At 41.3% G+C, this 273,656-nt stretch overlaps 10 protein-coding genes and 1 pseudogene across 11 annotated transcripts; 10 read left to right on the top strand and 1 right to left on the bottom strand.

Moving 5' to 3' along the window:
• The first annotated feature begins 29,260 nt into the window (after positions 1 to 29,260).
• On the top strand, positions 29,261 to 97,577 carry LOC133975539 (potassium/sodium hyperpolarization-activated cyclic nucleotide-gated channel 1). The gene is made up of 8 exons (XM_062413509.1): positions 29,261 to 29,861; positions 36,702 to 37,125; positions 59,424 to 59,585; positions 69,713 to 69,931; positions 74,834 to 74,980; positions 79,213 to 79,453; positions 84,276 to 84,440; positions 92,036 to 97,577. The coding sequence occupies exons 1-8, from the start codon at positions 29,506 to 29,508 to the stop codon at positions 93,130 to 93,132; spliced, it is 2,811 nt and encodes a 936-aa protein (XP_062269493.1). The 5' UTR covers positions 29,261 to 29,505; the 3' UTR covers positions 93,133 to 97,577.
• Positions 97,578 to 130,626: 33,049 nt separating this feature from the next.
• On the top strand, positions 130,627 to 164,244 carry ccbe1 (collagen and calcium binding EGF domains 1). 2 transcript variants are annotated; one of them, XM_062413534.1, is made up of 11 exons: positions 130,627 to 130,860; positions 130,954 to 131,034; positions 152,504 to 152,556; positions 152,749 to 152,883; positions 153,165 to 153,302; positions 154,632 to 154,738; positions 156,062 to 156,167; positions 156,783 to 156,922; positions 158,533 to 158,568; positions 161,691 to 161,726; positions 162,212 to 164,244. In XM_062413534.1, the coding sequence occupies exons 1-11, from the start codon at positions 130,757 to 130,759 to the stop codon at positions 162,410 to 162,412; spliced, it is 1,137 nt and encodes a 378-aa protein (XP_062269518.1). In that variant the 5' UTR covers positions 130,627 to 130,756; the 3' UTR covers positions 162,413 to 164,244. The 2 variants fall into 2 exon arrangements, with proteins under 2 accessions (XP_062269518.1, XP_062269517.1); XM_062413533.1 differs by having other exon boundaries at positions 130,629 to 130,860; positions 154,629 to 154,738.
• Positions 164,245 to 170,333: 6,089 nt separating this feature from the next.
• Positions 170,334 to 181,815, top strand: lman1 (lectin, mannose-binding, 1). The gene is made up of 13 exons (XM_062412603.1): positions 170,334 to 170,619; positions 172,410 to 172,564; positions 173,753 to 173,860; positions 174,436 to 174,497; positions 174,850 to 174,949; positions 175,307 to 175,430; positions 175,805 to 175,863; positions 176,033 to 176,165; positions 176,428 to 176,615; positions 176,885 to 176,961; positions 180,362 to 180,524; positions 181,183 to 181,307; positions 181,403 to 181,815. The coding sequence occupies exons 1-13, from the start codon at positions 170,400 to 170,402 to the stop codon at positions 181,437 to 181,439; spliced, it is 1,551 nt and encodes a 516-aa protein (XP_062268587.1). The 5' UTR covers positions 170,334 to 170,399; the 3' UTR covers positions 181,440 to 181,815.
• A 1,614-nt stretch (positions 181,816 to 183,429) lies between these two features.
• cplx4a (complexin 4a) lies at positions 183,430 to 189,110 on the top strand. Its single transcript, XM_062412604.1, has 3 exons — positions 183,430 to 183,757; positions 185,702 to 185,789; positions 188,153 to 189,110. Exons 1-3 carry the CDS (start codon positions 183,594 to 183,596, stop codon positions 188,378 to 188,380), a joined length of 480 nt encoding a protein of 159 aa, XP_062268588.1. The 5' UTR covers positions 183,430 to 183,593; the 3' UTR covers positions 188,381 to 189,110.
• Positions 189,111 to 192,853: 3,743 nt separating this feature from the next.
• On the top strand, positions 192,854 to 196,113 carry rx3 (retinal homeobox gene 3). The gene is made up of 3 exons (XM_062413116.1): positions 192,854 to 193,315; positions 193,631 to 193,857; positions 194,871 to 196,113. The coding sequence occupies exons 1-3, from the start codon at positions 193,051 to 193,053 to the stop codon at positions 195,315 to 195,317; spliced, it is 939 nt and encodes a 312-aa protein (XP_062269100.1). The 5' UTR covers positions 192,854 to 193,050; the 3' UTR covers positions 195,318 to 196,113.
• Positions 196,114 to 197,128: 1,015 nt separating this feature from the next.
• On the bottom strand, positions 197,129 to 198,804 carry grp (gastrin-releasing peptide). Its single transcript, XM_062413317.1, has 3 exons — positions 198,331 to 198,804; positions 197,512 to 197,738; positions 197,129 to 197,422 (listed from the first exon to the last, which is right to left on the bottom strand). Exons 1-3 carry the CDS (start codon positions 198,479 to 198,481, stop codon positions 197,369 to 197,371), a joined length of 432 nt encoding a protein of 143 aa, XP_062269301.1. The 5' UTR covers positions 198,482 to 198,804; the 3' UTR covers positions 197,129 to 197,368.
• A 5,854-nt stretch (positions 198,805 to 204,658) lies between these two features.
• On the top strand, positions 204,659 to 216,622 carry znf532 (zinc finger protein 532). Its single transcript, XM_062413429.1, has 9 exons — positions 204,659 to 205,049; positions 206,657 to 208,979; positions 209,610 to 209,791; positions 211,389 to 211,565; positions 212,886 to 213,048; positions 213,250 to 213,570; positions 214,102 to 214,214; positions 214,855 to 214,993; positions 215,123 to 216,622. Exons 2-9 carry the CDS (start codon positions 206,688 to 206,690, stop codon positions 215,624 to 215,626), a joined length of 3,891 nt encoding a protein of 1,296 aa, XP_062269413.1. The 5' UTR covers positions 204,659 to 205,049; positions 206,657 to 206,687; the 3' UTR covers positions 215,627 to 216,622.
• Positions 216,623 to 217,691: 1,069 nt separating this feature from the next.
• LOC133975439 (O-acyltransferase like protein-like) lies at positions 217,692 to 224,191 on the top strand. The gene is made up of 15 exons (XM_062413384.1): positions 217,692 to 217,848; positions 218,520 to 218,653; positions 218,758 to 218,836; positions 218,917 to 219,052; positions 219,178 to 219,374; positions 219,972 to 220,184; positions 220,345 to 220,447; positions 221,461 to 221,562; positions 221,713 to 221,878; positions 221,979 to 222,058; positions 222,174 to 222,284; positions 222,463 to 222,586; positions 222,718 to 222,904; positions 223,334 to 223,476; positions 223,597 to 224,191. The coding sequence occupies exons 1-15, from the start codon at positions 217,692 to 217,694 to the stop codon at positions 223,696 to 223,698; spliced, it is 2,034 nt and encodes a 677-aa protein (XP_062269368.1). The 3' UTR covers positions 223,699 to 224,191.
• A 17,013-nt stretch (positions 224,192 to 241,204) lies between these two features.
• LOC133975255 (O-acyltransferase like protein-like) lies at positions 241,205 to 248,005 on the top strand. Its single transcript, XM_062413163.1, has 15 exons — positions 241,205 to 241,361; positions 242,034 to 242,167; positions 242,272 to 242,350; positions 242,430 to 242,565; positions 242,691 to 242,887; positions 243,486 to 243,698; positions 243,859 to 243,961; positions 245,202 to 245,303; positions 245,454 to 245,619; positions 245,720 to 245,799; positions 245,914 to 246,024; positions 246,203 to 246,326; positions 246,458 to 246,644; positions 247,074 to 247,216; positions 247,337 to 248,005. Exons 1-15 carry the CDS (start codon positions 241,205 to 241,207, stop codon positions 247,436 to 247,438), a joined length of 2,034 nt encoding a protein of 677 aa, XP_062269147.1. The 3' UTR covers positions 247,439 to 248,005.
• Positions 248,006 to 251,333: 3,328 nt separating this feature from the next.
• On the top strand, positions 251,334 to 253,391 carry LOC133975271 (piggyBac transposable element-derived protein 4-like; annotated as a pseudogene).
• Positions 253,392 to 264,071: 10,680 nt separating this feature from the next.
• On the top strand, positions 264,072 to 272,277 carry LOC133975254 (O-acyltransferase like protein-like). Its single transcript, XM_062413162.1, has 15 exons — positions 264,072 to 264,228; positions 264,867 to 265,000; positions 265,104 to 265,182; positions 265,263 to 265,398; positions 265,526 to 265,722; positions 269,215 to 269,427; positions 269,513 to 269,615; positions 270,006 to 270,107; positions 270,258 to 270,423; positions 270,523 to 270,602; positions 270,718 to 270,828; positions 271,013 to 271,136; positions 271,269 to 271,455; positions 271,886 to 272,028; positions 272,149 to 272,277. The coding sequence occupies exons 1-15, from the start codon at positions 264,072 to 264,074 to the stop codon at positions 272,248 to 272,250; spliced, it is 2,034 nt and encodes a 677-aa protein (XP_062269146.1). The 3' UTR covers positions 272,251 to 272,277.
• Positions 272,278 to 273,656: the final 1,379 nt, after the last annotated feature.

Below are 273,656 nucleotides of genomic sequence, written 5' to 3'. Positions count from 1 at the left end.
GTATGGCTATGCTCCACACACACAAATCAACAGCTGTCCTCGTTGCAGAGCAAGGATCCTAATGCAGCTCCCCTGAGTCCGGTGTTGTCCTGAGTCGGCAGCGCTGTTGAGTCTGCAATTTGTCTGCCGGTGAGAGGTGCGTCTGCTGTGACCTTATTACCCATCTGTTTCCCCCGTGAGCGGTGGCGTCGACCAATAAGGGCTCGGCTCGACCTGCAGTCAGCAGCCCTGCAGCTGAGAGAGGGAGGCTTCTTCATGCAGAGACCTCGCCAGGTATATAAATACAACATTCATCCATCAGCTTGACAAGAGCACACGTTCAGAGAGGGGGGGGGGGATTGACCAAAAAAAACTTCATCTCAGGATATTTGCTTCTGATTTAATCATTACTAGTAATACTATTATGACATTATTATTTAATCTCTTTTAGGTCTCTTTGCCAAAAAAAGATCATATTTACATGAAAGGAACCGCAGCCTCCTCTTTTTCTTCATAGTCCACAGCACTGTACACATACAGGGGCGGATCCAGGTGTGTGTGACTAAAGACTAAATCAGAAATTGTGCACAAGTGTTAAATTGGGGCCCCTTTATAGCCCCCTGGTCTAGAGAAATCCCAGATACGCCCCTGTGTGGATGAAATGAGTTTGAAAGAAAGCACAGACGCATAATAAGGTTTTAACAACAGGAATAAATTGCAGCTTATTTTGAAACAGAACTCCTCTGATTCAGCAAATTCAGCAAATTTTCTGTCTGCAGTTTCCAATTCATCTTACGGGATTTTCTCTCATTCAGGAAAGAAACCTCTTCAACACTCTCAAAGTCTTACATTTTATATTTTATTTTAAGTAATAGTCATGCAGATGAAAAACCTTTGAGTCGTAGTGATTCAGAATTTTACCATAAGACCAACTTTAGTTCTCTTTATCCAATTTTTAGCAGCCCTGCTTATGAATATGTAGTACTTTCTATTCCCTCAGGAGGGCAGCATGGTCAATAGGCATCGACGTTGCACCGCACACAACAAGTTCAAGAGAGCATCAACACACACAAACACACACAAAGATCCTGTATAGTTGACAATGCATTTCCCTGTCAGATAATCTCTGTCGCCCTGTTTCTCCAGTTCAGCTCATTTGATCTGTGCAAATAGACACACACACTGTTTGTCAAACAGTGTGTGTGTGTGGTCACATTACTCCAATAACACACCTTTAACACTGACGCATGAATCTCTGTGTCCAGTCGATGCCAAAAGAAGTGCAGCTGGTCTCAGTTTGCACCATGAAATCATTTGTGCTGCTCGCGTGTCACCGCTCTAACTAGGCCGCCTATGTTTGTTTCAGCCAAGGTGCAATTCACAAAAAAAAAAAAAACTTTGCTCCATTTTAAAAGGGACACATGGGTTTCTCCTCATTTCAACAACTTTTTCACCCACTGCAAATCTCAAAAATGAAACTGGGAGGCTGAGCGTACAGGACTTCTGGCCAATCGGCGACCTGCATCATGCCGAGCGCGCTCTGAGAAATGACAGGTTTGTTATCAAGTGAGCCACATGAATTAAAGCAGCCCTGTGGAGACATCATTATTTAACACACTGCATGGGAGCCGAACTGCTGCGGTAGCTGTGCAGCATGCGTTCGCTCACAGTGAACATGAGCTCGGCCCTGACGTACTTTCATATGCACAATGAATCCAACAACTGAAATTCAGCTTTACATAAAATATAAGTGAAGAATATAGAAAATAGAATGGTACCCAGTCCTTTATTTATTATAAAACCACATTCAAATTCGCTAGATCAGGAGTTTTATTTGGATCTGCACCAAATTGCTGATCTTAAATATTCGATATCAAGGCTTCATATTTCTTGAGGCCAACATTTTTTTTTATTCGTAAAATATTTGTCATGCCGCCAGAGAATGAGGCAGGTCTCTCCATGCTGAATTTTTAATTAGTCAAAGGAGGGTGTGACCTACATTGTCTCTTCGCTGAAAAACAGGGAATGGTCACCTTATTCCCCCTGCCCCCCACACCTCCAAAATCAGAGAGGCTAATTTCATCTCAACGGTGAGTGGACGAGGGCTGCTGTGAAAACAAGGGCACTTGAGCTCGGGTCAGTGAACCGCTGAGGTAGCGCGTTGATGAGATGTGTGCCCGGGTGGCACACGGCTTGTTGGACTGTCCGGGCTGGCACCTTCTCCTCTCCAGTTACAGGGCAGGCCCAGTTTGACCCATGTAGACATTTAAGACTCTGCTACAGTTTCAGGCAGTGATGTGATACGGCTGGCTCGCCTGCCTGCCAGTGGACGTTCACCGGCCGCTGCGAGACGTGTGCCGGATAAACGACGTGGCGAAAGGCTCTGGGTCTGATTTACAGTTTGAAAAAAAAGTCAGGCGAAATGAGACGGCGGCACATATTGGAGAATGCATCATTTCTTGTTGAGCATCGGGTGAGAAGATCGATATCACTCACACATCTGTTAAATATGGAGCTACTGTCGGCCTGTGCATTTCCATCACTGAGGCCTTTACACAAAACCAATGATCCAGCACATCACAGACACGTATGAACCGAACACTGAGGTTATATAATTCACTGCTGTTGTGAAGCAGTGAGATTCATCATGATCTAATTCATTGGAACACAACGCAAAGCCATATAATTTAAAGTGTTGCAGAAAGATTGATTGCTAACCTTTTAGACTTCACATTGACTCCGTCCTGATCAATATCAACTCAAACAAAGTATGCATATATATAATGATTGCGGTTGTAGGCCTCCACCAATAAAAACATGTTTTAAAGCCACTGTGACCTTTGACCTCCGAAATCTGATAATCTATGATTCTAAGTAATTGTTTCTACCAAATTTGAAATTTCCCCTGAGGTGAACTTGAGACATTGGGTTAACAAGACCAAAACATGTTTGTGTTGACAAAGTAGTTCATTTAATTATATTATTAAATTGTATTCCTTAACTTCAGTTTGAGAAACATTTGAAAACGATATATGTATGATATAGCTTCTTATTTAGTTTAGAGATATAAGTGTGGCATCGATGTTAATCACAGCAAGACAGTCCACATCACCGTAAAACTTTCCTCTTGTAACTCAACTTGTCAAAAAGGCATCAGGTGGTTAAGACCATTTATTTCAACTCATGTTTCGGAATTTTTCTCTTGTTTCACAAGTCATCAATTCATCATCACCTATTTCTGCTTCCTTTTTTACCATTTCAGTATTTGATGTCATGACTCAGCAGGTGCGGCGGAAGCTTTCACCACCTTGCTCTGTGCTAGTGGGTCCTGTTCAATGGCCTGTGGAGTGAAGAGCAGTGTATCATGGGACTTGAGGAGGATTTAAGTGGCACAAGGTGTGAACCTGGTGATGCTGCTCTGATGAATAATGAAACAGAGTCTGAAGGGGCAGCACAGTGTCCTCATGCTGGTCCTCTCTAGGATGAATCACAAGACGACACTTGTAGATGCGTCTGTATAATTTATTTAATTTAGATTTTTTTTAAGGTTTAAATTGTTGCTAGATATGTTTTGTTGTTGCGATGACAACTATAGGATGGATTGCTGTGAAATGTTGACATTCATGGTCCCCAGAGGATACTCACCTATCACCTATAACGTTTAATTAACCAGCGGATCAAAATCTTCCTCGGGCCATGGTTTCCAGATGATCCATCCTACTGACTGATTGTTAACCCACTAACTTCACATCTATCACCACAAGGAAGTGGACATTTTTGTGACTTTTAAAATTTGGTACAGACATTCATGTTCCCCACAGGATGAATCATAATCCTTTCACTTTGCTGCATCCCCTCGACAAATTACTATTTCAGCAAATACCTGCAAACCTAATTATCACATGGTATCATACTTTGACAACTAACATAGACATTATTGACTATATTTAACTTTATTTCCCATTTTATTTTGTTAAGTCTTCTCCTCAAGCTTTCAGTAAGTTCTACTTCCTGTTATTGCTCCGTTTTCTGCCAGTTTTCTCTGCTCACCTGTTTTCAATCATCCTATCAGACGTCTTTGTATTAATACCCCCCGTGTTTCACTTCCTGTTTGCCTTCGTTCTAGCAAACTAGCTTTTAAGCCATGTTTGAAGTCTTTCAGTTTTCCCTTGAGTTTGACTCTGCCTGTTTTAATCGGTGCCTGATCCTCTGAGTTTAGAAGTTCTGTGAGTTTTTATTCTTCTCCGTATTTGCAAGTAAACTTTGTAACTTTTGAATTTCCTTCCATTGTTTTGTGTTATCCATATAAATGAAACATTATGTTTTGGACCATGAAGACCTTCTCTTTCGTGCGCCTAGTAGACCGTGTCCCTGGAAGCCTCTGATGTGAGACACAGGTTTTGCCTGCAGTAAGAACAAACTCTGCTTTGTGACGTTAGTGAATTCTGCTGCTCGTCAGAGCTGATGGAACTTCACAAAGCATTGAACTACAGCCAGGTGCATCACTTTTAAGGGTCCCATAGAAACATTTCCATAATCGCAATTTGCATCACGTTTCTGTATTTGCATGTGTCGTGACCTTCGCGGCGCATGTGTCGTCAAGTTGATGAAGCTGTTTTCTGTATTTGCACGTGTCGTTTCAATTTGCATGTGTTTTCTTAATCAGCATTGCGTTGAGCTCTCTCGTTCCCCTTAAGATGTGGATCTCGGGTACATGACAGAAGCAGATGAATCATCAGTGGGGAGGAGACTAACAGAGCATTGTGAGGTGAGTACAGTAATTATATTGTCATGTCATGCACACTGTGTGGCATGAAACATGGGCCCCCATGTCTTTGGTGTACGCTACATGGTGTTTATATGTTCCCACTGTATGCAATTTATTCTAATACAATGTCATTTTCCCACCTGGTTCATTTCCAATCTCTCTACTCTCAAAACACAGACGGAGTAATGACAGGGGACGTCAAATCAGATTCAGAATCAACTTCAGTCTTTCAACTGGTATAGAAAACCTGAATTTTATCAACAAAAGGTTTCCCCTGATTATAAAGAGGAGGGATCAGCACTATGTGAAAGAGGCAACAAACATGACATAATGAATAAGATAGAAGTAATGGAATGTAACAAAGTATATTTACTTTTCATGTATCTGCACCTTATTTAAGTCGATTTATTTTCAGGTACTTTAAACTTTTACTACACCTATATATCGGTACCGTCTACTTCACTACATGTTCACATTGTTACATGTTCATATTGTTTTTTCTTTTAATTATTGAAAGATACCTTTAACAGATGCAATCAGAGTGGTCAAGTTACACTAGACCCTGCACCCTGGAAATAATATACATATTCCGAAGAGTGAAGTAAGTACGTTTAATACTTTAAGAACATCTAAAAGCAAGAAGTTACTTTTACTTAGATAGAAAAATTATGTGGTACTTTAACTGAAGTATCTTTTGTCTATTTGCATGTACTCTAAATGGAGCGACACTTGCGAGCTAGTTCTGGCAGCCAGCTCGAGCTGCGCCATCATGTGACATATCTTAACCTTTAAAATCTTCCATAATACACAGCCACCCTATTAGTCGGTCTATTGAGCTGAAAAAACGTCCCATCACTCCCTTTGTTTGCCCCACTGCTGTGTCCGTTGCTGCCAGTTGCTTCCAACCCTCCACAACCCCGGCATCCAACTGTAAACTTAGACTTTGGGGTTCTAAGTATTTGCTCATCACCCCCGTCACGTCTATGTTATCACATCTGGTGGAATATGGAGCAAACACTAACATCGTTCTACTGTCGCAATGAACATTTGAAGGTGAGTTGTCTGTCTGAACTTCAGTAAAGTGTTTGAGCAGCTTAGTCTTTCTCCCCATTTTCTAATATCCATTATTAAAATTCAAGCTAAATAGGCGCTGACGCCCCCTGTGTCCTCTTTTCGCTCCAAGTCCCCGTTATGGTGCGTCATCCCTGGCGATGGCAGCTGGAGCTACAGTTGTCTAATATCTCTGGCTTACAAACGTCGTGCAGCGGCGTGTCCATCAACCCGTTGGCCCGCGTACAGTTCATCACCGATGGCTTGGGGCTTTACCTCCCGCGGCCCGGCAGCCAAAGCTGGCCGGGCCGCTCCCGGGGGTTTGAAGCCAACGGCAAACAACGGAGGGCTTTCATTTTCAATGAGCTGTTACGCAACAACATCTGGGAGAGGGACCTCGCAGGACGAGCCTCTGCTGTGATTACACCGACGCACCAGCAATCCCCTCCTCTCTCTCCAACCCTCTCTGTGGAATCCTGTTTGTTGATTTGGAGCCAGGAACACGAATTTCTTTCACCCGCCACCCTCTCTATTTTTTATTTGCTAATGATGTTGAAATTGGGAATCATTTTTTTTACTCTCGGTAATCACGACCATCTGGTGTTCGCCATCTGGCCATGTTTTCCGATGGGCTTGACCATGATCATAAGTAAGAAAAAAAATAGACATATAACTGTGCGAGCCGGGTTAAGCCCAGCTATTTTTGCAGGATTAGCGATGTTCAAATATTTCCAAGCACAGGAGGTGAAATTTGAATGAAAACCTTTTTGCACTTTTGGTTTGTGAAAAAGGTAAAAGCTGAATTAATGAGACATTGCTTTTCAGATAATTATCTGGTGTTGAAGCGTATACGTCTCTACCATAAGCACATGATAGAAGTCTGAGTGTGCGTGCTGTGGGGGGGCAGAGAGATGATGACACAGGAGAAAATGAAGGTTGGACCTAGTTAAGCTTCTTCTGAGCTTAAAATCACAAACGAAGTAGGCCTTTGTCACGCAGCATAAACTCTGCACCTGGGATAATGCACATGCTGCGCACACTCACAAACACCGTTACACACTAACATGTATGCGTTGACTCACACTTCCACACGCAGCTGTCAAGCAGCGCACTCCAGCTGCCAAACTGTGTCTGCAGCGTACTCACCAAGACCAAAATAGTCTCACCTTTTCTTGTGATTTATATTCTTGTGTAGTCTACCTCCATTCACTTCTCCCTCAGTGGAATAACATCAAAGGCTTTCCCCTCTGGGAGAACACTATACGTTCAATGGTTTTTACATGCTGAGACCAATAATCATAAATTAAATAAATGAGAAAAAAGCTCTTTGAGCATACCACCGTCACTGAAAGTATGACGGGCAAAGACGTGCAAAATAAATGAACACAAAGTCTGAGCAAGAAAAGCAAATTGGAGAATCCACGAGAATCAAAACATGATAAAAAAAGATTCACAGATTATGTATTTCCACTTTGCATGAGATGAATATTGAGGCTTCTGACTGGGAGGAGGCAGCCGAGTGCTGCAATGCAGTCTGTGCGTGTGCAGACAGAGTAAGTGACAAAACGTCAGAGGACCTAAACTGCACAGATATACATGCATGTGAAACACAGCCTCCACTGGGGAGTGTTTACTCTAATGTCAGTTCATTCTAGATAACAACTCACTGTAACCAAATTATACCTCAGTTGTAGAAGCCTGTCTTCTGTACTGAAAAGGCATTGTTGTACAGATCTATTGGGCTGATGGTTTAATGAAAAGCTGAATAAAGGACTCGTCTCGTGCACACGGAAGCATCTCGAGCAGATGAATGGGTCTCTGGTAAACACTGGTGCACAAGTGGCTGCTGCATTAGGGGCATCAGTCTGAAGAGCAGGGGAGAGTGGGGGTGGTCGGGGGGGCTTGAGATGTAGATTCACTTGAGAGCACTGTTAATGCAATACAGCACATGTGTATGTGCAGAGAGAAGCATGTAAGAAGGGCCAATGTATGGAGGGCCAATGGGTACAGACGATCCATTACCAGCATTGGAAATGCCTCAGATACTTTATCGGGGAGGACGCAAATGTACGTACCAATCTGAAACCACGTCTTTGAAGTACTGTATATTAGTTTAACCAAAATAAAAGCTTCTCCTTTCTTTTTCCAGAAATCACTTATTTTTCGCTGCCACAAAAAAGCAGTTGCACTTACTGCCACTGGCAAATGCTGTTTTCAGAGCAGCCAAGAAGAAGAAGGGATTTTCAGTAGTTCAGCGTTAGCCGGATATTTGTCAATATTTCACGCTGGAAAGTCCCACAAGTAAAACAAGGATGTGCACCGAATGCAAGACTTCAGTTTTGAGGGGTGGCACTAGTGTTGCCAATGACAAAATGATCAACCTGATGAAGTATTAAAAAGAAGAATCACACGAAAAAGCTCCTGGGCGAGGGGCAAAAGAGTGATTGTTCTTTTCTGATTGTCAAAGAAACTAAGGGTTTCTGGCATTCATTCACCTGAGACAGGCCACACAGCAATGAGAGTAATTATCACTTCCAAACAGGATTAGTAGGAGGGGGCAGGGGAAATTGTAGCACAAGAAAGTCCCATAGCAGAAGAAGAAATCCCAGAGCAGGGGTTCCACGTGCCCAAGGGGAAATCTGAAGGTGACCTCTATGAGTCCTGCTCTCAGACTAAAAGACCATGCTCTTTGATATATAAAGATAGAAAACAAACTCAGAAGTATACCTTAACTTATATATAAGTATAAGGAATAAGTAGTATCGTTACATCTATAGAAGTAATAAGTCAGTTCTTTTCAAATCCAGCTCACACTGTTGGAGGCAGTTCATCTGTAGCATGGAGGGTTGAAGATACTGTATATGGGGGCAGACACAAACTTTATTCTTCGAATTACGTCATTTTCTGAGAGCAGCCGGTCGGGGATGGGGGATAAATCTCTATTTGAACTTTAAATTATCTTAATTCATGACTACACATCGGATCCTACGCTATATGTTACACATCCGTGAGAATTCAATTTGCCAACCTGACCTACATAAAAGTCCTTATATGCTGACTTCAAAGCCGTCAGAAGATTATATTTTAAGCAGCGCCTGTGATTTATCTTCGGCTTCTTGGTTAACTGCAATATTAATCATGCAGCCAACTGTGCCTGGCGCATTATCTAGAAACCTGCAAATACAACAAAGTCTCCTCGTGCCTGTGACGTTCACGTTGAGCAAGATGAAGAAAATAATTCTCACGTTGCATGAGTGGGGGATTTTATTTCCGTTTACAGTGTTATTGGAATTGTCCAAGGTTCAAGGTCAATTGCATATTAGTATTTCGTCCATGTGGTTGTGTAACGCCAACACCAGACTGGGTTTGACTAGATTAGTCTGTATATAAAAGATTCGTACTATTTGTTTGTTAAGGAGGATGATCCCAGAGATTAATCAGGTGGTTGGTGTCCTTTCTTTGCACTTGAGCTGTCTGTGATCAACTCTTACCCGGCAGTGCCGGTGTGAGTGATGTGGGCGCGGTTCTAGCATTACACTCAAAGTGTCGGGTGACCTGTGTGCGCTGGTAAACGCACCCCAGTTAGAAGACGGAGAGAAGTGGCGCTGAGAAACGTGAGAGCCTCCGCCCACATTTCCTGAACGATTCTTCACCCGAGCTTAACCGGCACACAATGACACCCACGCAGACAATTATCCCTAATGCAAATAGGGCTTTAACCATGTAATACATTATGTAAGTGTTCTGTTTTACACTTGTGTTGTCACTGGTATGTTGCACTGGACATATACTGCAGCCCCAAAACATACAGTAGCATATGTGCAACTGCAACATGTGCACACACTTGTGGGGGAGCTAACCAGGAAACACTTGTGTCCATTGGCTACAGCAAAGTCTCCCTCATTTATCATAGAGAAGTGGATTTACAGGTTCAGAACAACATGATTAAATCAAATGGCCAACATATCCATTTATGACACAAATCATGTGGACATTTAAAATGACTCTTTTCCTATAATTTAGATGCTGAATACAATTGAGAACTGGTTAATGAAAATGTACCATATGGAAGTTTATGAAAATCCCTCACTACAAGCATGGAATAACAATCTGGGGTCCCTGGGGATAATCCACATGTGTTATATGTATTTTTTCTCCCAAGACAGTCTCAGCTTTCTGTGCTGGGGCTCAAAACCTGGAGGATAGTGGAGAGAAACCAGTTGGCCCAGAGAAACCAGTTGGCGAAATGGAATTTATATTTAGAAATTCTTCACATATCTTAAAAATACACTTTTACTCATGTGGATGTTGTTGTTTTGATGCTTGGAATGAATTTACAAATTCCTATAGGTTAAAAAAGTAGTATGATAGATATGTGCTTTAACTAGCGCATAAATGTGGAATTACACAATAACATGATACATACACACTAACATATACACTTTAGCCAGAAATTGAAATTCTTCAAAACTAGCATTAATCACAGGAATAAAAAATGAGTATCCAGTGTACAGCGGTCTCGGAAAAAATCCCTGAATCATCACGAAGCGTTTTCAGAGAATAAAATAAATAAAAGCAAAAGAATTTCATAATGAGATGAAACAAGGGGAATGGTACACGGCTGACCTCCAGGGCTAAGTATACTGGCAGAGAGAAGGGAGGGGGGGGCGGGGGGGGGGGGTGGACTGGAAGCTGAACCAGCTGTTCAGCACGTGTTACACCGGCCACATTATTAGTATGATGATGGAGTCAGAACATATAGGGAGATTTGCTTTTTGTTGTGTTTTGGCTATGGACGAAGGAAAGACTGCGCAAACAAAGATCGACAGCAGCACGCGACCTTTCCATGAACCACAAGGGCGGGGAGGAGTGAGAACCTTCTGCCCTGACGCCCATGGAGGTGATAAGTTGAGAGCAATCCATCAGGGGCTGTTATGTTCTAGCTCCAAAAACTAATTTTCTTGAAAGCTTCTTCATGGCTGCAACATCGGTCAGTGGCGGGACGCTGTCAGCTTCCCGACTCCCGAAATACGGCGACAGTTTGTGCCCGCTTAGCGTGAGCCTCTCGATATTGATAGCTTTCTGTCAGAAGGGTTACGGCTGTAGAGCCCAAATTTTTTTTTTGCGTGATGCATGACTGTGTGATGTAAGTAGGTGGACGGACTCTGAGTCATCCAAAGTCTGTGTCGGCCAAGCAGATTTATTGCCGGCTTGTGAGCGGGAGCAATGAAAGATGGGGGGGGGGGGGGGGGGGGGCATCCACTGTTTTCCACAAACCAAATATGTATGTGTGTGTATGAATGAATTAAATCTTATTAACATAGATGCTTTTTATCCATGCATACAGACTTTTCCATGTCACATGAAGAGAGGAGCAGATACTTTCAGGTCCTCATTAGTTACTGTGAGCCTGAACTCTAAAGTCAGGCAGATTGATGATCAACAGGACTGTCGCTTTATTCCAGCGAAAAGATTAAAGCAATTTCCATAATCCATCAAATGCTGTAAACATGGACTGACGGCTTTGTTGTCACGCCAGAGAAAGGTTTGCTGCAACTCGCAATGTCAGACACTTTCTGAGCCGTGCACCAAAACCAAGCACACACATAGAAAATAAGGAGATTTTTAAAACGTAAGTCCTCTAGGTGGATGTTTGTGCTCTGTTTTCATTGTTTTCATGGTTCAAAGACAATCAAGGTTTTCAAAGGAATTTCATTACTCCTTATTGTTTCCAGAATCTCTCCGAGTGTCACCACCTTCAGAACTTTTATTAAAAATGTAAATTATCTTCACCGAAGAGGTGCCGTTTTCACCCCTGTCTGTTTGTGTGATTGTCAGCAAAAAACACACAATAAATTTTCTTCGGTGGAACAATTGGACGGGGCAGAGACAGAATCCATCAAATCTTGGTGCTCATCTGGCCGAAAAGGAAGATCTATGAGTTGTATATCACTTCCTTAAATAAGGGCATTTTCCCAGGGAATAATTAAAGGACCTTGATGAAAAAATGTGGCATATTAAGTGGACTGATTTTTATATTGACTATATTGACTGCTCTGAGTGCAATTCACGTTTACAAATGCGTCTGTTAAGTGTTGACGATGCAAGATAAGATGATAGGAAAACAGTTTATTAACCCGACACAAGTAAAATTCACTGGTTACAGCAGCAGATAGTCGGAATGAAGCAGATAATAGGATAGAAGTTAACAAAATAAAGCAAATGTTCAATAAAAACCTTTCAATAACAAAATATTTTTTGTAGAGACATGTACTTTAGTAAAGTGCAGTGGCACAGGATGATCACAAGGGTATATACTGTAGGAAGATATTGAAACAGATATTTGCATATATACATATATATATATATATATATATATATATATATATATATGTAAGTGAAAACGCAGGTATGGTATACAAAATGTGTCCACTGTACTTAACAGCAGTATTTGTAACAATACAAGTAAGGGTGGTGCTTTGCAGGTAAATTCTTACATGATGGAGTCTGAGGATATTTATGATATTTAGAGTTGAGTCACTAGTTTTTATTGGTGTAAATGTGATTTTTGAATATGTTCACAGCAGTTTAGTTTATTGGGGTTAATACAGGGGTTTTGTTGTCACTGTGACATAAGAGAATAGAACATATCCGCATTCTACTCACAGAAAGAAATGGAATTGGGCAGAAGACTGATTGAAGGTTTCGTATCTTGCTAACTCCTTCCTCATTGCTTTGAATGGAGCAGAGAAACCACTGAACACAACCACTTACAGTGCAGCTTGGGCACAGCATTGGATTCCACTTTCTCGCTCTCTGACAAATTTGAACAAAATATTTACGGACGACTCAGCCCTGCTTTTCTCTGCCAATTCCTGAGAAACAATATCTGAACCTCCGGCATTGAATGGTATTTTTACTATCTTCAGCAGCCACTTGTTTACTTTGGCTCTCTGCCATCTTGTACTGTCCAGGTACTGTATAATCAGCGGAGAGTTTCTGCCCACATGTTTTATGAATATTGTTTCGCTTTGCCAAAAAACAATATTTATCCTGTGACCTCTCGGTCAGATGATGGCAACAACACTGATATTTTCCGGAGCGCTGCATCAGATCAGATACAGTTAATATTTGCTGCAGTGATGGATCTTTCACATTAATCCACATCAATGACACAGACGGCGATAATCACTTATAATAAGATCAAGTTTGATAAATATAAACCACTTCAACACTTAAGGGACAAACCAGACAAACTCATCAGGTGTGATGAACAAATAAAGCAAGTAAATGATACATTTGCATAAATAAACAATAAGTCAATAATATGATATTGAGCTACGGTTCAATCTGAGCTCAGGGGTCATTTCCATAATGAATTTCCATTTAAGTGATTCCATCTCATTCCTGTGGGAATTGTGCAATGTGAGAGTAAAGTCAATGATACAGTGATTCAGGGACTTGTTAGCTTGGTTCTTTATGGGTTGTGGTTAAAATACAAAAAAAGCCAAAACAACCAGAAGTGATATTTGGAGACGAGCCTGACTGAGATCTGAAGAACACGGCACGCCCACTTACACCTGTGGTCACAGGCAGAACCACAGCTATTGCTGCGGTAGTTCCAGGCTAAGTCTAGATGACTTTCACTTTGTTTTGCATCATATTTAATCTATTCCACCATCTGAGCTCCACCATCACAGCAAGGGACACAGGAATGTGGTATCTTGTAAAAAAAATACTAGAGCTTGGACCCAGTAACAGATCTCACACGTCACGACGAAGCAGCAGAATTGAACGGTAGCTGTGAAAAGCAACATGTATTAGCCCAGATAAATTCACCCAGAGAAAATGGGCAGTAAAATGCAGTCAAAGGAAGATTATCTCAGTTAGTCTTTCCCCCTGTTAAACCCTTAATATTTAAGGAGGATGAGACAAGCCGGATAATAAAAAAGACTAACAACTGTTCCCTCATCCTCTTGGGAAATAGGAGTTGACGGAGATGAGGCACGAGAGGAGCTCTGACACCTCGAGCTAACACTAGAAGTTAACGGAGTCATGCTGAAGTGACGCTGGCTAAATGTTGGGTGTCAGGCCTGATGAGCTAAGTGTGCCATTAGTGATAGATTCATTAGTCTGGGATCGAACTGGGGCACCTTGCCATTGTGGACCTGTTAATTATTCATAAGGAAGAGCTCAAAGGACTTAGACATGGATTTAAAGCTTTGTCCTGGGCCTCTGTCGACCCTAATGAATGCTGAAAGATAGAGATGCAATGTAAACCACAGTCCCTATATGTCACCATAACAATAACCTATCCCCTTACATACCCATGCAGTCAAGCTATAGGGTTATGAACATCAATATATCTGTATTTACTTTAACCTATATCCCTAATCTGCCCACTACAACCTGTGCTTCACTGGAGCCTAAGCATCTTGCTCAAGGGCACTTTAGCAACGAGGAGGTGCAGTGGTTCCCCATTTATTTTCCGCCAATCTGATTAATTAACCAGCAAATAAATCACATGTTTAATCAGGAGTGACACCAAACACTTAAAAAACCTGATTCCCTTTGGTCAATGAAACATGACGAGATTGTGTCAGTGAGCAGCAGCTTCTTATCTCACTTTCAGTCAGAGGGCGTCATGAATATTGCATCAGTCTGGGCTTCGGTCGCAATCGAAGCCAATGCAGTGCGTCACTGACGGATACTGTGTCAGGTTAAAAACGCAGATTAAAGCCGTTTTAGGAGAAGAATGTTATCAGGACAATTGCCACTATATAGCAATAGAGCAATCTACAAGTAAAATGCAATGTATTTTATATGAACAGGTGGGAACTCGTATGTTGCATTTAAGCCCCTACAAGATGTTTTTAACTGCTTATCAAATGTTTTCATTTTAATATTGATGCCTCTTTATGACCATCAACCAAAAGTGAGATAAGACGGGAGAAAATCTGCTTTTCTCCGTCTCCCGACAGGACCACACACAAGGTCAGAGGTTTTCCTGCAGTCAGGCTGGAGAAGCCGATGTTTGGGAGGAGGGAGAGGAAAAAGCCGGGCTACACGCTAGGCTAAAGGCTAGGCTAAGCGCTAGGACAAAGGCTAACCCATACAGACCAGCATTCAAGAGCCTATTCCTCACCAACTCCCTTTCCGTTACAAACTAGATGGATGAGATCAGAATGAGCGTTACGATAAATTACCTCATCGCTATGCATCCTTCAATCAGATGTGTGTAATGGTGTGGTTTGATTTTCCAGCCGACTTTAAGTCCTTGTACATCGAGTGACTTGGTACTGTCTCAGGTGGGATGTTCCATTTGCCCACAGTTAAAGCAGAGGGGCGGATAGACTTTTCGTACCTCTATAAATATATTCATATATACTCAATGGTTATGTTAAATCAGCTCTAATATTGTTAGAGGGTTGTTAAAGACAAATGGGTTTGACAGTAGTTGTGATGGTTAAGGTAAGGGTTGGGTTCAAGCATTTAGTTGTGATGGTTAAGGTAAGGGACTAGGGAGTGTATTGCACTTCTAAGATAAAAGTACAAGAATGTTTGTTAGGTTGATTGCACTGTTTATTCAAGAGTCTGTTAACCAGAGGTTGTTATAAGTAATGTTAACATCTTGTTCCTACACTGCCTTGTATCAGAGAGCCTGGAACAACATGTGTATAAAGTTTGTTCCAAATAATAGAGCTATTAAGCTGAAGCCAATCCTGAGACAGATCGCCCACATGAGACTGTAAAATCATTAGCTCCTAAAGTAACTTCTCTGAACCGACACCACGTTATCCCCCGCAGACACGTCTCCACTGTGTTGCTGTCAAGAGCTGGCGGTTGCACGCATGGCTAACGGGCCTTTTCTCACCGCGGATGTTTTGACATGGCAGAGCAGGAAAAAGCATAGGTGTGATTACTAATCACAGCAACCGACTGAAGTGTCCCAGGAAGCCCTGCCAATCAGCCAGCATGCAGAGCAGCAGGACCCTGGGACCGGCTCACACACCGGAACTAATGTTCCTAGCTGCAAATGTGTCAGACGATGCAAAATGGCCACTGCAGGAATGGTCTATGACCTGATCTTATTAAATCTCTGTGCTACAGCATTACATCTCTCTGTGCTTGTTTGAGAGATGCACTTTTGACCATTATAAATGACATTGTACTGTAAAGTAAAACTACTCCCCAAACTTTGACTGAAAATATAATGAGGCAAGGCAGATAAGATTTGTCAGTGTGCTAAAGTGTTGTACATGGAGCTTTAGTAAGATGGATTCTTGAATTTCAGGGGCAACGTGTCTCACCTTTTCAAAACTATATGAGCTCTAACACAATGCAATGTGTATATCCCTAACCCTAACCCTTACCACCTGCAGTATTAACAGTGTTACCTTAAAGGAAATAGTACATTATTAGTTTGTTAAGTTACATTTAAGATGAATTATAGTCAGTTTAAAAAAAACTGATTGAAGCACGTAACATGTATAAGGGGTCTGAATCCATTTGTTTAGTGTAGGTGAGTCAATCTACACTGATTTTCTAGACTTTTGCTTCATTTACATATTTTTTTTATAATTTATGCCTCAGTCTTTCACCAAAATATGACATAGTATAATACAATACCAATATATCTGCCATCAAGTGCGTATTTCAGAAGTGTCAAACTTCGAGTTTATAGTAGTTGGGATTTCCAGTGTTAAATCCCTTTTATTATATAATTATTATAATGTAAACCAAAGTTATTATTTAATAATCATGCAATATAGATCATCGTGTATTTCATAATGCGACAGGATGAGGCTCATTTGATCCTTATCAACGATGAAACTATCAATTAATTCAACAGGACCTCTGTGTTTCAGGCAACACTGTGGCTGCTTCTACACACACTGGCATCTTCGTGAGGATTTGTCAACCCCGAACATAATCATACGATTGGTGGAGCTTGTTGGGGACAGCTTGGGATTAAGCTCTGCCCTAGGGGCTGAATTCAAGACAAGAAAGTTCAGAGATTAAAACAAGCGGTCGATGTGAAATGACCCTGACTGCTCCTTGACCACCTCTAAGCTCACAACCTCTTCACCTTCATCACAGCTGAGTTCTCACGGCACGCCGATCTGCTCTGTAACAGATGCAGTTAACCGGTGCTGAGACAACACACACATCACTTATTGATCATTGAAATTCCACTCAATCCGGCACATTCACCAAGCTGCATGTTCTTCCAACGCTTCCCCTTTGTTTCCCCTTTTTGTAAAAATTTTGTGAAAAGTATAATCAGGCCTGAACACTGTCATTCTGCCAAGGTGAGAGCACAGTATGTGGTAAATGGGCAGGGCTGCAGGGAACCTTGCTCTCTTGGCTGATATAACCTTGCTGTGCTGCTGCTGAGGCAGCAAGACTGAAACACCAGGAAGCCTCAGGGCCATGACAGACAGTACAAAAGAGCTGAGAGATGAAAGGGTCGGGGTTTAGGGAGGACAGCCGAAGAGGTAGCAGGAGGATAGAAAGGGAAGGGCTGGCGTCACTTTAAAAAAATATGGTTGCAGAGGAGAGTAGAGTCAGCGAGGAGGCTCAGTGTTTGCACAGAAGAACGAGGGATAAGGCAGAAGACGGATGAGAGGAGAGGCGACGTCACAGGTTACGTATTTGCCCGTGACGTCCTGCAGAGTAACCCTTCACTTCATTTCCCCAGCCTTGGACCAGGAACGCATCGTATCCTCTTACCCTAAAACGTTCTGAATTCATCTAAAGTAATTCTCTCCTCTTGTTCCCTGCCCCAAATGCAGACAGACGCACACATACGCCCATGTGCGCACACACATATGGACACACACTTGTCTGTCTGCAGCTGGCTGTGGCCTGCGCTGTCTGGGGGCTAGAGTACTTCAGATCACCATGGATTAATACGGGATTTTCCCGACAGCCTCTAAAATCTCTGGCTTTCAAAGTTTAGGCGATTTGACTTTTCAGAGCCATAATTAACATTTGGATTCCTCTCATACTCAGCCAGCGATGATGTAGCCATTGTTCCACTCATGGGTTTCAACCCCTGCTCGTGGCATGACAGACGTGTATGACCAGCATTTCTGAGATGACCCATGGATTATTCATTTACCCTAAAAAAGTAGAAAAGTCACTCTATAATCATGAGGACATAGTCAAACAGACTGCAGGTCAGTCCACTGTCAGGTAGAATCTTGCCTTGAAGAGAAAAGACAAACCAACTCACACGATGAGACCCAGAGCTGAAATCTTCACCCGCTTCACTTCACTTGCTTATTCAAGATTCAAGAGCTTTATTGTAACTTTATAGTTACAATATATTAAAAATGTATATTAAAAATGTTGTTAATATGATTTTTTTTCATTCCCTAAGGATGGAGAGTTTGTGGGTTGTGTGTGGTATTTGCACTCAGCAGTCTCTGAAGGTGTGTGTGACAGTCTTTTGTGTGCTGGAGGTAATGATGCCATCAGAGAGGCAGTGCTAAGGTGTGAGAGTTCCCAGAATCATTTTCTTATATTAATAAATCATTCATACTTTTAAAGTAAAAAGACTTAAAGGGGTAGTTCACCAAAAAATGTAAATCCACCCATTATCTAGCAACCACTATGACGATGGAGGGCTGGGTGATATCCTGTTATGTTCGCACATTGTTAATAGATGACATCTAAGCTAAAAACATGGTGTGAATTATCCATGAATATGAATGTCGGGGCTTACGGACACTCAGATGACACCAGAGGAGCAGTTTAGAGACATTTAATGTTTATTTTTCACCATTTACATCCATTGCTATGGATATGGCTGCAACGCGGTTTACCCCTCAAACTCCTAAAGTGTTTTGTAGACTCAAAGTGAAATTTCATTTTTAGGCGAACCATCCCTTTAAGACAGAGACTCAATCTATACAGAGTTCGGGACTCATGTATAATTTACGCAGTGCCTGTTGTCAACCTGCCTGTTGTCAACCTGCCTGTTGTCAACCTGCCTGTCTTAATGCTGGTTGCAGCCTTCCTTCTGAAAAGGTGAAAGAACCTGAACTGGGGCGTGAACCTGATCAGTTGTCGTTGCCGGTGTCGCGATCAACAACGTCACTTGTGTTAATGAGTCCCCTCCTCTGCTGCTAAAGAGCGCTGGTCACCTGTTCATTCAACGTTCATCGATAAAAAAAAGTACCACATGTCCACATTACACCAGAGTCGACACTGCCGATGAGATGAACCGTTCTCGAGACACACAAATTATCAGACAGATTTCCGGAACTAGTACACAGACAGTGAGAATAGAGGAACCCTTTTTTTTTCTTTCCTGATTGCTGCACAAAACTGCTTCCAAAGATTCAGAGAGGTAAGAAACACCGTTCGCCTCTGACTGAGCCAGTAGCATAAAGGTGTGACGTGCAATCACAGATGCATTAGCGGAGGCACTTTGAAAACCCATGGCTGGGTTAGAGTGGAGGACATAGCGTGAAGACGGAAAAACGCCGTGTTCCCTGTATCTTTGATGTGCGAGTCAAATCACAGCTCTCATTTCTTCACCTGCTCGTATTTCAGCTCAGCCAGTATCAACTCTGCTCCGACCAATCATGTGTCCTATAGGTTATCAGACATCTGGTCCTCGTGGAGCAGAGAAGACGATGGGATGGCAGCGAAAGCAAACTTGGCAGGAACGGACGGTCGGACAATTCAACAGCGCTGAACACACAGAGGAATAACCTGTGACAGCCAAGAGAAGATCTCCATCAGATTCTTGTTTGGTTTTCATTACGAGCAGTTTCTGAAAGAATGGAAGACAGGGTGGAAAAAAAAACGACATTGCAACTTTCTTAAATTAGATGGGAAACCTGATTTCATTTCTCCATAGGGTCACTCAAGTACTGCGGTTGAATCTGGAAGAAGATCTACACACACACACACAGGCGCGAGCACACACACACGCACGTGCATACTGATCAACACTTTGCTCAGCAAGGCTGGGACGGGACACTCCTCCATGACAGTTCTGAAAGACGCCACCCATCAAGGGATCAACGGACGTCAGCAAATCCATTACTAAAAATACTTGCCAATCCTTTGGGATTACTACGCTTAGCAAGTGGACACTGTGTATGCCACAAATCTGGAATTAGGCAGTGAAATCACCTGATCTACTGTCTAGGCACATGTGTCGCAGCAGGGCAAAAGGTGCCTCTACCTGGGGCCACTCACTCAAGTGACCTGCATCATATGTTACAGTCAACTTTAAATAGCTCCGCCGAGGAGGTTTTGTTTGTTTGTTTGCCTGTTTGTAAGCAGGGACACGCAAACACTACCTGACAGATGAAACCGGTGGATGGATGTGGTAATGCTCAGGGAGGAAGCTTTTACATTTTCCTCAGATCGGGCCGTGAATTTTGTTTCCTTTTCTTTAACATAGTGAAATAAGGGATTTTGCAAGATTTTCATTGATTTCTTCAATAATAAATTCGAAGATCTTGATGAAAATAATTAGGCATGTCAAGGGGTCTGATATTTAAGAGTCTGTCCACGCGAGGCTTCACGAGGACACTGTTACTGCGATAGCATGCAATGAATGCATTGAAAATAGTTTTCATCCTCCTGTGTTAATAAACCAGACACTAAGCATGTGGTTAGAACTCGGCACAGTAGACACGCATGAAGAGGAAATCCATTATAAAAGCAATTACATACACCTACTGTTTATTTGAAATTCAACAGGAAGTAAAAGGCTGCAGTGTTTTAATGCTGCCAGGGCACTTCTCGTGTGCATATTGTACTGTGATCGTCAGATGCGTGGTTTGTTGGGTTTAATAAACAAGACAGAGAGAACCAGCCTGTTGCTGCAGCGTTCCACCCTGGATCACTTCTGTGGTTAGTGATGGTGAGGTGGGGCTCAGTGGTTTCACAGTGGTGTGAGGTTTATGTTCATGTGTGTGTGTGCACGAGCCTTTAAGAAAACCACGTAAATAATTCAACTTGTAATAGGCCTCAATTATGAGCCCTCCAAGCTTATCGTGATCAGGTGTTGGCTCACATTGTTGTGGTGATGCAGGGTTGTGTCCACGCTAGGCAGGAACTAACTGTGGCTGTGTCTCAATTCTATAATGCATGATACTTACGACACCATCGTGTTGTAAACACATCTTCATGGTTTACTGTTTGAACGGAGAGATGGATGTGAAGCAACCTTAGCAAACCACTGACCATCAAATGTTACACAGAGGAAGAAATGGGATTTTTTTGTAACTAGTAATTATATTTAATATGTATATTATATTTTTAATAATAAACAAATTAAATGATTTTGTTTTTGCAGATATAGGCATCTCTTTCATCCTCTTCATGTGTTGCCGCTGTTATAGTAAATATTCATAGCAGCTTGTCCAGTACATTTACTTTTACCTTTTTTACTTATATTTATAAAGTATAAACAGAAAATCCAAGCAACACAGTGTATATATATATCTTTTTTTTTAAATTAAAATTAAGGCTTCAAAATCATTTGGATTGTACATAAATTAACAACAGGCATCTCTGCTATTCGATCAAATTCAATCAAATTTTATTTGTGTAGCCCATATTCACAAATCACAATTTGTCTCATAGGGCCTTAACAAGGTGTGACATCCTCTGCCCTTAACCATTAACCATTGGGGCACCTCTCCCGAAACGCCTGCTATTGCACAATGTAACTCTGATTTACTGTGCAGGCACACGTTGCTGCTTTTATCACGCACCAGAAACCACAGCCAGAGTCAGCAGCGAGAGAATAGAAAGAAACCATCTCGCCATTCGCATATCACGTCAGAGCCAGGGCAGAAAGAGAAGAGGACGTTGAAGGAATAAAAGGTGACAAGTGACAAAACCGAAACCAACCAGCTTTTTCTTGTTACTAAAAGAGATAAAAAGATGAGGGACAGATACTGACCTGGTCTTGTTGCTGTTAGAATATTAAGTGATAAGAAGTTGAAGATTCAATTATATGGATTCATTGATAAGTTTATCTACAGAAAAGGAAATTGTAACAATTTAAATTTAAAGTTTCTAAGCAACATTCACTGATTTCAGCATCTGCACTCATACGTTGATTTGTATGGTTGTTTATAGGAAACGGAATATCTATCATATGGAGCTAGTAATAGTGATAATAATGATAATTTGTGTTTTCAAACATCCAAAAGATCAAATGATTAATCCATTATTGAAGAAATAATTATCAAAATAATTAACAAAATGAAAATAATCGTTAGTTACAACCCACAATACATCTACTGAATATACCAGTACAGGTCAGGCACCTGCCAAAGTAGAACCATGTTCCTATGGAACTGACAGGACTGTTACAAAAAACTCTCTGTGGGACACAACATCTCTTCCTTACGTTGCGTTTTTGGGCGTCGGAATTCACGGGTATGAGCTTAAAGGTTAAGTAGTGCAGCAGCCTCATAGCTGATAATCTGCAGAGGTTAAACAAGAGCTCAGCTGTGTGGATCCAATTATGATATGGTAATGCCAACCGTCACATTAACCCCACTAACATGTCACGCCTCACTGATTTGATTGAGGCGATGAGTCCCACCCCTCTGTCCTGTTGCAACTCGCAGTGCATGGGGATGCTCTTCAAGTGTTTTCTTCTAACTTTTAGTTTGAAAAATAAATGTTTTCTATGCTGTGATAGGATCCCGACAATCAAGTAGTAGGAATTATTCCGTACAAATTCATAGGTCAGTGCTAGAGCAACACAATGGAATGCCGTGCCTTTGTCCATCCAGAAATTGGGTATCGCATTAAGATGTTCATGATGCTACACCCCATCATTTTATGATAATCATCTTTTTGATTGAGCCCCCTAATGCTTTCATTCGCTCTGTCCCTTTGCTGATTAAGTCAACCTTGGTCTCGGCTGGTCAGCGTCCAACGCCTCGGCATCATCCCTGATCTCCATGATACTCTGATAGTCGCCGCTGGAGACGGACCAAAGCTCGCAATCCTATTACAACTCTACCATCTTCCCTAGCCCCAATCACGGTTTAGTTAAAGTAGTCAGTCAGGGGACATGAGTCCAAAGAGGACAAGCGAATTAGTAGTCGTGTCTGGGCCGGGGAGGTGGAAGATTTGTGTTTTTAATTCGTGTCCTTTATTGAGCTCTGTGTCGCAGGCGTTTCCGTGATGATACAATAGGTGATTTACAAGATAGGGAATGTTTTCATCCAAAATTACTATATGATGACTAAGATTAAACATCTAATCCAGTCGGTAGTGACAGAAAATATTTATTCAGTTTTCAGAAATAACGAAACGCCTTTTGCTTTACATTTTGTGATTTTAAGATTTACTCTATATGCTTCCTTAAAATGATTGTAACCAGGAATATTGTTTCTGTAAATGAGAAACTATACATTGAATGACTTGCAGAAAATGGGGGTGGGGGGGAAGCATTGTAACACAATGCTTCCATCCTTTAGTGGGCTGATGCTATTTGTGGCATAAGAAATGGCTGGCAGTGCGGGAGTATGTAATGTTTCATGTCCCGATGAGGTATTGACTGTAAGTGGAGATGACTGGATGTAATCTTAGAGACACAATGCAATATCAGCAGAGCCAATGAGACCATCAGAAGAATCAGGAACTCATTATTTAGAATGGAGCAGGACATTGGGGCTGAATATTATTTTCTGGATAGTCTGTATATTGTGAGGCTGGATTAAAACCCAGCAGCTTAAACCTGATTCAACATACAGTTTATTCAAATGTTTGATGTAAATATGCAAAATGTATGAGACTAGGAATCCAAGGCCTTCACTGAACATGATGAAAAATGTGGATTGAAATGTATATTAAAATGGATCAGCTGTGTGATTGAGGGCATCGCACCATGTGGTTACTTGTTCGGGGCTGATCCTGAAGCTCCAGATGTGCTGACCACATGTGGGACCAATGCAGAGAATTGGCCAAATCAAACACAAGGTTAACTATTTCCTTCTGTGACGCACGTCCTCTATCCTGTACGTATGTTCTTCTTGTATTTTATCCCTGACATGTGATTGGGACATCTGGGATTTGCACTTTGTTCAATATCAGTATTACTTTAAGCCATAAATGTTATGCAACATTTTTTTTTCTCTCTGAGTATCCCCCCTCCCTGCCCTATTAACTGTGTAATTGAAGTTACACAAGCCTTGTGTAGGGGAAACAGTTGGCATGCCAGCTAATCCAACTCAACACAAACCCAGATGAGGGAGAAAACGCATACACACACGCACACACACACACACACAAACAGGCAAGGAATGTCTGTTTTAATTAGAATAACATTTGGATCATTACATAATAATCTACTGCCAAACATGCAAAATATCCGAGCTACTGTTCTGCATGGTGATGTGCGCAGCCAGCTGCTATTTTGTGCAGCCACGAAAAGACAGAGTGCACGCGTGGGTTCAGCGTGGGTATGTCAGGCCACGGAGTCGAAAGAGGCACAGCAGCTTTACTCACTGGTGCTCTCTGACTTCTCACTTTAATCAGGATGTTACTTATTGCCAAGTAGGTTGTTAACGTACGAAGAATGTGCATGACAAACATATTACGTAGAAAAATATAGAGGGAGAGAAAAAAGGAAAGTATCGTTGTTGAAAGAGAAACAATGCCAGAGCAATGACTAAAAAGCTATACAATTTAATATAATATAATATAACTAAGAATAAGTTATATATTATATATATATATAGAGAGAGAGAGAGAGAGAGAGAGAGAGAGAGAGAGAGAGAGCAACAAGATATCAGATAACACACTAAGCAAGATGTAAATATATAAGATCAAACTATTTAGAAATATCTAAAATTTTAAGAATAAAAATATCTAAATAAATATCTAAAATAGAATATAAATATGCATAATGTGAAAATATGTGTTATATATTATTGATATCGTTCACTAAACATTTATTTAGTGAAAAATCAAGAAAGGATGTTAATGCTCAGCAATAGCCCGCAATAAAAGACAAAATAATATAAAACAGGCAAAGTCTAAAGCCTCAAAAAGACCTGCAGCAGTAGTGGTTAGTAAAAAAAACTAGGGAAGGAAGTACACAAACATTTTACTGAAGTAAAAGTACAAATAAATAGACAAAAATAAAAGTGAGTGTACCGCATTCCTTTTTTACTTGTCTATATTCAGCTGTATTAATTTGTCATAAAATTATAACATTTATAAAGAATGCTGCCAAAGATGCTGAAAACACTTGGAGTGGAAAGTACAGATATTTGCTGATATATGTAGTGGAATAAAAGTGAAAAGTACCCGTAAATAGATCTATTTAAGTGAAGTAAAGATACAATAATAATGTACTTAAGTACAGTAAGATAAGGGTATAGGGTATTCTTAAACGTTGAACGACCTCAAATGAAAAATACTCTATTACAAGTCCTGCATTCAAATGAAGTTGTCATGACTCTGCCCTTGTCTTGAGTCTTTGAGGAGAATTCAAATCTTTGTGGATAATCTATTGTTGGATTCATGGTTGTGTTTATGGATGTCACCCTCATTCCCTTTCTTCTGTTTGGTTTTTGGGTTTGTGAGTATTTTGCCCTTCCTGTTTTATTTTCTAGTAGCCTGTGGTTCTCATTTCAGAGCTCTTCACTGCCTTCCCTCACTTCCTGAAAACCTCTGATTAGCTTCACACGTTATAGGCGTCACCTGAGTGTTGAGTGTATTTGTCTGTTCTGCACCAGCTTGTCTGTCGGTTTTCTGTCAGTGTTCCATCGCCCCAGTGTTTGTTCCACACATTTTTTTGACATTTGCCTCAGGACACCTCTGTCTGACCTGCTCAGCGTCAACCAGTAAGTTGAACTAAAGACAGTTTATTGGAACTGTCAGCATGTGGGTCCTCATCTGTGATCACTATTGACATAAAAAAGTACTATCAGCAAATGCTTCTTTAAGTTTAAAAAGTAAAAAGACTCATTAGAGCAATGTGATATTATTAATACTAATACATACAGGAGAAGCAATTGTCATAGCAAAGTTCATTTTTATGACCTCTGCCAAGGAGGTGAGGTTTTTGTCTGATGTTTTGTTGTTTGTTGGAAGGATCACAAAATCTTTTCCATGACATTTTGCTCTGTTATTCGTCGTATCCTCAGAATAATTCATGGATCTTAATGAAAAAAAATTATAAAAAATCATGTTTGGGGACTGACATCTATCAGTGTGTGCAATTTGCTGCAGACCCAAATAAAAATATGGATCTAGTGAATTTAAATGTGGTTTCATAAATGGACTGTTGGGCTCTAGTGGAGCTGCTCTGCTGAGTTCCATTCTAATTTATATACTGTAATATTAAATCTACAATACCTGTTGTTTAGTCACTGAAAGTTTTGAAAATAAAATGAAACATACACATAATTTCAAAAGGTAAAAGTAATCAAACATATGCATTAAATGTAATCGTACTTAAGTATATTTACAATTCAGCCATGACCCACGGATACAGGTACTTAACTAATATAAATATAACAGACATGGATTAATAAACTGTATGTCTGTATTTATACATGTATGTGTGTGTGTGTATACTTACACACTCACAGTAATATAAAATGTCTTTGTGTATATAGGCTGTATGCATGTTTGTCAGCCAATACCACAGCTCCATGTGAATAGATGGTGCAGTGGCTTGACATTTTAGTAATATACATTTATGCAGTATTTGCCTGACAGAAGGGGCAGCAGTGGATTTCCCTGCAGAATCTGTGGTGACTCCAGCTCTTTTACAAAATGCTCTGCCTGTTAGCAGGGATGTCTGTGTCGTATGTCCAGAGCAGATGGGTTTTTGTGGCACTGCAACAAAGCCACCGGGAAGCGAGCATGAAAGTCGGGTATTCCTGCAGAGAAGCAGCTTGTTGTGCTCGTATGACCTCCGCACCTCTTCATCCACTGATGCAAGCTAGTTATTAAGATCTACATCTGATAGTTGGTTTGTAAGTGAGATTACATCGAAACTACACAACGGATTACCATGAAACTTAGTGGTAGGCTGTGGTCAGGGAAGAAGTTGAATCGGAGGGTCGATTCAGGAATTTTGTAGCACTTTCTTCTTTTCTGGCTTCTTTTTTTTGACATTTTGACTGTTTTTCCAATAAATTATTCATGGCTCTCTGAGAAAAGAATCTGATATATTTAGAGAACAGATATCTTTAGATTTGGTGCAGCTTGATTGTATCGAGGGAGACTGTTGGTGGAGGTGGGCTCTCTTCTGACTACCATTCTATATTTCATAATCAGATCATCTGCAAATTCATTGTTGATCAATTATACGATCTATAAAAACCTTTTAAAACAACAAACGCTCCAAAGATATCCAATTTATACATACAAATATATATATAATAATATGTATACAACAATATAAAATATAATAGATGTAAATATATATATATATATATCCCCCCTAACTTCAAACAAGCACCAGCCACAGTTTTCACATGTAGCTGTTTGCCGTCACTTTTTCAACTACATGAGGATTTATCTCACTCTAGAGAGAAATTGCAGTTTAGTTTTTTAAAGCAACATAGTGCACTTTCTTAAATCCAACTAGCTGGAAGGGTTCAGAAGTCTCCAGGCTCATGTTACCCATTCAAGTGTTAAGTTGTTGATGTTGTAATCGACAAGTCGCCACTCAACAGCTTCTGGTGTTTTGCGCCGTCCTTCTGCTGTCGCTGTTCTCCATAATAAGTGTCCTCCTCCAACACTCCTCTGCTATTTTCTCCCAACTCAGTTTTTTTTTATGCGTTTGTGAATCCTCCGAATTCACCTCCCTGTAAGATTTCCTCTCCTCTTTTTCTGGAAGGGTCTGTTTTCGGTCGCCTTCCATCTTCATTTATTTTGGACTGGTGCCCCAAATAAGATGCTGGTTTCTCAAAACAACAGTAAATACCCTAATTTAATTATAAATGTCTGGCCAAACATCGTAGGGGCTGCAGCATGTGGTGTAACAGAGTAGCTGATTATAATGCATTCTGCACGACATTTGGCATCATCTAATCTCATCCATCAAGGAGGTCACGTTTCCAAAAGCTGCTGAATGCATTATTGCAAACCTCAGTAGAAGGATGTGAGTCGGGGAAGAACCCGGTAAACTGTGGTGTGGATGTGAAGCGGGGGGGGGGGGGGGGGGGGGGGTGGGGGGTCGGGGGTCCAGGTATATTTGATATTGTCTTTAACATTGCGAGAAAGTTTAGGGAATGTTAGAAATTTTGTGCAGTTTGAATGAACTCACAGGGACTTTAGGGCTGCGCTCTACTGAGCGCAATTCTATAACTCTGGTTTAAAATGCACCCTGCTGATTTTGTTTTATTATTATATCTCCTTGCAGTGCTTTAGCCAGATTACTGTAGATTCCAGAGCTATACCTGCGTTTTGATCAGTGGATCACATGTTAGCTCAGGTTGGTGTTGAATTGTCAGTGTTGATTGGCTCTCGCGACATTGTGTCACACTCATTTCTCGACCGAGTTCAAATCAATTTCCACCAGGTTGATCGAAGCAAATGATGCGATTCACCTGGATTTGGCGAAATGACGTCACACTAGCTTTCGGCCCGAATTGAAGTATTTCAACCCAAGCGACTGTCGTGAATGGTGAAATTAGCGTTACCTTGATCGAGAGAAGCACTTCCAATGACTGTGTCATTTCATAGAGTGAAAGGTTAGCATGCGCTTGGTGTGGGAATACAAAAGATAATGAAACAATGATGTATTCAATCCTAATTCTGCAGGTGGGCAGTGATGCTGTGGGATTATTCCTACTTAAAGTAAACCACACAACTAATAATTCAAAAGTAATTTGCATTATTACTTAAATGATTATAATACCTTAAACTTGATGTGAAACATAACTACAGGTACACGCCTACACAAGCCCACATTTCTTTGTGACAGTTGCAATGCATCTGGCTTAAAACGATATAGTGCAATCACAATCTACATGTAGGATGGTATCTGCAACACCTTGAGAAGGTGCGATATCCTCAAGATGTTCCAACTTCTCTCACATGACCGGCAGCATCAACTCTAAGATCACACACCGAAGTTAACAATCTGTTACACCGTGTTGTCTTATATTATCCCTCCTCTGCAGGAAGCTCAACCTGCTGCCAGGAAGCTGTACAAACTGTATGAAATGAATATTTTTTTTTTTTAAAGAAAGAAAAGAAAACATGTTTCATTAACTTCATGTGACACTGCATACATTCACTATGCTCCCATAGTGTTGGCCCTCACCTGCCTTGTGTGAAAGTGATGACAGTGGAGAAGGGGGGGGGGGGGTCGCTATCATGAGCCACATTATGTAAATAAGGTGCAGGAGCATGTGCCAGTTAAACCGCAGTGCCGTGCGAAGTGAGACTATACAGGCGGAGAGAGGCTTTGGACGCCAGAAGCCGGGGCCGTCGGTAGATGGCGGTAACCCAAGAAACCTGATCCAGCGGGCTCTCTGGCACTCTGTCTCAGTTTGCAGCACTGAGCGGTGAAGGCACAGAGGAGCCGAGCACTTTTGAAGGACACAAAAAAACGGAGAGAAACCGGAGAGCTCGCGGCGCGTCCTCTCCAGTTTTTACGCGCAGCCCTCCCGAGCCGGAGCCGGAGCCGTTCCGCCTGCCCTGCCTCGTCTCAAAGCAGAAACAACGGGACAACTAAAGGCACCATGGAAGACAAATCCAATTCGTTCTCCAGCAACAAGGAGGAGAAGGCGGATGGGAATAATGTTTTTCAGAGGCAAGACTCCATACAGAAGAACAACACGGGCAGCCAGAACAGCAAGGACCACGGCAACTCCGTGGGCTTCAAGGGGGAACGCGAAGAGGCCATGGTGGGCTTTGACGATCTGGAGGGGGAGTCCAGGGCACACGGTTTCATGCAGCGGCAATTTGGGGCCATGATGCAGCCGGGAGTCAATAAGTTCTCCCTGCGTATGTTCGGCAGTCAGAAAGCGGTGGAGAAAGAGCAAGAGAGGGTCCAAACGGCCGGATACTGGATCATTCATCCATATAGCGATTTTAGGTAAGGGCTAGAAGAAAAAAAAAAAAAAAGACCCCCCCCCCCTCCATCCTTCCTCCTCCTCACCCCTTTTCATCCACCCCTCCCGTCACCCCTGGGGTCCATACACTCTCACACATACCGCTCTGTCATCGCCCCCGCCCCCCCCCCCCTCCCTCCAAAGCCCCTTACGCATATAATCTATCTCCTGTATTTAGGCAATCAGGCGTCCGCAGGCTGAGGGCTCCGCTGTCCAAATGTGCGTGTGCGTCCGCGTGTGTGCGGTCCATTGCGGCATTTTTATTATAATAAGCGAGGAATGTGTCGAGGCTACAAAGGTGTGCGAGCGAGATGTCCTTGGAAAAAGCCCGGTGAATGTCAGTGGTTCGGAGGCAAGGGACGCGCACACCAGCCCAGGCTTCACACGCGCACACGAGCAGACACAGAGTCAGCTCCGTGTCTTCATTGCGACATATTCGGCTCTCGTGTATCGGGGCGACAGAACCTGGACACAACGTGACAATGCCACTGCACCACCACGGCTTGTAAACATTTCATAGGCGGCGGTGAAACGCTGGGCCTGTGTGCAAATCAGGGAAGATGCACAGAATGCGGTAAAAAAAAAAAAGAAGAAAAAAAAAAGAACACTGTACAGGGGATGAATTTAAAGGGAAATGGCCGTGTTTTGAATGCATTAGTTGAAACTGATCTTCGGATCTGTTTGACAGTGCTGGTGCATGCATGAGTGGTGGATTGTTTTCATTTCGTGCAGCTGCCCTGCTGGGGAAATGTGGTGGAATGTGTTTGTTTGGAGGGAGCTGCAGAAACCCTCATGCCACACTTGTTTCTCTGGCATCCCCTAAATGCCACAGGGACATTATCACTGTTTTTTATGTTTTTTTTTTTTTTTTTCTCTCTCTATTGGACATGGCTGAATAAACCCACACATTGCATTGTCCTACTGAGAGAAGCTCAGATGATCCACATGAGAAGGTAGTGAAACCTGCTCGTCATCTGTGGCACACTGACTGCGTAAACAAATGAGATCAGGTTCAGGCAGGACTGGTTGTCCACAGGCCGCGTGTTTACAGTTCACCACTTAACCAATTAAGCATTAGTCTGTGCACCAGTGTCCCCTGGCACGGCATAGAAGGGCTCAGCATGGCTCAGCACGGTGGTGACACTCACCCCCTCCAGTTCTCTCTGCTGTAGCAACGTGCCAGGGCACGTAGACAGAGCTGTCCGTGGTCCTGAACTTAGAGCAGGCCTTAAGCACTGAGTGTTCACCCTGCTGGTGATGGAGCCCGCATTAGGAGCATATGTGCCCTGAAAGTTGAATTGACTCTTTCACTGCGGCTTTATAACTGTGTAGCTCTCTGCAAAAGGATAAGTAGATCACATTGATGTGTTTTAGTACAACACAATGTGCATAACGGCTCCAAACTGCATCAGTGTTCACGAGGCTTTGTGTTTTGTTTCACCTTTGCACTAACCCCATATGACTAGACACACGAGTACTGCTAACAGGGATATCCTGAGCTCCCCACACAAAAACACAGGCATATGCACACGCCCATGTGCGCACACAGATGTACAATGATTGTGGGCACGGATTAGTAGCACAACACAACAGTCAACGAGCTTAGCAGTCTCTGAAAACTATTATGTAAGGAGATTTGACCCCCGCTTCTGAAAGATGGACAAGGGTAGGGAAAGAACTCTTCACTGATGATGCCAACAGTACCTTTTTTCAGTTATTAATGATTGATTCGATCAATTGCAGTTGTGTTTGAATCTGCTCAAAATTTAATAAATAATATAAGCAGGGAAGGCAGATGAGGCAGTAAATTCCTACAAGGGTATGAAGGTGTTAAAAAAGTTTTTAATGTCGATGATTCTCTTTCTGATCAAACTAAAACCAAACATTTAGACAAAACAAGAACAGGACAATCAGAATAATGACAAACCTCAATCACACAATCCAAGAACAAATCCGATCTTTTAAATATGATAAATGTTTCACATTTCATGTAGTTGTTGGGTCAGGGTTAGAGAACCCTATTCTGAATGTAATACAAGGGAAGAGGAAAATTAAGAAGGAAAGTGCAGGAAAAGGCTTCATACAGGAAATGATTGCCGATGTCACAGTAGTGCACATATGTTCAGTACAGTATGTCTCAGAGCTTATTCTGACTGTGTCAAATCAGAGACAAATTGGGTCATCAATGGGGGTTCTCTTCTCAAGGACTCTTATTTCTGCTGTATTAGAATAAAAAGCTACAAGAGGAAGGGGAACGCCCCCTTAGGTTCATGTCTAATGTCATTTCCATAAGAGAAGCTCCACGTCCTCTAGTGAAGATACAGCCCTCATATATACCCTTGTATATCATATGAGAGTCTGCATCCTGACTCCAAAGTGGTGCTGCGAGGTTGTATCCTACTGCTCGGAGCTATCTGTCATGCTGGTGCATAGATGATGGAGGTGCAAGGGTCCACTTTGCTTGGCAGCTCTACTTGCACTTTGGCATAAAAGTTAATCTGTTTCTCTGCTGTGGGGCTTGACTTAACAACATAATTATTTTTGGAGCTTTTACTGTTTGTGCGTATCACTACCAATCTTTGCATAATTAAATATACACGTGCTGCCCCGCATTCATCGCTGTTTCATTCTCTCACTGAAAAGTCTTGCGTAAGTGCCGTCCATGAATGACACCACTATCCACATGGGCTTTATATTGCTTTGTGGGAGTGTTTGAAACTTAATATCCAACATATTCTTCGTACACAGTGGCTGCTTAAAGATTAATGGCAAGTTAGTAATATTCATTATTCATAGATTTTTAGAGGGGCCTCGTGCGCGGCCTCACACACCTCTGTTTATGCCGAGGAGAGGCCTTAGTGGCAGGTGAAAAACACTCTTGTGATGTAGTTTCTCTCAAATAACAGAAAAGACACATGGGTTTGTTTCAGCAATCACATCTGCTCATAGGTGCAGTGACACGTTCTTGTCGTTTTGCTTGACATTGAAATGTGTCCCTGGTGCCTCTTATTAACTGTGCCGGAAACGGAGGGACATTTATTCTCAGCAATCTCCCCAGATCCATTAATAATGACACATGTTTATGATAGAAATATGGTAAAATTGCATTAATGCATGATATCCTAGGAGGGTTTCAGCAATAACTGCATATATAGATACCCAAATGTAATAATACTTCTTTATTATCCCAATAATATTGATCTCAATATCCAGAGGGAAAGATGTGGCAGATGTTTCTGTCCCAATATGCACAGATAAATAATCATTCCAACTTGTGACCTCTGTAGCACAGTTCATAGCCATTACGTTGCAGATTGGACCAGCCCAGGCTGTGCTGAGTAAGATCGTGTGGGGTTCCCTCAGCTGCTTGCAGAAGTAGTTGGACATTGATTATGTTGTATTCGGAGGAAACGTACGAGAGCAAAGCGGGCCGGCTTCATGTGCAGCAGGATTAGTACGGTAGAGATTCCTCTGCTTGGTTTATTAATCCATCACTGGGCTGCCACGTAATCAGATGGTAACTATATTATTATGGCTATAATGATAGAACAAAATATGTATCTTTATCTACAAGTTTACATTTATATGTATCTTTATCTACAAGTTTACATTTAGCCTGGATCTGATGTGGATATGATCTGGATTTCATGGATCAAAATAAATTTGTTTTGGCGGTCTATCTTTTCAAACATATTGGAACATTTATTTAATGTAAGATGAGTGATGATGAGTTTGCAGAAAGTGCACATTGTATTTGTATCTGATGCAATGCATGCAATATGCTGATAAAGTGGCCAGTTAGCTTTGGTGGAAGTATGTTCTAAATCCACCACAGTAGTGGTAGCTGCAATATGCATGGTTTTTCTTTCATGGCATTTTCCAGCACCTTCAATTGCTTGGTTCATTGAGCTGAATTGTAAGAGCTGAATTGTTTTTCCTCTTGGTTGGGTTTATCATTTGAAAGCTTTTTCTTTTTTCTACCTGTGATGTATTGGTGTAACATCGGCACATTTCTCTTTCCCAGCTCTCGCACTGTGTATAAATCAGCCAGAGGACCCGGTGCTGTCTCTGCAGCGATACTGCAGCACCCACAGTGTTTGGGAACAGTGATCTAGTGATTGCATCTCCCACATTTTATCAATCAGAGCCAAGGCTTGTGTTTCTGAGCGGATTTAAAAATACAAAAAATACAAAACTCTGTAAACCAGATAAAATTATCTTTTTAAAAGAGCAACAGAATGCAAAGATCTCCTCGATGTAATTTCATAGCTGGGACGGGACCTGGGGTGTACGTGTGGAGGTGAGCGTGCAAGAATTACCATGTGAATATGAGTGGAGTAGTTAAGGTGCGCTGCTGGAGCTGTCAAACCCGAAGGAGTAGTCACTGAATGCACTGCTGGTGCTGGAGCTGCGTGTGACAGTCGGGTGCACTGCACTCGTTTACTGGTTTAACTGGGACTGGCTTCATTCTGAGAACAGGGTCACTGGAGCAAGAGCCTGATACAATGATGTGGCTAGGACTGGACACAGTGGTAGAGCTGTTAAAGATCCGAGGCAGTTGCATGATTTTTTACCAGCAAGTAACTTAGAATTGCTTTCCAATGCGAAATGTCACTTAGTCTTCAAATATCAGATCTAATCTTCATGTTTTTCGAGTCTGATTCGAGGGAAACTTCTTCCGAGCTCCGCTGCTTTAATTCAAAACACAGAGAAACATTATGCTTTATTCATTAGATAAGTGGGCGTCTCAGAGGTTAAGGCCAGTATACCACCTACCTCAGCCAAGAGAGAAATGGAAATAACTCAGAGATGTGGGCACTCAGTGGAAACTCATTTTCAACACAGGGCAATTGATTATGTTAATATGGGAGGAAAAGAGCCACTATTTTAAATGATTTGAAACAGTCGTTTAACAGATAAGGATAATGAATTCTACAGTGGTATGTGGGTAATACTGATTTATCCTTTAAAAAAAATAAAAGAAATAGTACATTTTTACATTGTATTCTAATTATTATTCACTTTATCTCTGAAAGGTATTTCTCTTTGTTCTAGATTAACACTATGTTTAACCACAGGCTAATGAAGCTATCTTGAGTATTTCTTAAAAATTAGAAGATCTCTTTATAATCTCAATAATGAATAGTTCTTTGCATCTTGTTCTGAGGCCATTACAGAAGATGGCTTTTGGCAGATGTTTTGACTTGAGGCCACGTATTCCACTTTTATATATAAATAATAAAAGTAGAACTTATCTTGCATGTACATACTGTCGTTTGTACGTGCATTAGCCTAGCACGCCTAGCAAGTAAAGGGTATCGACCCACTGACATGTTGTATGTGGCTAGCATGTACACTTAGGAGGAATGAAGAGCATCACAAACCCATCAGGGCATCATGTTATCTGCTCAAGGTGTTAAGTCAAGGCTCTCCATAGAGGGGTCCACTCCACAGGCCTCAGTTCGATGCATGCTGGTGTAGAAATACTGATTAAGGATATCACAAACCACCTCGCTGACCGCTGTTTAGATGGAGCACAGCCTATTATCGGACACATGATCTGTGGATATTTATAAATCCAAGGCCTCTGCTTAATTTTCTTCCCAAAACCGATCCATTACTGGGTGGCCAGTCTGCCAGACAGACAGGCAGGCAGCCTGCCAACAAGCCAGTCCATTTCCACCTTCGACAACGAGTCCCGACCGGACGGCGAGGCAGAGCAGAGGCAGGCTGCAGTGATTGCGTCAGCAGACTTTTAACGCGACATAGGATTCCTGAAAGCGTCTATTTTCATTCATGGTTGCTCTGCCTTTATGCCTGATGAATCACGTCTGGCTCTGATCATCGCCAAACAGAGTGCAAGGACATCAACACAGCCAGACAGTACTGTTGCTAACAACACAAGCAGATGAACTTGTCAGAGTTCCCCTTGACAGCTTGTCAGGGCCTCAGAGACTCGGAACCTCCGCACCACAGACCAGAATTTTCGACTTATTATTCTCAGTTTCAGCAAACTGGGATCTTATGTACAGGACATGTATCCTAGCAGGAAGTAACTAAGACAATAATAACAAAATTGTTAGGTTTTTTTTTCCGGGCATCTTAGAGAGACGGTTGTGGGGTCGGTCAACTACTTTGGTTGAGGCTAAATATGAAAATAAATTCATTCATATTCCCCAGATGATGCACCAGAGACCTTCTGAAGACCTATACCAGGATCATTGATGCATCAGATGTTGCGAAAAATGCTGACTCAAGCATCGTCAAATACGCTAATCTATGCACGGGGAAGTCCCACAAGTTAATGACTGTGTGGGCCATCTGCAAGACTTTAATTAGGAGGAGATTCACTAGTGTTGCCAATTACAACAATAGCAACAGGCCGTACTCAGTAACAGCCAATACACAGATACTTTGCCGAAATGGGACTGAAACATCTCGACAACCGACACTTAAGTTTGAAGATACCCAGGTTTTGTTCCAACGGCGTCATCAAATCAAAATCTCACTTTATTTCCAACATCTGCTCGGTACTCTCATGTTCTTCACTTGCATTTCATTAATGTTTATGTGATTTCCTGCCTCCTACAAAACATCTGAGGAAAAAACCTGGACAGTTTTATACTCTCAGGACATTCTCTGAAGATGTAGTTGGAATCCGTCTTGAAAACTTGTTTTAAACTGGTAGAGTCTGACTTGTATTAAGTTAATTACAGTTGTTACCCACACATTCTCCTGCTTTATGGACTATTTCTAATTGAACGTCTCCATGTTTTCTCACTTGCGTTACTGATTTGTGTGTGTCTGTGCGTTCCTCCTCGCAGGTTCTACTGGGACTTGATAATGCTCATCATGATGATGGGGAATCTAATCATCATTCCTGTGGGAATAACCTTCTTCTCAGAGCAGACCACCACCACCTGGCTGGTGTTCAACGTGGCCTCGGACACAATCTTCCTCGTGGACCTGGTCATGAACTTCAGGACGGGGATCGTCAACGAGGAGAGCTCCGAGATCATCCTCGACCCCAAGATCATCAAGATGAATTACCTGAAGAGCTGGTTCGTCGTGGACTTCCTCTCCTCCATTCCAGTGGATTATATATTTTTAATAGTGGAGAAAGGTTTTGACTCTGAGGTTTATAAAACGGCCCGCGCCCTGCGAATCGTCCGCTTCACCAAGATCCTCAGCCTCCTGCGTCTGTTAAGACTGTCCCGACTCATCAGATACATACATCAGTGGGAGGAGGTGCGTATATATACTTTGTTTTTTCATGAACAGAATAAAAAAAAACAACAGTAAAATAAATTGACATAAGAGCTGAGAGCCAGGCAGTGACTCAGAGTTCTGGTGCACTGTATATGCCTGTGATGTGTTTGTGCAGCGGGGTGCGTCTTTCTGTGGCTCGCCGCTCTCCCCAGCAGCACGGCAACAACCTTGAAAGGTTAATGCACAGATATAATTGTGCACGTATAAAACTAATGGGTGCTGTCAATCAGCACCGGTCAGAAGGCTTATCTGTGGATAACAAGTGGTTTTGCCAGTTTCAGCTCAGTGATGGATGAAATCAATTCAGAGGGAGAAAAGGTAATTGGCTCCACTTCCGTGCTAGTTAGAACTATATACTGGATACACATGGATTCAGGGTATAATATAGTGTGGTTTAAAAATTGAGAGAGAGATTTATAGCGGCGGTTAAAGCAGCTACTTTGTGGATGTTTTGTTGGTGTGGTTGTTACGTGACTCTGGTGTATTTCCTGTGAACACCCACAAGGTTAAACAAACACCGGACATCACCCAGAGCGAGACATTATTACCCTCCATCGAGTCACTGCGCTGCCTGACTCAGACTATTTAACCAAGCTCTAGTGTCCTCCTCCGCCTCCTCCCCCTCCTCCTCCTCCTCCTCCTCCTCCTCCTCCTCCCGGTAACGATTTCATTACACTGACTGATCTAAAGATTGCGCATCCCCACATCACGACCCAACCATTTCAGCAGCTGCAGCTATGACACTGTGGCCGAAGCAATGATGTTATTTGCCCTGAAACGCAGCTCAGTTAAAATGCGAATAGGCGACCATAACACTCTCAACTGTAATGAGCCGACCTCACGCTCATCCCGAACGTCCTTGCCTGTCCTGCTCCCCGCCCAACTCCCACCCTCATTGTTATTGCTGCCGCGGTTCTCCACGCTGCTGGTTGTTGTTGTAAGGGCACATACTGCAGGGTTCACTGATACATCTGCTACAATGGCGATGCGGGAATGGATAATTCACTGTGTAAAGATGTGTTTGGCAACGTAAGAGGTTGAATAAGTGAATATTTACAGAGCAGGAAACGATCGCACGGGTAGCAATGAGCATCCGATTTTACGGATATAATATATACAGTAACTGTGCTTCATTAAAATGTCGAAAAAACGACCAGACCTACTTTCAAGGATGTAACTTTGGGTTGAGCATTGTGTGTGGGGGGGTTTAAAGTCCAATTATGTTGATTATTGGGAGGGTTAGAACCCCCTGAAACAACGTATTACCAAGGGGAAACGCACTGTTAGCCAGTCAACAGTTTTTTCCTTCCACTGTTTGTATCGGTCACTCATTAGAGATACATTTTTTGCTATTTGCAGCATAACTTCTATTACATCACCTTATCCGTGAACGTGATTTGCATCGCGTTATTATGACCATGACGGTGAAGACAACGACTGCCGTGTTCCCACTCTGCTTCACGACATCGACAAACTAGGTCTCCTGTTATTGTTTTGATTGAGAGACCCCTAGTGGCCAAAGTAACATATCATTTGTTTAATCGACACACACAGCGCTATTAGTGCTTTAAACAGCACTGTATATGTTTTGTGTCATTCTTCCTGGATAAGGCACGAATGAAAAACAAAACACATGTTTAAGCAAAGTGTAATTCTCAAATGTGGGTCTACGATCCACAGACGCACACAAGCGTAGCCTCACAAACTCACTCACCCACTGAAAGTGAGCATCATATGGATTTCACCCTGACATGCACACTGTGTGGGAAGTTTTGTCATAAAATTCAGATAGGGCGGCAGAACATTATGCTGCAGTATAGTTTGCAGGGCTGTGTGCAGTGGGAGGATGAGACGGTATGGACCGGGGTTAGCAACACAAATAGATGGTGCCGCAAGGTTAATGAAAATCTGCAGTGAACATGCAGGGAGGCAGTGCAGTATAGCAGAGGGATGTGTCATAATGCCTGGATCCAACAGTCGAGCTCAGCCCTGCACACTCGGTTCATCTCTCTCACGCTCGCTCATTCCTCTCTGCCTCTCTCCGTCTTTCTGCTTATCAAATTCTTCCCCTTTACTTCTCCCCCTCTCTTCCCCTCATGTGTCCTTTTCACACCCTCTTACTCACGAAATGTCACCCTCCTTTAGCACTGGATGTCTCGAGACGTCGTCGATTGTAACTTTAAAAATAAAGGTAATGTATTGAAATCGAGTAGAGTTCAGCGCAACGACATTAAATGGACACGCCCAATGCTATAATGGCGACTCAGACACATCCACGGGAGACGTGAGAGGAAAGACAAGGCACTCAGTGGAAAAATCCCAAGCTGTCGTAACGTGTTAGGTGCAGGGCGCAAGATCAGAGCTTTAATGGAAGGACAAATGCAGTCTTCTGCAATCATAATGGGTTTCAAGCAGTGGACCATCATTACATCAGCCTAAGGACGGACCCACCTTAGTTAATCAGTCAATTTCTTTTGTAAGTCATCCTCCGGCCTGGACGTCCGTCATTTCCCTCTGCTGTCGTGATCTCTCTGCCCCACTTTTTCACTTTGTTGTTTCCATCTCTCCATCGGTGAAAGCGTGCATGCCGGACTCTCGGAGCCGAGCTGCAGTCAGTGTCTTATCAATACTATCGGGAAAATTCATAGGTTTCATTAAACTTAATGAGCAGCAAGCAGATGGAGATTGATTTTTGTTGAGAAAATGATGGTTGGTCTCAATCTTTTTTAATAAGTATCTATGAGCCCTTGTGTTGAAGCAGAAACCTCTTATTAGCCTTACTGCTGAGAAGTGGATGCTGAGTATTATAGTCAGGATCTGATGCATCTCATTTGTTTATTTATTGTTCACCCTCTTATCGACACGATGCACAGAGATATAGATTTTCAAATGGTTGGAGTGTGTGTGTTCAAGTAGAACAAAATCTAACTTCATTTTGGACCAATTTGACAGTAGATGCTACTATTTCTATCTTTGTGCATGACTCTCCGTGGGTCAAATGCAACGTGAACTGTGCCACTCATGAAGCCCAGTGAATCGTTACAGGGTTCTGCAGCATTTTAGCATCTTTCAGCTGAATGTTTTGGTTTCACATCCAGAAAATTGCACTGCCTTGATTAAACCATGCAGTAACTAATGTATATCTGATCTCGATAATGTCTTCGGAACATTTCCCACCCCGTCAGGAAAGAAAAGCCCTTAGTCATAGTCTTCTTCCACTAATGGTGACCTTCTGGGAATCATTAAAAACTGAATATTTAACAATTCAGTGAAATAATGAGACTAGTCATCAAGGGCACTTTTTGCCCTTTCATTTTTAATTTCACCGGCATTTGTTTTGGATCTTTCAAGGACATTTTGGCCCTCTACTCCTCTTTAATAATGATTCTACCTCCCTTATGTTTCTCTTATTATTTCATAGCCTCTCAGATAAAGGGCTAATTATCCTAATGACCTTACAGTCACGACAGACTCGTACTACGGCTGTTACCTTCGGATATCCACTAATGCAGCAGAGATCTTTGGGAGTGTCTTCCTTCCCAGGAACCGTTTCAGAAACCACCTCATCCAAGGCTGATTTTAATAATGAATGCCAGCGGCAGACTGAGAGAGTATAACATTTTTAAACTGCTGCGGCGAATCCCCATAGCTCCCAGTGCCACATCTGGCTCATCACAGCCACCAGGCCTCCTGCCAGATCCCGACTGGAGCTCAGGGGCTCAGGTTGGGCTTGTGGCAGGAGACCGGTCCCCCAGGGGCGGCCCTGCACTTTTTAGAGCCCCGGGCAGAATCTGTCTGCTTCTCCACACATCAGTAACAAATCAGTAAAAATTATCATTATTTAATTTGCCAACATACTGAATTACTCATCTTCATTAAATAATGGCATATAGGGATCTAGAACATCAACAAACCAACCCCTGAAAAAGAGCAACTCACCTTCAGGCTAAAGTTTATGTTTTTATACGTCCATGCGTTTTTAATGTATATCTGTCAAAAATAAAGCTTCAATTTATCTCCTCCACAATTATTTATTTTAAAGTCTGTTCTCTGCAGAAAAAGTCATCAGTGATTGCCTTGTAGCACATCTGCTGGGACCTAATTATTGTTTCCCTCTGTGATGCTGCAGTGGAAATGTTAATGAATACATTACTATAACATTTTGACAACTAATTTAGCAACCTGCATAGAATCAGAGAGCTCACGTTGTGCTAAGCTTTTATAACTGAGGTTAATGATTGCATATTTTTCAATAAACAGTATTTCTATTGATAAGTTACAGCAGCTCTGGCTTAGAAATACCTTTGCCATATGATGCTGAGGGAGATTTGTCCCTGGAACATTCTGAGTGTGTGTGTGTACTTGTTTTACACGCAAGCACAAACCTGACCTTGTCATGACCCATTATCCTCATGGGGACCAGTACCGATGAGCCAAAACTTAAGTTCTAAGGTTGTGTTTGTGCTAAGGTTAAGGTTTGGGTTATTCATGAATTAGTCATGGTTAAGGTTAGGGAGAAGGCTTTGGTTAGGCTATCCATAGTGAATGGAACTCAGTGCCAAGACCTAATGAAGGCTGCACAAAAACCTGTGTGTGTAATATGGAGACAGTCTGTCTTTAATTCAGGGTTTGTTTTCCTCTTCTCTGAAGAAGATATTGTGTGTATGTTGTATTTGGTCCCATTTCAGTCAACTGTAGTTTGATACTTTGTCCCACCTGCTTCACACAATGAGTCCCACTTCCTTCAGTTGGTGCTAACACGCTAAAGAAGCAGGACATGATCTCACCAGTTACACCTGCTGATTACTCACCTGCACTGCTGTGACCTGGTTTTTATTCTTATTTATGTTTATTCCTACGAAATAGTGCTGAATCATGGCATTACCAAAATACACAGTATAGATGCTGGCAGGTGTTTCCCTTTTTTCAATGTCCTTGTTTAAAAATGTCTGGAAGAATGAAACTTTATCGTTACCTCCTGCCATCATGTCATCACCAGAGTTGCCTTTGCGACACCCTGACAGATCATTTGTCAGTGACTTCTGCCCATCGCAGGCACAGTCGGTTGGTTGGTGGGTGGGTTGTTCGTTCATCACGTTTATTTGATCCCTGGCACGCAATAAGAGCTCTATTCATATTTTATAGGAAAATAAACTGAGTGTGCGTGCTGCACTTAGCAAGTGCTTGTGGGACGTGGCAGCTACGGCAGCCCCAACGTGCAGCTCCAATTTGTTATCGTGTTGTCATTCAAATTGTTGGGCCGTCCTTCAAAAATAAAACCTGTATCAACGAACATCAGATCAGATTGTTCTTTTCAATCATGACTAATATATAACGCATATGTTGCACAAACCCTAACCCTCTGAATACACAGGCACTGGTTATGGCGGATATGTGTTTTTCACTGGGCTGTATTTGGGAGGTAGTGTGTGCTGCAGCTGACTGCAGAGCATGACGCAAGTGATCTGTTTAATTAGAGTGTCTGCAGGGATCCGTCATCCCGAGCGAAGGTGCACAGTTGATTCACAGCTCAGTCGGTAAATTGATCTGAAAGGGGGGAAAATGTGAGCTGACTGACCTGGGTATCTAGTTCACTGCGTGGGATCAGTAGAGGAGACTTTAACTACATTACACTGGCTAAATGTGGTCTCCACTGAAGTAACCCATGAACTACTGGCTGACAGCAGGCCTTTTTTTCCTCCTCTATATTTAGATAAAGGATTTTCAACAGACTGACAAAGATGTGGATATTGGTCTTTTTTAGGGTAATTGTTGAATTTAAGACACAACGTTAAAGGCTTCACGGTTTTGTGATGTAGTATTTAAAAAAAAGTCCTCTTCACTTCAACAAATATTACGGTAATGTACAGGTTTTAGTTTATTATAGAATAATTGTAAATGCCATGAAAATACAGTAAATTACTAACATAATAACCGTATAATAAATGTGGTCTGGGTTAGGGTGTGTTAATCTGTAAATTAATATAATGGGGAAATGGTCTTAAATACCAAATTATATTGAATTTCATATGTATGTGTTTATATGAATTTTTTTGAAGTGTGTAGCATATATAATCTCAAATAATATATCTACACGTGTCACACAAAATTAAGCTTCTATTTTAAAAGAACTGACGTTTCAAATCAAGGTGATCAAGGCCACAGTTTACTGTCGTCTCCCTCCTTAGCAACAGAGGAGCCGTCTCAGAGCTGTTTTACAAAGTGTTTGGTGGCTTGAGGCCGCCGCAGTCTAAGTGCATAATCTCTCCCTCACTCACACACACAGAAGGTGTGCTGAATCATGTAGTGCTGAATCATACGTGAGGCTGAAAGAGAGACGGCAAGACCGATGGAGGAGGAAGTGTGTAAAGAGAGATGTGTGTCGTGTTTTCTCTCTGTGTGTGTGTGTATCCTCATCATACAGACTCAACTGGGATTCATTTGCGTCGACCCGGCTTCTTTCTGTCATTACACCTTGTAGAATGACACTTAAAGAAATACAGGAGAAAGGTTTTTTAATGTGATCCGATAATGCTTTTTTTCTGGCTTTACATTTTAGGACAAGCGATCCACCTTTGTTCTTTTGAAGCTGCACACACATGCAATCTGTCACAGTGACCGTAGAGCTAAACAAAACCCTGTTGAATCTATAAAAGAACGTATACAATCCATTTATCACACAGAACATCCAATGACATTTATAGGAGGATAATTAGAAGGAGCCTGGCCTCATTACAACGTTCTCTCAAATACCATTTGGTTGTAACACACACACACACATACACACATACACATATACACACATACACACACACATGCACACACAGCAGTGAGGAGCAGGGATGTGACTGGCTGCAGGACTCTTCTCTGTGGTAGCGTGGTGTTGCAGCAGAGCCTATGGCTGATGACTGTATACAACTGTTCCCTGTTATTGGACATGATTTGATGTGAGTTGATGTGATGTATGAGGCTGAGGACTGTTGAGGGACTGTGTCATATCCATGTGTGTGTGTGTGTGGGTGTTTGTATATCTGGATAGCTCATACCCTGCAGCTTAAACGTGTCATATGGTAGCTTCGTGGGACAACTGATCTTTTTTATTCCTGTATTAACAGGCAAATACTTGCAAAATATCTATCCAGCAAAGACAAAACTGAAAAGAAATGAAACTTTTAAGCCAAACAAAGACACAAAAGAATCAGAGGATCAGAACAGTTTACAGATTAAACTTGCTTGAAACTGTGAGAGGAGAAACTCTGACCACTGATCACTTCAAGGCAGTTTAGAGCAGGTGTGAGTTAGCCCAGATTCTGTGGTCCTGCTAGAGGAGGCGCACGTAGCCATGGATGCACAGCTGGTCGTGTCTATTCAATGTCCCAACAAGAACCCGGCACAGTGGGCGACGCAGTGCAAAGCACAAAAAGGTCTGATATCCCGTTAAGATACGCTGAGGACACGGAGGAGCTACTTCGTTCTGTGCCTGGAGACGCACATGTCATTTATCAAACAGTGGCAGCAGCCTGGAATGGCAGTTCTTAATCTGAGGTGTTGCTTGTTAGGGTGAGCTTCGGGAAAACAGGCAAAGACGTCCGGATAAATGTGCAGACTGGAGTGGGAATGTGCACGTTCCTGAAGAAAAACCTAGCATCGTATCAGTCCCACCAATATTCTACATGCAACTATTTTCTCTATTTAATATTTAAAAATTGCAGCGCTTTAAATGTTTGCTTTGTATTCCTCTTGTATTCTAATTTATAAATCTTTCTCCTAGTACATATTATACACAATATTTCCAGGTGTCGGTAAATTGTGATCTCTATTTTTATACTAAAGGAACATTTTCACAACGTAAATGCACCTGGAAAATGTATCTGTTGACAGTATTCTGCTGACTTTGCATCAGTTCAAAGCCCCTTAAATAAAAGGGTGCAGTGGGTATTTGACCTGAGCTTAAGTGCTATAGCATATATAGTAGATATTTAAAAAAAATTGGATCTATGACAGAAATGGACAAAAGGAGTGCAAGTCAGTAATGGTGTCCAGACAAATGTAGCTACGGTTCAATTAAATATCAGTAAAATAATAATGCATTTGTCTCTTAAGCCTGTGCAGCAGCAAATTTGCTGTCCAGTCCTGCGAAGCACTCGGCTACGGAGCAGTGAATTCACTTTTTCCTCCTCTGCTCATGCATTTTTCATCAGCGCTCAGGCTCCACAGTGATGTTTGTGCATGCTTTGTTGCATTTGGTTCAGCAAATCTTAAAACATTTATTTACAGACAGAAATAAGACATTTGTATATTTTATGCTTTTCCTCAGGTTCAACTTTCTGTAAAGATAGCTTTATGTGAGGGCCAAACAGGATATTGAGATGATTTTTGTGATCCACTGCATTGGTCATATTTGGGAGCCCCACCCATTTTACATTGCTGCATAGCATGGCCATGGGGGAGTCAGATAGTTGCACTTAGTTGTCCTCAAGTGCAACTATCTGACTCTCATACCTTTTACAAGATGTGCATTGCAAGCCATCATTTCTGTTAAAGATTTAGGATTAATTGAAGTTTCAGATTGTGCCTCAGTTATTCCATTGAGATATTTAATGAGGTAGAATTGATATTATCCTTGCTAAATTTAGTTTAACAAAAACTTTCACATATCTTTTCTTTTGAAGCAGATTCTACACTATCTCTCTCACTTTCCTCCCTTTTGGTCAATTTGTCTCTTTTCTCTACCCTCAAACACACACACACACACACACATCTTCACACAGACGAGCAAGAAACGCCACTCTCACACACACACAGACTTACACACACAAGCCTAATGGACTCCTGCAGTCCAATTTTGTGAAGCAGACAAAAATGAGGCACAGTGCTCTCCCCCCCCCCCCCCCCGCTCTCATGCTGTCTGTACTCATGTCTTCTCTGTTTTAAGATGCAGCTCCGACCATGAACATAATGCGCCTTGATTCCTTGTTCTTGCTCAGCTTGCAGAGGGAAGCTCACTCTTGGCCCACAGGGTGGAAAATCCCAGACTCCAGCGCCTGCAACAAAGAAAGACGAGCTCCTCTCGTCGTCCCCTGTAGATTTAACCCATTTTCCCTTGCCAGTTCACTGTGCACTCCTTCTGTTGCTAGTTGGTCTTGTTAACTGCAGTAGGGAGTGTTAATTGTCGAACCATATGGACTAGAGTCCAGAGTTAATAGTAGGTGCAGTGGAGAGAGAAGCAGCATTGCACGGTGTGATGATAGCAGAAAAGTATTGCAAAACCCTGTCGGTAAAACAGAACAATACTTCATTTTACTAGATTGTGTAGATGAGAATAGATGTAGTGGGCAAAAGTGGACGTGACAACACCAGAGCTCATGGGTGCAGGAGTAGTTTTCTCATTATTTTTCCTCAGACGTCGACATTTGGGTAAAGCCCACGGACACAATAACTCCTGCCTGTAAAAGCTGCGTTCCAATAGACACAGGTATTTGTATGTGATAAATAACATAGTAGCAATAAGACCTCAATTAAAAGTCAATAAACTCCGATTTATTTAATGACACAACTTTTTTCACCATTGGAGTTTGATGAGGCGGTTAAGAGCAATGATAATGTTTAAATGTTACTTCTGCTTGACAAGCTGCTAAATAGAAAATAGCAAAAACCAAACCAGTTATATATATTTAATTTATACTCAATCAGTGCAGGTAGTTGTAATCCTGCATGTCAATTTTAATTATTTGTACTTGTATGTGGTCAGTAGCGCAAACAAGTGTATGAAGTGTTATTTAACACTTTTTGATGATATCGCAAAGAAATCAAACACAAACCAAAATAATCTGTGCCCCTCCTTCGCAGAGGTCTGCTCTCTACTCATCTCCTGACGATATACTCTAATTTTCATATTTAGTCAAATTAGACATAATTATGACAAATAATGAGAACAGACTTTCCCTCGGCCATATCGGGTTTTGCAGTGGTATTGTATTAGTATCAAGCTATTTAGGCAGGTACTCTTAGTCACATGTTCACGTTGTAACAACACAAGAGACAAGTTCAGCTTTGAGATCCCTCCCCGCCAACTCCAATCCACGATATCATTAAAATATATTACATTCAATAGTGGATGTCAAATTGTTAAGTAGGGAATGGAAATGTGTGTTGCTGTTAAATCATCAAATATTTAAAGTATCATCCATTAGTGTGCCCTCCAAATACTTTTATAAAGTGATAGAACAGGAAGAGGGGACAGGGAGGCTTGACAAAATTGAAGCAAGAGGAATATTGGTTAGAAATGGACGATATTTTGATAGAAAACCAAGTGCTGTCATGCTGATACATCCTCATATGTCCAGTGAAAAGTATATCTCACTTTATATATGGTATTTTTGTTAAAGGATCAATAAATGTATGTATTTACATCTACATTTACCAATGTATTTAAAGAGAGCGAGGTTGATACTCCTTTTTGAGGCAGCCTTTTGGACACTGACAAATTACGAATACCTAAACTGAGGAATAATATACAATAAAACTTCAATCTGGGTTTTAAAACGATCTTACCACCGTCAGACATTAGTCACATGTGGACAAAGATATACTGTTACTTTCATATTTCCCCATTATCTTCTGATGAGACAATCACAAGCTGCTGAACTCCAGTGGCGTCGTCATCTCTAATGCTTCTTTTCCACTGGTCTAAAAAACCACACCAACACCAGCTGAACATCTGGCTTCTGTCTGCAATGGAAATGGATACAAATGGCCTTCACTCCTGGCCGGGTCACATGACTCTGCAGTAGACACGGGATTTTATCGGCTTAAACAATTTATTTCCTCTCAGCTGATGCAGTTTGGCATGTATGTATGTATATATGTATGTAATTTAAAAAGCTGCTATATTACACGCTGGTGCTGGGTTTCATGTTCATCCACACTTGCAGCGGCTAGCTTCGCAAGTCAGCGTGCGTCATGTCCTCATTGTGAGCATATGTATGACATTCAAAAAGCTCTATACTCATCCACTGGGACTATACCTCTATTTATCTCTCCCTCCCTCTCTCTTCTCGTCCCTCACTGTCGTTGTCATTCTGCCTGTCCCTCGGCATTTGACGTAAGATATATAAACAGACACGTCTGCACAGTGAAGACAGGGAGACGGAAAGGCAGTGACACTGGGAGGCAGTGACTGGGGGGAGAAAGAGGAGGAAGAGTTTGTCAAGAAAAGGAGGACAAATCTTACGCAGTAGACAACGGTGGTGTTTTAATCATCCGCATTTCTTTTGAAGGATTAAATGAACCAGGTTTCATGCTATACAACATTAGTGAATTAGAGAAGCGAGCAACACACACAGTGCCCCGCAACCACTGCCATCTTCTGTTACTGAGCATGTGCTGTAGCAGCCCCACAGCAGTCAAACCAAATCAACATCTGCCATTTCTCCCGACATCTGCTGGTTGCTTTTAGCATAATTTTGATTTTAGGATCATGTCATGTTTTGATACTCCGCACCAACGTTATTTTTATTGTCTTCTCCCGATTTGTACGAACCCCCCTCCAGAGTTCTGAGCGGAGAAACAGTGAGTGAACAGTGCTTTGATCTCCTGTCCATCCCCATGGGATACCCCCACCCTCACCCACCACCCCCACCCGTGAACACAAGTCTCCCTCGGCATGGTGTGCACGATACAGTAAGCAGACAGATGACAGATATAGTCTTGGGAGGGGGGCTGAAGTGATAAGAGTGGAGATTAGGCTAATCGCGGTTATTTTTGCCCGCTGGGATGTTGTTGGTGGTTACTGTGTGTGTGTGCGCGTGTGTGTGTGTGTGTGAGTGAGTGATGGGTATTCCGGGGGGTATTTGGGGAAACGGATGCATTGGTGATCCCTGGTTGTTAGCTGGGGAAAGCTATTATAATCTCTGCTCCACTGTCCTACTAGTAGTTGTTCTCACCACTGACAAAAAATTGTGGGGGGGGGGGGGGGGGACAGCACACAAATTTCTAAAAAATCAATCCCAGTACTGAACAGTCGAAGGTAATGAATTTTCTTTGATTTAAAGGTAAAAAAGAAACAGTTTTCTATCTTTTCTGTTGAAATCCAGATGAAGCATCAAACCCTTACTGGACTACGTGTCTGTCAGTAACCGCCCTGCCTGTGTCCCCCCCCGTGTCTTCACCAGCCGGGGAGACATGCACGGCTGAGGCAGAGGCGATAGCCATAAGTTAGCGAGTGAGTCATGGAAAAGTCTCGGTTGTCATTCAGTGCGCGTTCATGTGTTTTGGGGGCGTGGCTTTGCTGAGAGGGCCAATGGGAGAGGGGGATGTATCGTTGCATTTCTTCAAGTGTCGCCTGCCCTCGCTAGCTTTTCCGGGATTTCCAACCCTATCTTTAAAATCTGAAACCCAATGATATTAAATCACTTTAATTCAAGTTAGGTTAAAACGGAACAGCCTCCTATTTAGACGCTTGCATCATTACAGCTCTGGCATTTTGCTTGAACCACAATCCGAATGATAAATCCCATGTTTAAAATAGTTCCTGATTCTTTTTTAGTCAGTTTACCAATTAATCCTCCCAGCCCTACATACGTGACTGATGCAGGAGGCCCATAATGATCCATTGGTTATTTAGGAGTGGGCGACAAAATGTTTGTAAGAGATCCTGTAATTACGCCTCGTGCAAATTAATTAATTAGTGACTAGTGATGCATTTGGTGTTTGTCTACATTCACTTCCCAAGAGTTAATGTAGTGGTGGATTGATGTAGACGGACGGATCATCCATCTGTCATGACGAAAGCCGTGCAGCAGCGTCTCATACCGGGGCATCATTTTAGAAATACACTTTGACTGCTGTATAGATATGTATTATTATAGTGTGACGACACTGCAGGTTTGATTAAGCAGCATCAGGTGTAGCCATGACGCAACAGGCACCACAGTGGGAGGTATATGAGACCAGATAATGTGCTGTAGCTCCACTGTGGATCATATGACCTCATTGTGCTGTGTATTTACTGTTGAGCTGCTGTGTTACCTGTGTACAGCACCACTTGTCTCCCTCTGCAGTGTCACTGGTTTCTTTTTGGACGCATCACACTGAGAGGTGACATGGCCTGTGTTAGAGTCGTCACAAGCCGCGGATGAGTCTCCAAGAAAAATATCAAGTGCAGCTCTGCCTATGGATGATTCACCAGTGTGAAATCCCACCACGTGGCCGTCTCTGCCCATCCTGGGTGTGGCGGGTGTGTCTCGGTGGTGGACTGTGGGAGGAAGGCGCCGTCCTGCTGGTGTTAACCCGAGCGCAGCACAGGTCACCCTGTGCAATCCAATCAAATCCTTCCTTCCCTCACATGGGCACTAATCTGCCCTGACTGTCTTCTTAGCACAACTACAACTCCGGCTACAACACTCAGGCTTCCTTCCTCTCTCTCACTCCCCCCACTACATCAATCACTTATTGTCTTCTTCCCTCTTTTGCTAATTTCTTACTATTTTTCTTCTTTTTTTTCAATATCCGTCTCCCTCTTTCTTTTTTTGTCTTTTTTATATAATTGCATCATTGCCTGTAATATTATTGTATTAATAATAGTCGCCCAAAAGACTAATGAAAAACTTTACTCCTCCAAATTTGATGATTAAAGGCCCCCTGCCGCACCCTAAGATGTTAGGGACGCAAACCCAGGATGGTAAGTTCGAACATCCGCTGGTGGTCAAACTAGTAACTCAGACCTTAAAACGTACAAGAGATATTCACCATCTTGTCCTATGTCCTAAAAAATTCACATGCTAATACACATTAAGGCTTTATCAATGAAGGATCCTTGATGACCGACCTGCATACAAACCAATGAGATGTCACATTCATCCTCCGTCCTCTCCCTGTTGCCTCTTGTTTGTCTCTGCCCCTCTGCCGTCGGTCGGCCCTCCATCACAGACGGACTGACGGACTGATTGAAGATGATTTAATTCCTGGAACGATGCTGTCAAACTGTCGGGCTGAAACAGACTTGGTGTGGAAAAAGGGGACGCATGGGAAAACGGTGGTTCTCGAGCCAACTGGCGCGTTTTTGAACAATATGTCCACTCGCACTGCAGAATTAATTCCGTGTCTCTCGTCGATTTTCTGATGAGCTGCGACGTCGCTCGTGTTTGGAGATGTCGCTCGTGTGTGTGCATGTTTTCTTGGGAGGCGAGCTGATGTTATTTTGTTGGCACTGCTCAGGTTGCAGGTACAAATCAATAGAACATTCAACCTCCTCCTGACCCATAAATACATTCACTTGTTCATCGGACACACTGGGGCCTTTTCCCGCCCATAGAGAAGCCTTGAAAGAAGTTCCTAGAAGAATGTGCACAAATTAGCTGCATACATCAATCCCCTCTGAGAATAATGACCACATACGGACATGTGGAGGCTTAGCAGAGGGGGGGGGGGGGGGGGGGTCACACGTTTTAAAGGTACAGGATTCTTATAGAAGACTGGAAGTCGGTGTTCCAGTCGTGAGGCACTTTTCGCCACACGGTTTCCTGGGTACACGCTACACAAAACGAGTTCCATGCAGAAAAACATCATAAACATGACTCCCGTGGCTGTGGGAGCCTGTGCCCCAGAGGATGCGGCCTCTGCCAACGCCGCTCTGAATGGTGGAGCACAGATTAAGGCGGAACAGAAGCGTCGGGGTTATCACGCTCACACGACCAAAATAGACGCAGAGCGGGTGAGACAGCGGGCAAGGCAGCGAGGCTCGCGGTGGAGTGTGATGTGCTTAGTGGAAGAACAAGAGAATACTGCTGACGGACACAGAAATGATGGAAAACGGAGCGGATGAGCGGCAGAGCTCCCATAGGAGAGGGAGGGAGAGAGAGAGAGCGACTCAGGCAGGAGGAGTCTTTATTCCAACTTGGGACTGACACATCAGCAAGAGATGACTCATCCAATTAAATGAATGCTTTGATTAACGGCTGGCACAGGCTAAGCCAGTAAAGAATAGCATTACTACACGTTCTACAACCATCTATTTTAACCTTACACTCACACACTTAAACATACATTTGGTCCCTCAATTTAAAGAGTAGTTGTATTTTATGATACACAACAGGCCCTTGTACTGATGCTGCATTCAGATATTTAAATGGTAAACAGAATCCATATTGGAAAACTGGAGAGAAACTAGAGTGGCACTCAGAGTGTATACCTCCAACTAGGCCCAACAGTCCCTTAATGAAATCACATTTAAATCTACTAGATCCAGATTCTCATTTGGATCTGCACCGAATTTGCACACACTCATTAATATCAGTCCCTTAAATGCCAGATTTCTTTCTTGCATCAAGATCCATGAATTATTATCTGAGAAATTACCTAAAATATAAAAAAAACTGAATCTAAATTTGACTGGGTCTTCCTTGGGCCATTCCTGATTCCTCCTCCAAATTTTAATGGAAATCAGTTAAGTAGATTTTTGCATTATCCTTATCGTATTAAAAACTGACAAAAACATAACCTCTTTAGAGCAGCTAATAATGACGTTGTTTTGTAAGATGGATTCAAACTTTTGGTATCACTGCAATTTGTGATTCCTCTCGCTTAGGGGGTGAGTGGGAAACTTGATTTTCAAAAGAAACAAACGATTATTTTCTTGTGATATTCTCTTGATAACTTTGCTTTTCAAAGTGTTTGTCAAATGTCACTTTTTTTCTCTATCATTAGCTGTACAACAATCCGGTTGTAACAACTTCAAGTAACCAGCTCAACAAGATGAATGTTTGACGGGGGGCAGCGTATGGGAGAAAAGGCCGAGCCTCATGTTTCTTTTAATGATCGTTCTCTTCTCACTGATAGTTTACAGATTTCTATTATCTTTATATACACATTCTGAAATGCATCAACTGTCATTTTTTTAATTCTATCTGGAGTCATATGCAACAGCCATCTACAGTAGATGTTAAGGGAGATTAGCCAAAACTCGTCTGGACCTAAAACACCTACAAAAAGTATCTGTTTGTGTCTGTGTGGGCAAAGGGTAGACTCGTGGGCTCGACGAAATCTTGGCCCGGAAATCCACTGTCTACACCGGAAGCCACAAAATATTGGCCGAACCTAGTTGTGAATTCAATAGTCGATGGGTTCCGAGATCGAGTTGTTTTATACAAAACATCCATCTGTCTGTTATCTATACTTCTTACCCTTTGAGGGCCATGGGTGGGGGCTGGAGCCAATCACAGCTGACATCGGGCAGGAGGCGGGGTACGTCCCGGACAGGCCGCCAGCTTATCGCAAGCCAACACACAGAGACACACAGCGATTCCAATTAACCTAACCCTGATCTGCACGTCTTTGGACTTTAGGAGGAAGCCGGAGTACCAGGAATAAAAACCCATGCAGACACGAGGAGACCATACACACACAGAAAGACCTTGACCAAACCAGGATTCGAGCTCGAAGTGTGTACCTGATGAAAGACAACCATACCAGCAACTGCAACATGTACAGAACACAATCACCAAATTATACAGTACACTGAGGCCATGATCACACGTATACGAAATAATCAGTGGCTGACACTTGACTCCCGGTTAACTTCCATCAGCACGAGCGAGGGGGAATAAAACCTTAGACTGTGTAAGTGTGACTAATCCATAATACTGCAAATACTGCATAGTAATCATGCAGTTGCTTAGAAATAAATGCATTTTACTGGTTACGCTAATGTCCTTTAACCTCCTTCACTATTACTTCTTGGATACCACAGTGTGTTGGGCTTGTAAAGCAGAAGTGCGTGCAGTGAAGACTCAATGACCTCCTCTTTCAAGAGTTGTGTTACATTAATAGATCTCCACTTGTTTTCTGGCAGTGCAAAGATCCCATCGATTACCACCGGCCTTTTTAATTAAGTCTCTGCCTACAAATTACTGCCAGGCCTCATTACCCAAAAGTGCTGCCTCTTTGCTAAAGATTCACTGCTTTTCAATGCAGGGTAAATCATTGTTTTGCCGTTTGTTTCTTTGACGTGATCCGGAGGGATGCCAAGTGGAGTTCCTGTTCATCTTGTGTCTGTGTTGTGTGCAGATTTGCAGACTGATTAGCTTGTCCGAGCATACACTACGCTGCCTGAAGCTCTGAAATAATGCCAAGGCTATTTATATTTATTTAATGCTGTACTATACATATATCAACATGATTACACATAGCACATTAGAGTAACGTGAATTGTGATTACTTCCAGCATACTGCCTTTCTTTAGGGGAAGAGGGCGGCCACGGAAATGTATTTATGGAAATTGTCCATTTTCAGATTTGTCCACAACAACAAATTATAAACTGGGAGATTCATTAAAAAACAACGCTTAAGAAGATGGAGATAGAAGTAGAAGAAAACACTTTGCTAAATCCCAGTGAATTCCCCCAACATGATAATATGATTTTTCAAATCCAAGTTCAACTGTAATTTTGTTCTTAAGCAAAACCAGGAGAGAGATCCAGAAAGGAGATTTGCAAGACGCCGTTAAGCGGGAGAATTCCAGATTTTCCTGGAAGCAGTTTTGTCATCCTTCAATGTAATAGCCAGTGGTGGATTTAATCCCCTCAAATTAGTCCCTCGCTAATCCTCACTAACCTCAAACAGAGGTCACTCATGTCCAATTTGAAGATGCATAAAGAGCACTTTGTAATTGCGTGTTCCAGGCCCACAGCTTGATGATGAGTAATTCTCCTGCATGCTCTTTTCTCCGCACATCAGATGCAAAAAGTCGAGTCTACAGAATACACACACACACACACACACACACGCACACGTCAGCCTATCTGACAGCTGTGCTGTAGACCCGTTTAGAGTCAAAGCAAAACACATGTTGGATCACAATTGTGATTTTCATACTCACGCACTCACTCTCGTTCAATGAAGTGTAAGAGGCTCCTTTGTTCACGTCTCATACTCCTCCATACTGGATTCTGATGAATGGACGGGGAAGGGCCAAATGTGACTGAGCGCTGCTCTGGCGAGACACAGCCGGCGTGTGACCTTGTGTGGCTATCACATCACATCTTGGCTGTTTGACTGCACTGTATTAGAGGATTATGTCGACCTCTGCCCCTGTCCCCGGTCAAACTTAAGCTTGATGCACTTAATTCTAAGCCTATATTCTGCCCATGCCAGCTGTGAGTGATGGTGTTGCTTTTTGCTCCGTCAGTGCCTCCTATTTCCTGGAGTAAATATGCTGCATGATGGCTTATAGGGGCAGAGATCACTTAGAAAAAGAGAAAATCTGATCTTTAAATGCAGAGCTTGCTTGATTGCCTTTTTGGGACAGTGTTCTGGAATATTGGTTTAATGTCACCCCCCTCCTCTCTGTGTATTTGTATTGCGAGCAGGTGAGTTTTACATGGCTCCGTTCAACCTGAGACACGCACGGGCAAAGTCGTGTTACTGCACAAACACTGGATACATGGATTAACACAAACAGATGGCCACAGTTCCTAAACCGAATCAATACACCGATAAAGGAGAAACACAGAGACACATCGGACCATAGAAATGCAAAATGATTCTGGGTCCTGCATGACAGAACATTGGAAGCTTAAACTACTGCTTCTCCTGAGCAGCAACCAATCAGAAGCCTTGAGTCTTATTGCTCAATTTCTAAAATTGTCAATGGGCTTTGTTTCATAGTTGTTTGTTCTTCTGTATAACCAGGGTTGATGTTCCCAATAGAAAGTTATAATGGCCTCTTCAATCTCTCATAGCTGTACTGCTCTGCTGCGTAAATAGTTAATATAATAGTGCATTGTGACCCAGGATCTAAACTTCCTTCCTTTAATAGTTTTTGCAGTAAAGTAAGAAACGAGAAACTAAGATGTTGATGAAAGTATTTATGATCATTGGAAACAGGTCTGATGATCAGGATTTTTAAACAAAGTGGTAAAAACCCATTCTTTGTATTTCAAAGTAAATTTTCTACATGGCCAGATGGTTTTTATCTCAATAGATAACAGCAACTGAAACCTTGCATAGTTTAATTTCCTCCCAATATATTCCTCCATCACAATGAAGGGTAACCTGTATAATCCTCTGGCCAGTGATCTCCACTCGGCCTGTCTATTATTAGGAGCGCTAATAATAGACCACACTACCTTGTGGCTATACCTGCGGCCCCTAGTAGACTTTTTAAATGGACACCCCTGAAATACAAACCCAAACAAAGCACACATTGCGCTAATGAGTTTCTACATCTTTCCCTCCCCGGCCTCGGTGACTCAGCGTGACCCCAAAGGTCGCTGAGGCCTCACAGCGAAGTGAAATAATCCCTGGAAATTTGCAAAATCCTCTGTAACCTTTTGAACAGACACGACCTCCTCACTTGCTGCACCCCATTTTCCCGAGGCCCCTTTGTTGTGGTATTTAAAATCCCGCAGCAGTTGAAGGAGGATAAGTGCAGAGAAGCATTTGACCCTTTTCTATTTCTTGCCTGGTGTGAATCATTTTCAATCTAAAGAGGGAGCAAAGTGCCGCTCGCTGTCTTCCACACCTCAAACCCTCCAGGAATACGTAGTTGCCTTTTTGTCTTTCTTTTGTGTCTAGCTCTTTTCTTTCATGTCATCAAAATGGAATGAATGTGAAGACACACTCACAACCACACACGAAGAGAGAGACAGAGACAGAGAGAGCGTTCTGCTAAATTAAGAATAAAGATGTAGGCAGCCATCCTGTACGCCAGTGGCTAATTTTAGCCCTTCAGGCCAGTGCACTGTTTCTCCCCGTGGATGAGTTGAGCCGTGGAGGGATCTGGGCCTCGGCTCAGCCTCTTGTTCTCTCCTCTGCTCTGTGCCTGGACACTGTCCTTTGTGCAGAGAGGTTACGGAGCAGCCACAATGGACCTGGGTGGAGAGCTGTGGAATCAAAGAGCTTTTGATGGGCTTTGATTGGTGAATTTTGCAAACGCATTGGTAAGGCTGGATCAGAATTGTGCCCGAATATACCAAGTCCTCACTCAGGCCCTCTGTGTTTTTGAGAGTAGCTTCACTGTGTGAGATGAGGACGTGAGTAGCCTTTTCAATTGGGTCAGAGGTGCTCAATATTCCAAGTCTTCAGGTAAATAATCCCGAGGTTGCAAAACATAGCTGACGAGAAGAATAAGTGAACAATTAGAATGGCACCGAGTAGAGTGCATACAGCACCATCGTCAAGGTCAAACAATCCAACACAAAATAATTTGTCCGAAACAATAAAGTCTGTGCATTACTCTGATTAATTATTGAAAATGTTGCATCAAGTAAAACAAATTCTGTATCTGCACCTTAAACTGCATCCCCACCAAAATGTAGTGGGATCTTGCAAGTTTGGTGTAAATCAGTTTGGTAGATTTATCCTATTAAACAAATCTCCTCGGCGAAGGTAATAAAATCAAAATTAAGATTGAAGACTTAATGTTCAATGTAGGTGCTGTTGCTCATTTCATTTCTTTCTCAATTTCTCTTATATTACCTCTGCTAAAGAGGCTATGTTTTAACCTCCGATGTTTGTGTGTATACAGGATTACGTTAAAACAACTAAATGGATTTCAACAATCCATGGCAGAAGGATGTGCTATGACTCAGGGAAAAATCAATAAAACTTTGGTGCACATCTGGATCAGGGGGTGAATCCAGGAACGCTTTTGTCATTTTCCCTGAAATTGTAAGATGAGATGTTTTTCAACATTTCCGTTAATTTCTCTGAGAATAATTCATGGATCGTGATGAAAAAAATCTGGCATAATTAGGAGACCGATATTTACTGTTGGGCCTTGGCGGAGGTATGTTCTCTGCTCAGTGCCATTCTAGCTTTAGTAAGATGTAAATGGACGTAAATTCAATGAACGTAAAGGCCTGTGTGACTTCAACACCCCTAAACAACTCTAACACTGATTTAAGATCTTATAGGACAAGAAGTACACAATTTCTCCCTCTCTGTAATTGTTTTTTGACATTGCGGTGTCCCACTCTCCAATCACTTCAAACTATTATGAGCAGTTCACAAGAAAGGGAAAGCCATCAACTTAAGTACAAATACTTACCTGTGACCTCTCATTCAACAAATTGGCCAATGGGTCAGGTTTATTATGCAAAACCCATCAATCAGGGGCCATCTTCTTTTTCCATATATAACTTTGGAAGGAGAATCGAGCTTGAGCGTGAGGATGATTGTGGAATAACTTACCTGGAAAGAAGTAATGGGTTTCACATGCTAATGGGAGACTCGTGAATTAGCGCCCCAGCCAACCGGGCATGAGTCAATTCTCTCAGCCCAGTTACAGTGTAAATGAAACGGCTTCTCAACGCAGATATGGTTACTCATCCTGCTGATGACTTTCTATTCTGAAAACTTCCTGCAGTGATTAAACAGCCGGCCGAGTGGTTTCACTCGGCCCAGAGCGCCGGCATTTAAAAAGAACACCCACTTTGGGGCTGATTATTCAAGAGGTCTGCACACTCTCTCCATCGTTTAGCATTTCATTCTCTCCACATCACCTCCTCTGTGCTGTATGCGTGTTTCCTACACTGGGTCTGTGTGTTTTGGACAGCAGCCATTTTGGATTATGAACAGGTTGACATTTGTGAATGCAAGGATGCAAGCGTATTAACACACACACACACACACACACTTTCACACACATGGCTACAAGCACAAAGGCACGCTATGCCTCAACTTACATGTGAGGTTATACCATTATGAACGTTTTAAGGCCTAATTATGCTGGAGAAAGATATGTCGGTTTGAAACCATGCAACTGCCACTTACTTCCATGCATCCATACTGGCATGGCTGTTAAGCAATACCATCCACTAGAGGGCGATCCTGAGAAAAGAAACGCGCAAAAAGCGTCCACCTGTGCTTTTATAAGGCCAAAACATCATCATATAGCTGCCGTAGTACCACCTTACCAATTTGCTTTCCACCATCGTTGAAATTCCTTCCTCGTGCCCAGTGGTCATCTTGATTGAACTATTGGCTCCCCCCCCCGCCCCACACACACACACACTTTCCAGTGGTATACAGTTCGGTTAGAAGAAATGAACACGGAGCACGGACAGAACTGACTGTTCCCATATCGTTTGGGATAAATTAACCCGTTTTTTTCAATCTGTTATATTGTTTTGGGTTTAATTTTGTGTCTGTGAAATACCAGAGCCTGAGAGTCACCATTCGAACCAGTGTGTGACTGTATGACTCCAGTTCAAATGTATGATCAGACGTAGTGACGAGGTCTAACCGATGTCCCTCTTTCTCTATTTTCTCTCCGGCAGATTTTCCATATGACCTATGACCTGGCTAGTGCAGTGGTAAGAATATTTAATTTGATAGGGATGATGCTGCTTCTGTGTCACTGGGATGGCTGTCTACAGTATCTGGTGCCACTCCTCCAAGACTTCCCTCCCGACTGCTGGGTGTCCCTAAATGGTATGGTTGTAAGTATTACCCACTCTTCTCCTTTGTTTGTTATTTTTGGAAATGGGAATATAAAAATGTATGTGATGGTGGCACTGTCTTCTTATTGACCATTCACTAAGCCCCCGCACGACACAGTTAGTTACTTTTGCTTAACCTGTCCAGCTCTTTGTTCTTGCCCTACACATATTGAGTTAACAATAGTAACAGTGGCAGATTCACCACTTGACATTCTATAAAATGTATGAGACGGCAGGTCTTCGATTATAAGAAACAAAAGAAGGATTCAAATTTCCTGCCGGCAATTTTGGCTATTGTTTAGAAGATATTCAGTTGAGCTCAGGGGAGATTGGCTTGGCATTGATCTTATAAACTAGTCATATAAAACCTTATCCTGTCAACTTTTTATAATTCTTTTGAAAAGCCCCCCCCCCCCCCAATTAAACTCTTTAATGCAAAGTATTGCTCCTACTAGAGCCCCGTGTGCTCTGGAAACATATGCAAAGATAAACCTTCTTTCATAAACTGCAGAGTCACTGTGTATGGTCGGGTTTAGTGACCAGTCAATGTGTGTGTATACTTTATACGGGGGTGTGTTCTCTAGGTAAGTACATTCAGCTTGAGGAATTAAATCAAGAGCTGAAAGGGCAATCAACCACAAGCGAAAACAGACTTAAGTTATTGTAAAATATTTAAAGAAAGGGATCAAAATCAGCCTCTTTGCTCTGCATGCATTTGAATAGGTAATCAAATCGAGCTCTCACTCAAGTCTGAATGATTATGAGTGCACATCGGTCTGTATATAAATAGAGTAGTTCAGCTTCAGGCGACAGGAAAAAAAGAAAACATGTAGTCTACATAAAAACAATGGAAGTCCAGGAACACCTGCATTGAAGCATCTGAATTGGATCTGCAGCGCCGCTGTGCACAGAGCACCGCAGGATAACACGCGTCTCAGATGATACACCTGTCAGCCAGCCACTCGCTACCCGCTCGTCACCTGTTACAGCTTCCCCTGCCACAGCGCCTGGATAACAATGATTTGAACACAGCTTATGATCATGTTCGGAGTCAGTAACCGAACTCAACTGCGAGTCTAAAGAGTGATATGGAGGTAAAAGCCGGAGTTCAGCCTGGAGTGGAGTTTAAATGAGCAAAGACTGAAGATGCAGTGTTTTCTCCAGGAGCTGTAGGTGCGAAAGAAGAAAAGGCTCAGGTTATAATGAGCATTTTTTTTTTAAATAGTAATCTGTAGATAAAAATACCATAGACGAAAAGCAGGATCCGGTGAGTTCCATGACATGTTGAGGTGTGGACACAGGCGCAGTGTGTTTTGTTTTCATATGCTATCTAATTTGGAGCGCGCGGGGCTATAAATAAGAATTGCAGGCACATTTCATCAGGGACATTGTACCAGGTACATTAATGTTCCGCCAAACTACAAAGAAAAAACACTGAAGCCTAACGAGGCACCGAACAGGACAACAGTAGAGCTGCTTCCTTTCTACCTGTGCAAAAAGCAGCGTAAACAACAGAACATGATGATTCCCACAACGCCGTCACACACATGCAGCTGTGAACAGAGTATAGAGCAGAATAAAACCGATCATAAGTCTGCACGAAAAATATTGAACTTGCATACATGTTTATGTAAATAGCAAATGTAGCGGCCTGACTTTCTAAGGATCAAAAGCAGATAAACAAAACCCCTCCTGCGTTGAGTGGATTGTGAGGGAAATATTGAATAGGTTATTTCAATAAAGTGCTTTTCCCATTGATAATCTCAGACTTTTTGTGGCCCGCCATATTTTAATTGGTTGCATGATAAACCAAACATGTGTATCTCTCAACAACATAAGAGATCTCTTGCTGTGGGAATTGTACAGCGCTGTTTACCGGGTGCTAGCTCGTGCGCTCGCCCATAAAGTTGCTCCTGTCCGCGCAGACAGTCGGACCTCACACGTTCAGCTGCAGTTGCACACGTACCTGCAGGTGGCATGTGATGCAGCTCTCTCTCTCACAGGAGAACTTGTCTTTCACTCTTCAGTCTGTGAACCTCTCACTCACAATCTGTTGCACATGACGGCCATTCAATGAATAAACGATGGAGGGGAAAAAAGTGAATCAGAATTCCTGCATTCGCCCATTTATTCAGAGCTTCTTGAAATTATAGTAGATCATTATCTGACCCATATCGCATCGTTCCATCAAATTTTCTGTAAGTCTTTCTAGTTATTATTGTATAATCCTGCTTAATAACAGATACAGCTCTATTCCCTTTTTGGTGCTTCTAACACAGTTCATTTCCCCTTAGTGGGGCTAATACAGTATTATCTTATCTTACAGACAAAGTGAAAACCTCCATGGTGAAGGTAATAATGATTACATATGATTTAACTATTTATTTGAGCGTATTAATTGGTTAGAGGTTAAATGTTTAATTATTAAAATCCATAATGAATGTTTCATTAGATTTAGTTCACTAATATTAGTCAATTTGAAGTCTTGTTTTCCTAAAGAACAAGTGATGCTTTATTGAACTTGTCAGATTTATTTCAATTATCTTTGAGCTTATTTGTGCCAATTTACAATGTACGAAAGATTTATCATTTTTTTGCCGACAATGTTAGATAAAAGTCAAAGACCATCATACTAAGTTGTCGATAGTTTTAAATCCTTGCAAGCAGAAAGCAAAAACTAACGTTATGTGGATGCAGAGCGCGGCAGCTGCCTCCGTCTCCCTTGGCCTCACACTGGGTTCTGGGTCTGCAGCTGCCTGTACCCGTCTCTTCACTGAGAGGTCAGGACGACTTGACATGGTGGAATGATTTAAGTAGCACGAAAGCAAGAAGCGCTCCCTCTGCAGAAGTGCACAGCAGACTGACCGAAGAAAAATAGCTATATGACGTTCGAGGGGCAGCAGAAAGTACACAAACTGCATTTCTTTTTCTCTATTAAAAAACGTTCACAGCGAGTGTCAAATCTTGACCCTGCCCCCACACACAGAATGTTGCTTAGTCTGACTGTTTCGGCTCTCTGTTCTTTCTGAGCTGGGGTCAAACTGACCGCGGCTGCTGCTCCCACAGCAATGTGAGGGTGTATGGTGTGTGCAGGCCTCCTGGGCGATGCTGATTGTAAATGCTCGCCCGGGGAACTCTTCTGCCTTTTCGATCCCCCCCCCCCCCCCCCCGCCTCTCTCTCTCCAACTCACATCCCTGTGCTGCACGTGCAAGCTGACTGCTCAGAGGCATCAGATTGGAGGTGCAAATGTCCGCTTCCCTAAACATCCCCGCTCTGCTTCCCCCTCTTATCCTCTATTTGACTTGCCCGGGTGAGACCAACACCGACGAGCATGTGCTATTCATCCGAACAGACGTTGTCAATCTCTGCTTGCATTGAAATGAATTTGCGCTGATAGAACTTCCCACGTTAACGATCACAGTTGTAATAAAAGCCAATCTGAAGGCAGCCCTCATGTTGTCTATCTCCCCTGGAATCGACATTTCTCTGGATCCATATTAACAGCTTCTACTGCTCCGATAAATTCTTCTTCTTTTATGCAAAACAATGGCAATTGTGTAAAACAGGAAAATCAAAATGGGAAATCGGAGCAGGAAATGAAAACAGAGGAAGTCCAACAGATACGACATTTCACAAAAACCTGGGATACGTCAAATCTGAAAGCAATTTATAGACATGTCCTGATCGCTGTCTGTATTTTTTTCTCCCCAATTTCTGTGGAAACTGTCACGAGGTTCTGGAGAATCTTCCCTTCCCTCAAAAGATCCACAATAAAAAAAGATGAAGTGCTGACGAAAATATGAATTAGCTGAAAGGCCACATGAGACATATCGGCGTTAAAAGCTATGTACATATAATTAGTGCTGTATGTCAGCTGATGAGTGGCCAACATAGTGTTACTGACCCTGATGTGGTAGGATGAGCGATTTGTGGTAACGCTTCCCCGTGGACCCCCCCGTGCTGAAGTCTGTGCTTACTGGGTTCTGGTAAATTCAAAGTGAAAAGCCTGAGCCACACGTGGGATCTCTCCTCTCACACCATCACAATGCATTAGCCTTCATAAGCAAACTACAGAAGTCTTGATAAGATATCGCCCCCTTTCTATTTACCGCAGGTAGGAACACATAAGGTCATCATCTGACAGGAGAGCGACTGGCGGCTGAAGGTTACGTCTTGCAGCTGCGTTCGCTCGGTGACGACTTAAAATTCAGAAGGCGTCATGTGTTAGTTTTTTTCTTCCCTCGGTGGTGTTGGCTCTATACTTTCTTTCTCCAGCTGTGAGAAGAGGAGTGGGGCCCATCGAGGACTGCAGATACTGCTGAGTGGTGCAGTTCAGGGTGTAGGGCCGTTATCTGCTTGACTAATGGCCTGAGAGTAGCTTCTTACTCTTTAGAGGCAGCATTTACCTAATCACCACACAAGATAATGCTCGCTGTCGCTGTGTCAGCTCGGGTGAGAGGGCGCTGGGTTGTTTGCTTTTGTCTGCAGGTACAGTAGAAAGATATAGCGTGTTTTCAGAGTGCACGTGTGCTTATACTCTGTTTTCTGTCCAAGCTTGTGTTAGGATAGAGACATGTGAGGAGGATTAATATTCCGGAGAGCGTCAGAGAACAGACGGGCCGATAGTATAGAAAAGACAAGCCTTCCTAACCAGGCTCAGCTGCCCTTCAGCATCAGTCACCCTTTCCAGCCTCTTTTATCTGCGGACCACCCACTACTTACCCGTGCCTTTCTTCCCAAATCCCTGAATGAGTCACATCCAACAGCCTGGCTCGGAAATCAGTTATGAAATAATCAAACTTCTTTTTTTTCTCACTCTCTCTCTCTTCTATCTCCTTCAAAAAGGAGACAATCTAGGTTCCTATTTGTAAAATTCAAGGCAGCCATTGGGATTGTTGTGAAAAGCACCTCTTCCCGGCTCTTGAAGTGGTGCGGATTACACACGAGGGGTTGACGCTGTGTTTCTTTGTTGAGTGGGTTATTTACCCCTCAGCCTCAGAGTCCTCACATAAGATAGAAGGGTTTAATAAGAGTTGTCGGGTTTCGGTTCATTCAGAAACGCAGGTGTTTTTTCCTTCAGGCTCATTGAGATGGAACTCGGTATTGAAAGACACCAAGGAGGTTCTGCTTTCATCTGCGTTTGTTTTCCCAGTCAGTTAGTTAGCAAGACGTGCTGAAACTACTAAACAGATTACCACTAACATTGCTGGAAGGATGGGTCAGAGTAGAGCCCATCAATTGATGCAGATCCTAATCAAAGGACGGATTCAGGATTTATTTTTCTTTGCAACTTTCTCATCGATTTCTCAGAAAACACTTCAGGAATCTTGATGAAAATAAAACCAGGCATGTTAAGAAGACTGCTAGTTTTGCAATTTGGTGCAGATCCAAATAAAACTGTGGATCTGGTGAATTTAAATGTGGTTTCGTAAGGGGACTGTTGGGTTCTCAGAGGACGTATGTGCCTCATTTCCAAACATGTACCTTGCTGAGTTTAACCTTTTCTGATTGAGGATATGCTAATCAGTGAACGTGGCTGGTGCAGATTTGTTTGCCACTATTGATTGAGAAATGGAGAAGTCATTTGTCTTTTCAGAATGTCATTCTTTATTCATTCATAACCCTTCAGAGTCAGTTGAAACAAAGGGACTTCCAGGGTTGAAAAGTTAAGGAATAGATTAAGTGTAGGGATCAGAAAATCACAGAAGAACATGTTTGAAAAGACTTTGCATGCCAGAAACTGAACAGGCAAGAAGAGCTGCAACACATTGTTGAGTAAACGATTGAGAGAAAATGAAAAAGCACATTTTTTGATGCAAATTTTTTGTCACGTTTCAAGCAAAACTGCGACTCGGATGTGAGAATTTGAACAAACACAAATGGCTTTTTAGTTTTGCACTTTTCTGATATCTTGTTAATTAAATCAAAAACAATAAATTGCATAACTATAGTGGTTATTCCAGCCCTACACCCACACACCATAATACAATGCTTGAGCAGTCTGTTCCCAAGAAGGATCCTTTAACGCTTCATGGCCGACTTAGTGTTTGCTACGCATGCATGGCTGCTAACCCCTTCACTTCAACGCTCATGTGTTCAAAGACTGCTGTGCCTTCTGTGCCCTTCCAGGGAGAACAGCTTGTATGTAATGTTTGATTATGTAATCGAAAAATTCATGTTGTCCGCCGCGTTCGTTTTCCGTGCACAGGACAGCTTGTCGGCTTTAGAGAGTGGTATGATTGAGAAATTTAAACCTTCAATCCAGACGTTTTTAAATGGGAATTAAAAAAAAGAAGAAATCTAAAATGCATTTTATGACCCTCTCTAAAGTTGAATTTGCATAAGAAAATGAAAGCAAATGTAGCTTCCGATGTTGCTGCAGGGAAGCTAGGACAACCGATGAATCACTGAGCATTCGTGGGAGTGCAGATGTGAACTGGCTGGGCTTTTTGTATAAGTACGAGCATGGCTGTTTGTCGGGGGTCAAACTGTCCGTTGCAGCCGCACATTACTTCCTGTTAGCCTCAGAGTTTTTCGTCGGTGTCAACAACAACCAACGCCTCTGGGTCACACTCGGAACTGGGACGCCTGTGAATCACCGATTGCCTCCCTGGTCACGTCACCAGTTACATCTTGTGTTAGAAGACTGTCGGAGGCACGATGTTGTGATTATGCACAAGCACACAGTCAAGCGGCTCGGTCTAATTACAGAAACTTATAAGCTGTTGATTTTTACAATGATGTGGGACGCAATTAGTTTGAATGCGCGTGATAGTGACGTCTGTGAGTTCCACAAATGAAACAAAGTAAGAAAGATGAATATGCAGAATGTGAGGCCACTTGTTTTGCTGCATCGGCGCTTGATTGTTTTTTAATTGTATTTACAACAACTCTGGAGGAACCAAAAACATCTGATGTCTCAGTCACATTCATTAAAACATGGGAAATATGTGAGGAGAAAATGTATTTTCAGCAATAACTCATGCTTCCCAAAGGACAGAAGGCTATACAGTATTTCTTTGAATCAGATATTTCTGATGAACTGCACCAGACCTGCATGTTAGTCACTTGCTGTGGTGGCAAAGGGTATAAAAGACATTCAAAGAATACAACTCAGAAAATATAAAAAACATAAACAGAAAATATGATTCAACTATGTTAACAATGGTTTGTCTTTCTCAGAGTCTGACAAAAAGTCTGACAACTGACAAATTAATCACAACTCTGGTTAACAACCAACACTGATGCATTCCTTTGCTGAATGGAGAGAATAATAAATTAGGCCTGAAAGTTGCTGAAACCGTTAGTCAGAGAATCAAAGGAAATTTGATTCAGTAAGTATTTTTTGCAATTGATTCATTGTTGCCCTTATTTCTCAAGGGAAAATACCAAACATTCACAAGTTCTGATTTTCCATTGTGAGTATTTGCAAATTCACTTTGTTATTTTGTGATATCAAACTGATTATAAGAGTTTCTGTAATATTTATCATTTTCATTATCGAAACCTTTAAAAGCTAGGGCTGGTAAAAATGTAAAGTAAGACCAGGTTATAGGCAACAGATAAATCTCATCCTCTTTTATTGGACATCTTGAGAAAGCTGCACTCAAAACAAAATGGACACACACTGCCGTCATTACATTCCTGCAGGGGCCAAAGACATCAGGTTTATTTTTACTTTAAGCTATCTGTTCTTGAGGAAGATTTCAACAAAAAAGATAAAAGGTGTTTCAGAAATTACCAATCCTTCCTTTCAATGGAGAAATACATTGCAGAGTAATTCCTACGGTCTGTATGACTAAGCTAAATTCTGATAGAGAGATGCAGACATGACCCCTGTTATATCCATTTGTCTGAGCTCCGAACACGTACAAGGACACACAGTGAAAAAAGTGCAGTGACTCACTCCAGCCTACCTGATATTATGTGGTGAATTCTATCTTCCACCCACACTAATATGTCAAGACAAAGCGTCTGCAGTTTTGCTCAATGAGAGGTCGCCCAGGGGGCATGACGAATGGAGACAGAGGTGCATCGGGGAGCACGTGAAACTATGTCAGACAGAGAACCACTATGTTTTCAATAGGTCTCCTCTTTCTTTTGTTAGCTGTTCTGTTCTGAGTGAGGTAAATTTTCGGTATGGAGAGCTTCCTGAGCACTTCTTGTTCATGGGGAGTGGAGGTATTGGAGGAGTCAGCAAATTGGCTTTGCGGCTACAGGCCTGTACCGGAGTGCCGTTGCCTTTGTCTCGCGACGGGACTTACTGGGTTTTTGCACGTCCCCGGAGAAAAAGCACACTTTCACATTTGACGTGTACTGTATTAATGAGGAAGCTAGATCCTGCTCCGACTCCTAGACATGATTTCTCCTCAGGCTGAGGCCAACAATAAAAGTAAGTCTGGAAATATTTGAAATTGTTGTTGAAAAGGCAGTACATTTCATATGGAGTGATTACTTAATGCACAGTAAAAAGGCAAAAAGTTGTTTTTATAAAGAGTGAAGGCCTTGCCTAAAGGCGGGGATGTGTTCAAAACAGACTCATACAACGAGACGCATCTGAAGGCAGAAGTGTTTATAGCCTCTTAGAAAACAGGGAGACAAGCCTGGCAGGGTGAGATGCAATAATCATTCAAATGGGGACAACAAAGCACACGATTGGACAATGTCCACTCTGAGGCATTCATGTTGTGATGCAGACATTTGCACAAAAGAAAACTGTCTGTAGTCATGTATACAAAGAGAGCTTGTGGGTAGGGATGTACAGTTAGAATATTTGTTCCTATCAATATCCAATTTTCAGTAACCGATCATTTAACTTCAACTGATTAAGTTGAAATATAATATAATGGTTAGGGTTAGGGACAGATTCAAAAAATACCAATGCAGCTTCTTTTTTAAACAAGGGCTTAATTTTAAAACGTGCAAACAGCATAAACAGTAGGAACACACACTTCTGTCAAAGTCAGGAGAAATCCAGTCACTTCGCCGCCCAGTGGAATGTCACGATTCGACCACCACTTTGCTTGAAGCAGATTATCTCACTACTTAATGTAGGATTAACCCCTAAGGACTCAACATCTGTGTATCTGGTCAAAGAAATAACACAACTCTACAACTGTGTGGTCCCCTTCAGGCAATCAATGCCCGGGAAGTTGCCTTTAATTTCACATTGACATCCATAATTCCTACTTCGCCAGGATTAGAGTCCATGTTGTCAAGCTTCAGAGCGAGTGACTGTTGAGATTCTTCTGAAAGGACTTAGTTTTATTAATGAGGAGTCAACAATAAGATCGACCCTGCTGGACACAACCAGATAACAAGGGAGTCATGAACCCGGCTCCAGATATTGTTATGTAGTTGAAGGCACACATGACGCCATGACTTTGCGAGGAGAACACACGCCGCGAACGATAAAAGGAACGACTTTCACTGGGTGCTAATCACTTCCCTCCTTTTGTGACAAAGAGCTGATGAAGCGAGTCGCTGGTGACTGACTCACTTCCGCAGGGTAGACGCTCATACAGCCAAGCTGGTATGTTACATGACTGTCATCTCTGAATCCTCTGATGGCCGAAGTCTTCGAGTCTGTTCCTGCCTCAAATTCACACAGAATTACAACACATATGAAAAATAGACTTGAGAGAGCGGACATAATCAAGCCTCTTGCTTCCACGGGCCACCCACTGTTAAGTAGGCCCTGGGCTTTTTGGGAAACGATGCCTCAGACTTCTGTAAATAATGCAAGTTTGGCTGCTCTGTACGCACTTGAAACCAACATGAACTTGTTCCCACCCTGTGGCGAACGGGAAAACAAACGAGGCCTGGTACATCCGGGCAGAGGGAGAAAAATAGTGTGACGTTCAGAAGGGCCGAGGGCTGAGCGAAGGAGGAGGCAGAATAAGAGGAAGGTAGAAAGTTCATTCACTGAGTGAGGGCATTAGGCTTGAGGCATGGAGAGTGTGCTGGCAGAATGTTTGGTAGAGGTTCAGTGATCCATCAAAGGGAAGCCAGTCTTTCCACTCTGCCTGCCGGAGAACCTTCCCTCTCTGCTTCGCCTCACAGTAACTCCCCCACTCCCTCTTTGTCTCCCCCTCTCTCTCTCTCTCTCTCTCTCCATCTTTTACAGAACGTGTCCTGGGGTAAGCAGTACTCTTACGCCCTCTTCAAAGCAATGAGCCACATGCTGTGCATCGGGTATGGCGCCCGGGCGCCCGTTAGCATGTCTGACCTGTGGATCACCATGCTGAGTATGATAGTAGGCGCCACATGCTACGCCATGTTTGTGGGTCATGCTACCGCCCTTATCCAATCACTGGACTCCTCGCGCAGGCAATACCAGGAGAAGGTAAGATCAATGCAGTGACACACATTCCAACGTGTAATACCTGAGCTAGAAAAAAGGAGGAGCTTAAGTTTAAATGAGATGCATTTTTATGAAAGTTGATAAGAAAGAAGAAAACCTTTCACATCGAATCTCCATGTTGTATTTTTTGTTGTTTCCAGGTAAGTTATTACCACTGGGAATGTCTTATATCATTCTGAGGGTCTCGTTCCTTTAAACTACAGAAAATCCTGCTCATTGGAGCTGGACTTGAATAAATTAGGTCTTCTCTCTATGGCCCTGTGGACCAATGGGTCGAGCGCTCACGGATCACGATATCCGGGGCGCGACCGGGAAAGAGGATTTTCTCCCCCCTCCACAGAGGAGGTCTGTGACATGACGAGCCACCTCACTGCCCATGTACTGCCAGCAAACACATTTCATTCTTCCTTTTTTATTTTGCATAGAGAGTGATTATCCAGCATTTCAGCCTAGCCACCATCTGTGATCCCGCTGAGGGGCATGGGCAATTCCCCAGAACACTCTGCCATGACTGATGCTCAGTGTGCTCGCACGCGAGAACCCGAGTTTGACCCCCCCCAAACTTTCCCTGTGCTTGTGCTGCAGAATTCAATGTACATACGCATTGTAGTGTGGGGATTAAAGCACTCGCATGGTATATCTTGATCCGCTTAAAAGGAAGAGCGGATCTATGACTTATGCAATAGCAAAGATGATGTAGGTTTGGTGGATTGATCCATCCATGTAAACAGTTTTTACTATAAGTTATGTGTCAAAGGAACCAGTGCTTCTGATCATTCAAGGCCACAGAGTCAAGTAAAAGGGCAATAAACAGAAATCTGGAGGAATAATAAGTTGTGGTTGTGGAGTCATGTTAAATTTGCGTTTACAAAGTGTTAAAGATGACACAATGAGCAAGACAATGAAACTACATCAATGCCAATACATGGTTAATGTTAACAATACTTTTTAAACATATTCCTGCTATTTTGAGGACTTGCCAATTTGCTCGCTATTCAAAAGGAAACAAATTCAGAACAAGTTCAGTTTCACCTTTTACAAAGTCAAAATTTGCTGCCCTCATCCATGGAGGATTAATTTGACCAGTTTCAATATTCTCTGAAATTGCAATGACAAAAATAATCAACAAATTATTCTATTATAAAAATAATCCTTAGGTGCAGTGCTTAAATTAATGTATTCAGTCTCTGGGTGGTTGGGTACAAAAACAAAAACTCTGACAACAATGTTCATCATCCATTAATCCATTGATCTATTCTCAGCCATCTGAGAAATACCATTTAATTTGTATCAACAGGTTAAAACAACAGCAGAAAATCATCACATTTGGATAGAATCAACCAGTGAATAATAAGCATGTTTGCTTAACTCATATTTGTTTGACTGATCATTTCAACTCTACAAAAAATGAATGGCTAATAAAGACAATAGTTGCAGCTCTGTTATCGCTATGCCCACACATACACCAACGCAGGCCAGACTAGGTACTCAAAGTTTTGGTAAAATCATTTATCTGTTTTAAATGTTCTCTTCAGTAAAACGATGGCCTGATCTTGCAGCCCTCTCCTATTGTCAGATCAATCTGGGGAAACCATGCTTATGTTTTACATGGCACTTAAAACTCTACAAAGCCACTGACAATTCAGCCAACGAGACTAATCTGGTCTACTGAAGACGTTAACGTCAGTGAGCTCGTGCCTGGAACACTGATTACTCAATTTCATTGCTCCGTGACAGACTCAATTTCAGCCTCACAGCGATCCCCAGCAGGTCTAGTCTGTAAATCAGCTGCTGATTTAGACTGAACTGACAGCAGATCAGGAAGAAGCCAATGCAAACATGTCGAGTACATATATGTATTAAATTCACAGTAAAGGGATTTCTTCATAAGCAGGTTTTTATCGGGATTTGAACATTTTAATATTGATTTGAAACGGGTGTCCCAGAAAATTCCACGGAAAATGAATGAGAGCAGGTCGCCCACAGCGAACTATTTAGCAGTTCGAAGTCACCCTTGAATTAGTGGCATGTCTTTTGCTCAGTATTTGAATTACATCTGCTTCACAGCAAATCTTCTTAATCTACATCCCACTTTATCCATTGAACATCACCCCAGGCATTGAACTGACAACTCTGAGGCTGCGAATGCCATGTTCCTGGTAACGGATCCCCAGTGTGTAGCCAGATCCAGCTAGCGCTGATTTGCTGCATGGCCGTGCATATCGGTGGAGCAGGCCAAGGAGCAGCAGGGATGGGTTGAGGCTGCTCAGCCTCAACCCATCACATCTATCACTGCCACAGCTGGGGGGCTGGGAACAGGCATGGAGAGTAGGGGAGGGAGGGACGTCAGAAGCGAGCCCAGGACAGATTGTTATTAGAAGGACACATGATGATGAAGGAGCAGAGTGAGTAGTTTTTATCGGAGAAAACAGGTAACATGATGAAGGCCTTCAAATATGGAAGGAAATGCACAAAGATAAAGATATCAAGAGGGAGGAGATTTAGAGAGGTGTTTGGTGTGTGTGGAAGGAAATTAGGGTGTAAAGCAAGACATGATCTGTGCCTGCTTTGATGCCCCGGTGCTGAATCAATGCGATCCAACATACAGCTGCATGTCATTCATGTCAAAGTTATTTCAGACATGTTCAGGCCGAGTCCCGATTCATACACAGGCTTTAGAGTCTAATGTTAACCTGCTTGGTTGCTCTGGAATAATGTCTTAAAAACATATCTTAAAACATTTTAATGTAGTTTTTTGTATGCATGCAACCACAAGAGATACTTTTAGTAAAAAAAGTACTTCATTTTAATATTTAAGTATGATTTTACTATAGGCAGTTTATAGTACATGGAAACATATTTCCATGGGATGTTATTGTTGCAGATAACAAAGTGCCTCCAGGCTCCATTTCAGCAACACTGATGCCTGGCCTTGCTACTGGCAACAGGAGTGGGTTAATACCGTGCCAAATGGTTAATGACAATGTGAGTGTATGACTGATCGGGCCATGACTACTTCTAGAGAGGATTGTCACCAGCATTCATCTAAATAAGCCACACCAGCAGGTAAAACTGAATAATTAGCCAATACAACTATACATTTTAAAAGTGAGATATTAAGTCATCATCCTTGTAAAAACTTGGCATGAGGCTGGAGGCCACAAACCTGAAGTATCTGAAATGTCACATCACGTCACCCTCTCCTCCGCTGTAAAAATAACCTGAGCCACCTCACACGCTCCAACTTCAACTGTGTGAACTCGAAATAAATCAATTTCCCGCAAACAAAAGCCCTGGCCCCTTATCACCTTTCTGCAGCCGGGTGAGGAATCAATGCAGGAGCCATTGTTGCTCCAGTGTCTCCCATCTCACCGACAAATGCCTCGCTTCTCAATCACCCCGGCCACGGAGCCCGCCACCGTCCTGGGCCACAGACGTCACAGCCTGTGTGTGATTACCCGAGACAACGTGATAGACGGTGTTTATTTTCAGGTGTCGGGGCCTTGGACTGGGTGGGAAGATCATGTTCAGCGCCAAGTCTGCAGCAGACTCCGGGAGGAAACGGAGGCCGATCAAAATAGATGTGCCAAAGTATTTTCTCCCTCTTGCTCCTCTCCTGAGGGTCAGTAGTTGCCTTCAGGTTAATGTGGGTCGGATTTTATCTCCCGCTGAGATTCAACTAATTACTACAAACCGGACCCTTCTAACAACTTTGTTAGTGGCAGTACTGGCACCAGTGGAAAAGCCCTGCATCCTGCCAATGGTAGACAATGCAATATAAATGAAGATGCACCGGCCATCTGGCTTTCTCACGGTCAGGACAGAAAGTATTTCATCCTTTCATCAATGTTATTCCTCTGGCAAGTGTAGCAATAACACATTGAATGGTTTGTTTTATTCTGAATACCCACCATCCCTCTAAATCCTAAAAAGAGCTGAAATCAATACATTTCTCTTCATGAAAATTCAAACTTAATAAAACTATATCGCATTATTGAAATTTGAGTTTCATCAGTAGCAATATAACTAAGGTTCAGTACAGTATATACTACTATAAAAAAAATGTTGAGAACGAAACTACTATCTACTGAATTGTTTTTAATTAACTTTTTTGTCTACACTTAATAGGCCCTGAATTGGAAGTCAGATGACATTGATAATCATTCAACTTTAAGGCTGATACATTATTAAGTTGTGGACATGACGGGTTCATCTATAACACCTGAAGCAGTTTCAAAGTGCATCACATACTTTGTAACACCAACCACAGGAATAAGAAATAAGAGAATCGAAACAAAGGACGAGGGGTCATTGAATTCGTTTGGCATCACCTCGGAATTCTTGGCCGATGCTAAAAATCAATACCGCTCGTGTCCCTCGGAATTAAAGAAAGCGCAACAAAATATTCAGGAGCGATTGTGTGAATAATTATCACTTCATCAGTCATGCAAGCCGCACCATCTGGTGCATGGCTGCTGCGGCTCCAGGATATCAGGTATACCTTGCTGGTTCACATTAGATCATAGCTCGGGCGCCTATTAGAACCGGGCCTCCTGCACGGGTGAGATAATCCGAACGGCTACCTTGGTCTGACATAGCCCAGGGCCTGTACTCTTTCCTTCTCTCTTTCACCACCTGCCTCCATCGCTCTGCCTCTCCCTCCCCACACGCAGAACCAGGACATGGCTCCGTGACTGTGTGAGAGCAGGGCTTGTCCTCAATACCGAGACGCAAATACACAAAATGTGAAAGGCCGCAGCTTTTTGTGTTTACTCAGGCAAACTGCAGCTTGTTTCTATTAATTATTGACACTTTCATTACAATTTGGTGTTTTTTGGTGTCCCTGCAACAGCTCCTCACTGAACCTTGTGTTTGTGTCCCCAGTACAAACAAGTGGAGCAATACATGTCCTTCCACAAGCTTCCAGCAGACATGCGACAGAAGATTCACGACTACTACGAACATCGCTACCAAGGCAAAATCTTTGACGAGGACAATATCCTGAGTGAACTCAACGACCCGCTCAAAGAGGTGAGACAGTTTCTCTAATACAGACCCTGAACAGTTCCCATTGTCTTGTTCAGAGGCTCCTTCCCTCCGTTTGAAGGATTGAGGTTTATTTTTGGAGCAGGTAAAAAAATACACACGTCTTAAATCCAACAAAAAAAAGGGTTTTGACAGGTAAGCTGTCACACTGTGGGTTTAGTTTTGGAACATGAATGAGTTTATTCCCCCGAGGATTTTGAGTGAATCGACGTTTTAGTGCCTTTTAAATTCGCAGAACGCGAAACTGAAATACCAACACCTGTCATCTCGTCTTACAAGGTCAAGGAGAAAAAACAACAAAACAGATTCTCCTCAGTATCTTGGGTGAACCCAGAGCGAGCATCCGTCGAGATACGGGAACATTCTTCACAGGAACAGTAACTGTTCCTCAGTCAGTTTTTTACAATAAACAGCCACACAGACGCGAACTTGAGCATACGATAACCTATATTATTCTGAAAGGGGGGGTAGGATGGGAGGGACGTTAAAGTCAGTGACCAGGTTTTAAGTCCCTGACCGACCTCCCCACAGCTGCACATTACATGGGTGATTATGTACAGGGATATGGGAGAGGAGAGGAATAAAAGGCAAAGCAGGCGTGGAGATCGAGTCATCTCTCATGCAGCCCCATTAAGTCACCTTGTGGAGTCGAACGCTGAGGTGTGTGTGTGTGTGGGGGGGGGGGTGCTGCACATTCCCAGACACTCGCAGGGAAGGGTGCAGGGATTTAAAAACGATTACTTACAACACAGAAAATCCTACAGGCTTAGTTCACCGTGCATTGCAAGCAAAGTTTGAAATCTGCATGGAGACAGCATCGCGCCAGAAAAAAAAAAAAAAAAGCTTTGCCCGCGGGACAGACAGGGGCAAAAAGAAAGTCAGCCGCACCAGAGCAAGGCAGGACACGAGGACTAGACTTTGTCGTCATTTTGCAGTACAGCAGCTCTCAGGATGGGCCAGTTATTAATTTAATGGTCTGTTTCTACCGGATGAAGTTAATCAGTATACCAAAGGACCAAACAAGCTTCATGCACCCCTTTTTCCTGCATGAAATGATCCTAGAGAAACCAGATCATGTAGTTTTGCTTTTAAGCCTCCAGCTTTCAGTCCACTGCTGGAAAATACAAATATTGACTTAATTTCTTTCTAACCCGGAGAAAGTGGTGCCAAATCTAAAACCACTTAAACAACAGTATATAACCAGTAAAAGTCATACAATCAAAATCCTATCAAGTATCAAAAGTGAATTAATTTGTCCTGCAGAAAAGTGCCCCCTACCTCAGATATATACAGTGTACCACATTATTAGATCAATAATATCGATTCATTGATACCTGCATAATGTAGCATTTTACTGTTACACTACTGTTTCAACAATGAAATCGTTGTGGTTATTGCCAGATCTTGCATGATAATTATTCAGTTCTGCACTGACCCCACCTTTTATAGAGCAATATGAGTAACACATACCTTCTTGTGCCAGTGACACATTTCCTCTGCCAACTCCCATTTGAATCTTGTTAGACTAAAAGCGATTGTACACTGTATGTACAGAATATAATTGAGGCTTGCCAAAGCTCTGTATACGCATCTTGATTTATCAGCGTGGCACAACTAATGCCAGGCTTTGCCTCGTTGGCTTTTGGAGTAAAGTGGCCACAAGTTCTGTTATAAAATCAAATGATTAAAGGAGAGGTGAAACTTGTTTTTCAACCTCTGCTGCAGTCTGTGTCTGAGAAATCTATTAAAGCAGCCTAAAGGCAGACGTATACCAGGTGGACGGACGGAGACCTGGGGGGGGGGGGGGGGGGTGAGTCAGACTGATTGCAGCTGAGTGTGGTGCTGCGGCACAATTTTGGGGGCTGCTGAGTTGTAGGTCAATTTTGGATCAGAATCAGCTCCACTTAGCGGCACTCAGACTCGCTTTGGGACAGCGGAGGAGCACGAAATCAGCCCCAAGTATCCGCTGGCTGATTCTGGGTCGTCCTTTATCACGAGGTTCTGGCAGCTGATGGCTCAGGCAGGGATGACGATGTGATATTTAGATAACATGGATGGATCAACTGTAATGATTACAGCAAAGACATTAGTATCCATTTTAATGTGCTGCAGTGGACGATATTAATCCATTCCTTTTATTATCTATACCGCTTATCCTTAAAGGATCACCGAGGGGGTTGGAGCCAATCCCAGCTGACATTAAGTGACACGCAGGTCGGGCATGTCACCAGCCCCGTCCAGGATTTCAACCCTTCACACCCTGATATAAAAGCTGTCTACAGACACGCACTGAACTCCAGATTTTCTCCTGAAATTATTCGTAGGGGACGCAGATGCCCGAGTCAGTTGCTCCGTACAGTCTCTTGGTTTATTCCTATGACATTTCAATTGAATATCTGATAGAGAACACACAAGGATTATGTCCTGGGATGTATTGCAAATGTTTAGGTTGATTGATGATGTGCCGTGCAACAGAAAAATCTGAGAAAAATCTCAGGATGAAAAACAAGAGGTGCCATGCACTGAAGAAGACAACAAAGAAAATGATGTCTGGAAAGACAATGAGATTTGAGAGCTTTTGGGGATAAAGCCTGACTCCGGTGGGTATTCGCTGGAAACAAAAACATGTGATTTTCCCCATTGGGTTTCCTGCCTCCTGTAGGCTCTACACAGAGGACACTTCTCACCTGAAAACTCCAGAGACTTTCCGTCTGAAAAACAGTTATAGAGACGAATGATCATTCAAACCTACCTCTCAATTCAGAGTCTCTAGTTTCCAGACAAAGGGATCATTTGCAAGCTCACAACAGAAAAGGCCGCAGCCGAACCGGGATTCGAGCCAAGAAACCTCTTCTTGTGAAGTGGCGGTGCTCAATATATCTTCAAAATAAAATGACCATGGTACCTACAATTCCTTTCCAAGAATCATCGATTATGTTCAGCCAGCTATGAAAACCAACTCGCAGCCAAATCACACTTCTTGAAGCCAGTATTGCATCTCGCTGAAAGTTTCTTGGTGGTAGGCAACCGTGGGAAGAAACTCTCCCTGGCATTGATTGACCGTCATGAGCTGCCAAGAATCATTTCATCGATGAGTAACAGAAACACGCGAACTGTGAAAGAAGAAAATGTGGTTGTTTCTTTCATTAAAAGGTTTGTTGTTCAGCAGCCAGTGCCCATTAATGGGCTTTAATGCGTTTTTCCAAGCTGCACCTGCCTGCTATAGTAACACGATGACAAAGCAACATTGACAATATAATAAAATAAGAGACAGAAAGACACATTGTGATGGATGGCCGGTCCGGGGCAAGTTTTATATTTTAAAGTTGTTTTTCAGACTCTGTTAAATAACGAGAAGAAAAAGACGCGTATAAGTAAAATAATGTGAAGTGTATGCAGTTTTTCAGGTAATCTTCTAAATCATGCACACAGCAGACTTCAACTATCACAAGGGCCAGACTGCTCTGCTGTTCTCTCTGCTCGCCCCCCCCCCCCCCGCCTTTCCTTTCCTCTGTCTCCCTGATTCTTATTCTCCACCATATGACTGATCTTTAAAATAGGCATAGCCAAAGATCGTTTCCCCAAGAGGACTTCTGGCTGGGCATGAAAACTGCTTACTATGTAATTCATTAGTTCTGGTCCGTGATTGAGGTCAGCGCCCCGTGGCATTAGCTGACACCGGCATCTGACTCTGAGCTAACATCTCTCTGCGTCGCCCCCCCGTCTAGCGAGCAGAATGTCTCAGAGATTGGTTATCTCACTGTTAATGTCCTGTTGTTACTGGAGGAGAGTTATCCCTCATGGGGGGTCAACGACACACGGCCGCAGATGCCAAGTGCCCCGGCTTTCCATCTGCACGGCAACAGAGATGTGTGGGTAAACAGACAACAAGCTCCTAATCTCCTGCTGGGTCCGAGGGGACAGGATGAGACCAGAGAGATGGCCGGCGGCCGGCACCAGAGGGCAACCTCATCAGGATCTGAGTCGTGTGCCAAAAGGCCTTTTCTCAGGAGTGATGGGGGAAGTGCTTTAGAAGTATTAGGGATAAAGCAGCAATATGCATGCAATGTATTTGTGCCAGCACAGATGAAGGATTTGCGGTGGCATTTTGTGTCCGACTCCCCAACTGATGCTCATTTGTCATGTTTCAGGTGGACAGGGGGTTTATTTATGGCACAATCTCATCTTTCTTCTTCTCTCCCTGTCTCCTCTACCAGGAAATTGTCAACTTCAATTGCCGTAAGCTTGTGGCCACCATGCCTCTGTTTGCAAACGCCGACCCCAACTTTGTGACGGGGATGCTGAGCAAGCTGAAGTTCGAGGTCTTTCAACCCAACGACTACATCATCCGGGAGGGCACGGTCGGCAAGAAGATGTACTTCATTCAGCACGGCGTCGCAAGCGTCATCACCAAGTTCAGTAAGGAGATGAAGCTGACGGACGGATCATATTTCGGAGGTAAGAACAAAAACAAGACAATCCCCCAAAAATGTAATTAGAACCAAATGTGTTTGTGCTGCCGTGCAAGAGCAAAAAAAAAACAGTCTCATGTTTGACGCTGTTTGAAGTTAAGTTATTATAGAAGTAGATTCTCATTAACCGGTGTTGGAAGTTAGTCAGCTTCCACACTTACATAACCTATCATCTGGTAGTTGGAGTGGGCCAAGGCATGGATCTGGCATCCCTCAGGACACAGAGGTCCCTCCCCCACTCTTACCCTCTCACACATACACACACAGACACACAAACACACAACCTCTTCTCCTTCTCCATACATCCCAGCCTCACATACTCTGCACTGACAAGAGCAGCTCCTCTCTGCTGCGCTCTCGTTCTAACTTCGCCTCCTCCCCTCGCCGCTTCCCTCTCCTAAACACTACAGACGTCATTCATTTTTTAAATGTCAAATGTAATTTCACTGCCCGTTGTTTACTCCGACAAAATCTCCAAGGCAGACATTGTCGTGTCTACGTGAAAGCAAAGCAAAGTCTCCTATTTGAGAGGCTCTTGCATATTTTATCTCATAAGTTCATCCCCACTATGGAAGTAGGCTGAAGAGTCTAAGAATACCTTCACTTTGGAGTGTCTTCCGCATGCAGTTCATGTCTCACAGGCGAGCTGAGGAAGGCAGTGAATCAAACACGAGACGGGTTGTCTTTTTTTCTGTTTGGTCAAAGCACAAGATTATTGTCGTACACCGTTTCATGTCGACACTCTCACTTAAATGTAGGACCGCCAGAGGAGGAGGGGGTGCATCTTAAATTCAGCACAGAGTGAACAGTAATATTCTTTAACAATTAATCTGTGGATTCACTTATTTCATTGAATGATGCATGTTTTCTCCCATAAACCTTTAGTATAGCATTAACACAGTTTATATTTGTGTGGTTGCAATTGTGGGGTTTGTTCTCACAAGTATTTAGCAGAATACTTTAAATCAGTTAAAAGATGAATCCAGATTTGTAGTACAATAAAATTACCTGTAGAACACAGTGACGAGGTAGTTTTCTGTGTTGAATGCATGGATGTGGCTCTAAAAGACGAGTAGAGCCTGGCTGCTGTATTGCAGATTAAGAAAACATGAAAATGTTAAATAAAAATTGCAGTAATAGTTAGATATTAAAGAAAATATCATAATAAGTAATTAATTGAAGTAATATTTACAGAAATGTCTGTATGTCTGATTTGGATATGCCATATGTTAATAAAATTTTGAATTAGCAAGCAACCAGAGCTCTTTAGCAGAGGCTTGGACTCATGAACTGCAATTACTAGTGTTGATAGTCTAAGATCGTGTCAGCATCCAAAACCAGCTCAAAGGGAAACATACTGAGAAACACTGAGAACTAGATACTCTAATTATTATCTTCTTTTGGATAAGGGGGTGTTTGTTTTGTTATTTCGAGTGTCTGATCGGCAACCTGCCCTTATCTTTTGCCCACCTGGTGTTTTTATACCCGTTTACATCCATTAGTAGAGTTCAGAACACACACTCTCAGATGATTCCCACTCCCCTCATGACCAGACTGAAAAATCCGCGAAGGGGACTGACACAGAAACAGAGGACGGGGGGAGCGAGCGACGAAACCGAGCCCAAAAACAGGAAACTATTAGCATAGTAATGAGCTGGACACGTATGAGGACAGTAGGTCACAAAGCACCTCCAACCATGGCCACTGCCTCACCTGCATACTAAAAAGGTATCACGCCATAATCACTCCTGGGCCTGCGTGAATAGGATTACATATTGGTTCCACTGCTCTGCAGTGAGGCCTAGGGACTAATAGAGTTTAACGCTAGAACAATAACAGACAGTGGATAAAAATCCCTGCTGGGCTTCAGCATCTTCCTCACATGGGACTTCATCCTCCTCTTTCCCGGTTGTGAAGAAGCGACTCGGTATAGGGAGCTGGTTGCCATGGCTGTATACGTGACACATGAAGTGATTGAAAATTATCCACAATGCCCCTGGGCTCACGGGTAATGCTTTGTGACATGGCAACAGACACGTGTCGAGACGCATCATGTGAAGTGTTAGCAGGGCCTCACCTTACTTTCACAAACCCACACATACACACCTGGAAATACACACAAAGGTCTTCCAGGTGACAGTGCTAACGTTCCCCTCGGATTGAGTTTGAATAAAGCTTCACTAGTCTAAGTACAGAGGATCCAAAGAGGTTATTTGTCCAAAGTGACGGTCACTTTAGTATGAAACTGCCTCTTTGTGTTACAATTCCACCACTGCAGTTTAGCGAGAGAACACTGTCAGGCACAATGGCAGCATTACGTGTGATGTATGGATACAGATATATGGAAACAGTGGTGTTGGCAACGCCTGAAAAAATACAGACTTTCCTGCTTTCTTGTTAGCTCGGTGTCGGCATGGCGCTTACGCGTTCTCCGACAATCGCTCACAACTGGAGGTCAGCGCGGTCTGACAGAATGAATTAGCACCGTTTGAAGCTGCTATTCCAACAGAGGAAAGCAAGAAAAAAAGGAGAGAAAATAGTTTTTCCGTCCCCAGCTGCTTCTGCCATTATTTTACTGCGGTTATGGTGCGGTGTGGCAACCTGACAACAGAGTCAAAGCAGAGCCAGCAAATCATTTATTTGTGGTTAACGATAATATAATCTGTCCCCGAGCCTCTGACAGGCATGGTTATTGCTTGTTTTCCCCGATTACAGACAAAAAAAAATTGCCGAGACAACGTGATGGACCAGATCCTTAATGTCATTAGGAGTTTCTGTCTGAAACCGGCCTGTATGGAGACATCAGGACCCCACAAGCCAAGCCGGATTTAGTTTGGGTATCCACACTTTAAACTTTTTGCCAAACAAGAAAGTAAATTTACCAGATCAGTAGCTTGGCTAACTGTCTCCTGGTTTTGGCATGATTACATACAGACATTCCACTTGTTCTTTACTATATATATACTTTCTTTAATGTCTAAGTATTCACATTTAGTTTGAGCATTCCTGCGATTTCTGTTTGAATATGTTCATGTTTTGCATATTCAGATACAGCCTTGCATCAACAGCATCCAGTCCACTCGTCTGTTAGCTGTATCCAGAGAGAGAAGCAAATTCAACACAGCAGCTAACCTCAGCGCTACGGTCAAACTAATAATTTGATTGTACTGGGTACATCTGGACACCTCTGTATTGGGGGAAGAAGTTTACTTTTAACTATAAAAAAAACTGTCAGGAGAGGAGCTATGCTGGTTTCAGGCGTTACACACTGGCCCTTTACTGCCAAGCACTGCATGTACCCTTTAATGTAGAAACACAGAACGGCATAGGAGCTTGCTGGGAGTAAAGAGGGATTTTTATCAACATAGACCAACCAATCAGTAGCTGTCTTTCCCCTCTTGAGAAGTTACATTTAACAAGACACATGTTGTTTCTCTGCGTGTCGTCTTCTGTTGGCGGAGGTTCCACCTGAAGGGAGGTTTTTCCATTCCAACGGCACCACACTTTATTCACAGGCACAGCGTCGGAGTGTTGCTCTCACATCTCACACCATCTCTGCTCTATTCTCGTGACAGTTTGTGGCGGAACCAACACGGATCACACCACGACTTAGCATTTAACAATTTGATTAAGGTGAAAATTCAACTATAGGCTGGTGCAAATGTGGGTGGAGGTTGAGCCGTGTTGGTGGCTGAAAAGAAACGAATGGAGAGTTGATACATGGATCGTAAAATATGAATAAATAAGGTTGGATGTACAGGGGATTGTTCACTTTCTTACTGGTTCCACTGGTTCATGAATACATAAGTCAGGTGCTGCAAATCGTTATATTACCCAAATGAGAATGTCCTCAAGTATTGAACAATTTGAGAGATGTTAGTATTTTCATTTTATTGATATTATAATAAAAATACAATATTAAAAAAAAAATAATTAAACAGTGATTCCTAACCTTTTTAACTTGCCTAGTCGTCTCAGATGTCCGAGTTAAACGTGATGGACTGTATTTATAGAGCTAGTCTTCCCTTAATGACGACTCAAAGTGCTTTACCGTTTCGTTTACGTTAACTGATTTCACACACAATTTCACACGGCGCTTCTATATCTAGCTCTTTGTCTGTCAGTCATGCAAGCTCATTCGCATGCTGCCCAAACATGAGACTGTGAATGAGACAACGTGTGTCTTTATTGCAGATGTCAGGTGTCTCATATACAATTTGTCTTATTTAATCCCAGTCATTTCAATGCAGTACACACCCAATTAAAATCTAATATACAAAAACATGAAAAGAGATACATGCTATGCTATTTTCTAAAGGGAGGTGGGGGGGGGGGGGGGTATGGTTATTTTGCATGCATTGTTCTTTGATCAACACAAAGCAGAAAGTTGACTTCATACTTGCTCATGTGAATGGATATGAATACAGGAATATACTGTATGTCAATGTACCTGTTCACTTATATGTTACATTAATGTGACCTGATGCAGTGATGCTAAACAGGTTCCTTTTTCTTTTTTTGTGAACCGACTGCTGCATCATATTAAGGGACCGTTAGTTCTCTGCAGGATGATGAATTATCTAAGTATAATGCAAGGGACAGCACTGCTGATGGGCTTCTTCTTATATTTACATTAGCATCTGCTTCTCTACTTGTTCCCACTCCGGGGTCATCACATGCTAATCTGGCCTGTAATTACTGGCTTGATTTCCTTGAAGCTCCTCTGCACCCTCCGCTACACTTATTGTTTATCCATGTGTCTAAATTCCCTCTCTGTCCTCTCTCCCTTTGTGCTCGCGACCACGCAGAGATCTGTCTGCTCACCAAGGGCAGACGAACGGCAAGCGTGAGGGCGGACACCTACTGTCGACTCTTCTCGCTCTCCGTCGACCACTTCAACGAGGTGCTCGAGGAGTACCCCATGATGCGACGCGCTTTCGAAACCGTCGCCATCGACCGACTGGACCGCATCGGTAAGCCCCGCCTTGATCTAACTGTCCTGTCTTGATTGGTCGAACCTCTTGCCTGTCATCGTGCCTTGTTTGTCTTGTCTTTCTGGGTATTCGTTTGCCTTCCTTGTTCATAAAAAGCATTGTGTCTGCCATCTTGTGCTGCATGACCTGTATGCCGTTTTTTTATTTTTTTTCCCGACTTCCGCCAATTTTTTGGGGTTTAAATAACATGAAAGGGGAAAAATTATGTAACCAGTATTAATCCTTCTAAAGAACCAAAGTAGCGTTTTGTGGTTGGATTAACTGGAAGGCAGTGCATGCCGCTGTCCGGGAGGGAGTCAGGTCGCCCCCTCGTTGGCTTGGTGTCGACCCCCTCCCCCCCGCTGGATGCCAGCGAGTGGATGGAAGCTAACCTCACATGCATGTGTGTCTAGTCCTCTTTACACTCATCTGCACTCCTGGGTATGAGCAGCACCCCACCCCATATTAGAGATGTCAAAATCAACCAGACACAAAGCCCATGAAAAAAAAAATGGGTGATGTCTGGGAGTTATTCCCAAATCCACCGGGTCCAGCCCAGTCCGGGCAGGACCCTGTAGTTTCATTCAGCTTTGCCCACGTCATCAATACTACTTCCTTCTCTTCACTGTCTACATTTATAGAAGAACTTGGCCATGACAGATTAAGTGGTAAGACGCACAACAAATGTGTTACAGGTTAAAAAGGGGCACATGTATGTTTCACAAACAGGGCAATAATTGGTTGCACGTTCTCTACTAAGACTTTGATTGGAACTGACACTGATAAATAAAAAACATAGAATATTGTAAGATCATAAGTGTTGTACTCAAACATACGTCTTGTCTTTGCTCATATTATAAATACGTATATTTTTTTTATTTTATATTGGTCTCCTTTTAAAAACCTTTTTATAATAAATAGCTCGACAAACTACTATTCTATATGTTTCATGCATCAACTTCATAGGAATGATTTATATACGTAAATAATAATAATTTGCTCTTGAGGCTGCAGGTGGTGAAAACGTTGCATTTTGGCAACTCTGCTGTTGTACAGAAAGATGCTGCCTCATTTAAACCTATAATAAATCGCACTGTTAATTTTTAATAAATACAATTATTACAAAAGTTAAATTACAGATGATTTATAGTTGATATCATTGGCTTATACATTATCACTGCCTTTGTCTCTGGCTTTACGTAATAAAGCTGCCCGTTGATGCCCGTCGATAAAACTAAAGCACGTTTTGATTATCTAGTCGTTTATTGTCACTCAATTACATCACCTCAAAATAATATCACCTGTATAGAAAATTAAAGTTAAATTTGCATAGTGCCAGTGTGCCAATGTTGTCTCATATCAGTGGTTAAGCTTGCAGTCTGTATCCACTTCTCTATCTGTTCCTGTTGTTTTACTTTGTCATGGCTTTGTGTTTGTGTATTTTTTTTGCCTGATACGGGCACGTCGTCAGTATTGAGTTGCTTTGCGACCCAAGTGTTGACCCGACACTGAAACACTGTAGTCAGCGACAGGCAACGACAACAAGACCTCTCCAAGTCAATCAGAACCCAACAACAGATGTGTGTCACTGCTGAGACAACCTTTTCTCCTCAGAGATATGTTCATATACAACTTTGATTTTGGAGGGGACATCAAGTTGTCTGGATCAGGGCGGGAAGATAAAGCCACATAGTATGTCAAGATAAAAAAAATGACATATAAGTCGATATTGATAATCCTCATGATTAATTACATTAAAGACTGATTTCATAAGGACAGACAATCACAAACACTGAAGTAGATTTATTTTTTCTTTCACCTCACTTCAATGTGATTTACCTGCAATATATCTTTACACATTGAACCTGTGTTGTATTGCTATTGATGAAATGATATTGCGATTATTATTGGTATTTTCTTTAATTGTCCAGCCCTATTCTGGAATATATTTTAATTTAATTGCATAGAAACCATATCTGATTAACGGTTAACAGTCAGTCTGTTTATTCCCCCCTGCAATATTGCGGGGATGTTGCTGGGCAGCTAAATCTGTTTGGTTCAGTCTAGGGAAAGATTGTGGTCACATTTAAATTTCACAACCCTAAAGCTGCCTTCACATGATAAGAAACCTGCTCTTCGTCACAGCTTGGTCGGGGGGGGGGGCAGACATTTGCGGAGGCGAAGGGCTGCACAGGTCTACGTAATAAAGAAGCACGTGAGGAGGCACAAAAACAGTTGGCTAATCATCCTTGAATTGAGCTGGCTCTTAACTATATGCCTGTTCATAAACCTGTGAACTGCAAAATACTCCTCCTTCTGAGATTGTGGTTTCCTTTTATTGTTGCGTTAAAGTTAAGAAAACTGAAACACAAAAAATAGTCTCCTCTGCCTGTTGCTTCAGACTTTATTGCATACAACTGTTATCTTATTGTTTTTGCCTTTCGAGGGGTCAGCTGCCACCGGGGTCGTTGGTTAAATTGTGTGGATTTCGATCGCAGCACTCTGTGCTGGTGCGTTCGCCTGGTCGGGTACCACCTCTCTCCCCACAGGAGAACAATTGTAGAGTCCGCACAGAGCAGTTTTAATCCTGATCATGTGTGGGCGGCATAGTACAAGGTAAATCTTTTAATTTCTTCCATTCACCCACCAAATACTATACAACACTTTATGAATGCCACACTGCATCTTGCGTTATAATGAAACAACAGGAAAATACCTGCATATGAACATATCTCACAGGGGACAAGGTTGCATTTTTGACTACAAAAAATAAATAAAAACACACATCCTCTGTGTTTGCCCTGTAGTGAAGTGTGTTAATTTGTTTTCACTGTGCCCTTCTAAAAACACACTGTATGCCCTTTGACCTCTACAGTCCTTAATCTACATTTGCCCTTTTTCTGAGAGCTGAGTGAACTTTCCACCGCAGCTGAACGTTCGAAAAAAACGAAAGCTGCCCACTCTGAGTGACACCTCTCAGAGTGACATACAGTAGATTGGATCCTTTCGGACTGACCATGAAGGGGGTTTTGTCTCATACGAGGGAAGATACTTTTGTCATGATCCGTGCTGGTTGTATCGTTTCTCTATATGAACTGCATTTGGTTACATGCTTGTCTTGCTCTAAAAAAAAAAAAAGGAAAGAAAAAGTAACCATGCTTTGAAACCAATAACATGTTGCACATTTGACATTATCTTTTATCTATCTAAAAATCATTTGACCAGGAGTCCGTCTTGAGACGAGCACATCTCGTTTTCAAGAGTGTCCTGGCCGACGAGTAGGCATCAGGTAAACACTTTATTCCAATTCCAACGTTCGAACAGGGACAAATTGACCTTTAGAGGTTTGCTAAATGGACCCGGTCTCAGAGTCATCCTCCAAGAGTTTGACCTCAAGGTTACATCAACTGTTGATAATAAACCCAAGTCACCCACACTAGTCCTGCAGATGTTTTGTTGGACACATTCAAAATGAGAAGATCTAGGAAACAAAGAGACCTTATTCAGTGTCACATGTCATGTTTTATTTTGAGACCGATCCCTGCACAGACTAATCAGATGGCTTATGAATGCATACTCAGCTCTATTGGTGTGACATTTTGATGTAATCTTTGAATTCTTTGTTCAAAGTCGACTCACAGATGAACCCATGCCTGCAGATTAGTAAAAACTTTACTAATGCAACGCCACCTACAGTTTTTGTTACATGCAGAAATCCCATTTCATTTTTTTTATACATGTTTTCACCAATAGAAAAAAGAGAAATATTTGTTTCTGATGACTGACTTATTAAATATGACTTATGTCTTTTCGGGCAATAATTTCTGAAAAGACAGTTATGACACTATTGGCAATAATGAGTCCATTTAATATTTTGGCTTAAACTTGATGTAGACACAGAGCTGCAGTAATGTCATGTTGTCCACGTGTGGAGCGTAAACGTTTATTTAATCCATTAAGAATCATTCTGTCACGCACATTTACACCAGTTATACCCTTTTTCAGTATTGGTGCAGTTAATAAGATCTGAAGAACTGAATCTCCTGTGAGATTTATTTCAACAATTTAATTCATCACAGACTACATTGTAAGTCCGATTTTAAATGTGTAATTGTGAAGCCCTAAATGCATCTCTAAATGTTGTTTTTTTACAAAATACTTATATTATTAATATTATTTATGTGATGTTATTCATGTGTTGTGTTTTGATTGTTTATTTATTGGTTTGTTTGGTGCTTTTGTTAGCTTTCAAGCAGCTGCAGAGGAGTTTCCTTCAGATATGGGTTATTTACTCTATACATTTTTTAATCAAACGATTGATTTGTGAAAACTATATATTGAACAAATCCCATTGGTTCTATTATGCAAGAAAAGACAAGTATTTTTTTAATGGTGATCTGACCCATATCTGATCTGTTTTTATTTTCAATATTACAAGTTTTATATATATAATAGAAACCTTTATGAACCCATGAGTGGTGTTTACATTTTGTTCATGTTTTTGTTTGTTTCTTTGTATGTTTTCATTTTGTTGGTTTGTTTGTTAGTTGACTTGCTTTTTTTTGTAAGGTTTAAAGTGTCCCTCTAAGTTGACTCCTAGTCGTGTAGATTTGCGGTGTACAAATAATTGTGGGTTAAGCTCAATACAGTGGGCAGGGCAGTATCTCATGTCACTGGAATTGCGTGTGTGTACATATTTCCCAGGGGTCACTGACATTCACTGTGATGTACTTTTAAGTACAACTAAAACTTTTCCTATATGGAAGGGGCTCGTGATTAGTTCCTAACATAGACTGTATATAAAGATGGACAACATGAGAGTTCCCCAAAGGTGAAGCCAAATAATTTTGATCACCCCTTGATGCCTAGTTACAGTATAGGTGAAATCCGGCCACCTCCATGTTAGCGGATGGGACTGAACTAAATGTTCTACGTGCATGTCAAATAAATTGTCATTTTAGTTATAGAAGTTCTCCTCACAATAATGTTTGTTCAAGTATTAATTTTTACCATCAAGTTTGGTATTAATTAATCCTTTGAAGTGATGGTGTATTGCTGGAACCGCAATTCTTCAGCTGCCCATCCAGACCACAACTGCACAGGTTCCAAATTATATTAAAAGCTAAAGATGATGGAAACCATATCCAGGGACATTTCAGCTCCATATTGTTCATCTCTATTTACAATCTATGCTTCATACCATATGGTTTTGTTTGGGGGGAATAAGTTTATACCCTCCTTACCTCCAGCCCAACCCCCTCTACCTCATATATACCTCCTTCAAAAATGACTGCACTTATATATTCCATGCTTAACACAAAAATGACAGGAGGCTAGCATAGCTATTCACATTGTTTTTGCCGATGGAAAAACTACGTCCATCAAGCTGGAACCAGCTACAGAAAAATATCAGCTTTTAAGAAGTGATGCAAAGTGAAATATTCTGCATATAATATGCTGAAAGTAACTTAAATCAAAGTGTGCATATAGCTGTATACTGTAGCACTTAAAGTCAGATAAATGTTTTATGTGCCTTTTTATCTTTTGCACGCCCTTAACTGAATAACAAAAAGGATGAGATGAGGAGATTAACTGAATAACAAAAAAGGATGAGATAAGATGAAGAGATTAGAGGAGGAGAGAAATAAGAGGAGGCCAAAGGAAAAAAAATCTAGGAGGGCAGCAGGGGGAGGAACACATGAGACAGATGGCACGCACCCTGGAGTACGTCATGGGGGCCGGTAACAGTGCAATTTGTATGAGCTGTATCTTCTGCCTGATTCAGAAAATTGTATGTACGTGGTACAGTGCACCTCACTGACAATTTCCCCTTTCAAATTATGAATATTTTTCACAGTGACTGATGCCAAATGGCTTGAAATCCCGGAAATAACCCCTCATCTAACCACCTTGTTGATGAAACCATCAAATATTCACATCCTCACCAGGTTCTGCTTTGGAAAAATAACAAACATGTGTTGTCCTTCCGATCTGCAGAGTTTAACCCTGTCACCTTTAAACATGCAATGAGAGCAGCCTTGTAAGTTCACTGTAGCGCTATAGTCAAGTGCGTGATGCTAGTTCTTTAGCTCCTGACTACCCGACCTTGTAGTGTCTGTTGCCGTCAAAGTGGACTTGAAACGAAGAACTAGATTCTGAGACGCCCACGGCAAAAAAAAAAAAAACACAACACCCATCCACTTTCAGCTGCTCAGGCAGTAAAGGTCCTTTCTTATAGCTGAATGCATGGGTTGTTAGCAGCCTTGAGGAGGAGAGAGCCGTCCAGCGAGGGCTGCAGACTCGACTGGAAACTTGCCTGAGAAAATATTCTGTCCTCAAGGAGGGAGCTTAGTGATTGAGTGACTGTGGCTAAAGCCTTCAGCGCACTGAAATTCCACTCCGTCTTCTTTAGCGACAAATAATGCTCCGCAGCCCCGTCGATATGCAAGGTCAACAGTAATTACAAGAAAAACGCATCCTCTCAATAAATGTGGAGACAGTCATTCGGCAGCAAACGTGCTAAAGGGAGCATTCCTCTTTATTATCATTATCGCCTGATGTGGCAGCTCCCACCCAATAAGAAAACAGTTTCAAGATGTCTCTCCTTAAGTAGCATTTTACCACAGGTATGCTCCTAATCTCCCATATTTTAAACGTTTTTGCGGTTGCACAGCGGCATCTGTCAAACCTTTTATTAGCATGGTTCATGAGTTTATGACGAGTTGGGAACGAGTACTTAGCCCGTGGGCTGAAAACACCCTTTTGAGTGCACAACTAAATATTAACTTTATTAAGGGAACAATTTATTTTTATTATACGATCTTGTAGATACTTAACTAAAATAGATGCAAACGTCCAAATCATTTTATCCAAAGAAAAACATTAACGATAACATGTTATTCTGCGATAAGATGTATAAAGTTTATTATTATGTATTAATATTTACCTATAAAATATCTATGGTAAGGTACAGTAGTGTGTATGTAGGAATAGATCTTTGTTGATGTCTTTTTTTTTTTAACCTTAGAAACTGTTAAAGGTTATCTGAGTGTCCTTGTGGTGTGTTTTAGTCAAGTTGTCATTGTGATTTAAATAGAATGTGACTTTAAATGTATTCTTCCAGCTAAGACCTTTTGTCTTCTCTTCTTAAAAAAACAGTCCAGTATCGTGTGTGGGTACAACTCATCAGTATTCTTCTGTGTCCCATTGTCCACATCAGCACCTTTTCACAGTCTACGCTATCACGTCACACTTTTAGTAATGTCTGTCTCCTTGTGTGTCCTTCACTCCCCTGTATACTTCTCCATAGTCATTACCATACAATGTTCTCCACACTTTTTATTCGATTTTGACAAAACTTAGTGGACATAAAAAAGATGCAGCTTGTAGGATTAGACCATTTGGTGGAATCAGGAACGTGAAACTTCTTTTTGAAATTCTGTGCAAATGCAAACATGCCACAGTCTTACTATTGAGATATACAAGCTGCAATCTTTATGAATACTGTCCTCAATTCTGCCCTGTACCTGTGGTTTAGTGTAACCAAAGTTTGCCATGGCTGTTTGTGCTCACTTTTCCCGACTGCACCCCAACAGGGAAGAAGAACTCATTGCTGCTGCAGAAGTTCCAGAAGGATCTGAACGCCGGCGTTTTCAACACGCAGGAGAACGAGATATTGAAGCAGATTATCCGTCAGGACCGGGAGATGGTGATGATGGTGGACCGCAAAATGTCGGTCACCGGGATGAACTCAACCCCAATGTCAGGAAACTCCATCATTAACTCACCAGCCCAGCCGCCCTTCTCCAATGCCTTCGGCATCAATCAGCTCCAGCAGTCCTCAGTACCCCTGACCTTCAGTGCTTCAGCTATAGCCAATGCCTCCGCTGCCCGCATGCTGCCGGCTGCTGCCACTGCCGCAGCGCAGGGGATTTACCCCGCACCCAGTGTTTCCCATGGCAGCCTGAGTTCTTCCTCGATCAACCCACAGGCCCCGCTGCAGCAGCAGGGAGCGATCATGTCGCCCTGCTCCTTCACGGCGGCCATGTGTAGTCCGCCCGTGCAGACCCCTCTGGCAAGCCGGAGCTTCCAGTACGGTTCGCGCACAGGCTCCCAGCTGTCACTCATCCAGCAGCCCCTCGCCCAACCATCTCTATCAACACAGCAGCAGCTCGCTCAGCAGCCCACTGTGTCATCTGCAGCTGCAACCTCTGCAGCACAGCAGCAGCAGCCGTCGCCTCAGCATCAGCAGCAGGTCCCTTCACCTCAGCGGGGAGACATGCACAAGAGCACACAGGCTCTTCAGTCAGGCAGCTTGGGTCGAGATGTCCGACACTTATCGGCCTCCCAACCGTCACTGCCACATGACACATCTCTGGGGCCCAGGGTGCACCCAGCCTCAGGAGACTCTCTGGCCTCCATCGTGCCACCATCAGCAGCAGCGATCCAGGGAATGAATCTGCCGGGTGGCATCCGCACTACGGTGCCCCAGCGGGTCAACTTGTTCCGGCAGATGTCATCAGGAGCTCTGCCCCCGGTTCGCTCGGCCACGGCAGCGGCGGCGGCAGCAGTGGCAGCGGCAGCATCTTCATCCTCAACCCAGCACAGGGAATCCCCCGGATCGAGGAGAGATTCTGTCCTGAGCAGTACGGAGACTGAGCAAGACAAAATGCGTTTTGCATCCAATTTATGATCCCATTTTTGTTCCCCCTTTTCATTTTTTAAACTTAAACATGTTTGGATTCAATTTTAAAGATGGAGATACAGCAAAAGAGATGAAAATGAGGAACTCCAGCATTTTTTTTTCTCTCCGGTTTTATTCTAAAATAACCTCAAAGAAATCCTGTACATACAAGCCCTTGTATTATATTTTAGACACATTGTCTCCCTAAACTTAAGAATGTATATTATACAGACACATCTGTTTCTTTTACGCCATATTAATCATTTATTTATATATATATATATATATATATATATATGCTGCTATACACGTACATACATTTATATATTTATATATATGTATGTATGTATGCATGTATAGCTGTGTGGATGGATGATGTGTGCGAGTGTGTGTGTGTGTGTGTATGTGTATGTGACTGTGTATAAAATCCAACTACAATATTTGGCAATGGCAATTTAAAAGCTGTAGTATAAACATCAGTCTTCCTTTCTGAGAAATATAAAGAATTATATATGATGTAAGTTTTTTTTGCTTTTTTTGCTTTCTTTTTTAAAACTGGAATGCATTGTGGATTACGACAATGACTTTTCTTTTTCTTTTTTTTACCACTGAGGAAGAGGAAAATCATCTTCTCCTATTAAGAAGCTTTAGGCACCACTGTGGAATAATAAGTGCGAGCGACTCTGACGAATAATCTCAGAAAGCACACGTAAAAATAAATCTCACACGCCGATTTTCCTGAACCTCCATCCCAGAAACCAACGAATACTGTAACTAAGTGTTGTGTTGCTTTCAGCGATGAGAATCCAGTCTGCTGAGCTGCTATATCCCCACAGCGGCTCGCAAACAAACTCTTGACAGTGTTATGGGTCAAAAAGGGAATAGATAATAGAAATGCTGTTTCTGTATTTTTTGGTTTGGAGTGTGGAGAAAGATATGGATGGATGCTATTGTTTTTCTATTTCTGATTTCAGATGGCTGAGATGTTATGTAACGTTGCTTAGAAATTCTGTGTATATTTATAATATTTATAAACTAAAGATTATCACCATTATGCAATAGACTGTGACATAAAGATTACCTATATGTGTGCTGTAAATAGTTTTGTAGAGCTAGTATTTACAGATACTGTGTGGTGCATTCTCTATCATAACAATGTCTTACTTCTATCAGGAACCTGGATCATCTAAATGCGACAAAAGGTTAAGAGACAAAAATACGTATGTTTCATAAGAGATAAACAAACCTTAATGCAATAGCTAGCACAACTTAATGATAATGACATTTAATAACCCCCCTCTCTCTCTCTGTATACTACTCCTAGTTCTAGTATAGTTCGAGTGAACATATATCTACATTCACATCGTTGAGAAAACACGTCTTTTTCTGTCGCCTCATAGCTCTTTTTAGGAACCACTATTAATAATGTTTTAAGTCAAACTGATTATTTTATGAGATGGATTATCAAATGACAGAAATGGGACTCAGATTTTTTAAATTTTTTGCTTCTCGAGTCAAACTGTACGCTCTCACATCACAGTTGCCGTAGTGTAAGAGCGCGGCACATTTTCCACACGCACGTTTTTATTTCGCTTACGGACGTCAGCGATCCAGTTTCTCAAGGGTGTAGAGGGGTTCGAATTTTCACTGAGGTCTTTCTGTGCCCCTGCAAGTCGGGGAAAGGGGGGGGGGGGGGGCGCTGGTTTGCATTAAGGTTTCTCTCTCATGTAAATCCATTACGTGGGCTTAGCCACTCTCAACTGACCCAGACTGACGCTGAGAATGGGGGAAGCAAGGTCAAGCCAGAATACTGTGACTCACTCTATTAAACAAAAAGAAAAAAAAAAAAAAAAAAAAAAGGATTTCAAATATTTTAATCTCATAATAGCTAAAGTGTTTGATGACCGTGCAGCCATTATGGCTCACAGGTCATTTCCCTGCAAACACTGTTGATTGTACATCGTGCTCAAGCCCCTCCCTGTCCGTGTTCTGTCATTTCACTACTTCTAAGAAGAGTCATGGTTTTCAAGGCCCCATCAGTTCCGGAGTGACTAAGCCCTCGGTGATGACGTCTTTTGGAAGAAGACCACAAGTCTCGGCTCCAGATTATGTCGATAGTGTACCGATACAGCCGATCCACCAGTTGTCATGAAAGCATGCACTGTCACAAATACTTAAAAGAAAAAAAGATACTATCTCAAAAATGTTGACGTTAAATGTTAATGTTAGATTACGTTTCGTTCACTGTCCGTCTGCCTAGACTCTGTGTGTGTGTGTGTGTGTGTGAACAGAAGCATTGACTCTTCACATGGACATTCTTAAGTATCCGTGCCTAAACTATAGCCATGTTCCATCCTTTGTTAAGCGTGCGAGCTCGTTGCTTGCGGGGGGGTGGGGGGGTGGAGGGGGGCACTTCCTGCACACGACCGCCTGTTCATTCTTACTATACTCTACGTGTTCTATGTCTCAGTGTTTTTAGACGGGGAAGGAACAAGCGATGATGATGGCCAAATGTCTCCGTTTATCCAATTGGTACCTTTTTAACTTACAATGTGAACTTCTATCTAGAGCCAGGTTTTTTTTTCTTCCTCAAGTTCTCAGTCGAGCTATTTAGGATATTTAGGTCGTGTACAGTTTAAAAGTGAAAAAAAAGGAAAAAAAAAGTGCAATCTTTTGACCTTGCAGTCAGGTCACACTCAAAATTTGAAGAACCTTTGTACGTTTCTTTGTCGCGAGTCGCTGATGTTTGGGGTGAATATTGATGCGTGGAAGGAAAACTGGCCAAAGCAAAACATTCTGAGTCATTGTCTTTGTTATTTAAATTGCACTTTCTGATCATTTAAAGAAGGAAAAACAAAAGAGAAGGTAGGGGTTATTTCAGCAAGAGGTAGGGATGTTGAATGAGTCCGAGACGGGAGCAATATCCCCGAGAGTTTGCGCTGCCCTGATCCTGTACGAGGTTCTGAGTGAGTAGGTTGGAGGTGGGGGAGGGAGGGGGTTGTTCTATTTACAACAGAGAGCGCTTAATTGTGAATATGCCATAGTGAATAGGAACTAGTGCACAGTCAAGATGGATAGCAGCACTGTTGGTTTGTGCTGTTTTTGATACTTGCCTTTGGAGGGAGAGCTTCCCAGCTATGTGCTTTTTTTCACTATACCAATCACAAACTAACATACTGGAATGGGCATTAATGGTGATGTATAACACAAAAATAATGAGCTTACATATTAGCAGTATAGAGACTCTCAACAAACCAGCACATATATTTGTATATTTCTTTTTCTTTTTCTGTTTTGTTTTGTTGGTTTGAGGATTAAAAAAAGAATAATAAAGAGATGCAAAAAGAAGTGAGTATAATGCCCAGAGAGGACACACCAAACGCTCGTTTGGTTTCCGATGACCACAGGTTTCATATGTTTACTGATGATGTGCACAGCGGAGCGAGGGAGGGGGGGGGGGCGGGAGCCGCAGCGAGCACCCCCACCCTCCTCGGCACCGCTCACACTTTCATTGTTCAGCTCATGCTCATGTAATCCAAGGTTTAGAGACAACGAACTATTAGTTGGTTATTTGATACAGACGGAAGAAAGATAAATGTAGACTTTCTTACAACAATATGCAGACAAACAGTGTTTGTCAAAAAATCTTTTTGATTTTTTTTTTGTTTATTTTGTTTGTAAATAATAAACCTTTAAAATATAGAAAATAAACGACAAATTGTCATTTAAAAGCAAGTGTGTGTCGTTCTGTTGTCGGGCAGTGTGCGTTTTGTTTTTAATTTGCAATTTGAGGGGGGAAGCAAATGCAGAAATGAAATGGAAGATGAGGCAGTGACGGAGAGGAGTCAGAACAGTGTCATTTTGAGGTGAGGAATCTGTCTGTGTGTGGTCACCTGGGACTTCCATTCATTACCAATCCACCCATCAGTCATCTGAGGCTGTTTTCAGACATGAACTCTGGATGATCTCCAGAATTGGGTCCCAACTTTCTCAGGAGGTTCCTCTCCACAATGAAGCAGGGATCACATGTTTTTCCTTTACACCAAAAGCTCTCTTGACATCTTTGTCTGTCTTCTACGCCTGTCGCACCGTTTTTTTTAGAGCTATTTATATTCTTTGGGTTGTTTATTTCATTTTTGTTTCAATCGCCCCCCTGTGCATCCTGCGGAGAACCTCCTGCTGTGTCCTCCCATCGGCTACACCGGACATTCTGCAGGTTTTTTGTCAGGGGACTGTTGTCAGGGGGAGAAAGTCCGGAGGCTCTCACTCGCACATTTGCGTTCACACATCCAGCCCCTCTAGAGTTGAGTGCATGTCTGAAAGCAGCTCTCCAAAAGACATCTCTCTGTATGACCATGCACACATTTACTATAGTTATTAATGCAGGCTAAGGTGTCTTGTACAACAACATTAGAGCTAAACTGATTTGGAATGTTTATATGAGCCTCAGAAGATTTATCAGCAGCTACTCTAATGATCGAATAGTAAAAGATTTATAATTTGTATGACCTGTATTTGCTGGTTTCTGCTTCTCAAACATGATTGAATGGGTTCTATGTCACATTTGTTCGCAACCTTAATTTCTTTAGTTTTCTTTCTATTGGTTGGAATGGAAAAAAAAAAGCTTGAGGTGATACAGTTGACAATGTTCTGGATGTTTAATAGAACTAAAGAATACATGATTAGTCAAGAAAATCATCTCTGATTTAATCAATAATAAAAATAAACGTTTACTAACATTTAAAGATGAAACAATACGAAAAAAGCTGTCATCACAACTGTCACGACTTAGTTTGAATTATTGTTGTTAATGCCGTAATTAATTATTTATTGGTGTTTATTATTATTCTCTCAATACTCTCAATCTCTCACACACACACACCGTTGTACATCTTAAGTCTTTGTGATAGTCATTACAATGACTACAGTGGTGCCTTGAATGAGGTTCTACTCCCACCCGGCTCTGCTGTTTAGCATAAACATATATACATCCACTGTGTTTTTTTAAAGCTGCATATCTGTTCCATCAGTTATACTGTGAAAAGGGCACAACCATCAATCTTCCATTGTGCTGGTCAAATTGTTCATCTTCTATTTAATTAAAGAGATAGGCTGTTAATTGAGCAAATTAGGCCCGATTAGTACGCTTAGACACTGGTAATTGTGCTACAGCCAACATTATTAGTCCGCATTAAAAAAGGATATAGAGAAAAACAACCTAGTCCTTCTAGTGCAATCTTATCAGAAGTATCAGCCCTATCCAAAACAGGGTGAAGAGGGTTACTATGAGTGAAGAGTTCATGCTCCGACAGTACGAGCCACCCAAGTCCACCCATGACGAAGAGGAGAGCCGAGCTGACCAGGGTGAGTGACGCCCACACCAACTCCATGTCTCAGATCTTAAAGAAGAAATGTGATGAACAAGTTTGCACTCCTTGGGGGAACTGTGACAAAAAGGTTCTCGCATTGTTTTAAAGTTCTTTTCCAGCCCCATATTTATCTAAACAGAATGCTGTCTCCAATTAATAAATAACTGCACTAAGAGTGTTTGTGACAGCTAAAGTTAAATTAGCTAAACAAACCCTTGGGGGAGGTAATTGTAACTCAAACATTATTTATATTTACTTAAGGTGACAGAGCAATGGAAGCTACTTTCACTCAGATCCAGTTGTTTGGTTCTTTGTGGCAAAGTCAGGATATCGTGAGGGAGCAGAGATGTCAAACCAGGCTGTCATGCATAAGTAAATTAGGTCTAACTCCCAGGTTGCACTTGTCAACCATGCTAAATCACAAACTCTTTCCTGCCAGTGTTCCTTAGCCCGTCACTCCCTTTGTTTCAAACAGGTTAGGCTTTGTCCTCTCCTCCCGGCCTACAAGACTATGGTTAGGATTAGTGGGCGTTATCTCCTTCAAAACCAGATTAAAATAAGGTTACAGGCTTAGGTTTGACCCCCATTTATCCACCTCAAGGTTGGCAAAAGTGTTGAGTCAATATTATTTTTATGAACAAGAATATATTCTTAAAAGTAACCATCAGTGGGACATCAAGAGCCAGACCCACGTCATATTTTAGAGGGAAGTAATCACTAGTTTTGCTGCAAAGCTTTTAATCTATATGATAATATTAATGTGCTTTAACTGTGGCAGGAGGTTTTTAATGAACTTTACTTTTTACTTTGCTGTATTCATACTCCGCATGAGAGTAACTCCCACAAAGACTCATACGTGATTGTGTAAAACTAAACTGAATGCTATCAAGTATTAAAAATCTAACTTTTGATCAAAACTCAGACCAGGAAGTGATAAGAGGAATCATTAAATTGTGTTATTAACATGTACAGATATTAAAACCAACATTAGTTGATCCAAAGTGCTTTATAATCATAAAAAAGTACAACAACACAAACATAGATACAAAAATAACATCTTAGAGGCAAAATTTTTACAAAAATGTAAAAGTTGATAACCCTTACCCTTTAAGAAATACTAAGAGTGACTGAGATTCATTGAAGGTCATTCAAGGTAAAAGTGCTAAAAAGAAGAGTCAGTGGAGAGGAGCACAGCTGCAGATGTGCTTTAAGGGGAGGAGGCTCAAACTGCTCCTTATGACTTGTAATGTGAATTTCTCCATGAAGGAGCAAAGCGGGGAGGACAGCCACTTCCTGGAGAGACCCCTTCGACAGTCTTCCTCGGGCTCCTCTTCCTCTTTTTTCCCTGTAAACGAAAAATAAATACTTTAAACATTCTATCTGACGTCAGCGGATAACACCTCAGTGTTGTATCATGTATAGTAACAACGTGAACATGTATGATTTGTATGAGAGCAGTGAACTTACATAATTGTCCCTTGCTGACCAGTCAGGGTAGAGCTGGCTGTGGATTCGACTCAGCCTCCTATATTCTTCATAATATTTCTCCTGCTGCTTTTTAGAGAGCGTCTTCCACTGTGGACACACAACATGTCAGTTAGCAGTGCACACAGCAACACACAACCGCACTTAAATGCAGGCTGACAAGTGCACAATATGAACAGATCCAGAGGTTTAAGAAGAGTTGTCTTAGGCGCTGCTTGGTGAGGTGAAGTTTGTGTTACACAGAGTCTCAAAGACACTTACCATCTGTTCAATGATGGTGTTGACGGCCGCAGAGTCAGAGTTTCTGAGTTTGGCCAAAACTTTCGGCCTCTGCTCCTGCCTGTACAGCATGAAGGCGTTGGGCGGCTTCTTGATGTAATGCGTGTCGTCCTCCTCCTCGATCACAAGCTTTCTCTTTCTGTGGGGAAACAGAGCAAAACAGACAGACTGCATGAATTACCACAGTGTAAAACTATGAGGAAAGAAACTAACATGTTAACTGGGACATAGGTCCACAAGTCAATATAAATAAATGAAATATAAGACGACTGGGAACCAGACTTACTGTGTACTGCGGGCGTTTACTGGAGGAGGAACTCTGTCTCCTGGAGCCCCGTAAATCACCTTTTTATCACTACAGAAACACAGTCAAACAGAAAAAAAGGGGATTGAAGGAAAAAATGTGTGTGTGTGTGTGTGTGTGTGCTCATGCGTGCTACTTACAATACTCCAATAGGTCTCAGCCTCACCTCCAGGCGTTTAGTCACTGTCTGCTGATTGTCAAACTGGAGATGTGAAAAGACAAAATATAGGTGGTCAGACAAACTGCATTCTCTTTTTCATCAGTCAAAACACAACTTGAACATATTTATACCAGAAGCTTGTATAATAGCTGTCCCCATCTTAACATTGTCAATATTTTTTATCCAGTTCTTGTGAATCTATCTCTAACCTGCAGTTAGGACCTTACCTGTGTCTGGCAGTGCACGGGGCACGGCTGCAGGAAGCTCTGCTGCTGGTAACTCAGTGGAGCATCCAGGTCAGCATGTAGATCCTCAAGCAGCTGCTCCAGGGTGGGGCTTGTAGCCACCAGGGGGGTGTATTCTGCAGTTGTCTCCTCCAGGGGGTAAAACCAGTCATCTCCCGGGACGACCTGAGGAGGTGTCAGGTTACTTATCTCTCCACAAATCGCTCTTGCAATATCTAAGGTCAGGTCCAGATCATTGTATCTCTCCATATTTTCCCCAAAAGCGTGAAAATAAGTGTTAAAATCCATTATCTTCAGCTGCGTCTTTGAGATTCAAGTAAATGAAATGTAGATTTTCTATTCCAAAGTATCTCCCTGAGTTTCTGGCTGAGCTCCACAGGTGAAGTGAGCCGACTGATTCTAAATGTCTTTGAAGTCCAACGAACACTCTGAATGACTTTGATCTGTCATAAAAAATGTATACTCATGCTATGCACCAATTGTTCCTTTTATCTCTTACACACCTTCCTTTTCTTTCCTTCGATCTTTAAAAAAACAAATCTATATTTTTTCATACACGATCACATATTAAATATGTGTTATAACATCTATCCTTGTCATATATATATTCTTTTTTTACCCAATACTGATGCTTTTCCTGTTTTTCACAAAATACAATTTTTTTACTTAAATAGGTCAATTAAAAGAGGTCATAATTTTCTTAAGAAATTAAACATAAATACATGTATTTTATGCCTCATAAAGGAAAATATATATAGTAGCGCATATCAGCAAACATGATACGCTGATACCAACAAGTCTGAAAAGTTAATATTGATAATTTAATTTGTCTTTTTAATGTTTCTCTATTGGTTAAGTGTTATCTATAAGATATGACAGTCTGTACAACAAAATGATTAAGCAAAACAATTTGCATTACATTTAGCTGACGCTTTTGTCCAAAGCGACTTCCATTTATAGTACACTCAACATTTATGAGGGGCCATTTAGGGGTTCAGTAACTTGCCAAGGACACTTAGGCATGCAGATGGGAAAGAGTGGGATTCGAACCAGCAACCTTCGTGATGCAGAACACTGACCTATCCCCTAGGCCACGCTCTCCCGTAGTTGTTCTGTGGGAATCATGCAACTAAATCATTCTAGTAAACTATGTTAAATGATAATGTTTACAACTTTAATTTGTCATGTGTACGTTAACATGGGCTCAACAGTACACTGGAAGTGTCGGATGAGAGGAACAGATCAGCTCGGGAATCAGAGCAATGTCATACAAAATATAAAATAAGGATAAAGGGAAAAAAAATATATAATAGTGGTCAATATTAAACCAGATCAAAACTTGCTGCGTGAATTGAATGCTTGTTGAAATGTATTCCATCAGGGTGAGTTTGAGGTCCTCTCATATTTGTGTGGTAATTCTGTGATGTTGTGGTTTCAGTTAGATCCATAGAACATGCGCCGTGACCTTGGCGTGACCATACAATGACTGTAAACGTGCTTGTCCTTTAGAGCGCTGTTAACCTACAGATTCAATTTATTTACAGTTGCATATTAAAGTGTTTTATTTGACCTGCAGCTCTTAATGCTAAATTACACCAAGGACAGTACAGTCCATTATACTGGGGAGGGGTGAAGACCACAGAAGTGCGTCATAAAGCATCTCACTGGTGACCAACAGTCGCGCTGTGGAGTTTTCTCGACTAATGGTGGATTTTAATATAATCCCCATTCAGATATATTTCAATAAATCTGTGGCACACGTGGTAATGACTTGTGATTTACAATTCATCCGCTTAACAGACTACACACAAGTACTACACACTACACGCAAGTACACATATTTTATAGAAAATGACTTGCTTGCCATAAAAAGTGGTTTATATGTTTCATAAGTAGACAAGTATCATTTGCATAAAGCTGTTTCAATCATTGCCATGCAGTTGGGAATTTTGGTTGTTGTGACTTTGCCGGCGATTAATCTAATGCTCCAAGCATTGGTGCTCTTTCTTTTCCTCCAATCTGAAGCATGTAATTCATAAGTACATGCTCATCAAGCAGGTATCTCCTTTCAGTTTGTGTCCCGTTCGTCCCCGAGATCAAATTTCATTTTCAGCAATCACCTCAAGACGTTTGAAACGTTAGGAACCAAGCGACCATTCCTCGGGCGTTCAAGTACGGTCGCACCCATCAGGAGAGACAAGCGTAGGGTATCCGTGAGGCAATTTTTCAGAGGTTCTGATCTGAAATAAGTCATACTTTTCATTTCCACGACAGCCAGAGATGGATTGTGGACTTGTTTTTAGCAGGGTCACCTCATTTTCCATCTCTCTCGGTTTCCTGCCTCCTCTCACCTCCTACAGTTCCCCCTGCGCTATCGAGTCAGAGTCATTTTCCTCAGGAAAGTGTGTATGTGTTTGTGTTTACTCGGTGTCTGTGCAAGCACTGAGGAGACACACACTGTCCTCGGCTGTTGGATGAGAGCTTCCTGGGAGCCAAAACAGGGGGCTGATTAGAATGCAGGAGCTGGCCAGCCGCTGTTTGGCCTCTTCCTCTGCTGCTTTGTCTCTGTCTGTGTCTGCCCACCCTATTTGTATCACACACACACACACACACACACACACACACACACACACACACACACACACACATACACATACACATACACATACACACACACACACAAACACCAGCTGGTCTGTTATGTGTTCTGTTTTGTTCCCCCTGTTCTTTGCTCTCTGGTTCAAATGTCAGTGAGTGGAAAATGAGAAGAAAAAAAAATGCATATTTCGTGTATAAATACAAAGCAGCAAAAACAAGTTTATGACCTGACTCCAAAGCTTGTTACTCCTTTGACCTGTGAAGGAATACAAATGTTTTCCCCACTTAACAAAAGGGTTGTGTATAGCAGCAGGTGCCTACTGAACTAAATCCCAGTAACTGTTATTAAGTGTTCAATTATTGTAGTTGAGTTAGGTTGTATTTATGTCATGCAAATTTAAGTGTAATTTCCCTTCCCCCTTTAGGCAACAGAGCCGTTTTAAAAGTATTGATTTAGCAGCGGTATCAGTAAAAACACAAACAGACAGAGTCAAGTCTGACAAACAAAACTAAAACCAAAACCAAAAATAGGGGTCTTTGTCAAACTATAAAAAACAATGAGCAGATGGACAGAAACCAAGTAGATCTGACGTCTGAGATGATGTATCCGCTCCGGAGAGGCAACAACCTGCAGATTTACCAACGCACTTCCAAAAAGGTAACCGGATTATCCTCTATGAGTCTCATCTCCCCAATACACACAATGACTCAAGCTATTAGTCACTTGCGAATTGTTGGTTCAGATTACGCCGGGTTGTGGTCTGGAGTTGTGATTGGATTATTGAATGATTGTTGTTGTGACTGTGGTAAACCTGAATGAACTGTGATAGGTGACCTGACGTGATCTCACACTTGTTCGCTGCAATTTAACACAGATTGTGGACCAGCCAATGACCTAACATGCGTTCTTTTTCAGTTCTCTAGCTTCACAAATGCACTATGGCTGCATGTCCATAAACTATGATATTATTCAGAGATGTGCTGTACAACACCACAGGTGCCAAAAAGAGTGCAGGTATAGTTTAAAATAAAGTTGGGTAATTTAATATGGACGGCAAAAGATCGGAGGACTTTTTAAAATATGCATTGCAATGGAAATGGAGCCATCTCACTACGCATCTTCTACCAAGAGGACACAGCAGGAGCGCTGCCTTCGTGATCTGAACTCAATATTGAAGTCTGAGAAGTCGATCAAGATTAGCTCAGTGAGGTCTGCTCTTCACAGGAGGCCATGTTCAATATGGGACACTGCAGCTGGACAGAAATGAACATTTGGAAAGTGTAGCTCTGTAAAAACACTTTCCAAATGTATATCCTTCTGTTGAATGGAGATGAATGGCAAATAAAACTGCTGCCTTTAACACATAATCTTATTATTTCATATTTTCTAAACTTAACAATACACTTACAAGGTAAACATTTGCTCTGCAGTTCATTCGATTTGCCTGTAGGTAGTCTATTTCTTGTTTCCAGTTCACAAAGACAACGATGGACTTCGAACATGACAGCTCAATAACACAGCCACAATAACAACATTGGCAGATCATCTTATTGTTTACATCTTAAAAGATTCATGAGAATCCCAATTCTCTCGGATAAAGTCCAAAAATAGAATCAGAAGCATAGGGCCCAGTCAAATGATATGTTTCCGAAACATGTTATTTCGGAAACAGATGCTTACAGTCTGTAAAATGTGCGCAGGTGCAGGCACCAGCAGCAGCAACATCAATTTTTTTTCACATTTAATGCCAGATTATTCATGCCAATAATTTTCTTTTATCTATGATAGCCCAAAATTTTAAAAAACTGTAAGAAATGCAAAAAATATTTAAAATAAAACAGTATGACTTCAGATATCAGAGCTATGTAGAGACAGGTGACTGTAACGTTCATCAAATTCAAACACTACCAACAAGACATGTGTTCATGTTTACTACACTGTTTGACTCGCACTCTTTTAATGATGTCATCTTGACTTCCTCAGTAAAGGTCTAGAGAATTAGTGCCACTATTATCTTGATTCATATTTGTATGTGAATAGTAATACTAGTTCAACAGTAGTACATAACATTGTGCATTAATTAGCTTTTCTTTCGACAGTTTTCTGGAAATTTGGTTAAAACTTGATCAAAAGATGAAAGACTAAGGAAGAGGAATCTGTGAATCCTCGTTGTATTCAAGAGAAAATACAGTAACCAACAAATAAGTGGTTATTATTTGATTATTAAACCTGCCATTGATTTATTTTTACTTGATTAAACAATGGATATTTCCATCCATGAACTCTCGTACCTGTCGGGCTGCATGCAGCAGCCTCTCTCTCCCCCCCTCAGGGTTCACACTGAGAACAGCAGAAATTTCCTCTATTTCGCAGAATTTCTCCTTTTTTTCTTTTTTTTTTTCTTTGCGTGTGGTACCCAGATGCGCTGTGAGTCACTTTAACCTTTACCAAGCACCTTGCCTTCACATAGCATTTAACCTCAAATATGACTGCTGGGTGTCTCCTCTGACCTCACGGTAGAGGTTAGAGGCTTCTTGTTAAAAGATAACACACAGGCTCTCTCTCTCTCACGCTTTTTCTGTTTCACCCTGAGTAAAAGCCTCATATAGCTCCTGCAGTAGGAAAAGTTGAATCCTGATTATCAGCAAGTTTTGAGAGGACAACATGCCTCAGGGGGAATAACAAAACCTCATGAAAGATAACAGCGACATGAGGCAAATAAGAAATGTGAATATTGTTGTAATAGCCACCTCGGCTGTGTTGTGGCCGGGCCCCTTCATGCTGCTAATGCTACCTCACCTCCACCTTTCAAACACATATTGATGAACTGTCAGTAGATGGTGTTCATCATCTCCTTCATGGAACAGGTCTTTCCATCCATAACACCTCTCTCTTCTCTGAAGCCCTTTGCTGCAGCTGTATTCCCCTCTCGTCCTCCCCGCAGCCCCAAATCCACCCACAGAGTCAAAGAGAGGAAGTAACTAGAAGCTTTCCTAGGTGGATGGGAGTCTATTGATGAGTGGATCTGACAGTTCACAAGAAACTACGTCAACCTTGTTTCTCCCTAGAGTCCCTAGAGAGACCAAATAATGTGATTAACTTAAAGAATGTTGAATAAAATTACTATTGTTATAATAGGATTAATTACATTGAAGTACCTTAACTTAAGCCCCACTTTCATTGTTTATTGTTGTTTATATTTACTATGTTTTCAAGTTGTCAGCCCATCCCTCTGCCCCATTGTTTTGAAGATGAGATCTCAAGAACGCCTGGAGGTAATTTCTCCAAAGTTCGTACAAATCTTGACTTGGACTCATGGATGAACTGATACGAATTTGGTGACTGAAAGCCAAAGGTCAAGGTCTAAATGAATTCACAAAACTCTGTTTTGCCTTGGGAAAAAAGTTGACACAACTGATTAAATGTGGGTCAAAGGTCAAGGCCATGGTGGCATTTTGACCAGTTGACTCGTGAACGATTACATTTTGGTGGTCAACGGTCACAGTGACCTCAAGTGAGTCTTACATTGTTCATAAGTAGGCTGAAACTCCTCTGGTTTGCAAAGGCATACATAATAATTATATTTTGTGGATTTTGCAGTGTAAAGTAAATTAATCCTTACCATAAAGCGACTAAAGTTATTTAAAAATGGGCACAGACCACCACAGGTTTGTCTCAGTTCAATTGAGCCTTACAGTCTGGTAATAACTGCTGCATAAACTATTGACTAACTGTAGGGAGAAGAACAGATTTTGTGGACTTCCCCATCACCATTTGTCTTCATTTGCAAGCACAAATGCAATTTTGAAATCTGATACCCTCAGGTTTTGACAAATAATTATTCGTCAACACTACGTATCAAACAATTAATCTTGTCTTGTGCTATTTAATATAACATCAAATGCATGACACAGCACTCTGGATGAAAGCTTGAGCCTGTGAGCAGCTCTGTATCTTCAGTTACTCATCTGAATCCCTCTCTCTGACTGACTCGTGGCTTTGATGGCGCACACATGCAGCAGGGGTCCTTTTAAGGGGTCTTGATCAGTAGATTATCTTATAACTGCATCAGCGACCACAATGCAATATCCCCACACCAGACCCACTGTTCTGCTCTCCAACATTAATCTGTCAGGATTAATGATTTCCTAGAAACGTCAGCCTGCAATATGAACAAGTGACGGGGCAAAGGGAATCCCGACGTGCTCCGACTGATCCCTCTAAGATCGAGGCCACGTACGCACCCAACAGAGAGTGCTGACAAATGTGCACTTAGCGTGAATCAGCTGTTCACTGGACTGATCTAAACTTTGTGTTTAAACAAAACACAATATTGCAAAGAGGCTAGGATGTTTTAAGGGCAGCAATAATTTCATGATAGAAAAATCTGCCAATACTTTCTTCTCATTAAGGTTTCACAATTTCTCAGAGCCCATGGTGACCTCATTAAAAGTGTGTTTTCCTCTTGTCTAACCAACGGTCCAACATACTTAATATAAATCAGGGAAATGCAGTACACCTTTACGTTTCAGAGCCTGGAACTGTCAAAAAATTGGTATTTAATCTTGGACCAGTAAGGTTCTGCATAATTTGTTTGACAAGTGACTAATTGATTGACTATTTAAGTTGTGTTGATTGCTAACATTTGCTAATTCACAATACAGTTAAGAAATCCCAGAGGTGATAGCAATTTATCCTGAGGGGGAGGTGAAAGTGTGTAATTAACTTCTTGATAACCTCTTGACAAAGTTTCTGGATGTACAGAGAGGGAGAATAAAAGACGTTTTAAATACAATACAGTTCTGGTTTTCATTGGTATCGTTTTGGTTAAGCATCTCACAGTATCTGAATTGTTTCTAAATAATATTTTTCACTTTGTTTATCACTAAATATTCTCTTGCTAACTACCAAGACTATTTCAATTATTTTTTTCTCCGCAGCAGTGACTCCAGAAATGCCCCCGACACATTGCACCCTGACACTGTCATTGCTTCCAAATCAAGTGCAACATGTGGCTCAATTAGTTGCAATGACCCTGACATTGTTGCGATGTGACACACAATACTCACCACTCTCCCCAGCACGACTCTCTGCAGCATCAGTAATTCTGTCCTGTAATGAGGTTCTACTTTACTGTAAGAGAGGATATGTGTAATAATTAATTCCTGGACTCTCCATTACAATGATGGAGCACCACACACAGAGAGGGTTACTGACAAATTAAAAAGATGAATGGTCAATCTGACTCAATAGCTAAAGTGGTAATCAATTTATACTGAGTGGATTATCTAGCCAGTGTTATATAAGAGAACTCTTAAGCTCAGTTTGCAAACTAAATAAGAAAAAAAGATGATGTGTGCGCACTAATACACAATAATTAATTTGTTAATTTATTTGCATGTGCAATATGAGAAAAAGTATTATTGGAATGTCTTAATATAATTTAAAACAACATGTAGTCCCATATGAGTTGGAAGTATTATAGTGGGAAACCTGAATTGCTAATTTCCATTTTTGAGCTGTAATAACAGTAATTAGTCAGTGTCAGAAAATATCTTAAAGTACCCCCCACCCCCACAACAACACCGGTTACTCTCTCTCTACCTTCGCTTTCACATTAAAATGATTTGATTTGGTAGCGCCTGCACTTGAATGTTTGTTTAAAGAAAATTTTGGGATGTTGCTTCCATTGCCGCATGAAAAGTTCAGGACGTTCAATGCACATTCAATGCACCTTTCTAGGTTATTATACGTAGAACTGCTTTAACATTCTTAACATTTTGATTCTTCCCGGTGCCAAGTTCCTATATATACTCATATAAGATAATGGAGACGGACTTCAGAGAGATTTCTCCATTTTCAACAAAGATATTACAATGCAAATGTAGTCCTGTGACGCTGTTTTAATTAATGTCTAGTATCACTATCACAATAAAACCTCAAGAGCTGTTGAGTGAATCACATCACGTCCTCTCATGTACGCTGCTGTGTCTGCTTTCATATTTAATGGCGTGTCAATGACAATGTGCATATCTAATCATTTCAGGAAGCTGCATCCATTACCGGCTGATCGTATACATTCTAAGCGATTTGACTCTCGGTGACTGTCTCTCATGTAGAAAGTGAGCCAAAGTGAATGCACACGGGTGACTGTATCGACAGACATCGGATCCATAAATTCAGGGGTGCTTCTTTCCGAGCCGACAGATAGATTTTTTAATTAGTGTGTGATTAGATATTGATTTTATATAGCACCATGGTAAGTTTAGGTGATTAGGTCGTTTATCAATTAAGGGGCTATACTTTCCTTTAGGTAAACTATCCAGATTGAGGAAAGGAAGAGTAGTTAGAAAGATAAACAGCTTGATGCTTATTTGTTTATTGTGGCCTAACAGTATTACACTGGAAAGATGGTGTGACTTAAAACATGTTTTTACATTTCCATTCTAAAAATATTGTTAATAACAATGTATTAAACTACTTTAGACTTTCACAGCTATTTTAAGAGAAAAAAATGTCTAACTATGATTGTACACCTCGTTTGCTCCGAACAGAAGATACAATACGAGACAAGGCAGTGAACGATGCGGCTTACAACCATCAAGAGCAAGTGGAGACCAAAACCTGAGCTAAAACAAGGTGGCTATTGGATCGCACAATGATTAGGTGCTGGACAGAAACTCCATTCTGCTCCATAACCAATCAACTCAGAAGATCATATGTCAGTTTTATGATACTAATTATTCTTTGCTGCACTAAAGTGGCCTACAAAATTCACACAAGAGCCTTCAATCCTGTGTGGTTTGAGACGTGTGCTACTGCAACGATGATGGTCTGCCTCGGTCATCCTGCATTAAATCACCTCCAACTAATAGACAGAAGATATTTTGTATATACTGAGATGGTAAATCTGAACCCAGCAATTCACAAATATGAGGGAAACAGTCAAAAGCATGCAGTAGACCACCTCCTCTATACAAACACATGATAGATATGATATCTAAAAACCTTGATGGTCCACTATATGCTGAATGTTAAGTGCAATCAGAAAACCCTATGACCTAAGTCATGTTGAGTTTCAGATACAGGGTAAGTATGTTACTCAACATTATTATATCATCAGTTGTGTGCAGAGAAAATCCGTGTCCCTGCAACATGCACCTCTATTAGAGGTTCCCTGGTAGATATTACACAGAGAGAGTTCAGCCCAAAGCATTGCACTCCATACTCAGACTTCATATTTCAAAACAGTTTGTTTGTAGTGCATCATTAGGTTTTAATTTTAGAGGGTGTTTCATACACAGAGGTAGATTCATGGGGCTGTAAAGGGACATTAAAACGATGCAGAGACGACATTTGATTATTCAAGTTATGATTAGAAAGCAGAGTTTTAAACCATTTCCAAGAAGTGTAAAATAGATTAAAAAGGAGCAGAATAAAGGAGGTAAAGATATTGAAAGATGTGAAAGAAACAAAAGGGATGAATCTGCATAAGAATTCAAAAATAAGTTACAAGGAGTAAAATAAGCATATATATAGAAAGTAGAAGGGAATCAGTGAGTCTCCTCCTGTCAGAAAAAAACCCTCCAGAAGGTCACTGCAGGTCCAGGAGGAGGAAGTAGAACATTTATTCCCAAGTTAGCAGCAGCAAAAGCTTCTTAGCCAGTTTATTAGGAACACCTAGCTAAAAGCTAATGCAGGGTAAGTACAACAGTACTGCCGTGAAGCATGTAGCTTTATAAGGCTTAATTGTTCACTATTTGTTGTTTTAAAGGGCTGATTCAAATATGTGGAGGCTGAAGTTTGTTATGTTGAATTATTGTTCTATTTATTGTCAGTGTTTCTATATATTTGTTAAATATAGCACAAAGAGAGTTCAGCCCAAATCACTGCAATGAATACTCAGATTTCATATTTCAAAACAGTGTGTTTTTTGAGTTTGATCAACACTCTGAATATTATTTATGAAGGGTGGACTCCATGGATCTGTTTGAATTAGCTGAGCATTCACTGAAATACAATATAAAGTAATACATTTATTTATTTAAGTCAAAACATCTGGTGACTGCTTTCTGCAAAAAGTTGGAGGAAGTTTAGATTTTTACCTTCTCTCTTTTTCTTGAGATTTTGTAAATTCAACACTGCTGTATGTGTGGTCTGCTTTAAAGACATTCAACACAATTCACCAGAGAACAAGGTACCTCCTGAACGACCTCAGTAAGTACATCTACTTAAAAACCATGCAGTACCTAGAGTATTTCCTTTGTGTGCAACTTTTACTCCATGCGTCCCGCAATAATCCAACAGATGTAGTTATTAGTTTGATTAGGTATCAGAGTTTACATAAAACAAGATATGATGAGCTTATAAAATACACATTCATACACGTAAATATTAAAACAATGGTTCCAAACCCAACTGTTTCACAAGTAGAGTACTGAACATTTTTATTGAAGTACTCTTCTTTTCTGCACCACTGCCAGCCAACAAGCAACAGCAGACATTTCTCATTTGAGAGGCTTGAAACACAGAATGCTTGTTAATATCAGCTTGAAACATGACTTGAATTGTTAAGCACCAGATCTTTGTAAAACGATTTGTAACCTTTTTTAAATAAGTTATTTAAATATAGCTAAAAGTTTTGCTGTATAAGCACAAGGTGAATAAGGTTGGTCATTTGGTGAAATAATATCCCACCAATGGAATTATATTATGAAATTATGGAAAAATGTGTTATTATAAGTAAAGTTGTTGGAGCATTACATTTGACATTATCAGTACTATGAGCCAACCCGGATTGTGTGACATTAACCCATTGTTTTTTGTAAATATGTGTTGTTATCATATATTTCATTTGTAAAATCTCAGTCTGCATAGAAACCTGTAGTTTATAGTGCTTAGTATTGAATTATAATGTAGTGAAAGGAAATTACATATGACGTTTTTTTACCAGAGATCGTGACATTGAGTGGTGTTATATCATCAGTTTAAAATGGGGGCAAAAAGAGCAGCCAGTTGTTATGGTCTTTGTGGAAGAATACATTTTTTCCTGAGAATTGCTGACAACAATTAATAACCACAGTCCAATGCTGTCGGATTATATTTGATCTGAGGAAATGACATCTGCCTCCTCTCCAAGCATGAATGAATCGAATCTGGTCCAGCAATCTGTCACATGCCAAGGCATCCAATTTTCCTCTCCATATGCCGACAAAAGATCACATTAATGATATATACTGTATGTATGTGTGTATGTTGAACGGTAATTCTTACTCAAACTTATATCTTCTCCTCGTTTCCGATGTAATAAATGTGTTTATGGCAGTTTTTTGCTTCTCAAAGTATCAAAGATTATATTTGAAACATTCAAAACCAGCATCTCTTATAAAGATAATGAAACAGTTATTAACAATTGCCTGCAGATTTTATTTTGGGCATTTTGTTCAACTTAAGTATTCTGAACTGCCTCTCTATTTCCATTCAGCAGGGCTCATTTTGTTGCAGGGAGATGTTGCATTAGGAAACGTGAATTGGCAATGTGAGCATTTTGTACCTGCTTACACATGCAAAGCCTGGGCACGGCTGTCTTGTATGAATTACCGGTTTTTCGGGAGCATTGGGTTTTTTTCAAGGTTTGCCTAGATGGACTCAAATCCTGGCCGTTTGGTATCAGATAGTCATCACTAAAGTCAAATGTAATCTAGTCAGTTGGAGGGCAAATGGAGTCAAAGGTTTCCCTCTGATGTAGAGCCTGATCCCTATCCTAGACTCGGCGGACATGTGACACTTAAAGCCTCCTGCATAACAGTAAATAATCCTGCCATCGTTAAATCCAGCTAGATTAAAGAAAATCCCTTTTGAATTGACTTTTTGTTGTAGTTTCTATAACCATATTAATGATAATATTATGACTCTCCCCTCAATTCCTCCTCTGTGCTTCATCAGGACGTTGACAGATTGCAGTGCTGTTGTGGGCAGTGGTTTGCAGTCAAAGCAGAGTCAGGCACCATATAGCAAAACTAATGCATGGAACTCAATAGCAGCACAATCAAATGAACAAAATAACTTTTTGTAATTTAATGAAATGAGAAGTGAATGACCTCAGCAGCCGGTTTAGTCTAAGCTGGTGAATCCTGAACCGTCTGTTAGACGATTTAAGCTTTTATTTTATTATTTTTTCCCCCCCAAATAAAATATGAAAGGGATCTGATGTAATTCTATTATTATACTGATACTGCCGCCAGTTCATCTGCTAGTGGTATTACCATTGCCTCTACTATTCCTAATGTCATGAGACCCGTTACAAAAGCTATTTCACCAAATCTTTATTGGATTTGTTTGTGAGGATTAACGAGCTGAAGCTGTTTTTAGAAGTGAACACCCGAAAATGTCTGAAAAATTGGTCCTGCCACAGGAGATTGTTCAGGACAGACGCTTTCAGGACAACAGTCAACAATTTTGGCCTGGTTAGGGCATGGAGGAAGAAGGCCATGATGTATAAATTCTGCTGTCAAAAGTAAAGTGTTTTTGTTGACAGCACTTTTTGTCATCGACACACCCACTCACTTGTTGTGAATTTTCCACCAAATTGACATGCTGTATTCTCATGTGGACACACTCAGAAATTTTACAGAATAAAGTGCTGGCAGGAAAAGTCCCTGAAAACGTCTTACTGACACGGACATTTGAGTTCTCACATACAGCCCCTCAGGTTAATTGCAGGAAAATGTCCAGACTTCATAGTTTGATGACACCATGAAGCAGTGTTGGATCGTGGGAGTTGTTAATGGTTCATTGATGAGGTAGTGAATTCAAGTTTTATTCACATTATGCAGCAAACAACACTGAGTGATCATAATCCATTACGAGTGACTGTTAACTGGCCAACTGGCTAACATCGTGTTCTTCCTTCGTCATATGATGTTGTGGAAATAATTTCAGAGACAGGCAAAGCTACATTAAAAATGGATATGACGCAATTTGAAGGCAACTTAGATATAATGTCCAATTGAATGAATAAATTTAGAGATTTCTCTGGTTGTTGGAACCATTTTTGATGATATAAGTCCACAAGTCGTTTTTGGAATTTTTAATGGAGAATAGTTACGTGTTATATCTTCCACTGCATGGCTGTCTCAAGAAAATTCACTTTTGCACTCTGCACGCTCAGTGGCTGTCATACTGGCAGCTCTATGATATCCCAAAGATGCTGATGAGCAGGAAATGCTGAGATTGAAACGTGGGTTGATATTGTAATTTAATATTGTGATACTTTATTGAGCCCTGCAGGAACATTTTCGTCATTCCCCTGTCCTCATGGAGGTCAGACCACAGGCAGAGCTACACAACAACACTGCTGCAGAGAGGAAGATATATTGTAGAAGGGTGCAGGTGCAACATGCTCTGGACATTTACTGCGTCCTTGATGCATGGTCTGCAGAGTTCAGTGTCATACATGGTTAGAACTGTGAGTTATTGTTCATTTGACAGTTTTCCAGCTTAAATGTTCACAAGAAGGTGTTTTTTTCGATCAACATGCATGTCAAAATTATTCAACGTAACATTACTCAAGTGGGACATTCCTATCTTTGCCACCGGGTGCTTTTAATATCTGCTCTAGCATGTCAAACCCGCATCTTACATTTTTTCCACTTCTCAGGTCGGCGGATTACGTTTCTCCTCCGTGACACTCACAAGTCATATTGTGCCATTTACTCAGCTCCTTGCATGACAGATGTCTGATGAAATCCTGATATAATCTGGCATTAAGGTCGGACCAATAGAGACCAATGGAGAATTTTATTTTTTATTTTTTGTTTTGTTTGTTTGTGTTTGGTCTTAGTTGTCTTAAGTAGAAGGCATTTGTGGCCTCTTTTACATGCGAGTCCTGGATTCTCTGTTGACGTAATGCAGATTTGTTTCTGAATTCCTCATGTGGCCTAAACTGAGCTCTGATATGATCATTACGTAAGGACCAACAACAGTTAGGACCCTGCCCTATAGTAAGGATACCTTTCATTTTTTGTTATTGATACACAGTTCATCAAATTTTTTGGTCACATAGTGTCACATGTCATTTTTAATGAGACGATGCGAATAAGCAAGTCTATTTATTTCCAATTAAGATGCTGCAGCCAGCATGTATATGTATGATCATATCTAATAGAACACAGTGATAAAAAGAAAAAGAAAAAAAAAACGGGAAATTGTGGTGTCACGAATATTATGGAGAATAAGACTGGAGCTTCACGAGGGACCAGGGAGCCTTTTGAGGGCAAAAACATTATGTCCATGAAAAAAGAGCCATCTGCCTGACCTGACAACCCTCCTCGTGTTGCAGGACTGGCCCTCTGCTGCTCTGACAGAAGCTGTGTGACAATCAAATGGTTTTCTGTTTCATCAGGAGGAAGTATTACATCACAGAACAAATGGCCGTGTACAGATGTGGCGTAAAAGTAGCCAACCAGGCACTGATGGTCAGCCTGAAGTAATAATAGGCTCAGTGGCCATGCGGCTGTTACGGAGGCAGTAGAGCCGCTAAGGCAAAGCTGCACATTTTATAACCATAGGTTTGACCTCCAGAGGTGCATTAACTAACACGTGCGGCAGTTTGCTCTCATGAATTAGAGTGTGGTCACTATCAAGTAGTGTAGTTCCTTTATCCATTTGCAAATGCGTCCGAGCCAATATCTCCAAAGCAACTATTTGATTTGCCATAACATTTTGTAGAGAAATGAATGGTCCACAGAGGTTGAATCCCACTGACCTTGAAGATAAACTATTCCTTTATCAGCCCTACTATGGGGACATGCCGGAGTAAAGGGTAATAAACAAAAAGTAGTAATTCTCTATGTGGCCACAGTAGGGTCAACGTTTTTTGTGTTAAGTCACTCTAGCTCCATGACACTGGATGGCAATTCATACTACTCAGATGATGGGTCTATGCTGCTCTCAGACATGAACTGAACTCTGGATATTCTATAGACATTTTCCAGAGGAGCTGTTAGTGAGAACGCAAATGTCCGAGAGATTTGATTCGGACATTATGCAGAGTTTCTCCTACCAGACCCCTGATTTTATTCCTCGAGCACCACCATGGGGTTGGTATTTGCTTTTTTACCACCACGTTAAGATAAGATACTAAGCATGGTAGCCGCATACCAGCTATTGAAATGTCAACACTTTGTCTGTGAACACATCCTGACATAAGCATTTAGCTAAAAGCTTCTGAGTCTTTATGAGAGCTGCAAGCCTATCTGTATAATGTTGTGAAGTGCTGTAGAGTCTTGTTGCAAAGTGTTTGGTTTCAACCCCAACACATGCTCTAAGTATAAATATTCTAATAGATACTTCTTTTCTTCAAGTTTCAAATCACTAGCAATATTGAATGAATGGATGCTGGTGGGAGAAGAGGTGAAAATTCATTGTATTTGTTCCCCCTTAACAGTACATTGCTCATATTGATCCAATCAATTTACATACTTACACAAAGAATCCATGTGTGTGTGTTGTGTGTGTGTGTGTGTTGTATGTGTGTGTCTGTGTACTCAGTGCTCAGATTCTGGTGAGTTTCTCTTTGTCATCCTGACATTGGAGCGAGAAGGGAAGCTATTTCTGGATGAGTGTTTGCTCTTTTCGCTCTGATGTGGCATCCAAGAGGTTTATTGACAGGAGGAGGAGAACTGTTGCTTCATTTGACACACGCCACTGGTCAAACCTCAGGTGACCCCAGCACAGTGATCGGAGAAGGGCAAAAATCTGTGCTCATTATTAGATCAATGGAGAGCACGGCGGTCCAGTGGTTAGCATTTGCATGGTGTCTCCCAATGTCTGCGTGGGTTTTCTCAAAGTATTCTGGCTTCCTCGCACAGTCCAAAGATATACAGATTTGTTTGTAGTAAATTTGAGACTCTAAATTTACTGTAAATGGCCGTGATCACAACTGTTTCAGAAGGATTCTTGTACCATTTCAATGCCATGTACAATTTTTTTGTTTCTTTCTCGTCTCTTTTTCTTTGGCATCAAAGTTCAGTTATTTGTCAGTGACGTCCTGGGAACATACAGCCCCCCAGTTTCCACCTCTTGGCCTTTAACAATGAAAAGGTTGAAGTGATTTTTTAAGTCAACACACATAGTGTCAGAAAGTGAAACTTCTATAGGTCAACTACAAAAGCATTTAATTAAGCTTAATCGACCAAGGAAGAATATATTTATCTATATATAGATATATACCTATTTACCTTTGCAAACCTTTTGCATTTATTGAGTGGTTTGTGTTGGTGTAAATGTGGCTTCATAAATGGATTGCTAGGCCTTTGCAGAGGAATGTGCTCTACTGAGTGGCATTCTAGTTCTTCATGAGAAGATAGATGTGTAAAGACTGCTTTGCTATTATACCTAAGTCAACTATGAAACATGTCCTTCTTAGAGAAGAGGTGTGTAAATCATGACCTGACGGGTGTTATGGGCTAAGGGGTGTCTCTGCACCACGGCCTCTGAGGGTCTCTCCTCGACCTTGGTTGTTATGGTAACTCCCAATGACGATTGGGCAACTGGACCACTCTGCTAGAAATAAAGCTTGTTGTCACCTATAGAGGAACATGGCCTTAGAGAGACTGGAAAAAGAAGGAAAAAGTCACTCACACCAAACAATGAATCACCATTTTTATTATGAGCTACACTGACATTAACTATGTCATCTGCACATTTTAAAATGTGTCTGTCCTTGTTCTAACGTCTGGTGCCGTTAGCGTAGAGAGAATAAACACTAGGGACAGGACACAACCCTGTGGGGAGCATTTAGAGGAGAGCACATCATTTAGTCCGAGCCTCGGAGGTCTTCAAGTCCATCTGACGATATTAAAATACATATTAAAATGATGGAGCAGTTTTTTCAGCCAATATATTCGCACTGATTCTATTAAAAGCAGTGGAAAATAAATTAATAAGAATGTGCCAAGGTAGTTTGAGAAGTGGCAGTTGCATCTCATCCACCTTATTATTTGCCCTACAGGCAAATTACAAGAGGTCAAAGAAACCTTGCACCCTGCTGGCAATACCTCTATTACCACTAGAGTTAATGCCACTGAGCTCCTTTGGGGACATTTTCTTCCTTTTGGTATGATAAAGTGATAAGATTTGCATAGTCCTGTGTTGAAAATACTCAGAGGACTATGGAAATAAGCTTAAAATTATAAGAGAAGGACATGCATGATTTATATTCACAATTATCCCCAGGATGGGGTTGCTCCATCATGAAGAGTCTATAAACACTGGCTACTGACACTGAAACCACTTGACATCTTGAAAGGTTTGCTGGGTCCAGAAAGTCGACTGTTTTTTACATTTTTTTCCGCTGAAACACACACAACATCATTCAGTGCCTGTTCCAAACCACATTATTTTCTTGCTCAGCAAAGTATTCTCTCATCTCCTGCACACAGCCATATCCATTTTGTTCTTGTCATCTTGAAATTACAGCCAATATAAAAGTGGTTATGGAACCGAAAGCTTTTAAGTTGAAGCAGCATTCGCACCTATGTTATTTTTTTCAGATTGCATGTCCCCGGGCAGAACATGAGAGAACTGATAGCTTTTCAGTCTGGTGAATGTGTATGCCTCTCCTCTATGAAATACCAATGCTAAACAAATCTTTAGCTTTTAGCAAAGTTTTCTATCATGGAGATAAAATGGGATAAAAGTAATAACTAATGGGAATTGGCCCTTTTATTTACAACATTATTTAATGCTTTATGATATTAGTATATATCATATAATCTTTAATACCAAGAACAGTTTAAAACAGGCAATCTCATTTGTGAATTTTTAGGGTCAATCTTTATTTTTAACAACCTGTTTTAAATATCTTTATCTTTATTGTGTGAAGAGAACCTTCTCTCAGTCCTTGAGATTCCTTCCTCCATAATAATGGAGAAAAGACCATAGCAACAGAAACTCTGTTTCACCCCCTATAGTTCATACATCCATCATCCAGAGCACCGCGAGGAGAGCATGTGCCCTTAGTCCGTCCAAACCATAAATCATCTCATGTTGCCGGATAGAATTTTCATGAATGGATGAAAAGAGTTATTATTTGCTGAACTTGTCAAAGACATTCATGGATTCATCCTCTGTGATGGTTGACAACTTTTTCTTTATCGCCTCTGCAAGAACATTGTAGAGAATGCAGGATGGAAATAATTCATTTCTCAACAGATTTTATATTAATGTTTGGATGTTTAATATTTATCCTAACTTGTACTGTGCTTTATAGCAGATATTGTTAAGAGCTGAGAAGAGCAACCCTCCCATTTTCTTCTCTCCCCTTTGTCTCTGTCTGTCATCTTCTGAATTGCAAATGCGTCTCCACCATCCTCTGTCCTTGAGCCTGACTCACTGGTAATTAAATTAGCAGGATGAAATGTGCAGGTACTTCAATAAATTCATATGTTTCGGAAGTTAACAGCCCTCCAGTTGACCGACAGTGTTTGCTAATCAACTTAGTGCAGGCTCCCAGAACATGCACCGCTACATGGTGAAGCCGAAGACCGTATATAATGATGGCCGACGGGTCTCCACTTCTTCCCACTATCCAGAAATGAAGCCAAAATATGCAATATGGCAGATGTTGAATCTAAGCAGTATTCCTGTTTCAAACAATGGCTGATTTGATGATGTTGCTTAACTTTTTTTACCGAATAGTTCAGGTTTGAATTCAAGATTAATCCCAGATTTCTGGCCTTGTTTTCCAACACTCAAACCCTGGGAAATAACGACCCTGTGTGCTTTAGGTTCAAACACTGTCCTATACGCAGCGCAGCAAATCATGCTCCTAAAAGAAGCATTAATAAAAGATAAACCAGCAGCTGTGAGTGTCAGTGTTATGCAATCATATTGAATCATGCAAAGTGAGAGTGAGATGACCATTTGGCTGAGGTGAGACAGAGATGGAGCAATTTGTGAAGACTCCAGCGAGGAGGATGCATGAGACCTGTACATATTGATAATGTATTTACCTCCACCGCCTCCTCGCGTTGACCTGAGGAATTTTTATTTTTTTTTAATGAATTTTTTAAAAGGCTTGAGGGCTTCAAGTACTCTTAACAACGAATCTCATATGAGAAGAGTTGGATATTTTATGCTTCAGTAGCATACAGTGAATATATATTTATATCAAAATGTCCATGGAGAACCATATGTGAAGTGTGAAAATAGTCTCAGAAATAACATGAAGTAAGTAGCCAGTTGGTTAAGTGTGTGTCATGCTGGCTGCCTCGCCTCTGATGGTGCTCATTTCACATCAGGAGCACAATGCATCGCCGGACAGCAGAGTCCTAAGGTAGTGATCACAGAAACAGTTGAGATGTAAAGTGCAGCATTGGGCGTAATGTTGACGATTGCAGAGAAAGAGGGATTGAAAGAAACTGAATACAATGCAGACATCAAGTTGTCTCTGATTTAACTAATTAAACTGATATAAGTCATTGCGGTGCAGTTACTGGAACAGTTGACAACTGCAGAATGATTGAAGTGCGTCACTAAGGGTATCGCTGAAACAGAGAACAAAGTGATATTAATGAAATAAATCAGTGTGAGTGGAGGCCTTGTGACCTTTTGTTTTCATTGTATTTCTTGTCTGTTGTGAAACAGTCGCATCAAGTGTTAGGTTAAGGTCAATCTCAGAGTCATAAGGTAGTGATCACGGAAACATCGGCTATCATCTGACAAAGAATTCACCTCTGGGGGACAACAGCCAATATTTTGAGGCTTTCGGTGTAGACGGCGGGTATCTGGGCCAAGACTTTACTGTCATCCATTTCCTGTACACTCTTTGCAGTCTGACTAGCCATGTGAGACACGTTGGAGTAGATAGAAGACTTCCATGACTAGATTTTGTCACAGACAGCAATCTCTATTCAACAGCAATCTGCATATGAATGCAGATAAATAAAAAACCTGGCAGCTGGCATATTTCGGTTCATTTGTTGCAACTGTTTTGCTCTCCACATAGACTCCAACCAAATCCTGCTCAAACGTGATTGGTCAAAGTAGACAAAAAGCAGAAAACCTCCAACCACAAAATCTTGTCCTCTGTGTACAGACTCTGAATATTCACCTGTAGAATGCAGACTGAATATGAAGTTGGATAAAAAGACTGCTTCCCAAAAGTGAAGCCAAAGCACCTTGATCACCCTCTGGTGGCTGGCTGTAGTATAGCTCATATTCCTGCCTTCTTCGTGTTTCTGGATGGGACATGGAAAAACCTAGAAGGTCAAAATAAGTTATTTTATGTAGCTTCTATCACAATGGAATTTGTTCAAGTGCTAGTTTCCTGGTGAGTTTGGTTTTAATGAATTATTGATATAAAATTATTAAAAGCTGAGACTGACTCGCCGTTGGTTGAGCGCATGTATCAACAGGACCTTAATACCGCAACTCCATCCCCCAATTGCTAATGCAGACTCTGAGTCCAAATGTCCAAGATGGCGATGCTCATATCTGAGATATTTTGACTTCATCTCTGGATAGTGGGAGCAAGGGGAGATGTGTCGTCCATCTTTCTGTACAATCTATGGGTAAATCTTATCAGCAGTTGAGTGTATGCTTGTGTATTCTTCTTCACACTTTTGACTTCGGACTATTTGTCGCTACAAATAAACAGCCGGCTTTTGGACATGTCAGAAAACAAGGGCTGTGCACTTGAGGATGTCTCCTACTTGAATCCAAACAGCACTTTTCCTGATTGTGAACTCCCTGTGACACAGCTGGACGAGGACCCACTGTGTGAAACCCACAGCCACTCTGAAGAGTGTCCAACACCTACACAGGGAACCTCACTTTCTGTTTACTTCTCTCCAAGCTGTTGCCTCTAGACTTACATTCAAAATGTGTGACTAACGAATCAGTGAATGTCCTGGAAGATAAGTCAATCATAAGAAGAAAACTGTGTGGGCTTCCGCTGGCTGCGGTGTATGATTGGCACCTTGGCCGGCTCACATGAAATTCAATTAGGTGATAAAATCAGTTGATGACCCCTAAAGCGGATCAGTTGGACAGTGTAGCAGCAATCTGCATGACATGTAGGACTGAAAGGACTTTTTTCTGCGAAATTAGAAGATCTAATTTAGTAATTGATGCAAAGCGTCATTTGTCACAGGTTCTGATAGTAAATGCTTATTATTGGAGCTTTGTTGTGTCAATGCGGGAGCTGCCTGTTGACTGCTCATCTTTCAACAGGTAGTCCAGTGATCTGTTTTAATTCTGCTTCTACACAATCATTTGAACACAACAATAGAAACGCAATAAAACCACACAAAAAGGCACTTTTATGTAAGTAGAATGTGCCGTATTCTTTTTCAAAGCACTTCAGCAATAAATCCTAAAAAGCAATACTGGAATGGACATGCACTGTAAGTATGATTTTACAAGCAGATAATATATTACACATTTATATCATATTTATATTATTAATAATAATAACATAGCATTATTATGTTTTTGTTGTTGTTACATGTTGTAAGTCAAGTGAGAAGTAGGGTCATTTTCTCATATGCGTCATCAGAAATAGAAAGACAACCATTGGAGTCACCCTCTGCTGGTCATCTGAGAGAACACACATTTCTGGTACCTCCACATCGGCTTCATTTTCCCGACCCCGAGTACACATACATTTTTATATACAGGGGTATATATCTATGGGCATTACAGACTTTTCTGCTGGAGATTCTTCAATTGGTTTGTCGCTCTTGTGCTCTGCTGTTTAACAATAGACATTTTCTAATGAGGGATTCTGACTTGCAGTCAAGAAAACAGAAAATAAGCATAGAATAAATGGAAGAATGTTTTCCAATAGTAGATGTGTCAGGTTTAGTAGAAGCAGAGCATGAGCGATAAAGAAAGACAGTGAAATAGCCCATGCAGGGGCCGTGTCTTCACATCTGTTGTTTACAACTTCCCAGGAATGATCATAGTGAAAGGTGCACCTCTGCACACGGAACACTGTTTTAGACGAATGGAAATAACCAACAATTTCTGTTCACATCAATTTGATCTTATAGTAACGACTGCTGGAGGGAAAAATCCGTGATTACTGTCTCTGCTGCAAATTCAAATATCCCGAGAGTAAAAAGGAAATAGATGGGTATGATAAGAGCTTCTTTAAACATTATGGCTGTGTGTACTGATGCATGTTGCCACAACTGTGCCATAAATTCCCCGATACCCAGGTCCAATTCTGTCTAATGACTTTGAACTAATTTAAATGATGATGAGCCATATTATCAGACCTGTGCTATAGCAGTGATCACCACAGCCCGCAGGAGTCATCATCTAAAGATAGGGAGAGGTATAAAGCAGGGAAGGGGAGAAGGCATTAGAGAAGAACATTGAAAGATATAAAATAGACATTATATCGTGTTCACGACTGTTTTCCGTCCTGGCTCCTAAATGGTGGAATGAGCTCCCCATTGACATCCGGACATCAGAAAGTCTACACATCTTCCGCCGAAAACTAAAAACATACCTCTTCCGACTTTACCTTGAATAAATAAAAAAAAAAAAAAAAAAAAAAAAAAAAAAAAAACACTAACAACTTTTTGAAACTAACACTTTACTAGCACTTAAATGGCACTTACTTATAGCACTTTGTAGTTTTGCCTTATTTGAAGAAATTGTATTTTCTTGATTCTTGTCGTCCTTGGTATGTACCCTCGGGTTTGAATGCACTTATTGTAAGTCGCTTTGGATAAAAGCGTCAGCTAAATGAAATGTAATGTAATAATGTAATATATAGATCATATTTGGAATTTAGATCTGTGAAGCGCAAAGCATAACGAACTAACTAAAATTGCCGGAGGTAAAAAAGGAACTTTTTTTTCCAATTTTCTCTGCATGGTTTGCCACAGTACAACCATCTGCTCGCTGGTTCAGTACATCCAGATCAAGAAGTAAGCAGCACACACAATGATTCTAAAGAAAACAAGCCATCCTAGTGATGTTGGAGCTGCCAACAGTCCTGACCGGCATTTAACTGAAGGTTAAAGGTAGGGATTGTTGAGTTGTTTCTGAAACACAATCAGCCATGAATAAACATAGCAGTCCGGAAAAAATATAAAGAAAGACCGGTGTCTGTCTTCGTCGTACTGTAATAAACCCGAACAAATGAAATGATTGGCCGTCATGCCTGTGTATAACTAGTCAACTGCGGATGATGGAAGCCTTCAGCCCAACAGAAATCACTAATGAAGAGACGATAGCCTAAAGTTAGTGAGAGCGTGACATCGGCTTCGCACAGTTGCCTGTCAGTGCATGCTCCTGTGTTTTGGAAACTTAGCTGTGACAATAGGGACGATGGGAGGGGGTGGGATGCATTGGTAAAAAAAATTCTTGCATTTCCGGGATTACCAACCCTAGCTTTCCACTTGTATTATAACTAGTTTTTTGTATCTTCTTATTGGCTCCACATGCTACCATGCTCTCCCTAGTCTTCTTCACACATGCACACACACACACACACACACACACCACTTTGTCACAGAGGACAAGACCAATGCATTATTTTATCTAAGGGTATCCGGATCTGATAGGAGGATGAAAAGAAAGGATGAATTCAAGGAGGGATGCAATGAACTGTGCATGTGTGTGTGTCTGTGTGTGGTAAAAATGAGCCAGAGGAGGGGCAGAGACATAATGGCAGGGAGGGGCGGTGAAATGTGGCCATCCCAAGGACACTGCACTGACGTTATATTTATTGATCCCTGCACCGCTGATGGAACACGTGCACAGACATGTTCTTTAGCAGAGGTAAATTATAATGCCACATTGAGATTATTTTTGAAAATATGGACCCTTTAAATCAACTTAGTCCAGATTCTAGTTGTGTAATGACTTTGTGATTGGACTTGTAGGATTTTAGTGGATACAAATACATAAAATGCTATATTTGTGTCATGCAGCAACGCTTTGTATTCACCACCCTCCTTATTTTTGCTTTCCCAGAGTCTCTTCTGTGTGCACGGGCCTGTTTTTCTCGCACAGCACATCTCTTTACACCTTGTGTGACTCACCAGTGAACCTTTAAGCAGCTGGTGCTGGTGAAGGAGGAGAGTGGGGGGAGGTGGGGGGGAGGGTCAGAGTCACAGCGGCACGTGGTGTGTGAATTGTTCTCACTGAGATGACAGGACGAAAACTCTGGTATTAAACGTCTGCCACAACAGACGACGAGTGAGAGCCAGAGCTGTGAAGGCTGTGCTTCACTCGCTCTGCTGGGCCTCCCCTGTACATCATCTACTCCTGATATTAAAATCAAGACATAAATAATAAAATTCAACAGCTTATAGATTTTTCTATTTTTAAAAATCCCTTTGTTATTGTAATTGGTTGATGCATGTGTCGTTAACTTTGAGGATGAGCCCAAATAAGAGATAGGTTCACATCTTTAAGAACCCTGTGCGGATGAGGAATTATGTTTAGGGTTGTCTGTCCCATTCTTGTGAACATGATATCTCAAAAACATATTGAGGGAATTTCCTCAACTCTTTTACATACGGTCAGTTGGACTCACAAATGAACTGATTAGAAATTAGTGGTCAATGGTCAAGGTCACAGTTACCGTTACCAGAAACCGTTTTAGCTTGTGAATCTGTAATCTTGGCAAAGCCTCGAGAGAATCCCTTCAGATTTGGGACAAATAGTTAATTAGACTCACGGATTAACTGATTTAATTTGCGTGGTTAAAGGTCAAAAGGTCACGCTAGTCTCACATTACATGTTCTTATTGAACATTATATCTCAAGTCTGCCTCTAGAGAATTTCTTCAAATTGACCAGTTGTCATTTAGACTCAAAGATTAACTGATTAGATTTCAGTGGTCAAAGGTCACAGGGACCTCATACGAATCTTGAGGAAAAGAATTGTTGACTGAAACTGTGCTGGTTTGCAGAGGCAGCAGTAACATGCTCATAGGTACATTAACACGGGTTTTAGCGGCTGTAATCATTCCTCATATTCACTTCACTGCCTCATATTGACTTCAGTCGAGCTGTGCAGAACAAGGACAATGTGTTGTTTTGTCTCCCAATTTTTTATTTGGGCATTGGACCGGTTCTCTTCATGGTCAGTAGAGGAGAAACACTTACAGAAACCAACCTACTTAAGAGCATGTGAATATTCTTTTAAGACTGACACAAAGACCATTTGCTGAATATTTCTAATCTACTTGGCCTCCATTCAATTCTGTTGCTGCAGGAGCATCATCAAATATTGCATATTTCCCCCATTTATTTTGTCTTTTGTGTGAGTTATGAATCACAATGTTAATCGATCATCCGTGTTTTTGTGTTCCGAAAAACAAGGAAGCAACAGTCTTCAATGATGGATGAAGTAAATATGCAAGATTGCTATAAATAAAAAACAGCCCATTGAAGCCATTTACCAGGCAGCTTGAACAATTTAAGAACAGCCAAATATACCCTCAGATTACATTTATATGTTCACACTTCATGTTTAGTTAAACATGGCTTTAAATGATACTTGTTGTTTAAAATATACATAAATGACCATGCTGAGATTTAAAACAAAAAAACTGTATTTGACATAGAGACTACGGAGCTTTACAGACAGAGTTAAACACAGTGTAGAGGCATTGTATTAATGAGGGGAATGAAAAATTCATTAGTGTAATAAAAAAACTGATGATAGGTAGTGTGATACTATGTGTTGTTACTCAGTTTGTATACAGAGCTCGTGGGAGGAAAAGTGACCTTGAGGAAAAAAGAAAGCCCCTGTAAAGATAAGGTACCTGTACAGCAAATGCGTCCCCATCAGCAACCTTTTTAAAATGTCATTTATTTTGAGTTTTTCTCCCACCTGCAGTGACAATTCACGGATGTGTCTGCGATGCAGGCTGGTAATATTTCCGTTGAGCTCAAACTTGTTGTGCCTCTCTCGCCGTCTGTCTGGGCATGTGCAGAGCGGCACTGCAGTGCTGCACTGTGAAAAGAGAGAGAGAGAGGGAGAGACAGAGAGAGAGAGAGAGAGAGAGAGAGAGATGAGTTTTGACAGTGGGGTGTTCAGTCCCTGCAATATTCTCATGTGTGACGGAGCACTTACAGGATAAAACACTGTATTTGTGTATTTGTGAGCAGTCTGTTGCTGCAGCCCGGCCCTAATGAAGCATCCATGAAAAGGTCAACGTCAATGTCAGAGACCTACAAGGCTCAGAAAGGATTTTCACTGCGCATGTTCTCATTCTGCTGCTCGCTCCTATGTTAGAACTTGATTCCTTTCTTGTTTTGTAACTTACAAAGTCTACTCGCTGCAATGTAGCCCCCTGAAACCAAAATAAGATTAACAGTCTATAGGTGTGCTCCACCTTTCTTTGCTTCTTCTCCAGCTGTGTTTTCAGGCTCTATCATCGATCTCAAGTTCTGCTCCGTAATCAAACAAACCAAAGTCCCATCACAGGGGGTTTTAGGGGTTTCAGTCTTTAAAGCCCATTGTTTGTTCCCGCATCACTTTTCTTTTTCATCTGATCTAGTTTCGGGGTCAGTTTGTTCCCCCCCCCCCTTCATCAAGTTCATCAAAGAAGAGAGTTCCACTCGATGTGGCAGTATTGAGTGTGAGACAGAAAAAAAGGTCCACCTGTTATTAATCAATTCCTCTGTGCCAGGAAACACCCACCGACGCTGATTTAGTGATTTGGTTTAAACAGTGAGAGCAGGAAACAGATAGTGGGACCACTCAGGGTCGTAGCTCAAGCTGTCATTCAGTTCAGAGGATGGCGGCCGACGGGACACAGTTCTGATTAAAGAAAGGGGGCCAAATGTCGTGATAAACAAGATTTAACTACTATTAAAGCTACTACTAGTTATATAACGAGAGGCATTTGTTTGGAAGGGACAATAAAGTGCATCAACAGAGGAGAGGAGATAAAATCCTTCCTGTGATCTTCTTGTGTTGTTTCCTGAAAAATTGATGACCTGGCAAAACAGTCACAGATAATTATTTCCTATCTCAGAGGCAGAAGATGTTATTAGTGTGGTCATTAGCCCCGTAGCTTTGATACAGGATCAGCATGCAACATTAATTGGCTACTTGTGCCGTGTGCATCCTGCCTGCAGATCTCGGTGCTGCTGAGGCATCAAAACAGGTGGAACATAAATGGCACAGCATGTGCACCTCGGAGTCGTGACGCACCCCGGTACTTCTAAAAGCTGTCATCCATTTTGTGGGCAACGATGACGACAGTGGCGAGAGGAGTGAGGGGGGGAAGCGGCGGGGGCCAGATCTCTTGGTGGAAAGGGCCATCAAGTGGCCGGATTTGGAACTGCACCCCCTTCACAGTCAGCCGCTGAGCTGAGCTGCTCTGCTGAAACGTAAGCGAGCAGGGCTGCTTTCCCTTGAGTTGGAACGGCCATGCGTGAGGGGGCCCTTTGAAGCAGGCTCGAGGACTCATTTTCTGCTGAATGACACAGGCACAAAGCGCCCTCCTCAATAGAAAGATGAGCACGAAGGTAATGGGAAATAGTGTATTGAGGCTCTCAATTCTGACTAATCTATTAGAAAATAAGGTTAAATCATACCTGACCCACCTCCCAGATTGAAAAACGACCGTAGTTGCTGTAAGTGACACCACGGTCCTCTTGTTTCACTGGGATATCCTTTACAGGCTCCTCCACTATCCAACCCCCTGTAACGCCACACTGCTGTCTTCCTGAGAAACTGAAGAACTCCCGGGTTCTGCAGGTGCCAGCGAACGGTGCTTTGTCCTCAGGTCAGAGGTCTCACAGAGGTGAAGGTCAAGCAGAATGAAAGTCAGCAGCGTTTCGGTTAAGGGTTTCTCATGAACTCCCTTAAATCGCCCGACCCTGAAGAATGAGGAAGATGAGGTTGGTTTAGGTCAACAGAGCAGGGAAGTTAAGGCTTAATTCCTGTTAATCATTGCATTATTTACCTCTCATAATTTATGAATGTTAAAATACTGAAACTGAATCAAATAACCTTTTTATTCACTTCACTGAGCATTTTGCTGATATTTTGAACTTCAAGTCCCCAGTGTTTTATCCCAGTAAACAAAGATCGTTAGTTTCAAACTTAAAAAAAACAAGAAGAATCGCAAAATAGATAAACAGCAAATAATAGAAAAAACAATAAACAAATCAACATAAATATTCAGTTATTCTCTGAAAAAGCTGCATTTGTGCATCTACCATTACATGTTAGAGAAGACTAAAGGAGTTGTCTTAATTTCAGTAAACTGAATGCTGCACTAATTTATTTGATTTCTTTACAATATTCTCAATAATCATGTTTACGTTTTACAATTGAAATAGAAAAACTGGATAAAATTTAAGCATCATTTGTTGCAATAGATGCATTTAAAATCACTTTGGAAATATGTTGTGATGCTTATACATTTTAAACACAAATTTGATTACTTACATTGATTTGGTAATCTAAATTCAATTCTGAACTCCATTGATTTTACCTCCTTAAATTTAGACTCAAGAGTCAGATCAACAAGTGGTCTACATTGAAACGGTGTAGTAGCCAACTCTTTAGAAAATAGAATTCTCTATAGATGTCCTGCAGCCATAGATTTAATGCTTGTTTTTTTGTCCACAACTCGGCATCAATTGACCTTAAGCTACTGGTGGATCAAGTATTAACCACTAACAAAGCTATTTATTAAAGATTATAAATACATTATAAAAACACAATGCTTATCTTCACTAATCGCTGTTTCATTTACGGCCACGCGGTGGTAGCAAAGATGTAGCTGCCGATCCTGACTCACAGTGCGCCCTGCTTTACTGTGTGTGTGAATTTGTGTGTGTGTGCGTGCATGCGGCGCGCATGTGTGTGAACGTCAGTTTCCTCTTCTACTCTATTTTCAAGACCGTCACCCTAAGGAATTATTTTAACGTTCAAGTCCTCTTGAAAGACATTTTGGAGGATTCAAAAGTTTAGACGAAAATATTTCGAGTTTTTGAACTTGTCAAAAGTAGAGAGAAGTGAAAGTTGAGTCTCAGTTCAGTGGCACGACAGGAATTAAAGCCCGTTCATTCAGGAGCGCAGGCAGAGTGGGAGGGTCCGTGCGCGTCCTCCTGCACCACTATTACGCACCGAAGCACAGAGGTCATCACCACTGCCAGTGCGGATTACTGACAGCACTCAGGTGACTGCACCGATGAGATGATACTAAAACACCACAGGAGTCCTCTTCTGCTCACCGTCACCTGCATGTGCTTCTCGGGGGGTCTGCTCTGGTCCTACCAGGAGGAGGATGCCAGTGACGGGTAAATTCTGTCTGCGCCAAAATAAGACCGCGGGGGGACCAAACGCGTGTGCAGTGTGCTTAACTTTGCTCCAAAATGTTTTTTTCTCCACAGTAACGGGTGCTCTGAAAATAACATTTCCACAACAAAGTACCCCTGCGTGAAATCGACTGGAGAAGTGACGACGTGTTACAGGTAGTGTGAATCTGCGCTTGGATGCTGCATCATAAAGAGTGTGAAATGATTAAGCTGCTCGTGAGGGGACGTTCTGTGCCCGTGAGAGTGTTTCAGAAATGTGGTTGCAGAGATGATGTAAAATGAGACCTGTCATTTATCACCCAGGGCTCTAACGATGTATACGTGGTTCTTGGTGAAATGTTAGTGGAATAGTTTGGGGTTTGTTTAATGCTGGGCATAGTTCTGCCTCATGGAGCATTTCAAATTAAATGTAGCCTGAGTGTAAATCACATCAAGTCTTATTGCCCGAGGCTGCTGATGGATTTAAAGACAGAAAATGAAAATTGCAAAGGCTGATAAACACCCCCCTGCACTCCTTTATACATGAGATTAAATCATTTCTGTCTACTCTTGGTCAAACAAATATGAGTTTGCTTCCAAGAAATGCTGTTGATCATCAGATATTGCAAAACATCTCTTTTTATGAGGTAATGACTTTTAATGTGTTGAAATGATGGAATTTCTTCGGATGAATGGATCAAATGTGGATTTTCCTCTTAGTCACCCATTGTGACTTAAAGGGATCATTGCAATCTATATATCCACAAGCCCCCAGATTGGCCTGTTATGCTCTGACGCCACCGGCTGTAATTATGACAGTTCACAGACACAGTGGACGCTGATGTGTGGCCGCTCAGCAAAAGCTCCTGTCAGAGGCTAAGGATTAAGTTGTTAGAAACTAATCTGTCTTCATTGCAAGTAGCCGCCTCTCAGGCTTAATCAAAAAGATTTGTAAATGCAGTCTTTTTGAAAACCACGCAAATATCTATGGGATAAATATCGTGCCATATTCCCAAACTGAAACAATTCCTTAAAAGGTTGAAAGTCTGCGGTTGAAAGCTTTAAATCTAGTTAAGCTGTTTTGATAAGCTGAAATAAGAAATTCACATCTCTGCCAACATGATTTTGATTGTTTTCCTTCTTGAAAAAAGTTCTGAAAGTTGAGTTTTGAAAGGGCAAATCTTTTCTTTAAAACTATGCTGACAGACACCTGAACTCGCCCACTCATTTGCGATCTTTAGAATCATATGGGGCATTTCAGGCAGGAGAGTTTCAACCTTTCTGAGCTTTCTTTTTCCAGTTCTCGGGAATATGGTGATGAGGTGTGACATTTTGATGAAGATGTTTGGAGCAAAAAGTTTGTGATGAGGACCAGACAGTTTGATCAAGAGCAAAAGATCTGCCATTCCACATTGCTCCTCAGGATGTTCTTTTAAGACACACTATTCGGAATGATTGAATTTTATCTTGAGCGATGCTCTTTGTTTCAGGCACAATGTAGGAGATGTACTGTAGCCTTTGGAAAACTCTACTTATTCAGGGAACTCTTTTCAAACAACTTTGTCAATGATCTTGATTAACAGCAAATCTCTATCTGTACGAGCTCTGCAGAGTTTCTCTTGTGAAACGTCTTGTATGGGTTCTTTGAGGTTTCATCTGCCGGTCACGGTACAAGCTCCTAATGACATGGCCATTGATCTTCAAACCTCAAACACCATCTCAACGTAATTATGTTGGTTTAAGGTTATTGGCCGCAGCCGCAGTTGTTTCCCACAATGTTTGTTTAAAGAAGAGGAGCTGTTTGTGCAGAGTTAATGTGCATCTAGGTTTACTTGCACAGTGTGACCTGATGACCCCGGCCCGGCTTTGCTGTCATGGTTCTAGGAGAAATGTTGTTGTGGTCCCCAATAAAGAAAGAAATCGAATGATGTGAATTTGATGAGAGGAAGAAGATGTGTCATTTAACGTTTCGTATGCAGGAGATTTGACCCATCCCTGAGTGGTGAACCCACACTAAGAGCACCCGGGGAGGTGAGGTGTCTTGCTCAAGGGCACTGCAGAGGTGGATGCTAAGGCGACCTTTCTCTAACCCCACGTTTGATGAATATGGCGTTTGCATTCTGCAGGTTTTTGCAGTTACATACCAGTGAAATTACACCTTGGCAATGACTGAGATGTAGTTCAAAGGGAACCGAGCGTGATTTGAGTTGGCACGATGCAGTTGCCAAAGGAAAGTTTAGGCTCATGGCATTCATTAGGCGCTCTGCGGAGTATCAATGTGCCGACACATCACAGTACATTAAAAACAAGTTCCATAATCGTTGTTGCTTGTACAGACATCTCTATGATTTTGATGATGTATGACATGTGCCCTTAATAGTCCAGTGGCCCCCTCTTTTTGTATGTCACCTATAAACTTTAAAATCTACCAAAGATATAAATATGATCTGTTGATATTCATCATTTTAAACTTCAATATCCATTCTCTGCAGTAACATGCTACTTGTCTTTTGTAAAGTATTTAGTAGTCTTGTTTTTAAATAAATTGGCAGTTTTTGAGATGTTATACTTCTCATTCTGTGCTTCTTTTGTACAATGATCACAAAGGCCTTCCATTGTATTCTATTCTATTCTATGCATATGATATTAACAGTGCCTTCATTTGGTATTCACACACAGGTTGTGGTCATAGCATTTAGTAGGTTTGTTATAGGTCTGAACTTCTGATTCTAATTAATGCAATTATCACCATGGTAGATATGTTCTGCTTGTCTACTGATCTGCTTAAATTAAGTACATCACAAATACATCACAATTGTTATGATTATATATATAAGTGTACGATGTTGCATTTGACTGTGTACTGCAGCTTTCTTCTAAATTGTCTGTAGGTGTCAATGTGACTGGGATTAGTGGTTTCTCTCTGTATGTTGGAACTGCAATATGCTGCGGGTGCGCCCCACGTCTTGCCCAATGTCAGTTCCGACGAACCACCATCCCACGACCCCCGAAGGATGGACATAGCGATTGTCCTGCTCTGCTTTTTAAAGCAATAGTTTTCATGAATGTGCTTGTTTGCTCTCTTCCAGAGTGGGATGAGAAGATTGATGGTACTCTTATGTCGTGTACAGTAAGAGCCTTTGCCAGGAAACCAATCGGAGAGTTTGGAATGTTCCTGCCCTTGGCCAAGAACTATTCCAGTACATAACCTCCCACCTCTTACACTTGAAGTTTGGTAAAGATTAAACAAACAAGATATGACATGTTAATAAGAGGGTTTTAGAGGTGCTGGCAGGTGGATGCTGTTACCTTTGGACAGAGCCAGGTTAGCTCCTTCCCCCTATTCCCCCAGTATCGATATTTAACAGGCTGCTGATTTTAGCTTTATATCTGACTAACAGATGTAAGAGTGTTGATATAACTCTTGACAAGGAAGATCAATATTATATTTCCCTAACAATCTCAAATAATTCTTTCAAAGAAGGCTCCATCATTCCTTGTTATGTTCAAAGCATTGAAATTGATGCCTATTGGAAGAGGAGATGACCTGAGGATGGACCTTTTGAAACAGGCCTCCCTTTCGTCATGGTATGCCACAGTGTGCAATCTCATCCCCGGAGCATCCGTCATGTTGTGAAACAGCCCCAGAGGAGACACCAGAGACCCAGAGGGCATATGTCACGGGCACGAGAGAAGTAGCAGGGCTTCGGCTGACTTCGGCAACATCTGTCTCCCTGTCAGCGCAGGCACCATCCTTTTCTCGCTTCTTTTATCATACTTGGGTTCTCGTGTTAAAGACCTAGTGCGTTGGCTTTCAGCATCTTCAGGCTTCACAGTACAGGGACGCTGGAAGTTATGGGGAGCTGAGAGAAAGTTCATAGTATATTAACATGGTTCCAACAACATTTTACACCTGTTTTTGTAACATTTTACGCTGAAACCGACGTCAAACACCGACTCACTGTATATGTCAAAGCTGCAGCTGTGGACAGGACAGAATGCAGGTCTATACTCCATCATGCTGTGTAAGTTACGTTCCGCAGTTGTGCACCAGATAGGCTACACAGGAAATTCATTGACTCTTCTTAAAAATGAAAACAAAAATTGAAAAGGCCACAATGCTACTCTCAGAATGTTACCCGCTTGAAGTTACACTCTGTGGCAGTGGGGGGTGCCTCTGCCACCTGAGCACCCCCTACTTTCAGCATCCTTGTCACAATACTTAATATATGTGAATGTTCGCTGTCTGCACAGTTCAATGTGCTCAGCGTGAGGGGCTGTGCAGGGTGCTAGTTGCTCTTTAATCTTGAACACCAGCGATTGCAACACAAATGCTTTGATTAGAGCTTTTGATTAACTGGATAAGGTGTTTGTTTAAATTTGGCAACACCGCCGGTGCTACGCGGTCACTGCAGTTGCCTTTCTGCAATGTGCCTCCCACGGATCGGTTGAGCAGGAAAGGCTTGTGTGTGTAAAGTATTTGATTTAGTTTCTGTCAGTGTCTCTGGTTTCTTTATTGGTTTGGCGCTGCTGATCATTGCTGTCTCCTCTTCCGCACATTGTCTTTTTTTTCAAAACCAAGGTTGCTGCTGCTGAAAACATTAATCCATCACTTTCTTAGTCCAGAGAATTTTTCTTTCTGCGGCCCTATGTTATAAAGGAGGATTACCGAATAAGTTGGACGAGTGTAATGTTATTTGAGTTCATGGTCTTTATTTGAGTCAATGCTCCAGTTGCAGTTCCAGGCTTTACTCAGCAGTTTATCCAGCTAACTTCATGATCCTCGCTTTGTAGAGACCAACCCCCTGGGGGGAAAGTACTACCTGACACCGACTGTAAGCGAAGGGCAAATCTTTTTTTGGGCTTTCGGCTAAGTAGCTTTATGAATTGGCAATGGAGCGTGACAGAAACAGACATCTATGGAAATCATTTTCATGCCGTTGAATAAATATCATTTTACACAGTTTACACAGAGTTTTTTCTTGCTGCTGAGAGGAACTGTGATACGTATTCTGCGATGAGAGCCAGATCCAGTGTGTTAGCCATTATAGCATCGAGACGCATTAATAACCGATGTTTATAACTTTTCTTAGGTGACAAGAGGGTACATGAAACAGTGATTACATTAGTGTGATTTATTAGGTATATGGTGACAGCCCTTACCTTCCCCTTCCCGAGGAAAGGCTGCTCTGGAAGAGAAGCAGAGCAAGGGTAGAAGGGAGTCTTTCCACTCCGCAGCTGTAACAGTTAAGACATAAATGATGTGTGGCATGTGTAATTGTTGCTTTGTTATTATTCCAAATAATTGTGGTGGTACCAAGCATTTTGTTGTGTTATTCACCCCTTCCTCCCCTCTCTACGCTGCTCCCTCTTCTGCAACTCTGGAATTTAGGACAAACTCAGATTTACGCAGTGAGGAAACTGAGGATAGCGTTTCCCCGGCCCCCCAGTGAGACGGGATAGCCGTGATACTTCACATATCCTGGGCCGACACAGACAGCAACATTTGCGTCCTGGAAAATGTCCCTATCACCTCATTCCATTGTACTGCATTGCAATTTATTTATAGCACATTCACTCTATCCCTCACTTTTATTTACTCATTTCGTGGATTATATTCCAGGGAAGTGAGAGATTTGAAATTTGTCAATAGGATATAGATTTTCCATGTAAAGCCAATAATTGATTTATATTGTGACTCTGTGTTGGGTTCACACACTGTGGGGGGGATGCAGCTCAGTTCCAGAGAAATGATCACTCAAGTCTGGTTCTTCGACTTGGCCACGAAGAGCTGCAGACGGTCTCGTATCCATGGTTCTCAAATCTGTTTTTCACATCACAAATAAATATGTTCTGCAACTTGGAATAACCCTCTGGGCTAAATTTATGTTCCTTCTTGCAATTCAGAAAGCTTTCAACATGGGAAATACACTCGTTGTTGCCATATTGTCGTCCCTCCAGTGATCGTCGCTCCATGAAGGATATACTGTGGCACAGCTGAAAGAGTTCACCAGACTAGTTCATGTTGTTGCCGCGACATATCCACTGTAAACGTTCTGGACCGAAAACTAGAATGAGTCAAGATTTATGGGCACAACATATGAGTCGCATCTTTCTGGAGAATTTCTCAGTGGAAAACGTGTTATCCAAGAACGCCCGCTGCCATTATATAACTACAATAGGTTGACTCATGGGCCCACCTCCACCCTACAGCATTATTTCCCAAAATCTACTCAACAGATTTCCACTGAACTTGGTGGAAGGATGTGACATAGGCCAGGAGAGAACCATTCAAACCTACTGTGGATCTGACCCAAAAGGTTTCACTTTCTTTGACATTGTGGGATAAGGTGGTTTGTTTTTATATTTTCACCATTTCTCAAGGACTTATTCATTGATCTTGATGGTAAAAGAGTAGGCATATTCCGGGAACTGATAAGAATCTGGGAATTTTGGTGCGGCTTGATTAAATGTGAGTGGGCTGTTTGGCGCTGTTAGCGGTGTGCGCTCTACTCAGTGTGATTCTACTTACTGTATGTGTTGTGCTTTTTGCTGAGACATTTCCACTGTTAATGTTCTGATCTGAACTGTAAACTAAAGTCTGGATTTATGGACAAGTTGCATCGTTAAGGAGTACTTTTCTGGGAAAAGTGTCAACCAAGAAAGCCTCAATGTTGTGATATCACTACAATTATGTCAGTTGATTCATGGGAACCCATATTAAGTGGGGTTATAATAGGTTCATTATATCTGCCAAGGAGGATATGTTTTTCATCTGTGGTTGTTTGTTAGTTGTCATTAGTTAGTTAGTTAGTGCCATTCTCGTTGATTGTTTGTCAACAGTGGACTACTATTTCCACAACTTAAGGATGTGAGAAGGGTCAAGAAGGAACCCACTGAGGTTTGCTATGGATCTGAACAAAGGGGTGGAGGCAACCTGTATTTGTTTAACTTTCTTAGACATTGAGAGAGCCGAGGTATTTTGACATTTTCACCAATTTCTCAGAGAATAGTTTATCGATCCTGACGGCAAAAAATCATGCATAGCTGTATATATGGAACTGATACGTGTGTGAAATTTAGTGAAGCTTGATTGAATTTGAGGGTCTGTTGGACGTTATCGGAGATATGTGCTCTAATGACTGTCATTCTAGCTTAGAGGCCAAACTTATATTTTCCAAAACTTTTGAATCCCGGGTCATTCTTAGGTTCAAGGTGAAATCACATAAAAGAATGAAAACTCATTTCTGGAAAAATATTAGTTTCATCCTCAGACTTTCTCTATAGATGTTTTTCTTTATTACTTACATGCAAAATGACCATCCCCCTGATGTTAATACTTGATATAAAGCAGCGTTAGGAGGGTTGATTTACTTGTCAAGTCTTGTCTTGTTTGTTGACGGAAAAAAACCTTGAGAGATTCTGGCAGATTTCGCTATGGCACTGAAGCAAACCATTACACTTGCTGTAGTTGTTGCTCTGCTGTGATCCCCATTCTAATGGTTTCCTCTTACATGCTTCCAGAAACATAGAGAGTAGGTGCCAAAGCAGGCGCATGTTTGATTTATTAGAACCCAATCTGTATTTAGACAGAAAACCTTTTCTTTACATTTAGTTTAAACCACAAGGTACCCACTGTAGCTTTTTGCATCTCAAAAGACAAAAAAGGACGGTAAAGTGACTAAGATGTCTGAGGAGGGAGCATGGAATACATCCAAGCTGTTTCTCAACAGCCCTTCCAGGGAAACAGAGTTTATAAGAATGAACCGCTGTCGATGCAGAATCAGATAACGCCGCTGAAGTTCATGCCAATCAAAAATACCTGGAATAGTTTCTCATAGCTGGTATTGTTTCCCAGCAGGATGAGTCCGTCAACTGTAGCAGCACAGGTAGAGGTGAAAGCTACACTATTACATTAGACCAGCAGCTCTATTATTAGAATACAACGCACGTTTGCTTTTTCCCAAACATGTGCTAAATAACTGACATGAGCATAATACTTTGTCCCATAATTCATCACAATCCAAATGTCCTCCAAGCAGAAGATGTCAACATCTGTTTTCTATCAATCCTCAGAAAGAGGATACGGAGCCTGTCAAGTGAAGTGGTTCTGCTGTTTGCTGTAAACTGGATTCAAAGCGTTTAAGTGAACGTTTGCTGTTACCCTCTAATGACAGCTCCCACACATTTGAGGGGAGGTCGGCTGCCATGAAGGCTCCTCGTCTCTGTGTCTGACGGAGGCTTAAATAGATTATTTCCAGTGAAAAAACTGATGGTAGTTGATTCTTAAACACGTCTACATCTCTCCTCTGGCTGCAAAGCAGAGACTGTTACCTTACACGCGTGCATAGCTTTCAAACATATCACAAACTTAGATATTTGCAACATATCTGTTGACTGATTCCAATAATTTGTTTCAATGAGAGTTTTTTTTGTTGTTATTATTGCAGGACGTGAACACACAATCGGTTCAATTCCATCAAATGCATCATATCGACTTGAAAGTGAACAGGATGTTTTAAATGTTATTTCAGCTTCTCTTGGATTGAGCTACAACGCAGCTTTAACCCTCCTCCATGTATTTAACTGAAGAAGTGATCTTATTGCTTTTTCTTTATTTGTTCACTTTAAAACAATATTATACTTTCTCTTTTGTATGCACTTTGTCTCCTGAGTCTACCACCACTAGTTTCTTAAGTGCATATCTAAAACATATACCATTTTTCAGGGTTTTAGGTTTGGCATCATGTTCGAAACTTCATCAACACATGACTTCTCCAGATATTCTCCTTCTGTATTCTCACACGGACAAGAGTCATTTCTCTTGGGCTGGCAGGAGAAACTCCGGAGAATGTCCACAGCAGCTGACCTCGAGCATGCTGCCTCACATTTCACCTCTGTAATCTCCGGAAATTATCTGGAGCACCTTATGTAACTTTGGTAAATTGGTATAATTACCTGTGAGAAGTGTGTAACTGACTGACAATAACAGCTTAAGGCCAAACAAGTTCAAGAGTGAAGCTGAACTGTAGATCAGCTAAAAAGACTGAGAAGTCATTGACAACCGGTGTTTATTTCCAATATTCATTAATATGAAGAATATAGGGTTTGGTGTATTTGTTACAGCCGCAGCGCTTCTGGTTCAGGAAACCGGGGATCATGGACGATATCCACTGTTCAGTTGTGTGGCTGCAGAGGGCGCTGTGGCTAAGTAAACTTTACAGAGTGCTGCTTTAAAGCTAGACATTAAAAGCACACACTTGGTTTCTGTCGTATAAGATGTGTGCAAAATAAAAAAAATACACCGAACTCACGATTGAAACTAAGAAACTGTTCCTATCGTGCAGAAAAAAGAGTTACTCAACCTCGGAATTTGTTTTTCACATACGTCTGTTTTCCCGTCCCACGGAAATCAAATTAATTTTGATGTTAATAATTCATGTCACATATGCCCCCGAGCCAGACATTAGCATGTCACTTTAAGGCTTCCGCAGTTTGCCCCATTTTTTGGAGTAACAGAAGTCGGGCCAACTGACTGGCTCATGAATATATTAGTGAAAAGTTCTCACAGTCGCTGCTGAGCTGTGGTCTGAGTGGGAGGAGGCGGCAGGTTTTTCAAGTCTGATACTCATTCGTCATTCACCTCTGCTCCCGTAGGGGGGGATATTTCACAAAGCATCCTAATAGCAAAACGTCATTGGGATTTTATCATCGATGCGACATGAAGTGGCTGTTTAAACGCGGCCTCGTCAACAACTCAACTGATGCACCCTATTAGGTAACAAATGATTCACCGTAGTTTTTCCTTAAGAGCACAGAGGAAGACACAAGTTATCATGATGAGAGCAGGGGAGGACATGTTAGTGTTTGGGAGCATTCCTCAGTGACGGATGTAGAGCACGAGCAGCAGCAAACATCCTCTGTCTCCCTCCTCTCTCTTATTTCCCTGGTGCGGTGGCCTCGGTGAATTAAAGTGCTACGTCAGAAATATATAGATGTTAATAAGTTCGATTTCAAAGATCAACAGACATGATCTTTCTCACTTACAATTAAGAAAGTTTGTGTCATCCTGTTTTCTTTCTTACACTTGTTAGAGGTAATCTTTTTCAAATTTAAATCATGTAAAATATTTGACCGTTTAACAGTATTGTTGGACTGCTGGGAGCGTAATTTGGTTAGGTTTGCTACAGATGCATCTCGCCATCTGTTTCCACTTGAAAGAAGACTTTCATGCAAAACAAGCCTTAACCGGAAAGAGCGTGCACTTCACATGCTTAATAATGTGTCCAAACGCCTGGAGTCATTTTATATAGTTTGGAGACTGTTGTTTGGAGGATGCTGACCCTTAGTGGAGCTAACACATACTTAAATGCTGTACAGTAGAAACAAGATGTATAAACGAGGACTGAATGTGAAAAGGAAACCGATATTCTTGTAGAGGATGTCCACCATGTCTCTTTTGAAATATATTATGAATTTTAATCCCAGTAATTTCATATGGCATAAGGGCATATGTGTTAACATATGAAGTGGTTAAAGATATTGAGATATATATATATATATATATTAACTGATAAGTGCTTAAAGTGCATTTCATTACTCAACTCGTGGTCTGACCTTCAATATCCATTTTAAACACATGCTAAAAGTACAGAACATGAATTGAATTGTAAGATTGATTTGATGCCGGCTGACGTTTGAGACCTTGTGGTGCCTGTCTCATATTCATCTTAATATTTTCACATTTACCTCTCAAGAGATTTTTTTTTAATTTCTTAAAAAGCACTCTTGTTTATTTTGGCTGAGGCTCATTCGCCCATCTGTGTTATGTTGTTTATTTTTCCATGGAGAGCTGCAGCGTGGTCACGCTTTTAGTCGAACTGTGGTTCTGCGATGGTTAAGAGATGTGATGATATGCGAACCACAGGCTGTGGTTCTGTTTCTGCCCCAATGTCTCTGCTCTGTATCTCTGAGTCTGTGCACAAGTTGATTCCCACATGTTATCAAATTTGACTATAAGTAGGACTAGGAGTATTTGTAGGGTCAAACAAGAACTGCGTGATAAGTTAATCAGCAATAAAGGGATATTGGATGTGTGTAAAATTTGAATTCGTACTTTTTTATTTTTTCACATGTGATTGTAATTCATTGCTTTGCCACTTAAAGCCTTCATTTATCCTCCCATTAAAGAATAAGTTGCAAATTTATCAGCCCTGAAGGACAGCAGTTAGCCAGAGGAAATGTTCGACTGCAACAGTCACCACACAGAAAAAGACTCACTAAATTATAAACAGCTGCAGCATTCAACATTAACATCACATTTCTTTTTTAAAGGGCCGTCACGGTCGGCGGTGCTTGGCGGCACAGATGTTGCCCCGTCCGTTGAGAATTGTACTTGCATGCTGCTGAATTTCAATATTTGGGAGTCTGTTATAATTCGGTTAACGATATTCGCTACCAGCACCACTGTCAGCGTGTTTGTCCACCTGTCAAGACCCCACCACGCTGCAGACGTACAACTACATCGTGCCAGTCTGGTTCAATTACTCATTTGCCCCCCCCCCCCACTCGCCTTGCCTTTGACTTTCTGCTCAAGAATGTCAGAAATGTTTTATTCGTGAGGAAACATGCACATTAATAAGAGTTATTTTAAATTGAAACCCAAGTTAGCCAATGTGGGTAATTTTTATGAGCAGTCCCCAGATAGAATATTACATTTCACTACATACAGGTATTAAAACAAAACCACCAAACCTCAAATGGGCTAACGTAAGTCACATCTCAGTTACCTTGCACACTCTGTGTCATGAGAACATATGCAACAGATAAAGAATGAATATACAGTAACTAGATCCATATCTGGGAATAATAATCTCCTGCTATGATAGAGCCCCAGGACAAGAATATGTATTTAAAGAACATCTGGTCACCTGGCAGAATGAATGACTCACTAAATATGGGTCACATTGCTTAAAGAGCAGAACAGAACAATAAGAGACTTTAAGCCTCATTTATGCTGCCTTAACGTACAAAGAATATATGTCTGTGTCTGCATATCTGAGATGCCTGTCGTTTTTTACCAACTCGTAGTTTCTCCTCAAAGGTTTCTGCCATTGATGAAATTTCTTCCTTGGGTCTTATGATTGTGTAACTTGAACTACTGGGTACACCGCCCCCTGACAAGTTCCTTTAGTAGTACTCCGTTTTGTCTGATCCGTCTGTATAACTAAGCTTTCAGAAGACATGCACAACTACGGATGAAATTAACGGATAGAATGCCCTGTTTGTTTCTATACGTATCTAATGTTGAGTATAAATACACAGTTCATCCTGCACAGGTCACCAGACATTCACAGGGCAGACATATAGACACAAACAATCAACTCATATACACACACACAGTCAATTTAGAGACTCCGATAAGCCCAAGTTTACTAAAGTAAGGATGTATCCTGAGGTGACCGTGAACAACTGAACAAAATCCCAATTAGATGTAAAGATATTTCAGTCTGGACCAAAGTGGTTGACCAGCAAACATTTCCATTCTTAAAGACATGTAGTTGCATGCTGCTGCTGAATTCCCCTCAGAACCTATGGTGGTCTTTAGGTTTCACAAATACTCAAAAGGCCTTCTCCGGAGTCAGCATTTGGTTTGTCCTTCTCTGGGCTACTGTAGAAACATGGCAGCCTTTTTAGAAGAGGACCCGCTCCCAATGCAAATATGAAGATGAGATTCTTAGGTAATGTAAATGTAAACCCTTTGTACATTCAGGTTAGTATGCACCAATGAAAACATTGTTATAATGTGATTAGTTCATCTTTAATTTCTGCCAATAGGTCCATTTTACTTAAATCTTGAAAACAGTGGAAAGTGGAAACCAGGACATATATAGTCAAACACCAAAATGATCACCTGAGCTATGTATGTCATAGCTCTACTCATCACCCAGGACAAAAAGGTTTATATCACTTCTCGTAGCTTCATGACACCTAATTACTTCTCCCATGTGTGACTACTGATAAGACTCTCATAACTCTGCAGCTATTGAACTGTATTGATTGCTCGCACGTAACGCCTGGAGGCCCCATTGTCATGTAACCTGAAAGGATCGAAGATTGAAAGCCCTTTTTCTATTTACAGCACTCTTTCTTCATCAGGAGCAGGTACAGACACGGTCGACCAACTCTGACTGCAGGAAGGTCTGAGCCGAGAAAAGAGGAACATCTGCTCTTTAGATCTTTATGATTATTATTGGACTCCATCTTCCGCACCGGATGAAAGATATGTGACATAAACGTCTGTCGATTTTAGTTTACCTTCCTGGACACCAGTTCTTAAGGGACCTGTTTTTTTTAGATCCATTTTTACATCTGATTTTGTTGGCATCATTTGCATAATGCAGGGATTCTTTTTTGTGGATGTAATGGGCGGTTAAACCTGTGAATAGAAAAACATAGGAATACATTTTCAAAGATTCTTTTAAATATTTCAAACATTTCATTTCCCTGATGTGGAAGTTGCACGCTTTCACAGTAACTCAGTGTTGGAGGGGATCTGTGTAATATCTGGGTTGTGTCCAGTAGAATGGTTTGAGTTAGAAACACATGGAAGGGCTGATGATGGTTTACAGTAACAGGCTGCAGACAGCCCTGCTCTGTATAATTTCCTGAGGTGTCAGTGTCAGAAACATCTCATATACCTCTGCACTTGCCCTCCGCTTTTAAATGAAAATGTATATGAACGGAAATATGAGTTTCTCGACTGAAAATGTAGCAAAGAAGCAGATATGTTTCATTATGGATCACTTACACATTTTGGAGCATGTGTTCAGAGTCAAATCTGATTTGTCTGAGACGGCCACACCACTGAGGAATAGCAACATGAGGGAGGCAGGGGCTCGGATTGCCTCTCTTATAGCTGACAAGTAGCATTTTGGCTCAGGCTATGTGCAGAAGGTGAACAGAGCTGAAATGCGTCTGCTGCAGAGAGTCTCATTGAAAAGCAGGCATTTTTTTAAGTGACCCGTTTCAGCCATTCTTCAGCTGTCATGTATTATAGCAATTTTTCATTTCCCATATGGCTGCGTATTGATTAGACAGACAGGTCAACTTGTTGCTGTTTTGGATTTGGGCTGTTGGTGTGGCTGGTTCATGCAGTCACTGTTAGATTCCCTGTCAATGAGTAATCCTGGAGCAGGGAGATAGTCAGTCATGCTGGCTGTATCACACTTCTCAATAGTTTTAGAAAATGAATAAGTGTCATATTTTCAAGTAATCTTTGGTTGACTACAAATTGTAACAATGAAAAAAGACTGTGTCTGTGTCGTGTAGCTATACACTCCGGCAGCGTATTTTCCTTCTTCTTTCACATTTATCTGATTGTCCTGTTAGCGTCACAAGAGAGAAAATGAAAACACACGGCAAGAATTAAAAGCTATTAGTGATGTTAAATTGAGTGATGCATATTCACAGTTTTTCAAACCAGACCAGCTTGTTTGTTTAACATGAGGGGGCCTTACATCGGGGGGGGGGGGGGGGGGGGGGGGGGTCAAAGCTGTGTGACTGTAACAGGCAGGGAACTCGGAGTTCACAGTCATTAACCAATAGGCTAGCTAATGTACCATGTTAGTGACTCAAATGGGACACAATTATTTCTCTGGCCAGACATAAACATATACATGTTTATATACACACATCCACATATATTACATATTCATATACATATATATATACACATATGTATCTAAACAGGTATATATACATATACAAAAGCATCTGGACATATTCACATACATATACATACATATATGCAACATATATATACAAATGCATACATTTATAAAAAAAATCTGTATGTCCTGGGAGTTTGAGGGTTCTGCACAGTATTCAATCTGTTCCTAGGACCACTTCCTCTAATTGTCGGTGGTATATGCCATGCAGGGGCTTGTCCTTCCGTGATGGTTCCTCCTCATCATTGTCATCATTGGGTTTCTGCTGTCTAAGGTTTGCACCTATAGCAGCTTGTCACTTGGGGCTATATATATATATACACTATATATGCAATCACCCGGGATACAGATAGAAACGTAATTGCAGAGAACAGCTCATCAAACCCTCTTAGATTTTCAAGCCGTCAGTAGAGGTGGGTCGTGCAGTAAGTCCAAGATCTGTGACAAGGTCGTTGTATGGTCAATGCTCCCTTTAAGCTCCGTGAAGTTGTTTTGCATATCGATATTCAGTCGGACGAGTGCATGTAATGTGAAAGGGGTCATTCGCAGTGACACGCCCTCTGGGAGTTATCTCATTTGCTGAGCGTCTTCATCGTCATTAGCCTTCACAGTTTCGACTTTATGGATTCCAATGGGTCAATTGCAATTTGATGTGCCAAATAGACCAGGAAGTATGATGTTGTTTCCTCACATGTGGGCCAAAGCAGTTGGAAAAGGTGATAATATGACAGGGCTTGTGTGTCTGGCAGCTTGCATTGGAGATCTTCTGTTCCTCATTGGCCTGAACATTGTTACTGCAGCTTGACTATATTTTTGTTTCTAATTATAAATCCTCAAAGGGCAGCAGGTGGAGAAACTCAGTGTTGCAGATAGATTTGTTGTAAAATATCCTTATAAGTCGGGAAAAATGCTCTGGAATATCTGCTTTTGCATAAGTATGAGACCTAATGCAAATAATCTATCTGGTGCCATTATTAAACATTTACCGTTTATTTGTAAAAAGATTGTGCCAGTAAAAAGTGCCTTTTCTTTCCTTATGTTATAAATTTCAGTGTGCGTGTGAAGTTCTTGAACAGCTGAGTTGTTGTTGGAACTTGCGATGTGTGTAATGTCCCTTTAGTCTTCACGCTGAGTTATACTACTAAGTACTTTGGGGTTATCATGCTATAACTGCTTCCAATGAACAGATGTCAGGTTGGAGAATAAAAAAACATATTTCTCTAAACATTGTTCTCCTTTTCTGGCATCTCCAATCTATACATTATAATTAGTCACGATAATTTCGAGATAATATTGCATAGCTCAAGTTAAGTAATTGCATAGAAAGGGGATTGTGAGTACATAGTGAACCCTCGTGCCGTCCTGTTCTGCATGTATTATGACTTGAATAAATTAGTTTTCCAATAGGGTTTGGCTTTTTTTCAGTTCAGAGATTTGAAAAGCACAAAAGTATGCAGGCATTCTGAAAACATACCCTGCTATGTTTTTTTTTATATGTCTTCCTATAAACCTGTTCTCCTCCGGGGGTTGTATTTTTGGATACGACACTGGCAGACGTAATTGTCCTTCTTAATATAACTCTGTTAACTTTATCTCCTGTTGGTAATGTGTGTGTGTGTGTGTGTGTGTGTGTGTGTGTGTGTGTGTGTGTGTGTGTGTGTGTGTGTGTGTGTCTTGGTGTGTCTTTGTGTGTGTGTACTGACCGGGGACACATTTTGACATTTTGCACTTTAATTTCTGAATGACATAATGTATAGAAATTCCAGCAAGAATGTCAAAAGCAGGAGGCATCACAAAATGCACTGCTCCTTTCTTGAAATTGTTTATATTACACTGTGGAGACTCTGAATCTGCAGAGGGAGTGTGATGTTTTTTTGACTCTGCGAATGCGTGTGTTGAGTGTGTTTGGATGAGGGCACAAAAAGTACCATGACATACATCTCAAAAATGTAAGGTGAAGACATTTTAAAGTTTAGAATACGTCTCCAGGAAATGAATGTAAGTCAATCTAATGTCCGTAGAAGTCATGGAGACGTGTGTGTGCGTGTGTGTGTGTGTGTGTGTGTGTGTGTGTGTGTGTGTACAGAATGCAGGCCCTTGAATGTAATTTGTAAGGTATTAAGACAGATTCAACATTGCTGTACATTATTATTGCATGTAACACTATGAATTAACGTGGCATTCACACAACAATGTTACAACAATTGTCTGTTTGTGACTGTAACTAAGTACAGTTTCTCATATATTCGAAATGACTCGGTGAAAAGTACGTAAAACTTACAGAGTGAGGGGTTTTAGGGTTAGAGTTTAAGTTAGGTTTAGGTTAGTTTTGATGGTGCTCAAAACTGGGGGCGAATCTGAACCTGGCATTAACCTTCCTGTCTTAAACAGGATAACTGCTGCACTCCTATTTCCTTCTGTTCAATTTCACTATATTGGTTTGTGAGTTCTTAGCCTTGTTGCCGGGGTTTGCAATGACAATGCATCCGTTTACCTTCACTTTCTGGGTTTTATTTGTTAGAAAATGACGTATGTAGAAACAAAGTTATCATTTTAAAATGTCCTATCAATCTTTTTGTTGGGTCTTTTCTGTGAAATAAAGAAACCATGATGACGATAAGATTTTAACTATTTTGGTTTGTGTAGTTTCTTGACTTTCTGTTATCAAAATTTGTATTTCTTTATTTTCTTACAGTTTCTTTGTTTTGACATGTTCTTGAATCAAAGCTGTTATATTGTGAACCGATGAGGGTTTTTGTTGTAGTCACACTGAATTCAAACATCAGGGCGAGTGTAGCAGTTGTGTCCTCTCTCCTCTGGTCTGGAATGCAGACATGTTGTTGTATCACTGGCAGCGATGCTAGACAAATAAGCCTCCTCTGAGCTGTGTGTGTTGTCTCACAGCTGTGTGTGTGTGTGTGTGTGTGTGTGTGTGTGTGTGTGTGTGTGAGTCCGTCAGTTTTCTAATTGTTTTCACTAAGCATGCTACAATGAGATGAAGACAACCCCCTGTCATTCTCAAGCCCCTTTATGCATCCACTGAATAATTCTCCTCCACTTAAGCTTGTGTGTCCGTGTGAATTAGAGTGTTTCTATACGAGGCAGAGCCAGACCAGACTGGCCCACCATGTTGTTTTGAGGAGGGGTCCTCTGTTTATAAGGTAATTAGAGTGCTTATGGTTCAACCCGGGTAACTGAGGTCAGACTAATCTACGTCTCTCTGTCAGAGGGGGTGTGTGTAAAATGATATGGATCACTGGCAAAATTAAATAACCTTTAGGGTGAAAAAGGCACAGGTGGCAAAACACTGTTTGTGTGTGACGTCCTCGCCATTCTGCACAAGTTCACGACGAAGTGTGTGTGAAGTCAAATGTCATCCTACAAGCTGGTAATATGTGTGTGTGTGTGTGTGTGTGTGGGTACGTGACTATGTAAACCACGCTCATTGATATTCTTGCAGAGTGTCATGGAGGCTTTGGGGATATCCTTCTGCCTTGTTCTCTCGCTCATGAATATGAATGCAATCCACATGTGTTTTGAATCTGTGTGCTGATTTGCATTAAGTTCATGAGCAGCTAACAAGCTCAACACAGGACGACTGCATTCTCCGCTGTTGTTACGAGTCTCTGTGGCCCCTGCTCAGCATGGAGTTTGTTGTGTGATTTGATTATTATTGTTAGAAAATTATTCATCTATTGTGGAAGTACTGTTACAGCCACGAATAGAAATGAGTGTCTTTGCTCTTTGTTTTTCGGCCCCCATGTGTGCCAGTGTGGATACTGGTTCTGGATCTGAGCTGTTTCTGCTGTTCAAACACTGTGAGAGGAGCTGAAGTCGACTGTTAAAAATCTTGTGGGGAATTTAAGCCAGATATTGATTGAGACAGTTGTTTAAATCAAGGCAAAGCTATATGGAAATACATATCCTTTTCGATTGACATTCGTGAGCCTGAGCAGAGGCTATATAGAGTTTATCTACCTCATCGACACGGCATTTGGCCCTGACCGTAGGAAAAGATTAGCATTTTACCCCGAGCAACTAATTACAGTTACCATTTCAGAAAGGTGTGTTTGGCATCATTGCAGCTTTAACTATATTACCATGTCATGCCCTTGGAAAACAACATTTCAAACCATAGCAAGTTTCCACACCAATCGTTTTAATCTGTAATTTCATCTACAAGGATATAAAGGTGTATTGTAACCTCCAACTGGATCGTTTAGCTATTCGTAATAAAAGAATACATTTCCTACACTGATATATTGGCCGATGGATATATTAAAAAAATGTCAATGCCTGGCGACAGTTGGGATTGACTCCAGCTTCCCCCCTAAACCCTTAAAAGGATAAGCTGTATAAATGGTGGATGGCTGGATGGTTGGATTGAAAAATGTCCTTGAATCCGAAAGGTATCAATATCAAAACCTTATGACAAAGACATGGAATCGAGAGCTGACTAGTATTTCCGAAACGAAAATTTAATAAAGTAAAGAGGAACTCAGGACACAGATTTGGATCCAGTTTCCATGGGACGCTTCTGCCTCTTTCATGATCTTCTGGAGACGGACACGGATGTTTGTTTTCTCACGATTGTTCGACTAACTCTGGTTATTTTGCTAAGCTGTTTATTTGCCATAATTGCCTTCTGTCCCCGTGGAGACGTTATTTTGAAATGAAATATTGAGTCACACAGGAAGCCATCCTCAGATCCACTCTCTCAGGGTGTCCAAGCTGTCGCCTCTCCCACCCACAAACACCACAACACACAGTGCGCTGAAAAGTGATTAACATATTGAAAGAGGTTTTCGCACGCTGATTCATTTTATAGTACAGTATTTTTGCCCCATAAAAAACATCTTGTACCACTGTGGTTAGTGAGTTTACAGCAACATGAGACACTGTTCTACTTAAGCAAGAGTAGGTTAGTTTGTGCTTTTAAATATGCCTAAAGGATTCAAATTAAAGTAATTGTCGAGGGTAGCCTTTTTCCTATAATGCAACTTTGTCCTACTTCATTATGGCTGCTCTTTGCTCTTGCTGCTCTCGTCAAAATAAATGTACTTACGTCAAGTACAGATACGTACATACAAAATCCACTTATGTCTGTAACTTAGTAAATGTACTTTGTGACATCCCACCACGGCATTTGAGTTTTTCTGATTGACATGAAAGGGTCCAAGTGATTTATTGCATGTGAGAGTGTCCCTCTGTTAGTTGTGCAAAAGCCCCCACTCGTCATTTCTAGAATCACATAAGTCCCACCCTCGCTCTACCTAACACACACACATACACACACACACACACACACACACATACACATACACACACACACACACACACACACTGTACCTGCCTTGCTCTCAAATCAGAGAGGGTCTCTCGAGTGATGATTATTCCTCCTTTACCATAACTACAGGAGCTGCAGTGTTGAATGAAATTCCGTGAGATTGTTGATAATATTCCTTGGTGGGAGCCTCAAGTTGAGGGGGGGGGGTGTCCTTATTGCCCATTGCATTGCAGCGATGCAGAGTCAGTGAATTATGTTGCTCTATTATGATCATATTTCTTTAATGGTGTCATGTCTGCAAACAGTGCAGATGGGTCATTTCGCTCATACATAAATTTGGAAATAGGGAATGGAGAGACTGAAACTAAGTGATCCTTGGTTTCAGAATGTAACACTGTACCATAGGCTATACTCTCATTCAGTTCCCAGACTCTAATGAACCATTTAATGTCGAGATCTCATAAATCAATCAGTGGTTTGTCTTCAGAAAACAGGTTCTGCTTTTCTTACTTTGCCACAACGTTCATTAAAACTCTTTCCATGCATATCTTCTCAACTGTCATATTATGGGTGGTGTTTCAGAACAGGGATGTTTTCCCCGTCAGAATGAATCAGTCACTTTTTTTTGACACAGCGCTGACGACAGCCAGTGGCCAAAGGACTATGTTTTCTGGTTGTTTCTGTATTGATGTATGTTCAATTGGACTTCTATATGGACTGATTGGAGTTTTGTGGCCCCAATGACCAGAGCTGCTCCTGAATAAAAGTTCTTAAGCTTTACAGAATAGGTCTCCGTTCAGTGAGTGATCTCGACTGTTTTTGCATTGCAATGACTTCATAGTGCAGAATTTTTTCATCACCTCAAGTATGAAAGTGACACCTGGTAGCACTTTTCCTCAGAGCTGGGTGTGAGTGAGGGATGAATAACAGCACATGATGATGTGAGAGATTGTGCTGATAAACTATTGCATCAGTACGTCATCATCGTCGAGATGTTATTGATAAAACTTAAAACAGATGTCTAAGGAGATCATGAAACTGATTTGTTGGTTTATTGCTTCACATTGTCTCACATTGTTGTTTTTCACACTCCCTTGCACACCACATGCAAAGCTTCATATTAGATACAATCTGAGTGCAGATGTATGGATTACACTGAGTGTGAGTAAACAGGAAAGAAAAAGACATGACAGACAATGGGAAGTAAAAGAGTGCAGTTGAGTACAAATATTCTGTCAGCAGTAAATGATTCAAAAGAGAAATATTCCAGACAAATTGGAAACGCCTCTTCATTCAGAACCTGATGGGGGATTTTACAGTAACTGTAATTCAGTGTCAAGTCAATAGACAAGAACCAACATGCTACAGCAGGATAGACAGCAGTGTTTGTGTGTGTGTTTGTGCGTGTGTGTGTGTGTCTGTTTGAAGTCTGGCCACATTCAGTGATGCTTTTTGCATTAACGCAATCATAATAGCAAACAGAATTACTGGATCTCAACAAATCATGCAGATCTTTATTCACGGTTCGTCCATCATTCCTCACATTATGTAGAAATCTTATAGATATTATATTAATGTTAAAGTATTGGGGATTTTCCTCTCACATGCATGTCCATTTGATCTTTTACAGAAAGAAATGTTGCAAGGGCTTCAAGTTTGTGTCGGGCCAGTGCATTCCTGAAGGTAGGAAAAACTGTTTGGAAGTGTGTCTTGTGATTATTTTCTCTTTCTATTTGTCTTAACGTCACGGGCGGTTTAATGGCCTGTGACATGCATGAAAAATAAAAAAATATCAGAGAGATACTGTTGAACAGCAGCCTCACCCTTGTTTTCTCTTGCGTTCACACTGAAGAAATCACTTATCTCTTACTGCAGATTATGACGTGTGCGCTGGCGCCCCCTGTGAGCAACAGTGCACCGACCATTTCGGTCGAGTTGTCTGCACCTGTTACCCCGGCTACCGCTATGACCGGGAGCGTCACAGAAAACGACAGAAGCCCTACTGTCTGGGTGAGACCTTGTGCAACAAGTCATCAAGATTATTTCTCTTACAAATTCATTTTTGATTAATTAATTGATTTATTACTATAAAAAAAAATTATACGACACCCTAGAGAAAGGGAGAAAGGAGCACCCGTCTCCTTTAAGGCTCGTTTGCACATCTCAGATTTACTGTATTTGCTTTACTTTATGTGCAAATTGGTTTTAGAATTTTAAAGGGTTCTTGATTGACATTTTGCCTCTCCGTAATTTGCCTGCTGCCTCCCCTCTGTCTCCGCCTGTCACTGCAGACTTTGACGAATGTGCAGACAAAAACACGACGGTGTGCTCTCAGATCTGCATCAATTCTTTGGGGAGCTACAGGTGTGAGTGTGACACCGGCTATTTCCTGGAAGAAGATGGGAAAATGTGCACCAAGGGGGAGAGAGGTGAGGAGACGTTCTCTCTTTATTCCAAAGCACATCTGACTGTGATGCCGAGCTGACCACACATTGTTATTTCCTCGCGGGTTTGTGTGTGTGTGTGCGTGCGTGTGTGTGTGTGTGTGTGTACAGTGGAGAGAGAATGGGGTACTGCACACACAGACACCTGGTAGTCATTACACATCCCACATCCTTGTGCCTGTCAGAACAGCTCTGTCTCCCAAACATACGGCTGCCCCCGTGACTCCCGGTCTCTTCTGATTTGCTGGATGCATTTGAGGAAAACATCACAAATGGTCCAGACGAAAAGTCAAAACGTCTTTTTTTTTTTTCTTCCTTTAACTCCGTATTCAGTTCCCAGTGAAGCAGACAGAGGCTGCAGATTTGCTACTTCCTCCCATGAGTTTATCTTCCATTACCTACTAAAACATTTCAGGAGTGAGAAATGATGGCTCATATAGTCACGCTCCTGCTTTATGTGCTGCTTTGTAACACAGTGGGGGAAAATAGTGTCCAGACATGTTCGCTCATCCATTAAATGCATGCATGCTCAAAGCAGAGTCCTTTCTACACAGGCCAGAGACAAATCCAGGAGAGTTAGGGCGGCTTTGTGCTTATTGTCTTGTTTTCTTTGGTTTGTACAGGATTGTGCAAGTATGTTACTTCAACCTTGATGCTTGGATGTGCTCTGTGAATAAACAGCGGAGGTGTGAGTGTGGGTGGAAAATGAAAATGTTACAGAGTCAGCGTGCACTGTATAAGTCACTCATTCCCTAAATGGAAAAGAGTTTGCAAAAAGCCATCAAACTGTCACCAGGGAAGCACTCGGAGGCTCGGTTACATATTCATGTTTTTGGTTATTGAAAATGACTGAATTATTTATTGCATCGTGATTCTACAGTGTAAAGAGTGTAAAGGTGAAATGAGAGTATGGGAGTCTTGTTTCTTTCAAGCAGATTTGCACAAATTTAGAAATGATATTTTCCTTGTTTTTAAGTTACATGTTTGCCTAACTATTACATGAAAAATTTTATTACATGTAAATTTTCCGATTGTCCTCTTTGCTGCTGCAGCAAAGCAAATATCCCTATTGTAGGACAAATAATAGATTGACCTATTGTATAGTATCGTATCAAATCTCATTTTATCTTTACATATCTTGACTTGTCTTGTCTTGTCGTGTCTTGTATACCTGCTCAGCTCATGTCGAGTCTGTTCATATATTTAGAAAACAAGGGGACATTTTGTGTCCTTTTCTAAAGATTTTATGAAAGAAAAAAATTATTCTGGCAACTTTTGTGACCAAACCTTTATTTTTCTTCGATTCCCCAGCAGTGCATCTCTTTGAGAAGTCTGACAACGTGATGAACGCTGGGACTTGCTCAGCCACCTGTGATGATTTCCACCAGATCAAGATGTCGGTCCTGCAGCTAAAGCAGAAGGTGAAGCTCACAAAATAATAACACAAATCTACACACGTGTCTACCTTAGAATAAATATTGAATCCATGAATTTAACTGTCACCCTTTATCTTCAAATCAAAGGGATCCGACCTGCAGTCCTGCAGCTTTTCCTAGTTTTCCATGGTTGACTGCAGACAGACTCCAGTGAGGATTACGTCAACATTCTTGATTTAAATAATATAGTTTCAGTATATGACAAACAACAGCAGCCAGCTAAAAAACCTAAAATGATTCAACTTTATTGGGGTTAGATGAATGTTTTTTTTTTATGCTCTTTGCATTTTAAAAAGACATAAAACAACCAGAAAATAAATATAAAAAGAGAACATTAATGGGAAACGGGAAAAACCAACATAACCTACCTTTACAGAGGGCTGCACTACCTCTTAAAGCACGTGGCGGTTTTTAAAGTGTACGTTTGTATAGACACGTATGAACCCACTGGTATAACCATATAACAAATAATTGGTCATATTCCTTATTGTCTTATCATCACACATTTCCCTCTGGAGGCATCTGAACCCATCAGAGCACGAGTCTGTCAACAGTGGCCCTCAACCCCTCCAGACTGTAGCACATGATGTATGGTTTGCTTCCAGTTGTGTGGTCCAGGTGCTCTCAATGCGCTGCTGTATACGCCTCTTTTTCTTTCCTAATGTCAGATTATTAAGAAAGAAACTACGAAGCATAATAGTTATTGAGTACTGTATATTCTCATTATATTCTTATTCACTCCAGAAGGTTAGTCTGAATGTGGGGTCACACTGCGGCTCAAATATTTACTGTGTCTGAAATTCAGCCCCTGCTGCATAGAGGTAAGGTCTTTTGGGTGTCTCCCACTGGGATTTCTAGATTTGCATGGAGTTATACAGAGATCAAACATAGCTTTTCCCAAGGATGCCCCTTCACATACAAAGCAGGAGTTCTCCATGGTCATGCTGAATAATGTAAAGGGGTTGCCTGGCCCGCCATCTGTCTGGGTTCCACCTTGTAGCAGGTTGCAGATGGAAGATTGGCTTTCATCTTTGCCACGGTACATATTTTAAAACCATCATTTTACTTGGAATTGGCCCTTCGGTGTGTAATTCCCCTGTCCTGTTCAACAGCGCAAAAGCATGTTACGAATGCCGACCACATGCAGTTACACATTGTTTGCTTCCAAAAGAAGGAAAAAAATTCCCCGGATTCCCACGATGACATGTATTAATGTTGACAATTTAATATGTTGTTTATGGTGTTATTTGTAGATGCCTGCTCATTGACCTGTTCATTCAGTCCTTTCGTTCTGCATCCTTTCTTTAGATGGCCATGCTGTCAAACAGTGCTGACGTCCCTGAGCAGATGACCAGCGAGAAAATGACTTCCTCCGCATTTCTACCAGGGCCTCCAGGTCTCCCTGGCCCCCCAGGTGAAACACAGCTGAAAATGATAAAGCAATGTCTGACTCAAGTTCATGGATCACAAAGTAACAAGCGGAACATGAATATCTGTAGCAAAATGTTGCCGTAATTTATCCGTCAGTTGTCCAGGCACTTCATTTAGAACCAGAAATGTGCACCTTATGGTGGCGCTCGAGGGAAAAGAGATCGCCAAATTCAATGCTATGTATCAGATTGTGTGTAAAGATGGTCTACATGGTCATAGATTCTGCCTCCTCCATGTTAGTTTTTGGAACTTGGACCAAACTAAAATATCAATGTGCACTGTTTTTGGTAGTTTCTACCACATTGATGTTTGTTCAAGTACAATTCTTCAAGTATGATTGGTTTAAATTACTTGATAATGGGGTGAAACGTTGAGTGTGTATCAGTGGGACCTTGTTACTCTGGTTCCATTGCCAGATCACTACTGTCCAAGATGGCAGCGTTAGTATGCAGGATATTTTGGCTTTGGATTCCTGAATAGTGAGGCCAGAAATTGGCTGAAAAGCATCAAACGCAATCTTATACTGTGGATAAATTGTTTTGCTGTGATTACTTAAGTTTTCTCTGAGGTCCACTAATATCACTCTGGTTTGTTTTAGGAGATCGAGGACCAGAGGGCCTTCCAGGGTTTAATGGTCTAGTGGGGCCCCCTGGCCCTCCTGGACCGAGGGGCTTGATGGGGCCCATTGGACCCACACCAGACCTGTACCACATCAAACGTGGCCCTCGAGGATCTGTGGTCAGTTTTTACAATTCTTCCTGAAAGTTATTTTTACATTTAGCTTTACTCAGCGTAATCTCATATTTAACAGCACAAGGTTCTGTGTGTGTCCTGACTGTGACCTGCTCTGTGTCATTCTAGGATACAGTAAACAACACTCTTACGCACGTCTTTGCCTTAATTTGCTGTTGTTTCCGATTCACACCTCTGTTCCGTGACGTGGGGCAGAATAATTGAATTAATCTGGAATTGAATCTAATCTGGAATGCAGTAAAACCGGGAAAAGCTCCATTGAGTGTAGTCACAGTTTTTATGGCGTTGTGGGTTTTTCTTGCCAAAGCAGTTCAGATAATTTAGTAATCCTGCGTCGTGAGACAGGGCCCAGGAGAGCTGTGATTGATTTATCTGTATGAAGCAACCAAATATCTCATGTTTCTTTTCACACATTTAAAAAACACACACACGCACCCGCTCTCAGAGATATCCCTAATTTTTGGAAGGTGAAAAAAAGGGATGACACATGGTAACGGCAAAAACAACAGAGAGGACTGAATCCATTTACAGCTTTAGTTGTTTTCTTTGGCTCGCCGCGATTTTTTGCCTTCGAGTGTAAACCGTCCGTGTTGAAGTGTGGGACCTGAATCAAGAATGTGCCGGGGGTGGCCAGTGAGTCATATTTTTAGCTTTTAAAACGCTTGTATTTATGCAATCTTGTTACCGATTAATCAGACTATCACCACCTGCAAATATACATATCACAAGCTGCGTGGGGCCAAAATCAAGAGGTCAGGAACAGTGTTTTTACATAAAGAAAAATAAAAAATGGTGTATTGCTTTCTTCCTGTGACATTTGAACATGTGTTATAATTCACAACCTTTTTTCATGACCCGTTAATATATTTAATCAGTGCTCACGCTGACTAAGAGGGAGTCGTCCTGTCTTCACACAAGAGCCCTGGTTAGATTCTGAGCCCTGTTATGTTGTTTTGCAGCCGGGTCTCATGTGTTTGAGTGAATGTCAAGGTTTTTAAGAGACAGTGAATGTGGGACAGAGGCTTGATGCTGATCTGAATATTGGCCCGGCTCCTGATACAATGTTGTCAGGTTTCTTCAATGATCTTTATCCCAGGGAGGAGATCAAAGTGTTCTCCACCGCTGAGCTGAAGTCTCTCAGAAATGGCCTGCGGGCCGTCACACGCTTGATCTCTGCCGGTGGAGTGCAATGGAGGTGTGAGTGTTAAAGGGGTGGCTGTGACTGAGGGGGTTCAGCAGTCTTCCTCTGACCGGAAGGTCGTCCGTTTGTTCCCAGTCTTCCTCATCTGCATGCCGAATTCTTCTTGGGCAAGACATTGAACGCCTAATTGCCCCCTATAGAAAGTCCTGCCCATAGGTGCACTGTATTAATTGTCCTGTAAAGCACTTGAGTGGTCGATTTGATTTAAAAGTAACTTGGTGTTCTGAGAACAAAAATGAGGTGACACATTTTTGTTTGTGTGCAAGATGCGTCATCGGGCTAACAGACAAACACATGCTTAATTACATCATTGGGAGTTTACAGTGTCCTGAATCAGACTAACACAAACAGCTGATTGGAACAGAAATTAAATGCCTTTCTTTTTATCTTACAGGGGCCTCCAGGAGCACCAGGAAAGGATGGGCGAAAGGTGAGGTCGCACCCTGTCAGTTTATATAAAAAAAAAATTCATCAATTCATTATATACACTGTAAGTGCTACAGGGGGCGGGGCATTGAGGCATCGTTTGGGTGCATTAAGAAAGTACTGCTGACCAGTTGTGATCAGATCACTCAGGACAGATATCTATAGCACTGAACTGGTTCAGAGACAATCACACATATTGAACATTTTGAGTCTACTGTTAACATAACTCCAATCTGCATCCTGTGTGAGGAAGTCAGAGTATCCAGAGATCGTGCTGAGAGACCCTGGCTGAACCAGGAGTCAGACGGAGATCCTTCTTGCTGTGAGGCGACAGTGCTAACCGCTAACCTTCCATACCGCCAGTTTGTTTTGCCTCAATTGTTTCTCGACCTCTCCAGAAAAGCACTCGGCAGCTTCCAGGATACTGACAAACCGATTCAGTTGGATGTTGCACAGGCAGAGTTAGTCCCTGCAGACGGCTGGATCACTGTACTACAAGTTGCTACAAGCAGCTTTGAGAGAGGAAAACTAAAGAGATTTCAGCAGTTTGCATAATTGTGGGTACAACATGAGCAAAAGCCGTGTAGGTTGAAATGATGTGGCTTGTACAAAAACATCCTGGTATAATGTGTTCTGTCAGTATTTATGTTAGGTGAGGTTTTCACAGTTGGTCATGATTTCTCTCTTAAATCAGAAATGACCCAATTCCCAAGTGGCTGAGGCCAACAGCTGGTATTTTAAGTGGCAACCATGGACGTATTATCCATGGTGGTTACTGAGCAGCTTCTACCTGGTGGCCACAGTGACGACTGTGGATCCCTCAAGGTTATTGCAATTAATTCAAATATCACACAGATTACACGAGAAGTACTTCTGGATTTGCCACCGGGAGGTAGTACCCACATTTCAAAAGTAACTGGAATGTTTTTCTCTCCTGGGAGGCCTGAGGCTAAGTGTTGAAGAAAGAGGCTCCAGCAGATGGTTAAGCCTCATATTATGGAGGCACAATGCAGAACCCATCCCGGTTACAGTGAGATTTGTGTCAGCATTTTTCACAATGTTGGCACTAAACCTGATTTGCCAGCATCTTTTGCTGCCATGTTTGTGTCATTGATAGACAAACATCAAATGGAGATGTAAGAGAAACTCTGCTTTTACCAACGGAGATAATATGGACATCATCAAAGACAAATAACAACGGTGGCCATCCAATGATTAGCCACAAAACAGACCTCTTGAGTAATTGAAGCTCTGTTGTCCTGCAGGATGTCAGAACCTGTTCAGACCACAGCAGTTTTTAAAGATGGATGATGCATCTCCACTTCCTCCCCCTATCCAGAAATAAAGAGTTCGGGCGCAACAAGGTCCCTCTGATACACGCAATATCCCCATCTCATCCACTAAGATGGAGGAGGCATGCTCTGCTACCTGATCTGTGACACACTATCACACGTCAGAACTCCAATTGATCAATATCTGGTTTAGATGCTGTACGACAACGTGCTTTGAGGATAAGATTTTGCGATGTGTATAAAGTTGAGGCTGATTTATTACAACATTACTCGTTACTAGTGGATTATACCTCTTTTACACCAATATTAGCAAGTATAGGGTTGTTTTTTTAAAACACAGGCTAACCCTCAAAAAAAGCTGAAGGGTGAAAACGCACTCTTTCACCTCGCTGTCTCGCCAAATTAGCGTTTTCACCCAGGTGTCATGTTTCCATCACTGCCGATAAAAACCTGTGTCTACTGCAGAGTCATTTGACCCAGTAGTTACTGCCTCTTGTATCCATTCCCATTTCAGACAAAAGCCAGATGTTGGTGGGAGCTAGTGGTTTTTTTGACCAATGGAAAAGGGGCTTTAGTGTAATTTTGATAAGAGATGTTGTTACTTGTCATCAAGAATGACCAGTCACCCACGTCTCGCTGAGGAACATAAGTATAAGGTTCTTGTGGGTTTGCTCAGCTCGTGGATCATGTACGGTGCAATTTAGGTGCATCTGTTGACACAGCACCTCTGTATTCCTTCAGTATGTTTGTGTGGATAGATGGAGGGTGATGCTTATCTGTGTCTCTGAGTTACAAATCCAAACCATCTGCCAAAACACTCACAGCCCCACCGTGACCCTGAGCCATGCCGGCTCACCACAGCCTCGGTAGCCTGGTGAACGTGTGTACATGCTACCGGAGGTCAACAGGCCGCCGTGATCATGTCACAGTCAAGCTACCATTACATTATGTTACACTAAGAGCCCCTTTTTCTCTTTGATGGCCACTGAGGAGACACAGCAAGGAATCGTTTGACATTTTGGTAAATGCAGGCACTCGCTTTCACAGTGAACAAGTTGGAAATGAAGATTGATACCAGCGTCATTCAAGGAAGCTACAGCAGGGATGGAATTAGCTTTGCTCAGCTCAGCGTAAAGACTGGATGCAAGGGCAAACATTGAGGCCTGGCTCTCCCCAGAGTTCCGAAATACACCCACTAATACTGCTGCTCAAGAGCACATGGCATCAACTGTATTGGAAATGAAAGGTTGTGGTTTTTGATGCAGAGCTAGGACCATTTCTCTCTGCAGGGAACAGGGACTGACACCATCACAGCACTTACAGTAACTCATAACTCGTGTTTTCACATTTCAGGTCAATGCGTGGATTAAATAACCGAGATACAACAGAGTCAATTAGTGAACTTGAGATGTGAGGTGAAGCTTTGGAAACAGCCGGGTTAGCTGTTGTCTCCTGTGTCCAGTCTTTGTGCTGAGCTACCAGCACCCGTGCCATATTTGAGGCACAGACATAACAATCGTATTGATTATGTTATTCTCGTTTTATTCTCAGTTAGAAAAAAAAAAAATATTATTTTAACTAGCTAAGGCCCAGTATTTCTTGAAAATTTGACATTTGTACTCACTCTCATCCTGATCTTGACTTTCTGTGTCAGGGAAATTGTGACTAATACATTTTCTAAGTATCTTGAATACTGTGTGTGACAATATTTGAAAAGCATGTATTAATCCAAGTTCCCTGACACCCCGTATATCCGGCTCCTTATCTAGAAAGCTCTCTCATGTTTTTTCCCACTGTAATTCATCTGGACTGAATATTTGTTTTGTTTCCTCAGGGGGATAGAGGCGCTCCTGGGCCCGTCGGACCACCAGTAAGACTTTGATAATGAAGCCCCACTGTTGTAACTTGTTACTAATACTCAGAACTAAACTTAATCTACAGAACAGATTTTAGAGTAATTGTTGTCTTAGATAATAACTGATGGTGCTAATGCTAACATATCAGGAGATGTTCAGTACCAACAATTTTTTTAGACTTCACGCACTGGAAAGACACACAGGATATGATGTTACTTCACCCGAGCACAGGGACAATCTCTTTCTTTAGTGGTACATTATCACAACCTCCTCCGTGCTGACATGTTTGTCAGTAGCGCTAGTCTCTGCAACCCCTCTAGTGGATGCATTGCCTAACAACCATGCCAACGTAAAGGACTCATGTGTCGTTTTGAATTGGATTTATCTGTTTTGGTACATAAATGCAGCATAAACAAGCCTTTACATTAGCTTTATTTCTCCATTTAATATTTAAATAAAGTTTGTCTCATGATTCATATTCGGCACATTTTTCTACCAGGGTCCTCCAGGCTCCTTTAATTTCCTGCTCGTGCTCATGGCTGACATCCGCAACGACATCGCGGAACTGCAGAGCAAGGTGTACGGTCAGCGGTTGCCCTCGCCGGTGGACGACTTCTCCACGGCCCCCGACAGCTGGAGGGTCAACACGGACAGTCTGGACACGGGATCAGGGGACGGCGACAAAGAAGCTCCATTTTGAACAGGTGGAGAAGAGGAGGAAACCAGACGGGACTGACTGTGACTGAAATATTTAAAGAGGGTCGATTGAAAGACTGTATGCCGGATGTCAATACTGAAAGTGGTTTGATTTTGTTATTTTTTTATTTAACTGTATAAACTATATATGTCTTTTCATCACAGATGTTTATTTTTGTATGCTATACAAGAGTATATGTAATTTTATAACAAAATGAGCAGACTGTGCAGATGCATGTATTTTTTAATTGGATGTTTTCAGAAACATATTGTTCCTTCACAGCACATTAAACAAGTCTCTCGTGGAAGCTGTTTGCTCCTCATTGCTTTGTGACACATCTTGTGCTCTGGTCCGTTTGAAGGCATTTGGCAAAGAGATTCAAGCAGCAGGGACATTGGACTCCACAGCCTTCTGTCCTCATCTGTGAGGTACGAGTAAAAAGAGATGGAAAAGAAAACTAAGGGCTGTGCTGCTTAACAACAGCTTGTCCTCGTGCATCTTCTCTAGACCTCAGATTATCTCTGGAAAAACTAAGGGCGGTTTGTATAACTGCATTTTCATCAAACCAAATACGCACAAGTCAATAGAGAGTAACAACTTTGCAATGTTCACTTAATTCACCTGATCAGAGATTTGACTTTGTGGCTATGGATAGTTAGTCTATAAAGAACAGTGGTGTTATGCCAGTTTCCCAGCTTACAGTTATATTAGGTTATAGTTTACTTGTTTATTGACGTTGTGTAAAACCAGTAAGACTTTAACTCAGGTGCTGCAGGAAACTGTCAATCCAAAGTTGTCATTGTGTCGTTGTTGCTCCCCACTAACTGTGAAATCGAATGCACATCTGAACTCAACTCAGTTTACATTAGTGGCTTCATGGATGAGATGACTTTCTAACACCATTTCCCTCTATACACCACTAGAGGGCGACCTACTCAAAGCCAACAATCTAATTCACTGACATTTGTGATAGTCTGGTTAACTTCATGTCATCAGGTTTTCTACAGTGTCACAGCACTGAGAAATAAATTAAATATATTTCTTATTATGGTATTTTGCCATATTCAGATTAACTATCTGTTGCAGTTGTAGTCAAGAGGTTGGAATTGTTGATAAATACATAAAATAAATCAGATTAAATAAACAAAATATGTCTTGTTTAAAACTGTCACATAGTTTCCTACAAACAGTTTATTACATGTTTGTATACTGCTTATTACCAGCCTCAATAAAATACTGACAGCTTTGAAGTCTGATATTATATGTTCTCCTTCAGTTTTTCTGGAAGAGGCAGCTGGGCCTCCGAAGTGAGAACGAGGTCTTGGTGTTAGGTTTCTAGCTGCGTTTTTGATATAGTGGTACAGCCTTTCCTGAAGTCATGAACTTTGTAGTTTTGTTCTTTTTGCTGCTCATAACTCATATTTATCTCACTCTGTCTTCATTTGGAAGAGGAGAAGCTGCAGACACGATCTGAGGGGGGGGGGGGGGGGGACAAGATGATGTCACTTTATTTTCAGCAAAAACAAGAGCACGCAATAAAACTCAAAACAGACCTGTTCAAGAATCCTTCAGTGTCGTTTATCCGCGCTGATCCAAACATGTTGTAACTTCCCTCCAAATACTTCATCAACCACAGGAGAATAAAAAAACTAAGCACATCTGTTTAGAGAGAAGGAGAACTTTACATGACTGATTTCTTATTTTTCTGGTCTTACACATGTAATAATAATCTAATAATGTGACAAATGATAATAGGCGGATATGTCTCCATGACATTTTTTTTTTTACTTGTTTCTGTGTTATTTGACAATTAAACCAATAAAATGTCAATATGTGCATTTTTTATTTTCTCATATTCTTTCTCGAGCCTCGATAATAGTTTTTCATCCATTATTGTCAGTGTGGGTCAAGGTTAACCTAACCAGCTCTGGTTTCTCTTTTTCATCAACTTTTTATTGCATATTTGTCACGTGCAGTTAACAATGTTTGTAGAGATTCAGTTCCAGTAAATCTTGAACTACGATCGTTATCAGCAACTAGAAATAAAACCATTGCCCTGCAGAAAACACCCCTCAACAATAAATTGAATTAGATAAACACTACCAAAAGTTCACTTAAATAACAACAATAATATTAATAATAATTGATTTCACAGCATTAGACTAGCAAGGTACTTTAGGATGTATTATAGATAACATGAATAATTGAAATAAAACAAAATGGTAAAATAAAACCAATGATTCAATCTAATAAGTGAGGGAGAGATGTCATGTTGACTGATCTGAGATTTGAACAATCCAATGGAGTCCAGCTGCCAGATGTGACAGAGTCGTGGCCCCTTCACGTTTAAAAAGAGATCATTACACACTGTCTCTGGTTTCTTCTCCAAACTGTCATTCTTCATTTTTGGGGGAAACTATTACAGGGCGGACATCATCCAGTGCCGCCCCTTTGTCCACTAGGTGGCAGTCATTTCTCAGTCACATTACAGTGTGTGCTGATCAAAGTTTACAGGCCTTTGAATGATGCACAGCGAACAGTGTTGGTGAACTCATTAAACTTTTGCAGTTCAAAGAGGAGCAGATGAAGACGATCAAAACACAATCATGAATAAAGCTTTGTGGACATTTTCCCTCAGCTTCACTTTTCCTCTTTTATGTCCTGACTTAGCGATAGCAGATCATTATTATTTATTAACATCAAGAGTGTCCTGTCTCTGTCGGTTAAATTATCAAAACAAATTGTGTGTATTATTACATATACAATAACTAACAGTCAAATGCAACAAACAGTCTTTCCTGTGAACTAATGTGAAAATAACCATGTAATCTGATTAACTATCAATATTATCATCATGCCAACCCTCATTTTATATTATGTATAAAATATCACATGGAGAGGGATCCTTTAAAACTTTCCAAAGCCTCCTACATCAAACGCAACATCACTGTTGACATGTTGTCCGTTTCAGAAGAGAAGAGCCGATGTCATTATTTGCTTTTGATTAAAGAGCGGCCGATATTAAAACTCCTGCGCACATCTTCACAACAAGGTCCTGATAGAGGGGACGTGTACAAAAAAAACTTCATAAATTTCTCCCCAAAATCCTCTCTGGAAGTAATTAATCACCATCATACAAGCCTTTAAAGATTTCAAATATTTCCTGAAGTGGCCCCTTGTTCCTAATTATATCTCCCTGCTCGTCCCCCTCATTATTTAGAACTATACCCACAAAGGGACGCGATGCTGAATGGGAGCTGTCACCCAGCCCCCTCCCAAAGAAAATGTTACATAGCAAATGAATGAGTGAGTTACTGTGCGGCGATAAAAGGCCTTAATGAGGTAATTTTATTAGTAGTGACTGCCCAGAACTGTTGGACGCAGATGGAAACAAACAGAGAGGGGCAGCATAGAGAAAATTAGTGTTACCCAATTCATTAATTAATACATTAGTGTGGGCAGCAAATTAACTGCCCCAAAAATCCCCCATTCAGTGAAGATTATGATGGAGAAAGAAAATACATTGTTGCCCTCCAACGTAATTACAAGACAGTGCAAATTCAATTCTAATGAGGCGAAAGGCACCCCCTTAACATGCATCCCCTATTTCCCCCTCTAAAAGGGGCTCGCTCTTAAGTTTAAGGAAGTCCTGAGAGTGAAGGAGACAATAATGAGAGATCGGCCCGGCCCTGAGTGCTTTATACGCTGCAAACAGGTAAAGAGGATTGAATGGCTCTCTTTCTGGGACTCCTGGGGGGCCTGTCTTCCCAGCACAACAACACTTGGCCCTGAGAAAAGGGGTCCACCGAGGAGCCGGGGGGTGGGAGTGGGGGGATGAATGGACCTGTGCTGCAGTGGGTCAGACTGAATGGCCACAAGTTCTTCAATGGTTGCAAACTCTGTTGTGTCGGGGGGGACTCCACACATGTACACAAACACAAACACACACACACACACACACACACACACACACACAGGAGCACACGTAGACGGCCCTAACCCCTCCACCTCTCCCTCTCATCGAGTTATCTTTACACAGGCTTTGTCTCCTCTAATTGGAGCTGATGAGGGACTAATTGGTAGCTTTTTTTACAACACCCAGTACTTAAGCGATGGCAAACCGAGGGAGGCGGCATGAGTGGAGTTAATGAGAGGCTTTGCACAAATAAAAGATTTAGTGCAGGCCCGTTTCACAGAATGGGAGAAAAAGGAAAGTTGAGGATATCCTTTGTGTCCTCGCCATCTTTCACTCATGTGCAGGTATCTGAAAAGGCGAGGGAGCGGTGGAGGGCACACATGCGGCCGCCCCCCGAAACGTTGAGCACTTACTTGTGCGCATAAAGGGATCTGCGCCGTATTGTTTGGGCTCCACAGTTTAGTGTGTCTGTTAATAATGAGAAAAAGGGCTGCTCCTCAAATGAATGTGGCACAGTCCTCAGTGGACAATAAGTGGCCTCTCTTGCCTGGACCACACTGGACCGTGTTGAGGCAATCAGAAGCAAAGGTCCTGGTCCCTCTGCATTGTGGAGGGTGACGTGTCCAACAAACAATACAGCAGCAGGTTATATGAAAGCATTTCTTTTTAGGTGATTGATGCAAAATATTAATAATCAGAGTAAAAATCTGGTCTTGGTTATAATAAATGAGGCTTGTCTCTGGTTGGGTGTCCATCCATAGAGTAAGTGATGCACAGAGATGCACTGCAGGAATGTGTGTGTGAATAGGTGGATAGCAAGTTTGTACCATAAAGCAATTTGAGTGGACATCAACACCATTTACCATTACTCACTAATTTACTCCTGTCTTCCTGGATCAGTTCGAGATTTGTTTCCTGGTGGCAAACTCAAGAGCACAGCAGGTTGGACCACGGGACGTTTCCCGAGCATGCCGTCATCCCAGCAGACATCTGCGTTCATGTGATAATGGTTTGCTTTGTGCCTCCTAACACCGCGAAGCAACAGGCTTCATTAACTAAGCCGACGCGTCACACCAGGAGGTGACCGGCCACTCTCCCTTTCCCCCTAATGTGACACAGGGGTAATACAAACATCTTCGAATGCCCTGTGGAGCCCCATACATCGCACAAATGTTATTTGTTTTGTCCGATTAGGCCAATTCAGAGGCTCTAAAACCAAAAGACGACGTAAAACCTGCCCAAAACCATACAAAGAAAACATTAAGATACGAGGTCCATTAGTGAAAACCAGGAAATAAGTAAAAGAGCTAATTAAACTACATCGATAGATATATGCAGACTGGATACATCTAAGAAGAAGGCTAGAGTATTATTTCAATTTGAGTTGAGACGTCATTATTTAACGCTCCAGTTATAACAGTATCGCCGCAAAAACGCCAATCCACTCGCCATCAACTCCAAGATTACAGCGTTGTGTAATTCACTGGCCAAATATTTGTGCTGACTCGTGATAAACTATTCACAGTCTCAGTGACCCATTAACATCCTACAGGATCCCCCATTGTCCGCCACTAAATGGGCCCATTAGCATCGCCATTGTCATTTAAATCCCCTGTTTCCCAACAAAGAGCGCGGTTTAACTTTCTAATGGGGGACTTCCTCGGACAAAGCGCGGAGGCCTCTAATTTCTCTGCTTCCTAAATCCACTGGAAACCTGTTGGAGTTCATCGCGTTTCAGATGCTACACGAAAGTTAGCATCTCAGTTCTAATTTCATGTACTTCACTTAGAATCTCGTGCTTTATGATATTGTCGAGGTGTCCTATAATTCTCAGTCATTCTTTAATGTGTAATTGATCTTATTGTATATCTAATTATATTTTATTATTTTACATTAATAATTGTGTTTTATTTGTATTACTTGCACATGATGTACATTTTACTGTCCTTTTGTTGTACCATTAGACCTGTAAAGCACTTTGGTCAACCAAGTGGTTGTAGATGTGCCATATAAATACTTTATATTGTCTCCAGTAGCAAGGGTTGTTAGTGAACTAACTAATAAGGTGTGATCTTCTCCCTAAATTTCCCTGTTCAGATCACTATTTGGAACTAATCTTACAAAAAGCAATGATTCCTCATTCCTCACCATGTGTTCCATTATTGTGTCTCTCAAAACTCAACGTTGACAGAGAAAAGAAAAAGTAATCAGCCTTTTTTGATTTTGTCTTTGAGCTGATTTTTACTGTACGCCATGGAAGCTGTGTTTTCATTGTTTTTTTATTTAGTTTGTCTGTGTATTAGCCAGACTATGCAAAAACTACGGAACCAATTGTATTGAAATATGCTGGAAGGCTGTGATATGGGCCAGGGAAGAATCCCTCTACTTTTGGAGCAGATTCAATAAAGGGAGTGGATCAGGGAAATTCTATTTTCACTTTCTTTAACATCGCGTTTCTCAAAGTCTTTATTAATTTCTGAAGAAATGTTGCAAAGCTCTTTTTAAAGAACACAGGCATGTGTTCAACGCAATCAGTAATAATACGTAGGTGGCCAATTAGCCTCGATGGAGGTATGCACCCTCCAAGTGCCCTTCTAGTATACCTCTGATCAAAAAAAAGGAGCAGACCAGCCACGTCCATGTATCTCATATAAAGGAAACGCTCATGAAATGAGGCATAACACCTGACTGGGGTAAACACCATGCAGCTCAGTCCTTGCCATTTGCTGATCATTTGCCAGAGTGGTCAAAATCCCCAGATTAGTGTCACCACAATAGCCTGTTGTTGTCCTGACGTTGGTTCCTGAACCAGTAATCACAGCCCCTCACAGAAAGTGATGTTGCGCCTCCAGGAGGAAGCTGATTTAGAGTAAATAGAAAGTGAGTGGCACACAATTGTGTCGTTTCCCCGTCCCCCACTGAGGCTTTCAGACAGCTCATGGCAGCATGAAAGCTCCTGCAGCCGACATGACTTAAGTCACCTCACCTTTCACCGACCTCATGCAGGCCCACGAGCCGCTGAGGAGCAGCAACTGAAGGAAGGCCATCACCATGTGGGTTTTCTTTATATTTGATATGTTTATTGTTTGTTACATCATTGTTTTCTTTAAGACTAATACAGGACAGATGACCATTTGGGGGGGGTGTGGTAAAGGTTTACCATGGGTGCAGTCTGTGCAGGATGTATATGTGTTAGACATCAGAAACAACAGACACTAAACTCATAGACTAATGCTATAATTAAATTACCATATATATTAGTATTACAGTTTATCATAATGGCAGCTTTATACCTGATTGACAGGCAAGAATAGATTATAATAAGCCTTAATCCAAGATACAAGCCATGTAGTGTACTCTCTAGTAACCCTAGCAGTTTACTGTTTATTTGAGGGGGCACCATGTGGTGCTGCCCTCCGTACTGTTACTTACACTGCTACGCCCCTGCTCATAGATTGTGTTGAGAATAGAGAGAGAGAGAGAGCGAGAGAGAGAGGGGCAGAGATCAATAATACACGGAGGTAGATAGATAGAGAGAGAGAGAGAGAGAGAGAGAGATGGGGAGAGAGAGGGGGAGTGAGAGGTAGAAGGTAGATAATGAAGAGAAAGAGAGACAGTGAGAGAGTGAGAGAGAGAAGGTAGAGAATGAACTGAAAAAGAGAGGGGGAGAGTGAGAAGGGAGAAGGTAGAGAATGGAGAGGGAGAGAGAGAAGATAGAGAATGAAGTGAAAGAGAGAGGGGGTAAGAGTGAGAAGGTAGAGAATGGATAGAGAGTGAGAGAGAGAAGGTAGATAATGAAGTGAAAGAGAGAAAAAGATGGTAAGAGAGAGAGAAGAGGGAGAGGGAGAAAAAGAGAGAAATGAAGTGAGAGAGAAGAGAGAGAGAAAGAGAGAGAGAGAGAGAGAGAGAGAGAGAGAGAGAGAGAGAGAGAGAGAGAATGAAGAAGAATGGGGGGGGGGGAGAGACAGAGAATGAGTGAGACACAGGAACCGTCCAATGAGAAAACGCCCTGTTGGCCCTCCAGGCTTCCCGTCATGCCCCTGTTCTGAGCGCTACGTCAGCAGTGATACAAACATGGCGGAGTCCTCAGCGCGGCTGCCGGGGTGCACCGCTCCTGCATTGATATTAACTTTCCTCACCACGTTATTATTCCAGCGCAGCGTCGGGGACATCGTCTCAGGTGCGTCCACGACGGAGGAGGCTCTTCACCGGCGCTTCGAGTACAAATACAGCTTCAAGGGTCCTCACCTGGCGCAGACCGACGGCAGTATCCCCTTCTGGATCCACTCGGGAAGTAAGTTCGTGTCCAGCTGTCAACACACAGCTGCTCGGCCTCCGGCTCCGGCACCGACACTCTGTGTGAATGCAGTCCGCTCAGAGGCGTCATGTCAGCGGCTTGTTTCCGCTCTGCACCTCTCATTCTGTGGGCACAGCGGTTTGTGTCTTTCATTCAAAACCTCGTTAGCAAACTGATGGATTTAAGCAGCCGAGCTTCACCTCAAAGTCCCGGTGACACTCACACCCGTGTACAAATACAACCCAGGGTTTAGAACAGGACATTAAAGGTTCTGATTCCTGCAGGAGTCTGTACTGACACATGCATGTGAAGTGTTGAACTTTCCTCCTCAGGGAACAGGCCTTTGGATTCTTGCATCACACAGTGAGTTGTCCAGCTGCTGACATGAGCGATCAATACAGAGATTACACATACTCCCTGTAACCCAGCGTCAATGTGTCTGAGCTTTATCAATGAATCTACACATTATTCTAATGTTTAATCCAGAAATCAACACATTGATAAACTACATTGATACTCAAGTGGAAACTTCTGGTGAGTTTTTTCATCAAGACATGAATCATTTTATGTGAAAAGCCCTGTCTCAAAACATCGTGAAAATAAATTCCTGGATCTGCACCGAAATTGAATGGGCTCTTCCCCGACCCACACCGCATCCTTCCACTAAGTCTCCTGGTAATCTGTCCCAGTAGTTTTTTTGCATGATATTACTAACTGTCAAACAAACGCGGTTAAAAACATCAACTTTTTTGGCAGAGGTAAAACTTTAGAAAGCCATTCTCACAGTTCCCTTGAGTCCACATAGATCTCCTCCGGCTTCTCCTGCCTCCTCAGTGTGGTCCCTTAGTAAACAGTGGTTTTCACAGAGGTGACCGGAAAGCAGGAGGCTGACATTACAAGGAGCCAGCAGCAGGACTCAAAACCCAACTTAAAACCCTCAGGCAGCCATTACGCACAAGTTGTTTGTTTTGTCCCAGCAACAGCCCAAAACTCAAAGTTAACTGTCACATCAGGTGAAGACGAACAATTAAGCTTCATCAATGAACTACACTGACACTGGGTAAAGTTTGGTGTTATTGCTTTACAAGATAACTAAAGAAAAGAGTACAAACTAAAGTATTCAAGTTATAATTATATTTAAAAGAGAAAAGCAGCAAGTATTTCTAGTGGCATTTTCTGAATTTCCCACAGGATTAATAAAGTATCCATCTTTCTATCTATCTATCTATCTATTAACAACTAGGATGGCTCTCAGTAGGAAGAGTTCCTCCACCAAGGCCCAACAGTCTCCTTACATTAAAACAAGCCACATCAAGTTGCACACTCATCGATATCAGTTCCCTCAATATTTCTGATATGTTACATCAACACCCATGTATTATTCCCTGGGAAATTGGCGAAAATGTTGCAATGGTTACCATCAAACTTTGGTGTGTTCTTTCCTGACCCATACCACATCCCGCCACCAAGTTTCTTGGAAATCTGACCGGTAGTTTTGGAGTCATCTTTCTTACAAACAGACACAGGTGTAAGCACAGCACAAGGGCACAAATCCTAATGTGACGTCTTGATTGTACAAACAGACAATCAGAAGAAAATATCCTGTGTCTCAAGTATCTAAAGAATTTACTGGGGGGAAATAAATAAACAATACTATAAGATCGCTGAAATGGAAATCTAACCAATAGGTTGCTGAATTCATAGACAACCATTAGACAGGGTATTGTTTCCGTAGAGACCATCAAACTTAACGTGTCACTGAAACGTTCTTCTCTCCTCCAACACAGATGCTATCCCCAGTGCAGACCAGGTGCGCATCACCCCGTCTCTCAGGAGCCAGAAGGGCTCCGTGTGGACGAAGAACCCAGTCAACTTCGAACACTGGGAGGCCGAGGTGACCTTCAGAGTATCTGGAAGAGGCAGGATGGGAGCGGACGGTTTGGTAAGGAGGGGGACACTGCCAGGGATAAAAACTCTCTAGAGAATTTCATATAGTGTACAAGTCATTAGTGATCAACACTGAGCTGAGATACTCAATGTATTTACTACTGCATGATCTATACTATCGGCTGGGTATTACACCATAATACTTTTAATAGAAAACAAACGGTGTCTGTGGCATCAAGCATCAAGAACATGACAATTTGAAATGCTTGATGATATTGTCGCTGTCTTTTGCAAATATTTCATAATCTGAATCACCATAACATTCTCCATATGAATGTTATTCTTTAGGAATAAAATAAATGAAAAAGTTGTAAAACAAATGCCAATATTCCCCAAAATAAGGTCTGAAAAGTTTTGTGTTTACATTGTTAAAGAAGCTGATGCATCATCAAAATCAATCCCCAAATCTATATTGCACGGCCCTGCAATATATCTTTACTCCACAACTTTACAGTTTATCATACCAAATATCATATTTGAAATTAAAGAACTAAAAAACTAAAGAAATTAAACCTTACCATACATTTATCCGATAAACACAGTTAGCTTGTAATTGGAGCTGAGAATAAGATCTACTGTATTAAGGCACCTGCTGCCTCGCAGACTCTGGAGGTCATGAATGGAAAAACCTGTATCTGAAGCGAAGGTGCACTCCCTGTTTCAGGAGGAGTGTCATGCCCACAGGGGGAAATGACAAGCAGCTCCACACCTGGGGAAAACAACAGTTTTCTATTTGCAGTATTTAAGCCAAACTAAACTGATGAGAAGAAATGACTGTTGTTCACAGACCGGAACATGACAGGCGATGTAGGAGTTGAATTGTGCTTACAAGTTATTAGAAAACAATCTAATATTATTATAAATATAATCTTATACTGATCAGAACATTATTCAACATTATATAACATCATAAGACAACACAATGAAGTCAGAAAATATATAATGACTTTATATTGGAAATGGAATCATTGCAATTTGATAAACAATAAAGCCCAGCTGCAATCTGGTGTTATTAAATGAATAAACAAAGCATAGCCTGATTGTATATATATATATATATATATATAGCTAGCGTATATACAGCGTGCACACAGGGTACCACTTTTTAATCTTTTGTTTTACAAATGTCACTGAAACAATAATTTAAATTAAGTATGTGTGCTATTTTCTTTTGTGTTGACAGGCTGTGTGGTTCACAACATCACAAGGCCTCGACGGCCCAGTGTACGGAGCCGCCGACCACTGGAACGGACTCGGAATTTTCTTTGACTCTTTTGACAACGATGGAAAGGTCAGTGTCAGCTTAACACTAAATTCTTTAGGCTGTTTGCACACTACTATGTTTTTAGTTTGAAAACACATCACAGTTGCTACGTTCACGCCTGCCTTCCACACTACTCTGTAGTTTTCAAGTGCTTTACACAATCAATGACACAGCTGCATTGAATGGTCACAAGACTGTTACTCATTTGGAGCTTGTGCGAACTTAAGTCAGTTTCGCCATTTTACAGTTAAAAAGTATTTACATATTATTTGCTTTCTGTTCCTAAATGAGTCTTATGTGGAGCTTTGTAAACAGCACCTGAGCAGACTCACAGCTGACTCAGATTCAGTCTTTTTTTGCAGCGAGTTAAAAAAAATCCTCCTCTCTTGTTTGATTGTTATCAACTGCTAAAATCAAAAAGGTTTGGAAAATATTGTTGATCGCTGTCGTGCAAAACAAGTCATTTACACATCACGTCACATTTGAGAAGTGTTTATCTGTGCTCAGGTACCAGTTTGATATTTTGCCATGAGATTACCTAAAATACATTTACTTGATGCGAAGGATTAATGCATCTCCTTGTCGTCTCATCCTCATTCCAGAAAAATAACCCGTCCATAATTGTTGTGGGAAACAATGGCAACCTTGCTTATGACCACCAAAAGTAAGTAAACAGTTCTCTTGCCTAGATTTGATGTCATCACCAACTCAAATTTTTTAACAACTTAAAGAAGATTAGGAAATATCATTATATTTGCTTGGAAAGTAAATAATCCTCCATTTTTCCTAATCTCCCCCGAGCCAGTGAAAGCTTTAAATCACTCTTTCAATTCCAGGTTGTCTTAGAGTTCAGTGTTTTCCAAACCGAGTGTTTACAAAAACAGACATTCATTTGTATTCACTTATATATTAGAGGTTCATACCCCTTGATCCTACTGTCCTTTTCCCAACTCATGATGACGTGGAGCCTTGGTTTAGTTCTGTTTTTTTCTGACAATTTTGTTTTCATCTGGCAGTGACGGCACCACTCAAGCCCTCGGCACATGCTTACGAGACTTCCGCAACAAACCGTATCCTGTCCGAGCCAAAATAACATACTACAAGAAGACACTGACGGTAGGAAGCATCCCGGACACACAGCCCTATGGCAAATGCTGAGAATCCCTTATATACAGCCTCTTATATATATATATATATATATATATATATATATATATATATATATATATATATATATATATATATATATATATATATATATATATATATATAAAGCTGATGATCTTCTTACAGACATATCGGTGTATAAAATAAACAATGCAGAAAAACTCTGTATTTGTTTACATTGTAGTGAGGGTTTGATAATGACACCTTAGAAATTAAAGAAAAAAAAATATAGACAGATATAATAAATTGGTCAATGTCAGTACAGTATTTTTATTAGCTGCAGCATCGTTCCTTTTTCCTCCTCAGGTGATGATCAACAACGGTTTCACTCCAGACAGAGACGACTATGAGTTCTGCACAAAGATTGACAACATGGTCATTCCCAATGAGGGCTTCTTTGGCATTTCAGCTGCCACCGGTGGTTTAGCAGGTACTACTCTGTTCTCTACTATAAACAAAAAGAATCAGGGCATCTCCCCACCATAACTATATGCTCATTATTTCATTAGTGTGATATTACTCCATTATTAAAGTGTTCTACCCTCACAGCCTAATTATTTTGGGATGACGAGTCACATTATTACTGTTATTAATGACATTTTGTGACCTGTTGAGATATTACTCATGCTTTTGAATAACTGTTACCCTGTTGTAGTAAACAAACCATAACATTACAAAGGTAGAATCAGTTTATTACTCTGTATTTACCAGGTTTTTCCCAAGATTTTGCTCCTTATTACTATGCTGTATTTTCAGTAAGCTTCTCTTGTCATTTTCTAATTCAAAATTGCTTTCCTCCCTCAGATGACCATGATGTCTTGTCCTTCTTGTTATTCAGACTCACAGAACCAGGCCAGCAACCGGTAACTACACTTTCCTAGAGCTCCTCATTCTCTCCAAGTCCTGTGTGCAACTTACTTTTCTGTGGCTGTGTGTGTCTCTGTGTGCGCATGCCCGCATGTGCACAATATAGCCTAAGCTTGGCCTCTATTGAGCTCAGAGTGGGCTTTTTTTTTGTCTTCTCCATTGAAGCCTCCACCTGAATCTGAGATTCCTAAAGAAGAGAAGGACAAGTACCAGGAGGAATTTCAGAACTTCCAGCAAGAGCTCGACAAAAAGAAAGAGGAGTTTCAGAAAGAGCACCCAGACGTCCATGGAGAGCCAAGTTAGTGTTCTGAAATCATACAGCCCAATTAATTATGTTAAAGCCACAGGGTAAAATATCAATAAGAGTAAAATTGTATAATTTCTTTTCTTATAATCTCTTTCTATATTAAAGGAACAAACTCGATAAAAAATTTGGAAATGTACAAATTTCTGAATCATAATTTACTAAATAACATGAACATCTCCAAATTGCCCCATAGAAGGTTTGTTGATTTAATTTCAGTTGGTTTTAATCTTAACATTTTGGTTCTCCTCTTTAGTTGAGGACCAGTACGAGAGCGTGAACGACAGGGAGATCCGGCAGGTGTTTGAAGGCCAGAACCGGATCCATCTGGAGATCAAGCAGCTCCACCGGCAGCTCGCCATGATCCTGGACGAGCAGCGCAGATACGTCTCCGTTATCACCGATGAGGTCGCCAAAAAGGGGGCGAACGTCGAGTCGGAACAGGTGAGCCTTTCATTGCCAGAATTGTTTACACCAGATCCACACAGTGAGAATCAGTTCAGGATTATAAAAAAAAACACTAATCTACAAGTGTAAACCTGCTTAAACAGTGAAATAAAGCTTTAAAAGCAAATGGCCATTTAACATGCACTTCAGTGACATTCTTGTGTTTTCCTTCCAATAAACTGTTTTTATGACAGGTTAGCCAAACTTATAAACCTGATTTTATGACAGCTTGTGTTTGATCACGCTGTGCTGTATTTGTCTTCTAGGTCGATTCTGCCAATCCACAGTTGAGCACCGTGTTGTCTACCCAGCAGGAGGTTCTCAGAAACCTGAACGAGTTGAAGTAAGTAACAGCAGCATCCATTGTTGCGGATTTTCGATTCTTAAAACGAGCTGTTGTTTGTGCAACCGCAGATGAACAGAGCGGTATGTGATACTCCAGAAAAACAAGGGAAATCCTGCCGGTAATTCCCTGAAATCATATTTAATCTCAGGATGCAGTGGCTGCAATATCGCAGGTGTCTGCCTGCCTGATAATCCAGCCACTGCTTCCTCCACACTCAGTCCGCTTGTGTCCGGTCTCTGCTTGTGTTGTTGACAAGGTAAAAATATGATGATTAGTTAAGAATTAAGTTTTAAAATCCTGACTGATTTTGAAATCAGGAGAACATGAGGAGAATCTTCACAGACATTCTTCTCTATTGTCTTAAGAAAGATAAGAAAATAAGGGCACATCACCCAAAACTGGATGGGGAAGAGTTGCTGTAACGTAAAGAAAGAAAGCAGAAGGCGAAATGAGTCTGGAAGAAAAAATGGATGGAGAGACAGGGTCAACAAGGGTTATCTATTCTTCTGGTTAGATTTGAACTGTTAAAATATCTGTCAACAGTCGCATGCTAGTTGAAGTTAGCCTCAGACTGTTGACCATTGTGCGTCCGAACCATCAGCTTACTGGTTTCACCGTACAAATAATCCTCCTGATTTTAAATAATTATTATCAACATGTTTGATAAATATCGGTGCTGCCCAGATCTTCTGTGGGCACTTCGGGAGGTTTAAGAAATGCTCTGCTCACCAGATTTCTCCAGCGATTCTCTGGGTGGCGGAATCAGGGTCATATCGGCCTGGAACTCCTTTAGTCTGATCCCAGATAAAGAAAGTAATTTATTTTAAATATATTATTCCACATAATAAGAATCCTGTCATTGCTGAGGCACAGTGTGATAGGTACAGTAAAGCCCAGCTGTAATCTTCCTCTCCTTCAACTGTAAAAAAAAAACTCCTTATCACTCTCAGATCACAGCCTTCACAGATTTTAATGCCAAGATAATACAGCTTAAGAGATTTTATGATGGTGTGCCTTCCACAGCAGAGACCCAGATGACTGTTTGATTTTGGTACTTACCGTGAGTAAGCCTGATTAGGTATAGAGAATGTAATTTTTTGATGTGGAGCGCTTTTATTTTGTAAATAACATATTTGTGCTTTTGTACGGCTCATGTAAGGTGCTTGTGGGTTTAGTCATTGTGAGCACGCAAGAGATTTAAAAAAAGAATAAAAAGAAGAAGTAGTCATCCTCAGAACCAAAGATTAGAGAGTGGATTTAAATCATTACTTTCCTTAGTTTCCCTAAATAAAATATTCAGCTAGTTGTTTAATTATAGCTTCACTTTTAGCTCAGCTTGTAATTGTTGAGAACATTTTAATGTTTTTTATTTTCCTCATCAAATTGTGCCCTTTCAAAAATCAACAGTGTTAATTTATTCAGTAATTGACCTGTAGCGGCCATCCCACCATCTGCATAAAGAATTAATCAGAATCACAAGATATTAAATATTTTATTTCATGTAACATTAATCTCTTAGTCTCATGTATCATAAAAGAACCAAGCTGTTTATATGCCCTAAATCCAACAGGACATTCATCCTCAATTGACTCTCCATACATGATTTTCTTTATTTCATCGCTGACCCATAACTCACATGGACTCTGACTTGTCTCATATATTTAATTCCACACAGACGCCTCCATAAGTGAATTAAATCGTATAGACAGCAGAAAAAAGTTTCGGTAATTTCCAGAAAGCACATTAGCAGAGTTGTCAATCGAAGAGGAGATGTTGCAGCTGAATGAACTGACACGTTAACTATGTTCAGACCTGCGGCAAAAAGGCGGCAGCTGCTTCATTTTGTGTGCTAATGTGAGCGACTGATCTGTATTACCTCGTAGATTAAGCTCTCAGTCTATCCTGACCCGTCTTTTTAAACACCCAAGTTGATGATAGGACTTCATCCGAGACTCCAAGGAGGGCTTTCCGCTCATAAATGGGTCAGTTGTGGTAAATAAAGATTAGATGTCGGCTTTAATAAATGCTCACTTACTTTCTCAAGGGAGATTTTTTGTTGTCCTCTCCCCCTCTCTATGCGAAACAAATTAGATTTTGTTTATGTGTCATCCCCAGCCGTCCTCTCAGACCGCAGCCATGTGGCCGAGCAAGAAAAGGCCACATCTTAGCACCATTTTTGTCCTTATAAGATTAGTCGTCTTTAAATACATCTGTCATACACAGCAAAACACAGTTTCCTTCCAATTGATTTCTTGTCACAAACGGGACTTACGCTGCTGGAATTCCTTTTTCTTTGTAATCGTCTTAGATGTGTTTAAGATGATAAAGGAAACTTATTGCTTCCTCCCTGTAAGTAATCAGCCTTGAGAAATTTCATTTTGTTAAGAAATATGATCCCAGCTTAGACATTTTTCATTCTCTCCTGAGAATGGTTTATTTTGCATTTTAACCTCATTTACTTCTGAAAGTGAAAGTAAAGACACAGAGGACTGGAGGCAGCACTGTTCGATCATCCATGTTGATGTCTGTTGGAGTAATGAGTCACGGACATTTCACAAATAGTAACTTGAGAAAATACGATAATCAGGCCGAGACAGTTGCAGTGACACAAAACTAAAATATAATCTTTCCAGAATCTTGGCTCTGCTCTTGATTCATAACAATCCGCCGTTTTAGAATAGAAAACGTATTACTTGTATTTATTGACCATAAACATAACAGGATGTGTATATCCTATTATCAGATATTTGCATTAACTTTTAACCCTATTAACTTAACCCTATTTAACATGTATGCCATCTAGATTCTATATGGCATATACCAAATTGTATATGCTCTTGAATGCATATACTATACTCTATACACTCAAACTGCCGTATTGTATTTGCTCTAAGTATACAACATCATATTGTATATGCAATAAATGGCATATACCGTTCTGAAAACGCTGTAGATGGGTTTAGCATCATGACGAGAGTCTGGATTACATATTGCAGATAGTGTTCCTGGGTTTTTTTTATTAACCTCCTGTACTTGTAATCTGTTGTAAGAACATGTTTTCATAGGGGATTAATTTAGCAATCATGACCTCTTTTATCAGATGGTAATTTTCTGTTTTCAAACTTTGAGAATATGCAGCCTCTTGTGAATAGGGATTAAAAGATTAATTTAGGACTATTTGTATGATGGAAAATAAAGGATACCACACAGCATATTACTGTATGTTCTGTTTCCAAACGCATGTATCAGACTGTGAAAGGTAAACAGACTAGACTGTATTGGTGACATGTTTATTGGGTTTTCAAAGGCTGTGGGACTGAAGATGTATTTGAAAGAGGCATAGTGTTCCTCTACCGGGACTGTGATCCCTTTGTGCGTCCTCTCCTCGTCTCTGCAGAAGCTCCTTCCACGAGTCGCTGAAACAGATCGGCTCGGCCCAGCACCAGGGGAACGCAGCTGGTATCGGAACATATGAGACCATTCAGCACTTCAACGAAATCAAGGAGCATCTGCACACGGTCAAAAGAGACGTGGATCACCTGGTGCAGCGCAGTGCTCAGGTACAGATCAGAGACTCACACCGACCCATCAGCTACTTGCACACATGCACTGAACTCTCCGAGATGCTGAAAGTGAAAAAGCTAAATCTTTGAGTCATTTTCTCCAGACCTCGACACAAACTTTTCCTGCTAGTCCCCAGTAGAATGTCGGGATCTTTTTTAAAGTGAGCCCATTTGAGAACACGGGAGGAAAATGTCCAGAAGCTTCACAGAGAGGGAGTGGGTGTGTTGATGATGTTTCTAACAGCGACTGATGCAAAACTGCAACAAAAATTTACATAACAAATAGAATGCAAATATCGATAAGATGCCATACACTTAGACAAAGATCTCTGAGACATTAGAAGGACATTGAGATACCAGAGTGTTTGGGGATAAGGACCGATGCTGGTGTTGATGTGCTGTAAACGGAAACATCAGCAAATTTGATGAATCGCTTTCTACGTATTCTACCCAAACATCTCTCTTTTGGCTGAATGATGTTTTCCTGTTGGTGTGAAGCGTCTGACTCGGCAACCTCCGTCTGCATTCTTCATTTGAGAAAGGCAAACTCCGGAAAATGCCCAGACACATTTTCTTGAGTTTCTCTCTAAGAAGTACTACGACAGTTAGAAGAGTTCACTCTACTGAATCTTATTCTGTGTGTTTTCCCATGTAGAATCCTGCTGAGAAGATCGTAAAGTGCCCTGACCCGCCTCCCGTGCCTTCCTGCTTATCCACCATTCATTTTATAATCTTCATCGTCATCCAATCAGTCCTCTTCTTCTGCTACATCATGTACAAGTAAGACTCATGCATTTTTTTTTGTACATTTCTATGTGCTTAAAAGATCGACGGCTTTTTAATAAATTCTCTGTTTCTCCTTTTCCCTCGTGTAGAACTCAACAAGAAGCTGCAGCAAAGAAATTCTTTTGATGAGATTCTGAAAATGAAAGTGTGTAAATTAGGGACTGTCCATTTTGGTAATTTGTTTTGGTTTAAATATTTTCAGATTGTAAGTTATTTTTTTTGAAAAGAATAGTTTTTTCGATGGAGTTTATTTTAATGAATTGCAGATTTTTAATTTGATCAATCATTGTGTATAAATGCTAGTGTGAGACTTCCATCCTGATGCTATAACTTCCTTGCAGTATTTCTGATCAGTCAGATCCGTAGATTTTGTTTTCGAAAGCTGAATCTGCCACAGTCCAATTCCACGAAACCAACCTGAAAACAAATGAAATCAACCTGTGTTTTGACTTGTGCAATTTTGTATAAAAGAATGCTGAGCACTTGGTGAACAAAACTCAAAGAGCCGATGTCTGCTGCTTCTTTGCTGTTTTGATCGAGTCCGACGTGTCAGAATCTGACAGATCCTCCAAATGAACAATTTACAAAACACTTCTCATAATCACACAAGATCAAAGCTGTTATTAACTTTTTACTCTTATGAATTATGTCTAAAAGGAGTTGTAGTTTACATTTAACTATATGAACACGGGAATAAGTGGCTCAATGGGGCTGAACTTAGTCACAGCCATCTTGCAAATTAGAAAATCTTTAATTTTTTATCACTTCGGTATTTAAACTACTGGATATTAGAAATTGTAACCCTTTGGTGGTTTAACATGAACATTTTGGTGTCACTAATCATTAAAAGAAAAGAAACCATCTTATAGTTATAAATATCCAAATGACCAGATTTTATGACAATGAATTTAATAGTGGTTGATTAATTTCACTGAAGAATAAGTAACAGGTCTTTAACTGTCCAGATTAACCTGAGGCCAGATCATTACATTATTCACCAATTTTTTATGTCAAAATGGCTGCTCTGGAAAAAAAGTCAATTAGAATTTGTTGACATATTGACTTCATCTACATCTATAAAATAACCTGCTGCACATGCAGAATATAAAATATATACGCTAAATAATGCAATGTTGAATCATCGAAATATTAGCTGTATGTTGACATTCATTATCCTCGTATGTCATATTTGTTTATGTTTAATTCTGTTCCAAAATCATGGAGCGAGCGACATTCAGAGAAATGTAGTTGTTGCTGCACATCTTTCTTTTCCTTGAAAAAAACATACATGCGTTATATATCGTATTTTCTATATTCTGCAGGTTATTTCATAGTAGAGGAAGTGAATGGAGCAAATGGTAAAGGAGATCTGTGCATCCTTAATTTCTACCACACTTTACACCTACAGTATTATCATGATATATTGTAAGATGTCCTTGGATGTCTCGAGAGACCCTTGTTGATTTCCACAACATTAAAGTGTTGATCAGTAGCTAAGGGATCTTGCAGTAAAGAATGAACATGTGATTACACTTGAGCATAAATCTAGAAATCACAGGACACATCTGATGGCCCATTTCTGAAACGTTTGACAGCTCAAGTGAGGTAACCAAAATAAAATGGAGAAATTAAGCCTGAGCAATATCTCCTCCTGTCAATCATCTTCCCACGGAACAATAGCCCGGCATGATGGGAGGTTCCAGTGAGGATAAACATGACTATAATCCCGCTTCTCTCTCTCTCTCTCTCTCTCTCTCTCTCTCTCTCTCTCTCTCTCTCTCTCTCTCTCTCTCTCTCTCTCCACTCTGCTCGGCCTCAGCAGTATAAGCTGCACACGGGCCGGCCCTTACTTTACTAATACGATTAAGCAGCAGTGGGTGTGTGTGGTCACAAAGTGAAGGCCCCTGTCTACAAAAACTCTATTTCTTTATGATAAATGCTGCACCTTGCTCTGCCACAGAAAGCACTAAATGTCCAAAATAAAAAAGACGACAACATCCACCAAGGTCTGCATGATTTAAAAATAGAGAGAAAACAGGCCATCTGCCTCTTAGCGTCGTGGAGCAGGGGGGATTAAATCCAGATTATGGCCGAGGCAAAACGTGTGTGTGTGTGTTTGCCTGTCATCAGTGTGTCCTTGGATCCATAGACAAGCAGCAGGTTAGCTAGAGAGCTACCACTGGATTTGACAGCTATAGGAAGCCAAAGCGGAGGGCGCCATAAAGGGGCAGCGACGTTACTTCCAACCAGAAAGCAGAGAAAACAGTCACAGAGGTCGAGATGGCTTTCTTGATCAAGAGCATGATTGGGAACCCCCTGTCAGGAATTGGCCTCGGGGGTGGAGGTGACAAAGAAGAGGAGGCCGCCCCCACAGATCCAGCCAAAGCAGCGGGGATGACACGGGAGGAGTATGAAGAGTACCAAAAACAGGTGGTGGAGGAGAAGTAAGTAGACAACCCGGACCGTACAGTCCTTTATGAATTGATGCCATTGGTCCGTGGAAACCTGTATGGCTGCAGAATCTGACCTTGAAGAGCTGCAGTCCACTTCGTCACTGTTTAACCTTCCCTGTCACACTCCCATCCAACACCAATTCATTCATTTTTTGTGCATTTGTGAGTTTTTGGGACAATGCAATGATTTTTTTCCCCTACAATTTCTACATGATAATCCACCGGGACTAGAGGTCATGATGGACCTGGATCAATAATCTCTCCTAATCTGTCATCAGTTTCTGCATCAAGAGCGGAGATGGGTAACATTCTGTTTAGTGTTTAGTTTTAAAAACAATTCAGTATTCAGTTGAAAACACAGACTTTAATGATTCCAGTTCTTCTCCATTGCTCAGATATCTATGTAATAAAATATGTACAATGTGATTAATATGTGATAATCAATCCTGAATTGAATTTAGAAGGAATAAATTCCGCGAATATACAAATGTGACTAATCTAAATTTGGTGAAACGGTATATTTTAAAGCATCAAATTCAGTCCGCTTGAATGACATAACAGGATTAATCCACCCTCTCTACTCTCATGTTTGGGGAATTAAAATGATAACACTCGTATTGTAGATTATTAGTAACGCTATTCACATATTCACTCCACCATGACTCCAGACAAACCCGTTGTTGGGAAATAAAAGACTATGTAACAGTATCTCTATGATCTGCAAAGTAAAGTACATTTTAATGAATGTGTAGTTTAAAGAAACCTGGGTGCAGCACTCTGTTGTTCGACTGGAGTTCAGGTTGTGCCATTTTGGCATGATTGGAAATCTGCTCGACTCAGTCTGGCTTTATAATCCCATCTTTAATTGGCTGAGGGAAAGTTAACGTGAATAGTGCCATGAGATATAGGAATACAGCATGCATCTTATGTTCTTTAGATATATGGGAGGTTAACCAGTTGTGGCATACATGAAAGTAAACATTACCAAGGATCAAATCTTCGGCGACATACAGAACCCTTTATAATGCATATCTGGGGAATACTGAAAAAAATAAATAAAAAGAAGCTAAATAACCCCATAAAAGTGAATATGCCCCGAGATTTTGTAACAATTTAATAAAGGTGCCATCAAAATGAGTCAAATATATATATTGCCTTTGTTTAAACTAGAGAATTCACTGAGGGTTGGTCCCTGTTTCGTTGCAGTGTAAAGACATTTTAAAGGTACAAAATACTGAATTATACAAAATGTAATAAAAGACTACTAAAATACAATTAATAAACACTGCAAATAAAAATAAATCCAAAAAATCGGAAGTTGAAGGGTTTGTGATCATGTGACCAGGTTTGTGATGGTATTTCAAATTGATCGAGAGTCTTTTCAAACAGTTTCCTTGTTAATTCTTAAGTCGCTTTGTATTTGAAGCAGATTACATACAGATTATATACAAAATTAAAATACAGTTGTAGATGTTGAAAATCGTTGATGGAATCTACCTGAAGCCAAAGCACTAATATACACTAATGGTTAAAAAAATACATCTTTACTTTACATTCATTAAGCATTGGAACATATTGAGACCATAATGGTAACTCATTTGATTACCTAGTCACTAAGGTTTGTGATATTGGAATATTGCGATGAGCTCTGTGGAATCAGGTTGAAGTTTATTTTCTTTACGCTGGATTGAAACACATAAAGGTAAAACCGAAGGAAACACATCAAATCCTGGTGTTGAAAACATGTTATGCTGCTTGAACCCGTGCCACATTGTAGACAAGCATGCAGTCACACAAAATCCCACCTGCAGATATCGTGTTCTCCACGAAAGAGATTAACAGGCATAATATTTTTTTTACTTTGACCAACATGGGATGTTGTTGTGACCGACAGTAAATGTTGCTGTACTAAGAACATTGTTGTGTCTCTTTCAGGATGGAGAGAGATGCAGATTTCTTACACAAGAAGGCAGAGAGGGCCACACTTCGGGTGTGCCTCAGAGACAAATACAGACTGCCAAAGGTAAGGGACTTACATCTGTACTGTAATAGTGTAACACAAAGGTATAATGGTTGATCTTAAAGTAACACATCGCTTTGACCTAGTGATGTATTTGATATTTATAAGCACTTCATTTAAAAAAGTGTATTTTAATTTGCAGTTTTGTGACACACTTGAAACCTCTAATATAAAGACATATAAGAACATTATAAGACATATTTAAATGATAATTATACAAAATAGAACATTTATACACCAGCCTCTGCTCAGAGGTTCCCTGTGAGGGATTAAATGGCTACGACTGCAGTTTATTGTGTTCAAAACACTTAATACGTGGATATATCTGCCTTTCATGCCAAAAAAGGAGATTTTACAAGTTTACAAGACCCAAGTTGCAGTTTCTGGAGGATTTCTTTAAATATATATATTGATCAGATGGCCCTTTTCTCCATTTGCTATTAAGGACTGGTAAAAATATGAGTCAGCTCTTGTTAAAAGGCCCTTTCCTCTAGTGACTGGCAGAAAGAGCAGCATGATGACTGTGCTGAGCGCGAGCGGCAAATAGCTGCTTCACAGTGAGCAGAGGCTGCCTTTATCTAACAGGAGCGCTTGGCAGCTGCAGCCTGGTCGACAGGAGGTGGAGGCCTTGCCAGTAGATTAGTGACAAATACATTCAAAGCAGCGTCTCGGAGACGTCAGCCCATGTGTCCCACATTGCACCTGGAGTCTTAACAGGGCCAAATGCCGCTGAGCAGGTGTCTCAGGCTCATTAGGGAGCAACAGGCAGCGTGAACCGGCTTCAAGGAAGAGCCACAACTACTTTCGTGATTGTAGCGTGAGGCGGCTACATGATTTAAAAGGGAATCTTACAGAGAAATAAGCTGTAATGGAAGGAGCAAATAAGGTATGATGAGATTTTATCTTAGCATTTTAAAGATAAATATCTAGAACCTTATAATGATATGCATTAATCTGCTGATGCAGCCTTACCTGTAATGAACTGTGTGTGTTTTTTTTATAGGAATTTCACTTTCTAATACAGCTTTTTCTGATGAGATGATTTTCTATCCCCGTGAATGCAGCGATGACCTTGGAGGCTTTTTTCTAGCAGCCTCTTGCATCTGTAGTTTTAAACAATGGGTTCATTTCCTTTCACAGTTTGTCTCTTTTAAATTGAAACAACATATTTATGACGGACACAATGGCAGGGAGCTGTGCATATAAATGTAATTATTTTTCTGTAAAGGATGTTTGTATTGCATGGCAGTTTGAAAAAGACCAACATACAAAGCCTTTAGGAGCGTCTCTATTAGAGCTGAAATATACATTTAAAAGGATTTTCACAATAAAGCACCTAAAGGCATATTGTTCTGTTAATTATTTTTATTTTAATGTTTGAAGGGCTGGGGACATACATAGTGTGAACTCAAGTGTGATTCATATTCATATATATCTCATGTGTAGTGTGAGTAAACAGGAAGATGTTGTTGTCCGTCCACTGGCTTTAGGGTCTTGTGCGACACCGTAGTAGATATCTTTAGACTATCGTTGGGATTCAGAGATGAAAGGCTGAAGGCAGGTCCCAGATAATCCCACAGATTGAAGTTTAAAGTAGTCACAGCACAGTGTCTATTGCATGACTTTTCCACATATTAAGTGATTAGGTTTAGTTTGTTAGAAAGGTTTTAAATTGAGCATTTCCATGATGCCGGAGCACTTAGTGCAGAAAGAGGGAAGTCAAAGGACACAGAGGAATCACAATAATATGTGAAAAAGGTTGAAAACGCTTAAAAATCTTTGTTAGGAATTAACAAACTGTACTTTATTTGAAAGTTGTGGATGTTTTATATTGACTTTTAATGGCTGGCATATGCAGTATGACAGGCCTGAGTGTGGCAGTGGAACCAGATATGTTTTGAAAAGCAGGCGGCCAGGCAGAAAGTTAATCCTGTAAAAATCCTTTAAGTCAGCCTCTAGGTTGTTTACCTCTGCAAATAATAATTCAACACTATAAATACATAGTCTCTGTTATAACCAGGGAAAACACAAAATGTCCTTCCTACACCTGAAAGCCTCATATTGTTAAAAGCAGACATTTTTTAAACATAAAAATAACACTCAAACAGAAAGACCTTACATAAATAGAATTTTTATAGATATAACTGAAATAAAAATGATTACGAGAAAAATTGTATACATGTATACCACGGAGGATAAACAGATAAAAACAGTTTTTGGACAAATTGTAAACAGGTGTAAAAATGTACAATTCCTTATTTCAAATATCTCTAATGTGATATATAGTGTCACACCATCAACTGTCATATGTTCATGTTTCTGTGTCCTTACCCATGTTTTCTGGCTGTTGCTCTCACCGTCCGCAGAGCGAGCAGGACGAGAACATGATCGAGATGGCCGGGGACGACGTGGACGTGCCCGAGGAGCTGCTCAAGATGGTGGACGAGGATGCCACAGAGGAGGAGGGCAAGGACTCCCTCATGGGCCAGATTCAAAACTTGCAGAACATGGACATGGACCAGCTGAAGGAGAAGGCCTCGGCCACCGTCACAGAGCTCAAGACTAAAGCGGAGGAGAAGTGCTCCGTCATGTGAACGGCCTGCATTTCAATTTCCTGGAAATTAAAGACCAAACTTCAGTCAACATGTAGAATCTGTTAAAAGCACTAAAAAGGCAAAACATCCGTCTAAAATGAAAAAAATATATATGCCTGGTCCCCTCAAGGTGACACAGAGCTACTTCTACCAGTTTTCATCTGGGAAAATGGATATATTGTAAAAGTTTCCCAGTGACTTAATAATCAGAAACCTTTTTAAAATTATTTGTCCAAGGTGCCCCATGTCTCCCCAGTTTTCTTGGTTATATAATGTGATTTTCCCTGAACGTCCATGCGAAGTATTTCTTCTCACTTCTCTGTCACAGGTCACAGGTCACAGTGCATTTCAAAATGTTTGTGATATAATGAGACAGTTTCGTCTGTGTATTTCAACTGTCCTTTTGGTTGTTGGTTATTCTAGTTTTTTTTTTGTATGTGGTATTTGAAATAATTACAGTATTTAGATGGATTTTTTTTTGTCTTTCAATATTTAAGAATTACTGTTACTTTCTCTACACAAACACTTCAGCAGTTCAGTGAGCCTGAAACATTTGCAGAGACATTTTCAGATTTGCACAAATCCTAATATTAATACACTTATTCCATATATATTTATTCCATTCCAGTGAGAGGAATGAACATAAACACTGATGAAATACATGGAGGTACTTAAAACTGAGTAAACAAAATGTCATGTTTAAATAAAGATGTGTATTGAACACATTAAATATGTTTGTTTGTGTTTTGAAGCTTGAAAATCCTCTTCAGAGAGCAATCCCACTGTATTTCTATTCTCAGACTAGCCACCAGGGGGAGTTTGGTTTATTATAAACGTGCGCTAATTATAGCGTTTCAATCTTGTTCCACTAGCAGATTACCCCCTCACTGGTGTGTAACTAGGATGGGTCTTTTTCAGCCCTGACTGGAAGGTTTCACCTGACCTGTGGACAAAATGCTAATTGCAGCTCAGGCATAAAAACAGGATCAGAATAGTTCGTAATTTCAGTGTCACGTGACAGATTAGAAATTACTTGGTCCTGAATCTTCATTAGAAAATACCCCAGCACAAATCTATTTTAAATTTACATCTTTTCAAATGCAAAAAAACCTATTTCTATAGTTTTAAACTTTATTGCAAGTTGACAAACTTAAACTGTTTTGCAAATTCCTAAATTTATGATATTTGAATGCAATTTTGTACATGCTTTCAAAACGTGACTATACATCCTCACACATTTTGAACTGGTTCTTCAAATCAAACCAGAAATTCAGTTTAGCATTTCCTCAAAAACTGAATTTTCCATTTCTTTTATGTACGATTATTATTGGTCAAACTATCGATGATCTTAGTTTTGGAAAATGGCTAAATGCTATTATTATTAACTTTAATTCTGCTGCATGGTGCTTAATGTCTGGATTTCACTAGCGACCTCTCAAATGGCCAGACATGGAGAAACTCTGCTGTCCAAACATAAAACGTACGAAGCTGAACCAACTGAGCGATTAAAACAATCTACCTGAATCAAAGGCTTAAACTATGAATGAAGAAATCAGTCTTAATTTAATTGGGCATTATCCAAGGGACGATTAGGCCGAACGAGGGGGGAGGAAAGAAGGAAGGAATCCTAAACATTAAGAGTTTCACATGAAGTCGAAACGACGGCTGTGGATTTGTGAAGTCTGGAGATTACCATCTAATAGGATCAGAACAGCCAAGGTTGTCAGCCTGTCCCCCCCCCCCCCTCTCTCCAGATAGGGATATTAGTGAACGAAACAAAGTCTGAAGGCCTAATATGTCATTCCTCTTCTTTTCGGAAAACAATGCTTAGCTACCAGCTCGGCAAATTACCCAAGTCGATCATATTCATCTTCAAATATAACAAACGAAAGGACGTAAACAGTCTCATCCACCCCATCACAGATTCTCATGGAGTTTCAAGACGCAAAGACGGTTGCTAACATTCATGAAAATATTCAAATCGGGGCAGAACTGACCAAGGGTTTCTAGCTAAAAAAACAAACAAACGTAAAAATACAAATTATACTTTGAAATTTGCAATTTTTTAGCTACATGTAATATAAAGTCACATTAACTAGTTAGCTTGGTATAAGTACTGGATAGTGGTTTAAATAACAGTTGAAATTGAGGTATACAAGTAGCCTATAGGTTATGCTAATGGTTTGACTGATTGTTTAACCATGACCAAAACACTGATAATTTAACTAAACCAAAAACATATTGAAACATTTGTTTATCATTAAAAGTGTTAACATCACATTTATGTGCAGCTTAAAATTCCATTTGATGGAAATCAATAGAAACTTGTGTTAAAGGGTCTGGTGGCTGTTTTGCTCGGGCCTGAACCAAACTGAGTAGAGTATGATCGCTAAAGTTTTATTAATAATCCCATTCCGACTGTTTACTTTAAATGTTTATACTTTACTAAATCTATCAACCATAAATCAGCAATTGTTTGGTATAACGTCTCATACTACAGAGCAGTGACACTAACCATATTTGCCTCTGAAATGCAAACGTATACAATTGCATATAATGGAATTGAATAAGTAGATACCTGAAAATTATACTATGGCACTTGACTGAATGCAGCTTCTCTCTGACACCGGCTAATAATGATATTTTAAACAATATGTTCATGCTTTTAACTTGATGGCTGCAATTTTGTGTGAGAGCTCTTCCTGGTCCAGGGTACGAGGGGCCTCGACAGAGCTTAGCATCCAGCACCTTCAGAGGTGGTGATAAGTCCAGGCCTGATCACCACTAATGCTCTTGTGTTGGAGCAAATCTGCACCCGGGGTCCCAAATCTTGTGCCGCCCCCCCCCCCTGAATAATGAAGCCTGTTCTGCCAGTCAATGAATCTATAACATCTTTGGGGTAAAATCATTTGGTTGAGGGGATATAGTGTAACTTTAATGTAGCTTTAAAAGAAAAAGACATTTGCATTGTGTTGAAATCATAAAATAATACCACTTTTATATCTGAATTAATTTGTTTTATTTTCTATCTGTACACAAATTATGATTTGCCCAAACAAGACAAATAAAACTGGATTTATTTACATGTAAAACAAACAAGATATATAGTGTTAATAGATAAGTTTGAGAGGTGGTGAAGCTATCTCAGCACACAGAGGGAGGGGCATGGTCCAGGGGCCCCTCTGATAAGACATTTTAAATTGTTATTTTAAATTGAATTGTAAAATATTTTTGATATCCATAAAACACTAATTCTCTCTTATTGAGCCAAGCACTGTTTTCTCTATGGAAACATACATTTTATTAAACAAACACGTTCTGATAGGTTCACTGTCTCAGCACCATGTCTGTTTGAAACACAATTTTGAGCCTTTTCACATTTAAAATTAAAACCACTTTGTCAACAGATTCACACAACTTCGAGGTAAAGGTGATTTCAACCGAGGGAAAAATAAAAGTTCTCATCTGGATTCAGAAATAAGTTTGGAAACTGAAGGAGAATCAAATTGAGTTTGACTAATTTACCCCCTGATACTTTCAAATCTGTTTTAGAAACCTGCTCATGCATTCGCCACAAATCATCATTACAACACACAAAAGCAGGAGATGACCAGAGAACAAGTTTTTTTTTCTGTTTAAATGACATTTGCATGCATTGACTCCCAACTTTCTGGAGTTAATTAAGGAGTGCTCAGTTAGTGACCCCCCCTCCCTCCTCTCTCTGGCAAACAAAGGATAAGGTCACCTTCTGTGATTAGGAAAACCTAAATAGTTTTAAGGGTTTTAACCCTTTTGAGTAAAATAATGTAATCCCCTTAAGTAGGATTACTATACTGCTGTCAATCTTTGTTTGCTGTTAAGTGGTTATAGTTATTGTTTGGGCTTTGTTTCCCTGTTGGACTCAACACCTGTAAGAACTGGTTAACATATAGTTTAAGTCTGGTTTAATAATCATTGGCTTACAGTTTAATTGAATTAAAGAGACTATTAATGTATACTTGCATTCAATGTGAGTGAAGAGGTGTGATTTATTTTGTATCTTTAGGTCAATAAGACAAATACTGCTTTCACTAAATTAAATATCAATTCATTTTGGCAACAATATCTTGACGCTTTGATTAAATACTAAGCTGTCATCTTGCAATCCATGTCCTGAGCAGAAATCTTGTAATTATGATTTTGTTGTACCTTAATCTGTTTGCCTATAATCTTCCTCTTTTTTTGACAGACTGACATGACATGACATCTGGAGGAGTGGAAAGATGGTTTTAAGATTTATGTAAGAAGGTTTAGAGGCAGCATCCACCGACTGATGCACTTGAGATTGGGAGGAGCTATGGGAGGCTGCATGGTGCCACGGGCGCACAGTTACCCCTAAATCCAGCGGGGCCAAATCCCAAGGGACGTCCTCTCTCTCTCTCTCTCTGACGTGCAGCGGGGGTTGCAGCTTGAGCAGGGGGTCGTGCAGCAGGCGCTACTTTAAAAGCCCCCTCTGAGGATACTCCATATCCACATGCGCAAGGCAGCCTCGCTGGTGTGCGTCCTATACGCGCAAGTTCCCCGAACATCCCTCAGACTTTTTATTTGACATCCACAACTTTACCCAACAGGAGAGAACAGCAAGACCTGGACTTTGGATTTGGACACCATCGTTTAGACCTCACCGACCAATGTGGCTTCTTGGATCACCTGCCCAAGTCACGATGATGATGGATGAGCGCCTGTCTCCCCCCGCACGGTCGGTTCAGAGCCCCGGGAGCAACCCGTCCACGATCCACAGCATCGAGGCCATACTGGGATTTAAAGAGGACACCATCTTCCACAAGTCGGCCTCGTACAGCATGGCGGGAAAAGTTCTGGCCAAAGACGCAGAGCGCACCGGGAGCGTCACCGTGACACCCGGGAAGAAGAGTCTTTACGCAGAAAGTTTTGACAGTAAGTGGATTCAGTTGAATGAAGGAATCGAGATGATTTAAAATGCAGAAATACATATAGACATTGTGGTTTTTGAAGGTTTAAACTCGTTACATAAGATGGCCCTTTCCTTTAGTTTCTCTAGGACATTTTTAGGGGAATCAGGAGTCATTTTTTATGATGTAAAACAAATTGCAGATTGGAGTGGCAGTGGAGTTTAGATTAAATACGCAACACTTGGATAAAATAGAGCTGGTTGATAGGCTATTTCCATTTGGCCATAACTTGAACCTTACTGGATGTTCTCCCCGCTCACCCTGGTCCGTGTCTCCGCAGCTGTGTGCGCCGCTGAAGCCTCAGTGTGCCCGGACTCACCGGACAGAGACGACGGGAAACTGTCCGATGACGAGAACCCGAAGAAGAAGCATCGTCGGAACCGGACAACGTTCACCACCTTCCAGCTCCACGAGCTGGAGAGAGCCTTCGAGAAGTCCCACTACCCGGACGTGTACAGCCGCGAGGAGCTGGCCATGAAGGTCAACCTGCCGGAGGTCCGAGTGCAGGTATGTCCCAGGAAATAAAAAAAACTTTTGTTCATCACACTTTTATTGGCCTGTTACTGATCATAATAATCTTTATTTATACAGCACCTTTCGAAAAGTTACAAGGAGCTAGAGAAACAATTAAAAAGAAATTGTAAGTTTACATGATGGCTGTTTAAACATGGTGATTGTAATTTTCACCATTGAACAAAACAATAATTTTAATAATTAAATGCCAAATGTCTTAAAAAAAACATATATACAAAATAATCTAAAGTAACATTGTAATAGGTTTCATCTTTCCCTCAACATTTTGTTTTGGGTTAAAACTATTCAATTTTAAATGATAAATTCGATTTTTAGGACAATACTAGATTATATATATAATACTCCCACCAGTCACTAAAAAAATGGTTAATATCAATAAATACATTTTTACTATGTTGACAATTTGGTGTTTAATTTACGATTTTAACATCATGTTTTTTTTCTTGGTTTGGTTCAGGTAAAAAGAAAATGAGGCTTTTATGACATCATTATTTTTATCATTATTAAAAGGAAATTGGAAAATTACAATTTGAGTCCCCTTCTGGAAATATTTCTGTATGTTTACATGCGATTCGTGATTACAGCATCACAATTTTAAGGAAAGTGTTTAGTTTAAAAGCTCAAATCTTCACTCATATATTTAATAATTTAGTCCAGTCTTTTTAAATGTTCACATAGAAGTAAGGTCTCGATCTTTCTATGTTAAGTGCTTGAGATAATGTCTGTTGAGATTTAGGTCTGTTCAAATAAAATAAAACGAATTAAATTTAAATACTTAAACACAAAGATATATTTTTACATAATACATTTTAAGCTTACAGCATGTGTTTTTTGTAGCTGTCTCTTCTTTCTGTCTCTCTTCCTCTCTGTGTTTTGAGAGACGCTCTGAGGGTCAAGCTGCTGCATAGAGTTCCCCCCACAGGAATAAACAAAGATATGATGATTTGAAATGCATTGAAAATAAAAAGTCCTCCTCTTTCTTTCAGGTGTGGTTCCAAAACCGACGGGCAAAGTGGCGTCGGCAGGAGAAGCTGGAGGTGAGCTCCATCAAGCTCCAGGAAACCTCCTCCTCTCTGCTCTGCCTGAGCCGCTCCCCCACAGGCTCCCTGGGCTCCGGCCTGCAGCTGGACCCCTGGCTCTCCAGCCCGATCACCACCTCCACCTCCCTGCAGTCCCTCCCGGGCTTCATCGGTGGCTCGCAGGGCCTTTCGGGCACATACAACCCTTCTCCTCCTCCTTCTGTGCCCTCTTCCCTGTCGGCCTCCTTCCTCTCCTGCCCGGGCCTGGGACATGGCCAGCACCTGCCCCACATTGGCTCTATGTGCCCCCCACCCCCGGCGTACCAGTGCTCTGCTGATCCAAGGAATTCCAGTATAGCCTCACTGAGGATGAAGGCGAAGGAACACATTCAGAGTATTGGGAAGACGTGGTGATGCTGAGTGGAGCTCAGAAATGGACATAAAGGACCAGAATACATCTGTTGCATCTTTTGGAAACGTGACTTTATCCTCCTGCTGAGGGGGCTGCAGTATTAGACATTTGGAAAAGTGAGAAGTGCAGTTTGACTTCTAGGATTAGACACATCCTAACCTGACCTTCTGCAAAGGTTTGACACGAACTGTACATTTACTGTGAAAATATGGAACTACTGATGATCAGAATTGTCTGTTTTTGGTTTTTCTTCTCCTTGATCTTCTCTGCAACAGTTTTTTTAAGTTTCTAAGTTCATTCAGAACACGTTCATTCTTACCCAGTGTCCTTTCACCAATAGAACAAATAGAGATTCCATTTCTAGCAACCAGTATGTATTTATTCTACTGCTGTAAATGGAGCACTCCTCATTTCCCTCGACTTGGTTTTGGACTCACCTTCTCAGTTTTCACCATGAAAGATTTATCGGATGTGAACATTTTCTTTATACAATAAACTGTGTGTAAAAGCAACAAAGAAAATAATGACTAATCAAGTTGTCCCAGAACATTATTCACATTTGAGAGGTTTGAAATATGTAGCAGAGGAGCTTTCATGAGCTGGAGGGATCCACCGATCTCACACGTCAGTAAAGATGTGTAGAGGACCTTGAACCACACTGGAGATTTAAGGCAACAGTGGAATGAAACTCAGCAGACAAAATGGGAAATTCTAAATACAGTACCCTCTAGTGGTGGATGACTGTCAGGCTGAATGAAAAACATTTTCCAAAAACAGCTATTTTAACTTCCAGTGATACACGAGGGCTTGATGTTGTTTTTGGCTTAAATTTGTTGAGAAGAAAGATTTTGTATATTAAATGAAAAACTAGTAAAACAGTTGATGTTTATGGTTTTGATTGTTTTTTTTTAAATTAATATGTTTTTTACTTACAATACTTTGCAAAGGCTGCGAAAATACCATCAGCTTTTGCATTATGGACTCAAATAGGCCCACTATGCCTTCTGTAAATACAAAATTTAGATTAAAAAAAAGATACATCTAAATTGATATATTTTAAAGCTGCAAAGTCACTTAACGTCAAACGTTGAAGTAAAGCAGCGTATCCTTGCAGCATGGACGGAATGTGTGTTCAACTCCCAGACTTCCTCTCTCTGCGTTTGTCAACCGACTTATTTCATCCTCATTAGCTCCTGTAAACTGTCTCCCATTCGCTCCTGGGATTACACTCGTAATGAGTGATGGGGTGAAAGTGGCATGTACTTCTATTGTTGGCCGATCATCCGTGAAAAATGAGGGAAGAGAACAGTGGAGAGAAAAAAAAACCTGTCCCTTGGCTTTAAGAGAAAGATGTGTGTAGCCAAATTGTTTCAATTAGCATGTCCTATTGTCTGTAAGCCCTGAGGGCTAATAACAGTCGCCATCATCATCCATCCTCCTGTCCTAAATGGGACGTTTCTTCCCTCCGATGAGAGGAAAGCAGCATAAAAGTTAAGTGAATTGACCATAATCGTCTTCTTATGATCGCTTCTTATTTGTAATTATGATCATGTTAACTTTATACTTAAAGTATAAGTATATATTTATACTTAAAGTTACATGTTACCCTAAAGTTACATGTTACCCTACTGGTAACATGTTACCCTACTGGTAACATGTAATGTCAAAACTACAGATGCTCTTGTGCCATCTAGCTGTACAGACCGCTTACTGCACTCATGGAGTGAACATGAATATTCTTTTTGGATGATCATATTTGACAAATATAAGAAATCATTTTTTTTTTGTGCAAAGCATGATCAGACGTCAACAATGCAGTTATCACAACGTTAAATTTATTTTAGTTTTTTTGGGGGTTATGTGACATATAGTCTTCAGGCCAGTCTGCCCTCAAACCGCTGCATGATTTAGAAATACGAAATCACTGATTAAAATAAACTTCCAGTTTCAAACATTTTCTGACAGCAGAAAAAAAAAACCTGTCAGTGTGGATAAGTGATTACAGTGTTTCGAGGTGGTGGTGACTGCTTCACAAACAGAATCCGTCTCGCTCTCAGGTGGAGTCGTTGCCTCGCAGTTTCAAAGCCAGAAGAAACAGGTCTGACAGCTGGGATGAAATGGAGAAAAACACAAATTATTATCTTATTTCGGGAAAACACTTAAAGATCACTGAGGCGGTCAAATCTAAAGCCAGACCTCTCTAAGATACTTGTCTCTGTCCTCTTCTCTCCAGCCTCTGTGCAGTCGGAGCAGCCTGTCTGCAGTCTGGGGCCTCATCTGCTTTTGGTTCTTCTGCTGTGTCAGAGCCTCCATCAGGGGCTCGAATCGGTCCAGCTCTGTTTCTGAGAGCTGGTCGCTGTTGGGGTTCGTCCCCTGCACGTCAGCAGGCGGGATCTCGATGCTCTTCTTACCCATCAAGTGACCTGGAAGGTTGGATAGAGATGCATGAAGATTGAGCTGTATATATTCAGATTGAACTACATGTAGGCTAGCCAGAATTATCTAACATAGTACGCGTCCATAGGTGATCAGTCATCTGTAATCACACTTTAATATTAAAAGTATAGTAATAGACACTCTAATTTCACCACATACAACTAATGCAGGGGCTTCAGTGATGTTTCACATGAAACAGCTTTCCTGTCCAAAGGGGACACTTTTCTTAATTTAACTGAATGCAAATTATGGGTATTTTCAATTTGATCAAAGTGTCTTGTGTGATTTAAATCAATATGTCTTACTTCAATTAAATCAATATGTCTTATTTCAATAAACCAATACGGCTTATTCCATTTAAATCAATTTTAGTTCAATATATAACTCTTAATTCAGTTAAATCAATGTCTTATTCCAATCATTGAATCCATAACTTGTTCCAATCAAATCAAAGTCCTCTCCCAATTAAATACATATTTACAATTCCAATTAAATCAACACATCTTATTTCAATTAAATCAAATTGTCTAATCCCAATTAAGTCAACATTTCCTCTAGCAGGTCATAGGTTGTTCTTACCTACTGCCCAGTGGTTGCCTCTTGGGTACATCTTCCCCACCACAGCAGCCGGACTCTCTGAGTATTGCACCACGCATTTGGGTAAAGTCGCCAGAATCAGAAGCGGCCACAGTCTGCAGGTCCACGAATAACACCAGCACACTCCGCCCATCGTTACCAGAGATCAGACGTATACACTACACGTATATGGATCCTCAGCCGCGGGAAATCAGCTCGATGTAACTTCAGCAAACCTCCACCAAAGTCGTCCAATTGTTTTATTTTTTATTGTGTGAGGCGGTGGCGCAGAGAGAGACGGAGCAGAGGAAGAGCAGAGGAAGAGCAGAGGAAGAGGAGCGGGGGAGTCGGTCCGAGCGGTGGACTTGTTGAAGTTACACTCCCGGAGCCTGAGACAGAAAAAGCCCTAATGACGAAAGTTCAGAGCCCCCTCCTCATCCAGATCCAGCTGCACGTCATCAGCTGCTTTTTCAAAAGTGCTGTCAGGACGAGAGAGAACATGGAGGAGACTGATGGTCATCATCCATCAGCTTGTAATTATCAGACCACTGCTCTTTGTTCATGTTTGTCCATGTTTGTCTAGAGCTGGTCAGCGTCACGTCGCCGTGATGGACGGCTCGTGTGTGTAATTGCTTCCGTCTCATCCGTCACAACAAGGATGTGCACGTGGAGGAGGAAGCTGCACGATAACCAGTGACGACAGAAGAACTCAGATAATTTACGTTGAAAATACTAATCTCTAAACTATTTTTAGCAAAATGCATGAATTTCTGAAAAGTATTGCTAATGCAAAACGTCCACTTTCACAATGTTTTTACATTCAGTATGATATAAGATTATTAATGAGTGATAAATCAAACTTTTCAGAAAACTTTTTTACAACATAACTATGATAAGAACTATACATAAAATAACAGAAACTTTATCTTTGAGGAAATGTTATTTGACTTGTACGTCCAATCCACTAACATGGAGGAGGGGGAGTATATGATCTATCCTGCAGCCAGATGGCGACGGAGATGCTTTGGCTTCACTTTCATAGTCCTTTCAATATAATTGATAAATGAACACATTGGTGTCTTGTTCTAAAATCTCTATCTGCAAACTAAGCAGTATGAACTACAGCTGTAAGGTAGTAAAAAGTGTTGGATCTAGTAGGATGGAGTAGTAAAGCAGCGATCAAGTGAAGTATTGTAAAGTTCTATAAATATAGTTATTGTCCTCAATGGCTTAACAAATCAGTGTTAAATCCAGACCTGCCTGTTGCTTCTATTTTTTTTATTTTGAAACATTCTGTGAAATCTCCCCTGCTATTGTTGAATAAAGTGCAATTTCCCAAACATCCCCTTATTTTCAGAGCTGAGGAAATGACGCAGAATTTTCTAAAAACAAACACAAGTCAAACAAGATGACACGAATGACAATGGGCATTATTTCTGCCAAAGACAAATATTTGACGACGCAGAATGGTGTGGTCTACCTCATTTATCGGCACAGCTTATTACAGTGTATTGAACCCTCTGGAAAGGTCAACAGTGTGAATTAATCGGCCCTAAAAAAACAAATTCTCATACTTGACTGACCCCTTTCATGACAGTATTGACCCACAGATTGGAATAACAATGGATGATGACAGGTACGGAGTCCATGTGCTCCGTGTGCGTAGGCGTTTGCAGGTATAGCAACATTTTGTGTTGAAAAGGTTAAAGGTTTCCTCTGGGCATAATCCACTTACACACCCCGGCAGGATATTAGAGAGCATCTTGGGCTCAGAACGTATCACATCCCCGTCCGAGGCTGACCTTAACCAAACAGGATGATTCACCACATGGTCAAAGGGCAGCGGCAGGTACAGAGCTCACAGAGCAGGTGCCATCTGGAGTATTTGTCGTTTTGTGTTTATGTGAGGCAACAAGGTCCCGCGCATGATCGTGCACCGAGGAAATGTTCTGAGAAACTGGAATTCATTATTCATATAAGGTTATTTCATATAAATCAATCTGCTAATAAAGAGGTTAATTTTAAGCTTTTAAAGTGTAATACCCATACATGAGTTCTTAGAATTTGAAATTTGCTGCTCTGGTATAGTATATACTTTAAATTATATATCTTGACAAATGTCAAACGCGCTGCATAATTGAAGGTATGAACTTGACACATACTGAGAGGTCGAGGAGTTTTTTTTCTTCTACCTATACCATGAGAGCTGTGAAGTTTTTTTTTAAAAGTAGTATATTTATGTGGGAAAGAACCTGCTGTTCTTCATACAATACTCTTCCCTGGTGTATAATTTCAATCTCAATAAAAGGAAAGAATAAAGACAATGGTTTTGTATCCAGTTTTACTCTTTATATTCCATTTAGTGGTAGAGACACTAGGTGGCACTGTTGAGTGAATCTTCCGTAAAGACTCAATGGCTTGCATAAATAATCCAGTGCTGTGATGAAAGATATACTTACTATATTATACCAAGCTAAACTTTTGTTAGTATTTAATCTATTTTCATAACATGATGGAGAATATGTAGATTATAGACTAAAGATTAAATTAGGAATTTATCATTTATTTAGAATGTAGTGATAATAAATTGCGTTGCACAAAATGTACTTTACTGTTATAAGTTTCCTTGGGGTAATTTAACATTTTTCATGTACAACAGATGAACAATAACTAATGTCATGATAAAAATATCTTTCTATGAGTGAGCAGGGAAAATAACAGCCTGTCTGGTTCCTATTCAATCCATTCATTGTCTCCAAATGTCTCACGATACACTAAGTGCTCTGACTGCGGTGTCACGACTGTAATGATACCGGTTTGATGACAAGTAAAAATGAGTCGATTAAGGGAGGCCTTTCAGCCAGAAAGTGTCAATTACAGCTCAGAGTTTTCCATTATAAGAACACTGCTGTTCGTCACAGCTCCGTCCAATCAGGGGCCTCTGAGGTAGCGGTCAGATTTAAAGAAACTAAAAGTTTTAGATTCATGGAACGATAATGTAAGAATGATTCATCCTTGTGTTACATATATATTTTTTTAAGTCAGTTTTCCTCATGGTCAGTAAAATCCATCAAATCCCCACGATCTGACAATATCATGTACTTGATTTGTGTATTCTACATCGGCTTGTTCCAGCTGAGCAACATAACAACAGTGAAATATTCAAATCCAATAGTACAAAATGTGCACATTGGGATCTCTGCTAGGATTTTAAATAGCATTTCAATTAGTTTGAACAATGTTTGGATTCAAAATCTTAGGTCAACTTACTGACACATTTTAAGGATACTACAGTGTATTATATTAAAACTAGATATAGTTAAAGGCCAGAAGTGATGTTTAGAATCCTTCAGATGGAACAATCTGAGTGAGTGGCAGATAAAGGATTAATCTAAAATCCGGGGCGAAAAAGGGGCCACAATTTACACAGAGGGGCAAATTATATCTCCAACATCCGTGGAGCATTCCTGGTCCAGTAAGGTGCACATTTAAGCCTTTCATTTTTTACTGTTAGCTCTTTAGCTTCTAGCAATGTCACACATTATTGATATATTTGGAAAATGCATGTGTTCAAGCACATGGTTGTTAATGGTTGTGAAAATTTGAACACATTGGGAACCACTTGTTTAATTGATGAAACATTTGTCACGGTTATATCTTTGATTATTAAAGACATTGTGGAGATGATATTAAGATTAGGGCACATTTTATAAACACTAAAGATTTAAGCTCTGACAAATTGTGATACATATGCCGTGATATTCCAGACACAGATGATATAATGGAAAAATGTACTGTGTACATATATGAGTGAAACAGCCATAAATCTGTATCTTCTAGAGGAAATGAATCTTGAGAAAATGAGATGGCGAGCTCTTGGCAGTTTCCCTTTGCTGCTTCCAGCCGACATGAATGGAGGCAGCGTGACGTCATGCGACTCTGTGTTTGTCGGGGGTGGGGAGCACTGCCACCTCAGCCTCCTCTCTGGATCTGTCACACTGTGGAGAGGCAGGAGGCACCATGAGGGCCTTTAATGATATATGTGCACGTCTCAACCTTCACCCGCAGTGTATAAAATTGCATCTGTGTGAATAAATCTGTGCACGGCCTTTTAGCATTATGAAGGATAATTCGATTATGTACTGCAGCATTTCATGGCTGCCTTTGAGGGGGCTGCCAGATGTGTGAAGGACTGGTAGAGGGCCAAAGAGAGAAAGCATCTTCCTGCAGTCACACAGGTAGGTTATGAAATATTCATTCAACAGTGTTTTGTTTTGAGAATTACCTCTGTTTCGATTATCTTGTTGTTGGTGTGCTGCTCTTCTCTAATTACTGTAGCAGGACGATTCTGCTGTGATGTGAAACTGAATGACATTTGAGAAATGATGCCATTGCAGCATACGCATTATGTCACAGGCTTTTCCAAGTGAAAGGTAGCCTTGTTCTCTTGCATTGTGTTCTTACCAAGAACAGGCAGCTGCTCTGCAAGAATACAAGGCATGTTTGCAGAGCTTTGACCAGGAACAACATACAAACCAGATAGAAGACGCTGGTGTACGTAGCATGCAGATGGGCAGTCGGGCCTAAAAGGAGGCCTCTGCAATTTATACGTCATGCTATTAAACAAAAAGACTATCCTTGAAGGCAAAGGGTCAGGATCAGTATTACTTCATTTGCACGATCTGGGAAAACGTCTTTATCTCATATCATCTGCTTATACTGCAGCACAGGCCTGAGATGTACTGCATGTATTCAAGCCCTCATACTCCTGCTCCCTTTTCCTTTCTTCCTCTGTATCTCCCCCACCTTCCTCTGTCTCCATCTCCCCCTCTCTCGTCTTTCTCTGCACCAGCTGCTGCTGCTGCTGCCGCTGCTCCAGAGCCAGAGTGGAGAATCCCCTCACCCTCAAGCACACTCACATACACACACTCACACACACACACACATACACACACACACACACACACACACACAGAAACAAAAGGCCTGATTCGCCTGCTGAATACTGCCCCCTTTCTCCGCTTGTCCCTGCATGCACAGCCATGGTGGCGGTGTTGGGGGCTCCGGGAAAAAAGCGAGGCCTGGACTGGGACTGGGCACGTCTAGCACTGACCCAGTGGACGAGAGAGGGGACAGGGGGGAACGAGGTGGAGGAGAATGTTGGAGTTGAGTGAAGGCAGGTGCTGAGGCCTCTGCAGGGAGACGGTTTTTCTGTCCTAAATATCTCCTGAGAGTGGAAAAAAAATCTGACCAGGGTATGCCACATTTACCTCTATATGCATATATGCATGAATGTGCATGTTTCTGTGTATGTGTGTCTCTGTGGTGGCACATGTGTGGTAGGTTGGGCATGTGTTTGATGGAGAACAGGGGGAGGGAGGTGCATGACTGGCCTGCGTTTTTTGCCCATGTCAGATTGTCTGTGTTTGGGGCTTTTTACAGATCTTGCCTTGCCACAGATCCTTTTTACAGATCTATGTAAAGCTGCTGGGGGTCTGCAAGCCAGTTTTGAATTTTTCTAAGAGACGACCAGCAAGTGTAGGGGGAGAGCACTGAGGGATCTGCCTAAGAAACAGGCCAAGGCACTGGACTGAGCTTCTACCATCACGGTTACCTAAACTCTCTTCTTCTATATATTGTGTTGTCATCATTTCCCACAGCAGTTTTGTGTATTTGTTATATAGGACACGTGTTTTGCTTTCATTGTGTTATGTGTATCATTTTATATAGTCTTTCTGATATTATTTTATTATTTTTGAAGGTGACTGTGCTCACCCAAACATCCTTTTGTTGTGTATTGTTGTAGTGTGTGTTTTTGTGGCCTGGTTGTCAGGCCTCGCAAGCTACTCCTGTGAATCTGCTCCATCTGTCTGTATAATGTTGTGTGTTCCTGTTTCACTGACTCCATACCAGAACATCCATGTAGTTTGTGTTGCAAATGTCGCGGTGTTTCTTGGGAGGTGGTCTCAGGGCTTCTCGCTGTGTGTTTCCGAGGCCGTGCTGCAGCATGGGGCTTTTATTTTGGGTGACCGGAACCAGCTGAAACCGGTTTGAGGCAGACAGAGGGCTGAGAGGAACAATGCCGCCTCTGTGCTCCTCTGAGGGAAAGCGATAGCACAGGCTTCTCCATGGCAGCCCATCACAGCTCAGCTACTGGCCACCATGGCACAGGCACAGAGCCTTCTCCTGATGCGTCTGCTGCGGCGCACCGCTGGCTGGGTGTCGACAGGCTTCGCAGCACAGGCTAGGGGAGCAGGGGAGATTTTGGGGAAGGGACCAGGGCAGGGGGACGGGGGACGGGAGGCCGGCCGGGAGTCTGTGAATCTGCTGCCTGGCGCCTGCCTCGTGCGCACACACACACACACACACACACACACACACACACACACACACACACACACACACACACACACACACACACACACACACAGGAGCAAGTTCTTTCTGTCTGTATGTCTGTGGGCTGATGATGGTGCAGAGAGTGACTCAGGAGGATCCTCACCACAGGACCACCACCACTCACCGAGACCCATGGATGTAACCTGACTCTGTGTTCTGGGCCTTTTCCTGGTTGGGGAAGAGACAGGTCGTTTCTTTTCCAGGCAGGGAGGGGTGGATGCCTTTTTGTGGGTTAGCAGTGTTGTGACTGTGTTTGTTGCAGGATGGAAGGAAGACAGGAGGGAAGGTTTGGCTAGTGACTGGAGAGGGACGGAGGACAGAGGGTGAGGAGTGGCTTGCACGTTTGCACATTTGAAATTTGACTTATCTGAGACTGTAGTCGTCTTTTTCTGCCGTGTGTGTGGATTTCAGGTAGTGGCACTGCATGTGTATGAAACTGCTGTTGCTAAGAGGAGGACGCGTGTGGTGTATTTGTCACGTTTGTCCGTATTAAACCGTCATGGACTTCCTGCGTCAGGCTGCTGTAGCTGTCATGGCTGTTAGTAGCTCTTCTTTCCACCAGGCCTTTTCTCTCTCTGCTGCAGCTTCACACAGCTCGGCACCCCCCCCCCCCCCCCCCCCCCCCCTCCAAAACGCCTCTCCTTCTGTCTCTTGTCTGGTTTTCATCTGAACCTCATCACCATCGCACCTCTCCCGTCATCCGCATCCAGGATTGTTGCAATTGACACCAAGAAGCCGTGAGACTGTAAAATGTGTTTCTGTGTGTGTGCAGACGTGGCTGCCATGCATTTGTTTTTTTCGGCACACACAAGCAGAGCAGCTCCATGGCTGTGTCTTTTGTCCCCAAAGTCAATAATACATACATGCAGACACTTCAGTCCCGTCACATTGCCCACTGTTAAAGTACATAAAGACCAGTTTCTGAGGAATTATATCAAACTGAGAGCAAAGAACTCCGTTTAAAAAATACATTTTCCTTTTTAAATTCAAGACCAGAACATGCTCTCTGTTTATGATTCATCAAAATAAACACAATCAATCATCTTATATTATATATATATATGCTGTTGCATCTGCATTTCAAACTATTGTTTTTCTCCCCATTTAATTTGTTTCACTTACAGTAATTAAGCCATTGAAATCCCTGCTGGGACTGCGGTTTGTGTTTCTCTATGAAAACAATCAATACATGCATCGGATTATAAGGACAAATTTTGCAGGAGCACTGCTAATTGTACATGTGTACAGTTGTAGCACAGAGCTTTTCATCAGTGCTTTGAAAAGGGAGGGGGAGCACTAAGCTCAGTCTACTAATGCATCAATCAAGCAGCACAAGGTCATGATTAAGTCATAACATGACATTCCACAAACTGCACTGTATGTGGACACTGGCGCACCAAGTGGTGACAAATGAAACTGCATAACTAAGGACTGACGTTTATCTGCTTAGCCTGAAATCCACCACAAATTATATACATCTTTACAGAATAAAGGAGACCATTTAAATGTTTTGAATTCTGTGGCTTCTTCTCAGATAAAAGATTTGTAAACTTGTTTAGATAAGTGCTACACAAATAAAGTTCTTATTATTATTATCATTATTATTATTATTACCCAATTATAGAAATTATAGGCGATATAATCTAGTATTTTTAAATTTAACATAACCCTAAGGCAGTCATCAGTTTCGCACAAATGATATTTCTTAGTCTAATCAGCAGATTGCCATGAAAGGGAAAATTCAGAATTATAACTCAAGGGATCACCTTTATTAATAAATGAATTCAACCTGTGACCTGCATATTGCAGCAGAAATAAAACAAATGTGATCATATTAATATATGTTTTCCCTCTCTACATAATTTTCTGAACAAAATTTGTTGTACAATGCTGTTGTGTTGCTAATGATTATTTTATCTGTGTTCCCTAGGTGACCTCCTCATCAGACCAGGATCAGGACCATGGGAGATATGAAGACGCCCGACTTTGACGATCTGCTGGCGGCTTTCGACATCCCCGACATGGTGGATCCAAAACCTGCCATTGAATCTGGCCACTGTGACGAGCGCGACGGACAGCTCAAGCAACCCACTGGGGTGACTACTAATGAAGACGAGGCCCACAACACCTCAATAGGACACGACGTTGGCGTTAGTGTCATTGTCAAGAACCTAAGAAAAACAGACAATGGGGAACATGGTGAAATTGTATCAGAAAGGGATTTCCACTCCCATTCTGTTGCAACTTGCAACAGACTTCATAATGGCTTCTTAACAGCTTTTCCTCAAAACACCAAGAATGGATTGAAAGCTCCCAGGGAGGAAGGACAGCCAGTTAACAACCAACCATCCTCCTACAATCAGTTCAGCCCCATCTCCAGTGCTGAAGAGTTTGATGAAGATGATAAAATTGAGGTAGATGACCCCATGGACAATCAGGATGGTCAGACATTATTCAGGTCCTCTACTGAGGGAAAGGACCAGAATTACAAATCTCCCATATCAGTGGACAATGTGTCTAAGCCCAGAGCAAACAAAGACCAAAAACCTGATCAAAACAATAACAACAATAATAACAATAGTGTCAAAATCGGAGATTCGAAGTCTTACAATATCCGTCAGTCAAGTTTATCCAAGGAGGAACTCAAGTCCCACAGTAAGGAGTGCCAGGAGTCCTCAGGACTTGTTAATGTGTCCCCTACCCCCCAGGTCAAGGGTAAGTCCTCTACAAAACTGTCTTCTTGTATAGCAGCCATAGCAGCCCTCAGTGCCAAAAAGGCCAATGATACAGACTTAGGGGTTTTGGATTCTCCCTCAACACATAAAGAAACCAACAAGGTCAATGAAAACCCTGCCGCTCCGGAAAGCCCACAGCAGAATGAGTCAGCCCTAGAGTTTGCAAAGAGGCTGCTAACAAGACCACAAGACAGCCCCTCTAGTGTCACCAGTGAAGGTAGCCGCAAGGGTTCCCCTTCCTCAAGCATAGACACAACCCCAGTCATACCAAAGGTCAGGATCAAAACAATCAAGACCTCTTCTGGACAGATCAAGCGCACTGTCACCCGCGTTCTCCCAGAGTTTGATCCCGACGGCCTGAAAAAAGGAGATAGTAGCATATCTGTCACACCAACTACCACTGCAATTTTCTCATCTCCAACGAGGCCGCCAACTACGGTTGTAGCCACTACTGGAGGACCATCAATTGAAATAACCAAGCAAATGACCATTAAACCTGTTGCGACAGCTTTCCTGCCGGTATCTGCAGTCAAGACAGCTGGTTCACAAGTCATCAACCTTAAGCTTGCTAACAACACCACAATCAAAGCAACAGTCATTCCAGCTGCTTCAGTACAAAGTGCCAGCAGTGCCATCTTGAAAGCTGCTAAAGTCCTCCAGCGAAAGACTGTCATGGTACCTGCCTCCAGTCTGCCCAATGCCAAACTTGTGCCAAAGACAGTCCATCTTGGTAACTTCAACCTCCTGCCTCAGACTGTGACCTGTGACATCAAACAGGTCCTGATCTCCCCCAAGCAGAGCCAGAAACAATCACATGTCAAGCAGCAGATAATTCTTACTGGCCAGGCCTCAAAGAAAGTCTCCAGGATTCAAGTTATCTCTAGCACTCAAAGTTCTGTAGTGGACGCCTTTAATAAAGTCTTAAGTAGCATTAATCCTGTCCCTGTGTATGTTCCAAACCTATCCCCGCCAACCGCAGCCGGAATCTCTCTACCCTTACGTGGCTACAAGTGCCTGGAGTGTGGAGATTCATTTGCTCTGGAGAAGAGCCGGACACGGCACTACGAACGTCGCAGTGTGCGGATCGAGGTCACCTGCAACCACTGTGCCAAAAGTCTAGTGTTCTACAACAAATGCAGCCTCTTGTCTCATGCCAGGGGCCACAAGGACAAGGGGGTTGTCATGCAGTGCTCACATCTAATCCTAAAACCCATCCCTGCAGACCAGATGATACCCACATCATTGTCATCCGGCTCACCAAGCATCACCGGTACCACCACCATTTCCCAAGCCCAAGCACCCAAAAGTCAAATTTCAGGGAAAGGCACTGTCAGTGGGTCCCAGACTGCAGTTATTTCAGCTCCATGCAGTGCTCCTTTTGTGGCAGCCATGCCCTTGGAGGATGATGCATCAAAGCTCTGCAGGACCATCCTACAGTGCATGGAGTGCAATGAAGTGTTCAAAGATGACAGTTTGCTAGCCATGCACTATCAACAGGCACCAGAGTCCAGTGGACAGGTGTGTGGATGTATTTATGGCGTGAACTCTAACATAAAATTGTTCCTTTTAATTTTTGGGATTCAGAAATGTAAATAATCAATTTGGCTACCGCAAGATGTATTCGTTTACCAAGTATAGTGGCCTATGAAGTGTTGTTGATGTTTGTGGCCACTTGGGGGCAGTGAAAACGAGATGTAACTTTATTGAGTTGCTAAAGAGAGACTTTTAGCAAACAATTTTCTATTTACACATGCAAGCAGATATAAGGCAACATTAACACTGATTATGGAGTCACAATTCTTGCACCTGGCAAATACAAGTCCTATTCACCCTCCATTTTCGGTCTCCACACCCCCCTGACAGAAATATCAGGTTTTGTTGCAGCTAAATGCTCTACTAAAGTGTTGTAGCCCAAAAATAAGGAGCTTTCATTCTAGTGTTACTGGGCCATGGTTCTGAGATGTACAATGTTTCTATCGGCACTTTTTCCTCAGTAACAGAAGGTAGTTCCAAAGTAAACTGGTCCTAATGAGATCTGTGTAATATCATAATTATGTAAGTACTTTCTGGGAAATACAAATTTACCCCTCAGGATCCAATAATTTTCTTTAATATATTTCTTAATTTGTTTCTCCTCTGTGCTCACAGAAAACCTGCACTGTTTGCACAATTCTTCTGCCAAATCAGTGCAGCTTTCAGTCACACCAGCGGATCCACCAGCACAAGTCTCCTTACATCTGTCCTGAGTGTGGCGCCAGCTGCCGATCTGTCCACTTCCAGTCGCACATTACCAAGAACTGCTTACATTACACCCGCAGAGTCGGCTACCGGTCAGTCTAACTTTAGTAAAATCAAATCATTTGAACATACAAGTCCTCACTTGTGATATAGTTCTCGAAGTTGTTCCTGTAGACCCTGTTTTTTGGACAGTCAGATCTGCAAAACATGTAGATTGTATTTCAAAAGAGTAGTGTCCAACTTTGGTAAGTGGTTATACTCTGATTTAAAGGGCTCTTGCTTTTCTTTCAAAGCGCCACTTATGATGTCCTCTCTAATTATAGTTAATATTACAGTGTGTTTGCATCAGCTTGACAGTTCCACATCACTTAAAGTGATTTTATACATTATGAAATTTCGGGGGAAGAAAATAGACAGTTACCATAACACTTAATTATGGTTCAATCAATTAGTTATGGTTCAATTATGAGTCTTGTCAAAATTGTTTGAAATGAAGGCTGTCTCTGTTTTTAAATGCGTATATAGTGAGTCATAAAACATTTACAAATCTGACATTACTTTAAAATGCATATTTATAATTCTTGCACAAAAAATATACAAAAAACAGTGTTTACAGCTGCTTTTGTCAGCAGCTCCTCTTCGGTTTTAAATGACCATTAAACCTGTTACGACAGCTTTCCTGCCGGTATCTGCAGTCAAGACAGCTGGTTCACAAGTCATCAACCAACCACAGCTTTTGTGTCTATTAGCTGTATTTTGTAACTGCCTGGATGTTTACCTGCCTGTATATCTGCCCGCCAGCTTGTCCACTCATCAACATGTAAGCCTGTTTAGTTATAATTAGACTTTCTTCACAGAATGGGCCTGGGTTTGCATTCGTTTCCAGCAGGTTGACAATACACCTGTAGGGTATCTTGCCTGTAGGGACGGCAAAGTGAAGACACAACCCTGCTTGAAGTTGTACATATTAGCCAGTTTGCACAATACATATATAAAGACTTAACAGCTTCTAAGTTGTGTTGAGTCAGCACAAAGGGTGACAAAGAATTGGAATTGGCAATATCTAGATATATAATATCTATGCAAAAAAGATATTGGCCTTGTAGTGAGTGGAAAACTGGGCCTGATTACCCAGGGTTCCATTTGGGGAGGTCAATTGAAAAACCTGAATTGTGTGCGTGAATATGCAGTAGTCCCCAACAAAGTGTTTTTTTTTGGTTGTGTTGGCTGAAAGTTGTTTTTGATCTTGCTTTTATAATTGGTTGTGTTGTGCGTTTTTCCATCTCAACTTGTTTTAAATCAGTTTGTTTTGTTTACATGGACGTGTAAGACATAGCAGACACGGCCAACCAATGATAGTCTATTTGCAAACAGTTTTTGTTTTAACCAACTTCTTCCAATATTTACTCTAAGCTAAGTAAACCACTTGCTGCTTCGAGCTATGTATTTATTTGCAGATGTTGACACGGAGCAGGAAAGGGAAAACGAATGTGAATCGAAAAGGAATAACCCTTCAAAAAATCATGTCACCTAGTAACATTAATAAAAACCTAATAAAAACAATAATTAAAACCAGAATTAAATGAGAAAGATCCTGATAGACATAATGCTGATCTTAATTAAATTTAATTTACGTTCAAGTCTGTGGGACTGTTCCCTTTTCTCCCTCTACCCCCTGTCTCCTTCCAGCTGCCATCACTGCAGTGTGATCTTCGCCGATGTTGGAATGCTGAAGTCCCACATCCAGAGCGCTCACTGTGAGACCTTCTACAAATGTGCTCTCTGCCCCATGGCCTTCAAGACTGCGCCTGGCACACATTCCCACGCATATATACAGCATCCAGGAGTGAAGGCTGGAGAGCCCAAGTAGGTCTTTGCAAAACTTGTGATGTATATACAATTTTGTTCTCAACGCAATCTGTTTCAATTTTATGCAACATTGAAAACAGCATTCAGTAAAGGCTACGGAAACTGTTATGCCTTCAGAAGTACAAAAACTTGAATTTAGATTCTAAATTCAATGCTCAATGACAGATAATTTAAAAGCTCTTTACTCAAGAAGATTCCAATCTCACATAGACCCATTTCCTTTGACTTCTCTTTGACCCGATATCCATGTCCAATTCATGTTTCTAAGGACAATCGCCCTTGCTGAGTCATCAGTTGCAGGATTTGTGGGTGTTAGACATGGCGGCTTAACCTGAGTTTGTTTTATTCCATGTAGCAACCTTTCAATGACACTATCCATCTTCAGCACTACTGATCATTCAGGTATTAAGGAGCAGGCGCTCCGTGTGGTTTCGGCTCTTGTTGTGACTCAAGCCTAAAGCTGCATAACCATCTGAAATTAAACAATTTACACTGAGCTGAACTGTATATTTCAATACATTACATTATATTTTCATATCCTGATCTGAAATACTTTATTATCAAAAGTTTCTTTAAAACATTAGGTGCAGCTGAAGGTTAATGTCTTCATGTGAAACACAACACTCATGAACAGCTAGGACTCTAAACACTTATTTCAGATTCCTAATAATAATAATAATAACAGATGAGCCCTTTTATTCCAACGTCACATCATCGCTCTTCCAACATCCATGTCCAATTCCTTTCTCTCAGGAAAACCTTCCTCGCTGCTTCGTCAGTAGCAGGATTTGTTGGAGTTAGACATGGTAGCTTAACCAGAGTTTGTTTTACGTCGCCAGAAGCCAGGAGCTGGAAGTCTTATGTTCCTGGGTCATCCCTCTGTCTCTCTGTCTGTCTGTCTGTCTGTCTGTCTGTCTGTCTGTCTGTCTGTCTGTCTGTCTGTCTGTCTGTCTGTCTGTCTGTCTGTCTGTCTGTCTGTCTGTCCATCCCTTCGTCCATTTGTCCGTCTAACTGTAATCAAACCATCCCCACTTGTGAAAATGATATCTCAAGAATGATTTGAGTGAGTTTCTTCAAATTTGACACAAAATTTCACTTCAGCTCAAGGGTAAATGATTAGAATTTGGTGGTCAAATGTCAAAGGTCAAGGTCACTGTGACCTCAAAAAAATCTAATTTTACCCTATAAACATGTTTTCTTAAGAACACAACTCAAGTTACTGCTGGGAATCGTTTAACACTTGTTTCAGTATGTAGGTACCAATTGTGTCGTTGTTGTGCAGTAAATTCATATAACACTTTTGTGTGTATTTTTCAGGTTGATCTACAAGTGCTCCATGTGTGACACTGTGTTCACTCAGCAGTCCCTGCTCTGCGCACATTTCGACCAGCATGTTGTCAATTATAAAGTCTCAGTGTTCAAATGCCCTGACTGCTCCTTGCACTATGCACAGAAACAGCTCATGTTGGACCATATCAAAGTAAGATTGAAGAATTGTTATTTCATGCATGTTAATGAGTTTAATATTGACTTATGTTCCTAACATCATCATTACGTCTGCAACTGAACATCATGCAAAATAATATACAATTTCTATTAACATTTTTGAGAAATGTTTTACATACCAGCATTAATGATATAAACTTAAGATTCAATCTGCATTTGTGGATCATTCATCCAGGCCATTCATGGAACACTGAAGACAATCAAGGTTCAGGCCAACTTGGGCATCAACCTTCCTCTAACCATCAAGCCCACCAATTCTTATAACAGCACTATCACCAACGGCCCCAGCAATAACAAAAACAAAGATGGAGGAAATGTTAATCGTCAAGACAAGGGAGAAAAGAAACCTTCACGTTCGCCACAAAAGAAAAGCAACAGTAAATCCTCAGCAGGTCTCAAGAGCCCTCCAAGCTCAAGATACACATGTGGGGAATGCAGTACCCTCTTCAGTTCCAGGGAGGTCTTTGTGGCTCATATGAGGCATGAACATGGCAAGGTGAATGTCTGACTTATAGAAGTTTTTTTATTTGATCACATCATGTTTTTGAAATAACCGCTCAGCAAGTGAGTTAAAAATGGAGAAGATTCTTAGCATATTTTTAGCATAGAAAGACAGAAAAAAGTGATTGTGTTTGGAATGGGCTTTTTTCTTGGTTTGTGGTAATGCTGATTGCAGCTGTCTTTCTAAAATGTGTTAAAGTGACCTGAAGTTCTTGAGCCCCGGTAAAGACCAGCTGTTGTCAGGATTGACAACGTAACTTACGTTGATGAATCCCAGCTGCCACCACTACCAAATGATAGCTGCCTGTTTATATGTATTTAATCAATATTGAATGTACCATGTATCCAATTTGGACCAAATTGGACACTGCACTTCTTCGGGTCCAAGTGTGAACCGATAAGTTGAAGGTAGCTTGAGATATGCGAGTCACATACAGACAGACAGAGTTCTGGATATAGATAGAAAGATGGTGTTCATGAAGCATTTCTTAAGGTTACCTTAAACAGTCTCATGCTCACATTGTAGATCTTGAAGAAGCACCCATGTCGACAGTGTGACAAGTCCTTCAGCTCCTCCCACAGTCTCTGTCGACACAACCGTCTCAAACACAAGGGGCTGCGGAAAGTCTACACATGCCCGTGAGTACAAACACTCTTTCATCAGGCCTCAGTGAATACAAATGCAATTCCATGCAGGATCCATACAATTGTTGTGTTTAACTGTTGAGTCGCATGGTCGTACGTAAAGGAGTTCCTGTTGCTCTACAACACTACAATATCCAATGATGACAAAATTGCAGCAACCAAACCCAAAAAGCTCCTGATGTGTAGTCGGTTAAGGCAGAAAATTATTAATTTCTAAGTTGCCCCTTGATTCTTCTTGACTTAAAATTCCAATGTCTATTTAGTCGAGACGAAACACTTGACACTGCTCATCCTTGATGATCACAAATCTTGTAACAAACAGGATTTGTTGTACCCTGCCTCTGAAGGTTTTAGTTTTATGCATTGAGAGCTTTCATTTTTTAGCGTTAGGAAGAATATCAAGTTAGGCCAATCAGAAATTCAAAAGGTTGCAGTAAACCCTAACCCTAACCCAAACTTGCATTATACATGCCTAACGGCTAGTCCCCCCCCCCCCCACACACACACACACACCCACCCTCCAGCATGAACAGCAGAGACCGGAATAATAAAATTATGAACCTGAGGATGAGCATTAAATGTCTAATTTTCAGCTTGCTGGTGTTAAAATTGCTGTTTCTCTGTGCTCCGCTAGTCACTGTCCAGCTCTCAGTCAGACCTTCACTAAAAGAGTGCTGTTGGATCAGCACATTCAGATGATGCATGGCATCAAAGAACCAGAGGGGAAGACCGTCCGCTCTGAGAATGTGGAGGAATTACCTGACAAGGAAACGGTACTGTGGCACAAATTTGGAGACATGCAACTTAATCAGAGGGAAGTTCTCCTTTTGATCAATACCCTACAAGTGAATTTTATGATTCTCCTGTCCTAACCTACCCTACTATCTTGATCACCTCTACAGACCCCCAGCCCAAAGAGGAAGCCAGAGGAGGATGAGGGATTGCCAGGTTTGAGCTCCAGGGGATCAGACTCACAGCTTCTGAAAAGGCTCAAAGTGAACATCCCCAAAGTTCAAAAGTGTGCGGCTTGTGGCTTCACCTCAGAGGACATCGCAGCTTTCCATAAACACATTCCCCAGCACAAGTCTGATGGCTCATCCTACCAGTGTCAGGAGTGCGGCCTGTGCTACACCTCCAACCGTTCACTGTCCCGACACCTCTTCATCGTTCATCGGCTGAAGGAGCAGCACGGCCTCGCCCGATGCAACGGACGGACCAGGGATGATGATGAGAGTCAGAGGGAGAACAAGTTGGACGTTACGGACGAGAACAACGATGGGAAACCCAACACCAAATGCAAAGTGTGTGGGAAGATGTTTGAAACTGAGGGAAACCTAACCACTCACATGAGGACACATGGAATGGCCTTTATCAAGTCTAAGAGACTGAGTGCAGCTGAGAAGTGAGAAAAACTCACTTTTTAACATTGCAAACAACATACAATGGACATTGGTGATTATGCTGTATATAGTGTACACAATAAATACTACATCATGTATACAATATACTCACAGAAATATGTAATACATGTTGAAGTCAGTGTCTTTAAGTAAACGGAACAAGATACTTTATAGACCTTGAGTAGGCCTTTTTATAGAGGAGCTTTTTATTTTAAACAGTTTCCTTGGATTAGATGATGTATGGATATATTAGTGTAATATGGGACTAATCCTCAAAGACTGTGAGACTTTGTAAGATGATGTTTCATGGCTGTCTTAGTACACTATGAATGGCAGCTCATTGAGATTCCAACTTGACTTAAAACATTTTTTTATGTACCTGAATATTTAAAGTATAGGACACAAAACACTCACGTGTCTTTTAAACAGCAGTCAATCCACAAATTAATTCACCTATCAATATAGCACAATAAAAACAAGAAAGGCATTCAGTAAAAATAATTCAGTTCCTGTGAATTTAATCAAGGTGCATCAAATCACACACTCTCATAATTATAGTTCATTAAATTCCCTAACCCTAACCCTGGGAAATTTGCTAAAAAGAGCCATAGCATATCTATTTTTCACATTTTCTCTTGAAGCTTCTTCAGTTTGTGGTTTATTGTGAAATCATAATGAATGTTGATATTACAGAACAGTATCTATGTGAAGGAATGTAAACTTGGCTGTGACACTCATAAAATCAAACCAATGAAAACACAATTGAAATTTGTGTGAAAACTATCTACAGCTGGACTTTCAGGTCTCATCATCATCTTCATCACTCTGTTTTGAAAAGTAATTTTTCTACTCCAAAAATAAGACAAGTTGTTTTCACCTGAGAATCAGTCTGTGAATTGTTTATGGGTAGAAAGTGTTTGCATCTGCTGCTGCCGCTGTTTATAGACATTTCTGATGCTTGTGTACAATGTTGTTATTTGTGTCAATAAATGATGAAACCTGCCAGAGGGCGATCTGATGTCGACTGCACTTAAGACATCAGCGTTTCTCCAAGGACCTAAATCACAAATCTTCTTGTGATCAATCAAACTGATTTCAATATACTGAATACTGAATGTTAAAATAATGGAAAAGGGTATAGCCTTTTTCTACGACAACCATTCTACCAGTCTGACGAGAGTGAAGCTGGTGTGTAAGCAATAGTTCTCACGCTCATAAACTATAACTGACATGACTGAAACTGTGTCATATTGAATGAGTGCAGGTCGTTTCCCTCACTGTTGCCTGGTAAAGGCCATTTTAGGACAAGCTTTCCCTCTAGTGGTCAGATAGTGGGCGGTCTGTGGTATTTCTTTTTCCACATTTTAAGTTTGGCTTTACAGTTAAAATAAGATAATTGAGATAAAAGTTAAAATTCAAGGGGAGTTCTTCTTCTGTTAATATTTAAGGATTTTTGAAACGTGTAATTCACATATATGGTTAAACATCGTGACTCACAGTGGTAATCACAGGACCACAACACTAAGTTGATTTTGCAGGGGACATAATCACAAAGCCTGGATCTCTCTGTCAGCCTCCTCATGTAAAGATTAAGATTAAGATTAAGATGCATTTATTAGTCCCAAACACATGCACAGACATGCACAGGCACACTCATGCAGGTAGGGAAATGTAATCTCTGCTTTTGAACCATCTGGTGCAGGACACACAGAGCAGAGAGCGACCATGTACGGCACCCAGGGAGCAGATCTTGGAGGAGTAAGGTGCCTTGCTCAGGGGCACTAGACAGGGTAGGGAGAATCCTCTTGGATTTTTGGACAGATCAATCCAGGTTCGTCTTTTTGTTGTTTCTGAGTGGAGTCGAACCAGAGACGAACCAGAGACCTTTTCTGCCCATAGTCCAAGTTTCTGCCACTAGTCCACCGCCTCTGCTCACACCTGCAGGTGGGGATGTTTGCCTTTTTTGTAAGTCAGGCCAGCGGATGACTTAATGGGACCTCTTTCAAAAGGGTGTTTCCCTTCCGACAGTATTTAAACGCTCCTCTACTAAGATGTACATTCAGTCCTGAAAATGGCTCTGGGTTTTTTGGTGTTCTTTCTGTTTGCAGGGTCTAGTTTAGAGCTGGAAACCACACAGGCACTGAATGTGACTACAAAATGTGAGGAGGACACCAACGCTTTCCTCTGGGAACTAAACCAGGAGAGACCACAGGAATATGCTGTCCGCAGTAAGTTATTTTTAAAGAAATACATTAATTATGAAAATAGACAATGTGAGATTTCTGATAGTTCCAACTTTGAGACAATAGATGTAAATTCACATCAAAAAGAAAAGTGCCTACGAAGACATCGGTTTTCTTAGATCACAAAAATATATGCAGTCCTACAAAACTGTAAAATTATGAGGCCATGGGTTATAGAATCTTAATTATTGTAGTTAGATATATATATCATTTTATTTACCTGTTGACTATCTAATATTACATTTTTTATTTTTTTAATAATGTTTTGCCTTTCTTTTTCTTTTTAAGACACTTTTAGATGCTTGTTTATGCATGAAATAGGTTCTGAAAACAAAGTTATTCAATTACTCTTCATTATTTTATGTTGTTGTTAATATAATTGTTATTATTGACATTATTTTCATAAAATGAAACTGAATTTAATTAATAACTATTCATGTTTGTGATTTTATATAAGTTTGACAGATTTACTCTGTTAAGATCAAAGTTTGAATTCACTGGATCTGGATTTATTTTTAGATCTGCAGCAAATTGTAATTTACATCAGTCCAATAAATCTGCAGACAAACATGGAAAATGTTGAAAAAAGCCCTATCTAGCAATGTTAAAGAAAGTGAATACAAAATAATTGTTTGTGTATTTGTGTTTATTATCAGTGTATGATGCGTTTGGAAAGATGGGCAGCAATGTTGAAGGAGGTAATGTCAACCAGCCGGGATCCCAGCAGCAGTGTCAGTCTGCCCATGGCTCCACCTTCTCTGGACAGTACTGCCAGGTGTTTCGTCAGCAGGTAACAACATGAACCATCATTTTAAGAGATACAAACTTATCCTGGCATCTAGCTACAAGGATTGGGAGATTTCTATTTCAATTGCTGTGTTTTTACTTACCCAGGAAACAGTCCGCTATTTTGTGGGTATTTGTGTTCCTGACTCCTGCAAGGAAGCAGATGTGGAAATGCTGATGCTAAACGGTCAGTGATTCTAAAAGTCTTGATTCACTGAGTTTATTTGGTGAAATTTTGTTAACTTGACCTCTTGACTTTTTTAACAGGGAGACTTCAGATTGGTCAGACGTCCCTAATTCCTCCTTTTCCTTCCATCCTGGTCAATCAAACCGCTCAGGCCCTGTTGATGACCCATTGTTTGTCCAACACCGTTTCCCCAGATGCATTCGATGTCACCTGCCTGTCAGTTTACTCTGTACTGGATTATTTCCATGAGTATTGAACTGGAGAAGTGCTTCTTTACATGTGTCGGACTTCATCTGAGGGACTCTACACTATCTAAAATACTGGCACCTTTTCTCCTGCAGGTTTGTGTGTTCCATGATGGTCGCGATACCTCTTGCCGCCACCCTGCTCACCGCTATAATAAGGTGGAAAAAGAACAGGGAGGGCAGTCCGTCTCTTGAATCATCCTCTATAAACACTGGCCTCAACCTTTATGGGACCCTGAAGAGCAATGGCTCCTCTGGCAGTGAAAGGAACGGTGGCAGCCTAGAGGAAAAGGGTAAGTTCACAGGAACTGGTTCCAAGCCGTGACTGCAAGATCAACAGAAAATAGATAATGAAATAGATACTGAACTAGGGTTGTAATGATAGCAAAACTAAAGACTTGAATATGAATGTATAAATAACAACGCTTCATCGTCAGCCACCTGACGAAGAAAAGTCACTTAGGCTGCTTGTATTTGCGACCTTACTCTTTCTGTCACAACCCAAAAGTTGTGACAATAGCTGAGGGTCATTAACATATACAATACATATCCATTCAATCAATAATTAAGTCATCAAATTGTACAAGTAATGGATTTACACTAAAAACTGTAAAAAAAAAAAAGCCACAACGAACTATAAAAGAGCCAAAGGTTGAGGATTAGTTAATTTGTTTCGGTTCTTTTTCTTCGATACAATCAAAAGTGAAATTTATGGAGATTGCATAATTTTTAAACACACGTTATTGAAAAGTAAAAAAGTATTGATACTTTTGAAAACCCTACTAAACCCTAACCCAGCTAAACTTTGTACTCTTTAAATGTACAACCACAACATAGCAGTTGTTACATTTAGATTGCTTCGTCTTTTAATTTTGTTATTGTCCTTGTAGATAGCACCAGCCACACAACACTCTGTTTTCCTCGAAGCTGTGTAAACCAGGGCCTGGAGGCACTTTCTCTTCAGAATACCAGCCAAGGTGTGCTGAGCACCTCCTCATCCATCACAGGAGGAGGCTATTCCTCCCTGAATGGCATACGTGTCCTCAGCCTGTTCTGGATCATATGTCTCCACTCAACCCAGTTTCCTGTAGAGGTCAACCTGGGTATGAGATACTCCTTCAGTTTGGAAGTCTCCCCATTACTCACATATCACTCACTCACTCATCGTCATCCGCTTATCCGGGGTCGGGTTGCGGGGGGAGCACCTCGAGCAGTGTGATACTCACATATCATTGTACCTATATTGTATCATCTCTGTTGCAGATAACAAGAAACATTGGGAGAAAGCAGCTAAGAGCAACCCTCTCCATTTGATGGCCTCCGGTGGACCTATTGCTCTGGCTGTGGACAGCTTTTTGGTGCTGGGGTGAGGAGAAGCGTAAAGACAGTGGTAGAATCGACAAGCGGGTTTGAGGCAGTTCCAGAATTTCCCCTGTCAGCCCCTTAATTAAAAGGGCCAGGGAAATGTCTGAGTGGGCCTATGTGAGAATACAACACTGAAATGTATGGAAATTTCAAGAGAGTGGACGTGTTGATGACGTTTCTAACAAGCAAAGTACGCATAACTTAAAGGACCCATCGTGTGCCCATTTTACCACAGTTGATATGGTTCCTTGGGGTCTTAATGAAATGTCAGTAACATATTTTGGTCAAAATAACACAAGGATCATTTAAAACAGCACCTTTTAACCCCCTCTAAAACAGACCTCCTCAGATTGACCTGTTTTGAGTGCCTCGCCTCCCTCTCATTCCCCCCCATCTCCCCCTCTCCCCCTCACCCCTCCTCCCTCCTTCATGAGATACAAGCGCCCAGATTTTTAGCTAGCCATTACCTCTGTATAAATATGGAGACAAAGATACAATCTTGCAACCATAACCGTCTCGTCGTCTCCCCGGAGAGACAGCGAGACGGTGGAGCCTGGCCCGGCCCAGTCGGCGCCGTCTCCCCGGGAGAGGGTGGAGCGCGTTAGCTCTCATTAGCTCGCGAGCTAACGCTAGCTGGGGAGCCGGGCCGTCTCTCCCCGGAGCCGATGAGATGATGGTGGGGGGTGGTCCAAGGCCATGTAGCGAGACTCCGTATATTTTTTGGGATGGTAGACATGCCAGATACCCAAATTAAAGTGTAGAAGCACTACAGAAAGTGGAATTTTCATTATATGTCCACTTTAAAATACCTTAAAGAGTGCACAAATATTTATGATTTTTCCTGTTGCTGTGAATGTGTCGGACAATCTCCGGCTACGTTCCTCATATGTAAAAGGCAGAGAAATAACCAATTTCTGGATTTTATATTCTGGTGTTAAGGCCTGAATGCTGTTACAATCTAATGTATCTGAAAAAGGTTTAAGGGTGAGTTTAATGGCAGGTTCTGAGTTTCAGGGGTCTGCTCAGTGCCAGGTCTCTGCTAAACTCCATCAACAGGGCTGATGGCAAACTGAGCATCTCTATGGTGGCCAGCTACCTCTTCAACAGGATTAAAAGGTAAAGGGTATTCATCAATTTATCCAATCCACTCAAGCAAATCTGTCAGTGTCACAGAGTCATTTTTTCTCATCAGAATCTCGACGCCGTTCATTTAAAACGTGATCTCAGAACCAATGTCGATTTAATTGTTTCTTTCTGTCATTACAGGATTCAACCACTGCATATGTTCATCCTCTGTTTCACCACTGGCCTCACCTCTTTAGTACGGGGGGGGCCATACTGGTTCCAAATCATGAACACAATGACGGACTGTAAGACATACTGGTGGGGGAACATGCTGTTGATTAGCAATATCCTCCCAACCGCAAGTCAGGTACTAATTTTAACCTGTCTCTGGCTGTTTTTTGGAAATGTATTTGTATGTTTATTGACCCACTGTATTTTGCACATTTGTTTCTTCACTCTCTCTCCAGTGCATCCCGTGGGCATGGTACTTGTCTCTTGACTTCCAGTGCTATATCACCACTCCACTGTTGCTCTATTTTTACAAATTGTATGTCCACTGTACTTTTGTGTCATTTCAAAATATATTTCTAATTAGTAGTGTTTTAAAACAGCCACCGCGTTACACAAACGTAATCCTACCCATCCTATCTGGTGTTTATCAGGAACAAAGGTGTGTTTGCGGCTGTGGCAGGAGGCCTGATGCTGATGACCATTGCTTCTGGTGCCATCACGACTGCGCTCCTGCAGCTGCCCGTCTTCGGGCCATCTTCAGGGTAAGATTGGGATCCAGTGCGAATGCAAATAGGAACCAAATCTATCTAATAATTCAGTCTGTTGACACTGACACTTCATTACTGTAGAATCCAATGTAAAAGAGAGTTAAAGCAAACTAGCCATTCCATCTGTTTCTTTTGAATTAAAAAGAAATATCTTATTCGTTCATTTTTGTAGGTTCAATTTGGATTATGGCTTACATTACTATGTGAAACCTTACACAAGATATGGGCCATATTTAATAGGGGTCTTGACTGGAATATACTTGACCACAAAGAAAGATCCGGTCCTAAAGCACAAGGTAAGAACGTATGATTATATCGAAAGGCACCTCACACATTGATTCAACAAGAATTATATGCTTGTTTGTAATATCAGATACAACTAAATGTCACAATGCTGACATCAGGTGTGATCTTACTGTTGCTGCAGTGGCAGGCTGCACTTGGTTGGTTCTGCTGTCTTTCACTTTTGGCTGTGGTGGTTGGATTAGCCTACGTCCTAAAGGAGGAGCCAACCTCTCTGTCGTTGCCACATGCCTTCTATCAAGGACTGCACAGATCCCTCTGGGCTTTGGCTGCGACCTGGATCATAGTGGCCTGCGAGGAAGGTTATGGAGGTAAGCAAAACCTGAGTCCTGAGTTCCAAAAACTGTTGGTTATTGAGATATTCGATCTTTAAATAAAGTCATCTGGGTCTGGGGTGTCATACATCACAGCAGTTGGCATGAAAGTAATGAAAGTCGCAGTTAGTGATGTTTTCATGCATTTTGGGGGCGCGGCTTTGACAATGAGAGGATGTAAGATTTATCATTGCAATTTTTTCAAAGTACAGCTTGCTCTGCTTCTCCATGATTACCCACCCGAGCTTTAAGCCCATATTACACTTTACATGAAAAATACAATTGTTGAGCTTGCTTTTGCACAGTATTCAAGAACAAACTGTGTTCAGTTGTATCATGTTTGTACATTTCCTGTTAAGTAAGAAGTGAGATATTTTACACCTGAAAGCAAATATATGAATGTCTTTTAAATTTCTGATTCTCCAGGTTTTATCAAGAGCTTCTTGTCATTGGGTTTCTGGCTTCCACTTTCCAACATTAGTTTTGCCTGCTACCTGTCACATCCTATTTTCATCATCATCTATATAGGCCTGCAAGAGACCCCGATCCACTACACAGACTTAAACTTTGTAAGTTGTCCTTTACATTTGGTTCCATAAAACCCACAGCTGACGCAGAGTTGGTTCTTTCTTTATATACAGTATATATACTATTTTAACTTAGTGCACTGTGTCTTCTCTCTTCATTAGATGTACATTTTCCTTGGCCATTTGGTGCTAACGCTGGTGGGGAGCTACGTGCTGACTGTGCTGATTGAGAAGACCTACCTTCTAAAATACAGCCGTACATAGATGATAGTCAGAACACAATAGGGAACCTTTATCCAGTCGTTATGCATTAATTTCTATTGTTTGTGCCTTATGAGCTGTGTCAGTTTCCCTGTGGAAATATGCTTCCTGGTAAATAAACTTAATGTACGTGTTTGGTATAGAAAAAAGAAACGTCCCCAAAATAAGGTGAGCTTGTGACTTTTGCACCAACCTTCAGAATGATAAATGTTTACATATATTGAAAATAGATTTTAGCTTTCAATCAAACATACAACCAATTTATTATTTACCACAGTGCTGTACTACCATCTATAACTTTAAACCAAGCTTTTTCTGTCAGGTCTCCCACTCTATGGAACAACCTCCCAGTGGAGCATCTCTCTTAAAGACACATTTTTATACATGTGTATCCTCCTAATACTGATCCTACCAACTACTCTTTTTACTCTTTTCTCATGAGAAACACTTTTTAAAGTATTTGTGCTCTAATGCTGTCTGTTATTCAAACTTCTCTTAATCATTTCCTATTGTTTGCCTTCAATTTTTCATTTTTAACTTGTAAAACCTCTTGTAACTGTGTTTTGTAATGTATAATTTGTGTATGATTATGATTTTGATGATTATTATTTTTACTTTCAATGTACATACTTGAATTATCAATACTTTTTTAAGTAAGGATATACTGTCATGTGCTCAGGTGTATAATATTATTGTCAATTATGGTTTGGTATTTCTTTATAAGACTTTGGCATAGTTTAAATGTGTCTCATATGAGTCAGTCACCTGCTATGACACTACTGCCTAAAGTGGTTTTGGAAAAAGCATCCTTTAACTGACCCTCTCACACATACACACACACACACAAACAAAACTTGGTCGTGACGCACACGTCTTCCATGTGCAGCACCGTTCTCCTCCTCGCTCTTAACCGGGAAGTTTGAGGAGAGTTTGAGGACATGTGGCTCTCTCTAAGGTTTCTTCATTCTTCTTACCATGTCAAAAGTGTTTTCGAGTAGTTTTTCCTTACTCTGGGTTGAGGGTTAAGGGCATAGGATGTCACACCTTGTTAAAGCCTTATGAGACAAATTGTGATTAGTGAATATGGGCTCTACAAATAAAATTTGATTGATTGATTGATCACTTCACATGTTATTCTGCGACAGCAGGTGGAGCTCTCAGATGAGATCATAGGTAAAGGTATAGATCATAATGACATGATAATATCTTAAGGGGCCTTGAATCTTAAGTTCAAACCTTTAAGTATTATCTACAGATAATATCTACAGATAATACTTAAAGCAAGTATTGATTGTCAGAGATGAAGATTTGGAAAGGCCGGGAAAAGATCAGTGACAACCTACGGGTCAGGATGTGCTATAGATCATGTAGTCCGGCGGCTGGTTACCTTAGCTTAGTTTATTTATTTAGTCTTAGCTTAATATAGCTCAGTTCTGCTTATTTAGCTTATTTTAGCTGAGCTTAGTTTATGTTGACGAGTAGGGTTAGTTGTGTCCTTCTGCTCAACTAAAGACAACTCCTGTACCTTAAATTTAGCAGACCGATAAAGTGGTATCAATCTTTTGGGCTACCTCCCTGCATGAAAGCTAATACACCTGTTTCCCAAATTGTGAAACTGTTTCTTCTGATCCAATCTGACACCACTTCTAATTAATAAAAGCTTCAACTTATGAAGCTTGGCCATGCTTTTCCAAGTTAAAATCATGGCACAATTTAAATGATTGGAAACTAGCCCGCTGCTTATGTCATCAGGAGATTTCAGCACTTATGAGATAAGTCACACGCATGCTGTGCAAGGTGAGCAAGGTCATTTCAAGGTGAGCAAATTCCTAATTAATACTTTTTCAAAGAACAGTTCGGGCCTCATACGGTTGCATTATTGCTTTGCCAGTGCAGTTAGAGGTGTTGCCCCAGAAATGTGACCTTGTATTTTATGTTTAACACTTTTTAATTAGTTTTATTTCGGTAATCAGTACAATTATACAATTACACATCACAAATCTGATGGATATACCCCTCCCCACAGCAAGACCCACCCGCCCCCAGCCAGCCTACCCCTTGCAGCAGAAGTACATTAAGACTGAGACTTTAGAATGTATATATATATATTTATGTATGTATATGACAGATTGGATTATTACAATACAATAACATACGACACTGCTGCAAGACAAAGCAAAGAAAAGAAAGAAAGAGGAAAAATAAATGTAAATATATAAATACATTAAATAAAGGAGGGAGAGGGGGGGGGGGGGCGTTTGTTGCCATCTAATCTTTATCTTGTAGTGGGCATTGTATATTCTCATAGTACGACAAGAACGGGATCTAGGTTCTCTCAAAGCTCTGTATGGAACCTTTCAGAGTATATCTGAAAGACATGGTGTCTCTAATCCATCTTCTGAATGTGGGAGGTGTTTGTTCCTTCCATAAGAGTAGTATCAGACGTCTGGCAAGCAGAGAGGTGAAAGCTATGACAACATGGGCCCTGCCTTCAAGAGGACGAGTTTTATCGGTAAAGCCAAAAATGGCACATAATGGGCCAAAAAGAGTAAGCATGAAAAAAGTAAAAAGTAAGAAAATACACAGTGGAGTTATGACAACATCATCTCCTTTGGCGAGGGATAAACCTTCGCCATACCTCAATGTTTACACAGTCTGAGGAAACGTCCCAATACTGAGAGAGAGAGAGACGTCACCTTTGCAAGAAATAAAGATTCCTTTGATCTTTGACCACTGACACTGTCCCTGCAGGAGTGGAGTCGGCTCAGCATCAAAGTATTCATGGTCCATGTATGTCCGCGATGCAGAACATTGTGTTTTAATGGCGTGTAATCAAACTTTGATTACGGTCACAACGTGTGACAATAAATCGATCTTTCAGTTAGTTTCTCCATCTTGTTGTGATGACTCTCATCTCAATTTGAAATGGACCTGATGCAAGCCCTGGTAGAAGTACCTCACAGTAAAAATTTGGAATATGGCCAAAATGGCCACTAAATGCCAAATAACAGGCTTCCTGTTGCATTTTTCAAAGACTTTTTTGTTTGTCTGGTCATGATACACCTTGCATTTTTGTGAAGATCAGTCAATGTGAACATGTTCCGGGGGTCTCGGGGGGCACCGTTGAGCCATTTTGCGACGCCCATTGAAAATTCCTCCAGAATACGTATATTTTTACCACTTTCTGACTCTCTGCAAATTTTGGTTAGAATTTGAGCATGTTAAAGCCCTCAAAAAGCCAATTTATTTGCAGGAAATATTATAATAATAACAAGACGTAATTTTGGGTCCTTCAATCCTGAGCAAACACACTTTAAACATGCAAATAATCCATCCAATGTCCTATTGATAAAATGCATTGACAAAGATGCCATGTTACTGTAGTGTCTCCCTGACGATGGCCTTCAGATATGGCATCTGAGCGATGTCTTTGCTGGACGTCATCTTGTCTCCGGGGCAAATTAATTTTTGGTTCAACTGTTCCTGGATCTCTGGCAGCTTTGCCAAGTGGTACAGACTCCAGGAGATAGTGTTGAAGAGCAACTCACACTGTTATCAGTTGCTAAATCTGTCAGGGTATGAAGTGGTATAATCTTTATAATTGTGTTAACAATAGTATATTCAAACCCCTTGTAGCATAGATATTTTTTCCCCTGGAGTAAATCACAAAAATTGTCACGGGTCATAGGCCACACAGTGAGCTTGAGCACAATGAGAATAATGTTTGTACTATATTTGAAGACAAATGGTTGTTAGACCAAAATACAAACATATTGAAATCCAGCAAATTTTAGACCTTTTAAATCTTTTGTTAGAGGAAACTTATCAAGGACATGAATCCTGTCCACAGGTTGTGTGAATTGTAAATTAAAGGTTGTATTGCACTTATTATGATATAATTTAAATTAAGTATCTATATCACATGAAATACAAGGTCTGTTGAAATTACTGTAATGATTTTATGAGTCTAAGTTAGCGAACTTTGTTTCTTAATCTTGGAAGACCATCAAGATGTTTTTATTGTTTAGTTTTTTTTTTTTTATTGATGCCACTAATCTGGTTTCTTTCTTTGTTTTATTGTACTTGTCTTGTAAGCCTCTTGCAGGCTGGACTCGTCCCTTCCACAGAGTGAACACACACTGAGTCAACTCAACGTGTCGACTCCTGCCCGCAGGATCTCAGTCATGCTTGCCAGAGTCTCAGTGATCGCCATTTTGTCGCTGAACAGCGGGTGTGTGAGGTACGCTCCCTCCAGCAGTCATGAAACTTCTTGCTCTACAAAAAACGCCTTTAAAAGAACTCCTCACATCAGAGACCAGGTTCACAAAAGAGATTGAACAATCTTATTATCCACCAAAACGTGGCCGCACGTCTTTATCATATGAGTATGTATCTCTCTTTTTAACCACCCTCAAAATAACAGTGAATTAGGCACCATTAGAAGCCATATTGTCCCTAACACATAGCAGCAAGTATCTTTACTAATTTTACACTAATGCATTTGTCATTTTACCATCTAATGTCCACATTCCATCAAATGCACTCGCATCAATTTATTTCTATTTACATCCATTAGCAAGCAGACATCACACCCGTAGGCGGCCTTTAATTCAGCTCCGGTTCGAACACACAGGCTGGAGGGTGTTTGCCATTCGGGCCACACTGGACTCCAACACGGACATCGACTCCTATGCTTCTTCCGTTCTGGACTTCATCAACACCAACATCAACAGTGTCACCACCCTCAAACCTATCACTACATTCCCTAACCAGAAGTCATGGATGAACGAAGATGTTCGCCTACTGCTGAAGGCACGAAACACCGCTTTCAGATCAGGTGATGCTAAGGCCTACAGTTCATCCAGGGCTGACCTGAACAGGGACAACCAGGAGGTGGCTATCAAGGCCGTGCTCAATACAGACCACCAGCCCCTCACACTCTCCTCCATCGACATGTGTGCTGCACTGAGCAGGATCAACGCACGTAAGGCTGCTGGCCCTGATGGCACTGAACATTTTAACATTTGCATTACACTGTTACCTCTTTTACTACTGTATTATCCCAACTACAGTATATTCATATTTATATATTTTTATATAGTTATCTTGCTCATAGTTCTTATATCATACAATACCTGTTAATACTGTACTATCCAATATATATTTCTTACTGTACATATCTTATTTATTTACATTCCACTTTAAATACGCACATTACTCTGCACTTTTACTGCCTTTTTTTTGCACTTCTGGTTAGATGCTAAACTGCATTTCGGTGTATAAGTACTTGAACTTTTTAAAGACAATAAAGTTGAATCTAATCTAATCTAATCTATTTGCATAATGATGTGGAATGTAGAAAAAAGTTAATTTAGGTGAAAATCAGTGATTAAGGGGGTTGTAACATGCTCCACTTTTCTTCTGAGGCTGCCGTTGCTGGTTACCGACTTTGAGGAGGTGATCCCAGACTGACACATACCGTTTCCAAGCGGGAAGGTAGGGCCACAGGGACCTGGGGAAGAGGATCACGACCTGCTTGAGGTGGAACATTTTCCCAACGGAGGTAGGGGAGAGCAGGGTAATATGGGACATCGGGTGATGTGAAACACCCCCTGTATCTAGGCAACGGAACACATTTGTGGTCATGTGGCTATTATGTTTTCAAGCCCCTCCCATTCCCCCCTTGCCATGAAGGAGAAGTTGGTGTAGGTGTTGTGGAAAGTATGTTTTTCAGAAAAAATGTGTTTTTTGCATGTAAAAGTAAAATTTCTTGCTTGATCAACTGCTGTGTCAAAACAAATTGATTCATGTTGATGAACTTTCAACATATAAAACCATGTGATTTATGCTAGCTGAAGATTAGCCTGAATTGATAAAAGATGTTGTTTTTCTAAAATTGTGGCTTCGGGGTAAAGTGGGACGAATGCTGTGGGGTAAAGTGGGACAGTGTCTCACTTTACCCCACCATGAAGAACAAGTTAAGTTTAGTCTTATATATATTTTAGTGTTATATTACATTATATATGTTTTATTTTTAATGTGATAAACATTGTAGAAAAGCCATCATGCCAAGAAACTATACACCAGGAAGACAACCTGGGGCCAAACACCCCTCGCAGAGATGGAGAGTGCAGCAGCTGAGGTCATGCAAGGAAAGAAGTCCTTAAGAAAAGCTGGAAGGGATAGAAATATTGATAAGACAACCCTCAAAAGATTCATAAAGAAAAGAGAGAAATGGAAAATAAAATCAGTAGCCTGGGGTGCAGTAGCTTAGGTAAAGAGAATATTCACAGATGAGATGGAGGAAGAGCTTGCCAAACACTTGAAACAACTAGCTGACCAGTTCCATGGCCTTGCTCCAGTTAAGTGCCGTGAACTGGCATTTGAATAAGCAGTGAAAAACAATATCCCTGTCCCTGCCAATTGGACAGAGAAACAATGTGCCGGTAAGCTAGGGTGTGCAAGAGATCACATGAATCATAATAATCATAAATGTGCTTAATTGACCAATCCCCATGATTTTGTTACTAGTCCGATATTAGTGGTTGTCAATCTAGCTGTCGGGATTTTAACTATTACAACATGTGTTGTTATAGTAGTTTTAAAGTGGAAACAGTAAGTGGACCACTTTACCCCGTAGCTGGGGTAAAGTGGGACACAAGACCACTTTTTTTAAAACAATCATATTTTCATTGCCCTGAAGACATTCTGATCATTTCTATTGCTAGAAAACATCCGGAATTAATGGGAAATGTGTCAATTATACTGATATATCCGTTTAGCTCGCCTAGAGGGGAGCAAATGTAAAAAATGTCCCACATTACCCCTCTCTCCCCTAATGAACTTTTTGGTTTCCTCAGGCAAAACCTCGGTCAAGCAGCCCATACGTGTCTCAAACAACACTGAACAGATACCTAAATTCAAAAAAATTTAAATAAAAGGAATATAAAGTCATTAGGAATATTATGAATAGATTTGAATAGGTCATGCACTAGTCTGAGATCTCCCTTAATCCCAGAGTTTATACACTATGACCAAAAACATGTGGACACTAGAAATTTACACGCAGAGGTAACAGTTCAGACCAAAGTCCTTCACATTCCTGGTTTCAGGTTTTCCACTAGATTTCCACAAGCCAACTAAGTGGCTAAAATTGACTTTAAATATCCACTGACTAACAAAAAACAAAAAATGTAAAACATATCCTCCTTGGTGGAAAATGCTGATAAAAGGACGTGTAGGTGGAGCCGTTGGCTCTTTCCTTAATGTCAGTGTTTAAACAAAGCTTCATATTTACTGTTCCAATATTAGCTCGCAGAGTCGGTTTTAGTCTAACTCTCAGCAAGAAAGTAAACAAGCATGTTTACAGAGTTACCCGAGTTTCTAACATTGCTCATGCCTGAGGGAGGGTTTTTTAAAACTGTTGTAACAAAGTCTTTGGTTAGAGGTCATGTAATGAACCTAATCCTTCCTATGTGATTTTAGCGGACGTTGGAATCAACCCCACAGTTTATCTCCCTGTATCTATTCAGCGGTCAAGGCCAAATGACTGTGCAGCCGTGCCAGAGTGAACACGCCTGAATGACAGCACGCTCACTTCCTCTCCAGACAGTTAATTCTCTGCTCCAACTACATAAAGTTACAAACGTAACAAAACACTCAAGTAAAACTCATTTAAAGCTGTAAGATCTGATGCAGGAGTGAAAGAGTCAAGGACAACCGCAATGAGATTGTTTGCACTGTCAACTCCCAGGCTGGCGTAGAATTGTTAATAAATGATAAAGATATAAACCATCTAGAAAGGCTGAGGAAAAGTTGGATGCTTTATCATCTTAACTCGTAGCCGTCATTCATTGAAATCAATACTTTTCGGGTTTTTTTCAGTGGGAGTAACTCTCCTTGAAGAAATTATTGACAGATCCATTGTTTTTTAACGAAGGTTGACAGAAATAAAGCAAACTTCAGAAAACCTTGTTCCATTCAAAGTGTGATAAATTATATCATATATGCATAGGTGCAGTTACTTTTCATTCATATTAGACATTGTAAACCCAAGTGACACGTCTTTCTCATTCCTCTACTACATAGTATTATTAATTCATCTGTTTTTCCACATCTGATGAAAGGAAACATCAGATTTGTTTTTCTGCCGAATTTTAAAAGCTAAATTGTAGAGTTCCTCCATCAGGTTATTGAGTGTTAGGCTTTCACAGAGCAAGGACCCAATCACAGTTCAGGATGCAAAAAATACTTCTTTATTTCAAAAAAAGGAAAACCAAGGATCCAAAAAGGCAAAAAATTACAAGAGCAAAAAAACAGAAAATCCAATTCAATAATTTGGCAAAACAGAGTTCCAAAAAGGGAAAAACAAAGAGGCTCAAAAACCAGAGAGCTAAAAATCATACGAGAAAAGAAAGCTAAAAAATTCCAGTATCCTTGCATGGCTTCTTCACAGTGAAAAAATGATACAAACCAACAGTGGACAACAGAAAGACTGGGCTTAAATAGAAGGGGGAACAAAGACAAGACACAGGAGAACAAATCAGGCAAACACTCAGGGTGACGATAGGGAACAGGTGAGGGAGAAAAAGAGCGGGAAGCAGTAGAGGGCGGAGTCTCAGGACAATAACAAAACACACATGGGCCTTACAACATAAACACAACAAGCACATGACAACATAAATAAACAGGGGGAAAGACATGACATACAAAAACACAAGCAGGAAGCACAAGGGAAAATGTCTTAAATCACGGGGTCTTAACAGGGGTGTAGGAGGAAACGTGTTTGGGTATCAACATCCACGGGTTCAGAGTACTGCGGGTCCGCGCCAGTTTGCCCCAATCCTAAAAAGAGGAGGATAATAAGTGGAAATGAAGGCTCCAGTTCCAGTTTGGGGCAGATCTGTTCATGTACAACGAATTTAAAATGTGCATGCCCTAAATAGAAAAAACCCAATCTTTTCTATGATATCTCATTGTGGAGGTCACTAGATTGCACACAAAGATTAATTCTGCAGAGGAAGTCCGTTATGGTACAAGGCTTCAAAAATGGCCGCTCAATAAATAATGGTAGACACTCTCTTGAGCGTAGGCAAATTACCCCAAGCGGTTTTCTTGCAGATCTGGGCATGAGCCAAACAACATTTATCTGAAAAATGTTTTCTGTCATTTTAGGTAGTTCTTGTCACACTGATGCATGTTCAAGTGCATATTTTCCCAGTTTGGTTTTACTTAGTTATTTGATGTTGTAAAAATAGAGGGAAGCGTCATCAATGACAGCTGCGACTGACTCGCTATTGCCTGTGCACATATATAGGTCGATACCTTGATACCAAAGCTCCATCCCCATTTAGCTAAGACTGGCTCAAATGTCACAGCATTGGGCGAAAGATGGCTGGGATGTTTTGGCTTCAGTTCTGGATAGTGGGAGGAAGTGTATGGGATTTTTCTTTGTTAAAATTAAAACTTTGATAAAAACTGCTCTAAGTATTCTATGGTGCAAACGATATACAGTACATGTTGCAATAGCACCAGCATTTCCAATGCCTCCATGGCCAAACCTCCACAATACATGAGTGAGCTCACTCGGTTGCTGCCTACAGTCTGTTGAAATTATGAAATTAGGTGAAAGTGGCTCCTAAACACATAACCAGAGGCACTACTGGTTAAGCTTATTGGCTTAATATTTTTGATAAAGAGGTGTGTTTGCTGCGTACAATTTGTTGTTAGGGGAAAGCTAAGTAACGCTATGTATGTTGTACAGGGGACGCAGTAACTTCATGCTGACACTGTTTGTTTCCACAACTGCACCTGAGATGTCGATGATGGTGAAGTTGAAGGAAGGATTCCGCGGACCCAGAACTAGCTTGTATAGTAATGTTTTATACAAAGAAGTTCTCAGATCAGGACAGGCAACATGATTTACCTGGAGACATTCCCAGCCAAATGCAGGAGTCTGAATTTACAGGAGTCAGGGCCTCATTATACACCTGCGACTGCAACCCCAGAAGGCCACGTAGCTGCATCGACGGACTCGTTTTGGTTTATGCTTCACTCACGTGTTGCGCATGTTGCAACGCAATCCACCGCCAGAACACTAGGCGGAGTAACTTTTTTTTTCGAAAACAAAACACACAAAGAAGAGACGTCTTCTTCTTCGTCGAATGTTTATTTACATCGCCACTCCGGCTCCTCATAGCCTATTTCTGGCGGACAAATCGGCCAGTCAGTGACGGGTTATACAAGTGGTCATACTTTCGGATCTCTTCTGCCAAGTGCTCATCTATTTGGTCCATATTCGTTCTTCTAAATCTTCCGTGATTTCTGCGTATTGTGGGGCATGAAACCGGAAACTAGACTCCGGACGGGATGTAGTAAACCGACCAATCACAAGCCTTGCGGGCTGCGTGAGGCTCGCGTCGTTTTGTCGTATAGTTAGAAAAATCGACAGACACTCGCAAGACGCCAGAGGGCACCAAAGGGACGTGTTGCGTGTCTTGCGTGCATGCGTGCGTCCGTGCAACACGAGTATAATTCGGCCTTCAAGCCCACATTATATAGAGAGGTTGCGACCCAAGGCACAACAACGTCCCAAATCCCTTGGTTTAGCAGGACATGACTGCATGTGTCTAAGCATATAATGTTAATGAAATGGTGTATTCATAAAGACATGCCTTGTGCTTAAAGACTAAGACCCATGTTCTATACTCATCCATTAACAGGTCCGAGATCATTTCCTAGGGGGAGAGAAATACATAGAGGAATTTCTGAGAATCTGAAGATGAGGGCTGCATGCTTAAACATGTGATTCTTGTTTATACCTTTGTTAAAGGGATCTATTTAGCTGAATATACCACATATTCTCCCCTTCGAGACTAAACAACAAGTTTTGAAATAATCAAAAGAATAAAACATACAGGTGTATGATCATGACAAAAATAACAATCCGTCCTTCAGCATAATTTTAACAATAAAGTAACTGTATGGAGTGTAAAAAGTGAGAGTGAAAAACCTGTCAGGCATCTTGAAATAAACATCAAACAATTTAGACAATGGCAAACTTTTTGACTCACGGGCAACAATGGGTTCTAAAATTTGACAGAGGGGCCGGGCCAGGACCAGATGGATGGAGTGTTTTTGTGAACTAATTTAAATGACATAGAAAAATCATTACATGAAATGATTTGGCCTTTAACAAGTAGCAAAGCATTTATTTGCAAGGCAATTTAACAAAACCCGCCTTCGGAGAAAGGCTTGCTAGCCTTTGCTATTTCGAATGCCACCAAAAAACTTGCCTTGGTATTTGCCTCTTGAATCGCAGTTTTACAGTGGAAAGCCGTAGCCGTAGCTGCCCGTTCTTGCGTTGACTGCTTGCTAGCGCTGTTAGCATGTTTCGTAGCAAAGTGATGGCTGATGTTGTACTCCTTGAAAACTGCAACAGTTTCTCGGCATATCAGGCATACAGCCTTCGATTGGACTTCAGTGAAAAAGTATTTTGTTGTCCACTCAGTGTTAAACACTCGCCAGTCATTGTCCACTTTTGGTTTCCTTAATCCGCTCATTTTACAGAAGGGCTCACAGGGCAAAGCGAAAAAGTGAAGGGAGATCATGCGCCCTTTCGAGCCCTATACACCACACTGCCGGTCACATTTAATTTAGCTGACGCCTTTATCCAAAGCGACTTACAATAAGTGCATTCAACCCCGAGGGTACAAACCCAGAACAACAAGAAGCAAGAAAGTAGAATTTCTTCAGAAATTAAGTGCTACTAAATTGTGAGTTTCAAAACAATTTAATATTTTTTTTAAATATTTGAACATGTTCGGCTGGCCGGATTAAAAAGCCCAAAGTGCCGTATACGGCCCGCCGGCCGTACTTTGCCCATCTCTGTTCTATAATCCAGTAACAGGTCCGAGATCATTCCCTAGAGGAAGAGAAATACATGGAGGGATTTCGGATAATCTGAAGATGAGGGCTGCATGATTAAACATGTGATTCATGTTTATACCTATGTTAAAAGGATCTATTTAGCTGAATATACCACACCTTCTACACATGTGCTCTCTGCCCTATGGCTTTCAAGACTGAGCCTGGCAAACATTCCCACGCACATATACAGCATCCAGGAGCAGCTTTTCACTGACACTATTCGTCTTCAGCACTACTGATCATTCAGGTGTTAAGGAGCAGGTGCTCTGTGTGGTTTCGGCTCTTGTTGTGCCTCAAGCCTAAAGCTGCATTACCATCTGAAATTAAACAATTTAACCTGAGCTGAACTGTATATTTCAATATATTAAATGTTACTTTCATATCCTGATCCGAAATAATTTTATAATTAAAATTTTCTTTAAAACATTAGGTACAGCTGAAGGTTTAATGTCTTCATGTGAAACACAACACTCAATAACAGCTGGGACTCTTATGTCAGTTTCCTAATAATAATATTAACAGAAGACTCCCTTTAATTCCAATGTCACATCATCACTCTTCCTTCCACACTGACAGATTTCCCTGTGACCCAATATCCATGTCCAATTCCTTTCCCTCAGGAAAACCTTCCTCGCTGCTTCGTCAGTAGCAGGATTTGTTGGAGTTAGACATGGTAGCTTAAGCGGAGTTTGTTTTACGTCGGCAGAAGCCAGGGGCTGGAAGCACTATGTTCCTGGGTCATCCCTCTGTCTCTCTGTCTGTCTGTCTGCATGTCCATCACTTCGTACATTTGTCCATCTAATCCAACCATCCCCACTTGTGAACATGATATCTAAAGAATGAAATGACACAAACTTTCACTTCAGCTCAAGGGTAAATGATTAGAATTTGGTGGTCAAAGGTCAAGGTCACTGTGACCTCAAACAATTTAATTTTACCCTATAAACATTTTTTCTTAAGAACACACGTTACAGCTAGGAATCGCTTAATGCCTCTTTCACTATGTAGGTACCAATTGAGTCTTGTAATGTTGTGCAGTAAATTCATATTACAATTTTGTGTGTATTTTTCAGGTTGATCTACAAGTGCTCCATGTTTGACACTATGTTCACTCAGCAGTCCCTGCTCTGCGCACACTTCAACCAGCATGTTGTCAATCATAAAGTCTCAGTGTTCAAATGCCCTGACTCCTCCTGGCACTATGCGCAGAAACAGCTCATGTTGGAACATAGGGGAGAGCGGGGTAACGGGGGACATTTTTTACATTTGCTCCACTCTAGGCGATCATGCATGTTAATGAGTTTAATATTGACTTATGTTCCTAACATCATCATTAAGTCTGCAACAGAATATCATGCAAAATTATACAATTTCTATTTAAATTTTCTAGAAATATTTTACATACCAGCATTAATGATATAAACTCAGAAATAGGAATCAATCTGCATTTGTGGATCATTCATCCAGGTCATTCATGGAACCCTGAAGACCATCGAGGTTCCACCAAACTTGGGCATCAACCTTCCTATCAGCATCAAGCCCACCAATTCTAATAACAACATTAACACCAAGAGCCCCAGCAATAACAGCAAAAAAATGGAGGAAATGTTAATCGTCAAGACAAGGGAGAAAAGAAACCTTCACGTTCGCCACAAAAGAAAAGCAACAGTAAATCCTCAGCCCTCAAAGCTCAAGATACATATGTGGGGACTACAGTTCCCCTCTTCAGTTCCAGGGAGGTCTTTGTGGCTCATATGAGGCATGAACATGGCAAGGTGAATGTCTGACTTCACTCTTATTGCCATTTTTTTTTGATCACATCATGTTTTTGAAATACCCGCTCAGGAAGTGAGTTCAAAATGAAGAAGATTCTCGGCATATTTCTAGCATAGAAAGAGAGAAAAAGTGATCGGAATGGGAAACCAGATAGATAGATGGTGTTCATGAAGCATTTCTTTAGGTTACCTTAAACAGTCTCATGCTCACATTGTAGATCTTGAAGAAGCACCCATGTCGACAGTGTGACAAGTCCTTCAGTTCCTCCCACAGTCTCTGTCGACACAACCGTCTCAAACACAAGGGGCTGCAGAAGGTCTACAGATGCCCGTGAGTACACACACTCCTACATCAGGCCTCAGTGAATACAATTGCAAATCCATGCAGGGTCCAAACAATTGTTGTGTTTAACTGTTTGAGTCACACTCTTGTATGTAAAGGAGTTCCTGTTGCTCTACAACACTATAGTAGCCAATGATGACAAATCTGCAGCAACCAAACCCAAAAGGCTCCTGATGTGTAGTCGATTAAAGCAGAACATTATTAATTTCTATGTTGCCCCTTGATTCTTCTTGTCTTAAAATACCAATGTCTATTTAGTCGAGACGAAACACTGGACACTGCTCATCCTTGATGATCACAAATCTTGTAACATACAGGATTTGTTGTACCCTGCCTCTGACGGTTTTGGTTGTATGCATTGAGAGTAATCATTGTTTAGCGTTAGGAAGAATATCAAGTTAGGCCAATCAGAAATTCAAAAGGTTGCAGTAAACCCTAACCCTAACCCAATGGCTAGTTTGGCACCCCCCAATAAAGGCAAGTAAAGTGACCAGCATGAACAGCAGAGGCCGGCATAAACCTTTTAAGTAACAACGTAAATAAAATTGTGAACCTGAGGATGAGCATAAAATGTCAACTTTTCAGCTTACTGGAGTTAAAATTTATGTTTCTCTCTGCTTTGCTAGTCACTGTCCAGCTCTCAGTCAGACCTTCACTAAAAGAGTGCTGTTGGATCAGCACATTCAGATGATGCATGGCATCAAAGAACCAGAGGGGAAGACCGTCCGCTCTGAGAATGTGGAGGAATTACCTGACAAGAAAACGTTACTGTGGCACAAATTTGGAGACATGCAACTTAATCAGAGGGAAGTTCTCCTTTTGAATCGATACCCTACAAGTGAATTGTATGATTCTCCCGTCCTAACCTAACCTACTATCTTGATCACCCCTACAGACCCCCAGCCAAAAGAGGAAGCCAGGGGAGGATGAGGGTTCGCCAGGTTTGAGCTCCAGGGGATCAGACTCACAGCCTCTGAAAAGGCTCAAAGTGAACATCCCCAAAGTTCACAAGTGTGTGGTTTGTGGCTTCACCTCAGGGCACATCACCGCTTTCCACAAACACATTCCCCAGCACAAGGCTCGTCCTACCAGTGTCAGGAGTGCGGCCTGTGCTACACCTCCAACCGATCACTGTCCCGACACCTCTTCATCATTCAACCGCTGAAGGAGCCGCACGGCCGCGCCCGATGAAACGGACGGACCAGGGATGATGATGAGAGTCAGAGGGAGAACAAGTTGGACGTTACGGACGAGAACAACGATGGGAAACCCAACACCAAATGCAAAGTGTGTGTGAAGATGTTAACAGATGAAACTGAGGGAAACCTGAACACTCACATGAGGACACACGGAATGGCCTTTATCAAGTCTAAGAGACTGAGTGCAGCTGAGAAGTGAGAAAAACTCACTTTTTAACATTGCAAACAACATACAATGGACATTGGTGATTATGCTGTATATAGTTTACCCAATAAATACTACATCATGTATACAATATACTCACAGAAATATGTAATACATGTTGAAGTCAGTGTCTTTAAGTAAACGGAACAAGATACTTTATAGACCTTGAGTAGGCCTTTTTATAGAGGAGCTTTTTATTTTAAACAGTTTCCTTGGATTAGATGATGTATGGATATATTAGTGTAATATGGGACTAATTCTCAAAGACTGTGAGACTTTGTAAGATGATGTTTCATGGCTGTCTTAGTACACTATAAATGGCAGCTCATTGAGATTCCAACTTGACTTAAAACATTTTTTTATGTACCTGAATATTTAAAGTATAGGACACAAAACACTCACGTGTCTTTTAAACAGCAGTCAATCCACAAATTAATTCACCTATCAATATAGCACAATAAAAACAAGAAAGGCATTCAGTAAAAATAATTCAGTTCCTGTGAATTTAATCAAGGTGCATCAAATCACACACTCTCATAATTATAGTTCATTAAATTCCCTAACCCTAACCCTGGGAAATTTGCTAAAAAGAGCCATAGCATATCTATTTTTCACATTTTCTCTTGAAGCTTCTTCAGTTTTTGGTTTATTGTGAAATCATAATGAATGTTGATATTACAGAGCAGTATCTATGTGAAGGAATGTAAACTTGGCTGTGACACTCATAAAATCAAACCAATGAAAACACAATTGAAATTTGTGTGAAAACTATCTACAGCTGGACTTTCAGGTCTCATCATCATCTTCATCACTCTGTTTTGAAAAGTAATTTTTCTACTCCAAAAATAAGACAAGTTGTTTTCACCTGAGAATCAGTCTGTGAATTGTTTATGGGTAGAAAGTGTTTGCATCTGCTGCTGCCGCTGTTTATAGACATTTCTGATGCTTGTGTACAATGTTGTTATTTGTGTCAATAAATGATGAAACCTGCCAGAGGGCGATCTGATGTCGACTGCACTTAAGACATCAGCGTTTCTCCAAGGACCTAAATCACAAATCTTCTCGTGATCAATCAAACTGATTTCAATATACTGAATACTGAATGTCAAAATAATGGAAAAGGGTATAGCCTTTTTCTACGACAACCATTCTACCAGTCTGACGAGAGTGAAGCTGGTGTGTAAGCAATAGTTCTCACGCTCATAAACTATAACTGACATGACTGAAACTGTGTCATATTGAATGAGTGCAGGTCGTTTCCCTCACTGTTGCCTGGTAAAGGCCATTTTAGGACAAGCTTTCCCTCTAGTGGTCAGATAGTGGGCGGTCTGTGGTATTTCTTTTTCCACATTTTAAGTTTGGCTTTACAGTTAAAATAAGATAATTGAGATAAAAGTTAAAATTCAAGGGGAGTTCTTCTTCTGTTAATATTTAAGGATTTTTGAAACGTGTAATTCACATATATGGTTAAACATCGTGAGTCACAGTGGTAATCACAGGACCACAACACTAAGTTGATTTTGCAGGGGACATAATCACAAAGCCTGGATCTCTCTGTCAGCCTCCTCATGTAAAGATTAAGATTAAGATTAAGATGCATTTATTAGTCCCAAACACATGCACAGACATGCACAGGCACACTCATGCAGGTAGGGAAATGTAATCTCTGCTTTTGAACCATCTGGTGCAGGACACACAGAGCAGAGAGCGACCATGTACAGCACCCAGGGAGCAGATCTTGGAGGAGTAAGGTGCCTTGCTCAGGGGCACTAGACAGGGTAGGGAGAATCCTCTTGGATTTTTGGACAGATCAATCCAGGTTCGTCTTTTTGTTGTTTCTGAGTGGAGTCGAACCAGAGACGAACCAGAGACCTTTTCTGCCCATAGTCCAAGTTTCTGCCACTAGTCCACCGCCTCTGCTCACACCTGCAGGTGGGGATGTTTGCCTTTTTTGTAAGTCAGGCCAGCGGATGACTTAATGGGACCTCTTTCAAAAGGGTGTTTCCCTTCCGACAGTATTTAAACGCTCCTCTACTAAGATTTACATTCATTCCTGAAAATGGCTCTGGGTTTTTTGGTGTTCTTTCTGTTTGCTGGGTCTAGTTTAGAGCTGGAAACCACACAGGCACTGAATGTGACTACAAAATGTGAGGAGGACACCAACGCTTTCCTCTGGGAACTAAACCAGGAGAGACCACAGGAATACGCTGTCCGCAGTAAGTTATTTTTAAAGAAATACATTAATTATGAAAATAGACAATGTGAGATTTCTGATAGTTCCAACTTTGAGACAATAGATGTAAATTCACATCAAAAAGAAAAGTGCCTACGAAGACATCGGTTTTCTTAGATCACAAAAATATATGCAGTCCTACAAAACTGTAAAATTATGAGGCCATGGGTTATAGAATCTTAATTATTGTAGTTAGATATATATATATCATTTTATTTACCTGTTGACTATCTAATATTACATTTTTTATTTTTTAATAATGTTTTGCCTTTCTTTTTCTTTTTAAGACACTTTTAGATGCTTGTTTATGCATGAAATAGGTTCTGAAAACAAAGTTATTCAATTACTCTTCATTATTTTATGTTGTTGTTAATATAATTGTTATTATTGACATTATTTTCATAAAATGAAACTGAATTTAATTAATAACTATTCATGTTTGTGATTTTATATAAGTTTGACAGATTTACTCTGTTAAAATCAAAGTTTGAATTCACTGGATCTGGATTTATTTTTAGATCTGCAGCAAATTGTAGTTTACATCAGTCCAATAAATCTGCAGACAAACATGGAAAATGTTGAAAAAAGCCCTATCTAGCAATGTTAAAGAAAGTGAATTCAAAATAATTGTTTGTGTATTTGTGTTTATCATCAGTGTATGATGCGTTTGGAAAGATGGGCAGCAATGTTGAAGGAGGTAATGTCAACCAGCCGGGATCCCAGCAGCAGTGTCAGTCTGCCCATGGCTCCACCTTCTCTGGACAGTACTGCCAGGTGTTTCGTCAGCAGGTAACAACATGAACCATCATTTTAAGAGATACAAACTTATCCTGGCATCTAGCTACAAGGATTGGGAGATTTCTATTTCAATTGCTGTGTTTTTACTTACCCAGGAAACAGTCCGCTATTTTGTGGGTATTTGTGTTCCTGACTCCTGCAAGGAAGCGGATGTGGAAATGCTGATGCTAAACGGTCAGTGATTCTAAAAGTCTTGATTCACTGAGTTTATTTGGTGAAATTTTGTTAACTTGACTCTTGACTTTTTTAACAGGGAGACTTCAGATTGGTCAGACGTCCCTAATTCCTCCTTTTCCTTCCATCCTGGTCAATCAAACCGCTCAGGCCCTGTTGATGACCCATTGTTTGTCCAACACTGTTTCCCCAGATGCATTCGATGTCACCTGCCTGTCAGTTTACTCTGTACTGGATTATTTCCATGAGTATTGAACTGGAGAAGTGCTTCTTTACATGTGTCGGACTTCATCTGAGGGATTCTACACTATCTAAAATACTGGCACCTTTTCTCCTGCAGGTTTGTGTGTTCCATGATGGTCGCGATACCTCTTGCCGCCACCCTGCTCACCGCTATAATAAGGTGGAAAAAGAACAGGGAGGGCAGTCCGTCTCTTGAATCATCCTCTATAAACACTGGCCTCAACCTTTATGGGACCCTGAAGAGCAATGGCTCCTCTGGCAGTGAAAGGAACGGTGGCAGCCTAGAGGAAAAGGGTAAGTTCACAGGAACTGGTTCCAAGCCTTGACTGCAAGATCAACAGAAAATAGATAATGAAATAGATACTGAACTAGGGTTGTAATGATAGCAAAACTAAAGACTTGAATATGAATGTATAAATAACAACGCTTCATCGTCAGCCACCTGACGAAGAAAAGTCACTTAGGCTGCTTGTATTTGCGACCTTACTCTTTCTGTCACAACCCAAAAGTTGTGACAATAGCTGAGGGTCATTAACATATACAATACATATCCATTCAATCAATAATTAAGTCATCAAATTGTACAAGTAATGGATTTACACTAAAAACTGTAAAAAAAAAAAAAGCCACAATGAACTATAAAAGAGCCAAAGGTTGAGGATTAGTTAATTTGTTTCGGTTCTTTTTCTTCGATACAATCAAAAGTGAAATTTATGGAGATTGCATAATTTTTAAACACACGTTATTGAAAAGTAAAAAAGTATTGATACTTTTGAAAACCCTACTAAACCCTAACCCAGCTAAACTTTGTACTCTTTAAATGTACAACCACAACATAGCAGTTGTTACATTTAGATTGCTTCGTCTTTTAATTTTGTTATTGTCCTTGTAGATAGCACCAGCCACACACCACTCTGTTTTCCTCGAAGCTGTGTAAACCAGGGCCTGGAGGCACTTTCTCTTCAGAATACCAGCCAAGGTGTCCTGAGCACCTCCTCATCCATCACAGGAGGAGGCTATTCCTCCCTGAATGGCATACGTGTCCTCAGCCTGTTCTGGATCATATGTCTCCACTCAACCCAGTTTCCTGTAGAGGTCAACCTGGGTATGAGATACTCCTTCAGTTTGGAAGTCTCCCCATTACTCACATATCACTCACTCACTCATCGTCATCCGCTTATCCGGGGTCGGGTTGCGGGGGGAGCACCTCGAGCAGTGTGATACTCACATTTCATTGTACCTATATTGTATCATCTCTGTTGCAGATAACAAGAAACATTGGGAGAAAGCAGCTAAGAGCAACCCTCTCCATTTGATGGCCTCCGGTGGACCTATTGCTCTGGCTGTGGACAGCTTTTTGGTGCTGGGGTGAGGAGAAGCGTAAAGACAGTGGTAGAATCGGCAAGCGGGTTCGAGGCAGTTCCAGAATTTCCCCTGTCAGCCCCTTAATTAAAAGGGCCAGGGAAATGTCTGAGTGGGCCTATGTGAGAATACAACACTGAAATGTATGGAAATTTCAAGAGAGTGGACGTGTTGATGACGTTTCTAACAAGCAAAGTACGCATAACTTAAAGGACCCATCGTGTGCCCATTTTACCATAGTTGATATGGTTCCTTGGGGTCTTAATGAAATGTCAGTAACATATTTTGGTCAAAATAACACAAGGATCATTTAAAACAGCACCTTTTAACCCCCTCTAAAACAGACCTCCTCAGATTGACCTGTTTTGAGTGCCTCGCCTCCCTCTCATTCCCCCCCATCTCCCCCTCTCCCCCTCACCCCTCCTCCCTCCTTCATGAGATACAAGCGCCCAGATTTTTAGCTAGCCATTACCTCTGTATAAATATGGAGACAAAGATACAATCTTGCAACCATAACGGTCAGATGGGTTGAAGCCTGGCTGCGAGAGCCCCAGCGCCCCAGCTCCCCAGCGCAGCCCCACAGTGGTAGCAGTGGGAGCTGGAGCTGGAGCAATAGCAGCATCCTTCCACACTGTTGAGTGAACGTTTAGAGGTGTTCCGGGGGTCTCCGCCTCGATGATCGGCATGTTTATGTGGCCACTTAGATGTCTGACGGGTAGCAGCAGCGAGCTAACGTGCTCCACCGTCTCGTCGTCTCCCCGGAGAGACAGCGAGACGGTGGAGCCTGGCCCAGCCCAGTCGGCGCCGTCTCCCCGGGGAGAGGGTGGAACGCGTTAGCTCTCATTAGCTCGCGAGCTAACGCTAGCTGGGGAGCCGGGCCGTCTCTCCCCGGAGCCGGTGAGATGATGGTGGGGGATGGTCCAAGGCCATGTAGCGAGACTCCGTATATTTTTTGGGATGGTAGACATGCCAGATACCCAAATTAAAGTGTAGAAGCACTACAGAAAGTGGAATTTTCATTATATGTCCCCTTTAAAATACCTTAAAGAGTGCAAAAATATTTATGATTTTTCCTGTTGTTGTGAATGTGTCGGACAATCTCCGGCTACGTTCCTCATATGTAAAAGGCAGAGAAATAACCAATTTCTGGATTTTATATTCTGGTGTTAAAGCCTGAAAGCTGTTACAATCTAATGTATCTGAAAAAGGTTTAAGGGTGAGTTTAATGGCAGGTTCTGAGTTTCAGGGGTCTGCTCAGTGCCAGGTCTCTGCTAAACTCCATCAACAGGGCTGATGGCAAACTGAGCATCTCTATGGTGGCCAGCTACCTCTTCAACAGGATTAAAAGGTAAAGGGTATTCATCAATTTACCCAATCCACTCAAGCAAATCTGTCAGTGTCACAGAGTCATTTTTTCTCATCAGAATCTCGACGCCGTTCATTTAAAACGTGATCTCAGAACCAATGTTGATTTAATTGTTTCTTTCTGTCATTACAGGATTCAACCACTGCATATGTTCATCCTCTGTTTCACCACTGGCCTCACCTCTTTAGTACGGGGGGGGCCATACTGGTTCCAAATCATGAACACAATGACGGACTGTAAGACATACTGGTGGGGGAACATGCTGTTGATTAGCAATATCCTCCCAACCGCAAGTCAGGTACTAATTTTAACCTGTCTCTGGCTGTCTGTTGGAAATGTATTTGTATGTTTATTGACCCACTGTATTTTGCACATTTGTTTCTTCACTCTCTCTTCAGTGCATCCCGTGGGCATGGTACTTGTCTCTTGACTTCCAGTGCTATATCACCACTCCACTGTTGCTCTATTTTTACAAATTGTATGTCCACTGTACTTTTGTGTCATTCAAAATATATTTCTAATTAGTAGTGTTTTAAAACAGCCACCGCGTTACACAAACGTAATCCTACCCATCCTATCTGGTGTTTATCAGGAACAAAGGTGTGTTTGCGGCTGTGGCAGGAGGCCTGATGCTGATGACCATTGCTTCTGGTGCCATCACGACTGCGCTCCTGCAGCTGCCCGTCTTCGGGCCATCTTCAGGGTAAGATTGGGATCCAGTGAGAATGCAAATAGGAACCAAATCTATCTAATAATTCAGTCTGTTGACACTGACACTTCATTACTGTAGAATCCAATGTAAAAGAGAGTTAAAGCAAACTAGCCATTCCATCTGTTTCTTTTGAATTAAAAAGAAATATCTTATTCGTTAATTTTTGTAGGTTCAATTTGGATTATGGCTTACATTACTATGTGAAACCTTACACAAGATATGGGCCATATTTAATAGGGGTCTTGACTGGAATATACTTGACCACAAAGAAAGATCCGGTCCTAAAGCACAAGGTAAGAACGTATGATTATATCGAAAGGCACCTCACACATTGATTCAACAAGAATTATATGCTTGTTTGTACTATCAGATACAACTAAATGTCACAATGCTGACATCACGTGTGATCTTACTGTTGCTGCAGTGGCAGGCTGCACTTGGTTGGTTCTGCTGTCTTTCACTTTTGGCTGTGGTGGTTGGATTAGCCTACGTCCTAAAGGAGGAGCCAACCTCTCTGTCGTTGCCACATGCCTTCTATCAAGGAATGCACAGATCCCTCTGGGCTTTGGCTGCGACCTGGATCATAGTGGCCTGCGAGGAAGGTTATGGAGGTAAGCAAAACCTGAGTCCTGAGTTCCAAAAACTGTTGGTTATTGAGATATTCGATCTTTAAATAAAGTCATCTGGGTCTGGGGTGTCATACATCACAGCAGTTGGCATGAAAGTAATGAAAGTCGCAGTTAGTGATGTTTTCATGCATTTTGGGGGCGCGGCTTTGACAATGAGAGGATATAAGATTTATCGTTGCAATTTTTTCAAAGTACAGCTTGCTCTGCTTCTCCATGATTACCCACCCGAGCTTTAAGCCCATATTACACTTTACATGAAAAATACAATTGTTGAGCTTGCTTTTGCACAGTATTCAAGAACAAACTGTGTTCAGTTGTATCATGTTTGTACATTTCCTGTTAAGTAAGAAGTGAGATATTTTACACCTGAAAGCAAATAAATGAATGTCTTTTAAATTTCTGATTCTCCAGGTTTTATCAAGAGCTTCTTGTCATTGGGTTTCTGGCTTCCACTTTCCAACATTAGTTTTGCCTGCTACCTGTCACATCCTATTTTCATCATCATCTATATAGGCCTGCAAGAGACCCCGATCCACTACACAGACTTAAACTTTGTAAGTTGTCCTTTACATTTGGTTCCATAAAACCCACAGCTGACGCAGAGTTGTCTCTTTCTTTATATACAGTATATATACTATTTTAACTTAGTGCACTGTGTCTTCTCTCTTCATTAGATGTACATTTTCCTTGGCCATTTGGTGCTAACGCTGGTGGGGAGCTACGTGCTGACTGTGCTGATTGAGAAGACCTACCTTCTAAAATACAGCCGTACATAGATGATAGTCACAACACAATAGAGAACCTTTATCCAGTCGTTATGCATTAATTTCTATTGTTTGTGCCTTATGAGCTGTGTCAGTTTCCCTGTGGAAATATGCTTCCTGGTAAATAAACTTAATGTACGTGTTTGGTATAGAAAAAAGAAACGTCCCCAAAATAAGGTGAGCTTGTGACTTTTGCACCAACCTTCAGAATGATAAATGTTTACATATATTGAAAATAGATTTTAGCTTTCAATCAAACATACAACCAATTTATTACTTCTAATTAATAAAAGCTTCAACTTATGAAGCTTGGCCATGCTTTTCCAAGTTAAAATCATGGCACAATTTAAATGTAGGAAACTAGCCCGCTGCTTATGTCATCAGGAGATTTCAGCACTTATGAGATAAGTCACACGCATGCTGTGCAAGGTGAGCAAGGTCATTTCAAGGTGAGCAAATTCCTAATTAATACTTTTTCAAAGAACAGTTCGGGCCTCATACGGTTGCATTATTGCTTTGCCAGTGCAGTTAGAGGTGTTGCCCCAGAAATGTGACCTTGTATTTTATGTTTAACACTTTTTAATTAGTTTTATTTCGGTAATCAGTACAATTATACAATTACACATCACAAATCTGATGGATATACCCCTCCCCACAGCAAGACCCACCCGCCCCCAGTTAGCCTACCCCTTGCAACAGAAGTACATTAAGACTGAGACTTTAGAATGTATATATATATATTTATGTATGTATATGACAGATTTGATTATTACAATACAATAACATATGACACTGCTGCAAGACAAAGCAAAGAAAAGAAAGAAAGAGGAAAAATAAATGTAAATATATAAATACATTAAATAAAGGAGGGTGGGGGGGGGGGCGTTTGTTGCCATCTAATCTTTATCTTGTAGTGGGCATTGTATGTTCTCATAGTACGACAAGAACGGGATCTAGGTTCTCTCAAAGCTCTGTATGGAACCTTTCAGAGTATATCTGAAAGACATGGTGTCTCTAATCCATCTTCTGAATGTGGGAGGTGTTTGTTCCTTCCATAAGAGTAGTATCAGACGTCTGGCAAGCAGAGAGGTGAAAGCTATGACAACATGGGCCCTGCCTTCAAGAGGACGAGTTTTATCGGTAAAGCCAAAAATTGTAGAGTAAGCATGAAAAAAGTAAAAAGTAGGAAAATACATAGTGGAGTTATGACAACATCATCTCCTTTGGCGAGGGATAAACCTTCGCCATACCTCAATGTTTACACAGTCTGAGGAAACGTCCCAATACTGAGAGAGAGAGAGACGTCACCTTTGCAAGAAATAAAGATTCCTTTGATCTTTGACCACTGACACTGTCCCTGCAGGAGTGGAGTTGCTGTTTACGGCTCAGCATCAAAGTATTCATGGTCCATGTATGTCCGTGATGCAGAACATTGTGTTTTAATGGCGTGTAATCAAACTTTGACGCCACGGTCACAACGTGTGACGATAAATCGATCTTTCAGTTAGTTTCTCCATCTTGTTGTGATGACTCTCATCTCAATTTGAAATGGACCTGATGTAAGCCCTGGTAGAAGTACCTCACAGTAACAATTTGGAATATGGCCAAAATGGCCACTAAATGCCAAATAACAGGCTTCCTGTTGCATTTTTCAAAGACTTTTTTGTTTGTCTGGTCATGATACACCTTGCATTTTTGTGAAGATCAGTCAATGTGAACATGTTCCGGGGGTCTCGGGGGCACCGTTGAGCCATTTTGCGACGCCCATTGAAAATTCCTCCAGAATACGTATATTTTTACCACTTTCTGACTCTCTGCAAATTTTCCTTAATGTCAGTGTTTAAACAGAGCTTCATATTTACTGTTCCAATATTAGCTCGCAGAGTCGGTTTTAGTCCAGCTCTCAGCAAGAAAGTAAACAAGCATGTTTACAGAGTTACCCGAGTTTCTAACATTGATCGTGCCTGAGGGAAGGTTTTTTAAAACTGTTCTAACAAAGTCTTTGGTTAGAGGTCATGTAATGAACCTAATCCTTCCTATGTGATTTTAGCAGACGTTGGAATCAACCCCAAAGTTTATCTCCCTGTATCTATTCAGCGGTCAAGGCCAAATGACTGTGCAGCTGTGCCAGAGTGAACACGCCTAAATGACAGCACGCTCACCTCCTCTCCAGACAGTTAATTCTCTGCTCCAACCACATAAAGTTACAAACGTAACAAAACACTTAAGTAAAACTCATTTAAAGCTGTAAGATCTGATGCAGGAGTGAAAGAGTCAAGGACAACCGCAATGAGATTGTTTGCACTGTCAACTCCCAGGTTGGCGTAGAATTGTTAATAAATAATAAAGATATAAACCATCTAGAAAGGCTGAGGAGAAGTTGGATCCTTTATCATCTTAACTCGTAGCCGTCATTCATTGAAATCATTACTTTTCTGTGTTTTTTCAGTGGGAGTAGGAGTGGCTCTCCTTGAAGAAATTATTGACAGATCCATTGTTTTTTAACGAAGGTTGACAGAAATAAAGCAAACTTCAGAAAACCTTGTTCCATTCAAAGTGTGATAAATTATATCATATATGCATAGGTGCAGTTACTTTTCATTCATGTTAGACATTGTAAACCCAAGTGACACGTCTTTCTCATTCCTCTACTACATAGTATTATTAATTCATCTGTTTTTCCACATCTGATGAAAGGAAACATCAGATTTGTTTTTCTGCCGAATTTTAAAAGCTAAATTGTAGAGTTCCTCCATCAGGTTATTGACCATAACTCCCTGGCAGTCTTTCTCCCTCACCCAGGCCAGTCTGTTGATAAAGTCTGTCACCACCTCGTTGATGGTGTGAGTGTTAGGCTTTCACAGAGCAAGGACCCAATCACAGTTCAGGATGCAAAAAATACTTCTTTATTTCAAAAAAAGGAAAACCAAGGATCCAAAAAGGCAAAAAATTACAAGAGCAAAAAAACAGAAAATCCAATTCAATAATTTGGCAAAACAGAGTTCCAAAAAGGGAAAAACAAAGAGGCTCAAAAACCAGAGAGTCAAAAATCATACGAGAAAAGAAAGCTAAAAAATTCCAGTATCCTTGCATGGCTTCTTCACAGTGAAAAAATGATACAATCCAACAGTGGACAACAGAAAGACTGGGCTTAAATAGAAGGGGGAACAAAGACAAGACACAGGAGAACAAATCAGGCAAACACTCAGGGTGACGATAGGGAACAGGTGAGGGAGAAAAAGAGTGGGAAGCAGTAGAGGGCGGAGTCTCAGGACAATAACAAAACACACATGGCCTTACAACATAAACACAACAAGCACATGACAACATAAATAAACAGGGGGAAAGACATGACATACAAAAACACAAGCAGGAAGCACAAGGGAAAATGTCTTAACCTTTGTGTCGTGTTCGGGTCAAATCTGACCGATTTCCATTTCGATCAATCATAAATATTGTGTTTTACATTTTATTGTCTCAAGGGCTTATGATATCCTCCACACTAGGCATTTGAACATTTACAATTGCTGATCACTATTTTCATTGAATTTTGAGTTGTTTAGTCAACTTTGTAACACCTGTGGTGTTCCCGGTCAAAAATGACCGCCATAGGAAATGAATGGGTGACCCTAGATTGTGTTCATTCATCAGATAGTACACAACCACAAATCCACCACCACCACCACACGCACACACAAACACACCTACACGCACACACACACACACACACACACAAACACACCTACACGCACACACACACACCTACACACACACACACACGCACGCACGCACATACACGCATGCACACACACACACACACACTCCACCCCACGTGAACCCCTTTCAGACTGACCATGTGTCCTCTCTTTCCCGTGCTTATGTGCCTGTCCCCCTACGGGAACCACACCTTCCAGACTAAACGTGTAACACTTCAAAGTTACCAATTAGGTGTTTGTTATGGGAACCTGGCTCTTTCCCGGGCTAATGTGTCCATCCCCCCACGTGAACCACACTTTCGATACAAAACGTATGATATCTTCTCACAGATCCCCTATATATAGCTTGCTTGTGCATTGCTCTTATTTTACTCTGAACACAATGAGTCGGCGCCCGATCAGACGTTTTTCTGTCAGAGAGGCTCTTGACCTTTTTTTTCAAACTGATGAAGACGGGATTGGAGTTGAACCAGAAATAGAGGAGGATGTTTCAGAAATAGAAGACAACGATCCTGATTTTGATCCAGACCATCATGAGACCGAACAGTCAACATATGGCGAGGAAGAGGCCCCTGAGGAAGAGGCACCTGGGGAAGAGGCCCCTGTGGAAGACACACCTGAGGTGACATTCCAGTCCAAGGATGGCAACTTGCTCTGGTATTCATCCCCCCAGGACAGAGGAGGCAGAACAAGAGGGGAAAATATCATTAGGATGTCACCAGGGCCAACACGGTATGCAACATCTCGTGTGGATGACATCAAGTCCAGCTTCCAACTCTTTTTACCAGAGTCCATTGTGGAAATTATACTGGCGATGACAAACCTGGAAGGGGGGCGTGTGTTTGCGGACACATGGAAGGCCTTGGACCAGGTAGACCTCCAAGCCTACATGGGTCTGTTGATTCTAGCAGGAGTACATCGGTCCAACAATGAGGCTACAAAAAGTCTGTGGGATGCAGAGTCAGGGAGGCCTATATTCCGGTCAACTATGTCCCTGCAACAGTTTCATGTCCTCTCAAGAATTATCAGATTTGATGACAGAGCTACACGACCTTTCCGCTGGCGAGACGACAAACTGGCTGCCATCAGGAACGTTTGGGACAGGTGGGTGGAGCGCCTACCACTGATGTACAATCCAGGCCCTGAGGTGACAGTGGACGAGCGCCTGGTCCCTTTCAGAGGTCGCTGTCCATTCAAACAGTACATCCCGAGCAAACCAGGCAAGTATGGGATCAAGATCTGGGCAGCATGTGATGCCAGGAGCAGCTACGCCTGGAATATGCAGGTTTACACAGGGAAACCTTTTACTGGAAGGCCAGAAAAAAACCAAGGCATGCGTGTTGTGTTGGACATGACAGCCGGTCTCAAGGGGCATAACATCACATGAGCTTGGTCAGGAGCTGCTAAAAAGAAAGCTCACCATGGTGGGGACAGTGAGGAAGAACAAGCCTCAACTTCCCCCTGCACTGGTGTCGACCAGAGGGAGAGAGGCACTCTCATCCAAATTTGCTTTCAGTGACACACACAGTCTTGTGTCATATTTGCCCAAGAAAAATAAAAATGTCATCCTGATGAGCACTCTACACAAAGACGCCGCTGTCAGCGAAGCAGAGCACAGGAAGCCCCAGATCATCCTGGACTACAACAGAAACAAAGGAGGCGTTGATTGCCTTGATAAGGTAATGTATATTTACATCTGTCATGCATTTGATTTACTTGTATTCATGTAAAACATTGCATTTTGTGTAAGACAGGTTCAATATTGTTTCCAATCTATTCATTATTGTTTCTTTCATTGCAGCTTACTGGTACATACACCTGCAAGCGAATGACAGCTCGTTGGCCAGTGGCTGTGTTCCACAACATCCTCGATGTGTCTGCATGTAATGCATATGTGGTGTGGACAGCGATCGACCCAGCCTGGAATCAGGGGAAATGTTTCAAGAGGAGACTCTTCCTGGCAGAGCTTGGGAAAGCTTTAGTGACTCCTCTAATTCAACGGCGCCAGCACCTTCCCCGCACACCAGCCTCTTGCAGTCTGGTGAGGAGTCTGCAAGCCCCAGCCACGGCCCTGGCCACTCTCCCCCCAAAACAGGGGCAGAAACGGAAGAGATGCAAGCTATGTGCCCCTAGAGACAATAAGACAAGTCTTACATGTTTCAAATGTGATGCCTACGTTTGCAAGACACACTGTGACCTAATTGCAAAATGCCACTCCTGTGTCTGAACACACACACACACACACACACACACACACACACACACACACAAACACAATGTGTTCATGTTGATGTTCTGATGTTCTGTGAATTTGGTCTCTGTTTTGATTTTTCTACAATAAATGTTAATTTTGGAATACAACTTTCAATTTCTGTGTCAATTCACTGCAGTTATTCATGTAACCAGTAGTCTGAGACATTGTTTACAGGTTAAAAGGGAGTTAAATACAATTTGGTGACGATCAATGGTTTTTGTGTTAATGTAAGGGCAGTTAAAACAGGCCGGTCAAATTTGACCGGGAGCACCAAAGTAAGGGGGGAGAAACGAACACGACACAAAGGTTAAATCACGGGGTCTTAACAGGGGTGTAGGAGGAAACGTGTTTGGGTATCAACATCCACGGGTTCAGAGTACTGCGGGTCCGCTGCCAGTTGGCCCCAATCCTAAAAAGAGGAGGATAATAAGTGGAAATGAGGCTCCAGTTCCAGTTTGGGGCAGATCTGTTCATGTACAACGAATTTAAAATGTGCATGCCCTAAATAGAAAACCCAATCTTTTCTATGATATCTCATTGTGGAGGTCACTAGATTGCACACAAAGATTAATTCTGCAGAGGAAGTCCGTTATGGTACAAGGCTTCAAAAATGGCCGCTCAATAAATAATGGTAGACACTCTCTTGGGCGTACGCAAATTACCCCAAGCGGTTTTCTTGCAGATCTGGGCATGAGCCAAACAACATTTATCTGAAAAATGTTTTCTGTCATTTTAGGTAGTTCTTGTCACACTGATGCATGTTCAAGTGCATATTTTCCCAGTTTGGTTTTACTTAGTTATTTGATGTTGTAAAAATAGAGGGAAGCGTCATGATTGACAGCTGCGACTGACTCGCTATTGCCTGTGCACATATATAGGTCGATACCTTGATACCAAAGCTGCATCCCCATTTAGCTAAGACTGGCTCAAATATCACAGCATTGGGCGAAAGATGGCTGGGAAGTTTTTGTCTCAGTTCTGGATAGTGGGAGGAAGTGGAAATGCAACGTTATCCATGTTCAGTGTATGGGATTTTTCTTTGTTAAAATTAAAACTTTGATAAAAACTGCTCTAAGTATTCTATGGTGCAAATGATATACAGTACATGTTGCAATAGCACCAGCATTTCCAATGCCTCCATGGCCAAACCTCCACACTACACCGCCCCTTAGGAGAGGTGGTGGTCTAGTGGCAGAAACTTGGACTATGGGCAGAGAAGGTCTCTGGTTCGTCTCTGGTTCGACTCCACGGAGAGACAACAAAAGACGAACCTGGATTGATCTGTCCAAAAATCCAAAAGTCTCCCTACCCTGTCTAGTGTCCCTGAGCAAGGCACCTTACTCCCCCAACATCTGCTCCCCGAGCGCCGTACCTGGGCGCTCACTGCTCTGTGTGTCCTGCACCAGATGGGTCAAAAGCAGAGGTTACATTTCCCTACCTGCATGAGTGTGTAGTGCATGTCTGTGCATGTGTTTGGGACTAATAAAGCATCTTAATCTTACATGAGTGAGCTCAAAAGGTTGCTGCCTACAGTCTGTTGACATTATGAAATTAGGTGAAAGTGGCTCCTAAACACACAACCAGAGGCACTACTGGTTAAGCTTATTGGCTTAATATTTTTGATAAAGAGGTGTGTTTGCTGCGTACAATTTGTTGTTAGGGGAAAGCTAAGTAATGCTATGTATGTTGTATAGGGGACGCAGTAACTTCATGCTGACACTGTTTGTTTCCACAACTGCACCTGAGATGTCGATGATGGTGAAGTTGAAGGAAGGATTCCGCCGACCCAGAACTAGCTTGTATAGTAATGTTTTATACAAAGAAGTTCACAGATCAGGACAGGCAACATGATTTACCTGGAGACATTCCCAGCCAAATGCAGGAGTCTGGATTTACAGGACTCAAGGCCTCATTATACTCCTGCGACTGCAACCGCGGAAGGCCACGCAGCTGCATCGACGGACTCGTTTTGGTTTATGCTTCACGCGCATGTTGCAACGCAATCCACCGCCAGAACACTAGGCGGAGTAACTTTTTTTTTCGAAAAGAAAAACACACAAAGAAGAGACTTCTTCTTCGCTCCTCATAGCCTATTTCTGGCGGACAAATCGGCCAGTCAGTGACGGGTTATACAAGTGGTCATACTTTCGGATCTCTTCTGCCAAGTGCTCATCTATTTGGTCCATATTCGTTCTTCTAAATCTTCCGTGATTTCCGCGTATTGTGGGGCATGAAACCGGAAACTAGACTCCGGACGGGATGTAGTAAACCGACCAATCACAAGCCTTGCGGGCTGCGTGAGGCTCGCGTCGTTTTGTCGTATAGTTAGAAAAATCGACAGACAGTTGCAAGACGGCAGAGGGCACGAAAGGGATGTGTTGCATGTCTTGCGTGCATGCGTGCGTCCGTGCAACACAAGTATAATTCGGCCTTCAAGCCCACATTATATAGAGAGGTTGCGACCCAAGGCACAACAACGTCCCAAATCCCTTGGTTTAGCAGGACATGACTGCATGTGTCTAAGCATATAATGTTAATGAAATGGTGTATTCATAAAGACATGCCTTGTGCTTAAAGACTAAGACCCATGTTCTATACTCATCCATTAACAGGTCCGAGATCATTCCCTAGGGAGAGAGAAATACATAGAGGAATTTCTGAGAATCTGAAGATGAGGGCTGCATGCTTAAACATGTGATTCTTGTTTATACCTTTGTTAAAGAGATCTATTTAGCTGAATATACCACATATTCTCCCCTTCGAGACTAAACAACAAGTTTTGAAATAATCAAAAGAATAAAACATACAGGTGTATGATCATGACAAAAATAACAATCCGTCCTACAGCATAATTTTAACAATAAAGCAACTGTATGGAGTGTAAAAAGTGAGAGTGAAAAACCTGTCAGGCATCTTGAAATAAACATCAAACAATTTAGACAATGGCAAACTTTTTGACTCACGGGCCACAATGGGTTCTAAAATTTGACAGAGGGGCCGGGCCAGGACCAGATGGATGGAGTGTTTTTGTGAACTAATTTAAATGACATAGAAAAATCATTACATGAAATTATTTGGCCTTTAACAAGTAGCAAAGCATTTATTTGCAAGGCAATTTAACAAAACCCGCCTTCGGAGAAAGGCTTGCTAGCCTTTGCTATTTCGAATGCCACCAAAAAACTTGCCTTGGTATTTGCCTCTTGAATCGCAGTTTTACAGTGGAAAAGCCGTAGCCGTAGCTGCCCGTTCTTGCGTAGACTGCTTGCTAGCGTAGTTAGCATGTTTCGTAGCAAAGTGATGGCTGATGTTGTACTCCTTGAAAACTGCAACAGCTTCTCAGCATATCAGGCATACTGCCTTCTATTGGACTTCCGTGAAAAAGTATTTTGTTGTCCACTCAGTGTTAAACACTCGCCAGTCATTGTCCACTTTTCGTTTCCTTAATCCGCTCATTTTACAGAAGGGCTCACAGAGCAAAGCGAAAAAGTGAAGGGAGATCATGCGCCCTTTCGAGCCCTATACACCCCACTGCCGGTCAAATTTAATTTAGCTGACGCCTTTATCCAAAGCGACTTACAATAAGTGCATTCAACCCCGAGGGTACAAACCCAGAACAACAAGAAGCAAGAAAGTAGAATTTCTTCAGAAATGAAGTAAAACTACAAAGTGCTATAAGTAAGTGCCAGTTAAGTGCTACTAAATTGTGTGTTTCAAAACAATTTAAAATTTGTTTTAAATATTTGAACATGTTCGGCTGGCCGGGTTAAAAAGCCCAAAGTGCCGTATACGGCCCGCCGGCCATACTCTGCCCATCTCTGTTCTATACTCATCCAGTAACAGGTCCGAGATCATTCCCTAGAGGAAGAGAAATACATGGAGGGATTTCGGATAATCTGAAGATGAGGGCTGCATGCTTAAACATGTGATTCATGTTTATACCTATGTTAAAGGGATCTATTTAGCTGAATATACCACACCTTCTACACATGTGCTCTCTGCCCTATGGCTTTCAAGACTGAGCCTGGCACACATTCCCACGCACATATACAGCATCCAGGAGCAGCTTTTCTCTGACACTATTCCTCTTCAGCACTACTGATCATTCAGGTGTTAAGGAGCAGGTGCTCTGTGTGGTTTCGGCTCTTGTTGTGCCTCAAGCCTAAAGCTGCATTACCATCTAAAATTAAACAATTTAACCTGAGCTGAACTGTATATTTCAATATATTAAATTTTATTTTCATATCCTGATCTGAAATAATTTTATAATCAAAAGTTTCTTTAAAACATTAGGTACAGCTGAAGGTTTAATGTCTTCATGTGAAACACAACACTCAATAACAGCTGGGACTCTTATTTCAGTTTCCTAATAATAATATTAACAGACGACTCCCTTTAATTCCAATGTCACATCATCACTCTTCCTTCCACACTGACAGATTTCCCTGTGACCCAATACCCATGTCCAATTCCTTTCCCTCAGGAAAACCTTCCTCGCTGCTTCGTCAGTAGCAGGATTTGTTGGAGTTAGACATGGTAGCTTAAGCGGAGTTTGTTTTACGTCGGCAGAAGCCAGGGGCTGGAAGCACTATGTTCCTGGGTCATCCCTCTGTCTCTCTGTCTGTCTGTCTGCATGTCCATCCCTTCGTACATTTGTCCATCTAATCCAACCATCCCCACTTATGAACATGATATCTCAAGAATGAAATGACACAAACTTTCACTTCAACTCAAGGGTAAATGATTCCAAATGGTGGTCAAAGGTCAAGGTCACTGTGACCTCAAACAATTTAATTTTACCCTATAAACATTTTTTCTCTAACACACGTTACAGCTAGGAATCGCTTAACGCCTCTTTCACTATGTAGGTACCAATTGAGTCTTGTAATGTTGTGCAGTAAATTCATATTACAATTTTGTGTGTATTTTTCAGGTTGATCTACAAGTGCTCCATGTTTGACACTATGTTCACTCAGCAGTCCCTGCTCTGCGCACACTTCAACCAGCATGTTGTCAATCATAAAGTCTCAGTGTTCAAATGCCCTGACTCCTCCTGGCACTATGCGCAGAAACAGCTCATGTTGGAACATAGGGGAGAGCGGGGTAACGGGGGACATTTTTTACATTTGCTCCCCTTTAGGCGATCATGCATGTTAATGAGTTTAATATTGACTTATGTTCCTAACATAATCATTAAGTCTGCAACAGAATATCATGCAAAATTATACAATTTCTATTAACATTTTCTAGAAATGTTTTACATACCAGCATTAATGATATAAACTCAGAAATAGGAATCAATCTGCATTTGTGGATCATTCATCCAGGTCATTCATGGAACCCTGAAGACCATCGAGGTTCCACCAAACTTGGGCATCAACCTTCCTCTCAGCATCAAGCCCACCAATTCTAATAACAGCATTAACACCAACAGCCCCAGCAATAACAACAAAAAGATGGAGGAAATGTTAATCGTCAAGACAAGGGAGAAAAGAAACCTTCACGTTCGCCACAAAAGAAAAGCAACAGTAAATCCTCAGCCCTCCAAGCTCAAGATACACATGTGGGGACTACAGTTCCCCTCTTCAGTTCCAGGGAGGTCTTTGTGGCTCATATGAGGCATGAACATGGCAAGGTGAATGTCTGACTTCACTCTTGTTGCCATTTTTTTTTTGATCACATCATGTTTTTGAAATACCCGCTCAGGAAGAGAGTTCAAAATGAAGAGGATTCTCAGCATATTTCTAGCATAGAAAGAGAGAAAAAGTGATCGTGTTTGGAATGGGAAACCAGATAGATAGATGGTGTTCATGAAGCATTTCTTTAGGTTACCTTAAACAGTCTCATGCTCACATTGTAGATCTTGAAGAAGCACCCATGTCGACAGTGTGACAAGTCCTTCAGTTCCTCCCACAGTCTCTGTCGACACAACCGTCACAAACACAAGGGGCTGCGGAAGGTCTACAGATGCCCGTGAGTACACACACTCCTACATCAGGCCTCAGTGAATACAATTGTAAATCCATGCAGGGTCCAAACAATTGTTGTGTTTAACTGTTTGAGTCACACTCTTGTATGTAAAGGAGTTCCTGTTGCTCTACAACACTACAGTAGCCAATGATGACAAATCTGCAGCAACCAAACCCAAAAGGCTCCTGATGTGTAGTCGATTAAAGCAGAACATTATTAATTTCTATGTTGCCCCTTGATTCTTCTTGTCTTAAAATTCCAATGTCTATTTAGTCGAGACGAAACACTGGACACTGCTCATCCTTGATGATCACAAATCTTGTAACATACAGGATTTGTTGTACCCTGCCTCTGACGGTTTTGGTTGTATGCATTGAGAGTAATCATTGTTTAGCGTTAGGAAGAATATCAAGTTAGGCCAATCAGAAATTCAAAAGGTTGCAGTAAACCCTAACCCTAACCCAATGGCTAGTTTGGCACCCCCCAATAAAGGCAAGTAAAGTGACCAGCATGAACAGCAGAGGCCGGCATAAACCTTTTAAGTAACAACGTAAATAAAATTGTGAACCTGAGGATGAGCATAAAATGTCAACTTTTCAGCTTAATGGAGTTAAAATTGATGTTTCTCTCTGCTTTGCTAGTCACGTCCAGCTCTCAGTCAGACTTTCACTAAAAGAGTGCTGTTTGATCAGCACATTCAGATGATGCATGGCATCAAAGAACCAGAGGGGAAGACCGTCCGCTCTGAGAATGTGGAGGAATTACTTGACAAGGAAACGGTACTGTGGCACAAATTTGGAGACATGTAACTTAATCAGAGGGAAGTTCTCCTTTTGAATCGATACCCTACAAGTGAATTGTATGATTTTCCCGTCCTAACCTAACCTACTATCTTGATCACCTCTGCAGACCCCCAGCCAAAAGAGGAAGCCAGGGGAGGATGAGGGTTCGCCAGGTTTGAGCTCCAGGGGATCAGACTCACAGCCTCTGAAAAGGCTCAAAGTGAACATCCCCAAAGTTCACAAGTGTGTGGTTTGTGGCTTCACCTCAGGGCACATCACCGCTTTCCACAAACACATTCCCCAGCACAAGGCTCGTCCTACCAGTGTCAGGAGTGCGGCCTGTGCTACACCTCCAACCGATCACTGTCCCGACACCTCTTCATCATTCAACGGCTGAAGGAGCCGCACGGCCGCGCCCGATGAAACGGACAGACCAGGGATGATGATGAGAGTCAGAGGGAGAACAAGTTGGACGTTACGGACGAGAACAACGATGGGTAACCCAACACCAAATGCAAAGTGTGTGTGAAGATGTTTGAAACTGAGGGAAACCTGAACACTCACATGAGGACACATGGAATGGCCTTTATTAAGTCTAAGAGACTGAGTGCAGCTGAGAAGTGAAAATAACAATTTTTTTTACATTGCAAACATCATACAGTACATTGGTGATTATGATGTACATAATGTACACAATTAATACTACATCATGTATACAATATACTCACAGAAATATGTAATAAATGTTGAAGTCAGTGTCTTTAAGTAAACGGAACAAGATACTTTATAGGCCTTGAGTAGGCCTTTTTATAGAGGAGCTTTTATTTTAAACAGTTTCCATGGTAGTTTTTCACTTGGATTAGATGATGTATGGATATATTAGTGTAATATGGGACTAATCCTCATACAGTCAGCAGTTATCCAAAATCTTAATGCTGCTAATGTCCATTGAATGTCTTCAAGAATAAATGTTCAACTTGGAGATTTAGGTTCCTCAGAGGACACGCCACATCGAGCCGAGGTTCTCAATTCGATCCGACTATACCTTGAATACATTTTTTTTTTTAAACTAACCATTTAGTAGTACTTAAATGGCACTTACTTATAGCACTTTGCTTTATTTTGAAGAAATTATACTTTCTTAATTCTTGTCATCCTTGGTCTTTACACTCGGGTTGAATGCACTTATTGTAAGTCGCTTTTGATAAAGGCGTCAGCTAAATGAAATTAAATTGTAACTTAACTTCTACTTTGTTTATTTTCCCGGATTACACATTTTTCTGTCTGAGCCTTTTCCTGGCAAAACAGAGGTCTTGGTCTCCTTCTAAAGCACCTTGAAGTGAAACTCAATCTCTCCCTTTGATTGGAGCTGCAATTACATGGAACATCAAAAATCTTAGGACAATTATTCAAAGATGAATCCTACGGTGGCCCTGAGAGCTCAATGAACAGCAACTTAAGAAAACCCATGCAAGTTGACAAAACGCAAGCAAAGTAAGAAAACATCTTCATCAATTTCACAACACAACACAACACATTACAGAACCAAGCAGCAAATAGACAAACGCGCTGCAAATAGACAAACGCACTGCAAATAGACAAACGCGCTTCAAATAGAGGAGAAAACACAACGGAAGTGTTTCCAGAGGAAAGCTAAAAGTGATGGACACAGCTCCCACAGGAGACACAAAAACGTCCAATACACCATACAAATTTGGTTCCACACAGGGGTCGGCCCCCCGCGTCTCTGGAGCCAAACGCGGCTCTTCAGCCCCTCTGCAGTGGCTGTACAATACAGTATTGTGCATATTTTTCGCGAATGCTAAACTTAACGAATCAGTTTTCATATTATTAACCTGAACGTTACGATGAACGTGAGTTTACGTTAATGTGTGTGTAGCGAGCGCTCAGGTCCCGGGCATAGACTGTATATAGGTCCCGGGTCTCCGACCGCGCCCACTCGCTTTTTTGATAGTAAAGGTTTCGTACCCCTGCACACTATGGACAATACATTGCCTCACAAACAGGGGCTTGCTTGTTAACACTGTTTATTCAGTTTAACCGGAGAAGACGGCATGTCTCTAGATCGGACCATCTTGCTGCTCAGAGTTCTCTCCAAGCGAGTGGGCGGGGTCGGAGCGCCGGGACACACACACACACAAACACACACACACACACTTGCCCGCTCCTGGTATTTCATGGTTGCCTGATACGATGATAATTAAAAAAATTAACGTGACGTTCACTCACGTTCAATAATATGAAAAGTGATTCGTTAAGTTCAGCGTTCGCGAAACATATGAACAACACTGTACTGTGCAGACACTGCAAAGGGGCTGAAGAGTCGCATCCGGCTCCAGAGCTGCGGGTGGCCGATCTCTGTGTGGAACCGAATTTGTATGATGTATTGGACGTTTTTGTGGCAGCAGTGTCCATCACTTTTAGCTGTCCTCTGGAAACACTTCCGTTGTGTTTTCTCCTCTACTTGCAGCGCGTTTGTCTATTTGCTGCGCATTTCTCTATTTGCAGCGCGTTTGTCTACTTGCTGTGCATTTCTCTTTTTGCTTTGCGTTTGTCTATTTGCTGCGCGTTTCTGTAATGTGTTGTGGCGTGTTGTGAAATTGATAAAGAAGTTTTCTTACATTGCTTGTGTTTTGTCAACTTGCATGTGTTTTCTTAAGTTGTTGTTTGGTGAGCTCTCAGGGCCACCGTAGAATCCTACCTTCAGCTGCACCCCCACACAACCCAGTCAAGTTGTTATCTTTTATATATAAAACACACATACTATGAAAATTAGGAAAATAGATGGATTTAACCCAGTAGAAATCATTCAGTTCCTGTGGTGATGGCGGATCCTGTGTCACGTTGGTATCATATAATGGTGTTGGACCACAACCGAGGCAGCGGCTGATGATGGATCCTAATAAGCGGCAGTGGACAATGACTGTGTACTATAGTGGCGTCCGATCTGGATGGCGGATCATGATCTTGCTGGCAGCTGACCATAGACTATGATTGCAGCAGGACTGCTTGACATATCGTATTGAAGTTATCCTTCAAGATGTTTACCCTCATCATTGCTGCTGAAACCTATATCTTGATGATGTTTTCCTACACCGGACATCTATTGCACTTCTGTCCATCCTGGGGGAGTGATCCCTCACATGTGGCTCTCTCTAAGGTTTCTTTCTTTCCTTACTCTTACTATTGCTATGAGACGAATTGTGATTTGTGAATAAGGGGTATACAAATAAATTTGATTGATTGATTGAATTCAATCAAGGTGCACCAAATCACACACTCTCATAATTATATTTCATCAAATTCAGTGAACTATTCCCTGGAAAATTTGCCAAAATGAGCCATAACACATCTATTTTTCACATTTTCTCTTTAAGCTTCTTCAGTTTGTGGTTTATTGTGAAATCATAATGAAAGTTGATATTACAGAGCAGTATTTATGTGAAGGAATGCAAACCTGGCTGTGACTCTTAAAAAAAATAAAGCAATCAACATACCTTTGGAAGTTGTGTGAAAACTATCTACAGCTTGACTTTCAGGTCTCATCATCATCTTCATCACTCTGTTTTGAAAAGTAGTTTTTCTACTCCAAAAATAAGACAAACTGTCTTAAACTGTAAAACTGCAAGTGAGAATCAGTCTGTGAATTGTTTGTGGGTTAGAAAGTGCTGGCTGCTGCCGCTGTTTGTAGACATTTCTGGTGCTTGTGTACAATGTTGTTATTTGTGTCCATAAATTATGAAACCTGACAGAGGGCGATCTGATGTCGACTGATCAAGACTTCAGCTCTTCTCATCTGCTGCTTCCGCTGTAGGGATGTTTGCCTTTGCCAAAGGGAAAAAGGGTGTGTCCCTTCCCATAGTATTTAAACTCTCCTCTACTAAGATTAACATTCAGTCCTGAAAATGGCTCTGGGTTTTTTGGTGTTCTTTCTGTTTGCTGGGTCTAGTTTAGAGCTGGAAACCAAACAGGCATTGAATGTGACAAAAAAATGTGAGGAGGACACCAACGCTTTCCTCTGGGAACTAAACCAGGAGAGACCACAGGAATACGCTGTCCACAGTAAGTGAAGCTGCCTTTTTAAATAAATGTATTAATTATGAAAATAGACAACGTGAGATTTCTGATAGTTTTAAACAATTGATTTAAATTCACATCAAAAAGAAAAGTTGCCCAATGTTTTTCTTAGATTACAAAAATATATGCAGTCCTACAAAACTGTAAAATTATGAGGCCAGTGGTTAGAGAATCTTAATTATTGTAGTTAGATAGATATGTAATTTTATTTATTTCTTGACTATCTAATATTTATTTTTTTAATAATGTTTTGCCTATTTCTTTTTCTTTTTAAGAGACTTTTAGATGCCTTTTTATACATGTGAAAACAAAGTTATTCATTACTCTTCCTTATTATTTTGTTTGTTATTATTAGTAATGACATTTTTATCATAAAATTAAACTGAATTTAACTAATAACTGTTCATGTTTGTGATTTTATAGTTTGAAAGATTTACTCTGTAAAGATTAATGTTTGAATTCACTGGATCTGGATTTATTTTTAGATCAGCAGCAAATTGTCATCAACATCAGTCCAATAAATATGCCAGACAAACATGGAAAATGTTGAAAAAAGCCCTATCTAGCAATGTTAAAGAAAGTGAATACAAAATAATTGTTGGTGTATTTGTGTTTATTATCAGTGTATGATGCGTTTGGAAAGATGGGCAGCAATGTTGAAGGAGGTAATGTCAACCAGGCGGGATCGCGGGAGCAGTGTCAGTCTTCCCATGGCTCTACCTTCTCTGGACAGTACTGCCAGGTGTTTCGTCAGCAGGTAACAACATGAACCGTAATTTTAAGAGATAAAAACTTGTCCTGGCATCTAGCTACAAGGATGGGAGATTTCTATTTGAATTGCCGTGTTTTTACTTGCCCAGGAAACAGTCCACTATTTTGTGGGTATTTGTGTTCCTGACTCCTGCAAGGAAGAGGATGTGGAAATGCTGGTGCTATACGGTCAGTGATTCTAAAAGTCTTGATTCACTGAGTTTATTTGGTGAAATTTTGTTAACTTGACCTCTTGACTTTTTTAACAGGGAGACTTCAGATTGGTCAGATGTCCCTCATTCCTCCTTTTCCTTCCATCCTGGTCAATCAAACCGCTCAGGCCCTATTGAGGACCCATTGTTTGTCCAACACCGTTTCCCCAGATGCATTTGATGTCACCTGCCTGTCAGTTTACTCTCTACTGAATTATTTCCATGAGTATTGAACTGGAGAAGTGCTTCTTTACATGTGTAGGACTTCATCTGATGGATTCTACACTCCATCTAAAATACTGGCACCTTTTCTCCTGCAGGTTTGTGTGTTCCGTGATGGTCGCGATTCCTCTTGCCGCCACCCTGCTCACCGCTATAATAAGGTGGAAAAAGAACAGGGAGGTCATTCCGTCTCTTGAATCATCCTCTATTAACACTGGCCTCAACCTTTATGGGACCCTGAAGACCAATGGCTCCTCTGGCAGTGAAAGGAACGGTGGCCGTCTAGACGAAAAGGGTAAGTTCACAGGAACTGGTTCCAAGCTGTGACTGCAAGATCAACAGAAAATAGATAATGAAATAGATACTGAACTAGAGTTGTAATGATACAAAAACTAAACAAAGACTTTGATATGAATGTATTAAAAACAACGCTTCATCGTCAGTCAAATGACGAAGAAAAATCACTTAGGACGCTTTTATTTGCGACCCTACTCTTTCTGTCACAACCCAAAAGTTGTGACAATAGGTGAGGGTCATTTACATATACAATACTTATCCATTTAATTAATAATTAGTCATTAAATTGTAAAAGTAATGGATTTACAGTAACAACTGTAAAAAAGCCACAACAAACTATAAAAGAGCCAAAGGTTGAGGATCAGATAATTTGCTTCAGTTCTTTTCTTCGATACCATCAAAAGGGAAATTATGGAGATTGCATCATTTTTAAACACACGTTATTGATAAAGTATCAAAGTACTGATACTTTTGAAAACCCTACCCTAAACAGCTACACTTTGTACTAAAATAGACTTTATTTATACAACCACAGCAGAACTGCTGTTACATTTTGAAACCAAATATAACAGGAATTTATGTGCAAGATCTCATCTCATCTCATTCTCATTTTCGTCCGCTTATCCGGGGTCGGGTCGCGGGGGGAGCAGCTCAAGCAGGGGGCCCCACCCTTTCCCGGGCCACATTGACCAACTCTGACGGGGGGATCCCGAGGCGTTCCCAGGCCAGTGTTGAGATATAATCTCTCCACCTAGTCCTGGGTCTTCCCCGAGGTCTCCTCCCCACTGGACGTGCCTGAAACACCTCCCAAGGAAGGCGCCCAGTAGGCATCCTTACCAGATGCCCGAACCACCTCAGCTGACTCCTTTCTAAGTAAAGGAGCAGCGGCTCTAATCCGAGTTCCTCACGGATGGCTGAGCTTCTCACCCTATCCCTAAGGGAGACGCCAGCCACCCTTCTGAGAAAACACATCTCGGCCACTTGTACCCGCGATCTCGTCCTTTCGGTCATCACCCAGCCCTCATGACCATAGGTGAGGATAGGAACGAAGATCGACCGGTAGATCGAGAGCTTTGCCTTGCGGCTCAGCTCTCTTTTCGTTACAACGGTGCGGTAAAGCGAACGCAATACCGCCCCCGCTGCTCCGATTCTCCGGCCAATCTCACGCTCCATAGTACCCTCACTCGCGAACAAGACCCCAAGGTACTTGAACTCCTTCACTTGGGCTAAGGACTCATTTCCTACCCGGAGTAAGCAATCCATCGGTTTCCTGCTAAGAGTCATGGCCTCAGATTTAGCGGTGCTGATCCTCATCCCAGCCGCTTCACACTCGGCCGCCAGCCGATCCAGTGAGTGCTGAAGGTCACAGGCCGATGATCCAATGTGGACCATGTCATCTGCAAAAAGCAGTGACGAGATCCTCAGACCACCGAACTGCAACCCCTCCCCACCACGACTACGCCTCGATATCCTGTCCATGTATATCACAAACAGGATTGGTGACAAGGCGCAGCCCTGGCGGAGACCAGCATCCACTGAGAACGAAACTGACTGGCTGCCGAGGACGCAAACTCAGCTCTCGCTTTGGGAGTACAGGGATTGGATGGCCCTGAGGATAGACCCCTTACCCCATACTCCCGCAGCACCTCCCACAGTTTCTCCCGGGGGACCCGGTCATACGCCTTCTCCAGATCCACAAAACACATGTAGACCGGATGGGCATACTCCCAGGCCCCCTCCAGGATCCTTGCGAGCATGAAGAGCTGGTCCGTAGTTCCACGTCCGGGGCGAAAACCGCATTGTTCCTCTTCAATCTGAGGTTTGACGATCGGCAGAACCCTCCTTTCCAGCACCTTGGAGTAGACTTTACCAGGGAGGCTGAGAAGTGTGATGCCCCGGTAATTGGCACACACTCTCTGGTCCCCCTTTTTGAACAGGGGAACCACCACCCCGGTTTGCCACTCCTTTGGCACTGTACCCGACTCCCACGCGATGTTGAATAGGCGTGTCAACCATGACAGCCCCTCAACACCCAGAGCCTTTAGCATTTCTGGCTGTATCTCATCAATCCCTGGGGCCTTGCCACTGCGGAGATGTTTGACCACCTCAGTGACCTCCACCAGGGAAATTGACGATGAAACACCATCAACATTGAGCTCTTCCTCCAACATAGAGGGCGTGTTATTCGGATTCAGGAGTTCCTCAAAGTGTTCCTTCAAACGTCCGACGACCTCCTCAGTTGAGGTCAACAGAGTCCCATCCTTACTGTACACAGCTTGGATGGTTCCCCGTTTCCCCCTCCTGAGGTGCCGGATAGTCTTCCAGAAACACTTTGGTGCCGACCGAAAGTCCTTCTCCATGGCCTCTCCGAACTTCTCCCACACCCGCTGCTTAGCCTCCGACACGGCAGCAGCTGCAGCCCTTCGGGCCTGTCGGTACCCTGCAACCGAGTCAGGAGTCCTCCAGGATATCATATCCCGGAAGGCCTCCTTCTTCAATCGGACGGCTTCCCTGACCACCGCTGTCCACCACGGTGTCCAAGGGTTACCGCCCCTTGAGGAGTCTAAGACCCCGAGGCCACAGCTAGCCGCCGCAGCTTCAGCAATGGAGGCTTTGAACACTGCCCACTCCGGCTCAATGCCCCCAACCTCCACAGGAATGCCAGAAAGACTCCGCCGGAGGTGTGAGTTGAAGATACCTAGGACGGGGGCCTCCTCCAGACGTTCCCAGTTCACCCGCACTACTCGTTTGGGCTTACCAGGTCTATCCGGAAATTTCCCCCATTCCCTGATCCAACTCACAACCAGATGGTGGTCGGTTGACAGTTCCGCCCCGCTCTTTACCCGAGTGTCCAAAACATGCGGCCTCAGATCAGATGACACGATCACAAAATCGATCATTGATCTTCGGCCTAGGGTACTCTGGTACCAGGTACACTTATGAGCACCCTTATGTTCGAACATGGTGTTTGTTATGGATAATCCATGACTAGCACAGAAGTCCAATAACAACCGACCGCTCGGGTTCAGATCAGGGAGGCCGTTCCTCCCCACCACGCCTCTCCAGGTGTTTCAATCGTTGCCCACGTGGGCGTTGAAGTCACCCAGCAGAACTACGGAGTCCCCTACTGGAGCCCCATACAGGACTCCATTCAGGGTCTCCAAGAAGGCAGAGTACTCTGAGCTGCTGTTTGGTGCATACGCACAAACAACAGTCAGAGTTTTCCCCCCTACAACCCTCAGGCGCAGGGAGGCGACCCTCTCGTCTACCGGGGTAAACTCCAACACCGCAGGCTTCCTCCGGGCCGGGTCCCATCTCCTCTTTTTCCGATATTCATTGAGGCTTTTTGAACCATTCTTAGTCTGGGCCCTCACCTGAGACCACTCTGCCATGAGTGCAAGATAATTTCCATAATAATTTCAAGGTGCAGTATCCAAATCTTTATATTTATAGATTGCTTCTTCTTTTTATTTTTATAATGTCCTTGTAGATAGCACCAGCCACACACCACTTTGTTTTCCTGGAAGCTGTGTGAACCAGGGCCTGGAGGCACTTTCTCTTCAGAATACCAGCCAAAGTGTCCTGAACACCTCCTCATCCATCCCAGGAGGGGGCTACTCCTCCCTGAACGGCATCCGTGTCCTCAGCCTGTTCTGGATCATGTGTGGCCACTCCACCCATTTTTCTGTCATGTTCCTCCTAGGTATGATATATTGATCCTGCAGTTTGGAAGTCTCCCCATTACTCACATATCATTGTACCCCTATGTTGTATCATCTCTGTTGCAGACAACAAGAAACATTGGGAGAAAGCAGCTAAGAGCAACCCTCTCCATGTGATTGCCGGATCTGGACCTGGTTTTCTGGCTGTTGACAGCTTTTTGGTGCTGGGGTGAGGAGAAGCGTAAAGACAGTGGTGGAATCGACAAGCGGGTTCGAGGCAGTTCCAGAATTTCCCCTGTCAGCCCCTAGATTAAAAGGGCCTGGAAAATGTCAGAGTATAGAAAGTTCAAGAGAGTGGGCGTGTTGATGACGTTTCTAACACGCAAAGTACACATAACCTAAAATACCTTAAAGAGTGCACAAATATTTACGATTTTTCCTGTTGTTGTGAATGTGTCGGACAATCTCCTGCTACGTTCCTCATATGTAAAAGGCAGAGTTCTGAAAAATAACCAATTTCTGGATATTATATTCTGGTGTTCATGCCTGAAAGCTGTTACAATCTAATGCATCTGAAAAGGGGTTAAGGGTGAGTTTAATGGCAGCATCTGTGTTTCAGGGGTCTACTCAGTGCCAGGTCTCTGCTAAACTCCATCAACAGGGCTGATGGCAAACTGAGCATCTCTATGGTGGCCAGCTACCTCTTCAACAGGATTAAAAGGTAAAGGGTATTCATCAATTTACCCAATCAACTCATGCAAATCTCTCAGTGTCACAGAGTCATTTTTTCTCATCAGAATCTCGACGCCGTTCATTTAAAACGTGATCTCAGAACCAATGTCGATTTAATTGTTTCTTTCTGTAATTACAGAATTCAACCACTGCATCTGTTCATCCTGTGTTTCAGTACCGGCCTCAACTCTTTAATACGGGGGGGGCCATACTGGTTCCAAATTACTGAGACAATGGTGGACTGTAAGACGTACTGGTGGGGGAACGTGCTGTTGATTAGCAATCTCCTCACATTCTCACAGCTGGTAGTAATTTCAAACTTTCTCTGGCTGTCTGTTGGAAATATATTTGTATGTTTATTGACCCACTGTATGTTTGCACATTTGTTTCTTGTCTCCCTCCAGTGCATCCCGTGGACATGGTACTTGTCTCTTGACTTCCAGTGTTATGCCACCACTCCACCGTTGCTCTATTTTTACAAATTGTATGTCCACTGTGCTTTTATATGATTTCAAAATATATTTCTAATGAGAAATGTTTTAAAACAGCCACCGCGTTACACAAACGTAATCCTACCCATCCTTTCTGCTGTTTATCAGGAACAAAGGTGTGTTTGCGGCTGTGGCAGGAGGCCTGATGCTGATGACCATTGCTTCTGGTGCCATCACGACTGCGCTCCTGCAGCTGCCCGTCTTTGGGCCATCTTCAGGGTAAGACTGTGATCCAGTGCGAATGCAAATAGGAACCAAATCGATCTAATAATTCCATAAATCTGTCTCTTGACAATGACACTTCATTACCGTAGAATCCAATGTAAAAGAGAAAAAAAGCTAAATAGCCATTCCATCTGTTTCTTTTGAATTAAAAAAAAATCTTATTTGTTCATTTTTACAGGTTAAATTTGAATTATGGCTTACATTACTATATGAAACCCTACACAAGATATGGGCCATATTTAATAGGGGTCTTGACTGGAATATACTTGACCACAAAGAAAGATCCGGTCCTAAAGCACAAGGTAAGAACGTATGATTATATTGAAATGCACCTCACACATTTGTTTCAACAAGAATTATATGCTTGTTTGTAATATCAGATACAAATAAAAGTCACAATGCTGACATCACGTGTGATCTTAATGTTACTGCAGTGGCAGGCTGCACTTGGTTGGTTCTGCTGTCTTTCACTTTTGGCTGTGGTGGTTGGATTAGCCTACGTCCTAAAGGAGGAGCCAACCTGTCTGTCGTTGCCACATGCCTTCTATCAAGGAATGCACAGAACCCTCTGGGCTTTGGCTGTGACCTGGATCATAGTGGCCTGCGAGGAAGGTTATGGAGGTAAACAAAACCCGAGTCCTGAGTCCAAAAAACTGTTGGTTATTGAGATATTCGATCTTTAAATAAAGTAATCTGGGTCTGGTGTGCCATTCATTACAGCAGTAAGCATGAAAGTAATGAAATTTGTCAGTTAGTGATGTTTTCATGCATTTTGGGGCCGTGGCTTTGACAATGGGAGGATGTAGGATTTATCGTTGCAATTTTTTCAAAGTATAGCCTGCTCTGCTTCTCCATGATTACCAACCCGAGCTTTAAGCCCATATTACACATTACATGAAAAATAAAATTGTTTAGCTTGCTTTTGCACAGTATTCAAGAACAAACTGTGTTCATTTGTAGCATGTTTGTACATTTCCTGTTAAGTAATAATTGAGATATTTTAATTTAATTTGAAAATATGTGAATGTATTTTAAATTTCTGATTCTCCAGGTTTTATCAAGAGCTTCTTGTCATTGGGTTTCTGGCTTCCAATCTCCAACATCAGTTTTGCCTGCTACCTGTCACATCCTATTTTCATGAGAATCTATTTGGGCCTGCAAGAGACCCCGATCCACTACACAGACTTAAACTTTGTAAGGGGTCCGTTTCATTTAGATCCATAAAACCCACAGCTGACGCAGAGTTGGCTCTTTCTTTATATACAGTATATATACTATTTTAACTTAGTGCACTGTGTCTTCTCTCTTCATTAGATGTACATTTTCCTAGGGCATGTGGTGCTGACCCTGGTGGGGAGCTACGTGCTGACTGTGCTGATTGAGAAGACCTACCTTCTAAAATACAGCCGTACTTAGATGCATGTCCGAGCACAATAGAGAACCTTCATCCAGTCGTTATACCTTCATTTCTCTGTTTGTGCCTTATGAGCTGTGCCAGTTTCCCTGTGGAAATATGCTTCCTGGTTAAAAGACTTAATGTACGTGTTTGGTATAGAAAAAAGAAACGTCCCAAAAGCAAGGTAAGCTTGTGATTGATTCCACTAAAATCAACATTTGCAGCAACCTTCAAAATGATATATGTTAAAATATATTGAAAATAGATTTTAGTTTTCAATCAAACATACAACCAACTTATTATTTAACACAGTGCTGTACAACCATCTATAACTTTAAACCTGTTTATGGAACAACCTCCCAGAGGAGTATCTCTCTTAAAGACACATTTTTATACGTTTGTATCCTTCTAGTACTGATCCTACCAACCACTGTTTTTAAGCTTTTCTCATCAGTGACACTTAACATAGTATAATGCTGTGACTCTTCAAACTGCCATTGTAATGTATAATTTAAATAAAGTGTATGATTATGATAACTTTAACTTTCAATGTATATGCTTGAATTATCAAAAAAAAAATGTATCAAGGATATACTGTCATGTGCTCAGTTGTATAAGATTATTGCCAAATATGGTCTGGTATTTCTCTCTAAGACTTTGGCATAGTTAAGATGTGTCTCATATGAGTCAGTCACCTGCTATGACACAACTGGCTAAAGTGGTTTTGGAAAAAGCATCCATTAACTGACCCTCTAGCACAGTGATTTTCAACCTTTTTTGATCCGCGGCACATTTTTTACATTTACAAATACTGGGGCAAACCACCAACCAAAATGTAACAAAATGACACTCTATGGCCTAACACAGTACATATAATACATAAAGTTAGTAATATAGTTTCTAAATGTATTAAAAAGCACTATTTTAAATTATTTCAGTCCTTTATAACTCTTATCTTTTAATGAGCACAAATTGAATCAGATTTATGAAACAATCTTTGATTTAACTAAACTTTATTAAACGGACACATATTATGCCCATTTTACCACAAGTCAATATGGTTCCTTGGGATCTTAATGAAATGTCTGTAACATATTTTGGTCAAAATACCACAAGGGTAATTTAAAACAGCACCTTTTTACCCTGTCTAAAATAGCCCTCCTCAGATGGGACCTGTTCTCAGTGCCAACAGTTACTCCGGTCATTTACCCGCGCTTCATTGAATTTCTTCACTTTGACATTCAGAGCACTGGGCAGAAATCACCTCGCGTCAACACCCACCATGGGCCTTCGCAATGCTTTGTTTTAATTAGGATCCCCTGGTCCGCACCAGTTCTAAGTCAGCCGCTAGGCGCCAGCCGAGGCGCCCGCTGGGGGAACCCTCAGTCGCGTGGGGGGCCCCCTCCGAGGTGATCCGCTCTCTGTG

The sequence above is a fragment of the Platichthys flesus genome, chromosome 19, assembly GCF_949316205.1.
Source record: "Platichthys flesus chromosome 19, fPlaFle2.1, whole genome shotgun sequence".
In the NCBI taxonomy this organism is placed as follows: Eukaryota; Metazoa; Chordata; class Actinopteri; order Pleuronectiformes; family Pleuronectidae; genus Platichthys; species Platichthys flesus.
Note: the sequence above shows the minus strand (reverse complement) of the source record. Positions and strands in the feature narration are given on the sequence as shown.

Coding starts and splice junctions, on each gene's coding strand:
- LOC133975254 (XM_062413162.1), top strand. CDS start 264,072: ATGGCTCTGGGTTTTTTGGTGTTCTTTCTGTTTGCTGGGTCTAGTTTA. Junction 270,424..270,522: donor TCCTCACATTCTCACAGCTG/GTAGTAATTTCA, acceptor GTCTCCCTCCAG/TGCATCCCGTGGACATGGTA. Junction 271,137..271,268: donor ATCCGGTCCTAAAGCACAAG/GTAAGAACGTAT, acceptor ATGTTACTGCAG/TGGCAGGCTGCACTTGGTTG.
- grp (XM_062413317.1), bottom strand. CDS start 198,481: ATGGGCGGAGTGTGCTGGTGTTATTCGTGGACCTGCAGACTGTGGCCG. Junction 197,739..198,330: donor AGGCAACCACTGGGCAGTAG/GTAAGAACAACC, acceptor CCAACCTTCCAG/GTCACTTGATGGGTAAGAAG. Junction 197,423..197,511: donor GAGACAAGTATCTTAGAGAG/GTCTGGCTTTAG, acceptor ATTTCATCCCAG/CTGTCAGACCTGTTTCTTCT.
- LOC133975255 (XM_062413163.1), top strand. CDS start 241,205: ATGGCTCTGGGTTTTTTGGTGTTCTTTCTGTTTGCTGGGTCTAGTTTA. Junction 242,168..242,271: donor GCCAGGTGTTTCGTCAGCAG/GTAACAACATGA, acceptor TTACTTACCCAG/GAAACAGTCCGCTATTTTGT. Junction 243,962..245,201: donor GACAGCTTTTTGGTGCTGGG/GTGAGGAGAAGC, acceptor TCTGAGTTTCAG/GGGTCTGCTCAGTGCCAGGT.
- ccbe1 (XM_062413533.1), top strand. CDS start 130,757: ATGATACTAAAACACCACAGGAGTCCTCTTCTGCTCACCGTCACCTGC. Junction 156,168..156,782: donor AGGTCTCCCTGGCCCCCCAG/GTGAAACACAGC, acceptor GGTTTGTTTTAG/GAGATCGAGGACCAGAGGGC. Junction 156,923..158,532: donor GTGGCCCTCGAGGATCTGTG/GTCAGTTTTTAC, acceptor TTTATCTTACAG/GGGCCTCCAGGAGCACCAGG.
- LOC133975539 (XM_062413509.1), top strand. CDS start 29,506: ATGGAAGACAAATCCAATTCGTTCTCCAGCAACAAGGAGGAGAAGGCG. Junction 59,586..69,712: donor TGTCCCTAAATGGTATGGTT/GTAAGTATTACC, acceptor CATCTTTTACAG/AACGTGTCCTGGGGTAAGCA. Junction 84,441..92,035: donor CGACCGACTGGACCGCATCG/GTAAGCCCCGCC, acceptor GCACCCCAACAG/GGAAGAAGAACTCATTGCTG.
- cplx4a (XM_062412604.1), top strand. CDS start 183,594: ATGGCTTTCTTGATCAAGAGCATGATTGGGAACCCCCTGTCAGGAATT. Junction 183,758..185,701: donor AAACAGGTGGTGGAGGAGAA/GTAAGTAGACAA, acceptor TGTCTCTTTCAG/GATGGAGAGAGATGCAGATT. Junction 185,790..188,152: donor ACAAATACAGACTGCCAAAG/GTAAGGGACTTA, acceptor CACCGTCCGCAG/AGCGAGCAGGACGAGAACAT.
- rx3 (XM_062413116.1), top strand. CDS start 193,051: ATGTGGCTTCTTGGATCACCTGCCCAAGTCACGATGATGATGGATGAG. Junction 193,316..193,630: donor TTACGCAGAAAGTTTTGACA/GTAAGTGGATTC, acceptor GTGTCTCCGCAG/CTGTGTGCGCCGCTGAAGCC. Junction 193,858..194,870: donor TGCCGGAGGTCCGAGTGCAG/GTATGTCCCAGG, acceptor TCTTTCTTTCAG/GTGTGGTTCCAAAACCGACG.
- lman1 (XM_062412603.1), top strand. CDS start 170,400: ATGGCGGAGTCCTCAGCGCGGCTGCCGGGGTGCACCGCTCCTGCATTG. Junction 172,565..173,752: donor GGATGGGAGCGGACGGTTTG/GTAAGGAGGGGG, acceptor TTGTGTTGACAG/GCTGTGTGGTTCACAACATC. Junction 176,166..176,427: donor AGACGTCCATGGAGAGCCAA/GTTAGTGTTCTG, acceptor TCTCCTCTTTAG/TTGAGGACCAGTACGAGAGC.
- znf532 (XM_062413429.1), top strand. CDS start 206,688: ATGGGAGATATGAAGACGCCCGACTTTGACGATCTGCTGGCGGCTTTC. Junction 209,792..211,388: donor ACCCGCAGAGTCGGCTACCG/GTCAGTCTAACT, acceptor GTCTCCTTCCAG/CTGCCATCACTGCAGTGTGA. Junction 213,571..214,101: donor TGAGGCATGAACATGGCAAG/GTGAATGTCTGA, acceptor CTCACATTGTAG/ATCTTGAAGAAGCACCCATG.
- LOC133975439 (XM_062413384.1), top strand. CDS start 217,692: ATGGCTCTGGGTTTTTTGGTGTTCTTTCTGTTTGCAGGGTCTAGTTTA. Junction 219,375..219,971: donor TGGCAGCCTAGAGGAAAAGG/GTAAGTTCACAG, acceptor TTGTCCTTGTAG/ATAGCACCAGCCACACAACA. Junction 221,563..221,712: donor CTCTTCAACAGGATTAAAAG/GTAAAGGGTATT, acceptor CTGTCATTACAG/GATTCAACCACTGCATATGT.